General features: G+C 35.0%; 19 protein-coding genes and 1 pseudogene across 44 annotated transcripts; 9 read left to right on the forward strand and 11 right to left on the reverse strand.

The window, feature by feature from the left end:
* Positions 1–2,560: 2,560 nt before the first annotated feature.
* Positions 2,561–8,980, forward strand: LOC122307354 (chaperone protein ClpB3, chloroplastic-like). The gene is made up of 10 exons (XM_043120202.1): positions 2,561–3,042; positions 3,496–3,714; positions 3,924–4,161; positions 4,729–4,924; positions 5,076–5,130; positions 5,293–5,443; positions 5,745–6,053; positions 6,549–6,814; positions 6,957–7,883; positions 8,410–8,980. Exons 1-10 carry the CDS (start codon positions 2,803–2,805, stop codon positions 8,734–8,736), a joined length of 2,928 nt encoding a protein of 975 aa, XP_042976136.1. The 5' UTR covers positions 2,561–2,802; the 3' UTR covers positions 8,737–8,980.
* An 802-nt stretch (positions 8,981–9,782) lies between these two features.
* LOC122308053 (EID1-like F-box protein 2) lies at positions 9,783–13,752 on the reverse strand. Its single transcript, XM_043121212.1, has 4 exons — positions 13,591–13,752; positions 13,421–13,474; positions 11,698–12,473; positions 9,783–10,071 (listed from the first exon to the last, which is right to left on the reverse strand). Exon 3 carries the CDS (start codon positions 12,461–12,463, stop codon positions 11,717–11,719), a length of 747 nt encoding a protein of 248 aa, XP_042977146.1. The 5' UTR covers positions 12,464–12,473; positions 13,421–13,474; positions 13,591–13,752; the 3' UTR covers positions 9,783–10,071; positions 11,698–11,716.
* Positions 13,753–15,011: 1,259 nt separating this feature from the next.
* LOC122307377 lies at positions 15,012–19,304 on the reverse strand. Of its 3 annotated transcripts, XM_043120246.1 has the most exons (5): positions 18,932–19,304; positions 18,786–18,853; positions 17,345–17,414; positions 15,891–17,217; positions 15,012–15,794 (listed from the first exon to the last, which is right to left on the reverse strand). In XM_043120246.1, the coding sequence occupies exons 4-5, from the start codon at positions 17,181–17,183 to the stop codon at positions 15,327–15,329; spliced, it is 1,761 nt and encodes a 586-aa protein (XP_042976180.1). In that variant the 5' UTR covers positions 17,184–17,217; positions 17,345–17,414; positions 18,786–18,853; positions 18,932–19,304; the 3' UTR covers positions 15,012–15,326. The 3 variants fall into 3 exon arrangements, with proteins under 3 accessions (XP_042976180.1, XP_042976178.1, XP_042976179.1); XM_043120244.1 differs by having other exon boundaries at positions 15,012–17,217; positions 18,932–19,301; XM_043120245.1 differs by lacking the exon at positions 18,786–18,853 and having other exon boundaries at positions 15,012–17,217; positions 18,932–19,301.
* A 4,460-nt stretch (positions 19,305–23,764) lies between these two features.
* On the reverse strand, positions 23,765–26,913 carry LOC122307254. Of its 2 annotated transcripts, none has more exons than XM_043120010.1 (6): positions 26,582–26,913; positions 26,320–26,469; positions 25,178–25,427; positions 24,873–25,091; positions 24,601–24,743; positions 23,765–24,199 (listed from the first exon to the last, which is right to left on the reverse strand). In XM_043120010.1, exons 1-6 carry the CDS (start codon positions 26,861–26,863, stop codon positions 23,900–23,902), a joined length of 1,344 nt encoding a protein of 447 aa, XP_042975944.1. In that variant the 5' UTR covers positions 26,864–26,913; the 3' UTR covers positions 23,765–23,899. The 2 variants fall into 2 exon arrangements, with proteins under 2 accessions (XP_042975944.1, XP_042975943.1); XM_043120009.1 differs by having other exon boundaries at positions 25,178–25,436.
* Positions 26,914–28,920: 2,007 nt separating this feature from the next.
* LOC122307255 lies at positions 28,921–31,842 on the reverse strand. 2 transcript variants are annotated; one of them, XM_043120012.1, is made up of 3 exons: positions 31,588–31,842; positions 31,291–31,362; positions 28,921–30,326 (listed from the first exon to the last, which is right to left on the reverse strand). In XM_043120012.1, the coding sequence occupies exon 3, from the start codon at positions 30,211–30,213 to the stop codon at positions 29,407–29,409; it is 807 nt and encodes a 268-aa protein (XP_042975946.1). In that variant the 5' UTR covers positions 30,214–30,326; positions 31,291–31,362; positions 31,588–31,842; the 3' UTR covers positions 28,921–29,406. The 2 variants fall into 2 exon arrangements, with proteins under 2 accessions (XP_042975946.1, XP_042975945.1); XM_043120011.1 differs by lacking the exon at positions 31,291–31,362.
* Positions 31,843–70,211: 38,369 nt separating this feature from the next.
* Positions 70,212–74,010, forward strand: LOC122307696 (cyclic nucleotide-gated ion channel 2-like). Its single transcript, XM_043120738.1, has 8 exons — positions 70,212–70,371; positions 70,591–71,206; positions 71,350–71,565; positions 71,693–72,006; positions 72,701–72,812; positions 72,912–73,148; positions 73,218–73,304; positions 73,407–74,010. Exons 1-8 carry the CDS (start codon positions 70,334–70,336, stop codon positions 73,896–73,898), a joined length of 2,112 nt encoding a protein of 703 aa, XP_042976672.1. The 5' UTR covers positions 70,212–70,333; the 3' UTR covers positions 73,899–74,010.
* A 1,480-nt stretch (positions 74,011–75,490) lies between these two features.
* Positions 75,491–92,317, forward strand: LOC122306180 (annotated as a pseudogene).
* An 889-nt stretch (positions 92,318–93,206) lies between these two features.
* On the reverse strand, positions 93,207–99,019 carry LOC122307098. 4 transcript variants are annotated; one of them, XM_043119728.1, is made up of 5 exons: positions 98,523–99,019; positions 98,082–98,288; positions 97,312–97,547; positions 96,447–97,227; positions 93,207–95,643 (listed from the first exon to the last, which is right to left on the reverse strand). In XM_043119728.1, the coding sequence occupies exons 3-5, from the start codon at positions 97,543–97,545 to the stop codon at positions 93,509–93,511; spliced, it is 3,150 nt and encodes a 1,049-aa protein (XP_042975662.1). In that variant the 5' UTR covers positions 97,546–97,547; positions 98,082–98,288; positions 98,523–99,019; the 3' UTR covers positions 93,207–93,508. The 4 variants fall into 4 exon arrangements, with proteins under 4 accessions (XP_042975662.1, XP_042975659.1, XP_042975660.1 ...); XM_043119725.1 differs by having other exon boundaries at positions 97,312–97,557; XM_043119726.1 differs by lacking the exon at positions 98,082–98,288.
* Positions 99,020–107,112: 8,093 nt separating this feature from the next.
* On the forward strand, positions 107,113–109,776 carry LOC122307099 (F-box protein At5g07670-like). Of its 3 annotated transcripts, none has more exons than XM_043119731.1 (2): positions 107,113–108,690; positions 108,843–109,081. In XM_043119731.1, exons 1-2 carry the CDS (start codon positions 107,498–107,500, stop codon positions 109,006–109,008), a joined length of 1,359 nt encoding a protein of 452 aa, XP_042975665.1. In that variant the 5' UTR covers positions 107,113–107,497; the 3' UTR covers positions 109,009–109,081. The 3 variants fall into 3 exon arrangements, with proteins under 3 accessions (XP_042975665.1, XP_042975663.1, XP_042975664.1); XM_043119729.1 differs by lacking the exon at positions 108,843–109,081 and adding an exon at positions 109,171–109,776 and having other exon boundaries at positions 107,115–108,690; XM_043119730.1 differs by lacking the exon at positions 108,843–109,081 and adding an exon at positions 109,174–109,776 and having other exon boundaries at positions 107,117–108,690.
* A 1,512-nt stretch (positions 109,777–111,288) lies between these two features.
* Positions 111,289–120,612, forward strand: LOC122307394. 4 transcript variants are annotated; one of them, XM_043120268.1, is made up of 16 exons: positions 111,289–111,491; positions 111,775–111,858; positions 112,265–112,338; positions 112,434–112,467; positions 113,424–113,482; positions 114,525–114,639; positions 114,754–114,791; positions 115,309–115,406; positions 115,608–115,663; positions 115,858–116,143; positions 116,230–116,345; positions 116,471–116,527; positions 117,435–117,500; positions 118,864–118,938; positions 119,659–119,734; positions 120,016–120,612. In XM_043120268.1, the coding sequence occupies exons 1-15, from the start codon at positions 111,366–111,368 to the stop codon at positions 119,704–119,706; spliced, it is 1,332 nt and encodes a 443-aa protein (XP_042976202.1). In that variant the 5' UTR covers positions 111,289–111,365; the 3' UTR covers positions 119,707–119,734; positions 120,016–120,612. The 4 variants fall into 4 exon arrangements, with proteins under 4 accessions (XP_042976202.1, XP_042976203.1, XP_042976205.1 ...); XM_043120269.1 differs by having other exon boundaries at positions 120,020–120,612; XM_043120271.1 differs by having other exon boundaries at positions 120,044–120,612.
* A 113-nt stretch (positions 120,613–120,725) lies between these two features.
* On the reverse strand, positions 120,726–122,612 carry LOC122307396 (NADPH-dependent aldo-keto reductase, chloroplastic-like). The gene is made up of 5 exons (XM_043120272.1): positions 122,443–122,612; positions 122,074–122,249; positions 121,572–121,815; positions 121,153–121,332; positions 120,726–121,050 (listed from the first exon to the last, which is right to left on the reverse strand). Exons 1-5 carry the CDS (start codon positions 122,566–122,568, stop codon positions 120,823–120,825), a joined length of 954 nt encoding a protein of 317 aa, XP_042976206.1. The 5' UTR covers positions 122,569–122,612; the 3' UTR covers positions 120,726–120,822.
* Positions 122,613–124,335: 1,723 nt separating this feature from the next.
* LOC122308049 (structural maintenance of chromosomes protein 2-1-like) lies at positions 124,336–136,114 on the reverse strand. 2 transcript variants are annotated; one of them, XM_043121210.1, is made up of 20 exons: positions 135,672–136,114; positions 134,326–135,006; positions 134,005–134,148; positions 133,620–133,910; positions 133,342–133,527; positions 133,095–133,259; positions 132,947–133,006; positions 132,593–132,655; positions 131,009–131,100; positions 130,518–130,614; positions 128,840–128,956; positions 128,527–128,745; positions 127,737–127,877; positions 127,502–127,669; positions 127,242–127,426; positions 126,773–126,866; positions 126,609–126,697; positions 126,243–126,468; positions 124,980–125,054; positions 124,336–124,704 (listed from the first exon to the last, which is right to left on the reverse strand). In XM_043121210.1, exons 1-20 carry the CDS (start codon positions 135,987–135,989, stop codon positions 124,585–124,587), a joined length of 3,531 nt encoding a protein of 1,176 aa, XP_042977144.1. In that variant the 5' UTR covers positions 135,990–136,114; the 3' UTR covers positions 124,336–124,584. The 2 variants fall into 2 exon arrangements, with proteins under 2 accessions (XP_042977144.1, XP_042977142.1); XM_043121208.1 differs by having other exon boundaries at positions 126,243–126,489.
* Positions 136,115–136,870: 756 nt separating this feature from the next.
* LOC122307570 (putative nitric oxide synthase) lies at positions 136,871–143,616 on the reverse strand. 2 transcript variants are annotated; one of them, XM_043120504.1, is made up of 13 exons: positions 143,123–143,615; positions 142,484–142,669; positions 141,856–141,942; positions 141,678–141,757; positions 141,470–141,551; positions 141,001–141,021; positions 139,954–139,999; positions 139,048–139,166; positions 138,749–138,862; positions 138,560–138,667; positions 138,375–138,464; positions 137,525–137,634; positions 136,871–137,254 (listed from the first exon to the last, which is right to left on the reverse strand). In XM_043120504.1, the coding sequence occupies exons 1-13, from the start codon at positions 143,534–143,536 to the stop codon at positions 137,005–137,007; spliced, it is 1,707 nt and encodes a 568-aa protein (XP_042976438.1). In that variant the 5' UTR covers positions 143,537–143,615; the 3' UTR covers positions 136,871–137,004. The 2 variants fall into 2 exon arrangements, with proteins under 2 accessions (XP_042976438.1, XP_042976439.1); XM_043120505.1 differs by lacking the exon at positions 141,001–141,021 and having other exon boundaries at positions 143,123–143,616.
* A 1,144-nt stretch (positions 143,617–144,760) lies between these two features.
* On the reverse strand, positions 144,761–146,179 carry LOC122308274 (probable aquaporin TIP5-1). The gene is made up of 3 exons (XM_043121511.1): positions 145,977–146,179; positions 145,453–145,703; positions 144,761–145,198 (listed from the first exon to the last, which is right to left on the reverse strand). The coding sequence occupies exons 1-3, from the start codon at positions 146,104–146,106 to the stop codon at positions 144,815–144,817; spliced, it is 765 nt and encodes a 254-aa protein (XP_042977445.1). The 5' UTR covers positions 146,107–146,179; the 3' UTR covers positions 144,761–144,814.
* A 999-nt stretch (positions 146,180–147,178) lies between these two features.
* Positions 147,179–150,135, reverse strand: LOC122307718 (cell number regulator 6-like). Its single transcript, XM_043120777.1, has 5 exons — positions 149,915–150,135; positions 149,544–149,724; positions 148,562–148,676; positions 147,796–148,058; positions 147,179–147,577 (listed from the first exon to the last, which is right to left on the reverse strand). Exons 2-5 carry the CDS (start codon positions 149,649–149,651, stop codon positions 147,353–147,355), a joined length of 711 nt encoding a protein of 236 aa, XP_042976711.1. The 5' UTR covers positions 149,652–149,724; positions 149,915–150,135; the 3' UTR covers positions 147,179–147,352.
* A 1,130-nt stretch (positions 150,136–151,265) lies between these two features.
* On the reverse strand, positions 151,266–152,463 carry LOC122307719 (peroxisomal membrane protein 11B). The gene has a single exon (XM_043120778.1). It carries the CDS (start codon positions 152,262–152,264, stop codon positions 151,584–151,586), a length of 681 nt encoding a protein of 226 aa, XP_042976712.1. The 5' UTR covers positions 152,265–152,463; the 3' UTR covers positions 151,266–151,583.
* Positions 152,464–154,374: 1,911 nt separating this feature from the next.
* LOC122306937 (luc7-like protein 3) lies at positions 154,375–158,305 on the forward strand. Of its 8 annotated transcripts, none has more exons than XR_006241570.1 (9): positions 154,377–154,575; positions 154,787–154,915; positions 155,186–155,225; positions 155,463–155,538; positions 155,733–155,933; positions 156,217–156,429; positions 156,513–157,088; positions 157,834–157,901; positions 158,051–158,305. XR_006241570.1 is itself a non-coding variant. In XM_043119512.1 (8 exons), the coding sequence occupies exons 1-7, from the start codon at positions 154,533–154,535 to the stop codon at positions 156,876–156,878; spliced, it is 1,068 nt and encodes a 355-aa protein (XP_042975446.1). In that variant the 5' UTR covers positions 154,377–154,532; the 3' UTR covers positions 156,879–156,918; positions 157,025–158,305. The 8 variants fall into 8 exon arrangements, 3 of the variants coding, with proteins under 3 accessions (XP_042975447.1, XP_042975446.1, XP_042975445.1); XR_006241569.1 differs by having other exon boundaries at positions 156,513–156,918; positions 157,025–157,088; positions 157,834–158,305; XR_006241572.1 differs by lacking the exon at positions 157,834–157,901 and having other exon boundaries at positions 156,513–156,918; positions 157,025–157,088.
* Positions 158,306–163,456: 5,151 nt separating this feature from the next.
* LOC122306938 (putative glycerol-3-phosphate transporter 1) lies at positions 163,457–166,656 on the forward strand. 2 transcript variants are annotated; one of them, XM_043119514.1, is made up of 3 exons: positions 163,457–163,613; positions 164,374–165,456; positions 165,829–166,656. In XM_043119514.1, exons 2-3 carry the CDS (start codon positions 164,460–164,462, stop codon positions 166,371–166,373), a joined length of 1,542 nt encoding a protein of 513 aa, XP_042975448.1. In that variant the 5' UTR covers positions 163,457–163,613; positions 164,374–164,459; the 3' UTR covers positions 166,374–166,656. The 2 variants fall into 2 exon arrangements, with proteins under 2 accessions (XP_042975448.1, XP_042975449.1); XM_043119515.1 differs by lacking the exon at positions 163,457–163,613 and adding an exon at positions 163,655–163,829.
* A 9,078-nt stretch (positions 166,657–175,734) lies between these two features.
* On the forward strand, positions 175,735–185,541 carry LOC122306940 (E3 ubiquitin protein ligase RIN2-like). 2 transcript variants are annotated; one of them, XM_043119517.1, is made up of 14 exons: positions 175,735–175,884; positions 176,393–176,431; positions 176,517–176,832; positions 178,518–178,595; positions 181,248–181,334; positions 181,430–181,551; positions 182,481–182,577; positions 182,689–182,794; positions 183,352–183,509; positions 183,622–183,759; positions 183,835–183,902; positions 183,979–184,209; positions 184,741–185,122; positions 185,228–185,541. In XM_043119517.1, exons 3-14 carry the CDS (start codon positions 176,593–176,595, stop codon positions 185,282–185,284), a joined length of 1,764 nt encoding a protein of 587 aa, XP_042975451.1. In that variant the 5' UTR covers positions 175,735–175,884; positions 176,393–176,431; positions 176,517–176,592; the 3' UTR covers positions 185,285–185,541. The 2 variants fall into 2 exon arrangements, with proteins under 2 accessions (XP_042975451.1, XP_042975450.1); XM_043119516.1 differs by having other exon boundaries at positions 176,393–176,832.
* Positions 185,542–192,961: 7,420 nt separating this feature from the next.
* On the forward strand, positions 192,962–196,149 carry LOC122307401 (BAG family molecular chaperone regulator 7-like). Of its 3 annotated transcripts, XM_043120285.1 has the most exons (4): positions 192,970–194,001; positions 194,395–194,676; positions 195,057–195,290; positions 195,790–196,149. In XM_043120285.1, exons 1-3 carry the CDS (start codon positions 193,306–193,308, stop codon positions 195,282–195,284), a joined length of 1,206 nt encoding a protein of 401 aa, XP_042976219.1. In that variant the 5' UTR covers positions 192,970–193,305; the 3' UTR covers positions 195,285–195,290; positions 195,790–196,149. The 3 variants fall into 3 exon arrangements, with proteins under 3 accessions (XP_042976220.1, XP_042976219.1, XP_042976218.1); XM_043120286.1 differs by lacking the exons at positions 195,057–195,290; positions 195,790–196,149 and adding an exon at positions 194,787–195,056 and having other exon boundaries at positions 192,962–194,001; XM_043120284.1 differs by having other exon boundaries at positions 195,057–196,149.
* The last annotated feature ends 10,867 nt before the right edge of the window (positions 196,150–207,016 follow it).

The raw sequence follows: 207,016 nt of genomic DNA on the forward strand, positions 1-207,016 counted from the left end.
TAATATATTATTTTTATATAGTAATTATATAAGTTAATGATGTAATTTTCATCTAATTTATTATCATTGACTGTATAAAGTAATATATGCTATTAATTAATAATAAATCATAAATAATATGATCATTTGTGTCATTATATGTAAATAGTTAATACATCATACATTCATACATATTTATTATTTACACTTAATTAAAATAATTAAGTAATTTTTTTAAATAACTAAGTTGCAAGTAAGCATGAATAATATATATACAATGAAATTATTTAATATTTATTAACATTAGTTCAAGAGAGGTGTCAAGCGTAGTTTGAACGAATACTAGGGTTTGTGTCTCGCTCGAGTCTACTGTCGTACCATACTTAAGTGAACTCACGAGTTAAGTTTTGCTCAAGCGACAATCAAGCGAACTCATTATTTTTCGATTTTTCAACTCAAAACCAGTCTCCACCCCAACAATTAATAATTATGTATACTAACAAGTAAAGTCTAAGTGGATATTCGGTTTGATCTAATCTAAAAAAAATTGACCGTACTGGATAGAACCAAACCGATTTACACCCTAGACATGCCTGTGATAGCATAAGCTAAAAACAGTTTATCACACGAGTGGTGCTCTCTTGTTATTTTGTCAAAATAACAAGAATGTATATGTTATAATTTCTATTATAGACATTCATGAAATTAGCCAACGATGCTTTTATATATGTTCTGTATTTTGGATTTTTGCCTATTTTTACCATCAATAAAATTTTATTTATTGATCATAAATATTATGTTAGAAATATGCTTGATTTATAAAATATATATTAAAAAAATTTAGAAATTTCATAAATAAATTTAACGTCCGTTTATCAATTTTATTACTAAAAATACAGGCACTTCTTATCCTTAAAATTCATAATTTTAAGTGATTAAATTGATGTGTGGTCCGTGATAATTAAGAGTAGGTTTCGATGTTAAAATGAGTTGAGTTTGTTATCCAGATGACTAACACAAGAGGGAAGGTGAATTGAGTTGTATTAAAAAAATAACAATTATAAATCAAATGTACAATATAAAATATAAACAAAATACAAAATAACAATAAATATAAAGAGTAAGGGTAAGAGATAAGCAAACTCTATGTTAACGAGGTTCGGCCACACTGCCTACGTCCTCATCTCAAGCTACCCCTTGAGGATTTCCAAATTCACTATTCAACCTCCTTCAGGTGGAGATATAAACCTATTACACATTTGAACAACACTGCTACAAAGGATCCGTGTAGAACACCATCTACACTTGCAATCACCTTACACGTGGTGATTCAACTATTCCCTGTGTAGAACATTTTCTACACGCACAAGGGTTATACACACCCTTTTACTGATTCAAGAGCTGATAGTGGGTAAGTTATCAGAAAACACTCCTCAATGAGTGAAATAAGAACAATACAGCACAAACTATATCTCTCTCAAAATGAACAAGGATTAAGGCTCAATGCTTAGAGAAGAGAGAATGAAAGTTTTGAATGAATGTTGTATGCTCTAAATGTTGTAAAAGTGAAGCTCTCAAATGATCTATTTATAGGTATATGAGACTTCATATTCAAATTTAAAAATATTCATATGTCAGAGACAATATCATTCATTTTTTCAAAAAATTCAAACCTAATCTTTTACTTTTGGCATAGGACAAAAGGAGCACACTTTACTTTTCAAAAAATTCAAACCTAATCTTTTACTTTTTGCATATGACAAAAAGAACACACTTTACTTTTCAAAATTTTCAAACAAAATAATTTACCTTTTGCATAAGTCAAAAAAATATCAATTACTTTTGAAAATATTCAAATAAAACATGTATATGTGAAAAATGACAATCAATCATCTTTAATATTTTCAAAGTTCAAACCTTTAATCAAGGCATGCACATATGAAAGATGACAATCAATCATCTTTCAAAATTTTCAAATATAATTTTTAAAATATTCATGCACATGTGGAAAATGTATTTTAATGCTTTATGATAAAATATTAATTTTGAGTCTTAATCCTAATTTCAAATTTTTAAGAGATTTACAATATTACTTTATGACTTTAATGTGAACTTGTTCCCTTCTTGTTCATGTTTGTTTCTTTGATGTGCTTGATTTCATTGTGTAGACAACTTGAATTTGAGACTCATTTATTCTTTGAATTCATTTGTTATCGTCAAAATTTATGTATAGATATATAATTATATAAAATTTGAAACTTTGGGTTCAACAGAGTTGAATTGAAATGATTTATAAAAAAAATTTGAGAAAAAGTTAAAATTTAAATAAAATATTATTAGAATATTAATTTTTAATATTATTATTATTTTAAAATTTAAAAAAATTAAATTGTTGATTATATTTTATATTAAAAGTTGTAAAAATAGTAATAATTAGATAAAATAAATTGAAATGGATTGAGATGAGTAAAGAGGAGTTTAAGAGGATTTTGTTTTTGTTTTTATTTTTTATTTTTAATAAATGGGTCCCATTTATCCTTTAGCTGTCATATCTTAGTTCTCCCCACGTGTCCCAGACTTACGCTCACTGTGCACATCCCTAACAATTTCGTGAGGTTTCATGAACACTCTCCAGTGTCTCCCTCTCTGTTGATGTCTATGAAAAGCTCACACTTTTTTAACCCAAGAGAACGCTCCGTCTTAAGCCTCGGTGATATTCTCCGCCTTAACTCCCCACCTTCTCTCTTAATTCGCTTTCAACCCCCTCGCCACTGATATTTTCTATCATTCCATTCCCCAAATTCTCTCCGCCGCGCTCCGGCCATGGCCTCCGCAGCCTTCTCCGGGGTCAGCCTCGCTCTTTCGCAGTCGGTTCGGACCAAATGCTGCAATACAAATGCCCTCTTCGCTCAGCCTCCGCGGCTTTCTCCCGCGAAACCCAAATCTGTCAGGGCCTTGAAGTCGCTGCAACTGTACAGAAACGGTGCCTTTCCAAACGGGTTTCAGAGATTTTGTCGGACTTCTCGGCCGCTTGTTGTTCGCTGTGAAGCTTCAAATGGAAAGGTAGCTCTTTCTTATTTTCCTTTAACTTACAAAAAAAATTATTTTTTAAAGGTAGTAGCTCTTTCTTGTTTGTGGCAATAGCATCAAGATAATAATTGTTTTACTTTATTGATTGAGTCACTTTCTTTCCGTTGATTTATCATATTATCGGTGCGAATGAGAAAACATTAATGTTAGTTATATAATTGGATGATTTGGGTCTCATCCTTTTAATAGTTTTGTGTTTAATAAGAACTACTTTTGGCCTGCGTACTTTTGAGTTTGGAATGCATCCTTTCTAGTATTTACTATTGAGTTTGGAATGAAACTTTTGCCTATTTGGAATGTTTCTCATTTGATTGCGACGCACACCACCCCACCCGCGCGCCCAAAAATAAAAAATAAAAAAATCTCTTGTTCTTTTAAGGTATTTGTGGACGTTTTGATGAATGTTTGTCTTTAATATAATGATAGATAGCCCAACAAGATTTTACGGACATGGCATGGCAAGCAATTGTCTCATCACCAGAAGTGGCAAAAGAGAACAAGCATCAGATAGTGGAGACAGAGCATTTGATGAAGTCCTTGTTGGAGCAGAAGAATGGGCTTGCTCGCCGGATTTTCTCTAAGGCTGGAGTTGACAATACCCGCCTTCTCGAGGCCACTGATAAGTTCATCCAACGTCAACCAAAGGTAATATCTGAAATATCGTAGTTTTGCCTTCCTTAACACGCATATTGGCACTACTGTAATAGCGATTCTTGATATTTTGTCTTACATACTTTTTATTAGAAGGATTGGAGGAGTAATTGAGACTTTCTGTCACTTAATCAGTAAGTGTATTCGTCATATTTATGCTGAGAAGCAAGCAAATTGACCTCTATGCTGTCCAATTACTATAGGTTCTTGGAGAACCAGCTGGTTCAATGTTAGGACGTGATTTGGAAGCCTTGGTTCAACGAGCCAGGGAATACAAGAAAGAGTATGGGGATTCATTTGTGTCCGTGGAGCATCTGGTTCTTGGTTTTCTACAAGATCAACGATTTGGGAAGCAGTTATATAGAGATTTTCAAATAACACTGCAAACTTTGAAGTCTGCAATAGAAGCTATAAGGGGGCGCCAATCAGTTATCGACCAAGGTTATATGATTGCACTATATTCCGTCCCTTTTTTCCCTTTTTTGAAATTAACTTATTACAATCTATGTGAGCGTACACAGCCTCACATCTTTTCATGAGTTGTTGAAAGCACAGATAGATGAATAATAAAAAAAGCTTTTTTGCAAACCAAGCTTAGCTGCATCGATTCTTGTGCATGATGCAATATACCTAACGTCTATAATATCTCCAGATTCTTTCATGTTCATGTAAATATCATTATGTTAGTCCAACATTTTGGTGGTTTTTTTGTGAAAATTCAGCTACCGTTCAAGTGTTTGCTTGAAAAGAAAAAACATGTTTTCATGCATTTATGCCTGTTGTCATCTTATCTTCTGTTTCCAGGAATTTCTTTAATTTTTTCTTGGGGCAAGAATGGTCATTATTTTGTGATTTATGCCTGTAGGTATCATAGCTTTTAGGTATTGAAGCTTCAGGGTTTTTTGGCACTTTAACAGCCTTTTTATTTTGCTTGTCCGACCTAGTTAGGGATAGGAGAAAAGGTAGTATTTTGGCGCTGAAGTGAAAGAGGCATTGTATTTGTTACAGATCCAGAGGGGAAGTATGAAGCGCTGGAAAAATATGGGAAAGATTTGACAGCCATGGCAAAAGAAGGAAAGCTTGACCCAGTAATAGGAAGAGACGATGAAATACGCAGGTGCATCCAGATTCTTTCCAGGAGAACAAAGAACAATCCCGTTCTAATTGGTGAGCCTGGTGTAGGGAAAACTGCAATTTCTGAAGGGTAAGCACTTGGTCAGAGCTAGAGTTTGTCTTTATTCAGGAGTTCCTAGATGGAGTTATTTTCATCTTGTTTGAAGGCTTGCTGTTGGGCACTAATCTTGGTGCTTCCTTTCTATTTTTGCATGTTAATCTAACTGTAACTTCTTCAACAGGCTTGCTCAAAGAATTGTGCAAGGAGACGTACCTCAAGCTCTGATGAATCGTAAGGTACATGCTATATCTTGAAGTTCAGCACCAACCCCCTCCCCCTTTCTCTCTCTCCAAACAACAAAAAGGGGGGATGGTTGGCACAAATATGCCAATCTATGCATCTATGCCCGCTAGTGGTAGATTTTGGATATTGATCATACTTACCCCATATTTTTACAGCTAATATCCCTTGACATGGGTGCACTAATTGCTGGGGCAAAGTATCGGGGAGAATTTGAGGATAGGCTGAAGGCTGTGCTCAAGGAAGTTACAGACTCAGATGGCCAAATTATCCTCTTCATTGATGAGATCCATACAGTTGTTGGGGCGGGTAATATTCTTGTCAGATTTTCTTTAGTTGCCTGATTTTCAAACACCAAGAACACTAGCTAAAGTGGCTTTCACAATCGTTGTTAATGTATTTTGGTTTGTCTTTTTCTTTCTACTGGTCACCAACATATTTCACTTATGAGAATTAACACCTTAAGTTCATTTAAATAGAAGTTATTTCTACATGTATGCATTGTTCACATTGGTTTTGATGGCAGGTAGTGAAGTTCCATATGTAAAGATGAAATACCTGTAAGAATGACAATGCCAATGGTGACTCTAAGCTCTGCTTTCTTTTTCAGGTGCTACGAATGGTGCAATGGATGCAGGCAATCTTTTGAAGCCTATGCTTGGCCGGGGAGAGTTGCGGTGTATCGGTGCCACAACTTTGGATGAGTATCGCAAGTATATTGAGAAAGATCCAGCATTGGAGCGTCGTTTTCAGCAAGTTTATGTTGATCAACCTTCGGTTGAAGATACCATTTCTATACTGCGAGGACTGCGTGAAAGGTATGAGTTGCATCATGGAGTCCGCATTTCTGACAGTGCACTTGTGGCAGCTGCAATTCTTTCAGACCGTTACATCAGCGGCCGATTTTTACCTGACAAAGGTAATCTCACATCACACAGCAGATATGACCTTTGAACGGTTCTTTTTCGTAGTAAAAAATTAATATGGTCATTTTCTTGTTATGATGCATTTACCAATCAGAACACTTTATTAGTTACTGAAGACACAAATTATGCTTATATTGTTCAAGGTGCGTAAAGATGAGATTAGGTTAAAGAAGCATGCCACAATTGCCTTTAATAATAATAGAGTACGCTGTCTTATTTGAAAGATCCTGCACATGTTTTTTTTTGGGGGGGGGGGGGGGGGGGGGGAGGGAATATGCATACTCACAGGTCCAGTGAGCGAGCTGCAATGACAAGAAGAAACAGTTGTGCACGTTTTTCGGCCGTGTCAGATGATTTGAACTTCAATTCTAAACTCTTTTTGGAAGAAGCTTTTTTATTCAATTTACTTTCTTGAACTATGTGCTGGGTTGGGTTGGAAGGTTCTGAAAGAATTGTATGTTGAGAGTTAATATACTTCCAAATTGCAGCTATTGACCTAGTTGATGAAGCAGCTGCCAAACTGAAAATGGAAATCACATCAAAACCAACTGCTCTTGATGAGATCAACCGTTCAGTGTTGAAGCTGGAAATGGAGAGGCTCTCTCTTATGAATGATACTGATAAAGCTTCTAAAGATAGGCTGAACCGGCTTGAGGCTGAGTTGTCTCTCCTCAAGGAGAAACAAGCCCAGCTCACTGAACAGTGGGAGCATGAGAAGTCTGTCATGACTCGCATTCAGTCAGTCAAAGAAGAGGTATTTGTTGATGTACCTCTTCAAAAAGTCTCTGATTATATATTAGGTTCCCTATGAGAATCTGTATTGAGTTAAATGTGGAAAACAAAATATTGACAAATGAGAATTCTGGTTTTACTGATTTTTCTATTCATGTATACAGATTGACAGAGTAAATCTTGAGATCCAGCAGGCTGAACGGGAGTATGATCTTAATCGTGCTGCTGAACTGAAGTATGGCAGCCTCAATTCTTTGCAACGACAACTTGAAAGTGCAGAAAAAGAATTGGTTGAATACATAAATACAGGGAAGTCCATGCTTAGGGAGGAGGTTACAGAAAATGACATTGCTGAAATTGTTAGTAAATGGACGGGTATCCCTGTTTCCAAGCTTCAGCAATCAGACAGGGAGAAGCTCTTACATTTGGAGGAAGAGCTCCATAAACGTGTTGTGGGTCAAGATCCTGCAGTGAAAGCTGTAGCGGAGGCTATTCAGCGATCTCGAGCTGGTCTCTCAGATCCCCACCGTCCAATTGCTAGTTTTATGTTCATGGGTCCCACTGGCGTTGGGAAGACGGAACTAGCCAAGGCACTTGCCTCTTATTTATTCAACACAGAAGAAGCTCTTGTTCGAATCGATATGAGTGAATATATGGAAAAGCATGCTGTTTCCAGATTGATTGGGGCCCCACCTGGTTATGTGGGATATGAGGAAGGTGGACAGCTGACAGAGACAGTTCGCAGGAGGCCGTATGCAGTCATTTTGTTTGATGAGATAGAAAAGGCACATTCTGACGTGTTTAATGTATTCCTTCAGATTTTAGATGATGGGAGAGTAACTGATTCCCAGGGTCGCACTGTGAGTTTTACCAACGCAATCATAATTATGACATCAAATGTGGGTTCCCAGTACATACTCAACATGGACGATGACACCTTGCCAAAGGAATTAGCATATGAAACTATTAAGCAGCGGGTACTTGATGCTGCAAGATCAATCTTTCGGCCCGAGTTCATGAACAGGGTTGATGAATATATAGTATTCCAGCCTCTCGATCGGGATCAGATAAACAGAATTGTCAGGTTACAGGTAACTTCTCCACAACGATGCTTCATTGACTTGATGAATTCTTTGAAGTAGAATGTATTATTTGCGATTGAATTTTTATTTTCAGGAACTTCAATCTTGTGATCAAAGCAATAGAACTCTACCTCAGGCAACATCCTATCTTATGGGTGGTGCCATTTTGGAGGCATCATTAGGCCCAAAGGCCATCAATGGAGTATAAGAATATACCTTCTTCTCCCCGGTTGTGTGTTGACGATCTAAGGGTTGTTTGGGCCACCCTGAGATCTGACTGACCCTTATAAGATGTTGGGTTTGATAATGGCAACCCATCCAGTAGCTGACGGTTTAGGTTGAGGCTAATAAGCAGATCCATATAGTGAATGGGGGTGCACGCATGTATATGCCGTGCCTAAATTTGGTCATGCAACGTTACTTATTGGACTTGCACAACCATATATGTAGGCATGCCAAACCTAGGTGTTGATACACTTCACTGGTAATTTTGGGCAACTTTGAAATCTCACCTCATGTATGTATGCTTTCACAGTTGGAGCGAGTGCAAGTGAGGCTTGCAGACAGGAAGATAACAATCCAGGTGACTGATGCAGCTGTTCAGCTTCTTGGAAGTCTTGGGTATGACCCAAACTATGGTGCCAGGCCAGTCAAACGAGTGATTCAGCAGAATGTTGAAAATGAACTCGCAAAGGGAATCTTGAGGGGAGAGTTTAAAGATGAAGACACGGTGTCAATAGATACAGAAGTTACTGCATTTTCCAATGGCCAGCTTCCCCAACAAAAACTAGTCTTCAAGAAGCTTGAAACTGGTTCAGAAAGTCCAGATGCAGACAAAGAAGCTAGTCTTCAGGAAGCCTGAAACTTGTCCAGAAAGATTTCATCGACTCTCTTGTACTTAGTTTCACCGTACATTATGTTCTACATAAATTCCCCTGCTGTATATACTTGTTTTATTTAAGAAAATAGAAGCTTTATACGAGTTATTCGATAGGCAGTAGTACAAGAGCAACAATACACATATAGGCCGTCAAGTTTTATAACGGACTCATTATTCTCTCAAGAGTTTTGCTATATACAAAGTTGCGTATTAATTTGCATATCAATATTGATTCTTTCATATTTAAAATTTAAATTAGTATTGATTTTAATCAAATTTATTTTTTGATCAATTACAATAAATTAGTAAACATATTATTGCACAAGTGTGCTTGCAACTAGATTTTTTCTTCTCCCAAATCGGATTTCTTAAGAATATGCAGACATGCCTCTTGGTTTGTGCCAACCAAAATCATTTGCTATAATAGCAAGTTACTTGAGAATGCAATGCTGCAGTTGCTTCGAATTTGCCTTATTTCTTGTTTGTACAAGCAAAACGATACATCGATGATGTCGAAAATACAAGATGATATACCAGTGCAGTAAAAGCGGAAAAGAGATTGAGTGCGGTGGCACTCAAGTGTCATGTAGGCGTCATCAAATAACAGCCTTAGCGAGTTAGCATTCCGAGTCTCCTGTTCTTCGATGAACTTTGACTTCATTGCCACTCACACACACAAACGCACAGAGAGAGAGAGAGAGAGAGAGAGAGAGAGAGCAGTATGGGAGATGCGGTTCAGAACAAATTACGTACTGAGATGAATGGATTATCATCCATAAAGTGACAAAAGTTTGCAAAGAGTTTGCAGCAATATGCCAAGGGTTTCGGGTCTGATTTTACTTTCCACAGGAAGAACGGTAGTCTGAATCTTCATCCTGCGGAGATGACGATGACATGCCAAAGCTTCTTCTTTTTTTCATCCTTTTTAATTTTGGAGACTTGGACGATGCAGTTTAAGTGTTTTTTTTTATGTTCGATTATATGAAAAAATACTTAAAATACACGAGCGAGCAAGGGAGCGTGGAGTATTACATAAACCAATCTGCCATCCAAATACATATATGCATCATACATAAATGTACAGTGTATATGGTTCACATTAACATATTATGAAAAGATTGATTAAAAAAGAAATGGTTAGCAGCTGCTTTTTGCCTTTTGCCAGGAAATGTTCGGCCAGGGCAAGACCCCGATAAGCAGCAGACTCTCAAGATTGCATGAAATTGTGGCGGTTGATTCCCGATTCCAGCTGTTAAGTTCAATGCCAGCTTATCACATGTTTGACCTACCCAGATTTATGTCCCAATGGTTGCAAACCTGTCCAAGGACGTGCCTTGTTAGATGGATTCACACTAGGGAAGGAAGCTCATAAACTACCTTTTTTTTTTTTTTTTTGATAATTCAAATATGTTACCTCTTGATAGCATATAAATTAAGGATACGGGTAAAGTAATATTATGTCTTAAGTCTTAATCACAACTAACTGGGGTTGGCCACATTGTTCCTTTTAGGTCCTACCAATTTAAGTAAATTAAAAAGGGATTTTCCTGACAAACTTTGACATGCTGATCATTTGCTTCCAATATGAAGTTAGTTCTGCCAGAGTAACATAGACATAGATGCATTAGCCAAAATTGACAACATAGGAGGGAGGGGTGAGACATACAGAATCAATAGATTGGGCTAACTTCAGTATCATTTTGAGTATTCAAAGATGCTTTTGCCCAGCACCCACATTTCAAGTTAATGTCTTAATGAGCTTTTGTTCTTTCACATGACCTTCTTATATAGTTATGAATCTAAGATCCACACATAAGCTTATCTAAGTACCCCAAAATCCATACCACTGCCTAACCTCCACAAAGAACACCCATCCGCGGGAGATTTTACCATGCAACAGGTCCCACATAGTAGACTTTCCTCCAGTTGTTTATGAACTCATCCAATTTACCAAGCCCAATTCTATCTTCTTATCTTTTTATGTTTAAAATCTCTCTCTCTCTCTCTCTCTCTCTCTCTCTCTCTCTCTCTCTCTCTCTCTCTCTCTCTATTAATCAGTAAACCAAGAATTTTATTAATGATATAAATAGGGATAGCCCAAGTACATGGGACTAGAAATCCTATCTTCTTATTTTTTTACAAGTAAAAAATCTTTGTTGTTGTAAGCGCAAAGGTGCAACCCAAGTACACAGGTAGCATACAAGAGTTACACCTATTTACTTCGTTCTTTTTATGTTTAGGATAGGAGGCTACCCTCACCACCCTTCCCTGCACCCCGCCCCTGCATCCTGGGGGCGGGGTACCCTGCCCTTACCCCGGGGCCGATTCCCAATCTGCCCTGCCTCATGTCCACTTCAAATATGGACTACATTCCACTAAGTTTAAAAATTATTTCTAGGTACAAAAGTAATAAAAATATATATATATTTAAATCCAAATTGTAAATTTAAATTTTGCAAATATGACTATAATTTAAAAATTATATAGTTTTTAAATTTGCTAGTGCATACTTTGTGAACAAGTCTAACAAATTTTAATATATATATATTTATATATACACAATTTGTAAAATATAAATATATATTTATATTTATATATAAACATATATTTATGTTTTTGTATATATATAAATATTTATGTTTTTATGTATATAATATATATAAGCAGGGGCGGGGTGGGGTTGCCCGTCCTGCCATGCGGGGCGCAGGGCGGATGGGGGCGGGGTGTGGGGCCCCACTGCCCACCCCTAGTTTAGGATTCTTAACTTTCGTTTTGGAAAGTCTGGTACAGTTTTAAAAATGACTATATTTTGTTGTTAGAATGTTTAAACATCGATATTACAGCAGTAAAATAAGCTTAGTAATGGGGATGTGCTGATGAAAAGTATTAGCTACCCAAAGTTTTACATAACAAAAATTTGAAATATTTAGTGGAAATGAATACCTGAGCTTCATTCCAATTATCACTCCAACTCAGATGCCTCTTCTGAATCAGACAAAGGTAAAAGGGTGCAGATTCCGAGCACATGTCCATTGAGACACACATAATACTCAATGCAATCCTCATAAGCACCCAACCAGCAGCTGGCACTTGGTGGTATCATCTTAGCTTGCAGCATGCTCCATAACTTAGCCTTACAATATGGGCAAACCTCTGTTGGATGAAGCTGGGCCCCTCTTTTAATTAGCATCTTCCGCACCTTTGACATTGAGAATGACTTGAAAACTCCACGGAAGAATCCCACGTCCCCATCTTCCCCTTGGTCAAGATGTTCACAAGGGTCACACACGAACAAAACATCTGATCTGCATTGTGGCAAAAGAAAACTCTTCCCAGATGTCCTAGAGAACCGAGTCCTATGTACAAAGTGGCCTGGAATTTGGATGTTATTGAACAGGCCACCCTTTGTACATCCAGAGCAGTAGATGAGTAGCTTCCCAAGTGCTCTCCAGTTCCCATCTACATTGTGACTCCCACTTGATTGCAGATCAATCATCATCTTTGGTGCTCTAGTTCGGCAAAACTCCTTCCATAGTACTCTCTTTGCAAGGTCATCAAACCACTTGCATACACAGGATAGAGTAGCAATTAACTTAGGGTTCCAGTTCAACTGTTGAAATACTAGAAATATTACATCTTCGCTTAGATGCCCTTTTGTGCATTGACAGCTTGTTGAGTGTATGCAACGATACTGCTTTGTTATAATCATTGGCAGCCACCTAGAACAATATCATAAGTCATTGTCAAATATTGTAAGATAAGAAAATCTCTTGGTTACAGTTCACACGATGACATCTAATGACCAGGTTTTTCAACCAGTTAACTCAAGCACACTGCATATGCACAGGGAGACATAAAATTGACGTATAGAGATAGCCTGATCTACTTTTCAAGTAAAAAATAAAAGAAAGTGAAATATAGCCTCATGTCCTAGTTAACTTTTTTCCATACAGCCTCGGTTCCATTCCCTTGGAACTTCTCCAATCACCGATGAAAGAATCACCACATTAATAAATTTAGATTAAAAACAGAGTCTAAAGTCCAAAAACAAAGCTATATGAGCGCTCAAAAGGATTTTGAGCGATATACCGCAATGGCATTCACTTGACACGCTCGAAAATTACTTATTTCAATTACTGTAAGCAGTGATGCAATCCAATAAAATTTAATAATCCAACATCTCAGTCAAGAGCCCAAAGCTGGCTTCCCAGAAGATGCGAGAGAATGATACAGGAAGCTTTGCATTTTGACCTGAATTCAGTTTTAATGTGGTAAAACATAAAGCCACTCGTAAATTGATAAACAAAAACCGAACAAATTCAAGCCAACAGCACTTCTTAATTTCCAACAATCAAATCACACTTTCAGTCACGCAAAAGTAACCTCCTTTACAGCATCTTTTCTCAATGCATGTCAGTCGCTTCTAAAACTCTAGATCCACCAGCCCTCCACAACAAAATTCAAAGTATTTTTCACAAATCAGCCACAGCCTTCTGTAAAAAATTAAAATCTAAATAAAACCCACAACAGTTCTGAACCTCGCTCTACAAAACCAGCGAGGAAAATGAAGACCTTAACAAAACTCTTGCCCCCATCAAAACACAGGCAAAGGACCCGGGAGTGAATTAGATCGTAATCAACCAAAAATCAAGGACCAGATTCTCACCTCAGCTTACTAGTCCCCCAGTCCGCACATTCCAAAACCCTAGAAAACCCAACTCTGGGAAAATGAAAATCAACACAGAGTTAGGGTTTGGAAAGTGATAAAAAGCAAAAGAAAGACCAGAACAGAGGAAAAAATCGGAGAAGAATGTCTTTAGAAAAGAGATTACATACAAGGAAGAACAACCAGAAATTCCGTCTTTAGGATGGGGCAATTTCTGCAAGAAAAAATGTACAGTCGCAGAGAGGCACCGGAAGCAAACGCAAGAATGTGATGGACTGTGAGGTAAGAAAGAACCAAGAGGAATTCCTCCACCATTCCATATCGAAGAAGAAAATGTAAAATACTTCCGAAGAGTTCAAAACAACATGTCCCTTTTTCTCATAGATCAACGTCAAACAAGATTACGCCACGTTTCTACACATATCATGGACTGCCTTGGTGGCAACGTGTAGCGGGACCACGCTGTCCAGTCTGTCGTTCAGGTATTGGAGGGTCATTTTCGGAGAATACAACAAATGTCACCAAATATCGCCCATTATTTTAACTGTTGGGAGTTTCAAATTGCATTTGTCGGCGCCCGGAGAGAGATAAGAGAGAGGATGCATCATTCATGCAACTTGCAAGTGTTCAATGCACTGGAGAGAAATCTTGTTCCACGTTGGAGAGAGATTTTTGCCTATTCAAAGTAGTAGGTGGCATCTCTTGATTGGCTATATATTATCATTTCGTCCACATATTTTAATTTCTTATATTTTTCATTTTCTATTATCATATCTTTTTAATTTTCCAATTAAGTAAAAATATTAAAGAGTTGTTATTTTTTTTGTCTATAAAACGTATAATTTCCGTCACTTAAATAGTATTTTATATTATTTCTATTATTTAAATAGTAAAATTTAATTTATAATATTTAAATTTTAAAATTTATCTTTAAAATTAATCGTAAGTAATGTGTAGTGTAAAAATTTTAAAATAACAATACTCAATTCAAAATTATTAAATATTGTCTTGCCAATGAAGTAAATTAATAATATAGTTTTGGTGTTACGATACATTTACAATTTTTTACAATCCATTCTATAAATCAATTAATACAATCATTCTACTTTATTAAAAATTAATTATACTTTTACGAAAGAATCATTTATTTTATGGAGAGTTATAAAAAAAAATTAAAATTAAAAGTTAATATTTTTCAAAAATAAAAATCATACATCAAAGGCATATCGACGGCCTTGAAAAAGCATTTCTAGATTATTGACCATAAATTATGGTCTTTACCGCCTGAAACCTACTGCGTTAGAGAACTCAGTCTGATATTATTCATAAAAATGGGGATGCAAAAGAGGATATTGCCATGTTTCTGGAATTGACATCGATTTGTGTACAATTTGAACAGAGAATTGCAAGCAACTCAGGTCCATGGAAATTGACCAACCATTGACAAAAGAAGCAATCTTCTACAAGTGAAGAAGAATCTAACAAAAAACAAATACGGTTAATTCTTGATAAAGAGATAAATGAAAAAAGATGGAAGTAGACACAGCTAACATGATTCAGTTGCACAGTTCTCCACCCCACGCCAAGTGTATAAAGACAAGAGTAAGCTGGTTTTATTCACAATGTACAAATCAACCACATTAGGCAAGAAATTCAAAAAGAAAAGAAAGCAAAAACGCAGCCTGACCTTTAGAAAATGTAGGTCATGTATGTCAAAAACAGTACAACACACGGCTCAGTACAATACAAGACTCTCCATTCAACTCTACACCCAGGCCTTGTAACGTCAACAGCAGCAATCTACTATTACGCAGCTGCAGCTCCATAATCTTGTTAACCGACATTTATTTTGATTAATTCTTTTAAAACCAAGAGATTGCCGCTGAAAAAGGGTTCTCTTTTCAACTCAAGTGACAGTATTTGCAGAAGGTTTTTTCTCTTGAAGTGAGATCACAGTTTCAAAAGCACCCACCAAGGCCTTAACCTTGCTCTTCCGGGTTTCAGCAAGTTTGCTTGCTGTTTCTTCAATGACGTTATTAAACAAACCTTGGGCATCTCTCTTCCCCTGCACATCTTGATGTCTCAAAACAACTTTTTGTGGGTCAGGTTCGGTGCCGTATGTGTCACTGTCAACTTCTGGCCTCTTAAAGCTTCTCCTTCGGACAACGGCCTTGACATTTTGGTTGTCCCCTAACACTTTTCCCCGCTTGAATTTGAGCCTTCTTGGGCTGTTAGTCAAAGACTGACTATCGACCACCTTCCCTCTCCTGAACTTTAACTTCAATGCTTGGCCCTTTTTATCTTCAGAACAAACCATCCCAGCCTTTCTGGGCCTCCCATTGTATCTCTCTTCAACGGTCTCTGCTTCTTCTATGTGCTCAGTTTCACTGCTTTCTGAGGGTAACTCGTCTTCTGCTTCACTCATTGTATACTCAGATTCCTCTTCACAATCTTCTTCTGCTTCTTCTATGTGCTCAGTTTCATTGCTTTCTGAGGGTAACTCGTCTTCTGCTTCACTCATTGTATACTCAGATTCCTCTTCACAATCTTCTTCGTGGGATGAAGAAGACTGAGCATTTGGGAGGGATAAAAACTTTGGTGGCGATGATGCAGCAGGCAACAATTCAATTGCATGACTTTCATTTTGATCAGATTCCAGAGGTTTATTCTCAGTTTCCATCTTGATGACATACAGGGTTTTCTCATGAACCTCATCGTGTTGCTTAGGTTCAGCTTTTCTGATATTGTTATTTGTATAAGGAGACACAATTTTCAAGTCCCTGTGGTTTCTTTCATTTACATTTGCAACTTTGTTGACAGAAGACTTTGAAGGCAATGAGGCTGGTGGAGGAGCCAGAACCTTCTTTGCAGCTACTCTAAAGGTCCCACTCATCTTGCCAGTCTTGACATCACCGTTTCTTAGGCCACTTAGGCCACTTTTACCTCCTGTGGAATTTGGAAAAGACCTTGGCATCGCTGTCAGAGATTGTGGCTTCAAAGAAGTGGCATGCTTCATGGACAAGTTTAAATCTTTAGCCTTTGCTGAACCTTTTCTTGAAAAAACTTTCACCTTTTCACTAGATGACACTTCCTGCTTCATAGTTTTGGGGTTATGAGATATATGGGTTTTTGAAGAGGGTGAAGATTTAAACTTAACCCCTGATTTCTTTTTCCTCTCAACCAGAAGTTTACTTTCTGCTTGATTTTGACTGTCAGGTGATTGTTTTGATACTTCACGCTTAATGGTCTGAGGGGTATCACATGAATAGGATTTGGACTCATGTGAAGGTGCTTTTGAATAAGATGAAGACTTAATCTCAACCCCCGATTTCTTTTTCCTCTCAACCAGAACATCCCTTTCTGCTGGATTTTGACTCTCAAGTGATTGTTTTGACGCTTCATGCTTAATGGTCCAAGGGGTATCAGATGTATAGGATTGAGATTCATGTGAAGGCTTGAGCTTGATCACTAATGTCTCCTTTCTCCTTGGCAGAGCAACAGTCACCACTGGATTTCTGCTGTCAAATGATTTTTTTACAACTCTTTTCAGCATGGAACGCCTTTCCTTTTCTTCAAATGCATGTTTTCTTCCATACTTACAAAAATCATGGCAGGAACCAGTCGACGCCCGGAGATAATGAGGAAGAATGCTTTCTCCAGTGTTTGAAGAACTTGCTTTTCCTGTAGAATTTCTTCTCAAATTGTTGCCATTAGGCATAGTTCTTTCTGGGGTCACTGGTGAATTGACACTCCCCTCAGCCATCAGAGCAATACAGAACAAAAAACTCACAAGAGCCCTGCAAACCAACCAAAAGTGTTTGCTAAAATGACGCAAAGAAATAATCTGAGTCCATATCGCTAAACTAAATGAACTAATTTCAGAAGAAGAGAATAAATGTTGCAGTACAATAGAAATAATCGTACCAATCTCTAGTTCAAAAGTTTCAAATTACACACAACTTCAAGCTGGAAAGGTTTTCAAGAGATCTTCAACCTGAAAACAAGGTGACAAAGTGAAAAATGGCATACAGCCTTTGGGATAAAATGAAACTGAAGCCTAAAATGAATGGAAAATCTAAATGTACTTGAGATTACAAAAAACTTACTTCTCCACATGTCAGTTATTGATATGTTGAAAATCATGAAATTTGAAATTCAAAATTTGAAATTAAAAAAAAATAACAAAATGAGTCTTGTAAGTAAAAGTATAAATAAAACTGTAAGTACATGTACCATTACTCAAAATGAATTGGTCAGATAAATTAAAAGAAAAAATGTCCCAATTTTTGAGGTAGATTAGGAACCAATTGAAATAATGATAAAATTATTATGAACTTCAAAAATAGAAGGCAAAAAAGCAACGATTTTTAACACTTTTATATGTTATGGCTTAATAAAATTTCCAGAATACCAATATTACCTGATTTGTTGTATCTTGCTTCTGATTTAAAGATCATATTAGGGACCATCAATGGTAAAATGAATGTATCAAAGGGATTTTACGAGGTTCTCTCTTTTATTCAATTTTTGGAGCAAAATGAATATTCATTCACTTGTATAATGATCAAGTATTTGAATGCACTTAGAAGAAATATGAGCATGTGGAAGGTAATAATAAATAGAACAGACACACACACACAGACAGACAGACAGATAGTATTCCCTAACAACTTGAAGCAAAAATAAGAAAACCTCAACTGTCCATAAGTCCCCTATAACAGCCAAAATTGTGCAGCCATTAATAACAATACAACCCTCTCCTCACACTGATAGATTAATCGTAATTGTGCCTAGCGACACAAATAATTCCAAAAACTACATTCATTTAATGTAACAGATCATGATACTCCAAATAATCCAATCCAAATGTAAGAGAAAAGGACATCAGGAAGGATACGAAAGTAAAAACAAAGCAAAACAACTTGGTAAAATTATGTTTGGGGGAACAATACTAATGCTACAGGGTTGCGCGCAAGGAGGAAACAATCAGTGTCAGCCGGAGAAAAAGAGAAAACTCCGAAACCTCTAAATTAACAACATTTATCAATGAGAATTGTCATAAACGCACCATACAACAACCAGACAACACAAACCCATTACCAAAATTCATGAATCTTTGAACCCATTAACAGAAATCAGAAACTAAGCACAAGACACATCAGAATATCAATCATTAAAGGGGGAAAAAAAAAACCGTCTCATAGCAAGCGTCTTACAAGCAAATACTACAAAACAACCATCTTACAAGCAAAATCCAATGTCCCAAAACCCAGAGGCAAATACAGGTTATCAAGAGTCAACCATAACACCAAAGCAACAAAGCAGAAACCAGGCTTAACCAAACTTTATTGACACACAAACTCACCGCCAAAACCTGAATATTCAGCAGACGCCTGTGTAAAGAAGGAAAAGAACCAGAACCGCAAAACCAATCTGAAATTTAAGAGAGAAAATCTACTTTATAGGATGGGAGGCTCAGCAATGATCCTGAAAAAGCGTAGAGATGCATACCTCTTTACTGGGCTTCCTCAGCAAAAGTCTGGTTAACCAGAAACCGAAGATAAAGCAAAACCAAAATATATGAATGAAACGAATGCGGCGTGCTCCAGTATACGAGCTTCTCTTTTGCTTTTCTTTCTTTTTTGGGAAAAATTGTTTATACAATAAAAGAAATATAAATATCTAAAGGTGGGATTTTGCTTCAGAGATCGTGCAAGCGACTGTTTCGTTCCATTTCCTATTTGTTTTGGTTAGGTGGACTTTCCTCTGCTCTGCGTGTTTGTTGCAGAATCCAATAGGGAGAAGGAAACTGTGGAAAATATAATAGAATGCGGGGTCCCGCAGGAAACCAAAGACCGGGCGAAGAATCTAAAAACATGGCATATCTTTGTAGAGAAAATCTTCTCATACATTTTTTACGGGAAAACACTAGATACACATCTACCGAATTTTTTTTTTCTTAGTGATTAAGTAAACATTTTCAAATAAATATATAATTTTTTTAATTTTAAAGAATATCTAAATAATTTAAAAAAATGGTGAAAGGAAAAAAAAAACTAAAAAAAAAAATTTTGAAGTGATCGGTAAAAATTATTTGTAAAAATTATCTGTGGATGTAGCAAAGTCCTTTTTTACAATGTTTTATAGAATTATTTACTTCAAAATTTCTTTAAAAAATCACTTAAAATATGACGGATCATCCTATTCAATATTATTTTATGTTTTAATTTCCTCTATTCTTCTCCATTTTGTGTAAAGCAAATGATTTTTTTGCTTCCAAAACCTAGTTATCTAGAGGATGAGAAGTGGAAAGTTTTATAGACATTCCAAAACTAGCTACTCTAATGTGTGATTATATGTTATAAAAATTTTATATACAGTCATTTTTTTGTATTTCTTTACGCACTCTATTAATATAATTAGTTGCATTATTTTTTTAATATAAAATAACTATTTTAATCAATCATACCAGTAACGTGCGTAAAAAGTACATAAAAGTTATTGTATATAACAGAACTCTTGTATTACATTAAAAAAAACCATCATCTAGGAGTTGAATTACATTAAATAAATAAATAAAATCTCTATTGGTAATCTCATTCTTAGCTTAATTATGAAATGAGGAGTGGGATCAATTATTAGTACAATTGTACTTTAATCTATTGTTTTCCTTTGCATTAGATTTTATTCAATTGGGGCTCACCTCTCCTTTTACGTCTTGAATTTTTATATTAATGCAATGTTGATTGCAGAAGAAAAAGTATGCATTTCTATAATATTACATATTTTATCTTAATTTTTAAAATATTATAGCAATGATAACTTAAGATTTTGTAATACAGATGGTCCTCTTTTCAGTACTTCAAACTATTAAGCAAACGGGAAAGCAATGAGATAAAAATAAAAATAAAATAAAAACAAGTTCGTAGCATATTAAATCTAAAGCAAAAGATGTTGGATAAGGTTTCTAATTAATATTTATTTATATGTTTTCGTCTTTGGAAGCAAAAATATGTTAACTTTAAATAATAACTCATAAGTTATGACCACTATTGCAATTTGACCCTAATATTAAAAGGAAAAATTTAATTACAAGTATAACTGCATATTAATATGTGTATCGGTCTAATGTGATTAGTTAAAAAGTAAATTTTATTAAAAAATATTAATTTAAATTTTGAATATGAAGGAATTAGTATTAGTACGTAAATTAGTACGTGGTTTTATTTATATATAGTAAAATTATCAATTTTAAAATTTAAAATTTACAAAAAAAAAGTCTTATATATTATTTAAGTGAGTTTAAATAGTGTTTTACCTTGCTTGAAATGATAAAAATATATAATATTATAAATGTTGCTATTTAAGTGATTTAAATAACAGGGAAGAGTAGGATGTTTTTTGGGAGAGAATAGGTCGAGAGAGATTATTGTCCTCTCCGGCAACAGATTGTTGTCATCTCACGAGTCAGTTTTTGTGAACGAAAAATATTGAAACTTTAGATGATGCTTGATTGATACTGTGTTGAGATGAAAATTGAATAAAATATTATATTTTAATATTATTATTGTTTTAAAATTTAAAAATATTAAATTATTTATTATAATTTATATGGTAATTTGATAAAATTATAATAGTGAAATGAGATGAGACACTTTTTATAAATCGGATTTAATCTAATTGACTTGGTCAATGGAAATACTTTTGAGGCTAAGGAAAGAGAGAGAGAAAGATACCCTTCTTTCATTTATGAAATGGGGAAGAGCAAGGACTTCTGATTGAGGACAAAGTCTGTTCTAAACTAAATACTATAGCTTAACAGGTAGCCATAGAATTTATCAAAGAATTATGTGACCCACTTAATATTGACAAGCATTTTTATAGGCTAAAGATTAATGGTTAAACTAATTCAGACAATAATCTTGATAGGATTGCCCCCAAAATTTGTTATTATTTGATAATTATTATACGCGAAAGACAAAATGATCAGATCTATACGGCAATTAGTTGAGATGAGAAAAACTAAACATTCACATACACTTATAAAAAAGAAAGTAATCCATATCAGTTTGAAATCTTTTTCCTTCTTCCCCCTCTAATGCATAGGACCTCTTACTTTAGTAGCCAAGATTGTAAACTAGAAGGCAATAATAATTATTGAGATTTGATCACTAATTAGTGAGATCATCAAATCCAAACACAACATTATTTGGATTTTGATGAGTAAATTTCCTAAAATGATGACCCTTCAATTGGTTTCTTTTAAGTTATTTTTCTCTCTTAATAAAAATACATTACTTCATTTAAATTATGTCTAGTAGGTCTGGTTTGTTTTTATAAATCATTTCAATTCATCTCATTATTATAATTTTTTTAAATTTTAACTTAAAATAAAATAAATAATTCAATTTTTTTAAATTTTAAAATAAAAATAATATTAAAAAATATATTTTAATAATATTTTATTAAATTTTTAATTTTAATCTAATAACTAATAAAGCAAATGATTATTAATATATATCGGGAAACAATACCCAAACAAGCCATAGTTGACCTTCTTATCACGGGATGCATAAAGCTTCAGCTAATACAAAGTAACTTTCTGGTGCCTATTCCACTTTGAAGTGTGCAGACCGCCGAGTGGGTACAAGTCCCTCACTTTCCTGTCCTCGCTTTTTCAGTTTTTGGCATGTTTTTCACATCCCAAGAAAAAAGGGAATTGCATGATGTTTGCTTGTTCAGCATCTCACAGACTTGGAGGATGAGAGAGGACGGGGTGGGATTTCCAAGGATAAGCCGTAGCTGTGAGCTTTCTTTGCGGGCGGGGAAAGTCGTTTTCTTTAATTATCTTGAAAGATGGATTGGCGATGAAAAAGAAGGTGGTTGGGTGTCAGAATATGAAGGGCATATGCCTAAAGTTTTGACAAAGTTATAGCCAAGTGGGTAGCATGTTGAGGAGAAAAGAGAGAAAAAGACAACAGAGTAATAGGAAAACATCACCTCGGATTCTCTCGAGGCTTTAGATCTATCATGATCTTTAAATTAATTATTACATAAGAAAGGCTAGAAGCCATGTTCATACGGCAGAGAAAAAAGCCACTTTCATACAGATAAGGGCCACAAGAAACTCTAGACCTAGTTTTATAGGTTGTATTTTGGATCAAATATAATATCTTTTTTTCTTCTAAGTATTTATGTAAAGAATATATAATGTGTATGTATGCAAGTAAGCTTGCAAGTGCCTCTCATGCATTGGAAAATGAAATCAAGATGTCGATGCATTTGGTAGCATAATTTAGTTGAGGAGGATGACCCTCCAACCAAAATTAGGTTCATAATGATCAGAAGACCAATTGCTATTCATGTTAGCTTTGAGCATTAAATGCTTGGATTTATCCATATTTGATGGTCTTTTGAAGAAGTTTTAAATTTTGTCTTAGTTGAAGTTCTGTAGAGCTGAAATTCCCAATTTGAAATTTGGGGTCATTTTTTGTTTCTTATCGAAGAGTGTGTTGGAATTGGGAGTATGTTAAGGGATTAATAGCCCTCTTTTTGAAGTAAATCTCATAAGGGCCCGAGGAGGTTTAGGCCCATGGAAAGGGCTGTTCATGTTATGGTAATCTAAGCCACTTCGAAACCAAGTAGATTTGTCCGAGTAGGCAAAGTCTGTACCTAGATTTGTAGATTGTTGCTAATATCCCGTTTTATGAAAACATTTACAATAGAATAATGCTATGCTATGGCTATACCAAAATAAGGCCCTAGATGTTGTTCAAAGGGTGAAGGATGCCCAACTGCTTCTGCTTGTGTTGAATATGTAAGTGTATTATAATTAAAATACGGTACCAAGAAAAGCTGTTGAAATAATTATGTAGCCTGATTCCACTTTATGTGTTGATCATCCTATGACATTGTGGCCTAGACATCATACAAGAAACAGAGAAACATACAAAAGAAACCAAGAAGCTTCCAATGTTATATGATGAGAGTAAATTGCTTACCAGAGTTGGTTGAACTTTATTGAAACTAAACCTATAGCATTAACAGCTCAAGACCAAAGTTAAGGACATGCCAACTCTTGGTTCTTAGGTGGGTTTTACATGTAATTGTGCAGGGATTATCCAGAAGCTTTTGCATGCTTGATAAAGGCTAGGTATATCAAAACCCAGTTCCCCTACCAGAAAGACCCGGGTAGGGCTCCAGCGACTTCTCTACTCTTTACTTAATTGGTAAGTCAAAACCACGAGACACCGGAGAGGCGAGATTTGCAAACAGATTTTCCTTTTATGAGCAAAACACTCTGAAAATGCACTTCTTTGCAAGTTTATATTTTTTCTTCTGCGATTTTGTCCAAAATTAGGTATCAGAACTACCTTTCTCATTTCAAATTTGAGAAAACATAAACTTTGGTGAAATAGCATCCATTGTAACTGAAATATACAGGTATTTGTAACACTAAGACGAGCAATCTTAGGCAGATCATCGTTTCCGGCCCGAAACTGTCTTCTTCACAACTCCCACTGAGACTAAAAACTGATCAAGGGATGATAAAGTTTTCATGTCGTCTGGAGGGAAGTAACTGGCAGCCTTTCCCATAAGTGATGTGAAGAAAAGAGAGAGTGGATTGCGATTCATGAAACGGTCACCCAAGAGGTCATCAAGAAATGCGAATGCAGCCAAGAAATCTGACCTGCCTGCATTCACTGGAGCAGCAAAGTGAGCAGGAATTATCCTCTTGAATCTCCAGTCCCGTGCAATACCATCAATCCAATCCCTGACCTGAAATTTTAAAGATTCACACATGATTTTAATGCTTCTTTCTTTGTTTCAGTGAAATGTGCTTATGCTTTCAAGTCAATGTCAAAATCTTACAGTCACCACACTCAGTTTGGTTCCATTGGGGCAGCATAATGAGGTTAGATCCTGTATTAACTAGACAATTTGTTTAATCTGTGTGGGATCTTTTAATACACTCGGAAGATAAGGAGGATAGGATTCGAGGAACAAGCTTATACTGGTTAAAAATACCTTCTGTGATGTCTACACATGGGAGATCAATCTAAAAGCTTTGCAAAACCTTATTTTCAAGTAAAGATATTCTCTAGAAACTCCAATTAATATACTAACAAAGAAGAAAGTTTGTGTAGGAAAAAATGTGAAAAATGTTGTTGTTTATCTACCTTTTCAGGGACTTTGCTGAAGACCAATGTCTTCACAATGGGTGAAACAATCAGTTTTTGTGACATCTGAGCAAAGCTGGCATTAGGCTCCAACAGATTTGATGGACCGAGAAACAAGATTTGAAGAACCATTCTTTCCCAACCTGCACAAAAAATAAGTCTATGTCAATACTTTGTAATACGGACCTACAATTCAGTTTACTTGGCATTTTTCTCAATTTCACTTGCAAGAGAAAAATAATATGCTCTTTGGAGCTCAATGGAGGACTAACCCTTTTGGCGGTTCATCTTGTTGTCGACAACCGGTTCCTCTGGAACTTCCTTTCCTTTACTAAGAAGCTTAACAGCCAGACCATTTTTCGCAGATGCTAACAAGGATTGTTTGCTTATACACTCTGGTGGCTGCCTTGGTACAAAAATTACTGCATCTGTTACAAGTAATGTTCTTGAACGCTTATGATAGAATGCCACCTCAACATATGGTCCAATTCCTGAGATACTCCACAAGCAAATAAGTTAGCACTAGTCTGAACTCATGAAGACAGGGATTAGGTAGTTGATGAATAGTTTAGATTACCAACTTCTGGTGAGCTTAGAATTTTATGTTCGATCTCATCAGCCCATGGGGTTGAAAAGTTCTCATCTTTCAAGGTTTTAGCACGGAAAATTCCAAAAAACTCAAGTGGCAAATTCAAGGGCCAACTCCATTGCCTTGGGGCCACCCATAACTGAGCCCGAGGGAACTTTCTCGAAAATGGGCCAACAAATATTTTATGCTCATAAGCGAAAGTAGGCAGAACAATGTATTCCACTGGAGCTCCTAACTCCTTCAAAAGCTGGCAAGACATTAAGAGATCATAAAAAAAAAAAAAAAAAAAAAAAAAAAATGAAAATAAAAAAAAAATAAAAAAATAAAAAATAAATAAAAAATAAAAAATAAAAAATAAAAAATGTAGGTCCAAAGAAGTGATGCAAAATATTCAAAGGTCAAGGAAAACATAATTTGAACTGAAAGAAAGGAAATATACTACAATAACATACTGAGCAAAACAAAGAACTTCATATGCGGTAAACACTAAACATAAATAATTCACTTTTTCCTGACCAGTTGATGACATGATGTTTCTTTACAACCGTTTAGAACTTTAGAGTGAGTATCATAAAGGAGGCTGCTCATATGCATTCCTTTCCGATTGTTTTTCTTGATGAAAATAGTTGGCACTATTGAAGTTTTTTGTAAGTGATGCCCCTATAAGCGTTTAATATCTTGCCATGCTGTGTTAAATGCGAGAAACTGACCATATTTGGTCTCCACGTATGCTCTATTTATGAGGTATTGAAATAGACTCGAGTTCACAAAGCCTCATCTCTTAACTCTGTCGTCATTCCACAAGGTGGAGTTCTTAGGGAGCCTAACAGATTGACCTATATCCTTTAATACTGGAATGATTTGATCCTTCTTGGGCTTTGTTCAATTAAAAAGCAGTAATCAACAAAAACTCAATTCAAAATATATGAAACTGTTTGTGACCCAGAAATGCAACAATAAGCACGTATCAAGGAAAAAAAATTACACAAAAGATGTGAATCAGCAGTAGCCTTTACAGGCTATGGAAGAGATATGGGCATGCATTTTCATTTCAGATGCCACCAATACTCTCTTCAAAGTGTTCGTAATACGTATTACAGATTCAACAGAAGTGAAGAACAAGATAGAACCTGAATACACTCCTCTGTTGGAGCAATTGGGGCATGGACCCATAATCCCCCAGATTGGAGTTTAATGACTGTCATTCGAATGTTAGTTGAGACACTGCTGAAGCCTAATGCTTGCTCTTGTTCGAAAAGCCATATGCAACCCTTCACAGCCTAAAAAGGATATTAATAGAAGTGAGAAGTTTATGAAATACAGAACTTCAAACTGAACTCTACCTCACTGAACATGAAATTTAATGGTCAAGTTAAAGGTAAAGCGGCATACCTCAGTCCTGATAGTGCGCCTATTGAGAAAAGGGCCAAGAGGGAAAGGAAAGCCGGTGAAGTTGAAGTAGAACCTGCCACCACCACTGCTTGTGGTTGGCGCGGAAAGGCCTGCTGAAGCAACCACGAAATTGATGGCATCCCTTCTCTTGTTTCTGGGTTTCAATTGTAAGCAAAAACCCTGTAATGACCCACCAAGAAATTTAGGATTTGGATCTCTGAGAAAGATTGGGTTCTGGAGGACTCCGGATTTTTGGTAGCAGACGGCAATTGGTGCTACCATTTCTTGAAACTCTCTATTTTCTTTACTTCTTTTACCATAAACCGAACATAGACTTGGGTGTCTGTATATGGGAGGATCCAAGCTTGCGATTCCAGGTTATGCTCGTGACACGTGGTGGATCTATGTTGGATTGTCCGACGTGGATTTTCAAAGCATTTTAGATTTATTGTGGATGATGAAAAAAGGAAAAGAACAATGTCGAAGTAGAAATAATCCAACTTAACTATGGCCCTCGTCATTGGGCGATTATTTGTTGGTATTGGCTTTTTAATAATATGATGCGTTGTTTAAAATCAAAAAATTAAAAAATAAATATAATATGTGATATGTGAAATGATAAATAGAGATACTATTCATCCTGTATATCCCTTCCTGGGTAGGGGTGAGAATTTTTTTTCTCGCCATCGTCCATGGTGGGGGTGGGGTACTTCGTTCGCTACATGGGGTGCGGGGATGGACCTCCATCTTCCAGTCCCCTAAGTTCAGTTATTTGGACTAAAAATGATCTAAAAATACATTCAAACATGTTTTTAGATCATTTTAAACCTAGAATTTAACTACAAAATAAATATATTTAAAAACTAAAAAAAAAAAATTATAGGGATAGAAACTATTAACTATATACTAAGTTTCAACTAATATTATTAAGCATTAATTAATAATCATCACTAAGGCACTAAGCTAGTACAATGATACAATTAAGAGAACTAATAAACTATTACAATATTACAAACTCATCTAAAATTAGTACATATTACAAATTATACTATTAATTGTTGTAGCAACATTACAATTAATTGTAAATTGATAAAATTTTAATATTTCAAATTTGATAAATTTGGGGTACAAGGTGGTAGTGAGTTCATTGAATTGTGTTTGTGAGACCGTGAGAATCGAGATCATAAAACCTGCGATATTAATAAGTTAAAAATAAAAAATAAATTAGAGTTATAAAGTTATAAACATGAAATAAAAATTTAAAATGCAAAATATAAAACGTACTAACTAAGGTGAGATTGGCTCATTGGGATGAAGATGATTATAGATCATTAGGTCCTTAGGATTAGGATTCGGCATATGTATATTGAGAATATAAAAGCTAAAACACATACAAACAAAATAATTAGATACTAAAATATTATATAAAATTATAAAAGAAAAACAATTAAGGGACAAATTGTGCAAACCATGACAATGGTAGATCCAATACACACAAAGTCATACCGCAAACCATGACTTGAGTTTTTCTTTTTAATTAACATATATTATAAATATATATTATATATATGGGCAGTGGGGGCGGGACATGGGCCACCCTCATCCCGGAGGGCGGGGCAGACACCCCTAATGATGAGTAAGAAAGTCCCATCTAGCATGATATTAAATAAATAAATAAATATTATTTTTTAATATTATTATTATTTTGATATTTGAAAAAATTTGAATTGATTATTATATTTTATGTAAAAATTTAAAAAAATTATAATGATAAAATGAGATAGGATGAAACAATGTTTCGCAAAGCCTTTGGATGGAGCAGGCAAAGCAAAATATCATCCAAAGTTTTATTTTAATTTTGGTAGGCGTTACATGCACGTTTGCTTAAGTTCACGATTGGTGCCCATGTCTTAAAGAGGTCATAGCAATACAATTCTTTCACGTTTGCCACCCTAGTTGCCTGTTCTCCAAGAAACACAAACACAGAAATATCACAAAAACTTCACCTGCAATCCTTGAAATTTGATTAATGGTTTTGACAACTTTCATGACATGAAAGAAAGCAGTTTTTACAACATCCATGACATCTAAGAAAGCTTAAACACCAAACAAAACCTTCCATGACCACAAGATGGTGTTCCAAATCAACAAGTCTGCAGGACTGATTCTTTTTCTTATTATTTAGTAAATCTAAAAGCAAACATTTGAAGTTTCACAGCACATGAACAAAAGACAAATCCAACATGCAATCATCCACTCCCATAACACAAGGCCAATCACATGAGTTGCAGGTGATGCAACGAGCCCAGCAAGTGACTTAAATAATTAATTGTCAAGGCTAAAATAACTATATCATATTTCATTGATCTCAATTCTACCATCAGACAAACAACTACGATCAAATTACATAACTATCAAATAATGTTTTTCATACAAACAAGTGTCTGAGCTGTTCATAAGCCTCGAACTAATTACCTATTACAACCGTAATCTTCAGAGAAGCTTTGAATATCCACAAAGTAACCATGTCTTGGAAAATTAAGAATTTGTATTGGACTTGGAGGCAACCAAAACTTTAAAATTCCAGAAAATAATATCATGTCATCATGCCAGCCAGATTCAATAAGAGCTGAAATGATTCTGAAAATAAAGAGGCTTGGATGATCCTGAGACTAAGGGGCCTTGAATGGAAGGAACTGGACGCAGCCTTAAGAGTGTGGAAAGTCGTCGAATTATAACGTTGATGATATTTGGATAGAGAGGCGCCATTTTAGAGGAGCAAACTTCTTATCACAGCACTTGCAAACAACTGAGAGACAAGAAGTTCACGTGATAATTTCTCTCACAAGCCAATCCAGACTAGGATATGCAAAGTACAGTATAAGAAATGATGGGACAGCAAACACAACTGTAACAAGTATGTACAGAGCCAAGATGGCTGCACTGGCCGGTATTGCATATAAGACAATCAGAAGAAATATAACCACCAATGGGAATTTGGCTGTCAAATGAACAAAGAAAACCAGTGACTTCTGAAGCAAGGAGTGTAGATTCTCCATACTGAGGTAATTATTGAAACGACCATGGTCAGGGTTTGATCTAGATGGCTCAGGATGATGAGTATTTTGTACCCTCCTGAGGTTACCATAGCCAACTTGACCATTCGGTAAATTTCCATTTGTTGGACAGACTGATTGATGACCCCTAGAGAAGGAAGAATTGGACTTCACTCTATCACCATTCATGCTCTCAACCATCCAGAGAAGAAAATAGTTCTTGCGAGGAAATTTGAGATTTCCCCTGTAAATCAGACGAAAGGATAAGAGATTGCACCATGGGCAGGAGATAAAGAGTGGAAGCTGAACTGGTAGAGTGGGAAATTTCACAACAGCCCATTGCAGTCCCAGTATGCAATTTTTACAAAGGGTATGGCCGCACCATAAAACATAGGGTACATTTTCAACAATGTTAAAGGATTCCCAGCATATTGGGCACTCTAGACCTTCCTCTCTGCTAACAGTAGAAGAAGCCTCGTCATCAGAGCATTCAGAAGTGGCTTGGGTTGGGTTTAGAGGGACATTTTTTTTCGGTTCAACACTTCCAGCTGTGCAATTGGATGCAAAATTCCACATTCTAATATCAGACAGAGGATGGCCAAGAAACTACCATCACTTGCTAAGGATGTGACATAACACTTGAACAAAGGAGTCCCATTACCATGATGACTGCTGGCAGCGGTTTGCCCCTGAAAGAAAACATAGAGTAAATTCACAAGGGAAATCACCTTTATGCATTGATATCAATATGTTGTAAAACATTCATCTCGTGCTTCATTTCGTAACCTGGCTCTGATACCATAACAGGATATGGATTTTGAGGAAGATTTCCTTGCCTTTCATTTACAAATGATGAGGTATTTATACAAGAGGCAGAGAATAAAAAACAGTTAGATCACAGCAGGGACTTTGTCTACAGTTCTTTCTAGAACATTTGTATTTTCTGTACAATTATCATCTAGCTTAATACAACTGACATATGATAATTGATACCAATATACACTTGGTAACAACACATTAATTATGCTCTCATCCTGAGTGATTGGAGCAAGCAACTTATATACTCAAATAAGGGGCAGGACAATCTTCCCTCTTAAATTCTGTATATCCTCATCACATCATTCCATTATAGATAGTGCAGCTCAAGTCTCACACTTATGGCTAGGGATGAACACTGATAATATTTGTAATGACTCAAGGAAAACCCAATCCAGATCCGTGCCAATAGTCCAAAAGAACCAGTCAAGGTTACAATCGGAATCCCTTGCAATTAGTATAAAGGGCAAGAACTGAATACATGGTATCACAAAAAATTTTCAACGCATGTTAACTTATAGAACTAAGATACGGACCTAATGGTGAAGAATCGGAACTTGCGATCCATCAAAATCTTTCTGCTTTGATCAGAAAGTCTAAAGCATGAACTATAAAACAAAGTATTGCCAAGCACCAGAGATTTATGCACTAGCAAGCACGTAAATGTGCCTCACAAAGATATGCTGAAAAAAAGTGCAATGATAGACGCTAATCTATCTCAAGCAAAACTTGGTCAATCTCGAATCAAACCACTTCATCCCAGTTACACCCACAACTACGGAACAAAAATAGTTGCTTAAATCAATTCACAACCCCGAAAAGTTCAACGAAATTTACCAAATCTCAAATTTCCCACTATTAAAGCGAACTTTGAACCATTATCAGTAGCCTCATGCATTTCCGCATTTCCTAAAAAAGCCCATATGGGAACGGAAGAAAGAATCACCGAAAATCGAAGCCATAAAAATAAACCTAAAATCCAAGTTATCGAGCATAAAACGGAATTTGGCAATCGATCCGTAAAATATTAAGCATGATTAGCGATGCTCAATCATTTTTTATTAACAGCGATAGTAAATCATTTAAGAGAGCTTAAATAACGAACAATTAAGAAAAATTGAGCTACGTTCTCACCGATTGGTCGATGCGCTACTTGACATCAAACAATCAACCTGTCTCTCTCTCTCTCTCTCTCGCTCTATGCTTTGAGCTCTAAAGTCTGGGGCTGTTGAATAGAAATCGAAGCTCTGAAGAAAGAAAAAAATGCTTTAGAAGTGAGATTATGGATTATTTGGGATTCGATTTTTGGGCGTCGGATTCATTGTGTAATGAAAAGAAGAGAAGGGGAACGTCGTGGAAGCCTCGCCCCCTTCCCTACTTGTTTTCAAAGTGGCACCGTTACATTGTAGCAAGGGCTGGCAGCCGTTGCCCATATCGGCCCGTTTCCCAATTCGCCGGCCCATAGGAGTAATTGCTGAATTTTAGGGTCTGAAAATATAGTTTTTTTTTTTTTTTAATCTCCCAATTGGATTCTTCTGCTCCAGCCCATCCTTAAATTTCATTTGTGTCCATTTTCTTTAAGAAATACATACTTTTTTTTTTTAATTAAAAGTCTAATTTAAAGAAATCCACACATGTCCCTTTATTAAATAAAATGTTTTTTTTAAATAAAATATATTTTAAGGGAACACTCGCAACTTACAAATTAATTTAGAATATTACTATGAGTAATATTAAATATAGTTTTAGAATGTATAAGTCTCACGCATTTTATTTGAAAAAAATAAAATCTACTATTAAAAAAATAATTTTTTCATATAAATTTCAGACTTACTCATGTTTTTTGAATTGCATGGAACTTATATATCTTAAAATTGCAAATATAATTTCTCTACTAGTATTATATATATATTAATGAATGTGATGGATAATCGGGCTTAAAGATAAGGTATGCAGCATGCTGAAGCCCTCCATTCAGTTATAACAAAACGTATATAGGCAATCCATAATCCCCCAAATTGGTACGATAACATGGAGCATGGCTTTCAAATAGTCACAACCATCTTCTAAATGCATAATTCTCATCTGTTAGCTGAGACAAAGAGAATGCTAAAAGGGTTGAAACTTGAGACTTTATTTTGGGCAGGATTTGGTCCAATAATGATGGAGAGATTAGGCTAAACATGGATTCAGAAAGCATTTCATCTTATCTGATTTCGTCTCATTATTATAATTTTTTTAAAATTTTTACATAAAATATAATAAAAAATTCAATTTTTTCAAATCTCAAAATAATAATAATATTAAAAAATAATATTTGATTCAAATTTTATTTTTAATTTAAAATTATCTCATTTTATCTTAAAATTTAAATTAATTTTAAATTAATTACTATGATATATAGCATTACTTTTTATTTTATTTTATTTTTCGAGCGAATCACAATTATGGAAGGAAACATAATCCTTACGATCACATGCGCAACTGACAAGAGCATTCGCATTTAATATATAGGATATGTGCATGATGCAAGTATAGGTGTTGAATTTAAAACTTTCCATTAGAGGTCGAAGTGCATGTGGCTCACATTCCTCTTTCCTTGGCGCCATGGCCTAATTTTATGGTCCCTAGCTGCTTATAATGTCACCTTGGTTTTGTCATATTTAGCAGTATGTTCAATGTACTTGTCTTTTCAAGCACTCCCGACCCCACAGTTATTTCTCTGGTGCAAACAAATAGAGCCGCTCGTGAATAATTTGAGATCAATTCATATAAATTCAATTCTGACTCGTTTCATTTAATAAATGATTGAGCACTAATATTCATTCGAATATTAAACGAACAAAACTTATATAATCTCGACTCGATTTGTTTTATACTCGTGAATAATATTCGTATAAATTCGATTCAACTTATTTTGAGCCCGTCACAATATTCGTAATATTTATATATATACTCTTACACATATATTCTTACATATATTCTTTTATTGTATATATTTTATGTGTTATAAACTTATATGTATTATTTTTTATACTTCATATAAAAAATATATTTTATTACTTTATGTACAACAAAGTGATGAAAGAATAATGTTGAGTATAATAATGTATTAAGTTCACAAAAGAATCATTGAGTCAAATGTTTATAAAGAGTCAGTAACTTTAATTTGATTACTACACTTTCTTATCTAATTTCATTTTGGTTATTTGGTCATATTTAATATTACTAATAAGGGGCATATGTGCACAGTGAAAATTACAAATCTATTATAATAAATATTTACATTTTTATATGCTCTTAATAAAATATAATTATCATCTAACATTCACCTAAATAATTATTAAGTATAATAGAAAAATAATGTATAAAAAACAAATATCAATTTGATGGAAAATAAATTGACAATAGGAGAAATATATTGTTTAAAGCATCTTAGTTAAATATAGGTAAAATTTTGTCTATGAAAAAAAAAAAGCTTTTCTTTCAATATCATTTTTTTTAAGTAGAAACAATTGTATTGAATTATTTAAACCACATTACAAATGACCAATTGGAAACAATTTTATTAAGTATTTTTTAAAAATATTTATTAATTAATTTCATTTTTAAAAGACACAATAAGTCTATAAGAAATAATAAAAATACTATAATAAAAATATAGTACACTCAAAACGACATTGTTTTGGGGGCTTAGAAGTCACAGAACCCTAGTTTCATCTAATTTTCCCCTCCCCCTCCTTGCGCTGCACGACATCATCTCTCACTTCTCTTTTCTTTCATTTTTTTTTTCCTTCTTCTTGCCACCATCAGTGAGCTACTCTCATTGCCCCCATCGCCACCACCACTGTACCACACGGCGGGACCTCCTATTGCCTCTAATCACCGCTGCAACCCTCTAATCCTTACGCTGTACTCTGTCATTTTCTCATGGGTTTTGCGTGTCACCTATTGAAACTGGTCCAGCTTAGTTATGCGTTCGTTGAGCGGCAACCCCTCGTCTCGGATGGGCAAGGCAAATTTAATTTAAATTTAAATTTTTAAATTTTATTTTTTAGTAAGGTTTTATAGAGAGTTGCTTGTTGGGAGGTATAATAATTGTGGCCTGTGGGTCTTTTAACTGACCTTGTCGCTTTGTATATGCGAAAAAAACATTGGCCATAGATTTCCAATCCTCTTAATCTTTATGGGTGTTTGTAGGTGCTATTTTTATCTGCATCTTGTTTTGAGATTTTTCCCTCTTGGTTTTCAATCTCTCTATTAAAGCTCTGGCTTTTCTCTGTTATGATTAATTTTTACATTGTTTGCTCTTTTCTGTTGCTACATGCCTCTCTGATGGGGCTGAGATAGGCCTTCCCTTCGAGCAGTTTGGCCTTTGGGCAATGGTTTTCAACAAAAATAGGAAATTTAACTCCAACTCGTATAAATTCGTGTATGTATTATATTCGAATTTGAGTTCGAGTCTGATCAGTTAGGCGAGCTGAACTCGAGTAGAAGTTTTTAATTATTGTTGAGCTCGAGTCTAGTTTAGATACATGCTAAACGTGCTTGAGACCCCCTGTTCGAGTTTAACTCGGTTCAGTTCGTTTGTAGCCCTACTCAACACCCATGTGATACTTAGATATTGAAGTATTATTTTTTTAAAATAATAAAAAAATATTTACAATTATAATTATATAATTGTTATATAATCGTTTTAAAAAAATAATAAAATATAGGATTTATATAAAAAAATTAATTTTTTAATAATAAATTTTACTCTTCAAAAAATCTTATGCATTATTTACGTACTCTACAATTATGAATTACATTTATTTTTTAATTTGTAAAAGACTTTCAGCGATAGTAAATTGCTCGAAATAAATGTCTGGTTGCAAATAGTTATTTACAGCAATGTTTTCGTGGCAAAAAAACATTTGTGACCAAAAATATATTTTTTGGTGCCTCATGCATTTTTTCAGCAATTAAAAAATCGATGCAAACAGCATCTCCGAGCAGGACTCTCAACCTTATAGCTTACTTTTTTTGGCGACAAAAAACTCAGCGCCAAAAAAAGCTTCCCTGTTTTAGAACTAGTTAGCCATGATTGACACACTTTTTGCAGTGAAATTTTATACTTTTTGTGAGGACAAAAAATCGCCAGAAATTACAGTATTTCTCACATATATTTCACTCGAGGGACTAAGTATTGTGTTGCCACATATTTTCGAGAAGTCAGCTACAAATTGAAGTGGTGGGAAAAAGTTATTTCTGGTAAAATTATGGACTAATTACGGCAAGATCATTGGTGGGAAAAGGGCTTATTTGTTGTAGTGGATTTATTATCAAATTAAGTAGTTTGGACTTGAATTAATATGTACTTTGTCCTAATTTCTTATCTACATACTTTCTCATTTGTTTTCTCAAATCTTTTTATCTCATTTCATTTTATATTTATCTAATCATTACAAATTTTTTAAATTTTTATATAAAATAAAATAAACAATTTAATTTTTTTAAAATCTCAAAATAAAAATAATATTAAAAATATATTCTAATAATATTTTATTCAAATTTTATCTTTCATCTCAACTTATCAGCGAAAACAAACGTGGTTGCACACATTTTGTATGTATCAATTTCTTTGCTGTATAATATTAGACTTTTTTAAATGTGTTACTAAGTGTCACATTGTCCGATCAGAGAAATGCTAATTCGTATACAAATAAAAATTAAAAAAAAAATAAAATAAAAACAAAATTTAAAAAAATTATTTTATAAACTGATATGATTTAATGGAAAAAAATTTTACTCATTATCCTCACACATCATACTCCACACATATATATACCAATGAGTACCAACAACCCATAATGATTAGAATAAAGAAGGAATAAGAAGAAAATAAAAGAAAAGAGAATTCCTTCTGTCAATTCGCTTATTAATATTTCTTCTTGAATTTAGAATGTCTTTAAATGGCTTTTTTTTCTTCACATTTTAATAGTCATAGAAATGTTCTAAACAATTAGATATTGAAAAATGTTAAATATATATTAAGTCTCAAATAAATAACTTCCGTGCAAGTCATTTATAAAAGGAAGGTTCCATTTATAAAAAATTTTTTACATTAGAATTCACTTTTTTACAAAGAATTATATAAAATTTATCTATTTAAAATTTGTTCAAATTATTTCTCTTTTAATAAAGAGTCCCGCTACACTCGCTTGCACATGACCGCTCCATCTTACTGCTAGTGTAAAATCATCCTATCATTTTTTTAAAATTTTTATTCATTTTTTTAATCACTGTAAAATATTTTTTAAAATATAAAAAAATATCAATACACTAATAATATTAAGTAAAAAAATAATAAAAGAAATTAAAATACATGATGTGTAAAAGTAAGTGAACAAAATAACATTTCTCTTAAATAAAATAAGGAAAATTCTATGTGCAGTCATTTTTGCGGACTCCTTTGTACACTCCAGTGATATGATTGGTTGTGTATTAAAAAAAAATTAATCCAGCCAATCATATCAGTAGAGTACGCAAAAAATACACAAAAATAACTGTATATAGCATTACATAAATAAATATCAACAATATTAATGGTCTTAATTAAAGATCTCGGCTTTTGTAACCTACGTGCTGACAAATAGTAAATATTTAGTCTATTAATGTCAATAATAATTTGAAGCTACGTACCTGTCGTCAGTGCATCGGTTAAAATATAAACACTTAATTTTTAAATTATTAAATTAATTTTAACTCAAAACTTATTTATACGTAAAATCAACAATTTTTTTTAAATTAAATTTTTTTACACATGAGATTTATAATTTTTTTTAAATTTTCATAAATATATCTAATTAAACTCATCTTAACATTTAAACATATCTAAATTCATCTTAAATAAGTCTTATAAAATTTATTCTATTATTTTAATTAATTTATTATTATTTATAAACCATTTAACTCATTTTAACTCAATTTAATATTCAAGCGGACTAAATTATCAGCTATTTGACTCGGCAAAAAAAAAAAAAAAACCCACGTTTTGTGTCATTTATTTCTTCCTACTGCGTATACTACGAAATTAGGCATGCAGGGGGCCTTTGACAAGTATTAATAGAATAATATTCAGACTAACAGTAAACGGTATAATACATTGAAAATTCCCGGCCCTCGTTGTGCTCTCAAATACTTAAAGTATTTGAGTTTGAATGCTAAGCTGAGTAGTTGAGATGAGTTGAATTAAATTTTTAATAGATAATAGTAAGTTAAAAGGATGAAATGATTTTTGTGAGGCCTACTTAATATGAGTTTAGATATATTTAAATATTAAGATTTGTTTAGATTAATTTATGAAAATTTAAAAAATATTATGAATCTCGTATATAAAGAGATGTTGAGTTGAAAAAAGTTGTGAATCTTACGTGTAAAAAAGATTTGAACTGAGATGAGTTTAATTATTTAAAAATTATGTGTTTAGATATTAGACTCATATTAAAATTAGACTGATTTGAATTGATTTCAATGCACTCCAATAACTAAACGGGACCCACAAATATACTTGCTAGCTAGCTGCGTCCTGCCTCATTCAATGTCTGATCAAGATGAACCAAAAAAATTTGCAAACCCCTCAAGCTGAACTATTACCCCAAAACATTGAAAAGTCTAAAAATGTGTCATCTATTGCATGCATGCCATCACATAAATCCACACAAACGCATGTTTCCCATTCTTGGGGCAATTGTCGGGTCCGATGCTGTACGACGTTCTTTCTCTCTGAGTCATGCCGTATCAGACTTTAGTTTCATTAATAATATTGGTTTTGAAGTCGTTCAAATTAAGGATTAGCACAAGCAAAGTAAACGTGTTTCCGCGTTATACCAAATACGAAAGCCAATTTATATGTTTCTACCAAAGTTTTCTACGTTCAAAGTAAACCAAGATCAAGCCAAAGGCGTCAGATCACAAACATATATGATCTAACTGCTACGTACTACATATCTGGCCTGGCCTCGGTCAAAGTTTCACGTATATATCCTTTTCCATTCAAAATGCATGCCCAAGAAAGCAAATTAGGCTTGCAGAGCATTCTCACCTGGTTATGCATTTCTAAAATATATTGTACTTTTTGACTATTAAATATAAAATAAACTTGCAATGGATTATCTTTTCCAAAATTTGTAGCTTTTAGCTACGATATTGGTAAAGAAAAGATCAAATTTGGTCTATACTATACATATAGCAAATTTTATTTTATTATTTTTTTATAACACTCTCTCTCTTTTCTCTATCTATATCTACAAACTTCTATAAGTTTCTTTAAATTAAGTAGCAAAATGTGACAAAATAAAATAAACTAATAATTAATAATTAAAATATGATAAAATAAAATTAATTAATAATTAAAAAATTAAATATTTTTTAAATTATTAATTACTTATTACTATATAATAAATAAATAGATATCTAATGTGGATATTTGATGTGAATAGGTAAAGTTAAATTTATCTTATATTATTTTATTATTAGATAATAAAAAAATAATTATTCTAATATAGAAACTTATATAAATGGAATAGCCAAAATCTGAATTCATATTACATTCATCAAAATTGTCATTTACATATGCATAATCTATTAACAATGCTCACTATCATGAGTTTTATCATGAGTTGAATTTCTGACGCCGGACATAATAAGAATTAACATGGTGGCTAGTTAATTTATAGATAGTAAATTAGAAATTGAGATTGAGAAGAGATGCAACACAGAAGATTTTGAGATTAGGGTTTATTCATAGATGCCTAACAATGACTCTGAAACCCATAACCTATAGGATTAAATAGCTAAGGAAATCAAGAGAATTTTCAAAAATCTTGTCCAAACTAAAATAAGAATCATCACATTTTAAAAAGTGATAGCAAAATATTATCATAAAAGAGAAAAATAATTTAAATTCACGATTTTGAGGAGAAAATAACTTATCATTTTGGAGTTGAAATGGGAGCCACTAGGCATAGCATAGTGACTATGATGTGCGCATTCATGAAAATAACTAATTTTTGAACTGGATTCGTAATTGTGATTTTGATACTCGAAACGTATCAAAGTTATGGCCAAAATATTAAATACTGATGCATGTGCAATATTCACATTTTTCTTTGCCTTCTCGAGATAGTACTCCAGCGCTATCAATGTAAAATTTACCAATTCAGTAATATTGTTAAATCCGAATCCCAGACCTAAAACCTGGGAATAATCAGGAAATACCCAATTGGTGGTTGAATCAAATCAGCAAGTTCTTTGATTGGTATATATGACTTGTAAGTACTTGTACGTGGCTGCCACAGTACGTATTTCAAACGTTTAGGGCTAATTCCAAGCACGACTTTACCATTAAACTTATAAGTCTAAATGCACACGGATCATTTGAAGGTTGAAATATTTTGTTGGAGGTTTATATAAAATATCAGACACTAATTGAGATATGAAAATCATGATTCAAAATATAAAATCCTAGCTAGCTAGAAGATATATATATATATATATATAGTGAAGAAGCCCATTGCAATTTGCATGCAGCCCTCTGTGACTCTAAGTAATTAATAAAACGTTTTCACTTAATTTGCAAGGTTATTTTATATTATTTTTACACGGAAAATGCATCGCATCTTCATAATAACATTTTATTGCATAATTAATTAATTTCTGACTTTTTTCATGCTCGTGAAAGAGGATTCAAATCAAAGCCAGTTTCTTCATTTGAGACCCATTCAACGTTTTCGCGTCTTGAATTTTATCTCTTACCATAAATTAAAAGTCAAGAGTCCTAAAAGGATTCAAACATTTTTAAAAACTGGAAAAATCAATTCATGACACGAGTTCGTTCCTGCGTACTGCAAGTATAAATACCCACAAATCCTTGGCAAGTACTTCATCAAATTAGTTATAATATTTAACTATCTTGGCTTATATATAGAACAAGCTAGCTGATCATCATGAGGGTTTTAAAGATGCTTCTTGCAGTCACAACAGTGCTTTCTCTTATGAGCATGCACGCAAATCAGGCTTGCAGAATCTTTCATGGAGAAGGACAAACATTGATGCATGAAAGCCTTTTGTTAGGTTCATTGCAGAAGGGTTCAGTCCCCGATCCATCTGCTTCCAATCCACGCACCCACATCCCAAGCCCCGCTTCAACAATCAACCAGATCAGGACCTTCCTTGGTAACTTTATGGCTCCTTTGTCGTTGGGATCACTATATAAAGGTCTTCATGTGCCCAACCCGGCCTCTCAAATTCCATGCTCTGCTTCAACAATCAACCAAAGGGACTTTGCAGGTAACTCTATGGCTCATTCACGGTCGGGATCATTGCAGAAGGATCTGCTTGTTCCTCCATTTGGACCCAATCCGGACACTTACATCCCACGCTCTGCTTCAAGGATCAACCAAAGGCCGTCCCTCACAGGTCATGAGTCCATGAATCATCTGTTTTTAAATTCACTGCAGAAGGGACGTCCCGTCACTCCCTCTTCGCCAAATAGGCGTATCCCGCCATGATATCGCATGCATGCAGGCTTGTCTACAAAATGGAAATAAAGGCCATTCAACACGACCAGTAGTACTATTAAAGATGAAAAGTTCAAAACAATACTCGGGAAGAAAATCGATCCTAATATATCACCTGTAATTCAAAGCGTCAAACATGTGATTACTATAATTATTTTAGCTACTGCATGTAATAATAATAATGGCAACTAAAAACACTTTGCATGCCAGGCTACCTTCCAACTTGATGATCAGTTCGGTATTTTTTTTTTTTTATAATCTTGGTGCATGTTTGCTAATGTATTTATTTGGAAGAATAATGAAGTTGACAAGATTCTTTCCTTATCTACTTTTTGTTCTTTTAGAGCATACCTTAGTCTAGCTGCTTGTGCATCGATATCGGCCGGTCTGAAGCAAACCATAGAAAAATACAACCATACAACTTTAATTTTCCATTCTAAACAGGATTTGAAGAAAATTGGCAATAACCTAGGCACTTAGTTGTAGTATGTCATTACAAGAAAATTGATTATTTGTGACCGTTATTTTTTGTTAAAATGACTATATATATATATATATTTTTTTTTATCAAAATCATGAGTATATTGTATCTCGTTTCAAATATCTCATCATAAATACTCATTTATCTTATCAAGCGAATATAATCATTCTCTATTTTAAGAATGAAGGTTCAAAGATTTATTCCATGCGTTATGATGTTTGATGTGAAGAATCAAGGCTTAAAACCACTCTTTCTAGCTTGTTGTACACTGTCAAAGCAACAATGGTAATTAATTAATGTAGCCCTTCGTTAGCGTTTCCTTTGACTGCTAATTGGCTTATGCTTAACGTCTAAAGTTCTATTTAGTAAGGGATAAGAACGAGATTGTACGTGTTTAGAGGGAAAAGTGAAGTTTATTATAAGAGTGGTGCTACATCCACCGAAGGATGTAGCCCGAATTTCTACTGAATGCAGCATATTTTTTTAATTTATTTGATTTTTGATTTATTTATTCATTTTTTTATATTCTTAAATATATTTTTTTTAAAATTCACAACACCACTTTAAAAAATTTACTTAATCACTAAGTAAAAAAATTAAATTGAAAAAATAAAAGCATTCGGTAGATTTTTTGGCTCTCGAATTCGGGAGTTTAGCATTAATTATGTTATTATAAATATGTGCACGCATATATATACATATATATATATATATATATTTTTTTTTTTGGGCTAATTACAAAATCAGTATCTACGGATTTTTATCATTTTAGAAGAGGCTCTTGCCTGGATTTTCACATTCATATGTGTGTGTACTGTGTATATATATATAGGTTTAAAAAAATTATCTATTTTATTCCTCCTCCATCCATCTTCCATTAATATTTATGGTAGGAAAATTGCCATTTGGCCAAGAGTACTCCTCCACGTGCCAGCTAATAAAAAGCTTACAGATGGCCTCCTCAATAAGAAATAATTCAAAGAATAAATCTAAAATTAAAAAAAAAAATTGAAATCATATATTAGTTTAAAAATAATTCATACTTTCTATAAAATGGTCCATCCAAAATATAAATCATATATATTTTTCTTGTAGGGATAATTTTTTTTTCTTTTTTATTTTTTGCTCGTACTAAATGGGTAGTGTATGGATGATGAGTAGAAAAACTCAATTAATTTAAGAAGAAAAAAATTTAAAAAATTTTGATATGTGGTGCATGATAATGAATAAATGATAAGTAGCAAAACACATCCTCTTAAATAAATACTACTCAAATTTTATTTTATTTTATTTAAACTTCCATTTATGCTAGAAAAAAAAAGGCTAAATGTCCCATCAAGGATGGTCAATCCCTTAAACATATCTTATTATTAAAAAAAATTAAATCAAGTATCATTCTCTAACTTTAGGACTGTTAACCAGAATTTCAGATTAGGTTAACCTGATTTATGACCTGAACTGGTGGACCGGGTTAACCTGATGAGAAATGATTTCTGCAGTCGGCAAATCCAGTCGGCGTTCAGTCGCTTTGAAAAAAATGAATTAATATGGGACCTATATGAAAAAAAAAATTATTTTTATAACTTTTTTTCATTCATTCTGTACAACCATGAAAAAAAAATATTTTTATAATTTTTTTTATTTATTTCGTATAGCCGACTGCGTCTAGCAAAGCCCTAACCTGATTAATGACTCGGACCAATACCTGGGTGAATTCGGGTTTTACAAACCAAGAAATCCAAGTACCGGTTGTACCCAGGTTTATATATATATATTTATGAAGTTCATATTCAATTAAGGTTTAAAAGCATTTTTTTTTTTCTAAAAAAAGCCTATATTTTATGAAAGATTTTTCAAGAAAAACTAAATTTATGTAAAAATAACTAAAGCAAGAATCAAACTAATTACCTTTTTCACTAAATGCATGTAAAAGAAAAATCCATTATTCATCTTGTAAAATGCATGCAATACAATGTAATCTACTACATATTACAATATTATTTTTTATTTATACATTATATTACAAAATACAAAATTACAAAATGCATCCAAGAACACTCTTTGGAGAGTTCCCCTCTTTGTTGACCCCAACTCATATATCTTCTTGTTCAATACCAAAAGATAAGAACGAAATCCACCTGCAGTTCATTAAAAGAGAAACAGAAACAATAGTTGGGTCAGCCATTTACAGATCGAGCTTCTGGTTAAAAAGTTGAAGATTGTGTGAGTATCAAGTACTGCAAGTTATCATACGTGCATCCGGGGACTTTTCATGCAGTTATTTATGTTCATTGCCTCTTTGGAAAAAATGTTCCTCTAGCTTTTCTTTAGATGGTCAAGAGAAAGGATTTCAGGGGACAAGGGAAGAGTAAAAGATGCTGGAATGGAAGGAAATTCCATGTCAAAGTTCTATCGCCAATGAGGAATGGTCCTCAACTTTCTTAGAATCCAGAAATTTAGATAGCCATATTCAAAGTTCTAAATGGTGCTGACTTACATATCTCCTCCCAGTAACTAGTCATCTCAATGCAGATGTAACATTCCTGTGAACAAAAACCATAAAAATCAGCATGACAATAACATTGATCATGGGGTGGTTTAGGTCATGATTTTCCCATTATACTGTTTCATTAGATGCCAGCAAATAACGCAAAAATCTGCTTTCAAATTTTTGGGATAATGTTACAGAAGTTGCAAATTGGTCATATACCTTTTCCACCCACGTATCTTTGTACTCCACAATATAAGGGTTATTTAGCTTTGCAATCATATTCATCTGCAGCAGACCAAAGGTTAGAAGTTACTCGGCTTCTCCTCTATCTGTCTAGGATTTCAGTAACCCACCAAAGGAAGTCTTGGATTTTAGTATGCAACAAAAGAAGAATGTTAACATGATTAATTTTTTTTAAAATAAAACTCTGTAAATTATCAAACATGGGCATAAACAAAGACAACAATTTTCCCGATACCAGATTTTGCTTGTATAGAAATCAGTTCCATGGTATGTCAAAATATAGTTATAGCTTATCCTACCTTATCCACAAAGACAGACACAGCAAGTAAAACGAACAAAAGGCTATGCTCTACTATCTAAAGCTATACACATGCTATAGACTCGAGGGTGCATGCTCTATATACCTCTGCAAAGTAAACAAACACCCATGGATCCATGTTCTACCTTATCCACTAAAGACAGACACAACAATGCAAGTGAAAAAAACAAAGGGCTATGCACTACTATCTAAAGCTATACACATGCTACAGACACGAATGTGTATGCTTTATACACCTTTGCAAAGCAAATAAACAAACCCATGTATCCATATTTCATAAAAAAAAAATATATACTCCTCATAGATTCTATAAATCCAGATCTATCTCATAAAAATACTCATAAAAGATTCTATAAATCCAGATCTAACCCACAAAAATATTATTTAAAGATTTTTCTATTCAAACATTCTCATCAAAACTGTGATGACCCGCTTTTACGTGTATTTTCACTGAACTGTTGTTTTTATTTTAATTAATATATTGGTTTATTTATTTTAAATTAATGTATTTTAAATTGGTTTTAATTTATTTGATGTTGTGTTTAATTTATTTTAGTCGTTTTACGGTTTTTAATATCGTTTTCGGCGGATCGGTTTTTTGTCTCCGAAGTGAGGATTGGACCTCATTTCTTTTCTTTTCTCTTTTTCTTTTTCCCTTTTTCCTTTTCTTTTTCCTTCTTTTTCTTTCTTTTCTTCTTCTTTCTTCTCCTTTCTCTCCCGCGTACGCCTGTTTTTCTCCTTCCCGTCGCCGCCCCTTTGACGGCCCAGTTCTCCACCGTCCGGCCACCGTTTGGTGCACCGTCACCACCATTCTCTTCCCCTTCCACCAGAGATCATCCCCACCAATTTTCAGAGTCATCGGATCAGCCGTTAGCTTTCGAGAGCCGCCAGAAGTCGCTGCACCTGCTCTGTTTTTGCCCCTGTCGCCGGTTGCTTTCGCAGCCCAGAACCGCCGCTCGCCGGTGGCGTGGCCTACACCACCCACCCAGTTTTCTTCCCCTCTCACCGGTGAACATCCCCACCAAGTTTCACCTCCATCCGAGCCACCGTTAGCCACCACGAGCTCCTCCAAGCCATATGGTTTTTCACCGATTCCGGCACCGTCATACCACCTCCGGCTACCATCTTTTCACAACTTCTTCCCCTACCTCTTGCCGACCTAAACCACTCATTTTCGGCCTCGATCCGTTGCCAGAGCAGCTCCCACGAGCTCAACTCCGTTCAGCCCCTTTTTGGCCTTCGACCGCCATTTCCACCACCACCCACGGCCAAAACTCGTTTCCTTTAACTTCATAAATATCTCAAGACCATTCCCTATCAATTTCGTGCCTTGGTTTATCCCCGTTCAAAAATTAGTAATTTATTACCCACGGCGACAGTGTAAATTACACTGTTACGTTGCTTTTCTTCCGCCGTTTGCAACGCCGCAAGCTTTCTAAAAATACCATATAGCGCTGTAAGTATTTTCCAAACCCTATTTTCAGATTTAAATATATATTGCTCATTCAATAATTTTATCTATTGGTTGGCTGATTCCGGACTTAGTCCGAGGAGTTCGGGGGTCGGATGGATGGAGGACGGAGTTGCTTATTTTATTGATATATGTTGGTTGTTTATTTTTGCGCATCGATATTGCATTTACATGGTGCATGCACGTGTGTTTTTGTTTAATTGAGAAAAGCCTATTTATTGGCGTAAGTGGACTTACGGGTGCGTGTGTATCACGACCCCAAACCGAGATGGAGTATTATCTCGGTGGAGCTCCTCTGGTCACTCGGGAGCGGAATAAACTGAGTGATGTCCCCTGGGTCGTCGTTGGGCGACAACGGGAGCGGGGGCTAGGGGATGCTTGGCTACGAACGCGCCGGGCGCGGAACCGGGCATCGCCCTACGCACCGACTCCGTGGCCCATTTGCTGGTGAGGGCTAGAGGATGCTTGGCTATGAACACGCGGGGCGTGGAACTGGGCATCGCTCGTTAGGTGTCACATGCGTGGTGGTACTCTGCGGTGTGGCACTGGAGCCAGGGTGTGCGGATGACCCCTAGGGGAGGTCATGGCGCATACGGATAAAATGGTTTTTGGTTTGAGATGAGTAAAGGCCAAATGTGACTTTTGGCGTGTTTTTGGAACGGGTTTGTTGTTGGGCCAAATGGGATTTTTGGCGTGTGTGGAAATTGTGATTTTATGGGTTTTACGCATTGGCATTAATTCATGCATATTGTTTGAGTTCTATATGCTTTTATCTGGTGGTGTTTGGATTTTACTTACCTGCGGTACCATTTTTGGTTCCGTAGATTTTGGTGCAGGATTCGAGGAGGAGGAGGAGGCTGAGCCCGAGGATGCGGCTACCCCGGAGTTTTGATGTCGAAGTTATGCTTTATAGTTTGGTTTAAAACTATATTTGTGTTTTTGTAATATTTTAATTATGTATGTTTTAAACAACTTGTATTATATTAAGAAAATTCTGGTACTTAGTTATATGACTTTCGTTATCCACTGCGTGTTCATTCGTGCACATTTGTTACTTTTGTACACACTTGACACTCGTCGATAGGGTGGTGACCCGGGTTGTCACCATCCGGACGTCTCGATTTCCCCGTGTCCGTGCGTGGGGATTTGGGGGCGTCACAAAAACAGACTCAAATCAATAAAGTAATAAAAGGAAAAAAAAAATCTTAAAAAAACTATTTCAGATTTGAACTTGAAAATATGATAGCACAGATATTGTGACAATAAAAAGTCCTAAAATTACCACTTTTCGAAGCTTCTTAATTAGGTCATTGGCTTCCGCTTCAATCCCCTTTGAAACCTGCCACAACCAATACACATAAATTAGACCAATTTTCAACCCTAAGACAAAGGACCCATGAAAAATTCAAAACCATATCCTTAGATCCTTTACAAAATTATAAAATATACCTTCTGCATCCGAATATACAACATCCTTCAACATTCACAATTTGCATCCAAATCTAAAGATCTCCATGAGTTGTATACCAGATCTCCACGAGTAAAATGCTACATAACCCAAAAAGAAAAAACAACCCATATTTTCAAAAAAGAGAAAATCAAGCAAACGATAATATATGTTACCGAAGAGACTTACCGAAAGGTTGCCAATGAGATATCCATATAACCGATATAGGTAGTCTAGAATGTTTCCAAACCTATTGCACGCAACTATAAGAAAACTGTTTAATTGTGATAAGTTATTTTTTACGAAAATGATTTTTTCTTGTCAAAATAAATCTGTTTTCATTAAAAATAATTATTTTTATTGCAAATAATCATGCACAAATATTCAATTTTTTTTGTAATGGCACTTCTCTAAAGATCTCACGTGTTACAGAGAGAATGTATATTGGAATGGTTGTGTTACATGCCGTGTGGGTCATTTGCAGACTGGTTTCATGTGAGTTAGAGAGAGAGAAAGGACGGCAGAAACCCCAAATAGGAGAATTGCATCACACGGCATACGAGGGTGGGGGTGGTTAAAATTTAAAACTTAAGATTTATATATATATATATATCCGGGTACCCATTTTAAATTCAGAATTTATGTTTTTATATCCGAACCGTGTGGATCCAGGTTATATACTGATGGTTGTGGCCCGAATAACCAGGTTCCGACTAGGGGTAAAAAAAAAACCCAAATCAACAGTCCAATCTAGCGTGGCCAAGCCTAATCATGATATGGTAGTCATACCGGATTAAAATTTATACATATTTTTTCGTGTTTTGGAAAAGTAAAAAGGAGCTTTATCTGCTAGATCTTTCTGCTAAAAGTAGGCGCAGCAATGTCTAGCTAATTCCAAATTTCCAACTTAGATTTTGGGGATGAGTCACAAATTAAGGAATGTCCTACGTACCTCTCACACACACACACACATATATATATATATATATATATATTATATTAATTAAACAATATATACAAAGTGGGTCACTTTGAATTTGTTATTTTCTTGCAATTGGCCCCTTCACTATAATAAAAATAATTTTTTGAGACGAAATTACTTTAGGACGAATTGAAAATCGTTTCAAAAAATAAGATTTTGGAACGAAATTTGAATTTCATTCCAAAATAACGACAGAATGCCAGACCGTTCGAACGTGTTCAAACGCTATTTTAGGGATGAAATTTTTTGTCCCAAATAAGTTAACCGTTCGACCGTTAATGATTAACCATTTGAACGTTTAATTGTTACTGTTTAAACGTAATATTGACGCGATAGGCAAAATTATTTTGGAGGGAAATTGACAAACCGTTCGAACGATAAATTATAAATGTTCAAATGATGCATATTCACTTTTCAAACGTTATTTGAAGCGTTCGAACGTAGTACTATTCGAACGTATTAACTGAAAAATTAATACCCTTCCCTAATTAATCCAAATTTCATGATAATAAATGTTATTTAAATGCAATATTCGGTATTAATCATATTAAATATAATAATTAATTCAAGTATAATATATTTTAACTGTTAAATATATTAAATGCAATATATTTAATGCGCTTATATATTATTAAACACTATATATTATATTTATAATTTTTTATATATATAGTATATATTATATTATATTTAATTAAAATATATTATACTATTGAATATTATATAGTATATAGTATAAGTTATATTATATAGTATAATTAATATAATATAGACTACTATATACATGAAACTATGTTCATGTATTTATATAACATATATATTATATGTGATATTAACTAATATATATATATATATATATATATTTAATAGTATATGTATTACATGACTTGTTTAGTATATTTTTCATATTATATTGCAGTTATAGGCTAATTAGATGACACTCTCTATTCTAGCACTATAAATGACACTATATATACACAATTTTAGTTTTTGTATCATTATAATACACTCTAATTGCTAGTAGTATAGATGACACTATATATAATAGTAAATATCCTATTATTAAATAATATTATAATAATAATATAATATAATAAACACTATATATATGCATGTGATACATATAACCCTATGCTATGATACCATATATATGTTATATATAATAGGTTAATATATGTACTTGACTATAATACTAGATGTAATATGATATTTTATACTATATATGTTACTAAACTATATAATATATGTTTGATTATATATTATATAGTTATATTACTATGTCTCTAAATTATAGTATATTTACAAGTTATTATATTTAAAAGTATAGTGCAAAAAAAATACAATAAACAGCATTTTAATTTGACGTTTGAACGGTTTAAAATAACCGTTCAAATGTATAAGAAAACGTTCGAACGGCCATTTTCACGTTCGAACATTTAATTAAAGGGGAAAAATTTTTCCGCTAATCTATTTGACGTTCAAACGTTCATTAAATAACTGTTCGAACATCAATGTTCTACATTTATACGACAGAACCTCACAATCTCGCACTCATTCCAATCGACTTCCAGTCGCTCCAACGCTCATTTTCTTCCGACCAACGCCATTATTCTTTAATCCAACCCTCAAATATTACTAACTTCTATCAATCTCTTATATTTTCGGATTAAGAGGTTGTTTTTACCTTTTGGTAAAGAATATTTAAGTTTTGGGCATTGGGTGAGGGTGGATTTTCCGGTTTATCTCTCCAAATCAGGTATTCTCCTTAAATATATTCTCATTTTAGATTTTATATAGGTGTTTTCGTTTGCTATAATGAGTTCGTCATATAGTTTGCTGTCTTTTGATATAATTTGGACTGTAAATGTTGAGGTTTTCGGAGATTGAAGATGACTGCAATCTGGAATTAATCCGTTTGAACGGTATTTGTGTGCCGTTCGAACGTATGTCCTTAGATCGAACGGTGACTAGCACCGTTTGAACGTTATGTTGGTCAATGTTAAAATAATTAATACTTTAAATTCAGGAATTGAATTAAAAATTAATTATTTATAATCTACATTTAATAATACTTAAATACTTAAAAGATTAAAGTAATCAAATGAGAATGAATTAAATTACAAATCATCTAAGATTTAATAATACTTAAATATTTAATAGTTGAATTATTCAACTATAGGTTAATACAAATAGTTTTGTTTTAATAACACAAAAATACTTAATCTTTGAATTAATAAAATGAATTTTAAATAAAATACAAATAATATAGATTTAATAATACTTAAATACTTAAAAGTTAAAAGTAATCAAATGAATTTGAATTAAAATATAAATTCTGAATTATAATTAATAAAATGAATGTTAGTTACAATACAAATAGTTATAATTATTAACTAGAATGTTAATTACAATACAAATAGTTATAATTATTAACTAGAATGTTAATTAAAATACAAATAGTTATAATTAATAAAATATTTTGAAAGATATAAAACAACTATCTAATTATTTAATAATATAAATACTTAATTAACATATCTTGTATTGTTTGTTTGATACATGTTAAATACTGACATATCTTATATTGCTTGTTCATCAAAATTAGCCTTAGACCCGTTTGAAAGTTATCAATCCGCCTTAATTGAAAGATTGATAACTCTTGAATTGTCCAGAATGGACAGTTTAGAATTGTAAGATTATTCTCGCAAACTATCGATCTATATCTGTTATACGTACAACATTAAGATTTTGGCAGATTTATCTCTTGTTCTCCGAATATGCAGTTTCGGTGATGTTGTTTGGTAATGTTTAATAAACGAAATTTAATTGGCAAATGATTTTATTTTACTTTAAAGTTAGAATATTATAAATGATAATATTTTTGTCTAATTTTTTTTTTTTTTGTAAGAATGATTTCGAATTAAATTTTGGTCGGAGAGATGAGCGTAAAACTGTGGAAGAGTTTATGAGTAATGCATTCCGCAAGTATAAGGCAAGGTGTCATGAGCATTATAATAAGTTTGAGAATAGTGAAGAAGCACGCCAACATCCTTTTCAAGACGTGCAACCTTCTGATTGGGAAAAATTTTGTGACATGTTTGAGGATCCATCATATAAGGTATAATGCACTTATATTATTTTAGTCGTCCTACTTTTAATTTCGCTTTCTAATATTTTCAATTCTTATGTAGGAGCGAAGTTCTATAAGCAAAACAAATAGATCAAAATTGAAGATTACCCATCATGTAGGTTCAAGATCTTTCCACCGTCTCTCTAAGAAATTGGTATTGCTATTTTTTTATTTGTATATAGTTAACTGAATATATGAATCATAATGACTTTATATCTTAACAAATCTTTATTATAGCAAGATTCAGATGCCAATTATGATCTAACAAAATTATATGTTGCATCACATACTAATCGTAATGGAGAGTGGAATCATCCTGATGCTTGTAAAAATTATGTAAGTATTATAATTTGTTTTAAATAAATATATTTGAATATTTATGATGATATTAACTCTTTATCTTATATGTAGGATAAAATGGTTGCCCTGCGTGCTGAATCTGTATCAGATCAAAATTCCTCAAATAATGATGTTGAGATTTTTACACAAGTTCTGGGTGAACATTCAGGATATTTGAGGGGTTTGGGTTGCTGTGTAAAACCTTCTCCCTCTTCCTCTTCTTCCGGGTCTGCCTCTATAGCGCAAGAAAATGGGAATCGCAGAATTGAAGAATTGGTTGTAAAAAAAAAGAGTTAGAGGCTCAATTGAAGAAATAAGAAGATATGGAGATGCGCCTCAAACAACATGAAAAAGAACAAGCAGAGTTCAGGAGAGATATGCAACTCCAAATGTAACAGCTTATGCAACAATACAGGCCTCCAACTAACTGATGGTTTTTTACGTCTAGCTTATGACATTATCTAATTATGTATGAACAATGCTAGTATCATAATTATTTATTTCTTCGCACTTATTATAAAACTTTTGTGAGTAATTAAATAGTTCCTAATTTATGTTTTTCAAATATTATGGATGTCTATTTAGTTTTTTTATAATTATTAGTTTTAATAAAAATAATATCCATTCGAACGACCGTGTCACGTTCGAACATTAATGGGTAGGTCGTTCAAACGATAAGGTACCGTTCAAACATTAATGACCAAACCGTTCGAACGATACTAGATGCTCAAAAAAACGTTCAAACGCAGGTTATTGCCATAGCGTTCGAACATTGATCAGCACATCTCTTATATCGTTCGATCTGTTCTTTTAACGTTTGAACGTAATTCTATTGATCGTTTGAATGTATCTTGATAACCGTTCAAAAGATACATTAACGTTCGAACGGTAACTAAGAAGCACTCGAACGCCATTCTGAAACGAATTTTAACCGTGACAAAAAAGGTCATCGTTTGAACAGTATCAAACGGTCAATTTCAAAATCGTTCCAAAAGATATATTTTGGGATGAAATTGTGATTTTCGTCCCAATATATCTTCTGAGACAGTGATGTTGGGACGGCTTTGTGATGAAATTTTTTCGTCTCAAAAAATCTTTCGGAACGAAATCTATATATTTTGAGACGAAAATTTTCGTCCCAAAAAATATTTTTTGTTGTAGTGCTTGTGTTTAGCTGCTAATTAATTTTTGCCTACAACTTACTTAATTTGTTCCGAAGGGATACACATCTTTTAATATTCCTAGAAACGATGAGACCAAAATAACTGAATCAACTTCTTAATTTGGTTCCCTACCCTTCACTATTAATTGATCATATGTATAAATTAGTCTCTTGCACGCGTTACATATCCTAAATTTTACCAAATCAGAAACAAATAATTAAAATATCTACTATTAGTACTACTGCTTATATATATATATATATATCAATGTTATATATAGTCTTTATTTGAAGACTGTAATACATATATATGTAATTTTATTTAAAAAATTTTAAAAATTACTAAAATATTTTTTTTAAAATAATTTTTTTTTTTTAATAAAAAGTCTACACATGTAAATATTTTTAATTAGAGATTATAAATAGAACTTCTTTTATATATATATATATATCTATATGAATTCAACAACATGGTTAAAACTGTTTTAGGTCACGGGCCGGTTACATGACCTTAATATATAATCATTACCTACACTTTTCATGATTCTTAACCTTTTCCCGTACGACTGCTGCATGATGCATGCATGCATGTGATGATGTGGATCAGTCCGTGTAGGTTAGACTGTTTTCACTGATTAATAATCATGATATTTAGACTCGATTGAGTTAATTGATTGGAATATTTGAATTTCTATATATACGATGTGGCCGGCCACCTCAATTTGTTTGATCCGTAATCAGATGATCAGAAAATGACAAATTTTAATTAAGAGAAATGATGATCTGCTTCGTTTTGTATTTTTAAGAAGTCAACGGAAATACTTAAGAGAAATGTTTGTATCTCCTCATTATCTACTCCATGTCATAATTTTATTTTAAAATTTTTTATTTTATGATTAAGAAAATACTTTAAATGTATTTTTTAAAATTATTTAAATATTTTAAAAAAATATGAAAACAAAAACAACGTGCGGTCAAACTGAACGGCAGAGTAACACCGCTAAGTAATTAAACACCTTTTCTATTTTGGATTAGAAGAGAAAATTCAACTAAATTATTGGAACCTAGATAATTGGTGAATTAGCCAAAGTTTAGAAATTATCCCATGATCACTCTTGATCTCCATCGACCTTTGAAACTTTAGCTGGCATTAATATTTTCATTTCTGATTATATATAGTGAGCTTAATTAGCAATTCTTCTGTTAGTGAGACAAATTAATAATTTTTTTTATATACTACAGTCTCATCTTATTTTTTATTTTGAAGTAGTATTACTCATCAATTTAAAAAAAAAAAAATACCCAAAAGTGATAAAAAAAATATATTTTATTTTATATAATAAAATAAACTGATAATTTAAAAAATTATTGTCCTCACTTTGATCAATCATGGCTACAATTATGAATATATATATATATACACGTAAATCCGTAAAGATCACCACTTGCTTAATCATAACATCTGTTGCTGATTGGTGAAGGTAAGATAGTTTCATTTAATTGTTGAACTCAACTGAATAATTTTAAATTGATTAGTCTAATATCTAATTATTCACTTTTAAATTATTAAATTCATCTCAATTCAAAATTTTTTACACGTAAAATTCATAATTTTTTTCAATTTAATACATTTTTATAAATAAAATCGCAACTTTTCTCAATCTTTTATAAATAATATTAAATTCATCTTAACATCTAAACATATTTAAATTCATTTTAAATAATTTTCACATTACACACTCTACCAACTTAATTAATTATTATTTATAAAAAAAACTCAACTCAATTCAATCAACCTCAAGACCTACACGCAATCTTAATTATTGGAACTCGAGTCCAAAGAACAAGTGGTACGGCACAATATGTGTACGGCAAATGAAAAGGACCACACACTGCGCGCTTGGTACCCCACAAAAATTCCAAATGTCAGTACTATGGGGGGACCCAGCTATTGGCAGCATTCGTATTAATGCTTATCATTTGCCTTTACCTGTTTAGATTAGTTTTCTTAATCATGATCATTCACATGTACGTACAGGACTATAAATAAATAAAAAATTCCTAATTAATTTGTTCTATATATAGTTTAAATTAAAAAACCATTGAAGGAAAGATTTTCTACTTTTTGTTACACCTATATATAGTATAAAAACATGCAGTAAATTAATTACTATATAGTACTCCATAAAGCTAAAGTTAATTATTAAAAGAGAGATCTTTATAGGGTTTTTGTTTGGCTGTATATTTGGTAAAAATAAAAAGTCCTTAAAGTAGAGATTGTCTTTTTAATTATACTAGCTGATCTATTTATGGTAAAAATAATCAAGTACAGCTTAGGATTTCATCAAGTATACATGAACATGTACAACCTAGCTAACAAGTTTATGTTTTAGCTAATTATTTTCTAAGTGAAGCTACCGTGATGAAGTTTGATGTGTACAAATCATTGTTTTTTAAAAGAAGAGGAAAGTACTGATCGATGTAAAACTGCAAGTACACAGTATCGTAATTTTATAATAAAGTGATAAGAAGAGAATCGTCCTCAAAAATTAGTACCTTACTATTGTCAAATATTAAAATTATATTAATCTCAATTTTATCTAGAGAAATCACTAAGATTTTTGTAGTTGCCAATTAAATTAAGATCAACTCAAAGAGTAATACGTAAATGAAATAAAACTGACGTTCGAAGATCAAATTAATGGGAAAGAAAACTTCTAGGAAATCGATTTCACCTAATTCTTCACTATATTTTTCTCATCTAAGTAATTTAATTTAATTCTTTTTGTTCATTAGCAAATATTTAATCCATCCAACAGCCTCTTTCGATAGTCAATTGGAAATTATTTTTATTCATCAATTCACACAAGAATATGCAAATTAATAAAACAAGAAAGCAATCAGACCAATGATTTATTTACTACATAGGTTCATTCAAGTCTTTCGATCTCTATACTTACCTATACTGAAATATTCAAGATCTACCCTATGATTCCCTATTTCGATAGCAAATCACAAGATTAAATATCATCTAATCAATGGCCAGTTAATTAGAAGTAATAAACTCAGAATAAATCAGATAAACAAAGAGAGAATTGCCTTAAATTAGCATAGACAATCAAGCATAGTTCAGAAATAGGTTACATCGTTTTTCTAGAATGAATAAAATTTAGCTCATGCTAGAAATAGAATTTAATATAAACGAATTCACCATAATTGTTTTGAGAAGATTGGAAGAAAATAAACACTGAAAAATACTCCTCGCAGCCGCAACTCGTCTTCAAAAACTCAAGGAAATGATTCAATATTTTTCTCCTGTCTATGCTCGTGTATGATTCCAACGTACGTGCAATAATTGAAATTTCCTCTCCAAAACAAATGAATTGAATCATTCTAACTATCTTTTTCAGTCCCAAAAGGTGTTCTCCAGTTAAAAAGTACGGCCATAGAGTGAAAAATCTCTTCTATATGGTCTGACGGCGGAAGACCCTAGATCTGTCAAAATACGATGTTCGCTCGAGCGGGGTGTCGAGCGTTCGATTCTGCCTGACTTCGCTCGAGCGTCCTATCAAGCGCACATCGAGCGTTCAACTCTGCTTGATTTCGCTCGAGCAGCCAATGTCTCTGCTCGAGCGATCTTTGTTTTTCAGCAACCCGCTCGAGCTCCCTGTCGAGCGGCAGTCGAGCGTTTGAATTTGCCTGAATCTGTCGAGCGGCCAAAAGCCTCCGCTCGAGCAAACTTGTAAAATCTGCAATATGAAATTTTTTTGCAAGTCATCAAATACCTTAATTTTATTAATTACTCTCATCATTTATGGCAGATAATTACCTTGTACAAATTGACAAAACTTGGAGCTAGATTACATGGATAGAAAGATAAGGTCTCAAAGCCATTGCTTTCAACATGTTTGTCATAAGAAACTAAAAAGTTTTAAGAATTAATCCAACCAGAATCATCCATTTTTTACTTTCACATATATATAAATAAATAAATATATATATATATATATATGTTTGTTACTCATCTTCTTACGCGCAGTACCACATTAGAAATATACAACCATGAATGTATGCATGAGGAATACAGCACATGATGTTATGATCTGAACTCATCATATAAAAGAAAACACTTTATACGTACGAATGTAACTGATCCATGATCACAGACACCTTTCAGTAGCTAGCCGGTCTCTCTCTCTTGATTAGGACTTGTGGCTATAAGCATGCTGCATGTGAAGTTCACACTCCATGAATTAAATTCCGTTTCCAAGTTACTCATATATAGTACTACTGTTATAAACTCATTTCCACACACAAACACAGAGAGAGAGAGAGAGAGATTATGCGCGCAGATCTTACGTGAACCAGACATTGCAAATGTCAAAAACATGACTAGCAGCTAGCTACGATCCAAACACATACGCACCCAAGTTGCGTGTATAAATTATTGGTTCCTTTCTTATGATGATAATGATCACAGATTATTTGGTGGTCAACAAGAATCCAAAGTTTGGTGGCCCTAAGCTATTTGTGTTACATATACATCTATTCGATATATATGTATTTGGATGCACAGTTCGTACCTGCATCTAGCGCATGATGCAGCTAGCTATATATGCATGCATGCATGCATGTTGAATGATACATCTACAATCACCATAAGTTTTAAATGCGATGATCAAGAACATGAGCAAAAAGCGATTGTACAATTCAAGATTGAGGGCGACGTTTTTGTTAAAACTGATAAAGAAAGGATGGGTGATGAAGAAAGAAGAAGAACGACAGAAACATCATGCAATTTCGCAAAGTAACTTATAAGTCATGCAATTATTCCTATATTAATTAATACTTCCGGCCCCTCCCTTTGTCTTACTTTCTCACGCAATTTATGATCATATATCCTTCATCGTGATGTAATTATTAATGTCTAATTCTCTCTCTCTTTTTTTTTTTTTGGAGTGGAATGTCTAATTCTTTAATTTCATGCTCTTCTTATATTGATATGAAGAGCGTGCTTTCACAAGCGGGTTTGTTTTTATTGGGTTTTAATTATATATGAATTTTTTTAAAAATTGTTTGAACAAATGTTATTTTTAAGATGCTGGGATTTGTGAAAATATAATTCTTTGAATTTTTTATTTTTGTAATAACTATTTTACGATTGAGTAATGCTACATACAGTCGTAGAGTGTGTAAATGCCGCGCAATCGCTTTGAAAAAGAGTGGAGTCAATGATTAAAAAGTTAATTTTTTTTCACGTGAGTCCCGTATTAATTCACTCTTTTAAAAAAAAACCTGAACGGCACTTGCACAACTACGACTTTAAATATCATTTCTCTTTACGATTAGATGAAAATATTCTTAGATTGAAGCTGAATTTTAGAAAAAGAAAATGCAATATTTTTAATAGCCAAAGATGTAGAAGATAACACATAAAATATGCCATAATTCAGAGTATATTCCTAATTAGATAAGACTAATTAAGGATGGTAGGATTGGCAAACATGAAAGTATGATGTCAAAATTCTCAAAATTTTTATTATTTTTCATAACTTCATTATCAAACATCACTTAAATATAAAACATTTTTTAATTTGAAAATTTCAACATTTTCATCTAATCTTTAATTAATCACAAAATCAATACAATTTTTACAAATTTCACAACAAAAAAAATTAAAAATTGTATTCAAATAATTTTTTAATTTTATTTATCTACTTTTACAAACTCTAATACCATATTTATTTTAAAATATATTTAAAATGATTTTTTTTCTCCATTACTAAAATCTAATAAAATATATTTAATTAAATTATTTTATTATTATCCACAAAATTTTAAAGAATAATACTACATATAGTCGTGAAATGTATAAACGCTACGTAATTGTTTTGAAAAAGAGTGAAATTCACGATTAAAAAGTTAATTTTTTTTTTCATATATAAGTTTTGTATTAATTTATTTTTATCAAAAAAAAATTACAAGCCACTTATATAATAATAATTATAAATATCATTTTTTTAATTTTAAAATACTCTGAATATCCAATCCAATTGAAAAAATCTTAATTAATAATCTGACGAGATTTGAGGTGAATAATATTTGAGCCTTTGGAGATCCAATTATTGGGAAATTTTTCGACGCCTCTCCCAAAGTCTTTTTCTAAGCCAACGTGTATCACGCTTTGTTACAAACTGAGACAGCTTACAGAGAGAAAAAACGAAAAGCATACTGACATGACAGTCATTGTCGCCTAAGATATCCTCCGATCCTTCTTTTCCTTAGTAAATCATTAAATTAATATACCGACAGTCACTGCCAATTATTTTATAATTCGTAATAAAATAAAATAAAATAAATTATTTTTTATCAATTTTATAAATTTTCACATAAAAAAGTTAAATAATTTAATTTTTTTTTCAAATCTTAAAATAAAATTAATATTAAATAATTATATTATAATAATATTTTATTTAATTTTTTACAAAACAATTCAATTCTGCTTGGCCACTGAGAATTTTCAGATGAAAATTTTAAATTTTAAGATTAAATATTAAAATATTATTATTATTTTATAATTTGAAAAAGTTAAGAAAAAATTAAATTTTTTATTATATTTTATATGAAATTTTGAAAAAGTTGTAATAATGATATGAGAATTTTATGTTTGAGATAAGAAATTTTGATGGCCAAATAGTACTTCATCTCATATTATCTGAATTGTGTAACCAAATGAGATCTAAATTTATGAAGATAAAACTTCAAATACAAAAGAACAAGGCTAGCCACATATATGAAAATCACTGCTAAAAGTAAAAACAACAAATTTAAATATTTTTATTTTGAAGAAAAAAATTTCTGTTTAAAAATAATAGATATTAGGTTTTTTTAATGTTTATTTTAGATTCATCTAATTTGTTCAAATAGAATTCACACGCCAACTTGCATACACTATAAGTTGTATCTAGTATTATTTTTTTTTAATGAACAATATTATATACTAAACTCTTATTCTACTGTATAAGATGTGACGCATTTATCACAATTGAATAGCTCTTTATATTTCTCGTTTGTTTGCTCACCTCAGCCTTTTTTTAGCCCTTTTATTTGGTGAAATTGAAGATAATGCTTTAGCAAGTGGTGTAAATTGAACACCAAGATCAGCAAGCTGAGCTCTCAAGAGTAGACTTCGTTTGAAGCTTTGCAACTTGCTGGTAGTCAAGATGATGCCCACTAAACTGCTTTGCTTCCAACATTTCAATCTGTGCAACATTTTCCTCAAAGCTTTAGATCTGTTCGATCCGATAGGCCTCATGGCCATATCAAAAAAGAGATAGAGAAGGAACTAGCATAGAGGTATTGGATCCCTGGCAGGCTTCTTTTCTTTCCGGAGCATACTTGCTCGTAAGAATAAAAACATAAAGATTGGTGGGCAACGCCATTTCATCATAGTAGGATGAAAGTTAAATGGTACTAGATATAGTATATAAAATATTCCTTTTATAATATACTCAACCCCTACAAAAACTGTGGTCAAGTAAGCTTATAAATGTAGGATACAAATCTAAGTTAAAGTGGGGCTAAGGACCCTATATATTTAGAAATTAGATCAAGACCACTTCCGGTGGATTAGAACAGTATCTTACATACATCTAGTGAATTGATCAAAAGTAGTTCTCTCAATTGTGAGTTTATTCGATCTCAAACTTCATCATGTCTTGTTTGAACGAATGATCACATGCATGTGCAGCTCGAATGTATTTTTTTGAAAGAAGCTGCATGCCAACATCGAATCAGCTTTTAGTACATATTTAATAAATTTTTACACTTTTTTCACGTGATCCCTGCCATTACAAACTCTATAAATTAAACTAAATTTTATTATTTGATCAATACGTACATCAAATATATTATTTTTAAACTCTAAATTGATATGTATTTGGATTGAGCTGTGCTAAACTGAGCTGAGTTTTTTATGATCAATAATAGTGAGTTAAATAAGTGGAGTGAGTTATGTGAAGCTCATTTAAAATGAATTTAAATATTAAAATGAGTTTAGTATTATTTATGAAAAATTAAAAAAAGTTGTGGGTCTCACATATAAAAATGTATTGAGTTGAAAAATATTGTGGATCTCATGTATAAGGAGGTTTTGAGTTGAGATGATTTAGTAATTTGAGTGTTAGGTATTTAGATGTTAGACTCAGTTTAAAATTAGACTGAAATGAATTGATTTCAAATGAGTCTTGTAATCAAATGAGACTATTCCTACCATTACAAACTGATTTATATTCAGTTTGCAAGAGAGAGACAGATAAATAAGATACAGTATTGAGGGTTTGCTGCAAATTCCTCAAAGGAAAATGATCATACCATGCCGCATGAGTCTGTCCCTTCAATTTGACTACTCGTGTATTTTTTTAATTTAATAATTAAGAAAATAATTATTAAAAAATATATATCTAAAAGATGCTTCAAAGAAAAATAAAAACAAAAAAGAAAAAGCATTTTGCACCAGGAGGCATGCCTAGTAGTCAAAATCTAGGCGACATAGTATCACTACCATTCCTCAAAAACATTAATCATGATTTAGGTTTGAAATTAAAGATTAATATGCCATTATCAGTCATAATTGAAAGTATATAATTTTTCACTTTTGTAGGATGGGAGGGATCGATCGACTTTGCGAGGGAAAAAGGACATTTTGTACTGGTCGGAAGGAATAATTAATTTTATTTTATTTTTTTTAAATGGACCCATGGGAAGCTAAAGAATCGTGGAATAGTATTTAAAAGCACTGCTGACTTGTGATCATGATCCTGAGAAGGGGGACCCTACTTGATTTTCCTTTTGCCTTGACGTACAAATTACACACTGGAATGCTTTTGGATTATTGTAATAAATGAACCATCGTGAATTCACAGAAATATATATTTGGCTCGATCGTACGGCATCTCAAAGGTTTTAGGAACTTTCCCCTCACAAACACAAATGACTAGCTAGCGGGAAAACATTAATCGAGAACACCACGTACAATGGCTCCTGAAACTGCGCCATGGCATCATGCATGCATGCACGCGAGGGAGGGGCCTGAGGACTAGTACGTAGTACTGTCCCGTCTGGGTACCCAGTGATCGGAAGAGGTTGGCTAGGTAGCTAGCTGATTAATATTGTTATCTTTTAAGTAAATTTTATTATTTATTTTATATTTTAATTTTTTTTACGTAAAATAAATTTTTATTAATTAAATAAAAATATAGAGTATAAAGTCAATATTTAAATTAAGGACGTAATCTATTATGATATCATGTGTGTAATCACTATTTATTTCAAAAGTTTAAATCGATAAGAAGAAATATAAATTTATTATTTATTATATATTTTAGTACAATACATTTGATCAGTTTTTTAATTTTAAATTAATATTTTTCATTATTTAATTGGTTAGAGATATAATTTGAATTTAATTTAAAGATTATATTTTTCCTCGACAAAATACAACCTTTTAGATTTGGTGGGCGTTGTACGTACCATGATCTTAATTTTACTTATTTTGGTAGAGACCATATAATATGTATTAAGAGAAATAATAATTATAGTTGTCAGTGTGTAAATACCGCATAATTATTTTAAAAATAAATAAATATGGAATCTGCATGAAATAATATTAATTTTTTTAATAAGAGACTCTATTTTTTTTTTAAATAACTATATGACTCTTACATATTCTATGAGTATATATAATATTAGTCATATATTAATTATATACATCCTCACTAGGATCGATGTTCTTGCAAGGATTAATATAGATGCATACTTCAATATTAGTCTGACTAAAGTGGAGTGCGTGCTAACTAGCTAGCTGCTTCTAGAATAATCTGGAGATCAAATTCATATTAAATTCGAAATATGAATTTGATGTCATGGCCCATGTCCTTGGACCGATCTTCCTTGCATATCAACAATATATAAAATATAAAAAATAAAAAAAAAAGAAAATGTTTTAATTATAAAAAATTACATAAAAGTAAATTGATTACAAATTAACGTAATTTGAAATATATATTATGTTAAATATTATGTTAATTTACTTTTATCAAATCTTTTTATCATCGGACCACCTCTCTTAATCAAACACATGTATTGGCTCCCATGCATTCCCATGAAAGGTGGGAAAATTCAATTCAAAAGCAGAACTACTTGGTAATTGCGCGCGCAGTCTATCTAGCTAGCAGCTTTGACTGTACTGCGCGGCCTTTTCATTTTCTTGGTTCTGAGCTCATTGGATTTTCTTGCAACCACTATGACAAACGAGGATCCAAAACAAAAACAGATTGATCGACAAAACATGACTCCTTTGTAACTATAATACAATAAAATATAAATTATCTTATGAAATATAATAAAATGAGATTTTATTTAAAACGTTTAAATAAAATTCATTTCAATTTATATTCAATACAATAATTTAAAATGAACTCTCAATATAAATTATGTACCTTAATTTACTAAGATCTTAAAATAGCTATTTAAAAATAAATAGTTACTAAGATCTTAAAGTGTTATATTAAATATTAAATTTAGTATTATGGGGCTTGGTACACATTGAATAATATAAAAATTATTTAAACTTTTATTTAATGAAATAGTTTTTATTTTTTTCAAAAATAATTAAAAAAACACCCACTACAAGAAAAGCGAGTTTTTGTGATAAAAATTTAGTGACCAAAAGGACCATTTCCTACAATTTTCATAGAAAATGATCATTTTGATCATTAAATTTTAGTCACAAAAGTCTGTTTCTCTTGTAGTGGTCTCACTTATATTTTTAGCGGCCTTTGTAAATGTGGTGCGCTAGTGGCCGTAAGGAAGGGCCTAAACGGCCTTACCATTGAGCCGGCATGTCAAACCAAGAAAATTAAGCTTAATGTCTGTGAACATAAGCTTTAAAGAAATGATTAAAATGGCAGTGGCACTCGTGAGCTTTAAGAAATGAAGAGAGGTAGAATATATAGTCTTGCATACATGCATGCATCTAATTCGCACCTTGTCTGTAAACATTAGCAAATGCTTAACTTTTCACTAGCAATGATCAAATTCAGATTACTTCTGAACCCCAATTAATAGTATTAGTCTTACTGATCATGCCATGGATTGTAGCTCATCCTTACAGTAGACACACGGTGCCACATAGTACTAATTTTATTCTTTCCATTTCTAAAATGTACTGTAGGAACAATTAGTTGTTATTCTCTATTGTAGGTGCGGTTACTCTCTACTGTAAATTGTTACTTGTCTTATTCACTATAAAGGTCTATATATAGATCACTGTATTGCTCATTTACTATTAAGGGAAAGAATTATTTTTCATCAGTGTTCTCTACTCTGATATGGTATCCAAAGCCATTTGACAAACTATCCACACAGATCTATGGTCGTGTCTTCTTCTTCACCCAACCCTTCCTCTCCCTCTTTCTCTAATATTCTTTCTACCAAACTAACCACTGAAAACTATATTCTATGGAAGGTTCAAACCTCTTCCTATCTATGGGGCCAGGACTTATACTCATTTGTTGATGGCACCTCTCCCTCACCCATTAAGTTTCTCATTGAAGCTGACTCGCCGCCCAAACCCAACCCTGCCTATCTCTCATGGCAACGCACCGACCAGATGGTCCTCAACATTCTTTTTTCCTCTCTGTGTGAATCCATCCTCAGCCATGTTCTTTCCTCCACTTCAGCATATGATCTCTGGAATAAACTTGCTTCAATGTTCTCCTCTCATTCTCAAGCTAAGGAGTTTCAGGTGCATTTTTAACTCACCAACCTCTCGCGTGGAGAGCAAACAATCTCTGAATATTTTGGCAACGTGCGTTCACTTGCTGATTGCTTAGCTGCTACTGGAAGCCATTTATCTGACAAAGAACTTGTTACCTACCTGTTAAATGGGCTAGGTCCTTCATATGAGATGTTTGTAACATCTATTACTACGAGAACTGACCCTATTAACTCTCATGAATTATATCAAATGCTCCTCATTCATGAGACCCGCATATCTCACAATGCTAAAACTCTCATTTCCTCTGGAGAAATTTCTGCAAATTACAGCTCTAGTGCCCCATGTGATCAAAGGGGTCATGGACCTCCCCGTGGTAGTCGAAATGGTCGTGGCAGGGGACGCTATCACAACAATGGTTGTGGACGTGCTTCCTTCACCAACACTGCTCCATAATACCAATCACCACGTCCTACCTATCAAGTATGCAATAAGGTTGGACACATTGCTCTTCAATGCAGAAATTGGTTCAACAATGCCTTTCAATATGAAGCTCCCTCAAATTTCTCTGCCAACTACACGACAACCTTCCCAACTCAGCCTAACTCTCCTGACACCTCGTGGTACCCAAATTCAGGAGCTACTCATCACATTACAAATGACATGAGCAACTTGAACTTGTCCTCAGCGTAGTACGATGGTGATGAAACCATTCACATAGGTGATGGTAGTTGTCTTTCTATAAATGCTTACAGTGATTCATCTCTACCCACAGATTCTAGCTCATTTCTTTTTTGAAATTTACTACACGTTCCACTAATCACTAAGAATCTTGTCTCTGTCCTCAAATTTTGTGTTGATAACTGTTGCTTCTTTAAATTTCACTCTTCTCACTTCTCTATCAAGGACTCTCGGCGCCGGAAAACCCTCCTCATAGGGCCAACCCATAACGGCCTCTATGTCTTCCCATCTCTTGCATCTACTCCCTCTGTTCATATTGGTGAACGTACTTCTATTGCCCAGTGGCATCGAAGGATGGGTCATTCATCTCTAGCTCAAGTTTCTAGCATTCTGCGTGCAAGGTGTTTGCCAACTTCTCCCATCGATGCTATCTTTCAATGCACTGAGTGTCCTCTTAAAAAATCTTGTCAACTTCCCTTTAATTCCAATCGGGCCTCTTCTAGTGGGCCTCTAGATTTGGTGTACTCAGACTTATGGGTTCCTGCCCCTTATGTTTCTAGAATGGGTTTTAAATATTATATCTCATTTGTTGATCATTTTACACGATTTACTTGGATTTTTCCTCTCAAACTTAAATCTGAGACTCTTAATATCTTTTTTAATTTTTTACCTTTTGTTGAACGCATGTTTAAAACCAAGTTAATAACATTACAAACTGATGGAGGTGGTGAATTTAAACCCATCACCTCCATGTGCCAAAAACTTGGAATTGAACATCGCTTTTTTTGCCCAGACACCCACCAACAAAATGGGCTTGTCGAAAGAAAATATCGTCATATCGTGGAAACTGGACTTGCACTTTTGGCCCAAGCATTTTTACCTTTCACATTTTGGGCCGACGCTTTTGAAACCGAAGTATATCTTCTTAATCTCCTACCCTCTCCTACTCTTAACAACCAATCACCTTACTTCATGGTCCATAAAAAAAACCCTGACTATAAGTTTCTAAAGGTGTTTGGTTGTGAATGATGACCCAACTTACGTCCATACTCAAATAAACTCAACTTTCGATCAACCTCATGTTTGTTCTTAGGATATAGCAATAATCACAAAGGGTACAAGTGTCTTGATCTACAAACAAACCGACTCTACATTTCACATGATGTCCGGTTTCATGAAACATCATTCCCTCACAAACGAATATCATAGCCCATTGCCAACACTCCTGAATCCTCCCCTCAAATTTACTTACCCCTCTTTCAATCACCCATTCTAGGCCCACTTCCCATTTCCTCAAACCGTGGCCCAATTTCCTCTGCACCTATCTCACCATCTTTACTTGGCCCTGGCCTGTCTCAGCCCATCAATCCTGCTACCTTTCCCAATTCAAGAATACACTCATCTTCAACCTCCGGTATCTCCCCTCCACCTAGTTCCAATCCTCCCATTATTCCCCAGAATAATGGCCCTTCCACCACCACTCTGGCTCCTCCACGTTCTCCCATCATAACTGGCTCCTCCAACAACTCTCTGCGACCACGGATTGCCACTGATGGTACCATTCCCTATCCTTCTCGGAATTGTTTTATCACCACTGCTACTGCACCTAATGATCCTTCAAGCTACTCTACAGCCTCTATGTTCTCAGATTGGCGTGAAGCCATGGCTCAAGAGTACACTGCTCTCATGAAAAACCGTACATAGAGTCTTGTTCCCCTGTTAATATCTCTAACGTGCTTGACTGCAGGTAGGTTTACAAAACCAAAACCAACGCTGATGGTTCATTTGAGAGGAGAAAGGCACGGCTAGTGGCGAAAGGCTTTCACCAACAATCTAGGGTTGACTACAACGAGACCTTCAGTTCCGTGGTCAAGCCAACCACCGTACGCCTAATCTTGTCCATTGTTGTTATCAGAAGATGGCCCCTGCACCAATTGGACATTCACAATGCCTTTTTGCACGGTACAGTCACTGTTGAGGTTTATATGCAACAACCCCAAGGCTTCATAGACCCAGTTCATCCCAACTATGTATGCAAGCTTTATAAAGCTCTGTATGGCCTCAAACAGGCCCCAAGATCATGGTTTGCTAAACTTAGCTCTTGGCTTCTTCATTATGGTTTTACTGCATCTAAAGCTAACCCGTCGTTGTTCATATTTTCTCATGATCACACTACAATTTTTTTGTTGGTCTACGTTGATGATATAGTTATCACTGCCTCTCATATTTCAGCCATAACTAATCTTATACGTGATCTTGGAAAGGCTTTTCCAGTAAAAGACCTTGGCAACTTGTCATTCTTTCTTGGTGTTGAGGTTGTTCACAATAAGCAAGGTTTTATATTAACCCAGCGCAAGTACATTAAAAATCTTCTCAATCGGAACAACATGCTCCATGCTAAGCCCATGACATCTCCATGGCTGCTTCTCTCAAATTATCAAAGTTTGATGCTCCTGATTTTGATGATATCACCTTGTACAAAAGCTTGGTTGGTGGTTTACAGGATTTGTCTTTAACTAGACCCGACATAGCCTACTCGGTCAACAAGGTTTGCCAATTCCTTCATGCCCCAAAAGCAACTCACTGGAGTGCTGTCAAGAGAATCTTCCGATACCTTAAAGCCACTATCAATCACGGCCTTCTTTTTGCACCTCAGACCACATTCACTCTTCAAGCATACTCTGATGCCGATTGGGGAGGATGTCCAGATGATCGTAGATCAACAGGAGGTTATTGCATATATCTCGGCAAGCATCTACTCTCATGGAGCTCAAAAAAACAAAAGACCGTGGCTAGATCATCAACAGAGGCTGAGTACAAGGTTGTTGTTGCCTCAGCTGCTGAACTTATATGGATACAAACACTTATCCGAGAGCTTGGTCTGTCTCTCCCTCAATCTCCAATTCTTTGGTGTGACAATCTTGGAGCAACATACCTCACAGCTAATCCTGTCTATCACTGTAAAACCAAATACATGGACATCGATTACCATTTTGTCTGAGACCGTGTTGCTGCAAAACTGCTTTGTGTATCATTCATCAGCTCAAAGGACCAGATTGCAGATGTCCTAACTAAGCCCTTGGTTGCTGATAAATTCCTTCACTTCAAAACGACTCTCAATGTGGTTGACACCCCTTTGGATTCGAGGGGGCGTATTAGCCTTACTGATCATGCCACGGATTGTAGCTCATCCTTATAGCAGACACATGGTGCCACATAGCACTAATTTTATTCTTTCCATTTCTAGAATGTACTGTAGGAACAATTGGTTGTTATTCTCTGCTGTAGGTGCGGTTACTCTCTACTGTAAATTGTTACTTGTCTTATTCACTATAAAGGTATATATATAGATCACTGTATTGCTCATTTACTATTAAGGGAAAGAATTATTTTTCATCAGTGTTCTCTACTCTGATAAATAGTACGTGTGCAAGCGTGAGGTTTAGTATTGATCGATCTCATGACCATCACTGTCGATCTCGAGGTACCAAAATGGCAAAGCCGCAGAGTGAAAAGTTTATGTGGTGATGGCCGGCTACTATCGCATGAAGCAGAGAGTATCGTTAGCCTGAAAGACTGTTATTTTCATGTTTTTCCTTGGTTTACTGCCACAAGATTTTCCAATTAGCCGCCGCATTTCACGGGGAAACATGCAAGTACAGACATGCTATGTGTATTAGCTTGCTAGTCACGCCAGTTTCTATCTTTCTTTCTTTCTTTTCTTTTCATGCTTTCCCGTCCATTTTATTTCTGAAACCAATCATTCTTCTATAATCTAATAGATATAAAACCGTGTTTTTCATGAATGACAAAGATAATGGCGCCTCTATTCTTTTTTCTGCATGATGATTTAATTTGATCTAAAGCTTAAAATTACCTGGTTGCAGATCAGAACGTCATGTGTATATACGGTTTATGTCATCGGATCGAGAAGTGATAGATCCATCAGGACTTTTTGCATGTGTACTCTATACAATAAGAAATATCCACGGCTGTGATCATATATATGTATATACACAATTGCAGCAAAAGCTAATTTTACGAGCATGTGTACGTAAATATACATCAGTGGTGTGGCATTGCAATCATGTTAATGCAGTAATTGTCTAAGTTGTTTTGTTTTCAAGCAATGCATGTTCTTCACTGATATTATTGGGTAAATTATGATAATCTATAAAAATGGTTAGTATTAATTCTTTTCAAGCAACTTTTAACTGAGTTTGAACAGATTTTACTGTTAGAGAGAGAGAGAGAGAGAGATAGAGAGGCCGAAAGAAAGAACAAGAAGAAACAAAGTCGTGAAATCAACGTAAAATTGAGCTAATTCTTGCCATATCTCGAAGAACATAGAAACTACAAATCGCGAAATTTGATGGCCTCAGTTCCTTGGTCGGCCGGTAGTCCGGTCCGACTCTAGGCAGGTGTATTATACCTTATTGTCACTTAGCAGTAAATTGTCCGGTGTGGCATGGTAACTTGACCGGTGCTGGACCCATGCAGCCACACCGGACAAGTTTAGATCGAACCCCACCACTGCTAACAGGTTCCTTGAGCGGCTGGCACTCTTCATCCTTACGATTACGAACCCGCGTAGCCCCCCCCTTCATGTGCTACCTGACACTCTCCTCTATTATCATCCTTCCAAACAAACCCAACTCTTCTCTCTTCCTGTCGTCATCTCTCTCTCTCTCTTCCTATATAATAGACAAACATTCACAGACACACATACACCCTCCCTCTCTATCTCTAGATCTCCACCACCTCCTCTTCTCTCCCATGGTTTCAATCTTCAGACCATGCCTTTCATTCCCAAGTTCCACTTCTCCCTCTCAAGGTCACCCTCTGCTTCTCCTATTGATCATGAGTTGTTATTGTTAATTGCTCTTCTCCTCCTTTATCTTTTCATCATAAAGACTCGGAATACAATTTGTATTGATATTTGTGAATTCATGAATCGAATCGAATTATATATATTGTATAATATATTTATATATGAGGATCATTACTTTATCATATTTTCTGAAGTTCGTTCTTTTAATTAACGTGGTTGCAGAATTATGGGACTATTCATTTCCAAGGATTCCTCGAATGGCAACAGCGAGAGCGACAACAACGAGGATGACAACCCTATCTCCAACTCCGTCGAATGCTACGCCTGCACCCAAGTCGGCGCGCCGGTGTTCCACTCCACCAGCTGCGACCGCGCCCACCAGCCCGAGTGGGAGGCCTCTGCCGGCTCGTACCTAGTCCCCATCCGGAACCGTCCTCACCGTAAGAAATCGACCAAGGGACCGGGGCCTTTGAGGCGAGTGCTGGACCCGCGCACCAAGCGCGTGCAGCGGTGGAACCGGGCGTTCCTGCTTGCGCGTGGCATGTCCCTGGCGGTGGACCCGCTGTTCTTCTATGCGCTGTCTATCGGGAGAGGTGGGGCCCCATGTCTCTACATGGACGGCGGGCTGGCGGGGATGGTAACGGTGCTCCGGACGTGTGTGGACGCGGTGCATCTGTTCCACATCTGGCTCCAATTCCGGCTGGCGTACGTTTCGAGGGAGTCGCTGGTGGTCGGGTGCGGGAAGCTCGTGTGGGACGCAAGTGCGATCGCCTCCCACTACTTGCACTCCATCAAGGGCTTTTGGTTCGACGCTTTCGTTATACTCCCAGTTCCTCAGGTTAGCAATAAACCCTGGTATATATTGATCATGTTTTTCTTGAAGTACGGTGATTCTCCCCTGCTTTCTCTGTTTTTATTCTTTCTAAGATAGTTTCTCTCTTTTTTTCCCCTCTCATGATGCTCTTTTTCTGTGTCTCGCAGGCTGTTTTTTGGCTAGTAGTACCGAAATTAATAAGAGAAGAGCAGATGAAAGTCATAATGACAATACTTCTACTTATTTTCTTGTTCCAATTCCTCCCTAAGGTCTACCACAGCATTTACTTGATGAGAAGAATGCAAAAGGTCACTGGTTACATCTTTGGCACCATTTGGTGGGGTTTTGGCCTCAATCTCATTGCCTACTTCATTGCCTCTCACGTAAGCCTTCTTTAATGAAAAATGAACCAAATCTTACCATGTTTTCCGTGTGAAAAATGTGTATTAATATTACTTTTCTTTAGAGTCTAGTTTGTCGTTTTGGGTGTATAATTTATCATATTAGCAGGTTGCTGGAGGATGCTGGTATGTTCTTGCGATACAACGTGTAGCAGCATGCCTACGACAAGAGTGTGACAGAAGAAACTGCAATCTCTCCTTGTCTTGCTCAGAGGAGGTTTGTTACCAGTTTATGTTACCGACAGGCACCGTAGGAAGCCCATGTGGTGGCAACTCAACAACGATGGTCAGAAAGCCATTGTGCTTAGATGTTCAAGGCCCCTTCAATTATGGGATCTACCATTGGGCACTTCCAGTCATTTCTAGCAATTCTGTGGCTGTTAAGATCCTTTATCCCATATTTTGGGGCTTAATGACTCTCAGGTAATATTATGAAAGATTCTTCACTTTTTTATGTTTTAGTTTTTATCTTTCACAAAAGGTTTAATAATGTTGGAAGGTATGCAAATTCTGTATATTCTTTTTTTAAAAAAGTGAGATTTACGAAAAAAATAATTTTTTTATATAGATCTTATAACTTATTTACTTTTTTTTTTTAAATATTACGTTTTTGCGTACTTTACAACTGTAAATATCATTTATCTATTTTTAATACTAGTTTGAATTAAATAGTAAGAATCTTGAAGCACAGTTAAATATGGGGATGGGATGTTCAGAGTGAGTTTGGCTTACATCCTGTTAAATCCTGTTAAAAAGTGAATGGACAGTATTAAAAGATTCACAGAAAATTCACTTTATTTTTCACTTAAAGCAATCTTGTCTATTTAGTTTTTTATCCGGATGTAAGTCTAACCCGTTCTGTCTCAATTCATGCTCTGTTCGCCACTCGTCCGCTTGAGATAAGATTCTAAGAATCCCAACTCTTGGGTTTCTGTGATTAGCTATTCTTGACATGAGTTCCAGCGTGTGAATTTCCTTCTCATAGCTGTTCTCTAAAATTGTGTTTTCAAGTTCAACTTCCTATTCAATCTAAAAAGTGATAAAACTTGGGTGGAAATTTTCTGCGCAAACATACATTCACTTGATATTTTTAAAACTACTCTTACTACATTTGCAGCACCTTTGGCAATGATCTTGAGCCCACAAGCCAATGGCTAGAAGTAATTTTCAGCATATTCACTGTACTTAGCGGGCTGATGCTCTTCACTCTCTTGATAGGAAATATCCAGGTGTGTACATAATTAATATCATTTCTTGGGTATACATACAAACTTGGAGATGAATCATAGTCTAACAATGACCACCTCTGGCTTATTGCTACTGTCAAGGTATTCTTGCATTCGGTCATGGCGAAGAAGAGAAAAATGCAGCTGAGATGTCGAGACATGGAATGGTGGATGAGGCGGAGACAGTTGCCATCTCGTTTGAGACAGAGGGTTCGCCATTACGAACGCCAAAGATGGGCAACCATGGGAGGAGACGATGAGATGGATATGATCAAAGATCTTCCCCAAGGGCTTCGAAGGGACATTAAGCGCTATCTTTGCTTAGACCTCATAAAGAAGGTATTGAAACTTGTCTTTCTCTTATATCAAACATTTATCTCTTGATAAAATTCTCTTTCTGATCTTTAGGTTCCTCTCTTCCACAACTTGGATGATCTTATTCTTGACAACATCTGCGACAGGGTCAAGCCTCTGGTCTTCGCTAGAGACGAAAAGGTGCATAAAAACCATACACTTCAAATACAATTTAATCAACACCATATCACAAACTACCATAAATTTGCTTTAACAAGCTAAAAGAATATTTCCATTTAACAGATAATCAGAGAAGGTGATCCCGTGCTAAGGATAATGTTCATCGTTCGTGGACGTGTAAAACGCAGCCAAAACTTGAGCAAAGGCGTGGTTGCCACAAGTACACTCGAGCCCGGAGGCTTTCTGGGCGACGAGCTCCTCTCCTATTGCCTCCGCCGCCCATTTATAGACCGGCTTCCAGCCTCGTCTGCAACATTTATCTGCGTGGAATCTACAGAAGCATTTGGGCTTGATGCTGTGCATCTGAGATACATCACGGATCACTTTCGATACAAATTTGCCAACGAGAGACTTAAGCGAACAGCAAGATATTACTCGTCGAATTGGCGAACATGGGCTGCTGTTATTATACAGTTAGGCTGGCGCAGGTGCAGGATGAGGACAAGGGGTTCGGTGATTGCTGCTGCTGCTACTGGAAACGGAAGTAGTGAGCATAGGCTTCTGCAGTATGCTGCAATGTTCATGTCAATAAAACCACACGACCATCTAGAATAAGTTCGTGTTTGTTTTATTTATTTATTTTTTTAAAACTTTTTGGGTCTATCCAATTCATGATCAGTCAATAAAATTGCGTTGAATGTGAAAAAAAAAAGAAGTTAGAAATTCCCCTGCATGAGTCTAGGCGCTCACAATAGGCCAACAGATATGTAGCTAGACCGTTGCGTTGTAAAATTCAACTAAAATTAATTCAATTTAGTGTAATTTTAAGATAAGTTTAACATTCAAATACTCAAATTATTAAATTCATCTTAATTCAAAACCTTCTTATATATAGGACCCACAATCATTTTCAACTCAATACACATTTATACGTGAGACCCACAACCTTTTTTAATTTTTATAAATAGTACTAAATTCATCTTAACATTCTAACACATTTAAATTTATTTTAAGTTGGCACCACATAACTCACTCTACTTACTCAACGCATTACTTTCATAAAGAACTTAGTTCAGTTTAGCTTAGCTCAACATCCAAACTAATGTTTGAATGTCAAAACCATTCATCTCAAACTAATTATTAATGAGACCTATCACTTTTTTTACTTTTTATAAAAAAAATTAAACACATCTCAACCTATTTAGATTCAAATACATTTAAATGGAATCAATAAAATTATTCACTGATCAACTTAAATCATTTAAAATCATCTCAATATCCAAACGCATAAATCTTTAAGACCTTAATCCATGTTTATTTACGAGAAAATAATGTTATATCATCTGGAATTTATCACAAAGACGAAAAGGATAAAGAAAATTTACAGTATTGACCGTTATCTTTTGTGTTTGTCATACAGCCGTTTATTTTGAACAAAAAGTAGAGGAGCATTTGAGAGAGAGATATTCATGTGGTGAGAGTTCCTTTAATTCAAATAATTATTTTTAAATTAAATGGTTCGTAGATCAAATCCAAGATTAGTAAATCAAATTCTAAAATTGCAGGTGTTAGTGTCTCAGTCGGATTCTTGGCATTGGATGTTTGAAAAAAGTAGACTTTATACTGTGCGAAGTGGGTATAAACAGCTTCAAATTGTCAAGATTCAACTAGCAGGTGAGGGGTCTCGTGCCTCTTAGATTTCCTCTTTCTGGAGAGGGTTTTGGCATTTGAAAATTCCTCATAAATTGAAGGTGTTCGGTTGGAGGGCTTGTAATGAATATTTGCCTACTTTTAATAACCTGGTCAAGAAAGGTATTGATGTGGCAGATTGTTGTGTATTTTGTAAGAAGCCCAATGAAGATGTAGCCCATGCTTTATTTTTTTGTTCAGCTATCCAAAGTATTTGCTTATAATATGTGTCTGTACTGAATTCTTTACTTCCTGATATGTCCTTTTAGGATTTAGCATTGTTGGTTAAAGCACAAGGGGGAGAGGGAAGTCTTCTTACTTTTATTACTATGGCTTGGGGAGTGTGGTATAGAAGAAACCACTTTATTTATGAAAAATTTGCACCTAGTGTTAGTCATGTGATTGATAGAGCTTTGTCTATGATTTCTGATTTTAGACAAGTGTAGATTTTTGAGGGCCATAGACAATCTATGCATAAAGTCTTAAGTTGGTCATCTCCACCCCCAGGTTATATTAAGATGAATGTTGATGGCGCCAACTTTTTTAATCTTCAAAAAGCAGGTGTTGGAGTTGTGGTAAGGGACTGTCACGGGGATGTGCTTGCTGCTTATAGTAAATCTGAAAATGAGGTCTCCTCTCCAGAATTTATTGAAGCCATTGCAGTATTAAGGGGTCTACAACTCTATTCTCACTGGGATATTCAAAAGCTGATGGTGGAAACGGATTGCCTCTTTCTTGTGAACATATTAAATTCAGATGAGCTTATTTTGACAGACTTTGCTTTCATCGTTAAGGATATTAAAAGATTAATGCAGGGCTTCCAAGAGGTGAAATTTCTGCATGTTAGTAGGCAAGGGAATTCTGTGGCTCATCTTTTGGCAAGAAATGCTTGTAATTTTTCAGATTTGGTTCTATGGGCTGATTGTCCTTCTTTTGCTTCTCAAGCTATTTGGCTTGATAAACAATCTATTGTAAGGACTTGATTTTAATGGAATGTGATGTTGTTTATCAAAAAAAATTAAATACTACTCATCATCCCATACCACACATTTTACATATTTTAAAATTATTTTTCATTATTTTTATTTTTATTATTTTTATTTTATTTTATTCTTATTAAACTAATTGAGTTGTTCTACTTATCATCCATATACCACATACTTATTCTAGGAAAAATGAAAAAAAATAATAATTAAAAATGAGTTTAGTATGTGGGGTATAAAGATGATAAGTAAAATTATTATTCTACAAGCAATTTTTCACAATAAATATATTCCTAGAAATAGAAAAATTTAAAATCCAATACTTACCATTGAGGATTATTCCAAATCCCCACGGCAAAACAGGCCGTCAAAATTTCAATTACCTGGACTAGAGTCCTCGTCATCTGTTGTATGTGTGTGTGTATATATATTAAAAGAAAAAATACTTTAGTTACAAATGAATTATACAAAAGTAAATGTATATGTATACATTTATGTGTATGTTGTATGTATATATGATTTGAAGATTGATCTAGCTTATCGACCATATTTGCTCTAAATTTGGGGATAAGGAAAAGGGAAATTGAAAAATTCTATTCGTCATCCTCACACACCACACATCATATTTTTTTATATTTTTTTATTTTTCTCTTTCTAGATATGTGGTATATGGATGATGAGTAGAAAAATTTAATTAGTTTAAGAATAATAAAAAAAATTAAAAAAATATAATGTGTGGTGCATGAGGTTGGTGAGTAGCAAAACACTAAGGAAAAATGGAGCTAAAACGCCCTCCAAATTTGGCACGGAAAATCCAATCCCCCTCCACAAAAATGATGGCCACCTTCATCTCCCGCCCTTCCACACTACCCACCCCAAACCCATCGATTTCTCCATATTCTCTACCGGCACTTTCTAGGGTTTACCAAGATCATTTCCTATTTGGTGCCCTAGAATTGCTTTTGTTTTGTTTTTCTTTTTATTTTCTTATGTACTGTTTGTTTTGGGGGTTCTAGAGGTATTTCAAAGTTGGCGAATCACTAGCTTCATGTTCAACTCGAGTATTTTTTCTTTTTATTATTATCCTTGTTATATGTTTGGTTGTTGAGAAACCTAGCTCTTTTTAGGAACCAAACCTAGCATTGTTTTTAAATTTATAGTTTATTGGGGTTTATATTGTTTTTTTTTTAACAAGTTATTGGATGGAATTTCAACTTGATTGATAAGATTGTTTGTATGATCATAACAATGAAATTAATCTATGTTGGATAGCTTAGAAATTTGGCAATTTGCGCTCAAATTGCTATTAGTTTTGACTATCTAAGGCATTGCATATTTTCCACCATGATGAAATGGATGTTGAGTGGCAGTGAATGCATGGCCTTTGATGCAATACAAAATTATGTAAAAATCAATATTTATGTGAGATAAGTCATTAGAAATTCATGAAGATGTTCAGTCACAACCCTCAACACCACTCCACCCAACCCTGAACTTTTAGTTTCTTTTAGAAATAGTTTCTTTTTATTTTATAAGTAATTTTTTTTTTTTTAAGAAGAGGATGGTACTCCAATTTTATTAATAATCCTCACTTTTGGCGGAGGAAAACCGTGTTACAACCCGACACTTGGGGGTTACAAATACACAATAAGGCCAAACCCAAGCATCAAAAACTAAAATACTCAAAACAATAAATAACTAATACAGGACAGACCAAAACACTACCTGAAGAGAGTCGAGAAGAAGTACATGCAAGAAAGAGCACAAAAAAACCAAAGGATCAATCAATTAGAGCTAAATAAGACATACCTAGTAGTACTACGTAGTTCGCAGATAAGGGAGACCAAATCTATCCATACGAAGAAGGCCTTAAAGCTTGCTGGGAAAAAAATCATGAGCATCAAACCATTTCGAGTTAGGACCCTCCGCTCCCTGCTTGGCAAGAAAATCAGCCACAACATTACCTTCTCAAAAAACATGTTTTATCGTATACTTCATACAAGAAAGATAGCCCTGAAGTTCATCCCAGAAATCTTCTAAGTACCAAATATTACAGTTTCTTTTAGTGATCCAGTTGACAAGAAGTTGATAATCAAACTCAATCTCTGTGACAAAATCCTAGATGATGACAACGGCGAATCCCTTCCAACAAACTTCTCATCTCCACAAAATTATTGGAACCCTGACCCAAAAACACAGAATAAGCCCCAAGTAATTTACCATCTTCATCACGAATAACTCCTCCAGCTCCAGCTGGGCCAGGATTACCCAAACTACTTTCATCAATATTAAGCTTAACACATCCCTGTTGAGGGCGAAACCATCTCACCACATGAACCTTTTTAGGACTTGGAGTTAAAATATGAATATCCAAATGGTTTAAAATAGCCACATCCTTCTTGGAAATCCTGGAAGATTTTAAAAACAAAGTCATAATCTTGCGAAGCCAAAGTTTAATAACATACTAAATCGAATCAACTGTGTCATTCTTGGCCTGAAATCTATCTTTGCAACGCCGATCCCATAGATTCCAAGAGATAATAGAAGGAAGAATGCCAAAAATAGTTCTCAATTGGGAAGATTTACCAACACGCCAGAACCAAAAATTGATTTGCTCTTTCCAAGTTTGAAAAGCGCCCATATGCACACCTAGATTGATGGCAGCTAAACGCCAAATTTGTCTAGCAATATCACCAGAGCAAAGAACATGATTAAGATCCTCTGTATGACCCTGAGAACAACAATTACATCTAGAAGCCAAAGGTATCCCAACTCTTTTGATCTGATCATCAACACTTAAATAATTATAATGCGCCTTCCACATCATAATAGAAATCTTCTTAGGAATATTCATGTGCCAAATCCAATGAGCCCAAGGGAGAGGAGGTGCATGAACCCTGATACAGTCCCAAGCACTTTTAGTAGTAAACTTCCCAGCATCATCCTTCAACCAGATTAAGACATCATCACCCTCTTTTATAAGTAATTGATGACCAAAGCAAGGGGTTATTGTTTTTTTAATAAGTAACTAAAGCAAGGAATTATAGTATTTTCCATACATAGTGAAGCGGGAAGGGGTAAACCTCTTTTATGATCATGGCCAAAAATAAATGGTTGATAATCCTCAGCATACAAAAATAGAAATGAAAACGATTGTAAGAAGTGATTTCATCGATCTCAATTGATACTCATTGTTATGCCTCCTTGTTGTAGTGCTTCAAATACATTCAATAATTCTAGCATTTTTCGTGCCACTTGTTTTATTTTTGTTATTGAAAGAGTAATTGTTAGCTCAAAAGTATCACCTTTAATATATCACATTTTTAACATTATTGGCATTTGTGGAAGGCCAATACGTTCATAACTTATGGGTACCTTTTATTTAATTTTTTAAATAGGTTTTTACACATACGTAAGTTACCTGCTTTATCTTCCAAATGGGATTGAAACTTTCAAAGCAGGGGCCTGGGAAGATTGAAAACCTAAGTTTACATAATCATCTTATCAATTGCCTTAGCAATAGCTTTTATATACGTAACTTGGTATCTAGCAACGAAGGCGATTGCTCGTTTTTGGTTATGATTTAGACATGTCATACATCAGAGATCGTGTTCTGGAAATGTCATTCCCTGCAGAACATATGTGAACAATATATTGTAATCTTCTCTGCCAAGTTCAATTCATGCTGGACATGAGACATCAGGGACATTATAAGGTGAACATTACAACCTTAAATTTCGATATCACCTCATTCGCAATGAATATCCATTCTTTATATTTGATTCGGTGATACCCCAGTTGCTTCATTCATAGTGGTAATTTTTTATAATATACCCAACTTTTATTGACAAAATAAGAGCAACCCCCCCTTCTCCCATTCTCTTAAACAATAATTGCGTTAAACATAGTTAAAGATATTGTATCGGATCCATTAGAAATTCCACAAGAAAAGCCATCTTCTAGGTTTTCAACTATTATGAGTTGGGGGGAGGAGCAATTTCATAATATTGTAGCCAATGGTTATGCTCGATGTATTGCTGCTTGGTCATTATATGGTTGTTATTGAATAAAACATCGAAGTGGAGATAACATCAATGCCACTTAAACAATCCTTTATTGCTTTTTTGCCACATTCTGGGAATTAGTATTCCTGGTATTTGAATGATATAAACCTTTGATCTTCTCAATATTATATACATATAGGGGAAATGCATGTTGCTTGAGTTTCGAAGTACTCCTAGTTGTAATTCTTAGATCACTCTTTTTCCTACCTTCTAGTTACATATAACAGCTTTATTATGGGGTTTTTCCTCTTAAAATTGATCACTCGCCCCCCCCCCGGTCTACTTGGTTCAGGGCCCAACTAACACATGAAACACTATGCCTAGGGAATACGGTCGCAAGATCGAAACTCAAAGGAATTGATAAGGGCCTGCACAAGTGGTAGAGCATGTGGTCAAATTCAATGCAAAGGACAAAACCTTATCAACCCTTGACATATGAATAACAAGACTTGTCCTTAACGGGATGGTACTTACTTTCATACAAGTGCTGCATGGTGTGTATGTGTGTGTATATAACAACTATATTATGTTTGCACTTCTCTAATATTATTGATGTCAACACAATTACTACACATTACTACCCAGAATTTTTTACTTGTCAAGTCTTTGGCATTAACAATTTACATTACTCATCAAGTCTCATATCTCTCTCTCTTTGTGCTTGTGTGTACGCATATATAACATTTCTTCTTTAACGGTATCTTGCAGGTCTACAATCTCTATAAAGAAGAAACTTATGATCCATCACATTTTTATGGCCGTGTGGAGGCATATCCTTTTGATGACAACCATGTTCCAGCTCTCCAAATGATTAAGATTTTTTGTGAAAGTGTACATTCATGGCTAACACATGACCCAGGAAATATTTTTGTTGTACATTGCACGGTATTGGTTGCACACAGGCCATTGTAATTTTAAAGATGTTTCATTTTATCTGTAGTTTTCTGAAGGGGCTTTCATCTTTTTACTGAAAGATCAGATATATGCTTCCCATGTGTCTGTTTCCCTTGTCCGTAAACGATGGAAGTGCCTTTATACAGTTGCATGTGGAATTTTACTGATGACCACTGAACATTGTCCATTGATCTCACAACATGTGTGCAAATTGTTTTCAATAAAAAAAAAATGTGGAATATGAAATATGCCAAATTTGTATGTCATTTTAGCAACCTGAATATCGTAAGTTATAATTTTTTTTTTTTTAATTTTTTGTGTGTGGAAATATTTGAGAAGTTGGTTGCTTCATGATTCATTCAATTAGAAGTGATGCACTATTCTTCATTATTTTCAATTACATGGTTTTGCATCTAATTCAAATCTGTAAGAAGTTGACACAACGCAATAGCAAGTCAATTTCCTTTTATTTGCATATGGTTCTGGAGTAAGTTCTTAGCAAACCTTGGCTTAATTTACTCATTTCCCATCGAGAAGTAGCTTTCGACCCTTCGAATAATTACAACCCAGATCTGTTCCTATATCTATAAGACTATATATGAATGTAATGCATATGTTGATATGGACAATAAAGGAACACTAGCAAACAAGATGCCAAACCCAATCATGTTTTGGCCATGTCCAATGAAAACCGACAATTGCACCAATAAGAAAGTCATGCTCTGGTCAAAAGCCGCTGCAAGAAAGAGGGAAGACTATATAGGTTGTTGGTTGAGGCACCAGGAAAAGAAAAGGCCATGCTAACATATAAATCTTTATTCTTTTAAGAAAAAATAAAGTTGTGCCCTTAGAGATGACTAGCAAAACAAGATTTGTTACAAAGGCTATCTGATCGCAATGTGGTGATCTAGATGACAAGCATTGTTTAAAATTTATTTTAGAATTTTTGCTTTGATGGATCTTATCTCTATTCTTTTAATAAACCAGTCATAAAATTTTAGGCTAAAATGCATTGGAAAATAAATAAAAGAAAGGCAAGTGTTTTCAGGCCAAAATTCGAAGAGGATTGAGCTTGAAGTCACTAGAGGCATTCTACTTCTTAGTTCTCCAGAAAAAATGGCTATTCAGTATATATTGTTTTGGTTAACTTGGTGTTAGGCCGTGTATGTAATAACATTCTATAATGGTATGTATACTTTCTGACTTCAAGCTGATGACCAAACACATTATGTTGAACAGGTTTCAATACCAAGCCAATGTTGTTATGTGGGATACTAGGAAAGTATACTTTATTTTCCTAGGGGAATCAGAAATGGAATGACAGATGTGAAATTATTGCAACATACCAGTGCTAGTGCTACAGGTCGTTTGCTCTCCTTTAATAATGCACATAAAGAACCTGACCAAGATGACTAGAAGATTCTAGCCTTATTCTTTTATTCCTTTTCCTATTATGATTAGTTGTATATTGATTCTTTCATTTTTCTCTTTTTGCTAGAAATCATTTGTGTATTGAGAGTCTATTAAAGTCGAATGTATAGAAACTTTTCATGTAATGAGAATTGGAAAGTAGAGGAAATTCCCTTCATCCTGTTTTCTTACATGGTATCGATAGCGTAGGCTAATCCTTTGCTTTTTCTTTCTTTTCTTTTTTTCTTTCATCTTGGAAGAATAATCAACCAATACCAAGAATGACAAACCCTCTTCCCCCTTTCTTAATTATTCTGTCCCAAATAATCTCTATCACGTTGATCATGGAGATAGCACCACTGTGATTCTTGTTACCGACCTTTCCACCACTGATAATTATGCAACATGGTCACGAGTTATGCGCCGAGCTCTTAGAGCAAGGAACAAGCTTGGTTTCATCAATGGAAGCATTGTCAAAGCCACTAGCCCTGAAGATCCCTTGCTCGATGCTTGGGAAGATGCAGTGATGATTGAGCTGAAATATTGCATGTTTTAGCTATTTAAAACCAATGTATTTTAAATTCTTCATGACACTATTATTGGTTTTAAATGAAAAAAATAGTTAATAAGCATAAATACGAGTTGCGATTTTTAATTGATTAATATCATGTTTATGCTTAATTTTATAACTATGATTTAATGGGACAATATTTCCTCACATATATAGTTTATTTGTGATAATCTATTTTTCTTTTAATTTATTTTTTTTAGTGTTATTTTTATTTTCAGTTCAAATAAATCCAATTGGAACTGTTGACCATGAAGAGAAAGAAATAAGAGATGCGACTTACGGGCCAACTCTTCATCTATCTTGTTGTTCTCAATCGGTTAGGATTATTCGAATAGAGCTTAAAGTAGCAGCAGATGAAGCAGAAGCAGAAGAATCACTCGGACAGAAATAGACCAGCTCACATGCAGCAGACCACTCGGACAGCCAACAGCAGGACCCACTCACATGAAGCAAACATGCAGCACTCAACAAACAACCTTGGCTGGCTGGCAGACTTCACGGAAAGAGGCACAGAAGAAAATTATCTTTTTCGTTTGAGTGGAGATACTTTTTCGTTTTCATACTTTTCGTTCATTTGAGAGAAAGGAACCACTCATCAAGTCGAAGGGGACAGAATTATATGTTGTGCCGTGATTGAAGGAGAGTGGGTGAGCAACCGTGTAGTCAACCAATGGTGCTGGAATTTTATTACACTTAAAAGTATTAAAATGCTGGACGACAAAGTGAGGAAGGGGACAGGTGAGAAATGGAGGGCAGCCGAGTGATTGAAGGAGAGAGAAGGAGCTTTGGTTGATGCGAGATTGAAGGGGAGTGGGGTCGGTTTGGTAGAGAAAGAAAGTGCATGAATATAGTGAGTGTGGTGTGGGGTCGGTTTAGGAGAGTAGAGAAGGAACCGATTGGTTTAAATTGTAAAAGAAAAGAAAGCAGAAGGGGCTAGCTGGAGTGAGACCAGCTTGGTGAGAGAGGGAGAGGTGTTACGTGACATAGAGAAGCTGGCGGTGATAAGCTTGAGACGAAAAGTTACGTGAGAGGGGGTCTGGGTGGAAGAGAGCTGGAGTGAGACCAGCTACTCTTAAGGAGTGGTCGGTTGTCATTTTTTTAGTTTTGCTAGATTATTTTTCAAAACTTTTTTTTGGCAGCAGTTTTCATTCTGGTTTTCGTAGAGATTCTAGCAGCAGTAGGAGATTAGACTTTAAAAGTTTATTTTCTTTCTCTTTCGTTAGTTGCAGAATGGAGCAGCTTATTGTTCTTCTTCGTTTAAGACAGAAGCAGCTGAGTTAGTTTATTTATTATTTTTCGTTCAGACGCTGGGTGCATTTGATGTATCTTTCTTTTCACTTTGTTTTCGTTCCAGACCTGGTAGCAGTAAAGTGGTGTTGTTTTTTATTCATTCTTCCTTTTTCGTTTTAGACGAAGGCAGTAGCTTACTTTTGTGGAGTCCTTCGGCATTGGAGCAGTAGGAGCTTGAAGTCTTGGTTTTCTTATTTTGTTTTCTGTTTTCAAGTGGCAGCAGCAGAATTTTGTTCTTAGCTTTGGTTATGTTTTCTTTTCGTTCTTGTTAGTTTAGAGTTTAAGAGATGGCTGGAATTTATTTTCTGTTACCTTTACCTTTTCGTTTACGTTGCTTATTGTAGTTTTTATACTTGTTCCTTTATCTTTCGTCCGGTTAATATTAGTTTTCATCTCATTTGAATACGTTCTCACAGATTTTAATATGGCTTTGTTAAGATTAATTTTTGTTGTTAGAAACATCATGTGTAGCTAAATTCTAAAACTTGGGTTGTGGAATGAGACTTAATTTATTTTAGGTTCTAGATCGATGCAATATTTTATGGTTGAATGTTGATTTCACTAAGTTACTAGTTGGATTTAAATTGAAAATAGATTGAAACTCTTGCTCTTGTTTTGTTGTTGACGTAAGGCACAACAAAAGCTTGAAAATTATCAAGGCTTCTCTCGTTTGTTTGTTAATGTGTGTCCGGCTAGTAAAATAGAAAATCCCTTAGGAAAATATTGCAAAACTTGAGCTTAACCTTTTTATCTTCCGATTATCAATGCCTTGATTGGGTTGTTAATCGAGAAAATTATCTAGAATCCAAAATAAAGAAAGTCCCAAACCCAACCCAAGTGTTCGTTAATTTGTTTTCTTTTTAGACACTCCAATTTCAATTTCGATTATCTTTTTGCATTGCATTTTAATTAATTCGTTAGTCATTTACATTTCAATCCGACAATCAAACATCTAAAAATATGAATCTAGTCCATGACTAGTAACCTCTTCCATCCTTTGTACATATCATCCTATTGTATTCTCTTTGTGAAGTTTTTCACAGTTTTTCAACAAGTTTAATTTTAAGCAACTTTCCCTGTGGATTCGATCCTGTAAGATACTACAACGCCTGTATACTTGCAGGTAAAACTGCACTAGATTTTTGATTCATTAATTTGAGTCAAAGTTTAGTCGCAACAAGTGACATGATTGTATCATGGATACAAAATTCTATCAGCACTGTTGTGAAATCGAGTGTTGCTTTTGTTGATGATGCACGGGATGTTTGGAATGAGCTCAGGGACCGCTTCACCCAGAGAAATGGACCTCGTATCCTCCAATTGAAAAGGAATTTGGCTAACCTGCGACAAGAAAATGACCCAGTGAGTATTTACTATGGTAAACTCAAGATTCTATGGGATGAGCTTGCTATTTATGATCCTATACCTGCTTGTACTTGTGGGCAATTGACTGTTCTAAATGATAGATATCAAAGGGGCAATGTCATTCAATTTCTTATGGGACTAAACGATAGGTACACTAATGCTAGAGACCAGGTCATGCTTCTTGATCCCATTCTCCTTGTCAACAAAGTCTTTTCCATCATTCAACAACAAGAACAACATCACCAAATCATTTCTACTTCCCCAAACCCAAGCACTATGACCTTGTTTACCAACACTTCTTTCAAACCCAATGTAAAAAAATCTATGAGTAGGAAGAAGAATAGACCATATTGCTCTTATTGTCGTATACAAGGTCACGCTCTTGACAATTGCTTCAAAATAGGAAATGCACAACCTCCCTTTTGCACTCATTGCAATCAAACTGGTCATTTGATTGAAAAGTGTTATAAGTTACATGGCTATCCTCCGAGGCACAAATTACATAAGGGAAAGAATTCTGGACCATTTGTTAATCAAACAAGCTTATCAATTGACTCCAACCCAGAAGAAAACCTTGAGGATCGAGTGAGTTTCACTAAGGAGCAATATCAGCAACTTGAATTTGCTCCAGTACAAGGATTGTTTTATTGCTTCCCCTTTAGTGAATCATGCACAGGTTATTCATTAACCTACTTGCAGTGAACCTAAGGCTTCAAAAATATCTGGTATACTTCTTTGTTTCTCCTCTTTTAATAATAGATCTCTGCACTCTTCTGAGGTTCCTTGGATAATAGATTCGGGTGCCACAGATCACATGATCTGTAACACTTCTTTCTTTTCTTCTATCATTTCAGAAGTTTCTTACTCAGTTAAATTTCCTAATGGTATTTCCACTTTTGTCACACATTTAGGCAATGTTCAAGTCACCAAGAACATTCTACTCAAGAATGTCTTGTGTGTACCATCTTTATCTTTTAATTTAATTTCTGTCAAAAGACTTACAGAGTCACTTACTTGTTGTTTGTTTTTCTTGTCTAATTGTTGCTTCATTCAGGATCTTTCCACTTGGACCACAATTGGGATGGGTGAAGTCAAAAGTAGTCTCTATCATCTCCTGCCAGAAACAGATGCTCCAAATGCCCTTGTAGCAGTTTTATCATCTATGTCAGCCACTTTGTCACCTACCTCAGTTTCTGTCATAAAGAATAGAAATATATCTCACCTTTGGCATTGTCATATTGGTCACATTTCTAATTCCAGGCTTGTTTCAATTGATGATCCTAATGTAAAAGACACTTTCAATTCCACTAAAGTCACCCCTTGTTCTATTTGTCCAATTGCCAAGCAACACAAACTTTCTTTTCCTGCTAAACATCACAAAACTCATGCCATTTTTTATATGAGCCATTGTGATCTTTGGGGCCGTGTTCTATACCTACCTACAATGGGAGTAAATTCTTCTTAACCATTGTTGATGATTTTTCAAGAACAACTTGGGTTTATTTACTTCACACAAGTCAAAGACCAAAAAAATGCCTTGATTCCTTCTATAATATGATAGAAACTCAATTTAATACTAATGGAATTGAATTGCAAATGATAGAATTTTTTAACCAAAAGGGTATCATTCATCAAAGATCTTGTATGGAAACCTCTCAACAAAATAGAATAGTTGAGAGAAAACACCAACACATTTGAAATGGTGCTAGAACCCTATGTTTTCAATCTGGTTTACCTTTGCATTTCTAGAATGATTGTATCCTCACAGCTATTTACTTAATCAACCAAACCCCTACTCCCTTACTTGGCAATAAATCTCCTTATGAAACTTTGTTTTTTGTCAAACCCACATATACTCACCTTAGAGTTTTCGAGTGTCTTTGTTTTGCCACAACCATTATTCGTGGTCGCAAAAAATCTGATCCAAGAGGCAAACAGTGTACCTTTCTAGGTTATCCCTTTGGAGTTAAGGGATACAAACTCTTGGACCTTGAAACTCAAAGTACTTTTGTTCCTATGAATGTTATTTTTCATGAACAATATTTTCCGTTTCTTTCTCTCCATCCCACTGACTCTAAACATTGTTCTCCACCTGTTTTCACTACTCCTGTGCCTGATTTGCTTGATTATCCTCCTCCCACAACTTCTATATCTTCACATTTACCTTGTTCCACTAATTACACTCCATCACCTTCCACCACTATACATATTGAATCACCTCCTGGGCATACAATTTCTCAACTTCCTACATCCTCATTTTCTCCCATTGAGCCCACTCTCCGCAAGTCCATTAGAACTTGGACGGCTCCTCACTATCATCAGGACTTCCATTGCCAGCAAGCTATTTCGACTCCCATTTCCCAATCCAAGATTCAGGTATCTTCTCTGAAAAAGTAGTGGTTCTACCAATCACTACACCTAGAGGGGGGTGAATAGGTGTACTCCAATTTTTGTGGTCTTTTGAAAAATAGTTAAACAATCAGTTAATAAATAAATTAAATAACACAAATAATTAACACATGATCTTGATCACGAAATGGAAACTCATTTGAATAACATATTCAAAATCTAAAACCACTCCAGGTGTAAGACACCACCTCAAATCCACTATAGAAAATAAGTTTATTACAATCAATTTAGAAACACTCACAAAACTTTTTTAATAGTTAAACTTGGCTTGCATCACCACAAGTGACCCACTCGATCTCTATACGCATGTAGTGTCGGAACTCCAACCTTTCTATAGCTTCCACGAGAACCTCTCGATCTCTGCATCAATAGCAGGTCCAGACTCTTCCGGCCAACAAATATGTCCACTTCAATGGACTCATGTAAAAGTTGATTTTGATTGTGGTGTGGTGGAGGTGTGTTTATCCAAGAGAGAATCAACCAAGTGGGGGAGAGGTTGCTCTAAAAAGTTCTTGGAGACCTTTAGGGTTTTTGCTCTAATTCTCCACACCTAGAACAGAAAAAAAGTTGTTCTATTTATAGTCCAAATCAAAGGAGGCGCTTCAAAACCCTAAATTTTAAGTGATATGCAACATTGGCTCGAGCGAAGGTCAAGCAACAGATTTTGTCTGAGTTCGCTCGAGCGCCCTATTGAGCGAGGGTCGAGCGAAGACATCTGTTTTGACCAATAATGAGCACACTTCAAGCCTTTTCGCTTCAACACTTATTACAACACTATTTTACACAGGTTTTCACAAGAACATGCTAATCCACTCATTTTTCCCTCAACATTCTCTTCTTTCTACTTGGTCTTTTCCATTACAAAATTACTTGTCTAATGATAAAATTTCCCCTTATTTTCAAGTCTTTTCTTCTTCTATTTCTTCTGTTTTTGAGCCTACTTGCTACAACCAAGCAATAAAAGATTCTAAGTGGTGCATGGCTACGGATGCTAAATTGCATGCCTTAGAACAAAACAACGCTTAGATTCTCACAGATTTATCCCTTGGAAAAGAGCTTATAGATTCAAATGGTAGTGTGGAAAGGTTAAAGGCTCGTTTAGTTGCAAAGGGATACACCCAGCAAGAAGGCATCGATTACACAGAAACTTTCTTACTAGTGGCAAAAATGGTGACTTTCAGATGTCTATTATCTATTGCTGCAATTCGAGGTTGGAATTTACATCAATTTGATGTCAATAATGCCTTCCTCCATGGTGATTTAGAAGAGGAAATCTATATGAATAAACCCCATGGTTAATCCAAAGGAGGCCCTAATCAATTTTGCAAGTTATTAAAGAATCTCTATGGCTTGAAACAAGCCTCTAGGCAATGGTATGCTAAACTTACCTCATGTTTATTGGCTTTTGGTTTTTCTCAGTCCAAGGCTGATTATAGTCTTTTTGTCAAGACAACTAATGACTCTTTTACAACTCTCTTAGTCTATGTTGATGACATCCTTATGGCAAGTGACTCTCATGATTCTATAGCAGTCATCAAAGAATTTTTGAATGATCATTTCAAGATTAAGGGCCTTGGTTCCCTCCGTTACTTCCTTGGTATTGAAGTGGCTCATAGTTCTCAAGGGATTCACATTTGCCAATGCAAGTATGCTTTGGACATACTTGCTAACTCAAGAACTTTAGGTTCCAAACCTGTCAAGGTGCCGATGGACCAAAATTTCAAATTAAGCAAGGAAATTGGTTGTGTTGAAGGACCATTCCATTTATCGTCGGTTAATTGGGAGATTATTATATCTAACCATTACTCGCCCAGATATAAGTTATGTTGTGAGTCAATTCATGGCCACTCCTACCTCAATGCACTTGGGTGCTGCCTACAAAGTAAGTACATCAAGACAGCTCCAAGACAAGGCATTCTATTTTCTACAGCTTCTGTTTTGCAACTCCTTGCTTATTGTGACTTGAATTGGGCTTCTTACCCAGATACTCATCGATCGCTAGATATTGCATCCTTTTGGGCAACTCTCTTATATCTTGGAAGTCTAAAAAGCAAATAGTGGTTTCAAGCTCTTCAGCTGAAGCCGAATACAGAGCCATGGCAGCCACTTGTTCTGAGCTTATTTGGCTCAGATATCTCCTAATTGATCCTCAAATTCATCATCCTCAAGCTGCTCAACTCTTCTATGATAACCAAGCAGCTCTCCACATCACTGCAAACCCAATTTTCATGAGAGAACCAAGCACTTCGAATTATACTGTCATCTAATTCGAGACAAGATCCTAGATGGTTCTATTTCAACTTCTCATGTCTCCACACACTTGCAACTTGCAAATCTTCTCACCAAAGCCCTTCCTTCTTCTACTCTTAACTCTCATTTGCTCAAGATGGGAGTAATAAAATTTTACTCTCCATCTTGTGAGGGGTATTGCAACATACCAGTGCTAGTGCTACAGGTCATTTGCCCTCCTCTAATAATGCACGTAAAGAAGGAGCTGACCAAGATGACTAGAAGATTCTAGCCTTATTCTTTTATTCCTTTTTCTATTATGATTAGTTGTATATTGATTCTTTCATTTTTGTCTTTTAGCTAGCAATCAGTTATGTATTGAGAGTATAAAAGTCGAATGTACAGAAACTTTTCATGCAATGAGAATTCGAAAGCAGAGGAAATACCCTTCATCCTGTTTTCTTACAGAATTTGCCAGGACCATGTATCAGAGAATTGCGGCGGATCCGACTTTATGACATAATTAACATTGACCGAATCTTCTTTGTGATCTCAGAATTACAAGAGGTACTCCAGAAACTTGTAATGTTTGTAAGGAAATCTTGGTACTCCAAAAACTTCTTTGAGATTTTCATTGTTTTCATTAAGTTGAATGCGCCATTCATTTACTGCCATTCTTGGTTGATGGTTATCTCAAATGCTAATCAGTGCCCTTCAACTTTGGGAAAATGCGTTTGACATAATTCACGACCATCTTATTGATTATATTATAACTTGGTTTTATGTTTTTATCTAGTCTGTTGATGGGAGGATAGTTTTTTACCATGTCTTGAAAAATGCATGATGTTGCCATTTATTTTTCAGTTTTCTTTTTCGTTCTAATTCTCAGTTTTTCCCTAAAATAGTTCTTGATTTTGTTCCTCTAATTTTCCTACCAGTTCAAACATTTTTTAATTGAGTAAGGCTGCTCATCATCTTTTTATTATCATCATCTCATCATCTCATAATATGCAAGGAAATATTTGGAAAACTATTTGGTATGTTTCTCTTGTCTACCAATCATTTGATGCCACATTAAGGGATATTAAGAGGATGATGGTCAAAAGGATGATGAATAATATATTGTTTGTAGTTAGCTGCTTTTCTGTATCTGCACTAAAGAACTTTTTTGCCCTTGTTCACAGAAATCCAATCAGATGTACCGACCATATGTGGAAGTTTCGAGGAATTGCCGCAGACAAATTAAGAAGGGTTATGAAAGAATATGCAGTTCTGAGTACCATCTCTCTTTCACCAATGGTGATGAAGAGAATAAACCACAGTAAGAAGAATGTGTTGTAGTCCAAATGGACACAGAAAGTCCCATAATCTACCAGAAGACCTGTCTTGATCATTGTTTTGATAAACCTTTACAAGTACGTAATTCATGATTTTTGCACATAGATTTATACATTTTTGTTTATTAACAAGAAAAAATCCAAGTTGGAGATCATCTAGACTCACTTAAATCTTTTGATTGGACTGGTTACTGGAGATGTGCGCGTTATATTCTACCAAAAAATGTTTGGAGGGCGTCTGTTCTATTGTTGCTTCAATACAGCTTTTATTAGGAATGGTTTGTTACAGGTACTTCTATGGTTTTCTACTCGGGGATTAATAGTCTTTTGCTGTCTTCTATAATAGGAAGAGAATGTCAATCTAAGTTATCTAACCTTAGAACTTCTGGCAACTCCTTCGAATTATAGCATTGCGCCAATTTCACTAAATGCTCATGTGGCTTGAACCAGAACTAGTTTAGGATTTTAGGAATATTCATTATAATGAGTTTACTAGTTTTAGAAATACTCAGACAATGGAATATCTTTAAATTAATTTCTCAGATTCAGAATCGTGTGATATATATCCATTCACCAAAAATTAAGTCATTGATTTATTTGTGCTTAGTCTGGTTATCTTAGGCTTTCTGAATCATTGCAGCTCACTTTGAGGGATCTGGATAAAGTTGGGAAAAATGGAAGATCAATATGTGGCCCTGCTTTCTGCTTGGAGTTGCTATTTGGTCCTGCTAATGCAAAGCAGTCATTAAGGATTCCATCTGGAAATGATGCGGAATGTGATAACTTGTTCTGAAATATTAGCACATGTTTTGCATGAAGTGATTACATTGGATCATTTATCATTTAAACACATCTTTTTCTTGTAAGATCTTCTCACAAGATGGGCCATTTTTATAAGCCCCTCCAGTCTTACATACAACACAGTACTATATACCACTACCACCCTATTCGCCTTGCTGTCTTGCCGTCTAATTTTTCATTGGCAGGAGGCAATGGGAATAAGAGGAATGTTTTGTAAATCGGTATATGAGAGCATATTGCATGAAATGAGATTGATCTCTTTCCTGCATGAGAAGTGGATTTTTTTTGTCTTGTTATATATTATGTTTGATTTATTAGCAGTTGATTCTTTTGATGCAATTCATTAGTGTAAAGAGACTCCAATTATAATATTGATTAATCCTCTTGAGATATAAAAATCAATGGGATTTGAACATTATCATAGATTCATATCCCACCAACAGGTCAATAGTAAAAGATGCTGTTTGGGGATCAGAGGCTCCATGAAAGCAAAAATATGGAATATAGTGGTGTTGATGTTGGCCCGGGGGGCGGGGGGTGGCGGCCATGGCAGTGGCAAAAAAACAGGTGTGAGAGGACGCATGACTTGTGAGAATTTGAGTATATATGGCATCCATGGTCCCTGAAGCATGTAAACCATTTTTAAGTGTAAAAATAACATCAAAGTACATCGTCTGTGGAAAATTGAGGCATAAAAACTGGAGATGGGCTATGTTTCATAAGATAAAAGACATTACTGCTTTTCATCTTGTCTGTCATTCTCAGTCACATCAACTTATGCAATGCGTTTAAGAAGTTTCATGAAGTTTAAATAAAATCATTTTAACATGTCATTAATTGGTGTGAAGATAACAAAATCTAGATAAAAATAACATTCCTCGTGAAAAAGAAAAATCATATATAAGATCAGCTCTAAAAAACTGGGTTTGGGGAGACAACCACAATCTTTCACAATACTTTCATCTATGCTACAAAGCTCAGCTAAATCGAATTCCGTTTAGCAGTATCAGTCCATGCAAATCATTCATAAGGAATTATGCAAGTCCACTCACACTATCGAAAGTTAGAACTGAGAAGACATGTAAGATACAATATGCCCCATGGCTTAGAAAAGCGAGCAGAAAAAGCTCCTACAGTTGCCCCGCTCTATCTTCAGAAAAATCACCTGGGCTCTCTTCTCTACTTATTTTGGAGGAAGAGGAGGACTATTAACCAGACATCTCTGCCGTGGGGGACGCCTTGTCCTCTTTCCCCATCCTGCCAGGCTTCTTTCCTCAAATCCCAGCTCTGTACAACTAGGTTGCTGAACCTGGGGCAGGCATACTGAAGTTTCAGTAGGAGACGGATGTGGAACTCCTGAACGCCTCCTTCCACTTCCACTACTCTTACTGGGATTTCTATGTCCTAAACATGACTGCCAAGTGCCACCAGTTGCCTTAATTAACCCTTCGATTGTCTGAAGATCCTCGGTCATCTCATTCCTCGAAAGAGATGTAAGACTGGGAAGTATATCTCTCTGGAAGTCTTTTCGCTGCCTCCCTCTCCTTGTTTGACTTCTCCTAGGCCTTCTTGGCAATTTATTTTCATCTTTTGGGTTTTCCAAAATCTGAGGCTTATAACAGTGGTTCTCTACCTTGCTTTCTGTCAAATTTAATGTCATTAACTCGAAGTAATCCATCCCATCAGGAATAAGCTCCTCTTGAAAGGATCTGTCCTTCAACATTGAAACTTCTACAACCTCATTCTCAACATCACCCTTATATGAAGAGATTATATCTGCAAGCCAATAAAGGGAATCGGGGAGTGAAGCGTCTGACTGGGGATGAGTGGCATGTTCTTGAAGATTCTCCGCAGCGTGGCCTGGAAGATTACACATGTGAGATGACGAGATGGAAACTAAAGTGTCTGCTGCCACCACGAGCTCACGAGGCACCCTGGATTCATCATGTAATGAGTCAAAAGATTCTCTAGTTATGCTTTCTGCAGATCCTTCCACCGATGCAGCACCTTTTTCTGTCTCAATGCCAACACGTGCCTCCAAATCTATCTTAGTTGCAATTGGAGAAGAGGGTGTAGATGGAACGTCTTCATCAGTTACACAAATATTCAAGTCAATCTTATGTCTTAAAGTAGCATTCTGGTTAACCCATCCCTCTGGTACAATTTGATCTTCAACTTTACATAGCACTCCAGATCTGGGTGACATGGGATCATGAGCCAAATCAGTTGTAACTAATCCAGCTTTTACAGGGTTTCCATTATCAATGCCAGAAGCAACAGAACCATGTTGTGAAGAGGTGTTATGATAAGGAAGGTCCTTTGGTACATGAGGCTTGTCCATAATGGGAAACCCAAGAATCCTTGTATTGCTCGAGTAGTCACCTATTTCAATTTTCCCATGCTCACCATCATCAGCACGGGTTGCTGGCAAGGAGTCCTGAACAAAACTCTGAGACAGACCCTCTCTCATTTCAGTTATGTCGACAACCTGCAGAGAGTGGTTTTGCCAAGAACTCAAATTCATCTGATCAGAGCCTCCCCCTTCTCTCGAATATTTGGCATTAGAATTTGGCATTGGTCTTAGCCAAGAGCAATCTCCCTGTGAATTCTCCCTGTTCCTTGGCCAATCAACTGACACATGACTTTTTTGACAATTGAATGGATTATTTAGAGAGACTGCATCCATCTTAATTTCTTTTGCAGAGTTCACATCCACGATACAGCCCGAACCCCTATGGTATTCTTGAGGCTCATGTTGCTGAAATTGTTCAAAACTAAAATGACGGTCACTGATATCATTCAGAAAGCCAAGGTGAACTGATGGGAGGCGGCCCTGTGATTCCTTGGACTCTGACTGGGAACCAAGGTGGACATCATTTTGGTGGGATACTTCAGCTCTTGAATCTGGAATTGATCTTGAATAATTATCTTTCAGGAACTCCCCAGTTACGTTAGGACTCGACTGAAGAGAGGTATTTCCATGAGTCGATGTTAAGAATTGCCTCAAGCTACCTGGAGGTTTTGTCCCAGCTGAAATAGGAAATGACTCAGAGTTGGCCACATCAGATTTAGGAACTAGTGGCGTCCCCAGACCAAGTGGATGGGAAGCCACAACAGATGTATCATTATTTATGTCAGCAATTTCTACACCAAAAATTGTCCTCTTTATATGTTGCTGCATCTTATGCTGATCAGAAAGAAAACATGGTGCAGGGTCATGAGCTTTCAGACCTTCAACTTGTGATGATTCACAAACCTTAGGAAAATCTTCAGGTTGAAAAACTCCACAGAAAGAACTTCTGTTCCTTCTAGTTTTACCTGAAATAGGAGACATATAGACCATTAGTCCAAATTCAATAATCCTGGAACATGACGTGCCCCTTTAGTTAAGGGACAACCCATGCATCCAATTTTTTCAATCAAATTGACAATGAACATGACATACATTTTAACATAATTTCCAGTCAAAGAACATTTAGTTGTCATTAAATCAACTTGCTCAATAAGATAAACCATTAAAAGTAAAGTTCTCTTTTATATATTTAATGACTTTCCCACGGCTGGAGACTTAAAAGAGCATGAAAAATTGAACTTAACTTTTCCACATTATTACAGTTGTAAAGACGTAAGCATGCAACTTGTGAAGATTTATCTTCTAACCAGATATATTAATTTTGAAGCACCTTCCTAAACTACAAATGAATATGGGCAAAAAACCCTTTGCTCTCTCTTGGGAAAATAATTGATCATTTTTCAGCAGAGTTTTGTGTATCTCAGTTTTCTTCCTTGCCTTATTATTCACTTTCATTTGGCAAAAATAATTAAAAATTCAGAGTCCCCTTTCTTCTGTTGTTCTATCCAGTATTAGTGGTTTTTTTTTTTTTTTTTTTTTTTTTTTGTCTGTTTGCTTATTGATATGGAGAACCTGTTAGTTCCTTTTGTTATCAGTTGAAAAGAAAAAAACTGGGTATTATAAGAAGTATTCACTAATTCGAAAAATAATTAAGAAGCTTCTAAATAAGGTGAAATATACTTTAAAAGTCAAATATATGCATATATTTGTACTCGTTTAAAACAACATAGCAAATTCCAAATAACATTAGTATATAATAAGCCCTTACCAGCTTCAAAAGGATAAGATAACCAATCTTGTTGCTGAGTTTCATTCTCAAAACGCAGATTGCTAACTGCTCCATCCCTTTCATTATGCATATTTTGCGAAAACTCCTTTCCCAACAATTTGAAGCTTGAATATGCACTTGCAGATAAATTCTGCCTCTGCATCTTGTCTTTGGGGCGGTAATTATTGCCAATAATGACTGAAGCAGATGGCTCCTCCACCTGGATGGTTTCATTTGGATCCATTGGAGAAGTTTTCCTCAAATGCATAGTGGAACCCAAAGCATCAGCATTATTCCCAAGGCAAATAGATAACTTTTCATCCCTCTTAAAAGCAATCTCATTAGTCCTGCAAGGAGGATAACCATGCATGCCTGAGACTTCAGAAAATCCTTGCTGTTCCACATCTTTGTTAATGAATTCATCAGCTGGAATTTCAAGGTCAAAAAATCTTCTCTGAAGCTGGCTGGATTTTGGTTCCACAGATTCACAGTCCTTCCACCTTGCTGCACTTTGGGTATGACCACAATTGGATTGCATGGTCGTCCCTTTCACAGAATTACAATGAGTTTGAATGTTATCCAAATCTGAGGACGGTATACCATAACTAGAATCCATCAAGGATAAGGTGGGCATTTGCCACCTCTTTTTGTCATCTTCAGATGGAAAAACATTTGATGATTGCGACTTCCAAGCTGATATCAGATGTTTGTGTGGTTCAATACCTCTGATATTCTTCATCAAGTCCCTTTGTAGTTTGTAAAGACGATGGAGTTCATGGAGCTGGATGACAGAGCATCAAATTACTGAAAAAGCATCAAAGTCAAGCTTCATAGCATAAAATAAAAAGGTTTGAAAAAAGCATACCTGATTCCTGAATATGGTTTCATGCTTCAATATAGTTTGTCTCAGTAATTCCTTCTCATATTCCTCATATCCATCCATGTCTGGTCTGGTCAAGAATATATCCTGGTACCGTCCACTTCTCATTGTTTTCTGTTCCTGATGTAGAAGCCATGCCCCTTTGCCAGCATTGTTGTTCAGACCCCTCAAGGAATAATATCCTTGCAGATACATCTTAGACTGCACTTCAGTTCCCATTTCTGCAATCAACTAAATAAACGGCACTGATCAATTTACAAGCAGAAGAAAATAATTTAGTACCAATTCAACTACAAGCAATGGAACCAAATACACAGTATTCCAATAAAACTAATAAGAATGCCTTCTACAATATTGATGGGATCTGTTGAAACTAGCTTGCAGAATAATCCCTATTCTGTCCGGCGTCAAATATTGGCACCGACCCGAAGTTTGGGCACACACTTGAAACAAATTGCTGGAATTTATTCATCCAAATACAGTAACTCTTCAATTAACGTGATTGTACAACTTCAATCAAAGGTCCTATGACTGTCTCTCTCCCACAAATAGAAAAACATCAGTTATCTCAAGCTTAATATTGTTCCGAACCATCATTTAACATTTAATAAGATTGCATTGCATCTAGTGAGTAGTGAGAACAAAATACACCCGCTAAGAACCTGGTGTCCAAAAAACGAACTTAAGCAAACTAGCACCAGTAGAAAGCGCTCAGTTCATGGAGAAATCCCTAACAACAAACTGCTATTTTTTACCTTGGCTTGCCTGAGAACTTGATTCATAAAAATCCCGAAATGCTCCAATTCAAATGCTATCAGAAAACACAATGTGAATCATCCAAATCCTTCAAATCAAATTCCGTTGAAAAAGTGTAATTCCCAGTCAGAAAATAGTATAGACCCCATTAGAGTTGTCAATAACAGCAAGTCTGATTAATATGAGTAATGTGGAAAATGGATAGTCTGCAGAGGGGGAAGAAAAAGTGGATAAGCATCGATTACTCATATCAACGTCTACTGTTTAACCCCCTAAGGAAAAAAAAAATGGTAACTTAGAACCAAAGAGGGGGGAGGGGTCATCCACACAATTAAAATACAACAAATTCCAGAGTCGAGAATTTTCAAACCCAGCAGTAACAAATTATCATAATCAAATATCCAAACGTAAAAATTGAAAATAAGAACAATAACTTGTACCCATATCCACTTCTACCCCTTCTCAAAGATTGCTCATAATTCTCCAAATTCTGGACAAGCCCCACACAAAGAACCAGCTCCGTGATTCTTCACAGCCACAGTACAAAACAAAAGGTACCCGCAAAGCAGAATAACCCAGAAAGTTCATAAACGTACAAAAAAAAGGTAACTACTAAGCCAAAATACAATCTGGGTCTCTCTGTACAGATATCGAAGACATTGAAGAAGCTTAGATCATCCCCAGACAAAAGAATATACAGGAATTCAGATCTGCTGAGCCAAAATCTGATAAGGAAACAAAGAGATCCCACATCCCAGATAGGAGGTCTTCTCTACATAAAAGCCACAACGCCTCTCGGCACCTCTTCTACAACAAGAAGAAGAAAAAGAAGAATGACTTCTAAATTTGTCAACTTGCGGTCTGCCATTATTCTATGTGCTTTGCTTCACCTAATGGCTTTGGTGTAATCATTTCTTTTACATTTAAATATTACATTTATTTTTCTGGGTTTTCAGGATGTGAAAGACATGGGTATATTTTGTTTTTAGTATTATTAATTTCTTTTTTCCACATTTTCTAGATTCTCTCCACTTCCATGCTTTTTGGGCACAACATAGGTGTATTGGGAAAGTACTTCAGAAAATGTTGGCACCTGGCTTTACTGACGCAACGACCTAACAGTTTCCGAAAGGGGCTGACCTTACTTGATTGGATTACCTGAGTCAGTGTTGCAGCCACGCGCGTGTGCCCACCATAGTACCGTTGATCCGCAGCTGACGACGACACCTTTATTGCGTCAAGTTTTGCCACGAGCGATTGGCGGGGATGGCCTTCCACCTGCTTTGGACACGCGTGGTATCGGATTTTCCTTTTTTTTTTTAAAAACAAATCTCGAGTTAAAAGGCTGTCATGAATTAGATAAAGGAAAATAATTTTTACATGGAGCAGTTCTGACAATAAATTTTAAATAATTAATCATATTTATAATTGTGATATGTGTAAAAAATATTATATAATTATTTTTAAAAAAATAATATTTATTATTAAAAAATTATTTTTTATATAAATCTCTTATTTATTATATTTTTTAAATAATTATACGATATTTGTACACTCACAATTGTAACTGTAATTCCTTATTCTAAATATATAATTTTGTTTTAAACTTTTTTTAAATAAAAAAGACGAATTTTATTAAAATAAATAAATTTATTACATTTCTTAATAGTAAAATTATTATTTTATGAGAAATGATTTGTGCAGTCGGCAAATGCAATCGGCGTGCAGTCGCTTTGAAAAAAATAAATTAATATGGGACCTATATGAAAAAAAAAAAATTATTTTTATAACTTTTTTTATTCATTCTGTACAACCATGAAAAAAAAATATTTTTATAATTTTTTTTTATTTATTCCGTACAGCCGACTGCATTTGCAGACTGCGTCTAGCAAAGCCCTTATTTTACATATGAGATCTATGTAAAGAAAATTTAATTTTTTCACAATAAGCTCTATTCGTTTAAAAAAAATGACAGAAATTTATATATCTTAAAATTATATTTAATATTATTGTTTAGTTAGCATTTAATTTTAATTATGAAAATAAATAAATTATCATGTAATTGTTTTTATACTTTATCCATATTTGATGCTTTCTTGAATATTATTTAAAAACACAACTTCTTGTAAAATCTTTAAAAACTATAATTAAATGATGTAACAAAGTTCATATTAAGTAAATAAATGAAGTTTGTTTCTAATTAAGAAAAGTAGTCTACATAACACAGTAACGTACTACTGAAGCACTTTGGATGATGGTAACTCGCCTATGTGTTTGCTGATTTTCTTTTTCTTTCGTAGGGGATTACATCAAAGCTTGTCAATCTGTCACGTCCTTTTATGTGAAAATAAAAAAAAAAAATCCTTAAAATTAAAATTTAGATTAAAAATTTATAAAATCATATTAAATTATATCAATTTATAAATTTACTCTTCTCTTTATAATTAAAATATTTTTATATACAATTTACTAGGTTTATTAGAAAGAAATTGTGGGTAAATATTAATTTAAGGTAATTAAATAAAAAAATTATATTTATAAGTAAGTATATAAAACACACTCACCATTTACTTGATAGGAAAAACTTAATTTGTAAGATAAATTATTTATTTTAAAAAAAATAATATTTACAGTCGTAGTTGTGTAAACGCTGTGTAATTTATTTAAAAAAAGTGAATTAATACAGAATTCACATGAAAAAAATTAATTTTTTTAATCATAAATTTTATTCTTTTTAAAATAATTATACAGTATTTACACACTCTATAATTATATATAATAATACTTTAAATTAGATAACTCAAAGATGTAGCAAGAAAGGACACAGTTTGAGCCCTCTCTCTGTCTGTCTATCTCTCTCTCTCTCTCAAAGCTTTGTTGAATGGTTTTGAAGTGATTCAATTGTAAGGCTGAAAATGATCTTCGTATGATATTTTGCTCATATAATTATATAATTGCTAGAATAAAAAAATAAAATAAAAAATATGCGGCTAGCTTTGTCCATTTGTGTGAGAAAAAGGCATCCAACTTCGGTGTTGCCAATCTCTGTGGCCTACTCTTGCTTGTCCCCTAATACTGCCCCACTCTTCCCTTTTTGCTTCGGGTATCCCCTTAATTATTTGCATCCAATAAAGACACCACAACAAAAGCAACAACCAAGGGAACATTACATCGAGATTTTCGGATCAAAGATTCCAACTTCATCATCTAAAAACAAATAGGAGATAAAGTCTTATAATATTTATTAATTATTTAATTTTATTTAAAATATTTATGCGAGTCTGTTTTGCGTATTTATTTATCTTTCATTTAAACATTTCAAGTTCAGATAATAATTTAAATAAATATTTTTACAAAAGTCATTAATTAGAACTTAAAATTCCATCTTTGTACTTGCTATATTGTCACAAAAATAGACCATCAAAAAATAAATAAATAAGAATAATTTGTCAGCATTGCAAGAGATCATGTACGTACAATCAAAGAAAATAAAAATGTATAATATACTCAACCATCATAACGCTTTTGTCCCAAATTTAGAGGAAAAAAAAAAGGGCTTTGCTACACGCAGTCGGGAAATGCAGTCGGCGTGCAGTCGGCTGTACGGAATGAATAAAAAAAAATTATAAAAAAATTATTTTATATTCAAGGGGACCTACATGAATTATAAAAAGTTATAAAAATAATTTTTTTTTTTCATGTAAGTCCCGTATTAATTTTTTTTTAACAGCCGACTGCACGCCGACTGCATTTCTCGACTGCACAAATCATTTCTGAAAAAAAAATCATGGATATCTCTTTCATAATAATGTCCATAAGAGTGGCCCATGGGCCATGATAATCCAAGATTAAGTACGGATTTATATATAGGGAAAACTTGAAGTAATTTTAATATATTCATAAACTTACTAATAACTTGTGTGCTGACATCCTCATCCTGTCTAGGCCTCTGTTCTGGCTCTCCAGCGGATTAGGTGCTACTATAGTTACGTCTTAGTAGGAAGGCTATCTTCGATTGCTCCCTATAACCATTTTTTCTTGATAATAAAAAATAAACTTGTGCGCTATCATCAACTTATGTACTATAAACATTCATCTTAGGACTACCCAAACTAAGATATCATCCGGTTGTAATCTGGTTTGATATTTGAAAAATAGGAAAATAATATATAGGCGATCTGTTTTACAGTTTCTTATACAACCTTGTTTCAAATAAGAGATATTTTGATAAAATAACTTATAAAAATAACATCATTTTATAAAATACTCTCGTTCTAAAACATAATTGTATAAAAAGTTGTTAAAATGATTATATGTGCATCGTTATTTTTTGAAATACGGATCATGATATTTATAAATTCGGCATGTAAACACATCATATATAGTAAAATTTATTATTATTATTTAAAAAAATATTTACAGTATTAGGATGTACAAGTCTTGCATTTTTTTTTAAAGAAAATGGATAAATTTGGTGACAGATGTCACTTTTTGAAACAATTCATAAGTCTAACTCATCTCATAAAACCAGTTCATTACTTATAAATATATCTAAGACCTTATTCACAGATAATGTAAGATTTATTCTTCAACACCTTCTCTTGCGAGCAGGTCAGTATTTTTTCTAATCCTTGTCACGGGATAAGTAGTATGGGCCTCCATTTACCATTTGTACTGTAGTTGGTTCTAATACTATGAATAAATTTATGAACCTAACTCTTTTTATCAAATCGATTTAATAAAAATAATTATTCATTATTTATAAATATATTTAAAACTTTATATACAGATAATATAAAATTTATCCCTCAATTTATATATTTTTTTTCAAATGAATACGTTGAGGTTGTAGACCCTCAAATTGTAACTGGCATTATTAGCAATAAATGTAGTTTGAAAAATCCAAGAATATTTAGGAGGAGATTGACGTCAGTCGTGACTGAATGAATGATCTTCGACAAACTTTAGATTGTCTAGACAACTTTAAGAAAGGTAGAGCAGAAGTAGCATGCATGCTGAAAGGAAAACCTTATCGCACCACCTAAAAAGGGGAGAAAATTTTTGACTTTTTGATGCACAAAAAGACGTCCCAACGTCCCCCTTTTAAAAAAGACTTTCAGATCAGTTAGCCACCCGATGATTTCATAACATCCAAGTCCTCAAGGCTGAAACGAAACAGAATAAAGCATTATGGGACCTGAAGTTTACTTGCAACTAGCGCATTAATTAAACAATATAGGCGACTATTATATAAAAATAATTTTATAAATTAATGGGATTTTATATAATTTATTATATTTATTTTATAATAAAAATAATTTTACAATCTAATAAATCACATCAAGACGTATCAATTTATAAGATTACTTTTATATAATTACTTTGTAGTTAGAGTATTTCTTTTATAATTTTAAAATATGTAAATCCTACGTATTTTATTAAAAAAATAGATAAATTTATAATCAACATAAAAAAAAAAAAAAAATTATTTTATTAATAATAAACGCTACCTTTTTTATACTGCTAAAACAGTTATACAGTTGAAGGGAAGGAGCATTATGGGACCTGAAGTTTACTTGCAACTAGGCCATTAATTAAACAAGATAGAAGATTAACACGGCTATAAAGAGATTACATAAAAAAAAATCTTATAAATTTACGTGACTTTATGCAATCTGTCAAATCTAATTTATAATAAAAATAATTTTATATTCTGACAAATCACATCAAACGATATTAATTTGTAAAATTACTTTTATGTAATTACTTTGTAGTTAAAGTATTTCTCTTATAATTTTAAGATATGTAAATCTTATATATTTTATTAAAAAAATAGAAAAATTTAGAATCAAAATAAAAAAATTATTTTATTAATAGTAGATCATACTTTTTGCATAGTACCTGCTAACACAGTTATACAGTGGAAGGGAAGGAGCCTAAATCAACACCATTCTTTCTTTCTTTTTATTTTTATTTTTAAACAGTACTAAGATATTAGACTCTTGGATGAGACTAAGAGAGTGAGCGAGACTTGTAAACCTTAAAACTGTATCTAACATTACTCTTGATTAAACTATGGATGACTATAACCTATACATAATAATAACTTTTATGTTATTCCTAATAGAATTGTTTATCTAATAATAGTAAATGATCATATGATACATTTTAAGTGATTATTTTTTAACCATTACTACTTTATACAACATGGGTTTCCCATTTTGTTGCAATAATTTAACAACAAAAATTATCCATACAAATTGGAAAAACAAATTAAGGGCGCTACTACTCAATCTCATCATTTTGCCATCTTAAAGTTACCATTAGTTCAAATTGATTTCTTGTGTGTTTTTTATTTTTATTTTTTTTTAATGTTGAAGAAAAAAATATACAAAAACACTAGAGGTAACATTTTTAATCATTTTTAAAAAATCAAATACACTAGTAGTACTCATATCAGAAGAGGATTAAATGAGTTTCTAAAGACATTATTGATGTGAAAAGTTGTTCTCTTTGTATTATTTCCCTCATTTGAGATGTTTTAATCAATGGAGAGCATTTCCTCTTTAAAAAAAAGAAGTGCGATGCCCATTGGAAATTTGAAATACCAAAAAAGATGCCCCATCCTTCACTACAAATTTCAACACCAAGCTTTTTTTGTTTTGGTTTCAGATCCAAAAATTTTAGAGAGCATTGTAGTTTAGAACACTCTCAATGGTTCATTCATCCTATTTTTTAAAATATATCAATAAAATTTACTTTTTCTATTTTACATACTGACTTTCATGATAGGTTATACATCAGCTTATCTATTTTTTCTCTATATCATTTAAATATTATACTTTTTTAATATTTTTTATTTGCTTCAAATAATTTTTCTAATTATCAATAATATTTTTATATTTTTTAATATTTACAATATCTTCCCATCTACAATCTTATATCATTATCTTTTCTTTTAAATCAAATTAAAATTGACATTGATTAAAAATATAATAAAAAATAGAAAAAAATTATGTCATATTTCAAATTATTTATAAAAAAAATATATGGGCCCTTTCAAATATGAAGGTCTTAAAAAATTATGTCATTCCGTACAAAATTTAGAAAGGGGATGACAAAAGTTTATGTGTTGCACTTTAAAATAAAAAATTATAAAGGGGTTAAATAATTTAGAGAAGAGAGAAATAATTAATTAATTTTTTACATGTGTAAACATTAATCTATAAGTGTATAAGATCCATTAGATCCTTGTTTTGATCAATTTTCTCTGTATTTAAAAAAAATACTCTATTTTAAAACATCGGAGTTCTCTTAGCTAGTGAGCTGCATTTCTCTATGATCATCATTTTACAAAGGTTTCTTGGTAATAAAATTCTAGCGTAACAACACTTAAGGAATGGTGAGAGAATAATAAATAATATATTTATAATTTTGAGATTTTTTTGTGATTGGCATGAATTGTTTAGATAAATGTTTCAATTTTCTTATAATTATACTGTTTATTTTGTTTTATTAACATTGTATTATTATATAGCGTCACGTGATTTATTAAAAATAAATAAAAACGTGAATATAAATTGAAATAGGGAAGATTTCAGTATTTTTTTTTTTTAAATTTTCGCAGGTCATTTTATTTTAAATTTATGTTTTTTCACGTCACATCAATAGAGGCTATATAATTGGAGTTGCAAAAGAGCAATTCTCAATTGTTTATCATGAATTGCATCAACAAGGTACTCTCTGCCCGTAAGGGAATTTAAATTTGAATCACGAAACGGCTCTCTAACGGTCATTTTGATGGGACCCCCGTGAATATATATTTAAAGAAAATGTTGCACGCGTGCATTACTGATATAGCCCACACGACCAATATCAATGGGCGGATGGGGTTTTTTTTGGGATCATTGACGGTAATATCAATATTAAAAGAGAAATGGGAGAAAATCTCAACAAAATGAAAAATGAAACACATAGGATTAGTGCCGTTTAAACAGTAACTTTATATGAAAGTTAAAAATTAAATAAAATATTATTATTATTTTAATAATTAAAAAATTTAAATTATTTATTATATTTTTTAAAAAATTTAAAAAAATTATAATAATGAAACAAATCACTTTTATCAATTTTGCCAACCAAACGAGGCATGTCACCAACCTTTACCATTTGTGCCACTTCTTGGTGGGTCTTGAAATCGGTAACATGCGAATTTGGTGACATGCATATGATCTTTTTATGGCAAAAATTTGATAAATCAAAACTTTGTTCCCACCTAAAAGAAAAATTAAACATGGACTTTGGCCTTGTGAGGAAAGGGAGAGATAATGGAAGTATTCTTACCTAATACATAGATTTGGGTGCTAAAACATTATCTATATTTATAGATAATCAAAAACATTACCTATATTTATAGTTTTATCCACATAATTATATATGATAACATGACAGTTATTGACATAGTGAAAATTTTAAAATTTATAATTCGAATGAAAAAAATTGATAAAATTGAGTCAATATTTAATATATATAATATTGTGTGTAAAATTATATATACATATAGCATTACTTCTACTAATTAGTAATTAGCTTAAATAATCTTGTTTCACTCATATTGAATGAAACATGACAAACAAACAAAATCTTATAAAATAAAGTTTACGAAGTTGCGTAATATTTGTTAATCTTAAAAAATTATAATTTAAAATAAAAAACATAATCTAACATATTATAAAATGGAAAATATTAGTACATTGCTTAACTTTATCTTCTCATTTTTTACTGTATATGTATTTAATTTTTTTAAAATTTATTTTAAATTAAGGAAGTATTTTTTAATATATTAATATAATTTTTTATTTTTTAAAAATATTTAAATATATTTAAAAAAAATTAAGAAGAAAACTCTGCGCTAGCGGGCCCATCGATCAAAGCTCGGTTTATAAACTTTTATAAAATGTGTTGATAAATAGAGCATCTCCCTTGGTAAAATGCGTAATGCATATCCGACCTGTCTTTTGAAAACACCGTGCCGTCACTCTTGTGCGGTCGAATTCGAATAACCTCCAAAATTCAAATTCAGAGGTAATAAAAACGAAAAAACACAAAACAAAAGGGAAGGAAGTGAGAATGATTGGGAAAGAAGAAGAAGAATTCAAATCCCATAGCATTCCGTTAAACGTCTTCGCAACAGGGAGAGAAAGAGAGAACTTCGAACTGCAGAAAATCTTCGTCTGTAAAAGGAAACACGAGAGAGAGAGAGAACATAAGCAAGTCAAGCAAGAAAGAGTGTGCAAGATAATTGTTGCTGTGAGAAGGTTTTAAGAGAGAGAGAGAGAGTTGGGGGATGTAGATTTAGAAGCACAGGAGGTCCACAGAGAGACGGAGAAACAGAGTTCAAAATCTGAAAGGAACGATGCCGTTCTCGGCGGAAATACCTGAAGTCCCTAGCCCGCAAACTGTGAAGAAGAGGTTCCCAAGCTGGTCGAAACTCTGGGTCAAGAACGCCAAGAAGCCTCTCAAGCATGTGGTCTTGACCATGCAGGTCCAGTCCCTTTCTTCCCCCGCCATCAAGTCACCCAAAACCCCCAAGACCCTAGCCCCCACTTTGCCCAATTTCGATCCTACTCTCTCCCTACCCGACCCCATCCTCCTTAAAATCCTCTCCAAACTCCCTGATTCCCAGCGTAACTCCAACTCCCTCGTTTGCAAGCGCTGGCTTAACCTCCAAGGTAGACTTTTCCGCTCCGTGAAGCTCTTAGATTGGAAGTTTATCGAGTCGGGTCGGTTGGTGATTCGGTTCCCGAATCTCACTCGTGTGGATTTGGTTCCTGGGTGTTTGGTTACTCCCCAAAATTCCGCCATTTTGCTGAGCCACAGAGTTGTTTCGGTGCATATCGAATCCGGGTTTTCGAAGAAATGGAAGTTATGTGAAGACTGTCTGTTGCCTGCAAAGCTTATTGATAGGGGGCTAAAACTGTTGGCGAGTAGTTATCCCAATTTGCGCAAGCTTTCGGTGATTGGCACAAGTGAATTGGGGCTGTTGAATGTAGGTGAGGAGTGCTCGACACTCCAAGAGTTGGAGTTGCATAAGTGTAATGACGATGTGTTGCGCGGTATTGCGGCGTGCACGAATTTGCAAGTGTTGAGGTTGGTCGGGAAAGTGGATGGGTTTTATAGTTCCGTGGTTTCGGATATTGGGTTAACGATAATGGCACAAGGGTGTAAGAGGTTGGTGAAGCTCGAGCTTAATGGGTGTGAGGGGAGTTTTGATGGAATTAAGGCGATCGGGCAGTGTTGCCAAATGTTGGAGGAATTTACTATTTGTGATCATAGGATGGATGGTGGATGGTTGGCGGGGCTTTCGTACTTTGAGAATTTGAAGACTTTGAGGTTTCAATCGTGTAAAAGGATTGATCCGAGTCCGGGGCCAGACGATTACTTGGTTTGTTGCCAGGCTCTCGAACGGTTACATTTACAGAAGTGCCAGGTACGGGATAAGAAAAGCCTGCGAGCTCTTTTTATGGTGTGTGGGGCTGTCAGGGAGATGGTTTTTCAAGACTGCTGGGGCTTGGATAATGACATGTTCAGCTTGGCTAGTACTTGCAGGTAATCGTTCTTTTACTCTGGCAAATGAATTCATCGCATTTTCTACTTGTGTATGGTTGATAACTTGATATGCATGAATCAGACTGAAATTCTTAGCAATCATTTGTGTATTAATACTTAATCTTTGTATGTGGTTGATATACATGAATCAGGTTGAAATGTTGCCTAATGGGATCCATGCGTTTTACTTTTATGCATATTGCGTACCATGTCACACTAGGCAATGGTGATAGGTGGGTTAATGATACCTACTTACAGCTATGGGCTCAACTTACGGCTATAGGAATAATTATGTTTATAGTTTCATCTATCGAATAATGTTTCTTTCAATATGTTTTAGTTATGTAGAGAATGATTATGGTATAGCTGCTCGACAGCCCAAAATTTATTATGATGAATTCAAAGATACCATGTTTAAGATATGAATATCTGCATGGAAAATTTCGTTGATAGAAAGATTTATGGATCTTGCTTTTCTAGCAGGAGGGTAGAGTTGCTATCCTTAGAAGGATGCTCATTGCTAACTACCGAAGGTCTGGCCTCTGTAATTCTTTCCTGGAAGGAGCTACAAAGTCTTGGAGTTGTCTCCTGTAAGAATATAAAGGACAGTGAAGTCTCCCCTTCACTCTCAACCTTGTTTTCTGTTTTTAAAGAGTTGAAATGGAGGCCAGATACGAAGTCTCTTCTTCCATCGAGTATTGCGGGCATCGGCATGGGAAAGAAAGGTGGTAAATTTTTTAAGAGGATGTGAGACATTAAGCTGATAACAAGAACCTGCAGCTTAATCTTACACGGATGATTCAGACAAACATCGCTGACCAGAGTTGTGAAGGCTGTACTGTTCTGTTGTCCTTAATTTTAAATTTGAACTGTTAAAATATATATAGATGTTAACAAGGGAAGGTGGTAGGCATTGTACATTCTGCCTGCCCCACTTTCTCGGGCGGGTTCCCCCATCTTCAACTGCAATTTTTAATCTCCCAAGGTCAAAATATCACGTTCACGTTTTGTAATATAGTCAAACATCTATGTTATAAAAGTATTTCTGCGTGCAAGATAGTGTAAAGGATTACACTTTCTTATAAATCAAATCTTGTCATGTGAAGGCTGTCTTGCTTCTCACACCGATTTGTAAATATAGTTTTTAGATGGCTTCTAAGCATGCATGCGAGACATATAGTCTGCGACAATTATATGAACATAGCTGAGGATTGGTTCTTGGATTTTAGAGATGGAATATAGCGCGCTAATGCAACTAATGCTGCAAAGTTCAGTTGGTACATATGCAACTTACTATCGGAAAATGATTAGTGTCATGGATTATTTGCATGAATGAACAATTTGGATGGAGGCGAATACAAGTAAAACATCCTCATTCATTCCTAATTGTAGGGAGTTTTTTTTTTTTTTTTTTCCATAAAAGGGATCCAAAAGGTATCAAATTAATGGAAATGGAATAGAAAGTTTTTAAATGATCAAAATTATGTCTCATTAATTTGCCATTGTCTTTTAGAATCTAATCTTGAAATTAGTCATTGGCTTATGCAATGCCTATGAATAATTAAAGTAGAATAGCTAAGAGGTGAATAAGCCAAAAAGATAAACAATGATGAGTCAATACATATAATAATTTAAATGGTCTTTTTCTTTATTTAAAGAATAAAATAAAATGATAAAACTTATAAGAATTAGGTGTAAAAAAGTTAAGAGTCTAATAGCCTGACAACATATGATCCGATTTTTTAAATAAAAAATTTAGATTCAAAACCTCTTATAAAAAATTAAAAAAAGTGTAAGAAAGTAAAAGCAACGAGAAATCAATAACCATTATTATAAGATGAAAAGTTTTTTTCGTATATATTGAATTAGTTATTATTATAAATGAGGCATCATAATAGATTAATCTTATTTTAATCTTAATGTTAAAAAATTGGGTAAATTTATTGTGATAATAAAAACAATTTAATGAGAAGTAGAAGTGTTTGAATGGTTGGTTGATATATGTTATTATTTACTATATTATACAGATTTATTTACAATATTATGGTATTGCTAAATAAAAGCACTTAAAAAAGCCAACGCAACACTTGGAATTTTGGAAAGAACCCTCGTTGATCGACGTCTCAAAATTCTCATTATTTTTTTCTTTTGTTTTTTATTATCATCAAATAACGTGTCCTTTTATTTTCGATTTGTTGCTTTTGCAGAAAGAAAATATCTATTTATTATTTATTATTTATATAATTCTCTTATTATCGTATAATATAATATTAAATAATAAATTTATAAATAAAATATAATAAATATCATATTATAAAATAATAAAAAAATAAAGTAACATTAGATCTTAATGAATATTAAGATTATTGATTGAGTTGAAATGAAAATTTAAAATATAATTTTTTAATATAATTATTATTTTAAAAATTAAAAAATTTAAATTATTTATTATATTTTATATTAAAAATTAAAAAAATTATAATAATATAAATTGAGTTGGCTTGCACAGCCTAAAAGCAAGCTCGCGAACATCACCTCCCTTTCGTCGTCGACGTGGCAAAACCATAGTAGTTTAAAGTGCAGCGAGAGATACAGCGAGAGAGCACTTTTTATTTTTATTTTTTATAAATAAGTTCTCTGAGTTTGCGAAGAGCCAGCGAGACAGGGAGAGAGTCATGAAGAAGGACAAGGGAGTGGCAGTTTCAAGCCCTAAAAGCGGAGACGATACAGAGAAGGATTCACCCTTACCAACCATCAGATTCTCTTCACGAAATGCTTCCTCCAAATACGACTTTGTCAAGGTTTTTATTTTCCCATCTCCCTCTTTTTTTTTCTTCGTTCATTTTTGGTGCGGAAAACTATGGAATCAAAGTTGTTTTTAATTCTTTTTTATTTCATTTTGAGATTCTATGCAATTAATTGTATTCGGTGCGGTTGATTTGAGCTTTCTTGTTTCCCTATGTTTTCTCGGCAGCAGTATGAGTAGTTTCCTTAATTTGATTGAATGTTTTGTGTAATCTTGTAGTTAAAATTAAAATAGTTTTTGTTTTTCTCAAACTTTCTTGGGTCTTCTATTTGTTATAGGTAAAGGTATGGTTGGGTGACAATGCGGATCACTATTACGTTCTATCCAGATTCCTTCTCAGTAGAATGCTAACTGTCACCAAGGTATAAATTCACTTCCAAGTTCGTGTGTTAATGTTTTTGTGTTATTTTTTATATGTTGGTTAATTTTGGTTCCAGAGTTCCTGTGTTAATCATACCTATAAAAAAAAAAAAAAAAGTTCCTGTGTTAATCTCAACTTTCCGACGGTCATTATTTTTGTTTCTAATAATTTATGTGTTTACAATCTTATGAAGTTGCTAGAATTGAATATCACATCATGTTGATAGTGAACATGTTGCAGTGCCCTTACCTCGCTCACTTCACATCAACTTGATTAAGCGCATAGTTGTATTTGTTGCCTTTTCTGTTGGGATGATTATGACTGCTGTTTGCATTCTGCTTTATAAGTATAAGATACCATTGTGTCCAGAAACTTCAGGACCACTTGTTATAACTTTTTGGTCACAGATACCAAATCATGTAGCTATTAAAATTGCTCTTGAACTGAAGAAGCTGCTCATAGACAACAGCCTTCTAGATGTGTATGCCATCTTTCCTTTCTTTCTGTCTTTTCTTAAATGTTCTTTTATCCAGATTTAGTTAAAAGTTTCACTTCCATACTTGTATCACATTGCAGCTCTCAGTCAGATTTGGAAGCTAATCTGTTTAAGGTATGCCATGTGTACAACACTACAATTTAATCAAATCCTGCATTTCAGGGTTCTGTTATCCCTTGTGATATTTGCTTACCTTATTCTCTGCAATTCATTCAATGCACGTGGGAATCTGAATGAAAGTACCATTGCTTTCCTGGCAGTAAGCTCGCTTACAGGTTAAGTGTACATAGAATTAAAGGTCCTAGGGCACTTCTAAGTTGTATGTAACTTAAGGGCTGCAGATATGAGATTCAAGGTACTTGCTTGAAGGCTGACATGATTGTTTTCATATTAGTACAGAGCAGAAAGAGAGCGATTGTTTCATATAAGTTACCAAAGTTACTTCTACGTAATGGGATTCTCTGCCTTCTTAGAGTTGCTAGTGTTAGTTGCCCATTAGTTTTTTCTTACCTTAATGTGGCTTATTTAGTGTAGGATTGTCAGTTAGAATGGAAGTCCAGTGGTTCATTTTTCAAAACTAGGTGACAATTTCCTAAATGTAATATAAGGAGAAAAAACAAAGCCAGCAGTTGTACTTAGTGCTTAAACGTGCACAGTTCTTTCTTCTGCTTGTAATAGTGAATGAGGTAGCATGTGATAATGGTGTCACTAGTCCCTAAAAATCACAACTGATGGCCCAACCATGCTTACTTTGTCATATCCTTCCACTTGACCACGTTGAGCTTGAGTTAAAATGCTATGTTGTATCCGTCTCTCAATGTGTTTGAGTTGATGTTGATGTGCCTGGTAGTTTCCATTCAAGGGTTTGAGTGTTCGGGTTTTAAATTTTGTATTTTGATTGATCTCAACTAGTTGTGTAAAAACAAGGGCCTTCTCTTAGATGAGAGAGAGTTTAATTCAAATATCTATGTAAGATTGTGACGGATTTAATAACATTTGTTGAGTACTAAATTATTTTTCCTACTTACTGGGTCGCATACATGAGGATTCTAACAAGAGTAGATATGCAGCTTATGGAGCGGCGGGGTTATGGGGAAGAGTACATTAGTCGTTACAAGATGATGACCAGGTTAGTAAGCATTCTTTGAATGTAGCTCTGAATCTTTTCCAGATTACCAGCTGTCTTTTTCACTTGGTGTTCTCTTCACAATTAGCTGCTGCATAGTACTGTTTTTTTTATAAAAAAAAAATAAGAAAAAGAGTAAGATCTTGTTTGTAAGCGGAATGACACAACCCTAGCACACAGGTAGTATGCATGAAAGACTTCTAGCTTTTGTTCTGCATGGTACCGTTCATGCTTAATTCTTCTTTTCATTAAAATTGATGCGCATTCTGCTGATTCTTTTTTTGATAAATTTGTTTCATCAATTGTGTTTGTTTGTTAGATGTTTCATTGCTGTCAAGATTTCCTTTTTGGACAGTTTGGACATAATATAACTCTTTTGGAGGTGATTTAATTAAATAGCTATTTGTGACATGCACCATTGCTATATAATGAGGGGATATTGAGTTTTTCAAGTTGGCTTTTAGGGTTGAGTTGGAGATTTTATAGGCTTTGAGCTGGGCCTGTGTGGACAGCCTCTGTTTGGGAAAGTCTGCCTTTGATAACTTAATAAATAAATGATCATAGTCATGTGAACTGGTATTGCTTGTGCAGATGGATAAGGGAGGAAGGTGTTGCTCAGTTATTAGGGAAGCATGGGGTTTTTCTTTTCAAATTGATTATCTAGGGTTTTTCCACAATTAGGTTTAGGGCCAAGGCAGTGTGTGTTTTCAGAGGAAGACAATGGAAACCAGCATTAAATGCAGAACTTTATAGTTGGGGTGGTGTGTTTTGTTGGGGAGAATATCCTTTGAGGGGCCAAACATTTTTACTTGATTAAAAGCCATACTTTCTAAGTTCCCTTTTTGCTAGTTTGACAGAGTTGTCCTGTTTCTCTGTTCCCTTCTTTCTTGATCTTATAGTTTCTTTGCATCTTTTTCTTTAGATACTTGTTGTGTAAGTGAGTTGTCCCTCAGGATTTTTGTAATAAGTTAATTATTATTTACAAATTTGAGTTGCCATTAGTGCATTGTATAGTAATGTCATCTTTCTTGTTGCCTCCTTTTAGATTTCACCATCAAAGAGTACCACTGGTAATTCTTGTATGTGGAACTGCTTGTGTTGGAAAGTCTACCATTGCTACCCAACTGGCACAAAGGCTAAATTTGCCAAATGTCCTACAGGTCATACCTTCTAATCTATAGAGATATGCCAACTCTTTCTTTGTCATTCATGTAATGATTATGTTTGGGTTGTATACTAATGCCTTCTCATATTTTTGTTTTTAATTGTTATAGACCGATATGGTATATGAATTGCTGCGAACAGCGACAGAGTATGTCCTGACTTTTTTTTTCCTATTCTTTGATCTTATGGCATGAATTTAACTTTTCCGATAGTTGAGTTTTGTTGATCGGAACGATTCAGAACTCTAAACATAGAAGAAAGAGTATCAATGAGGACATTTCTCTATTTTTTCTCGACTAAGCATGATGTCTTGTATGAACCAGTAAGCTAACAAAAGAAATTATAGAATTTTTTATTGGTTATATTAATAGTTTTACTGATCTTAAAAAATATTTTTTTCTGTCCTTGAGAAGAACAGGGAGGATGCAATATTAGAATCTAGTTTAGCATGAATATGTTCTCCCTGTGACAACTATTTTTCCTCTTGTTTAGTATGATCGATCACTAAAGAAAGAGAAACTTGCTAGGTGTTTTCTCATTTATACACCCTGTGTAGTTGGCTATGCCTATTAATATTAATAAATTTTACTTATCAAGAAAGAGGAACTTTTACTTCATTTTTGATTGACCAAATCAGATTGCTTATTCTCCTTTACCTGATTTAGTGCACCATTGGCGTCTACTCCTGTATGGGCTCGAGACTTCAGCTCCTCTGAGGAGTTAATCACTGAATTTTGTAGAGAATGCAGAATTGTTCGTAAAGGTAGTAATTCAATTTTGTTTTTAAGATGCTGAGGATTTTTTTGTATAAGTGAGTTAATTGTTGTGATTTTCCTTTCATAGTTTTTGAATTTTCATTCAACAATCTGGATTATAATGATTTGTGCATTCTTATTCGTATGTGATTATATGATGGTACTGGTGAGATTATTTGTTATTGATCTGTATAGCATCTGCTTGCTAGGTTTGGCTGGTGATTTGAAGAAGGCTATGAAAGATGGGAAACCAATTATAATTGAGGTATGTTTACTGTTAGGATTATATGCATAGTAAAGCATTCAAGTAAAACATCCGTACTTTGTTTTCCATCCTCTTCTTCCTACACTCCTCCCCTTTTGTGGTGTTTTTCCATGATTAACGTTTTCATATGCTCTGAGTTTTTTATATTATGATAAACACTGAGCCAATTACATTGTTTTTAATTTTAATGGCAGGGAATTCATTTAGATCCTAGCATTTATTTGATGGATGACGAAAATAAAACACCAGCTAATTTGCTGGAAAAATCTAAAGAGGCTAGTTATGCGTCTGTGACATGTGACGATAACACTGCAACAGACTTGGGAAAAAATTATCCTGGTGCTTGCGGAAGTAACAGTGAAAATAGCAATAGTCTCTCGCATGCGAGTTTAGAAGAAGGCATATCTACTGATCTGGTGAATAAAGCTTCGGACACTCTGGAATCAATCAACTTGGCAGGAAGTGTCCCTGGGAGCAAAGGTCAACTTACACTCTGGATTCTGCTGACATGTTTAAAATTTAGTAGATTTCTTCTGAGGTTGCATAAAACTTTTATGCTCACACAGGCGAAACTGTTAGAGATCCAGAGACAGGAGGAAATACTTCTGTTAGGAAAGAGAAGTCTGGTGCTGAACCAATAATTATACCTATAATTCTGAAGATGGCTGAATTTGATCATAAGGTGTGTTGATCCTTTTATGCACTCTTATGGTTTCAATTATACAATAATGTAATTTCAGAAAGCTTTCTTCAAAACATGGAATAAGTACAAGAATGGAGGAATATAAAATAAAGCTAAATGTGCAGGCATTACTAGAGGAGTGGATCACGACCCGAATATTCAAGGATAAATGTCTAGTCCAGGTACTAATGATTTTTAAGTTTATAATTTTATCTGTTAACAATTTTTCAACACGTGGGTCATGTTATAGGTGATTTAACCGCACTGATCAAAAAAAGTTATAGGTGATTCAACAGTAAAGAGACATAATTGGCCATGCAAAGGAACAAGAAGGAAAAATAATAAGGAAAAATATAAGTCAAAGGCAATGCATTATTCATTACATGCAGTGGGTAGCTAGTTCTTCCAGTTGAAAACCATATCAAGATTTTTTTGCTAGTTTTAGAGGGACAATGCCATACAATGCACATAACATAAAGATGCATGAAATGCCATATCTGTTTACTCTAAGAAGCGGATGCCTTAATTCTGGTCTGCAATGTCTTTCAGGGACTTTGGGGTTTTCTACTGTTTATTTTATTTTATTTTATTTCATTTTTGTGATAAATTTAAGAGTAGCATTGGGCGTCATGTGTTATTTAGAATTGTTAATCGTGGAAATTAGATTAGTAAACTCCCCAAAACTGTTGCTTTGTTCACTAATATAGATGTCTTCTTGATAACAATTTTTTAATTGTTAAATATGGATGGCGACTCTCTTTTTCCCATGTTAATTCAATTATATGGGATCCATATTGTAGCAAAATTGGCTGATTATTTGCAAACTTAGTGCTGATTAAATGCATTCCAAGCATGTGTATGCAAAATGCCCTTCTGGTTTGGTCTACGGTGCTGTATGCTAATATCTGGATGTGCTCATTTCTCCTTATTTCATTTCCTTTCACTTCTATAATATTGGCTTAATTTTTTTATTAAAATAAAATTGCAGTTCAACTTCTTTGATTGATTCCATATTATATCTAATGGTATTGGTTTTTTTTTTTTTTTTTTTGTATAATCTATTTCTCTCAAACACACCACTCTTTGCAGGACAAAGATAAGCTAATGACCAACTTAAAAACTATTCAGGACTATCTTTGCTCGTTCGAGTCACAGGTATGCCCGCTCATATTCATTTCTTTTGGTTGATATGATACAAGCAGGGTTGCCATAATCTTTCATTTTAGCAATGGTTAAGAACAGACTTAGTTATATTAAGGGGCATTCAGACTAAAAGATTAGCAATTTTAGTTTGATCTGTTATCTCTTCAAAACTCTATTACTTCAAGTCTGACCATCATATTTGGTGAAACTTTCTTGTTGTGAAGATTGATGAGAGTCTCTATCATGTATTTCTTTTTAGTTCTATGCATTCTTCTTTAATGTGAGTTAAATGGGCACGTAGCAAATTTACCTGAGGTTTGTTCTTGCTCTCGGAATTCCTTGCTTACCGTTGTATGCTGGGTAGGACTTTTGATCTGGACTAGAGAAGACCAAGTAAAAGACGACTGAAATTGAAGGGGGAGGCAAGTAGGGCCACATGTATCAGGATCTGCATTTTTTTTTTAGTTTTATCTTCTTTGTTCCCTTTCTCTTTTTTCAAGTATGACTATGATTTTGTTGAGTTTGAAATTCTTCTCCGATCCCATGTAGATCATTCTATTCTCACATTACCAATTATCATCTTTGAGAATGGAGGGAAACAATCTTACAGATACCTTCAAAATTTTAGGGTGTTGACTAACTTTGGAGAGGCTCGGTAAGAAAGGTGCAGTATCTTTTGAGTCAAATTTTAGTTTTGGACTTGCATCTAGAGGAAATATTTCAAATTTCCAAATGTCTTCATCAATTTTCATTTGCATAATGTTAATAAATTTTTCAATTGTTGACCAAGGTGTGAGTTCACTTAGATATCATTATTCCAAGTTCAGGTTAAAGGGACACAGTATCATCAAGTCCAAGTTCAGGGTTCTATCAATTATAATTAATTATAATCATAATATTTCTAGTTGAATTGCAGGACCAGTCATACTAAATCACTCGGAAAAGTTTATCACAGTTCAACAGAAAAGGGACACAGCATCATTAGTTACAAGTTCGTGATGATAAAGTGTTGTCTAACGATTATAAACTCAATCATAAATTAACAAAAAAATTATAAACTCAATTATTGGCATAGAATGAACAGTCAATTGCACGAGGAGTAGGTAACTGCTTAGAGTGAAACTTGTTTTGCTTTAAATGCATATTCTTGCAAATGATTTGAGTTTAAAGGCATTGATATGATCTTCTTACTGGATTTCAAAGTGCCCTACGTTTCTATATGACTTGTTTGTAGTTATGAGTTTTACACTGTTGCGTCTTTATGAATTCCTTATGATTTTATTTTTGTACTCTAATTCCGAAAAATAAAAGTTTTACAGTGTTGCCAACGATCTTTATCATTTTCCTCTTGATTTATTTCATTTTCTTGGAATAGGGTTTGACTGTTGCAGATATAACTGCAACGACATTCCCACAAACACTGGATTGGCTGCACAGTTATCTTCTTCAGGTATATTATAAGATGCTGGCTGCTCTAAAGGGAGCAACCCTTATTTGATAGTTGCTTCAATATTAGTAAGATGCTGAGCTCTTCTTGCCATCTGACTGCTCTTAAAATATTTTTGTTAGCCCAGCTGGGTTGTCTGAAGTTAGATCTTTGGTATTGTCTACAATTTGATTCCTTGTATCTTCACCCACCTATGAAACTTAGAAATCTCAAAACTAAAAACATAGTGGGAAACAACTATAACCTAATTGTGGTTGTCAAAAATAATCCATGCACGGTTGGCATGTTAGCAAATTTGTGGGAAAAAGATATTAAAACAGTTAATTTTTTATCCTTTGAAAAATCACGTGGTGCTCATTATCTGAGTTTTCACATGTTTTGGAGTAAGAGTTTGTTTGGCCAGCTCAAGGCATATCCCATGATGATCAATGGGATGGGCCTGCCTAAACAATTGCTTTTATTTTTGGCACTTGCTTGTTGTGCTCCATGAAGAGGGAGGTGACCTATATGTTCTCTTATTGCATGTGCTGAGAGTGAAAATCTGGTTATGGGGGTTTCAATTCCTCATTTTCCATAGGACATTAGCTGTGCTGGGAGCCCAAGCACAATACTTCAGCTGTGCTTGGTGTTTCCCTTGTATGTGCATGTGAATGTGCATTTTCTATGTTTCTGGACAGAATGTTGGCCTGATTCCTTGACTTAATAATTTTTTTTGTCGTACAGTGCATTGAGCAGGGCATTTCATCTGAGTCCAATGAAGATGGAAGATAGTCAGCTGAAAATTAGAACACGTGCACAGGTATTAAATGGACTTTTACTAGTTTTAACCCTTTTTACTATTGTGTATTTTAGGCTTTTCATTTTGTAGAAATTGTTTCTTTTTTTTTGTCTGTTGGCATCTCTTGTATACTTCATTGTACTAGGTTTAGATTCTTTCTATTTTTTTACAGAATTATATTTACTTATCCATAGCGGTGAAATATTGATTACCAAAGCTAGATGTAGTTGACTATGACAGATAGTATGACGATTACTTGGTTTCATTTCTTTTGCAATTAAATTTTCCTTTTCCTTGTGTAGTTAGCCGTTGTAATGATATCTATTCAAGTGGCAGAGAACAAAATCGATGAGGCTTCTGGACGCAATTACATTTTGCAGCTGAGAGTTGGGAGGATCAAATGTAAGGAAGTGAATGGAAAAGGGAGTTTTTCAAAGGACCTTTCTTGAGCCTCTGACGCAGCTTCTTTTAACTGCAATTCCATTTCGGTGACCAATTCCCAGCCTCTTGCGAAAACCTGTACTTCCCGAAATTTGGCTACCCAATTATTGAGACTGGATCATGGCTCTAGAGAGGATGCATGCAGGTCCCCACTACTACATGGTTAGATACGTTATTGGCATCATATAACCGGTTCATCAATTTGTAGAGGGAGTGATTACAATTTAAGTCTAGTCTAATTATATGGTAAATGCATCAAAGTCATCTTTTTCTTGATTACCATCTCCTTTCCTTACGATGTAATTATTCGCGAAATGCATTCTCTGTTCACCTTTGTAGATAAATAACATTAGCACAAACCGATGTGATTGCTGTTCCTGTTTTTCTTGTTACCCCCTGCCTTAATGTGCATTGAGAAAAGACAAATGAAGAAAAAACCATTTGTGAGTTTGTCGTCATTTTTTCTATTTTATATTTTCTTCTAATTGAAATGGTAGTGTATAATTCTTCTGGACTCACCATCTTTTTGTGAAATTTATAGTGTGATTCCTGAAGGCCATGACACACTTGATCGCAGAAACAGTATACATAAAGAAATAGTGTGGGTGGATTTTTGCAGTCATACATTGCAAATGGGTGGTACCATATAGTCTATATTGTAGTTTTACTTAAATTTCACCATCCCACAGATCCTGAATCGTCCTGTATGGGCTTGTTGTTTCATTAACAAGGAACTCCCCTCTCATGATCTTCCACTCTTCCAACTTGTCAATTTCAAGGAAATCTTGATCTTCCAACTTCAGATCAAAGGACTCCATGTTGTCCTTCATCCGATGCTGATTAAAGCTCTTGACTATCACACTTGATCCTTTCGATAATCCCCATTTCAGAGCAACCTTCATAGTTTAAAGCAAACTTAAGACAATCTCGTACAAATTGACAACTCAGTTCCGATGGTAATATGCGTTGCAAATTAAATTAAGAGAGTTGTTGTCTACCTGAGCCGTGGTTGCTTTGTGTTTGAGAGCAATGGATCGAATGATTGGGTTATCTACCACAGCTGTCGATCCCCATGCATTACCGGGCCCGCCAAGTGGTGAATAGGCGCTTACGTGGATTTTGTCATCTGCACAGGTCTCTCGGAGCTTGCTTTGCCTCCACATCGGATGCATTTCCACCTGCATGGAAGAAATTTAGTGGTTTCAGCAACAAAGATAGGTTTTCAAATGGGACAAAGCTCTTTTGAGTCTTTTGGGTTCGTCGGGGCATGATTGAAGGATTGAGATTCTTTATAATTATTTACATTAAATATTGTTTGTAATTAAGAAAGATATAGACTCCATGTGATGAGTATCATGACATGAGTGAATTGTAAAAATCCCCAAATACTTTGCCTGAGTATTGATAAATGTTATACCTGATTGACGGCCGGTGGTACAGAAGCAAAATCAAGCAGCCCTTGGATCTTCTTACTGGAGAAATTGCTGACACCAATGCACCTGCACAACCCCATGTCCAGGCACTTCTCCATTCCAGCCCAGGTGGACTCCATGTCCAATTCTTCGAAGTCCTCCTCTTTCGGGATTGCATAAGAAACCCATGGCTTTAGCTTGACTGGCCAGTGAACCAGATACATGTCCACATATTCCATGCCCATCTTTCTGCATTTCAATACAAAAAAGAAAGCCAAAAATTTAAAATGGTTATAATTTGATAAATTCTTTTGAAATATAAGTCCAGATGGGTTTTTTGACTTTCTGAAGTCTATACAAAAGGTATTAGAGATTCAGAATCAATTACAAGCCTGATGAAAACTTTTGGAGTATGACTTGAACTATTTTAAATCTTTTTTTTTTTTTCTGGTTTACTTTCTGTTCTGCGAGTGTGGATGTTGAGAATGCATGTGCTTTAGTGCTTACTGTAGAGTTTTCTGGAGTGCTGAAACAGGATTATGGTGATCACTCCCCCACAGTTTAGACGTAACAAAAATATCTTCTCTCTCTACTGTCCGATCGAGAATTGCTTCTGTTAAAGCATTTCCCACCGCTGGCTCCGAACCATATATCCTTGCTGTATCAAAATGCCTGTAACCCATCTGCATTTTCAAGAGCTATATAAGATTTTTCGTTCACAGCACAGTATGCTCTGTACTGTACTCTCATCCCACGTATGTCACACTGTGTAGACGTGACAGAAGATATAACGTCATCACAATGAAATTAGAAGAGAAATGTAAATGTAATATATAACATTTTTCTTAAAAGAAAATACCAATAGAAGTTGTGTACCTTGAGGGCCATATGGATGGCTTTCTCTGTTGTCTCCCGATCGTTTTCATAGGAATAAGTGCCAAATCCCATGACAGGCATTGTAATGCCACAGTTCAAACGCACTTCATGAATATTGTTCTTCATCTCTTTCTGTCTATCCCTGCGACAGCACTGTATCTGAGTTTTAATTTTGGCCACAACAAAAATTAGCTGTGTATCGTTCCCTATATATACGCACACACATAGTAGAAGTCAAGATCATCAATGATTTATTTTCTTTAAGACCCTTCAACAACAGAAGAGTCACAACAGTAGGAATATTAATATACTTGTTTATGGAAGTCAATGAAAGATGTGGGAATTAAGGATGTTAAATTTAAATAATTGAAGTACACAAATCAAAGCATGGGATCTTCCATGTCTCTAGGGATTTTCTCAACATTTCATTATCCTAAATTAGGGTTTTTTTTTTTCTATTTATTGAAGAATTTTATTTATACATATTAAATTGTAGCAGTTTTATATAAAAGTCAACTAGATACTACCTCAAGGAAACACACACACACACACACACACACATATATATATATATATATTATATATATATCCACAAGGAAACATCTATATATATGTATACTGAAAAAGTATATATAAATATATATATTATATCAAAAAATTTATGTGCAGTCATTTTTACGTACTTTTTGTGCACTTTACTAATGTTATTTACTGCATCACTTTTTTTGATGAAATAACTTATTTGACCAATCATATCATTGGAGTGCATAAAAAGTATACAAAAGTGACTGTATATAACAGAACTCTATATATTATATATGAAAAAATCTAGTTACAAGCACAACTGAACACTAATATGTGCACCAATCTAATAGGATTAGTCAAAAAGTAGATTTTATTAAAAATAATATTAATTTAAATTTTGAATATGAATGAATCAGTATTGATATGAAGATTAGTACGCAACTTTACTTATACATAACAAACATATATATATATATAGAGTATATATTTCAAGAGCAACCTCTCTTTTGAAGCACGAATTTTAGACCTGAAGGATTAAATGTCATCAAGTTTAGATTTGTGAGCAGTGCAAAATAGTCGTTCTAAATGAAATTGTTGACACTTATCATATTATAATTTAGGGAAATGCTTAGGCCACCGCTGGCAGCTCCAGCTGGGAGCTACCTCTAGCTTTGTTTTTCTTTCTGTTTTTTGTTTTTGCTTAATGATTATATAAGTGTTTTTTTAATAATATTGTGATTTTAAAAATATATATTTATTTAAAAGTATTAAAAAAATACATGTAAAAAAAAAAATCAAATTAAAAACACATTATAACTAACGGTTGCTACCGGTAGGAGCCGGTCCAATGGTAGCCGTAGCGCTACCCTATAATTTAAGGACCTTAATAGATTAATAAAATAGTGAGTGTTTGACAGTGACATGCAAATTTGTCAATGATATTCTTTTATTATTATTATTATATTTGGTTTTTCAGTTTAGTCAATTAGTTTTTAAATGAAAATTATTTAAATGGAATTATTAATAAACATAATATAATATTGCCTCCGAGTAGTTGACTTTACTAGAGAAAGTGGAAGGGAGCATGTTCTGTTGTTCTAAACTTGCTGCTTTTGGGGATTTATACAGATATACATATACTTTCCCCTTTAATCTGCAGAAAATAACCAATAAGAAAGTGTGTTTTTATTCAGTTTTGGTCGTTGTTGATAGTTGACCCTTCAACCTTAATTTTGTCATCCCCAACTGGCAACTACACCAGCCAATGTCACATTTTAAGTGGTTTTTCATTGAATTAGTTTATATATACATATATGAAATCACTTAAAATGTATTACATCGACAAGTGTGCCTGAAATATGACAAAAATAAAAAACAAATAACAATTTCCATTTCACTCCCTTCAATATTTTCATCCACCTTTACATGGGCTTCTATCCAACTTGATGACCAGCTTAAAACGTGATGCATGGTTAGGGTCATAACATATGTTCATTGTTCTACTTTACATCATGCAGATTTCACAAGATAATACATGACTTTCTATATATATATAAATAGATAGATAATCCTCAGTAGAATTACATGGTAAGATCTCACAAACAATACAAACAGCAATCACTTGCTCTGCTTAGATGCAACAGTCCTCTGAACTGTGGAAACACCATCCACAAATTTTGTCCGGAAAAGGACATTAGCATTATTGAACATGCCTTCTTTCAGTGAGACCACAATAAACTGCAAAGACAAAAATGTTATATATTACGTGCATTTGGAGAAAATGTCACATTTTATGTGGTTATGACAGTACACGTAACACAGGCAATGCTCAAGCCATGCCGTAGCCAAAATGAATAACATTAGTTTTATTTTATTTTCATGTAAAAACTCTCATGTATTATATAAACTAGACGAGCTAACGCTTGATATTTTAATAAGTTGAAGCAGAAATGCAGAACACAAAGAAGATGACACATGAAATCATAACACAAACCACAAGCAATCCATCAAACCTGGGAGTGTGGGAAGTGAGCTTTAATCATTCGCCCTATGTTCTGAGTGTGGCTTAGATCAAGAGCTGCATCAACCTGTTAACCATCTCAACTCTCAAGAATCAAATCATTTACAGCTTGAATTGAGAAGTATATAACATTTTTTTCCATTAAATGAAGCAACAAATGGTAAAAACAAAAATCTAGATCCATAAGGAAACTCAGTATGGTAGAGTACTAGAGTCTCATGTGATTCATACATGATAGCAAAAGCCATATATATTTGCAAATCCCAAAAAAATATTTTTGACCCAAATATAAGTTTTAACTACTTTTACATAGGGGTGGGCAGCGGGGCCCCGTTACCCGCTGCCCCGCCCCGCCCCCGCATAGGGCGGGGCCCCCCGGCCCAGATGGTTTTTCCCCAGCGGAGGCAGGGGACGGGGACGGACCCCCCCCGGTCCGTTTTTCCCCCGCCCCGCCCCTCTCTCCTACCTTCACTCTGCTTCGTACTTCGATCCCCATGACTCATAAAGCACAGACAAGTGCCTGATGCTCACAAAGCACAGACAAGTGCCTGATGCTCACCGGAAACGACAAGATGAGCCAAACCACCCGAGAGTTGTACGGATATCGGTGACTGACCCTGACGCCACGGACTCGTCCAGCGATGAGGACGATGATTTCTTGGGCCGGCAACGTGTGAAGCGGTACGTCGAAATCCAACGATGATCTGCTGGAGAGGCCACGGCCAGCCGGAGGCCACTGAAGGTGGCTCCGTCGAATGGCAAGAAGTTCCGAGGAGTACGACAACGGCATGGGGAAAGTGGGCAGCCGAGATTCGAGATCCCACAACGGCTGGGTACCTACGACACCGCTGAGGAGGCTGCCATGGAACTCCTTCCAGTGAAGAACACCGGGGGGCCGGACGAATTGCCCCCCACCCCGTACCCCGTCATGCAGGACGGGGTACCCCACCCCCGCACACCGGGGGCGGGGGACGGAGGGGATTTTCCCCATCCGCCCCATGCGGGGGCAGGGGGGGGGGGGCCCTATCCCGCACCGTATGGTGCGGGTAGCACCCCTACTTTTACATATCGAATCCAAAACTTCCAGCAAATTAACTATCCAGGACTCATAATGTAGCCCCACTCAGTTCCAATTAAAGCTTTTTTTCTCAGTTTGTTAAGTGGTATTGAAGCTCAGATTAGTTGAATGACTACTCTTACTGAAAGGAAATGATGAATGCCATCCAATATGTAAAGCAATTTTAGCTTACAATACCTCATCCAATATGTAAAGCGGAGCTGGTTTAAAAAGGAGTAGTGCCAAGATAAGAGAAAGTGCAAGCAAAGATCTTTGGCCTCCACTAAGTTCTGACAGGGATTGTTTCCAAACACCTCCAAATGCTACACGAACCTCAAGACCATCAAGGAAGCTGCATCCTTCTGGAGGTTCTAGCTTTGCCGAGGTTCCCGGTAACAGGGTGGAAAAGATAGATCCGAAATCACTGAAGCAAATGAACAAACTTCTGAAAGCATGATCAAGTTTTGTGAAACAGTAGAACCATAAAAAAACATGGAGATAAAGAATTACTTTCAATGCCATTTAAACTACAAAGTAGAAGAACTAGCATAAAACACAACTCACCTGTTAACTTTAACCCAAGTAACTTTTAGCGTTTCCTTCTTTTTCTCATCTAGCTCTTCTATGACCTTCTTGATTTTCGACTTGTCATTCTAGGCAGGACAAACATAGTGTCAGTATAGAAAAATCAAGAAACAGGAAGTTTGGTCAGTTCATTGATAACCAACCTCAATGATGTTTTTCTTTGACATCAATTCATTGTACTCGTCTTCTGCTTTCTCAAACATTGCCATCACTTTCTTGTTCACCCTTTTCTCAAGGCTTCATTGAGGAAAACAATCAAATAATCACTACTTTGCTCCATAAATACATTAACTAGTCAACCATTTTTCAAGACATAAATAACAAGGGCCCAATACATTTTTCACCCCTAAATTACCAGGTATTTTACACTTTATTCCCTAAACTTTCAAAACTAACACATTTCATCCTCCACCTGCCATTTACTATCAGATAGCACCCATAACAATTAGACTTGGGCAGAAAGTCTATTTATCGGTCTAGTAGTTTGAGGGATCTCAACGTGTCAGTTTTAGTAATTTAAGATGCAAAATATAAAACACTTGGTAGTCTAAGTGTGAAACGTGTCTTTAACCCAAATAACAATGAAGAAATAGAGCTTTCTAAGTCGCACACCCTGATTGTTCTGCCTGCAGTCGCTCAAGTTCTTCCCTTGCCTTAAAAGGATCACAAGATGAAAAATCATAATCAGTTCCGCATCTTCCAAATAATTGTTTCTCAGATGTAATCCATGCATGCTTCTCTATCAGTTTGTCTACTTTTGTAGAGCAATCTTTTTGTTCCATCTCCATTCTTTTTACCTAATACAAAGAATCAAAGTGCCCTGGTTTAGTACATCAAGTAACCGGGAGCAGATGAGGAAATAAGCAAATTACCTCATTTTCCATCTTTTTCCTCTGAAGATTAATCTCACTAAGTTTATGCTGAAGTTTCTGCTGCTCCTTAAGAATACAACTAATCTGGGAGTCACATTCCTTCATTTTCAAACGGATCAAATCAAGCTCCGATTGAGCCTGTTCATGATTATTCCTTGTGGCAGCAACCTATAAAACTGGGGCATGAGACAGTAATATTTACATCACAGTATTTGTCAAAGCAAATATATGTTACCCTCAATTTATGTTCCTCTACTTCAGCAGTAAGACTATCAATTTGTTCTCTCAAACAAGCTAGTTGAGTCTCTAAGGATGCACGTTCCTCTACAACAGCTTCCATTTCCATAACAAGCCTCTCCTTCTCATTTTCATGCCCCTACTAGCCAGCAAAACCACGTCACAAGTTAGAGAGCTATTTGAAAATAAGTACCTATTTGCAATCCAAGGCAAATGGTAGTAACAGTCTGAGCAAATGAAGATAACAATAAGTTACCAAAATATATCTGAAATAACAGCGACCCGAAAATCTCTACATATATGTAGGCATTCCCAAAGGTTTTGTGTTTGAATGGCATTCAGCTCCCTGGTCCTTGAGTTTTCATCTAATCAAAACATCTTGACTTATTTGCATCTTAACAACTTCTAGTCAATTTTCAACTAGAGGAAAAAATAGTATATAAATGCCATGAAAGCATGTAACCTGAAGGAAATACTTAAAATTGATAGAAAACCTCAAGTACTAATGTTATAGATACCTCATTGAGGTTCTATCTGCCCACCGGTTTCTTTAACTTTTTAAGTGGGGCCAAAATGGGACATAAGAAAGTTTGATGGAATAAAATGGCTAGCAAAATACATTATATGAAATTAGCCAACGAAACAATAATTGACTAACAAAATCAACAAGATAGGTGCACAATGATTCATTGTCGAGGAATGACTTTAGCAAGTAAAGTGAAATACCAGGTGCTTGCCTGCAGATTATACAAAAACTTAAGATAAAGTTCAGCAGTATCAATCCCTACCTTGAGAGCTTTTGAAGATGACTGCGTTTGAGATTTTATCATCTTAATCTTTTTCTCCAAATCCTTGAGCCTGCCCTCCCGATTATTATCATGCTCTTTGATAGATTTCTCAAGCAATGAAACTGTATTAACACAGTTTTCATACAAAAGTTGCTTTTCTTTAGCCATAGATTTTGTTTCTTCAAGCTCCTGCTCAATCCTCTTGACTAATTCACTGAGCTAAATTGCACCAAGAAAGGAGAAAAAAAACTTAAAATACTAAATATAATTCATACGTTCATAGGGCACATGTGAAAGAGGAAAAGAAGCAAACCTTATGATGCTCATTTTGCTCAGCCCTGCCCTGAAACAGTTTAAGGTCATATGATTTAAGCTCTAGCTGTGCTTTGAGGTCCATGAACTTTTTCTGAAGAGGCCGGAGCTCTGCAATCTGCAATGGGAGGAAAAGAAAAATAAAGAAAACAAACAAATAAAAGCTGTCAGAAAATGTATACCACAATAAGCATCCAAAAGTGATACCAATTTCAAAGTGCAAAAAATAAGACAAGAGCCAGCTACAAATGAAGATCATGTCACTTCCATGCACATGAAATTAATACACGCATAAAAATAAAGTAAAAACTAAATGAACCCAGCATGGTCTTGTGACTCTTGTCTACCCTTCACTAATCTTCATATTGCTAGCAATGCTTAAATATTCAGCCAATGCACCAAAAAATAAGAATATTTCCAGCATCCACTGTTATTCACTCAACACAAATAATTGATCAGATTAATAGAGATAACGATGCACACATTCATGAATTTAGCTTTTAGCTTATCGGTTAAATTTTAATCATATAAATAAAAATTGATATACTTCTCAAAAATAAAATAAGAATACAGGTCACAATGAAGAAACTTAGTTTTACACTGAAAGACAGAAAGAAAACTGTTCATTAATCTTGACTGCACAATTATAGCAAAGTGATTTGATTAACGTAGAAGGCACCAAAAGCACAAGGTAAATTCTAAAAGGAAATAATTAAAGGCAGTGAGATTGCCATGAATTTCACAAAGGATATGGCTATACAGTGAAATAAATAAATAAATAATTATGTATCCAACGGTCCAACCTCAAGAAGTAGATTCGGTTGAGTCCAGGAACAAAAATAGTTCATGTAAAACTACCATAAGAAAAGGAGAAAATATTTTTCAAAATTGAAGATCACATTGAGCTACCCATCATAACACACGATCCTTTTTTTTTTTTATCGGTAACGCATCATAACACAATCTGTGGATATGAACCAGGTGTTGCACTCCAAGACTAACAGAACATGTGATCTATGAACAAGATCAAGTTGAGATAGCCATCATAACACAATCTTTTTTTTTTTTTTTTAAATCGATAACCCATCATAACACAATCTGTGGATATGAACCAAGTGTTGCACTCCAAGACGACTAACACAACATGTGATCTGTGTTGATGTACATACAAGTGCTGAATTCAGCATCCCAATAATGACATTGGACACACAATGCTGGGGAAAATGATGCCTTGAAATCCAGACACCAAAAACATAACTACTTTAAGCATGTGATTGTATTAATTAAAAATGTGTTCCATTATATCTTTATTTAAAATGTGTTCCATTATATCTTTATTTACAGCTATTTTTGTGCTGATGAACGTAGTTAGCAATGCAACAAAGGAAATAAATAACTCATTACTTTTCCATTGACACCTACATTAAACAGGGGGGGTGGACATTTCCTGCATATAGCAGGTCACAAGTTACATACATATTTATATCCATTAACCATTTCAAAGATAAATTGGGAAGAAACCCATAGTTTTCTCCAATTAGCCAGTTAATGCAAAAATAGTCATTTAATATATATCAGTAACCAGCTTGCAAATAAAGAATATTTCGTGATAAGCATAAGACACTTCTTTGCAGTTTTCCATCTATTCAGGCAAAGATGAGAGGGCATTCAAGGTCTACCTGTGTTTCAATTTCAGCCAACTTTTTCTGATGTGTAGAAAGTTCTGAATCAGCCTCTGCCAAATCATGAAGTTGCCTTAAGAAATCACCACCACCCCTATGGCAATAAACAGTTATTATAAAGTTTAGAAAGTAAGAAGATGAAGAAAACACTTGAAAACATATTCCGACACAAGCATAAAGCAACATTAGCTTTGATTGAGTTAGATGGTAAAACCAAAGGACAATATTAACTCTACATAATTGACCAAGAAGAAAAAAACCTATAAAATAAAAATAGCCAAGAAAAATAAAAATCTTATCTAAAGCATCTTCTGACACAAGCATTAAAGTAACATTAGGTTTGAGTTAGAGGGTAAAAGCAAATAACATTAACTCTAAGTAGCCGAAAAGAATAAAAATCTTATCGCACAGAGAGAGTAGGGTATTTTCAAAAAGATCTATGTCTGCCTGTGACAACCTTCAACTAAAAAAAGTAAGTACTAACTTACTTGCGACTTCCACCGGTCAAAAGACCACTTGGCTGAAATATATCCCCTTCAAGAGTGACACTTGGGGTTCGAATTTCATTATTAAATGCAACCTATAAAACATTTTACAAAAGTGCAAAGCTGTTAGAAAAAAAAAAACAAAATGTGCAGCTCTTACGAATGGATTTTGATTTATGATAAAAGGCATCATTGCAGGAGTATCCCCAAGAGCTGCATGCAAAGACCAATTATTACCTCATTTTCAACCGTAGGCTAGGGTTTACACTTTTGAAGCTGTATATAATAAATAGTTTTAAATGCGACCATCCTAAGGAAAATATCAAGGAAATCCCTATGATCTGGACACTTCTTGGCTTTGAGAAAGTGGCATGTCAATTTTTTTTTTTTTAATTAATAAGAGACTTTATTACCAAGAATAGGTATAGCCCAAGTACACAGGAAGTATACAAGAAAAAATACATACACTCAAGAAACTGAAGAAAGACAAAAACAAATCAAGTCATCTCCATTCAACACAAGAGCCTAAGCCCACAAACTCAACGTATTAAAGATAAACTCCCTAAGTTCTCCCATTAAGCGTTCTCTGTCTTCAAAACACCTCTCATTCCTCTCCAACCATAAGCACCACATCAGACACAAGGGGATCATCTTCCAAAGTGGCATGTCAAATGCTTGAGGAAAGGACAATAGTGTCCAACTGTGTCCAATACTAAGCTAGAAACAGGTGAGAGAATTTTCAAACATTATATACATCCGAGGATGTCATGCATTTTATTCAAAACTTGCACTTGGTTATTCTTTTCATGATTGTTTCACAAAATTATGGTTCGATTTTTTTCAAAAATAGTTAGATATATGCACGTGCTTGACATTAGAAAGAGATACACTTCAAATCCTAAAAGATATATATATATACTTATAAACTTAATAGGCATTATGCTACACTATGGATATAACAAGCTATCAATAGCAAAGGGTTGCATATTTTGAATGGAAAAAAAAGGTAGACATATGGCGGTATGTTATGTACTATTTTTTAGAATAATTCATTCTGCTGACATATGTTATATTCATAATCTGGAAAAAAAATATTCTCCGGGTCTCACAATAAATAATTTTTTACAAATTGCATGCATTTTACTCAAAAAAAAACAAGCTACCTAAAACTGCCTTCAGATAGGGCAAGAAAGGTGAGATCAAATATAAAATTCCGGGTTCAATTTTAAGAGTGACATGGGAAGTTAAATGATAACCACTTTCATTTTTTACAACTATGATCTATTTTGGGAAATCCAAAAAGGAAAGTACATCTTTTGTGGGAAAGGACTATTATATATATATATATATTTACAAGTAAAAGGACTATTATATATTTACTTTGACACTATTTTGAAAAAATATCTATCGAACTAAAAAAATAAAACTTAGCACGCTCAGTCAATGCATGCAAACAATTATCCAGAAACAGAGTAAAAGTAAAAGAAGTGAACTATCTCATCTCCAAAGCAATAATAACCACCATAACTGGTATCAAGCTGTTTGGACAATGAACTATATGAACACAGTAATTAAAAAGAGGCATACCTCCTTTGCAGCATCAATGGTCTTGCAAATGAAGGTTGAACCAAATACATATTCCATAGCAGTCTGCAATATACATCAACTTTTAGAAATAACATTCCAGAAGAAAGCATGGCACACCAATATGCATATTCACATTATATAAGAAGGAGAAGAAGTTGATGAGAAGGAAATGCATGCAACAAACTTCCAGCACCCAAATTCGCTTTGGTGCAGAAACAATGCATGAAGGAACTTACTATTAATTACAGAAATGTTTAACAGTGTAATACCGCAGCCATAAACATCAACATTTTAAATTGAGCAGCATACAGTTTTGAGGATTAAAACAACTAACGGGACCAACTGGAAGCATACCTTCACTTCTTCCTCATAACCAACCAAAGAAAGTGCCAGTTCTGCATTCTCCTTGCCAACCTAAAATTGAGAAGAGAAATATGTTTGCCAAAAAAGGTTGACTGACAAAAATAAGAAATTGTAGACAAATATTAATGCAGTGACTTACCAATCTAACAGCAGCATTCTGAACTCTAGGGGAAACTGTATGGGACTGTATCTTATTCAAAGGTATAATTGTCACTCTTCTTCTAAGAGCGCCATTCTGAAGAATTTGCTTTCCAGTATTTTCTGTGTCCACAACAACATTAAATAGCTTTCCACCAGCAGTAACCTGAAAATTAACAGAATTGTAAAGAGTTTAACAAAAAAAAAATTTAGCTACAAATGAACAATGAATTATCATGAATTCTAACCTCTAAGGCAGTCATTGTAGAGCTATCCTTTACTTTGATAAGTTTTGCAACAACGCCTTTTACCTTTGACCTATCAAAATTCTTCACAGGGTCACGGTAAGAGAAATCAAAATTTGCTAATTGTGCTGAAAGATTACGTATTTCATCTTTCAACTTCTGCACCCGCTCCAAGTCCGATGCACGATCCTGAAGAAATATTTTAATTTTAAGAACAAATAATCGATTTGAGAGTCATACACCATTCCACCTGTATAAATAACCACCACAACAGTACCAACCTTTTGTAAAGCTTCCATCTGTCCCTCCTTATAGGAGAGAGACTCCAATGCCTTTTTTATATTCTCCACATCCATTATTCTATCATTAAGTTCACTCTCAACCGCAACAGCTTCTTCACGCTTCGACATTAACTGATGCTTTTTCTCTTTCAACTCCTTCTCGCAATGGCTTATTTTTGTTTTCAACTGTTTTAATTCAGTTTCAGCACTCCCAACAGAAATCTTAGCATCACTTAGTTGATCCTCAAGGCATTTCTCCTCATTTCCACTGCTTTTTCCAGCTAACACACCCTGCCCCCAGTTTTTCAAAAGTCAAATTCAAAATGCAATCAACTGAAAGCAAGACTAATGTCATTCAGATATTGCAAAAAGTAAAAATATATACCTGGTAATCACTTTCATACTCATCCAAATTCTTAGAAAGTTCCTCAACTCTCTTTTTAAGATCGGCAGCTCCTTCTTCAGCCTTTCTAACAGCAGAGGCCTTCGCTTCCACAGAATGATTCAAATCTTCAATATTACTAGAAATCTGGAAACAATAATATGTTAAGGTTAATTACAACATCCACATAAGAGACCTGTAAAGAGGTGTGGGGAGATGACATGGAATGGACAGGAAACTAAATTGAATAAATATTTTCTGCAAATATGCAAAGCTTTCAAAAATACAAAAGAATAAAGTGAGTCTAAGATTAAACTCAATTACCTTTTCAGCACTTTCTTTTTCACTTCGAAGAGTGTCCTCTTTATTGTTCAGTACAGACACTTGCCTTACAAGATCTTGAGAAAATGCATCTACTTTCTCCGACAAAGATTTAACTTCTGCACCCATACTTGCTTCTTTTTCAGCAGTCAGTTTTGATATTTTAGCCTCCATCTCTTGTATTTGTTCTTGCGTCCTTCCCGTATCATCATCAACCTCAGCAATACTGGCCTTCACCTGTTCCACCTCACAGACTGCATTATCTCTTATCCTCTCTGCTTGAGCATATTCGTAAGCAATGCAAAACCTTTTGAGTCGATCCAACTCAGCATTGCCATTAGCCCATTGCATGTACTGGGTCCGTTCTTTCCTCAACTTCTCCAAAGCAGGCAGTATTTCCTGGTCAAGAAGCTTGTTAATCTCGTCAACCTTACTCTGCTTCTTCTCAAGTGTTTTCAATGCAGACTCTTTCTTTGTCTCGTACATTCTTGTCCCAGCGGCTTCTTCGAGCATAGACAGAGTCTCAGGGGGTTTCATATTTAAAACCTTGGTAATACGCCCTTGCATTATAAGGAAATGTGGATTGTTAACGTTAAGCTGCACTGAATGGAAAAGATTCTGAACCTGACTAGGCTGGGCGAGTTTTCCATTAATTAGGTACTTGTTCCTTCCACCAACCACAATCTGCAAAATATGTAAACAAATTGTCAACTATATATGATACAAAGTCCACTAACCAGAATGACAAAATCAGTTTTCCATTTGTAATTTTGTGATCAAAACCATATACCTTACTTCATCAAATAAATTTATATTAACCAAATGCTGAACCCACAATAGCACATCAACAGCATAGTTCACTGAACTCACCAATAAAGCCCTACGAGAAAAAAGCCACTACCTGATGTTGGTCCACCTAAGAAGGATCGCTCCCAATGAGTTGGAAGCGATTTAGATATGATCCTAGCTACCCGTTGACCACTCTTATGAATCAAACTTGCTCACTAGCGCTTGACAGCTTGAAGCTTCTACATTTGCACCTTCAATCCCAAGCCGCCTTGTCCACAAGTACTATTAAAAGAAGTAATTACGCTTTCATAATTCTATTTCCACCCAACACCCCCCCCCCCCCCCCCCAAAAAAAAACCCACAACCCAAAATTTAAATCTACAGTTCCATTTTCAGCAAAGCCACCTTCCTAACCAGATTGTCCCCCACGTATAAAAGAAAAAGAAAACGAAAAAGAAGAATTCCAATCAACTATAATAGGGTATGAATGGAGACTTAACAAGTCATTAGACAAGCTGTAGGCTAATTAGTTTAAACAAATTATGAAATAGGTGAGGAACCTGTCGAGTGACAGTGATTTCGGGATGGTCCTCGTATCCAAGGGGGCTACGGCTCCTGTCGGAGTTATCAAACACGACGGAGACAGTGGCCTTGGTAATCCCGGCTTGGCCTTGCTTGTACACGAGCTCCTGAAGATTCGAGGCCCTAACCTGCTGCAAATTGGTGATCCCCAGCACGAAGCAAATTGAGTCGAGAATGTTCGACTTACCCGAACCGTTCAGCCCGGTAATCGCGTTGAAGTATGGATCGAAGCCAGGGACTACGGTTCTCGTCGCGTAGGACTTAAACCCTTCTAAGCATATCTCCTTGATGTACATGGTTCCTCGGATTCTCCTTACCGTATCGAAACCCGTACGAAGTGGAATCTTCTGGAAAGATAATGTAGGGTTTTGGAGATCGAAACCCTAGAGATGGAGTTGGGGGGGGGGGGGGGGGGGGGGGGGGGGGGGGGGGGGGGGGGGGATTGTTTCGAAGTTTGAAACTGAAAATCTTCGGTGTCTCTTGCAGCGTCAGTGCTGAAGACGACCTCAAAGGCGGGAAAAATGAATTTGCGATCTTTTAACGTTTATTTATATTAAATATTTAGGCTCGTACTTGGACCCATCTCCTTTGGATTGGGCTTTTATAGACCAAACCAAGTTAATGACGAATCTGGACCGTGGGCCTCATAAGCTCACTTCTCATGATGGATCTTTATTTTCCTACAAAAATCAATTGGAGCTTATCAACTCAGAGTCTCTCACAGAGAGAGAGCAAATTATCTTTATGCCCTTCCACGAAGCTGCATCCAACATAGAACTGCTACAAACACATAAAGAGATTATATAAAATAAATTTATAAATTAATTTGATTTCATAAAATCCATTACATCTACTCTATAATAAAAATAACTTTACAATTTGAAGTGTCACGTCAAGTCACATCAATTTGTAGGTTTACTTTGACATAATTCTTTCGTAATTAAAGTATTTACCTCGTGTTAATAAGATTTGGTGAACCTTTTTTTGTCAATAAACTTCGGTTGTTTGTATTTTTGTTGTGGTTCTGCTGGATTCATGGATGCTGCAATGTTCTCTTCCTCATGAACTTTGGCGGCTTTGTATTTGAATTAGAATGAACTTAAATCATTTCTGGGTGCACATTTTTGCATAAGCGCGCCCCCCCCCCCCCACCCAAAAAAAAAAGGAAAATGCAATCTTGGTACAAGCTTTCAAGCTCACATTCTATATTGAGAAAAATAATACAATATTCTTTTACATTAAAAAAATATGAAAAATACTCATACAACGTGCAAATTCAATGCACAGACACAGATCATGGAATCACTGGCATCAAAAGTGCCATTTTGGTCTTGCTTCTTCTTCCTTCTCTGTTAACTCTGGATATTGGTACCACTCTGCGCCAGTCTTGCCCACTGGCATTGGAGGCCTAACAAAAATTTCGACTGGCTTGGGGACATGAACATTTAAATGCAGTTCTCCAGAGGTTACCTCTAAATTTGGATGAGAAATTCGCATTGATTTGCTCACCGGTTCAACCGAAATCCATCCTAGACCTGATATAGCCACATCACAAGCAGGCCTGCCAAAACACAGAATAAGGAAATGCATATCCTTTACAAAGTACTGAGAGATGAAGAAATAAGCATTGGGAGTAGAATGGAAATTAAAGACCTCTTTATTTTTTTAAAAAAATAAAAAATACAATAATAAAGAGCACATGGTGAAAGAGGTAAAACAGTATCACTAAGCGTATGCTAGCAAAAGCGTTTTTATGTAACCACCAAAAATACAATAAACGTTCAATCACATGGCTCCAGCAAAAGGAGGAACTGTGGAAAGTCAACCACACCTTTCCACTTCTTCAAATGATAGATGCAACTGGCGCTCTGTTTCCAATCCTCTCCAGTCATCAGCTCTTTCTTTTCCAGTTGGAGGCACTAACAGAACTCCAAGTTCTTTCTACAACATGGTAAAAGCTTCTTTATCCAATAAATACACAAAAAATCCAAATAAAAAGGGCAATAAAGAAGAAAACAACATAAATAAAGGAAGGTGAGAAAAAGAGGAAAAATTGTCTGTAGAAATTTCCTTCTAACTTTTCAATTCCAAAGTCACTCACAATTCTGGTTTTTTATTGCATCGGGTCCCGGAACAGCATCCCAACTAATCCCGGGGGTGCACAAGCTCTCAGCAAGGAGTTTCCCGCAAGTACACTTTAGGTAATTCAAAGGAAAAATATACCAGTCCGATGGCCCCTAGAGATTATTTGCACCCAAGGGGATTTGAAACTTAGATTTGGGAAGAGCATACCCCTAAGCCCAAAACCTTTACCACTTGAGCCAACCCCTAGGGGTTGCAAAGTCAGTCACAATTCTGGCATCATCATGTTATATATATTTACAAATTCATATAAAACAGCATAGATGAGATTTAAATTTATTACTTGTTTTTAAAATCATGCATGACTGTTTAAGCTTCTATAAGAATTGCTAATGCAGCTTTATATTTAATGACTGAAAACATACATACAATTCCTCTAACAAACAGATAACTGATACACGCATATATTGCACTGCTCCAAAATGAAGTTCACAAAATATTTTATGCAGCTGTTTTACCTAATACACGCTAAAGTAATTTGGAACGAGTGTAAGCAAAAATGACAAAATATGTCACAGGTGGAACAAGTTCTTGATTACCTGGTAAAATTCATTGGCTTTTTCAGTGGGTACCACATGAATCTGCAAAGCCTTTGGCCCGTAGAATGTCAAGCATGTTTCTGGGAGAACCTAAAATTATCAAATTTGCCAAATACACTGAGCCAATAAAAAAGCAGAACGTTCATATCAAGTCAAGGATGTAATAAACACGAAAGGATCAAAACCTTTAAGATATCAATTCTGACAAGACCTCCCCAAAATATGGAAAACCCATTTAAGCCATTGGATTTAACTTTGCTTGCTGTCCCATTGTCAGAGGCTAACTGATAATTCTGTTGTCGTACACCAAAAATTAAAATTACAGGAATAAATTATAATTGAGTAGCCCGTATGGAAATACTGAGAGAACATACAGGAAAACATTGACCCCTCAGCCGACTTTGAGGAGCAAGGGCAGGTAGATCTTCCGAACAAACAACTGCAGCTTGCCTATGGTGGAGGTGAACTCCAGGGGTGTCATATAGTTTCTGCATGAATGGACAAAAAAAATCTTTTAGCTATTATTCATAAAAAAATAAAATAAAATCCGATAATTTCACAAACTAGATCTTTGGAAATACCAAATAAAATCAAAACTGCTTGCATAAGGAAACACAACTGCTTAATTTAATTACAGCAAAAGAGCACACAGTTGACAATATAAATTGCCTACCCCTCCTCCTAGGAAAGCATTAATTTGAATTGGACCTAAGGTGGTTCCAGGAACAGCAGATTGTATTGGTTTGTATTTTTGAGCAGCTGCAGCGGCTGGATCCTTTTGTGCCATCATTTCTGGAGTCAGAATATTATAAAGGTTCAAGACAGAGGCAGAACTAATGCATTAGAAAGTATAAAACTGTCCCATAAGACTAGAGAGAAGAATGCACAACGGTTCTAAAATGATTACAACTGACGACCTAGGCCAGAACAAAACATATAAATTAAGCACGTAGGCAGCTCCATCACTACAAAGAATGGAAAACAATGAAAAATACCTTTTTGGAAGAAATGTGAATCAAATGAAGAATATAAAGGAAATATTGCAATGTAGAAAGCAACAACCTTTACAGAAATATTCATGCGTCAGCAATAAAACGTTCCCCTTCTCAACTCTAAGATTGAATCAAATTTTCAAAACCGACAAATTAGTTAATGTGTATGATGCTTGGAGAGGCAAGAGGCCCAAATCAATCACCATCATAACCTCAAGCAATGGCAACAGTTTAGATTTCAGTCAAGATTAATAAGCCAACCATGACAATTTCTCCACAAATTCCTACATATTTACTCTGATTTATCAGCTTTACAATAACACTAAATTTACCATTATAATTCTCTTAAATTTCAATTTCATTCCTTGATCAATTAGAAGAATGGCATAAGAGGGTAAGGGCAGGCCACTAAACCCAGCAGAGAGGGCTTGAGAGTTTAACAGCTTCCAATTAAGTTGAATTTTCTGCATATCCATATTAAACGTACCTTCACTGAATTTATTCCTTGTCTTTATAAGTAAAGGTAGAATAAAGGCTAAAGATCTACCAAACTAATGACAACACAGAGAAAAGGTATATTGACTTACTGAGTAAAGCATTGATGAATGCAGACTTCCCAACATTAGCTGAGCCCTGGAGGGACGGTAAATAAATCACGTAAATGCAGATCACTTGTATCAACTTATGAGATATCAACAATGGTGAAAGCACAGGGATGCCATTTGAGCTATGGTAAATCAAAAATCTGAAATTGAAATTCATTTTTATTTTCATTTTTTCCACACCTATTAATTGCACATGCAATTGAGCAAAGTTTTCCACCAAGTTGCTCATTTTTCTTCAAAAGGGGTTCCGATGGTACCATCACAACCCCTTGATGAGTATGCCCTATCCCTCGCATAGTCTTATATCTATTCGTATATATAAGTGAACCAAGTGTCCCTCCAAATAAAGTTGCACATTTTTGCCTAATGGGGTTACAATAGCATCACCACGGCCACTTCATTAGTATGTCCAGTCTTGTGGAGTCTTGTTGATTTTCGCACCTGTGAGCAAATTTCTCCACCTAGTAAAGTTGCATTTTTTTGCCAAAAGGTGTTCTGATAGTACTACAACAGCCCCTTGATGAGTATGCCCCATCCCCGGGGAGTATTCTAAACTTTTAGCACATATGAGTGAGCCAGGTAAAGTTGTACATTTTTCTCCGAAAGGTTTCCGTTAGTACCACCACTGCCCCTTGATGAGTACTCTCTACCCCCGTGAAGTCTTGTTTATTAATATCTTACAAACTTAATACTAGATAACTTGCTTACCACTAGCAATAATTCTTCACTGAAAAGTTCAGTGGCCCTAGCTTCTCAGCCTATCTTTTTGTGCTAAATTTAGAAGCATATTTGCATAAAAACTAAATAACATGACCTACATCAGATCAAAAGTGAAACAAAACCAAGAAGAGATACCAATTAGAATGTCTATTTCCTTTTCAAAAATATATAGCCTTGTGAGGCAGAAATTCAAACAAAAGGACCAACGCCATGACATTTCAGAAACCGCATCAGTAAAGTAAGAGCAACTGATTCCTCAACCCTACTCAATGCATCAATGGGGAGCTTGCAGTTCAGAAATATACTAACCAGAATGTAAACATCCCGACCCTGCACCAAAGAATCAACCCAAGAACTTAAGTTGAAATAAACAAATGGAATTAAACAGATGTCTAAAACTTACTTCATACTACAGTTAGGATGAGCAACAAATTTAAACTTGACAATATGGCATCCTTACTGATGAAAATAACATCGTAACATGAGAAAAGAATTAGCATGATAAAGACAAGACATGAGATAGCAGAACATAAATGACAAAAGGATGAAAGCTAATAAAACTCTAAGTTGGTGGTTGCCCCCCATTAATGACATGGTACAGTTTTAAAATAGGTTTATGCGATAGTGCCTTTTTTCGTATGAATAAAACTTCTTCATTGCCTATCAAAAAAGGAGCTTTCTATGACAGAACCAGATAGCATTGAAAGTTTGACTTTTGTCCGTAACATTGAGTTGAATTAGTAGACTTTGGAAGCAAATTCATGGAAGAGAGAAAAACCTTTTTCTCCCTTTGAATTTCAGATACAACTCCTACTATTCCGACCAAAGACTTCGAACTTGTCAGATGGATGCTCAGAACGCTGCAGAAGATAACAGACTTTACTAGCGTGAAACTCTTAAGCATGCTGAATGTAACAATGTAGCATACAAAACAATACAGGCATGCAAAGATTTTTTTTCCCCTTTCAAAAGAGTCCAAAACTTACTTAAGCTTCTTCTTTGTAGTGGCCTCTGCTACCCAATCACCAACACAATTAAGATCAGTCCCTTTTGGTAGGAGATCAACCTGAAAGTGAAAACTATAATTCTTATCCATACCACCTCATGGTAATAAATACCCTGCATTGGTACGGTGATATTAGACACCAGTGTGCAGATTACTACCTTAGTCACAACTAATATTATTGGATTTGCACCTGCAAGATCTCTCACACGAGCCAAAAAGCTGCCACTGAAGTCCACAATATCAACCTAGAAGGTTTAACAAGAAGAATTTGAGAAACCTGCTTATCATATGCTTAACTCCCAACATTTGTTTTCATTAAATTTTCAATAATTTTTTTTGTAACATTATTCTACCATTCGGAGTCCACTTATTTTCCCTTTCCCCAACGCTGCACAATCAGACAACCTTGAATTATGTTATTCACAGATGTGGTCACTACAATGAAATAATTTTTTTGATAAGTTACAATGAACTAATTTTCTCCACAGAAATAAAACAAATCCTTAGCTAAGAAAAAGGAAATACAAACAAATAAAACAGAAAAAGTTCTTAAAAAAAAAACAGGTTCTGCAATAGAAGATGCCGATATTAACCAATTCTTTGCAAGCCCGAGCAAACTAGTACTCCTAAATGTTCAATCAGGGGAATATAAGTTCTTACACGGATGAAAAAAAAAATTGCGAGCACAGGCCACTAATCCGAATGGCCAGAACTAGAGCAAACCTAGAGGACACCGGTAATTCATTTGCTTCATCACGGAGCAAAAATCAGATATGTGACACTCACCAATTTAATAATCAACGCTTTCTCATGCCGCAAGTGAGACAGCTTCTCCCTAAGTTGTTCAGCAGTCACAAACTGTTTTCCGCCAGAATAACCTCCGTTTCCCCAAACTGCAGTTATCATGTGCCCGTGAGACAACAGCCGGCACCGCCCACATAGAACAGTTCGAAGCTGGCGATGTTTCTTCTTCTGCACAATTATACGCATTTCGCAAGTGCTCTCTAAGCACTCTCAAAACCCCAAATATTCAAATACCAATTAACGCAAAAAGTCATATCTAACTAATCAAAGTTATTTTTGAGCTTTCCCTGAGCAAAAATCAAACAATAAAAAGAACTACCAATTTTTATTCAAATTTTGATACACCCACCATAGCAATTGCTTTTAACTTCGATTTCATACTGCCCACCTCATCACAAAAGTGCGTCCTGGGCATTCTCTTTCAAGCTCTCACATCGCTTTTAACTCTTAGAAACGCCCCAAAAATTAGAAAAGTAGATTCCTTCTTGCTAGACGAAAAGTACTAAACTTGCACAAGAGAATCAAAATGCAGCTAGCACCAATTCTATTTTTTTTTTTTTTTACAAGTTTCTTTTCTTTCTTTTTTTTCAAGTAATCTCATTTTTTTATAAGAATTCGTACCAACTCATAGGTCTCGAGAGCCACATAGCCCGGAGCATCCGATTCCGAAGTCTGCAGCGGAGCCCCACACCCGTAACAACTGGCCACCGCCGTGGAAACCTTAAAAGGTTTCTCTTTCTTCACCTTCTTCTTCGACGTCCTATTCTCTTCGATCACGAGCTTCGCGGCCTCGAGGGTTTGGTGGTGTTCAAGAAATCTCTGTCCTCGAGTCGGAGCAGCCGGACCGGTCCCCTCTGGTAAGGGAACGGAGTCCGATAACTGGGTCTCTGAGACTGAGGCCTTGTGGCGGGAATAATGATGTTCCTGTGCAGTGGCTCTGCAGAGTATGAGTGTGGGTTTCGTGCAACTTCTAGGAAGCTTAGGGGTAGAGATTGGGAGGTGGTGGGTCAGAGATAGAGAAGAGAGAGAAGCCATATGTGACGATTGTGGAAGTTCAACGGTGGAAAGGGTTCAAGCTTGTGGCTTTTGTGTGGCGGATGCAGCATGCATAGCTTTCTTTGGTGGTAAAATAGGAACGTTTTAACAGCCATGCTGTATCTCACTCGGCTTCCTGTGAGGTAATATTTTTCTAAAATTTTATACATCATATTTTTATCTGAATTTTATTTTATTATTTAAAAAATATCATATTTATCCATTATCACTATTTAATTTTTAATTTTTAATATTTTATCTAATCATTACAAATTTTTCCAATTTTAAAACAAAATACAACATTTTTTAAAATTTCAAAACAATAAATATATTAAATAATTATATTTTAATAATATTTTATTCAATTTATTCTCTCTTCTTTTTCTTTTTGATAGGTGTTATTTCTCTTTTTTCAAAACTCTATAAAGTATTTTAATTCAAATTATTTCATTATTATTTATAAATTTTCATATCATCTCACAATTCAAATGATGCATAGTCTATAACTATTTTATCACTCTATTTAAAGCTAAGGATAGTTAGATAAAAGTGAAATTAGTTTTTAATGAAGTCATAACTACATTGAATGATTTTAAATAAATTGTAAAATAATTATAAAAGAGTTATAGGTCAAATGTCCATACAAGTTAGTGTATAACATTAGCTCAACCCCCTTAAAAAAAATCCAACATAAAAAGTGTTTTCAACCATGCGTTTTACATTTTTTTTTTTAAATTAGACTCCCTAATTCAGTGCATAAAAATTAGTTTCTCATAGATTAATTAAATTTTATAATACAATATAGATATAACAACCGTTTTATAATAAGAAATGCTATAGTTATAAATAGATCTTATAAAAATAAACTCTTAAATTGATATAACTTTATGTGATATGTTAAATTTGCTTTACTACCGCATCAAATTACGTTTACTTATAAATTTACTTTTATTATATTTCTTTGTAGCTAAAATATTTAATTTTTGTAATTGCGTTTATTTTATTTCCTTTTGCAAAAGCCAAAAACAACAATAAGATTTGTAAAGAAGATGTAAAAATAACTATATATATAACAGAAGTCCATAAATTAATATAAATTCATTATGCTATTATGAGGGTTGTCCAAAATCATAATTTTATCCGTATGCACAGCACATAGATATTTCACAAATCTTCTCAACAAATCTTCTAAGTTAATCAAGAAACTGACTACAACGGCAAAGAAAAACAAAAGGAAAGAATTAATAATTCAGTAAATATGATAAAAACAAAAGAAAATCACGCAACTCCATCTGGGATTCCCCTAATAGAATCCGTCTCTTGATCAGTAGGAAACACTACATTATCATAGATAAGGCCTGCAACTGCTGCACCGATCAATGGTCCTATCCAGTAAACTGCCTGGTTCTTGAAACTGCCGGCCGTGACGGCAGATCCAAAGGAGCACGCCGGATTCATAGATCCACCAGAAAAGGGCCCTGCAACCAAGACACCGGCTCCTGCCATGAACCCTATTGCTAAAGGTCCAAGGGCTCCCTGTGCACCACGCCTGGCATCCCCAGCAGCATAAACAGTGTACGCTAAAGCAAATGTCAGGACACCTTCCAACAGCGATGCTCCAAACCCTGTCATTTCTTCTGCAATGGTGTAGGTTGGAACATGCTGCAAAACTCAAATTAGTATGGTTTCAGTAAAACTTCTCATGGCTCAAAAACATCATTTCAATGTTAGACATAAATGAGACAGCATTTTCTTCTACAAAATCATAAATCACGCGAAATGTAAGTGTTCGGTTGCTGTCTGCTGGACACATCGAGCATTCCTCATAACCAAACACTCGCAACCCGCCTTACATGTTTGAAGTAATAATTATGGTGAACTAAGCCTATTAAGAATGCAAAGGTGTTTAATTATACCATTCCAACAAGAGTCATCTTCAAGAGGAGGCTAGCCATAACGGAGGCCAGCATCTGAGAAACCCAGTAAAACAGAGCGGTCGGGACACTGATATGGCCTCCGACCGCCATTCCAAAGGTGATGGCCGGATTCACGTGCCCGCCTGAGATGTTGGCTGCGATATACACAACAGATGACAAGGCCAAGGCATTGGCGATGGCAATCGCCACCAGACTGGATGGGTCCGAAGCAGCATCGGGCATCAATTTTCCTGCCCACAGTACAACATCCAACAAAGGAAGCAAATAAAATTAACAGATACCCTACCGAAAATGAAGAACAAGAGACTTATTTTTAAAAAGTATATAAGTTTGTAACATGGTTATTATCCTCCATTCTATGCATGCGTTGATCACTATAAGCAACCAGAAAACTGTAGGCCACTGAAAATATTCATTTACAGGACGGAAACAACACCGGCCGGAAGACTCTTAACTAAGACTATATACAGGAACAATGGAACATGGACTATGAAAATGCTCACGAGATGACGTCGCAGATCCCAGAACTGAAAAAACAAAGAAGAATGTGGAGATGAATTCCGCAAGATATGATCGGAGAGCATTAGCAGTGACGGATTGTTCAAAACGAGCGGCTAACACAGTCCGAGCCATTTTTTGCCCAGCGAGCGGTGCAGTGAAAGAGGAGAAATTGGTTTCAGGGTGTGAGAAACTCGGCGAATAAAGAAGAGAAGAATGATGGAAAGTTTTGCTTATTCAATTATCCTTATATCATCAACAGAGAGCGGTTGCAACGTTTCACGAAAAGACCAGGCTTCGGATTTCAACGATTAACTGCCAAGCCACGTAGCGGGGTGCGGTTGGAGGATTTGAGTGCTGCGGTTTATACAGTTGTATTCTCGAAACGGATCAGGTTAGTTTGTGACATGATTCGTAATTAAGCATCTTTAATCCAAATGGTCCAGTTATCAGTGCCCTTGATGTTGATATTGATTCATTCCATCATGCATCCATGCAGATGGAGTGAAAATCGATCGGATATAAATGATGAGTATTTGTCTTGATAAAATATGTTTGTAACCATAGATTAACCGCTCCTAATCATTTCGAAAAAGTGAATAAAACATAAGACTCATATAGAAATAATAATTTTTTAATAATAAATTTTATTATTTTTTAAAACGATTACATGACGTTTACGTACTTTACGACTGTATGTAAAATTACTCATTTATCTTATTAATTTTAAATGCTTTTTAATCAAGAATGATTATTTAGTATTTTGTTTTTACAAAAACTGGTCCTTTTAAAATTTCTTTGCTTCTCCTTTTCCATCTCTGAAGTGTTATTATTGGCCTACGTTTATTTATTGGGTAATACTAAATATAATTATGAGTTTTGCAAACATAACACTCTTTTTGAAAAAATAAAGTTTATCATTAAAAAATTAATTTTTTTATATGAATTCCTTGTTATTAACTTTTTTCAAAATGAGTGTACAGCGCTAACGCATTTAATAACTGTAAATATCATTTTTCTTATTTGTTACTCGGTTGTTAGTCAGGAATAATTCCCTTCCCATTTTTGAAGAATAGAACCTTTTTGAGGAATAAAAAACTACCTGTGATTTGAGTTTGGCACGTTTCTAAGCCTGTGGAAGTCACGAGCAAGGGGGAACTAAGATGGCTCTAATGCATGAAGGGTGTCACCAATTCAAAGAAGCAACTGACAGGTAACATGATAGGCATTTCACAAAATTTGTCCCATGATTTAAAAAATCACTATAATATCCTTTTACATGTGACCCTAATCTTCTAAAAGCACGAGGCACTCTGCACTCATAAACAAAATCTCCATTGAGATATCATATATCCATTTAATCATACCAACATGGTGGAACCTACAGAGCCTGCATTTCCAAATTGGTGTGCTCGTTCTTCCCCGAGATTGGAGTAGAGTCCTGATTTTCTTCGGTAGGCTTCATCTCTTGGACAGGGGGAGGGTTGACGATGGTCATGGGCATTACAACATTATCAGAGAGGCGTCCTTTCATCTCCCTGTGCTCCTGACACAAGGCACACCAGTGCAAGCAGCAGTGCACCAAGCAAGGGTCACACGGCGAGTTCTGCAGCCAGCAACAACATGAGTTAGAAAATTTTAAGCCCAACATTTAAGTGCCACTCAGAAAATAGCATCTTTGAATCTCTGGCCCAGCCGATAGCATGTGTTACATGAGCAAATGATGCAGGCATCACAATTGAGGGAAAATATTCACGCAATCTAAATTTTCTACCAGAATAGATTTAAGTTAACTTGTCAGCAACAGACAACCCTTATAACTACCTTCAAATGATATTTCTTCTGCAAGGATTGCCGAACAAGACCTGTGTATATCCCACACATCCACCAGGCAAATAATAAACCCTCACAAATGAGATATGATGGGTTAATACAGCGGAAAACTGCAGTTGCAGCTGCCAGAGCAATGCCACCTTCAACACAAACGGCATGACACATGCATGGTTTTGTCCAAGGCATATCATCTTCTCTTAGGCTTTCAACATTACGCCCAAACAGAACACATGGACAGAATAGTCCAGTCCAGCCTGTCGAGGTAGGAAATAAGAGAACTTTTACATAATTGAAAGATTTAATAGTAAAATCTTCATCCCTTTATGTAATAAATAGAGTATTGGAACCATAACTTCTCAAAAGTCCCATTGCAGGAATATGTTAAAGAAATCAACTGAAGACAATGGCATGCAAATCTTTTTCGGTCAAGAAAGGCCAAGGTCACACACAACGCTAGAGATACATATCTATTAGATTAAGGCAAAATGGTGCTCTGCGGGCTTAATATTTTTGAGAAACACAAGAGACACAAGCAACCCAAAAAGAAGAAATCCAGGAAGATTTTTTTTTTTTTATCAGTCAAAAAGAAGAAATTCAGGAAGATTATCTAAGCAAAGTTGGACAGCCTCAGGCAAACTAGCTGACAGCATTATTCAGATGGTTACTTTATAAGTAACGTCATTCTTGTCACTATTTGCAATATATAGGCCTCAACAACTCCTTACTGTCTTGTGAAAATTTCATCATATCAACTTACAACTTTCTTTGTCTTCAGAACAGCCAAAAATCCCCGTCGTCCAAGGTTCATCTGCAGGAGGCTGAAAGCTTTCAGGTAGAGGTTGACCACATTCATTGCACTTGTGAACAGCCAACTGCCCAAAAAATTATAGCTGGTAAATTACATGTATATCAATCTTCTCGAGATAAAGATGGTGTTGGTGCAAGGAGTGATGCTCCCTCGATATAAATCGTAAAATCAGACTTCCAAAGTCCCAATGTATAACTAAAGACAAAGAATGGATCAATCAGACCAGAACGGGCCATAAATCACTAAAAAAACTAGCTCAATTCAACCGCTGATTTTGCCTAACTTTCTTGTTTCAAACTGTTTAAATTGCCACTCAACTGGAACTTTGCTGCAGCGTAGGATTTAAGCAAGACCCAGAGGGGAACAGAAACGAAGTTTGAGGGAATGTTATAACTTTCCTCTTGGACCTGCCTAGAAGTTTATTTTCTTATTTTCTTCGCTTCATTTCTGTGGTTAGATGAGAACTAAATGGAGTATTAGACTCGTTATTATAAGAAGTCACAAAACCAGATAAACCTAAATTGACGATACGGGTAAACAATAACAGATCAGTGAGAATGCACCGAAAATTGTCAAAGGTCCTACTAGGATGAATCCCGGTATGAGTGGCGTGTAACTACGAAAGGGGCTTTTGTGCCCTACTTATAGCAGCACTAAAATATCTAGGAATATAAATATCAGCCAATCGAGTTCACCTCCTAAAGATTCTATTCGCTTCTTCCAAAAGCATCCTAATCAAAACCATAAAACATTGCCTGGAGGGCCATAATTCAGACCAACTACTACAACATACTCCAAGCAGAAGGAAAATTCTACCAAATAAGAGAAATAGAAATTAAAAACAAATGGGTAGGGAAAAAAAAAAAGCATAATTAACGAAAGGGTTGTGTTATTGTCCTATAGAAATGGGTATTTTCAGAGGGTAAAAAACCTGGGGAATCTCGATTGGCTGATTAAGCTCTCCGGGCTTAATATCCTCCAGAGGCACCTGATCCTTGGTCAGCTTCACATACCGCGAGTGCGCTGTCCCATCCGCCATCTGATCTCAAACTCCCAACAAAAATCGGCCACAGACAGGCAAAATAAAACCCTACAGTTTGTTGCCCGAGAATCTGTAAGAAAACAAAAATAACCCATAAATCTATATCAGTTGGTTTTTTATCATTTGAATCAAATTGCATGTAAAAAAAAAAAAGGAAAGGAGACAACTCCAGAAGTATAGTACTGAATCGAAGTTCCATAAAACATTTATCTTCCTTACATTTATATTTTCGTGTCCCATTAGATTTGACAAACACTGACCTTAGAGAATCCTTTGAAACCGGACCTTGGCTTGAAGATATGATTGAAGAGAGGGGAAGAGAAATCAGAGGATCTGGCGCGAGCCTGAGAGTCAACTCACGTCCGAGTTCACGAACTTGGCTTTGACCCCTGGTTTCAGGCTTAAAGCGGTTTAAGGCTCAAGCAATGTATATATCCACGGATTTGCAGGGACTTGTGACCGGCTGCCCTCTTCCACGCCAACGCTCCAATGAATGCTCTCCACGTCAACACGTGTTAGATCTTGTTGCTTAGCTCAAGAGTACTTGCGCATGAAGAGTAAAAAGGAAAACTTGCAACCTCGCTCATTTTGTAACAAAATTCCGATCAATATTTTTATTTTTATTTAGTTAACATAGGCTTCACGAGAAGCACGACACTAACATATGTTGAGAAAAAAAAAATTAATGTATAAAAAAATATTTAAGGTTTGATATTGACTTAAGTTATGTTTAGGTAATGAGATGATCTCAGATATTGTGTGAATAATAATAAAAAGTAATTAAAAATATGTGAAAAATATTAATAAAAGAATAAATAATAAAAAATATTTTTAAAATACTTTAATATCCAAACTAGCCCCATGTACTTTTCTTTTGAGCGAGCTGCCTTTGTATAATATCGTAATAGAAAATTAATTGACATCTTAAACAATTTATTTTTCATTAAATTTGCTTAATAATCAGAGATAAATAGTTTTCTGGAATTCTCATTTCTCAATATTGAATTTGTCATAATTATTCTACGCTCTTAATTATGGGATTTAAAATAAATGAGGTTTTTCTATATTTCTTGACATTTCTAGCAATTGAGTTTTAAATATTGTTCAGAATTAATGATATTGATTCCTAATATTTTTTGGTAAATAAGATTTAATTTTATCTATATAAATTCTTTTAATGATTAGGATTATGAAATCTTTAAGTATTTATGGAGTTTTATCTGTAATTAATGATTTGCCATTTTTAAATATATATTTATATATATAAACAAGTGAATTAGTTATTTAAAACAAAAAACCAAGAAGATGAGTGTTATTTTTACATTGATCCACACTGCGCGTCAATGCCAACTGAAGAATTAAAAACAGAATTGACAAAATTATGTGGAATTTAAGGGGTACGTAATTTAAATTATCGATTTATCATGTATTATGAGCTTAATCCACATATATATTATGAACGAATCTATTCATCATTATTTATTTTCTCATCATCCTCTTATCATCTCATGATGTGACAATACTAGATAATAGATTCACAAGTAAAATATAATAAATAGTTTTTAATCATTTACTGCCACATAATAAAATGATAAGAGGATAATAAGAAAATAAATAATAAGAATCATTACTCATATCTATGCATGCATACATGATACACTGGTGCAATTTAAACCCTAAGGCTACAACATATACAAACCATGGAAAACTGAACCATCCATCCATGCATGCATCATCGATCTGTAAATACAACTTAAAAGTACACAACGACCCAAATTGACAGTGTCAGAGTTTCAGACGACACATGAACATTGAATACCATTCAATCCCACTTTAATTAGGTGCTACAGTTCAGGAAGAAGTGTTTGAAAGTCCAATGTTGGTTTGTTTTGGGGTTCATGATTTTAATACATATATTGAGCTAATTAATTATGAAGGCCAATTTCTGTACCAACCAGCCCATGCAGAGACCAAACCACTGATGCCAAGAGTAACAGCATGGTTGCAGAAAGGGTTGGGTTCGATATCCGCTACTCCAATGATTAAATCAGCAACATTTGCTGCCACTGCCATCAGCCTCATCACTCTATCTCCTCTAATCTTCTTAATCTTTTCTTTCTCGTCTTTTGATTCCTCTTTCGAAGTTAGAAGCAGCTTTTTCTCTGCCTCCATTCCCTCTCTAATCATTATGAAATCAGATATGATAAAGAAAACATACCCAAAAGACTCGCCAAATGCTGACACGAAGCTCATCTTCCTCGCCAACTTCGGGTCCAACGTTCCGATTCTTGATAACCAGAGAAAGTGGTCGAAAAAGAAGTAGACCATTTCGCCTGCATTAGCAAGAACTGCTAGGAACCGCAAAGTAGGGGTTGTGCCGGGGCTTCTTCTCAAAGCATTGAATCCGGTGAGAAACCGGCCAGTCCTAAAGGCTTTCCGGCTAAGCCCTGACGCAACCTCCCACTGCTTGGCTCTCTGGGCAATATCTGGTTGAGTGGCCTCGACGCGCCAATGGACAAGCTTGGAGACATATTGGAATGTCTTGACAAGCTTGTCGATACCATCTCTTTTTGCTAGGAAGATGACCAGCTTGTCCACTTTGTCATTCATGGCTGAATCGAAGCGAGCGAGGCTGAGGGAATTGAGTTGTTGATGAATTGCTAGCTAGCAGCTCATTGAGATTTTGTTCAGAGAGATTGCATGGGTAGAAACTATTAACAAAGCTAAAGGAGAGCCACAGAATCTGGGTTTTCTGGATAATACTGTAAGGTGTATATGCCTGTGGTTGGACCTTGTTTTGCTGCTTATGCTGGTCTATTTTCTGTGCCACTGAATTAATTAGTTTGTATTTTCAAACAATTCCAGGCTTTCTTTGTCCTGAGGTGGAAGATGTCCAATGGCCGCCACCCAATGATCACTTGCATATGCACGGGTTATCAAGAAGTAAAGTGATAAATTTATAATTAGTCTATAGTTATTTTACAAATTTATTTAAAATTAAGGGTACTTGGGTAAATTTGAAATAACTTGTTATTAAAGTGACACTATTACATTAGTTAATTTATAATTAATTATAAAATAGTTATTGAAAAGTTGTATGTGTATGTCACCCTATCAAGAGCTAACCAATCAATTTCAAGTCAACCTAAGAATTTGATGCTTTAATATTTTCTCCAATATCCTTGGTCCTACCCTTTTAATTAATTTCTCAACTTCCATTTTGTAGGTTTAATGTAATTTGTGTCTTAAATATTATATTTCTCCTTTTACAACAAAAAAATAAAAAAAATTGCATTCTTTTTTTTTCAATATTATATTCCACATCCTCTCACCCTTGTCTCTCCCTCATCGAATCGTGATTAGATCGATGTGGTGGTTGTGGATAGGTGGTGTTGGACGCACGACAGCATGGTGGTTGTGGCTGCTACGTTGGATTAGTTGGCGTCAAATTGGGTGATTGCATTGGACTGCCTTCCATTGGAGTCGGAATGGTTGTGGCTGTGGCATCAGGCTGCTGGTGTGGGAATGGTTGGGTGGCGATGTGAGACAGTAGCTGGTAGCAAAAGAGATGGGAAATATGTTAGGGTATTTAGGTGTTCTGATGTAGTCATTCTCATCGTGTTATTTTGTACAATGTTGACGTGTCAATGTCTTATTGGCTACTAATATAAAGCCTAAAATAGTCATAACCGCTTCAAAAGCGGAATTGGTATAATAAACAATTTAAGTTTTTTAAATCTCAACACGAAAATAATATTAAATAATAATATTTTATTAAATTTTCAACTTTTATTTTATCTCAATTCACTGTCTAAATCATACCTATGTTTTTCTTAAAATCCAAATAAAATATTTTAAGTTAAACAATTTCACTACTATTTAGACTTAGGACTGTAAAAAAATCGGTGAACTAATAAAACCAACCAACTTGATGTGTTCGGTTTGGTTCGAAACTGGTTCACTTTGGTTTCAATTTCGATATCTAATAATAAAAATCGGTTATAAACCAGTTTTGATATTTAGAACATTGGTAGATATATATTAATATTTCATATTATATATAAAATATTTGTTATATGATTTTTTATATTATATTATATGTTAATTGCTAATTAATATAATCTGAAATTTTAATATTATTATTCATCTATATTAATTTTATAATATAAAATTTGATATAATATAAAATTAATCTTATAAGTTTTAATATCACAATCAATTAAGATATAACATAAATTAATCTTATAATATAAAATGTGAATTTTGATATAAGAGATAAATTTTAATTTTATAACATAAAATGAGAAATATGGATCAATCAATTGCTAAAGTTTTGTTCAATTATGAATTTGTTTATTCGTAAAATTGAAAAAATAGATCTGACCAAATTTAAAAAAATTTAAAATTTCAGTTTCAAGATAGTCAATCCGATATCTATTCTTAAATGAAAAATATACATTACTTTTCACAATATTTTACATAAAAATATTTTAAAATGAGAGACATTTTTATGAACTATCTTATAAGAATAATATAATTTTACAAAAATACTCTTATTTTATAATATATAATATGAAATATTATGTATATCGTTATTATTATTAAATTTTCTAAACAGATATTGTAAAAAAAAAGGGGATCGTGTTACGCCCCTGTTCGGACTCCTCGCACATAACAAGTCACAAGTCACAAGTCACCTCCTCGTATATAAAGCACAGCACACATCCAACTTATCCGGAGTAGGCACTGTCTCGCTCACACCGATCCCGAAACACCACACAAAGGAAGAGAACCCTCGATTCTCAAGAAAGCCCTAAAGGCTAAACCCTCTTTGATTTGCAATTCCATCAATCTCGCATCAAAACACTCCCTTTGGCCATGGACGCTCAGAGAGCTCTACTAGATGAACTTATGGGTGCAAGTATTTCCATTTAACCCTAACTCCCGTTTCCTCTGGCTTTTTTGAGTATTTCTCACCATTTGCTGTTTCTTTATGCTTGTATGAAAATCTTGGGTACATTTAGGGTTTTGATTTTTGTTCCTTCAATTCTGATTTTCTGAAATATGGAAATCAAATAATGCTTTGGTTGCAATTTTTATCCCTTTTATTTTGCCTTTGGTGAATTTTTTAGCTCGTAATTTGACGGAGGAAGAGAGAAAGGGATTCAAGGAGATTAATTGGGACGATAAGGAGGTTTGTGCTTGCTATATGGTTCGATTTTGTCCGCATGATCTCTTCGTCAATACGCGGAGCGATCTAGGTGAGCTGAAATTAGTTTTTACCGGATTTCGCTAGGTTGGAGATTCTGTTTGGTCGCTGAGAAAACACGGGAAAATAAAAGATTTATTCTTTCCAGATCTCTGTCTCCCCCCAAAAAAATTAGATTATTGCCTCTAGGTTTGGTTGGTGAGAAGTTTGATTTATTTATTTTTGCTAAAATTGATCAGCAACAACGGGGAGTTGTTTTATTTTTCTCATGTTTGTTGAGTACAAGATTTGGCTGATTATTTTGTTTTGCCTTTTGGTGCAGGACCTTGCCCTAGACTACACGATCAAAAGTTGAAAGAAAGGTGATTGACTTTGGATTTAACCTCTTAATTTTTGTGTCATGTTTAGCTCACAACCAATATCAGAATTTTTTTCTTCATTATTATTTTTTGTTTTAAGGTACTAATTCGTGTTTTTTTATTTATTTATTTTGGTGGCTTTAGTTTTTAAAGTCTCACAACCAACATCAGATTTTTTTTTCTTCATTGTTATTTTTGTTTCTAGGTACTAATTGGTGTTTTTCATTTTGGTGGTTTTAGTTTTGAGAAGTCTCCAAGACATGACACATACGTGCCAAAATTTGAAGCTGAACTTGCTCAGTTTTGCGAAAAATTGGTAGGTAAAAAATTTCTTTCCATCCCCCCCCCCCCCCCCCCCCCCCCCCCCCCCCCCCCCCCCCCCCCCCCCCCCCCCCCCCCCCCCCCCCCCACCCCCCCCGGGGCCCCGGGGGGCCCTGCCCAAAAAAAAGAAAAAACAAAAAAAGCCTGTTTGTCTTCTATGTTTCTCTCATATTACTTGCTCTATTGCAGGTGATGGACTTGGATAGAAGAGTTAGGCGTGGGCGTTCTCGTCTTTCTCAAGAGGTGGAACCCACCCCAGCACCTCCACTATCAGCTGAAAAATCTGAACAGTTTTCCGTGTTGGAAGAAAAAATAAAGAACCTGCTGGAACAAGTGGAGGCCCTAGGTGAAGCTGGGAAAGTTGATGAAGCTGAAGCACTCATGAGAAAGGTAATGGCACTGTGTTTCTGTTAAGCATCAAAAGCCACATCTATTAGTCTCTTAAAGGAGTTACCAGCATTGACCAAATAGAGAGTGTCACTGCATTTCTAATCACCGCTTTTCTAATCACTGCAATGATTCCCTCCATAGTACTTTGTTATCATAGCCATTAGATGCACCAATTATAGAAGAACTTTAACTTTTGTTTGAAACATTTCCAAAGCCCAAAGCGGACCACATTTAGGTTTCTTGGTGTTTAATGTTGAACTTTTTTGTTAACTTTCTTTTACAGGTGGAGGCACTTAATGCTGAGAAGACAGCATTGGCCCAACAACCCCAGAATGATAAAGTGCTGATGCTTGCACAGGAGAAAAAGATGGCCCTATGCGAAATCTGTGGTTCTTTTCTTGTAGCAAATGATGCTGTTGAGAGGACCCAATCCCACATTACAGGGAAGCAACACATTGGCTATGGCATGGTCCGGGATTTCATCATCGAGTACAAGGTGAGTCTCCCTTTAGAAACAAGTTTATAAGAATTTTGCTATCATGTTTTGGTGGATAAAAGTAAATTTTTATTGTATTCCAGGAAGCTAAGGAGAAGGCGAGGGAAGAGGAAAGATTAGCTAGGGAGAAAGAAGCAGAAGAGAGAAGGAAGCAGAGGGAAAAGGATAATGAAAGGAGGAGAAGTGGTTCAGGGGATAGAGACAGGCATCATGATCGTGATCGAGACAGGGAACGGGAACGGGATAGATATCATGACCGAGATCAAGATCGTGAAAGGTCTAGGGATGGGAGTTCTAGAAGTAGTCGAGACGGAGGAAGAGGGATGGATTGGAGGTCCAGGAATGGTAGAGAAGGAACCAGGGATAGGTACCGTGATCGGAGTAGATCACGCTCACCTGCTAGGCATGGTCACAGAAGGTCACCTAGAAGTCCAGTTCGCCCGTATTAGTCAATTGAGTTGATGTGTGTCTGACGTTTAAAATTGCGAGGTAGATTTCATATATTTATTTTTTACCTGAAAACCTTTTTGAGCATGTGTTTGAGTCATCCGTTATCTTGTCAACGTGGGTGAAACTTTTCTTTGCTATCTCACAGCTTTATTGAGACTATACCATCTGTCTCCCTTTCATCGATATTATTAACGGAGAAAAGGGTTGAGGTAGGTATAACTTCATTGCTGTATCTCTTTTTTAATCCATTTTAGGCTTTGGTGGAATTATTTCTGTTGCAGCATCTGTCTCTGAAATTTTCTCATCTATATAATTTTTTGGAGTCATCTTGGGCTATATACTCCGATGTTAATTTAAATGGTCGGACTCAAACTATATGCCTGATTGAGACTGCAGCCGAGAGAGAGTTGGGGTTTTTCTCATTTGAGGTAACAATTAGATGTTATCTTACTTATCAAAAAAGAAGAAGAAATAGACGTATATCTATCAACACAACTCCAATATATTGATAGTTCCTTGTCGGATCACCCTCATTTATGGTTGTTTAACTGACTTAAACCAGTTCATTTACAAATTCTGCTTATACGTGTTTGACCTTGAAGAACTCTACCAATTTGGAAAATGTTGGATTATTTACTCTTGCCCATACGCTGGTCACTTACAGGCTATCCAGACAAAATATGGGTTGATGTAGTTGTTTAATCATTCTCTAAAGATCTACCAGTGAGGATCATCACCCTGCCTTCGCTACTTTACTTTATGGATTAAAATGGTAATGAGGTGCATACAGTTTGCCATGAATGGGTATTTATTGAGGAGACTAGAAGTAAGTGGGGGACAGATATCGATATTTGATATCTGTACGTGAAAAATGACTACTTGTTTAGCAGGGTTTGGGTTAGTTTTGGAGTTACCGGGTTCAGACAGGTACAGGTAATTACTTTGTTTTTGCAGAGTTATTCGTTAGAAGAAATGTTTTTTCCAAATGCATGGGAGACCACTTAAGTGGGCTGGGATACAAGGTAAATATTAAGAGGTAACCAAAAATTACAATCTGCAGAATAGTTTGTTTCTATTTAGTTTGCAGGATAAGGCAGGTAATCTGGTGAACCTTGATGGTCGAATTGCTGCTAGTAAGTCGATATTTTATGCTAAGGAATGGTTTGTGCAGGGAAATATACTTTTACTGAGTAGTTGCTGCTTTTGGGACTACATATATTTTATCCAAACAAAACTGGAGATGAGAAAACCAAAAATAGTTGCATTTGGAGTCGAGGAGCGCAGGTGCAATCCTTGTCTGCAAAAAATATAATTGTAGGTACCATGGCAAGTTATGAATTACCCGTCACTGTAAATGATTAGATTAACATTTATTGAATTAGTTTTGAATCAAAGGATATGCCATATTAAACTGTGCTTAAGGGTATCTTGGCAGATATCATGATTAAGAACATAAACAGTCCCTAGATTTTGTCTTTATTTTTTTGTTTGTCAATTTGTTCTGTAGGTGTGTAATTTTTTTCAATAAAAACCCTCCGTCATGATTCCTTTTGATTTCTAACAGAAGTTTGGGAAAAAATTTACAAAAATAAAAAAACAGAGACCCTGGTGAGTCGGGTTGCCCAAACCAAGCGATGCCCCAGTTATTCCGGTCACCCACGTTTCAAAACTTTGTATTTTCAAGATTTTTTTTTTTTTTTTAATTGGTTACAGTTATTTTCGTTAGATAAGAATTCCAAACCCACTGAGTACTTGAGAGTCACATTATTATATTTTTAAGAGAAACATATCAAAAAAGTATTTTCAGTTTCTTTTGGAGTTGGATAGACTTTTTATGTAGTAGGAGGTTGAAAAGACTATTCATCCATGTAACTAGCCATCGGCACAAATATTATCTACTGTCCTTCGTTTTTAATCGGAATTAGTTTTATTCATAAGAAAAAAATCTAGTTATAAGTATGTGTATTAATTTAATATAGTTGGTTAAAAAATAAATTTTATTAAAAATAATATTAATTTAAATTTTAAATCTAAAAAATTAATATTAAAATATAAATTAATACGCTATTTTATTCGTACGTAATAAAATTTTATTAAAAAATTCTATTAATAAAGGCTCATGCAAAGATCATTACACTTCCAGAAAAATGTACGAATCAGGCCCCAAGTAGAGTGCTTTGATGGACTGCAAAATAAAGGCTGCTTCGCTTTTATTGCATGAAGTGGCTCGAACCTCTAAAAGCCACTGCGTCTGTCTGTGTCTGCGTGTGTTAGAGAGAGAGAGAGGGGGTTGAATTTTGCCAGGCCATTTGGACAGATGCCAGGTTTGCTCAGGAATGGCAGCTTGGTGACACTGTTTTAGGGGGAGGTGCCCAGCCAGTGTACAGATTTAGGTGAGCCTGTAATTTTGGGTTGGATAAATTCCAAGTAGAGTTAGTTACTGTTTAGTTAAGTAAAGTTTTTATCTATTTTTATATAAAATATAATAAATAATTATTTTTAAATTTCAAAGTAATAATAATATTATTACCAAATAACGTTATAAAATTCTCAGCTTTCTATAACAACGCTTTGGTGCGTGACCACCGCCGGATACTGACAACCAGTAACATCCAGCAAAAGAGGTTCCCAAAATTTGAATAATTGAAGCTTGACATTTCGATTTTTTTTTTTTTTATTGGCTATTGAAAAAGTGTTGAGGCTCTTTAAATAATTTTTTTTTTATTAGGATTCAGACTGTTGTTAGAAATAGTTTTTATTAGGATTTAGAAAATGGATTGTATTGAAGATATTTTTGGGAAGAAAATAAAATAATATGAGATTGTTTGTTTTTCAGTTCTATGAATTATTTATTTATTATAACAATTGAGATAAGATATTTTAATAAATAAAAGCTCTATGTGCGGTAATTTGCATATTATTTACATATTCTATTAATGTAATTGACTGTATCACTTTTTTTAATATAAAATAATTGTTTTGGTGAATCACATAAGTAAAATTTATAAAAAGTATGAAAAAGTAACTATATATGACATAATTTTTTAATAAAAGTTATCTTGGTGTAAGGATAAATCTATTATGCCGCTTCATTGTTACCGCTCGTCAAAATAAATAATTAAGGAAGTGATTTTAAGTATATTATTTTTTTTTTAATTTTTAAAAATATTTAAATATATTAAAAAATATGAGAAAAATAATAAAATTCAAAAGTGTTCTAGTAGTAATAATGAGCGGTGCTACTCTTTGGTGTAAATATGTTCTGATTGAAAATAAGAAAATTTTTAAAAACTCATTATCTTTTTTTGATGAGAATATGCTACTGCATTCATTCATAATCGAAGTTACAACTGTGACTTATCAATACAGGAAAAACCAGACTATAAGTCAACTAACGCAACTGCTCATGAGCTCCCCCGACAACAAATTTCTTTGTGATGGACATTGTCTAAACTTCTACACCTTCTCTTCTGACAACAGTCAAAAGAGAAAGCGCTCTGTCAAACCAGAGCTAACGACCTTTCTTCCAAAGAAGAGAGGTATACTCACGCTCCATCCTCCCAAGGAGGAGGAGTACCACCCCACTCTCTCCTCCCAAGGAGGAAGAGTACAAAAACACCTACCTTCCTCCAAATGAGGAGTAGGACTAACCCCCACATTCATCCTCCAAAAGAGGAGTGGGACTCAAATCTATTCCTTTTTTATTAAAAAACTAAGCTAAACTAAAACAAACCAAACAAATATAGAAAGCAAATAAAACTGTAGCTTATGGACTGTAAAATTAAAAGGCCCAGCCTGAGACAAAAGCCCAAACTGAGTGCTTGAGGGGCCCGGCCCAAACCCATTAGGGTTTCCAAATCACCATCTGCCGCCGCCATCCGTATCCCCTCTGTCCCTCCTCTGCATCTTCCCCCGCCGAATCCCCTGCACCAGCGTACGAGAAGGCCTCATGTTGCCGTTTGCCCTCATGCCGCCGTTTGCACAGCCTTACCACCACGCTAAGCAACCGGCTTCTTACCAATGCTAGCTCCGTCACCGTCACCAACACCAGCCCAAACCCTCCAAGAACCAGCCATTCTCCGCTTCGGCTAGAAGAGACAGAGACCAGATACAAAGCCAGAGACCAACAACAACCTCCATAAACTAATACGAAAGCTAAACAGCAAACCAACAACAATATAAAAATGAAAAACGGTGCGTCACCCCCAATCCGGCCACCAACCAAGAGAAATTCCACCGTGAGTTCAACATGGACTTTTACCCCAGAAAACCTCCATCAACCCCCATGCATTCCAGCCGTTCATCCCAAAAAACACCTCTGTTTTCCATGGCTAAAACAGAGTCAATGAACCTGTCGGGAGAACACCCCAGAAACACATGCATACCAAGGCTTCTGAAACTCGAAATCCGTGGCTCTACCCACTGAAAACCCTCCCCTTCACCACCACGCCCAGCTACGTGGTTGTCCATGGTGGTCACTCTTTCAACCGAATCACATTCACGGCCAAAAAAACATCGAAACCCTCCACCTCCATCGTGTAAAAAGCCTTTTCATCCCATCCGATTGGAATAAAAATGGATGGCTTCAAAGTCCGATTGGAATAAAATAGCCCTCCCTCTTCATCGTGTAAAACCGCTTCCATCCCGTCCGATTGAAAGAAAAAAAAGGTAATCGGCTTCCGTGTCCTTGACCATGTAGAGAAAAATGCATTCCGGCCACCATGATCGCCGCCGACCCACGCTTATTAAAATCGGGAAAAGCGAAACTAGACTAAAACAAACTGGGTGGAGGGGGGGGAGCCGTAGCTCCCACCCCCCGTCTAATCCCCTTTTTTCCTTAGAGAGAAGGATGAGCTTCTCTCTCTACTCGAGAAACCAATGATTAGGTAGTTTTTTTTCAAAAACTCATTATCTTGCCATCTACAATTTCTCTTTTAAAAAAAAAAATTTCCCCAAAAACCATAGCCTAAAAAATTAATAAGTAAATTTATGAAAATATAATAAGAGGAGGACCAAAGGCCCATCGATTAATGCAATAATAATACAAAAGAAGTCAGGGGTCCTAATACTGTGAATACAACCCAAAAAAATTACAAGCACTCATAATAGAGCGTCGTAGTATGCCTTCGCATGTGGCGCAAGCGGCAAGGTGAATCGGTGATAGATCAATTGTGCAACTAACTTTGCTACGTCATTGTAAACCCGCCATGCATACGTGGCATATGTGGGCCATATATATCCAGGCGGATATACCTCACACGCTGGGATCATTCTTTATGGGATATGCGAATATACTCATTGCCAATTCGCCGCGCTTTTTTACGTCTCATAGTGAGCCGAAAGGCTAATGACGATTGGGGCCTTCATAAGTCGACGGCATTTGGTAAAATTTTGATCTATTTTTACCAAAAATGCCCTCTCTGCTTCCATTAACGTAAACTCTCTGCATGAAAGAGGTTTGTCAGCGTTGGATATGAATCAAGGATTAATTGAACTTGAGGAATTCTTTTATGACGCCCGTTAATTAATTAATGAAGTCATGCATATGTGTTTAATGGAGACTGCATCGTAGATTTTTGTTTGGAAAACGAGAAAAATTTACCTCCTAATTCTTTCTTACAAAAATATTTCTGATCTGATCGTCTCTCATTTCTTTATCTTTTTTATTTTTTACATCATGATCTGATCCGGCCTGCATCCTCCTTCTAATTTTTTCTTTTTTTATTATTTTAACTTGTATTTTCCTTTAATATTCATGCATGATTTCTCACATACATGACTTCATTTTCAAGAAATTAGCTCAACACCAATGTTTTATAACTGGTGTATCATGCAGTCTACAATGTGTTTGAAAAGTGGTCAAGACCACGTGAAAGTGACTGCATGTTCCAACTTTTATTATTTAGCAGATTGGATTAATAGAGCTCCTCAATGATTTACTTAGGGACCTATTTTTTTTATTACAACTACTTAGGTTCGTTTGGATATAGAAGTTCTTTTAATTTATTATCTTATCTAATTATTATAATTTTTTTAAATTTTTGTGTAAAAAAATAATAAATAATTCAACTTTTTTAAAATTTTAAAATAATATTAATATTAAAAAATAATATTCTAATGATATTTTATTCAACTTTTATTTTAACTCATTGTTTAAACTTTCTCTTACTTTGTTGTCCTTTCAAAACATACACACATATATTATTGAGATCAGACGCGATAAATATTTTTTAAAAGAGAAATGATAATTACAGTTTTAAGTGTATAAATGTTGTGTAATTATTTTAAAAAAAGTAAATAAATACATTATTCATATGAAAAGAAAATTTATTTTTTAACAATATATTCTATTTTTTTTCAAAGCGATTACATAATATTTACATACTTCACGACTCTACCTAATATTACTCTTCTGAAAAATATAAAAACTGATGGATTTTTGGTAGGGTGCTTTTTGTCATTTCAATGGCAAGAGAGAGGAAATTAAGCAGGTGAATGAACATGGGTAATATGGTAACTTACGAGTCATTAGTACGGCTTTAAAAGGCTCAAAAGAATCCTCACGTTGGCCAGAGTCCAGACGGCTCTTTCCTTGGAAGGAATAAAACGAGCTGTCGAGGAAGTGTTTTTTTATTTTGTTCTCATAAGTTTTAAGCAACGGTAAGCCGGAGAGAGGGAGGCAGGGAGAAAGTAAGATCGAGCCAGCGGTTCGCTGAGCTCAGTTAAGCTTCGAGGTTAGTTTTCTAAGAACCTCTAGGCTGATATTTAAATCTTTCTTGGTACTTGGGGAGGTTTCTTTCAAATTTGGCCGTTTAGCTCTCTGTTTTTTTTTTATTCGATTTTTCTATTTTTTTTTTTCCCTGGGGAGTTGGGAAATCGATTTTGTCCAGGAAAGATTGTATAGAGTAGGAATTTGATGATGGGTACTTGTTCCAACTATCATTTGACTTGTAAGTTACAATCTTCTACCCTTTCAAGAAACTTTCAGCAATTCTTAGTTTTGTTTTATGTATTTTATTTTGGGTGTGGAGGTTGTTTTGGTGAAAGAGAGGTCTTTGAAAAATCAGCTTGTTTGGTTTCAAATGAAAATTGATGAATTATACTCTGATTGTTTAAAGCCTGAAATGTACTCTGTTTTTTTGGTGTATAAGAGTTTTTTTTTTTCTAAACTTGGGTTAGAAGTTTGTCTCAGGTACAGGTTTCCTCAATCAATATACCAATTTGATGATGTTTGTTTCTGCGACTACAACTTCCAGTTTCTGTAAAGAAAGAAAAAAGTTGATTTTTTTTTTTTTTTGCCAACATCGTTTGGATCAATTGGCAACACTTGGTTTGTCAAAGTCATTATCAAAAGAAGAAAGGAAAATATAACGAAAGAACAACAATTTATTGAACGCTGGCTAATCCCCCAACTAGATGACCCTCTTGTTGGATTTGGTTAATTGCTTCATTAAATGCAATCTCATGTGTCGTTCTTTATTGTTTTATTTCCAGGTTGCGGAGTGTGGAAATTTTAAGCTGAAGGCAAACTTCTTCTTCTCCTCTATTCTTTTCCAGAGCAAGGATAGATAAATAGATACATGGGTTCATTGTCAGAACCAAACGATGAGAGCAACTATAGCAAGCCGCTTGGAATCAGGTTCTTGGAGTGTATCAAGGGAACCCCCGTTTCCTTCAAAACCCACCAAGCAATTGTTTTGATTGTAACATTTTTGGCATACGCAAGCTACCATGCCACTCGAAAAACTACAAGCATTGTTAAGAGTACCCTTGATCCTCAGTCATCAGATTTGGGATTGAAGTTCGTACCATGGAGGGCATCTTACTTGCAGGAACCGCCTAAGCTTTCCCTGGTTTCTGAGGATGGTTGGCCTCCATTTAATGGATCAGATGGGACAGCCTTGCTTGGAGAACTTGATCTCGCTTTCCTCGCAGTTTATGCTATGGGAATGTACTTCTCTGGACATTTGGGTGATAGAGTGGATTTAAGGATCTTCTTAACAGTGGGAATGCTGGGAACTGGTTTGTTTACTTCTCTTTTTGGCGTTGGTTACTGGGGAAACATACACAGTTTTTACTACTTTTTGATAGTCCAAATGCTTGCCGGTTTGTTCCAATCGACTGGATGGCCTTCGGTGGTTGCTGTGGTTGGTAACTGGTTTGGAAAGAGCAAGAGGGGGTTAATTATGGGTATATGGAATGCTCACACTTCAGTTGGGAACATTACAGGTTCCCTGGTTGCTTCTGCCCTATTGAGCAACGGATGGGGATGGTCCTTTGTTGTGCCCGGTCTCATGATTGCTTTCCTTGGTGTGGTGGTTTTTCTCATATTGCCTGTTAATCCTGAATCTGTTGGAGCTCATGGAGAAGGTGACACGTTTCATCCTCCCAAGAAACTCGATGAGGGAGCAGTACAACCTTTGTTAAACTCAGAAACAGTAGCTCGAGACAGAGCTGTGGGTTTCATAGAAGCATGGAAAATACCAGGAGTTGCTCCTTTCGCTCTTTGCCTCTTCTTTGCAAAATTGGTTGCTTATACATTTCTTTACTGGCTTCCGTTCTACATTAGCGACACAGGTACATTAGCTTCTACGCTTTTCAATTGTACTAATTTATTTAATTTTTCTGAGATTTTTTATTGTTATTATAAGATGGGTAAAACAGAAAAGATGAAAAACAAAGAAGGGCATTGTAAATTATTGGCCTAAATGATGCTTCTATGAATAAGCTCGAACGCCTGGCTCTTATAGTTCCTTCGATTTTCAGTCATGTAGTTTGAAATATGCCTGAACTTTTCACGGAAAGGTGATCGTATTTTTTGATGTTGTGGGGATCTCCCCTTTGCAGGGGTTCCTTGAAGGCATGCTTGTTCATGGATTACCAAAATTCATTATTGAATTACAAAGTAACATCTTGATCACTCCTAAGTTTATGCTTTTCATTTTGCAGCTATTGATGGCAAGTATTTATCCAGCACAACAGCTGGAAACTTGTCAACATTGTTTGATGTTGGTGGTGTGCTTGGAGGAATTCTAGCTGGCCACATTTCTGATCGTTTAGATGCCAGAGCGATAACAGCCGCAAGTTTCATGTACTGTGCTATCCCTGCTCTCTTCTTCTATCGCAGCTATGGACACATTTCCTTAACCATAAATATTGTTCTGATGTTCATCACTGGCATGTTTGTGAATGGACCTTATGCTCTCATAACAACAGCCGTTTCAGCGGACTTGGGTACCCATAATTCATTGGAAGGGAACTCCCGAGCACTGGCAACTGTGACAGCAATTATCGATGGCACGGGCTCTGTTGGGGCTGCCATTGGACCCCTGTTGACGGGCTATATTTCTTCCACGAGTTGGAGTGCAGTTTTCATAATGTTGATGGCTGCAGCTCTAATTGCAGGGCTGCTTCTAACCAGGCTAGTCATAGCCGAGGTGGCTTCAAAGATCGAGGAATCGAGGTCGCATGGAGTGCCTGCAAATGAAGTGTAACTTTTTCTAAAATGTTGCGGTGTTCATTTATGCTGCCTATGTGTGATTTCCTCTGCAAGGCGCTCATATGCTCGCTTCCTCTGTGGATTGAATGCAAATGAAGATCCCCTATTATAGTCAAAGAAAAGAGAGGATTTTTTTAACCTTTATCCATTGTTTGGTTTGCAATATAGAAGATTTTTTTCTTTTTGATTTTTTTAGGAAGATCTGTCTGTAAATTATTTGTATGTCCGTCACATTTTAGCATATATAGCATCATTCAGAAGGATGAGCAATTCAGCAACTGACCATCTATTCTCACCTGGATTGCCTTCTCTTAGGCTTTTCTCAGTAGTCTCAGCTTGGCTTCTTTATTTGGACTCCGGATTTAGTTTCAGTCAGTCTCCTTGGCAGACACATAGAAGCTATGTTTCAAAACATGGTGAACATATCTTTTTGGTCATCAAGCTGACAACAACTATGATTGATGTGCTTCCATTCAAACTAGACGAAGGTATGGAGTCCCTCTGTAATTTTTAATGAAAGTGCCATAGCAACCTTCTTAATGAAAGTAAAATGTCTTTCGAGAAAAGAGAACTTTTTTCTGGCAATCCCATGTTATAAAACAAAATCAAACAAAATCAATATCTAGAGATATTTTGACCCAGATCCGCAGATCGTATAAAAAAGGTGGAAAAGAGGAATAATTGCATTGGCTGGTGTAACGTGGACAACTGTGAACCAGCAGGAGGTGACTATGAGTCTCCATATAATTACATTGGCTCGTGTAGCACGTGCAACTATCAGCCTATTAATGGAATAATATCATCAGTTTTTCAAAGTTTTTCCTTTCAAATGGACCGCACAAAGGTTCTTTGCTTTACGCTTTGCGTATGCGTAGAAGTCATCTCTCATGGTCACCCGTGACCCACCAAACCCAACAAGCTTTGACTTTTAACCCAATCACCTAAAACCAACGTGGTTAAGGTCGTTTGGATAATGACAGTGAAGAATAAGATTTATTTGAATGTTAGTGAGATAATTTGAGTTAAGATATTTTATTAAATTTTGAGAAATGAAGAGATCAAAAGTTAAATAAAAATATTTTAAAGTTATAATATTGTTGTGTTGACCCGCTTTCGTTAAAATGGTTGTTTTTATTTTAATTAATATATTAGTTTATTTATTTTAATTTATTACGTTTTAAAATTAGTTTTTAATTTATTGATGTTGTGTTTTATTTCTTTTAGTTGTTTACGGTTTTTAATCTCGTTGCGGCGGTTTAGTGTTGTTTTTTCGAAATGAGGATTAGACCCCATCTTCTTTCCCTACACCTCTTTGCTTTTTTTTTTCATTTTCTTTTTCTTTTTTCTCTTTTTCTTCTTTTTTTTTCTTTCCTTTTCTCTTTTTTCTTCTTTTCTTTTTTTTCTTCTTCCCTTTCCCGCGTGCGTCTCGACTCTCTCTCTCTCTCTCTCTCTCTCTCTCTCTCTCTCTCTCTCTCTCTCTCTCTCTCTCTCTCTCTCTCTCTCTCTCTCTCTCTCTCTCTCTCTCTCTCTCTCTCTCTCCTTACGCCGGAGCCGCTTCTACCCTCGACCCGCCGCCGTCCGGCCGCCGTGCGGCTCACCGCCCCCACCGGTCAACTCCTCTCCCTCCGGCGCACCTCACCACCAAATCCCACCCCCATCCGGCTAGCCGTTTGGTCGGAAATCACCCTTGAAGCACCCACGGATTTTGCTCCGATTCGCCGCCGTCGCTTCACCTCCAGCCACCATTTCTTCACCACTTCATCACCGGTCTCTTGCCGTCCTAACCCACCTATTTTCGGCCTCCAACGACTACCGGAACAGCTCCCACGAGCTAGCTTTCCTTTTTGGGAAATCCGGCCTCTCTCTGGCGTTTTCGCCGCCACCCACGGCCAACCACCACTTCCAATAGCTTCACAATCATCCTTAGACCATTCCCTATCAATCACAAGCCCTGATTTGTCCCCGTTCAAAAGTGGGTATTTCACAACCCACGGCCACAGTGAATTTTCACTGTAACGTTGCTTTTTCTCCGCCGTTTGCAACGCCGAGTGTTTTCTAAAATTACCGTATAGTGCTGTAAGTATTTTCCAAACCCTATTTTTAGATTTAAATATATATTGCTCATTCAATAATTTATTGCTGCTGGTTGGTTGATTCCGGACTGAGTCCGAGGAGTTCGGGGGTCGGATGGATGGAGGATGGAGTTGCCTGTTTTATTGAATTATGTTGGTTGATTATTTTTGTGCATTGATATTGCATTTACATGGTGCATGCACGTGCGTTTTTGTTTAAGTGTGAAAAGCCTGTTTATTGGCGTAAGTGGACTTACGGGTGCGTGTGTATCACGACCCCAAGCCGGGATGAGGTATTATCCCGGTAGAACTCCTCTGGTCACTCGGAAGCGGAATAAACTGAGTGATGTCCCATGGGTCGTCGCTGGGCGACGACGTGAGCGGGGGCTAGGGGTTGCTTGGCTACGAACTCGCCGGGCGCGGAACCGTGCATCGCCCTATGCACCGACTCCGTGGCCCTTCGCTGGTGAGGGCTAGAGGATGCTTGGCTACGAACACGCGGGGCGTGGAACTGGGCATCGCTCATTAGGTGTCACATGCGTAGTGGTACTCTGCGGTGTGGCACTGGAGCAAGGGTGTGCGGATGACCCCTAGGGGAGGTCATGGTGCATACGGATAAAATGATTTTTGGTTTGAGACGGTTATCGAGGCCAAATGTGACTTTTGGCGTGGTTTTTGGAAAATATGTGTTTTTGGGCCAAATGAGATTTTTGGTGTGTGTGGAAAAATCATGTTTTATGGGATTTGTGCATCGGGCATGCTTCATGCTTTTTGTTTGAGTTCTATGTTTTTTTATCTGGTAGTGTTTGGGTTTTACTTACCTGCGGTACCATTTTTGGTTCCGTAGCTTTTGGTGCAGGTTTTGAGGATGAGGAGGAGGAGGCTGAGCTCGAGGATGCGGCTCCGCCGGGTTGCTGATGTTATGCTTTGATTTCGGTTTAAAGCTATGTTAGTATTTTGTAATATTTTATGTATGTTTTGAATAGCTTGTATTACGTTAAGAAAAATTCTGGTACTTAGTTGTATGAATTTCATTATCCGCTGCGTATTTCTTCGTGCACATATGTTGCCTTTGCACACACTTGGCACCCGTCGTTAGGGTGGTGACCCGGGTTGTCACCATCCGGACGTCTCGATTTCCCCGTGTTCGTGCGTGGGGATTTGGGGGCGTCACAATTGTTATAATATAATCTTTTAATATAATTTTTATTTTAAAATTTAAAAAAATTGAATTAATTTTTTATGTTTTCTTTGAAAATTTGAAAAAATTATTATAATTAGATAAAAATTCTGTTTTGATGAGTTATTTAACTTACAAATCAGTATTAAAGATATATGTAATAGCCCGCTAGAAATTCAATTGTGAAATTTCTATTAACTTTAGGAACCTCGTGAAAATCTCATAAGTTTTCACGAATCCATTAATCGTATAGGTTTTTGTCTAACTACATAGTTAGTGTTATTATTTACTATGGTATTAGAAGTGTGTTTTTGATTATTGGATATAGTTATAAGTGTCAAAATGTATTATGGTTTGTGCCATTAGACTTGGAGGGTTATTTAAAGTTTTATGGCGCAATAATTTTTTTTTCATATATTCGGACAAAACGTTTGTTCAAAACTGTAGATATTATTGGATAAAAAGAAATATCTTGAGGTAATTTTCGTGAATATTATTGGGTAAAAATATTTTGAGCTGATTTTTATAGATATTATTAGATAAAAATATCTTAAGTTGATTTTTTGTAGATATTATTGGATAGAATATTATGAGATAATCTTTTATAGATATTTTGGGTAGGAGAAAACTACACTCAACTCTCAACTCCAGCCTTATCATCTTTCTTATCTCGTCCATAAGTAGTTCCAGCCATCACCTACAAACTTATCTTCATTTACACGTTCCTTTAAAAGAATATCAAATACTTTCTCTCTGACAGCTTTTATGAGTTCTTTTGCACGCCCATTTCGAAGCTTTTGTAAGTGTTTTATCATAAAGTCTCCTTCATATAAGTTGTTCATTTTTTAGTCTAGTTTACATGGATATATTATTTACCCCATTTGAAGATCATTTGGTCAGTCAAATATTATATAAACTATAGAAAAGTCATTCTGGAAGATAAACTGGAGAATATGTTATAGTTTGGAGTTTTTGACCAAGCTAATGGATAGATATTGGTCCGAAATTTTTATGGAGTATTGTTAACATGTATATATGACTATTCGTTGAGGATTTTTGCATGATTAAAGGTTTTGATGAAAGATTTTATTAGATTTAAAAACTTAGAAACTGGAAGAGGAAAAACAGTTTCTGTTTTGAGAAAGTTTAACTCTTTGGTGGTCTAAACCTATTCTAATGACTTTGATAATTTTATTGGAGGATCCTAAGTATCTTATATACATATTATATTATTATTTTGAAGATATTTGATGTTAGTTTCAAAGATATGAAATTTTATGCAAAGAGATATTCAGATAAGCCAAAGTGTGGATATTCTTGGCTAAATTTATGTTTTGGTTAATTTCTAACCATGTGATCTTAAATTAGAAGCTTATATATGTTTTATGACATATTTTTAAACCATGTGATGGTTTGGTTTGAAGATCATATATTTATAAGTCATAGATCAAGAGATTTATCAAAACTAGTTGAGGAAAAAGTTTCTGTTTTTGGACTAAGTGTAAAACCAAAAACTCCAAATGTTATTTTGTGATTTTGGTGACTTTAGTTTGATGATTTAAAGCATAGTTGATGTTAGGATGATATTATGAATATGTTAGAAGTAAGTTTTGATTTTTGAAATTCTTGGAGATGTTTTGATTTAAAGTCAAAACTTGTGATTCAAGTGCTTGGATCTTTTTACAAAAAAAGTTTGGTATTGATTATTAGCTTTTTCTAAATGGATGTTTTAAGTATGGTTTTGAACTTAGGATTGGAAGATGTTTGTTGCAAAATTTTGGTTTAAGTATGAGTTTTGAAGTTGGAAGGAATTGCAACAAAAATCAAGGGAAATGACCTATGGATGTTTCGGTCATAGTGTGTTTTCCATAGTTGTGTTTTGTTTTAAATTTTTCTGAGTTGATATTTAAGTTTAGGACAAAATTTACATGAGAAATATAAATTTTGGAAACTTTTGGAGTTAGTATGCAAAATCCTTAAGTTATGGGTAAAACGGTCATTTTCCCACATGTAGAGAGTAAAATGAAAATTTTACTCTTTAAGTTAGTATTTTCCATATTTCAAATTATTAGTGATTTAGTTCTAACTTTTAGAATCACTAATTACAGTTCCTCGTGATCGCACTTGAAGTTTTATAAGAAACGCAGAGATCGAGGTAAGTTAGCTTTTAATTTACTAGCAGTCTACTGTGTATGTATGCTAAGTAAAGGAACTACAATGTATGTATGTATGTTATCATATATGTCATGCCATGCCAAGTTATCACGTAATTGTCTATTATACAGAATTTATTCTGTCATAAATTTTTATCTGTTACATAATATATTCTGTCATGTATTACTGTACATTATAAGTATGTCATGTTAAATATGTTGTCTATTATATGTTATGCCATATTACGAAATGTTTCTATCTCAAGTTGGTCATGTATTTCAAGTTATGTTCAAATCACGTTATGTTACGTCAGGGCTCCAATCCTTTAGTATTTCAGTCACGTTTCATCTTGAGTACATTCAGTTTGTGTAGAATACATGGGGCCACAACAACTGTGAAGTATGTATTTACACGTAGAATACATGAGGCCGCAACAACTGTGGAGTATGTATTTTTCATGTTAAGTCAAGTTTGCGTAGAATACATGGGGCCACAACAACTGTGGAGTATGTATTTACACGTAGAATACGTGGGGCCACAACAACTGTGGAGTATGTATTTTTCATGTTAATTCAAGTTTCAGAATAAGTTCATACTAAGTCAAGTTTCAGATCAAGTTCATGTCAAGTCAAGTTCAGTTCATGTTTCAATTTAAGTTATGTCAATTATGTTATGTTGTACGCCAAGTTATGATTTAATTACTTATGAATTTGATTATGCATTTATGCTTTTACTGTCATCCATGCATCATTAGCTTGTGTGGAAGTTTTTTTGTTAACTTGCTGAGATTTGTAATCAAATCTCATTTTGGTAGTCCCAACTACCATTCCCCCTGAATGGTAGATTTTGTTACAGGACATGAAGGAGAATCAGGAGCTGATCAACTAGACACAGTTGACTAAGCGACGGTGCGACATCAATATTAATATAGTAATTAACGTAAATTACTATTTGTACGATTTAGTTGCATCTCTAGTACTTTTTGGATCATAACCATTTTGAACTAGTGTTGTAATCTTAGTTGTTCAATGAGTTTTTATGTATGAAGTATGTTTTAAGTATTTGGGATATTTCCAATTTGGTGCATAGTATTGCTAAAGAAAAAATTTATCCGCTACGAATATTGCATATTGTTAGATGCATGTTAAGAACATTACATCTTATATGTCATGAATGGGGGCAGGTAACCTTGTGTTGCATGTCTCGACGCTTCAAATGTCCGTCCGATCCCAAACAGAATTTGAAGCCGTCACAATATATCATTAGCATAGTTTTTACGAAATGAGTTAATTTATAAGATTCAAATATTTAAAATTTGTTTACAAATAGAATAAAGTAATACCAACAACATAGAATGTGTGGTCTGTCATTGCTAGTCTAATATTATATGATCGGAACTGCTAGATGCAGTCGGTACATGTAAGCGGGATGTAAATGGTTGTACGGAATGAATAAAAAAAAGTTATAAAAATAATTTTTTTTCATGTGAATCCCATATTAATTCACTTTTTTTAAAACGACTGCACGCCACTTGCACAATCACAACTGCAAATATCATTTCTCTTATACGATATATCCTCTCTCGTGATTAAGTATGAATCATATGTTATATAATTATATATTTTAATTTTTAGTGGCATCGTTGATTTAATGGCATGATTATCATATATTGTACAATACATGAACAAAATATTGTATTGATGTTTTACCTGTTAGTTTCTAGCAAATCGAAAAAAGCAGTGGCACGTGGGAGGAGAAGTTGTCACAACTTTTGATGTGCCAAATTAGGTCATCAAGAGAGATCTTTGAAGAATCAGCCTGGATAAGGTAATGGCCTCCATGGTGTGGTTAATGTGAGAGGTAGGTCTGCCAAGAGTTTGATAGCTCGGTGGTATATAGTTCAGTTTTTCAAATAAAAAATCTTGATTTGAAACCCCTTACATCTTTTATTTTTAAAAAAATGAGATTAGTAAGTCTTTCTGATAACTTTGTGGCCATCCGACATTCTTTTGGAAGTCACCTGTCCACATGACATGATTTTATTTTCAAGGGATATAATTTTAATAATCTTTTTATAAATTGAATTATGTTATTTCAATAGTCTAGACCGTGTGTCCTTTATAAGGGCTTGTGAATAAATTTTTTATTTTTGTAACTTTTAATAATTTTTTATGTGGTGTTAATAACTTGATGCCAAGAACATGATAGTGTTTCTGCTTAATGCAAATTTCATCAATGAATTAAATTTAGAGAGCCTTTTAGAACATTACAATTCTATAAATTATTTTAAGAGTATAACTATTGGGCCATTTCAAACGTAAATGCTCATTGGCAATGAATTCTTTATCTTCATATACAAAATTACATTTTTTAAAGATGAGAAATGATAGGGATCCTATCCCGTTCATTTGTCCCATTCATTTTTTTTTTTATGTTTTAATTTTCTTAATAAATTATGTGACACATGATGGTTTTGCGTCAAAAAGATCACCTGAACGGTAAGTTTTAAATGATAAAATAACATTATTCTTATTTTAAAGTGAGAAGCGAAATTAGTATTTATTTTTTGTCTTGTTTAACGTTCACCTCTCCAGCAATATCAGAAGATATGAATGTGTGATGATTAATATTTAATAATTATTAAGAATAAAAAAAGAATTTTACGCAATCAAATTATCTGAAAATGTGTAAAATATAAATTTCCCTTGAGCTTGATCATTCTTTTTTTCTAATACAAAAAGATTGATTACTTAAAAAACGCAAAATATACATTTTCCAAAGAGAACAACTTCTCGTCGGCTAAACCAATCTCTCTCAAATAAAGGCCTCTAATAAAGAAATGCCACCTTGATACCACATCTTAACAACAATGTGGCCGCACTACATGGAGACAAAGTTTTCACTGTCCTGTTAAGTGAAACCTCTATCTATCTCTCTCTCTCTCTCTCTCTAGAAACCACGAGAAATCGGCCTCACCAAGAAAACTAAAATCTGGGATTGCGATTTTAGTCTATTCAAGTGGCTATTTGTATGTTCATTGTGATGTAGGGTTCTGATGTACGAAGAAAACCCAGTAACTTGAATGAATTAAAGAAGGTTTGAATACCTGATGAGATGACGGAGGCTTGTGTGGTTCTCTTTATAAAGGAAAAAAACTGAATGTGGGATGGATGGTGCAGGGAAGATGACAGAGTACTGGGAAAAGACTGTAATTTATACGAATCAAACTCAACTTTTTGGAATTTTTTGGGGTACGGTTTGTTAGTTCTTAATTTTTAGGCAATTGGGTGAATTGGGTTTATGATGAATTCCAGAAATGATATGAATTTTGGATTAGAGATTTTTGCTTTGCTCTGTTTTCATTGGAGTTGATTGGCGAATAATTTGGGTCATCAGTGTTAAGCTTGATAATGGATACAAAAATAGTACTATTAGTGCTACAGATCTTACAAAGGTTCAGGATTACCATGTTAATGGAAATGAGGAAAGTCAGTCCGATTCACCGTTGCTGCCTCGGCGAGGTAGGATATTGAGGAAGTCCAAGAAGACGCGGCATCATGGTTTTTGATAGTTTGAAGGAATCTCTGGGTTTGGAGGTGCGACTGTCTAAACGGGTGCACCGGTCTGGAGCTCCTGCTTTCGTATGAAGGTCGTGCGGCGTGGGTAGAGTGGATGAGCGGGTTTGTGACTTGAGAGAAAATAGACAACACGGTTTCTTTAGTTTTGATTTTACTTTCGTGTAATGCGGCTCATGTTACTTTTATGGAGATTGCTTATGTGTCAGCAGTTTATTTGTGACCATTATATGCATGAGAACGGAGCTTCCGTTCCGAAGAGTTTCTGTTTTCCAGGAAAAATTAAAATAAAAATTGAGCAAAATTTAGGAATTTATGATGCAAATTTATCAATATATATATATATATTCTGTAATATCAAAATCTATATTTATAAAGTACAATTAATATTCGAGCTTTCTTTACAAATCATTGAGATGTCGCTTTTACCTGTTCGCAAGAAGAAAAAATGTGTGAAACGCGAGTCCGTTGAAACTTGCAGAAAGGCAGACCGAAGTAACTACTGTGTCGTCTTAGATGGATCAGGTCTGTCATTTGCTTAATCTTTTGTCAAAATCTCCCTCAATTATTCCAAAATGTTTTGAAATCAAAGGATCATAGATAATGTTTCCAGTTTCATATTCGCACAGTATATCCGATAGCTAATTCTATTTTATCTCCGGTTAATTTTTCGGGGCTCACCAAAATTTATTTGTTTTCCTATTTGCGGTAGAAATTTCTAACATTTAGTTGATGTTCACGATCGATACCAGAATTTTCTAGTTCATGTATCCGTGAATTGACTTTAAATGTTTTATTGCACATTTGAATTCTTCTAGCTGCAAAAAAGTAAAGGAAAAAAGAAACAGAAATATCCGTTCTTTATGTTCTCGCTGTTTGGGTCTCGAAAAAATGAAAGTCTTACACATATTCTTAGCGACGAACTGAGCATTATCACCATATAGTCTGTTAATTATGTTTTTCTATTTGGCTGATTTGTATGATGCGTCACCTAGTTATTTTATCAATCTTTTTTTACTTTTCCTGGGCACAGGTTTTTGGACTTCATCTTGTGGGGTTTAGTGCCATTATAGTAAGTTTTGGTGGGATTTGAAGCTACCTTAAGTTGTGTGCCTCACTATTCACTTCATTTCTAATCGCGATTCTAATCCTCCAAGAGTTAGGTTGATGACGTATTGATGAAAATTTGGGAGTTGTGCTCTGGTAAAGAGGCTGAATTTATTGTCCACACTAATGGGTGTGCGCTATATAGCCATCTCAGTGTTGTCTACGGTGCTAAGCTTTGTTGGTCTGCGACTCCGGATTGAATTGTCTTTAGATGAGCTAAAATCGAATGGACTAATCAGTGAGAAGTTTATTCACTCAGAGAATGCCAGCCACGTCATTGAGCTGCTTTTGGGTTCTTATGCCACCATTGGACTGCTATCAAATTTTGTGCTCAATGTCTTTGTTTTACTTGTTCTATGTCTAAAGGTAAGGTTGCTATTTTACGGAGAGAATTTTGATTAACAAGCAATCACTTTGTGTTGATCAATGAACTATCTGGACTGTATGTTGATTTAGGCAATGTATGGTAGAGAAACATAAATATTTGCAATTATCTCTTTAGTACACAAGGATTTTAGTGGTTAGTCAGCGTTGTTGCCAAGTCCATTGTGTGAATATTACTGGTGTTGCCATAGGACTAGTTATTTCCATGAAGGACGTGATTTTTTTTTTTTTAAATGTGCATTTTACTCTGTTGATGCCATGGTGATTGAGTGATGGAAAGAATGGAAATAAACAAATTTACAATATAAATGACTGCAATAGTTAATTGGCGTGTTTCCTGTAAAACTGATCATTTGGTTATAAAGACTGCATGCCATTGGTTAAGATGGAAACCAACTTCTCTAGATTTTGAGGAAAGGTGGTTGATTTTATTTATTTTTTCAGGGAGTTTGGTGTTCAACTGCTCTGGCAGGATAATTGGGTTTTATGATTGTATTTAACCATAATTCTTTACGCTTATCCAATACTAAATGGGTTCTTTAATTTTTTTAAAAGCCTTGAGAAATGAACCCCAATAAATGTATGCCATTGGAAATTGAGATATGTTGAGCTTCATAGAAATAATTAAAAACTTGTAATGGAACTGTTTCTGTCTGGGCCTATGCATCATTGCTTGGCATTGTGGAAAACTAAGTGAGAAGGCCTGCTATTTTGAGGTTATCTCTGAATCATTGAGAGACAAAGATAGACTCATAAAAAATGAAAAAGCTATATATGGATTGAATCTTGGTCTTTTAGAATATTTGTTTGTGTAAAGCTTCAAAGTGTTACATTCTTTTTCCATGACTGTGCCCGATGGGCCCCTTATGGTAAGATAAATTTTATTTGTGGACATTGTTCTCCATTTTTCATTTCATTCATCAATTTCTTTTTTTTTTTTTTTTTGTTGGGGGGGGGGGGGGGTGATGGATTGCAGACATTCATATACACCTATCGATCATCTGCGGAAATACGTGAGGGGTTTGCAATAGTTTACTTATAGGACGGCCTAGGATTTATGGTTGGTCAATAGTGAATAAGAATGGTTATAAACTGTGGTTTAAATCAGTCACTATTAAACTGTGGTTTAAAGCAGTCACTATTAACTACTGGATTGTTGGACTGATGCAGACTTCTGAAATTTATGAATAGAGAACTTATACCAGACAATCACTAACTTTGGAACATGGTTTAGTATGGTCATACATGCAGTTCTGTCATACAAGCATCTAAGCTTTCATGTTGACATGTTAATCCCTAGCCTGGAGCTAGTTAAATGAACTCAAACAACTTGAAATCAGATTCCAACTTTGATTTCAGCTAAGAAAGTTCACACTAATCATTAAGGGGTTATCTCTTGTATGCATCATGCATACTAGGGTTTTTCCCTTCTACACTTTTAATGAACTAAACCTTACTTATATAAAAGAATAAAGAAGGAAAGTTACACCAAAGTTCGCTCATGATTTGAAATGATGATCATGAAACTGTATAGAATCCCTGGTGGAACAATGGTCTAGCCCTACCAACTAGTCATTCAGTGGTCTTACAAAGCTCCTATTTTATGATGAATGTTTCTGACTAGTAACTTTGTCTTGACAATTCTGATTTATATATTTCACATGCAGACTCTATTCTTTGTGGAGTTGTATCCTGCTGAAACTAGGAAGTTATTGGAACATCTTATCAATTATGTTATTTACAAGGTAAACTTTCATGTTGTAGAAAAAAATATATTCTGATCATGATTAATGGTGACATGCATCTATTTAAATGACACATAATCTTTTTCTTCTTTTACAAGTGTTTGGGATTCTTTCCCATTAACATTAATAGGATTATGTATAGAACTTGTTGGAAGATTTGTACCTTACTTTATTATACAAAAAATGAAGAAAAAAACATTTCAAGTTTTATTACTTTGAAATTTATATGTAATACATTGTTGCATCTGTGCATTTATTATTATTATTTAAATTTATATGTAATACATTGTTGCATCTGTGCATTTATTATTATTATTTTGGCCTCTGGTGGTGGTGCTAGCAGCCTAAATGGGTTTGGTTCTGTTGGCTATCATGGATTGTGGCTGCAGCAAATTTGGGTGTGGTTGGGCTTGAAGAGGGAGTTATGATGGTTTGGCAGCTGTTTGGTGGAGATCCATGGTGAAGACAGTGGTTGGTGGTGGATCTAGTTATGGCTGGCTATAGTGACAGCACAGAGGCCTTTGTAAATAATTAATGTGGTTGTGATATGAACCTTATCCACTTCAATTCCAAAATAAAAGAAAAAACCACTTGATTGATGCAAAAATAAAAGAAAAATGCACTCGATTGATGCAACCAATTTCAACTATACTTCATAGTTGTTGTCTTGATCACCAGCAAAAGAAAAACGCACTGGATTGATACGATCAATTTCAACTATAGCTCATAGTGAGTGTCTGCATCACCAGCAGTTAATGTCATTGCCTTTGGCCATAGCAAAAATGGAGGTTTTTGGGAGGGAAAGAAAGGAACAGAAATTATGGTGATTTGTTTGGTGGTCCATTAATTTGTGGTGCCAAAAATTTGTGTCAAGTGTCTCTTGGAGCCATTCTTTTCATATCATAGGGTTTCCACCATGGTATAGTGGATTGATCGCTAATGAATATAATTTACTTATGAGGAGAAGTATGACTTTGCATTGTGGATGGCTAAATGTTGATGGAAATTTAATACGTTTTGATCAAGGTCAAGTTTAGAAATTCTATACTGCATATATATAATTGGATTTGATCTCAATAAGGACTTTCTGTAAAATCCTTTGTATGCACTATTTAATTATATCTTTACACATCTATTTTTTGAATGAAGAGGTTAAGAATAATTTGTTCCACAATAAATGCCTTTTATATTAGTACATAATCAGTCTCTGGGTTTTCCAAAACGTATTTTCATCAAGAGTTGGTTATACCTATGACTAGGAGATTCTAAAAAGTATTTTCATTACCATTTTAAATTAAAATTTGTTTTTACTCATATCTATAAGAACTACACTATTATCTTTGCGTACAACAGCCGCAAGTCATGAGAAAAGATTGATGCAGGAAGCTTTGGGAAGGTAATCATTTTTCCTTTCTCTTTCAGAACCCAAAATTAGTGAAGTATACTTTTTTCACAACCAAACACAAAGCATCTTTCAAAATGTCCCTTCTACCAAATCGAAGTGTAGAGCTGATGTTCTAGTGCTTTTAATGTTTGGATTTTGATGATTCAACTAATTGTGTGGGCTAGCTAATGCCGAGTTGATTGTCGTGGGTGAGATTACCAGGTATAAGTACAGGATCTCCCCCTTGATTGTTCAGCTGAGGGTGCTGTCTCAAGTATCTATTCAGCTCATGGAAGGCCTCCTCACATTTCTCTATCCACTCAAATGCTTTCCTAAGTGTCGTGAAAACATGGAGATATTTATTAGTCAATCTCCAGATGAATTGGTTTAACATAGTGATCTTCCTAGTCAAACCGTGGCACCTTGGTGTTCTACAGCACCCTGCCTTTGTTGGTGATGGATTGGAGTTGGTTAGTTTGTTTGATCGGTCCCCTTGTTTGAGACCTTGGGTATTTCCATTACATTTTAATGGAGTGTTGGGCTTAGGCCTTTGGCCTAGAGCTCTTTGGTTGGCTTTGTTATGCTTGACTGGGCCTAAACCCATTCAGGCACATACCTGGTAGATTTGTTTCATGTTTGGCCTGTACACGGCGAATGCCGATCCCCTATAATCAATGAAAATTGGAAATTTTTTAAAACAATTCTCCACTTTTTGGTTTTTAAAGTTAAAAGGATTGACAAATTTAAAAATGTTATTTTTATTATTGTTATTGTTGTTATTATTTATCATCATCATCATCATCATTATGGTTGTGTTTGCCATGGAGCAACTTGGTTGTTAACTTTTGAAAATATGATGTGGTAAGAGATAGTTGGATGATGTAAGCAATGGGGTTCATAGGAAGTCTGTGGACTTAAAATGCATCTATATATTGAATCTTTGATGTTATCTTGATAGTTTTGCTATCTCTATTGTTTTGTCAATATTCATGCTAATGATCTCAAGGCCAAATGGCTCCTAAAAGGCTAAAACCCCCTAGAAGACTGGGGTGGTGGATAAATTCATGCATTCATGTCCCCTATGAGGTGCTTATGTTGATTACCAATCAAGAGAAAGAAGTCAATGTTTATGGTTGGTTAATTATGTCTGTTGTTGTAACTAGATGTTTCCTCTTGTGTACTTCCTTTGTACATGGACTATGCCTACTTTGCCATTATGAATACTTTTACTTATAAAAAAAATGTGTATGTTGATGAATATCGAGCAGGGGACATTTCTACCACTGGTTGCTCCACCAACAATATATCAAGCAGGCTTGTGGTCAATCTGGTTGATTGTACTATGTTCTCTGAAGGTACATGAGACAATATTTCATGATAGGAAATCTCATTTTAGTGTTTGATACAGGAGAATAGCATATTCTCTAACCATCTTCTGCTTATTATCCAGATGTTTCAAGCTTTGGCCAGAGATCGACTTGAACGCTTGAATGCATCCCCTTCTGCTACTCCTTGGGCATATTTTCGTGTATATTCGGTGTTATTGTTGGTCCTCTCTGTTGACTACTTTTGGTATTTTTAAATCTCTCTCTCCCCCCTTCTCTCTCTCTCTCTCTCTCTCTCTCTCTCTCTCTAATATAGGTTCAAAAAACTAATTTGCATTTATTTTCATTTCTATGGTTGTTTTCCTTTTTGTTCATTTTAATTTTTTATTTGTTTTTGGTTTTGGTTTTGTCATGTGGACTGTTTGATGGGCCTTCGGAAGGTTTGAAAACTTTGAGTTTTTGGATTGGAGTAACTAGACAAGTACTTTGGTTTTCACGTGTTCTGCCATTCACGCATTTTTTTATTTATGCTTTGTATCAAATTCTGGGGTATCAAAACTTGTAGAAGTTAAATGTGGAAAGTCGATAATATTACTGGTGGTTATCCAGGTACAGATTGAATTGCAGTTCCTTCTGGTAATGAGTTCCTCATGGCTATTTTATAAGGGTTTCTTCATGATTGCTTGCTAGGTACTCTTTCAACATTTTACAAGGCTCCAAGAAAGTGCTTGATAGGTGTTTGACCAGCAGCCTAGTTGATGCACTCTATTTTATGTAGGACCCTTCAGTGTTTAGTAATTCAAGTTTTTTCAGGAGTCTTGATTTCTGTAGTCATCCCTGTGTAGTGAGTCTTTCTCTGTTAAAGGGATATAATATGGGTTTTGATTTGGTACCATATACATTAAGTTTCATTGTAGAAGGTATCCATATGGTTTTAGGGTTTTGTTTTGGCTATGTACAGGCCTTGTTCGTGTAAAATAAGATAGAGACTATGAATTAATAGAAGTAAATACTAATTTTGAAGATCAATAAACTTTATTAATTATAAAAAAAATTAATAGAAGTAAATACTATGAATAGCCAGTGTTCTCTTTTTCTCCATGTTTCTCCTTTCCTATATTCTCCTTACATATCTATGCTGTCATTTTCTTATTTATACTTTATTTTTTGGAGCAGGATTAGGCTATGTCTAGTAATATATAGAACGCTGGGATCATCTATGTTTCTGTTGTTATTCTTTGAGCCCGTCAGTATTGCTTTTGAGACATTGCAGGTAAAACTGTTAGATCCTGTTAGATATCAGTACCTATCAAACCAAAAGATCCTGTGAGATATGAGTACTCAGGTTGACTTGATTGTTTGGTTTGGGAAATATGCTCTGCAGGCTATTTTAGTTCATGGGTTTCAGTTGCTTGATATATGGCTCCATCATTCAGCAGTGAGTAATACAAATTGCCAAAGGTTCAAACTTTTTGATACATCAGCAGCAGGTTATTTTTAAAATCTCACTTTCACTATCTTGACATGTCTCCCGAACTCATCCACCTTACATATAAGAAAAAGTAAATAAAAATTCTAGGGAAAATAATATTGAAGGAATTGATACATGCACGCTGAATCTGACATGTTTGTATTGAATCTATTGATATTCTTATTTTCTATTATATGAAGCCCATCCTACAGCTGGTATTGGCTGCTAAAAAAACTGAATTAACCATCTCAAAAGATAAAATCGTTCTCTCATTTCTTTTTATTGTTAATTGTTTGTATTTTCGTGAATCTTCTTCCTATTGTTTGTACTTTTTCATAAATCTTCTCTCTCAATGTATTTATCAAAAATTATTTTCTCTCGATGTGTACGTTTAGACTTAAGTGTAATTGTTGTGTAAAGTAGGAGCACGCACACATGTTACAGGTGATTGAAATAAAGGGTGAACAAACTACTTTGTGGAATACACTCCAAAACTAATGTGAAAGCAGTGATTTTCTTCAACTTAAGCTGATTGTAGTGGATTTAATGTTTTCTGATTAAGGAGTGTGACTGCAGGTTCATTATCAGAATGGAAAGGCATTCTTATTCGGAATTTGGGGTTTTCCCTGGACATAGCAACAATTTTAATGGCACTCAGTCATTACGTGCATATTTGGTGGCTTCATGGCATGGCATTCCATCTTTTGGATGCCATCCTTTTCCTAAATATACGTGTAAATATATATCTGATCCTACTTTCCATCGGAACATTCCAATATTCATTTAATTTGGTTATTTTAAATCCAATGATGCTCAATCTATCAGTAATTTAGAAATTTTGATCAGGCCTTGCTAAGTGCTCTTTTGAAGCGAATAAAAGGATTCATCAAATTGAGAGAAGCTTTAGGTGCTCTTCATGCTGCCCTTCCCAATGCAACAGCCGAAGAGCTACAAGCATTTGAAGATGAATGTGCCATCTGTAGGGTATGATTAGATCTTTTCTTGTTAACGTTTTAGTTATTATTCATCCATCTAAGTTAAAGAACTGGCCATTGACAGGAACCCATGGCCAAGGCTAAAAAGCTATACTGCAAGCATCTTTTTCATCTTGCATGCTTGAGATCTTGGTATGACTCGCCTATTTTTGGTTAGTATCCATCTTTTTCAAGACTGAGTCATGCTAAAGCTTACCCATTATGCCAGGTTGGATCAAGGTTCAAGTGAGACTTATTCATGTCCTACTTGTCGAAAGTCGCTTTTTGTTGGCAGACCTCCAAATGAAGCTAACCACCGTACTGGAGAAGTTCTGAGCGATGAGCAGCTTGCACATCAAATAAGTGCTGGACTTGATCAACAAAACACTTCCAGGCATACCCTACCTACTGGAGTGTTTCCAAATCAGACACAGAACCCTCTGGAAGATGGTCCTTGGAGGTTCACTTTTTTACAATGTGTCATTTTAGTTTCTTTTGCGGACCTTGAAATTAGTGGGCCATGCTACGTATTGGTAAAAAAGCATAACTGCCATTGGAATGCACTCAGATAATCTGACTTGAACCTAGGTTTGGGGTATCTGAATCTCCATCCTCCAACTCTACCATTAGTCCAGCTGGCATTTTCATCAGAGAAGTTTTTTTCGGGCTTTATTTTATGTTTATAGATAATGACATGCTGATAAAATGTTTCATGGGCCATCTACGAATTAAAGTGCAGTTTTAGAAAAAAAAAACAACAAAGAAGAGTCCACAGAAGTTCCATATTTAATAACCAATATAGCCGTTTATACACTTCCATAACTGTTTTATATTTAAGAAGTTGCAAAAAAACCTGTTCTCTTGGATGTAAGTTTGGTGACCCCTTTAAACGCCATACAACAAGCAATGCTTTATGCACAGGGGTTTATGCAGTAAGTTAAACCGCTTTTCTTGTTTCTTTTGTGGAAATCTTCCTCTTTTTGCCCCATAGGAGTACAGGACTGGATTCAAGTTGGCTGCATACGTGGCCAAGTCAGGGTGTTGAGGGAGCTGGACCCTCTACTGCTGTCAGATCAGTTGGATTAGGGAGAGTTCAGATGATGATGAGGCACCTTGCATCAGTAGGAGAAACCTATGCACAGACTGCCCTTGAAGATGGTGCATGGAGTCTTTGGCCTGCAAATCCCTCTCAGCCTACCACAACTGGTCCACCCATCCCTCCTGCTGGTGGTGGCAGATACACTGTCGGCACCAATGGTTTACATATGAGGACTGCCTCACGCCCTGCAAATGACAGTATGGCAAACATACTTGCCATGGCTGAGACTGTAAGGGAGGTTTTGCCACACATCCCTGATGACATAATTTTGCAGGTATAATTTGGATTTGGGAATATATTGCGTCTCTAACCTCACAAAAGTTGATTCCTTCTTTCAAGAATCACCTAATCTGTTTAAGATCCTATACATCATTTTCAGGACTTACTGCAAACAAGTTCTGCTGCTGTTACCGTGAATAATCTTCTCCAAATGTGAGTACACATTCTGTCTTATTTGGTTGTAACATGCTCCAAGTCTTCCAAGGAGGTTCCTGGTCTCATAGACACCCAATTCCAAAGGTTTGTTAGCGTGCACAGCTTCTTGTTGTCAAATCACCTGGCTTCTTTTTTCTTTTCTGAATTTTACATGAGCTTCCTTTCTCTGTATATAAAGGCTATCAGTTGTATTCTTGAAGAAAAATGGTGCGATTATAGTATTTTTTCTCAGATAAATAAACTTTTAGACATGACAAATTTGTGTGTAGGTCTCGCATGCCGATGCCTCTCTCCCCTATTAGTGTAAAATCCGAGAAAAAAATAGGTGATTATTGTATGAGAAATACTCGAGGAAGAAGTTATGCAGGGCAACCTGTACTTCTGAATCGAGCGGCTACCCTACATAGATTAGGCATATATGCGTTCAAGGTTGTGCTATTTGTTTACATCCATTAACTTGTAAGGTATTTAATGTGGATGATTTTGATGCTGTTCTTTCAAATCCTTGAAAAGTAAAGAAACGTTATCCAAGATCGTTAGTAGTGTGTAGTTTAGCATCCTATCACGAAGTCAATTGTTGTAGCGTTGAGGGAAAAGTAGAGAATTTTGACGATTCTTCTCTTTGTGCACCTTCTAGGGGTATTTCAAGAATATGAATGATCTATTTCACAATAAAATGAGTTTTATAATCTAATGTAGCATTTCAAGTGACAGTTAGCTTGTGTTCACTCCAATTCCAGTCGGTCCGATTAACACCAATCAAGAAAATGTAACCAATCAGCGGTGGTGGCCGGGAAAAATTCCGATGGTTAAGTTAGTTCATTGAAGATCCTCTTTATAGTCCAGTTTGAGCTCTTATACTTTCTAAAATAAAGAGTCGTCCCTTTACCTGTGTATGTACCCTAGTATTTATAGAGAGCTGAGCGATCCCATATCCTTCATTGTTGAGAAGTCAGTGATTCCTTGTCAACCGGATCACTTCTTACTTTGCTCCCGAGATATATTCTCTTGCAAATCTTGGATTAGTTCAACTAATATAATAAATTGCTCCTTTAATGGGCTGGGCTTCAATGGGCTTCTTTTCCCAGATGAGGCCCATATAACGTGTTCTTGTTATTTAGCTCAACATATTGTAAATTTATTTTGGAAAATGTTAGTTTGCTCTATGTTTTTGTTCTTTAGATTGACCTTCATACATTTTAATTTTTTTTGGAACTCTGTTTGAAAAAAAACTAACATTTTCCAAACTAAGAACTCTGTTTGAATTGTTTTGATTAACTTAACCAAAACATTAATCTGTATTCAATATTTATATAGTACATAATACAAGATAAGCACGTCTTATGGTTGCTGAGTTATCTATAGTTACAACAGTTATCAAGAATTCAAAACAATTCAAAACTTTAGATTTATACAAACAGATAAGATAGCTGTGAGAGAGTTGGTTGAGAGTAATTCAAAATGCTGCAGATTGCTGCTTATCTGTTCCAACAGATTGTGGATAATCTTTATCTTTAACAGCCCCCCGCAAATTGATGGTGGGAGAGACTATCATCAATTTGTCACGTAAGAGTTGGAAGCGAGAGGAAGATAATCCTTTGGTGAAAATGTCAGCCAGCTGGTCAGTTGTGGAAATGTAGTCCAGTTTAATATCCTTGTTTTGTACCTTCTCACGAACAAAATGGAAGTCTACTTCTATGTGCTTGGTACGAGCGTGAAACACTGGATTAGTGGCTAGTGCAAGAGCTCCAAGATTATCACAGTAAATCATTGGAATAGATGGAAGAGTAACTTGTAATTCACGTAACAACATACGAAGCCAATAGATTTCAGCTGTGACAAAGGCCAAGGCACGATACTCTGCCTCAGTACTAGATCGAGACACCACAGGTTGCTTCTTTGCAGACCAAGAAATGAGAGAATTACCAAAGTAGATAGCATAACCTGTTGTAGACTTTCTGTCATTGGGATCTCCAGCCCAATCTGAATCACAAAAGGCAGTAAGTGATGTAGAACCTGGTGTAAACCAGAGGCCATGGTCGGGTGTCCCTTTAAGATAGCGCAAGATGCGCTTTGCTGCTGTCCAATGTACTGTCGTAGGAGAGTGTAAGGCTTGACAAAGCTGGTTGACTGGATAAGCTATTTCAGGCCTAGTTAAGGTGCAATATTGGAGGGCACCAATGACTTGGCGGTAAAGAGTAGGTTCAGAGAGTGGTTCACCATCTAAGAGAGACAATTTGGAACCTGAGACACATGGGGCTGAGTATGGCTTAGCACCAACCATACCTGTTTTTATGAGCAAGTCTGTAATGTATTTTGTCTGTCGAAGATGTAGTCCAGAAACAGATCGTGAGGCCTCAATACCCAGAAAGTAGCTGAGTTCACCAAGATCCTTTAGGGGGAACTGAGCTTGGAGTTTACTAATCAGTGATGAAATTGCAGCATCATTGTTGCCAGTAACTAAGATATCATCAACATATACTAAAATATATAGAGTGATATCTTGATGCTTGAAAGTAAATAGTGAAGAGTCAACAAAGGAGCCAATGAAACCAAGATCTTGTAGTGTCTGAGAAAGACAATTGAACCAAGCCCGTGGAGCTTGTTTAAGACCATAGAGAGCCTTATTTAATTTGCATACAAAGTCAGGGTGTAGGGGATCCACAAAGCCCCTAGGTTGCTCCATATACACTGTATCATCTAGTACACCATGTAAAAATGCATTAGAAACATCTAATTGTTTAATAGGCCAGTTAAATTGGACTGCAAGAGCTAACACCATACGGATGGTGGCTGGTTTGATAACTGGACTAAAAGTCTCAGTATAATCAATTCCACTGCGTTGATCAAATCCCTTGGCAACAAGGCGGGCCTTAAATCTGTCAATTGTTCCATCAGGTTTTCGTTTAATTTTATAGACCCACTTGTTTCTGACTATATTTTGATGCAATGGTTTAGGACATAAGCTCCATGTACCGGTCTTGATAAGTGCATCAATCTCCTCTTGCATAGCCTTTTTCCACTTAGGAGAAGAGTTTGCTTGGGTAAAACAGGAGGGCTCGGTGTCAGAGAGGTGAGTATGAAGGGCTTTGTAAGGGTGTTTAGTGCAGTAAAACAGAGTGTAATTTGGGAATTGTTTGGGCTTAAGGTTTCCTGTTTTTGATCTAGTGAGCATGGGATGAGAAGAATTGAAATTGGAATGAGTTGTTTGTATAGGAGACAAAGAGTGTGATAGTTCAGGGGATAAAGTAGAGGAAATGGGTGGAACATTAGATGGAGATGAAGGATTGGAATAAGAAGAATTTTGGAGAGATGATAAATGATCAGACTGGGAGGGAGATGAAGCATCTGTACCTGGATCAGTATGGTGCGAAAAATTTGAAGGAGAGATATGCAATGTTGATGGCACTATATGTGTGGAACAGCCAACTGGAGAAGCACTTGCAGGTGTTGAGTGATTCTGGTCTATTTCTTTTGCTGGAAAGTATCCTTCATCAAATATAACATGGCGTGAAACAAACACTCGTTTGGAAGAAGGATCTAGACATCTATACCCTTTTTGATTTGAACTGTAGCCAAGAAAGATACACAGCTTGCTCCTGAAGCTAAGTTTATTGGATGAGTAAGGTCTAAGAAGAGGATAGCATGCACACCCAAAGACACGTAGGAATTGATAATTGGGGTTATGACCAAATAACTTGAAAAAAGGAGAAATATTATCAAGCACTGGAGTAGGAAGTCTATTGATCAAATATATGGCTGTTTGAAAGGCATCAACCCAGAAATTTGATTTGAGGTGTGATTGAGCAAGAAGGGACAGACCAACTTCCATAATATGTCTGTGTTTGCGTTCAGATACACCATTTTGTTCAGGTGTATGAGGGCAGGTCCATCTATGATAGATACCATTATTTTCAAGGAAAGTTTTGAACTGCCGAGACATATATTCTCCTCCTCCATCACTTTGTAACTGTTTAATTTTAGTTGAAAACAAGTTTTCAACTAGACTTTTGTATTTAATGAAGCAGGAGAATACATCAGATTTTTTATGAATGGGATATAACCATGTAAACCGAGAAAAATCATCAATAAAGATAACATAGTAACGACATCCACTTAGAGAAGGAATTGAGCAAGACCATACATCAGTGTGTATAAGTTCAAGTGGTAAAGCAGAAACATGATGAGAATCAGAAAAAGGTAACTTTTTATTCTTTCCGAATTGACAAGATGAACATACATTAGAGTTGATTAACTTCCCAGAAGTAGGCAACTTATGAGAGTTAATCAAATGGTGAACAATCTTGTTTGAAGGGTGTCCTAGTCTAGAATGCCACATATCAAATGTGGTTTTATTTCCTAAATATGCTATGACATCTTGCTTTACGCCATGCTTGTTATTTTTAGGATGCTTGCTCAGGTAGATAGGATAAAGACCAGATTCACTCTTTCCCTCCAATAGTGTTGCTCCCGTTAGATTGTCTTTCACAAGATAGGAAGAGCCAGTCAGAATAAAGTAACAATTGTTCTCAATGCAAAACCGATTAATGGAAAGTAAATTGGCTGAGATTTTGGGACAGTGTAGAATATTATTCATGGAAAAAGTATACTGACCAGATTTGAGTTGTGATGAACCAGAGTTAAGGATGTGAAGAGTAGAACCATTACCTACAGCAACAGATTCATCACCTAGGAAAGGCTGTTGAATTGTGAGGTTGGCAAGTTCAGATGTGATATGTGCATTAGCCCCACTATCTGCAAACCAAGGTTGCTCTTCTCCATGAGTGGTGTTGGACTGTGCAACCATAGCAGCCAATTGTGCAGGAGGATGACGTCCTTGATAAGCATAATCCATTCTATGGAAGCAATCCAAGGCACGATGGTTGGATTTTCCACAGATTTGGCATGGTGATCTTGGGAAATTGGTTCCTCGAGAGGGAAAGGATTGTTGCTGAGAAGAAGGGCCTGTGTGTGAAGAGGACTTGGGACTATCAGCACGTGCATTAGAGAACTTTGAATATTTCTGGTGTCCACTAGTATTCCTCTTATTGCCATATGGTTGAGAGAATCCTTGCTTAGGAGCATAGAGAGCAAAGTTTCCAGCATCTGGTGCAGTGGCCTTGTGTTGATTTTCAATGAGAATCTCATATGACAGCAACTCAGATTGAAAGTCATCAAATGAAAGAGAGGCATCCCTGGTAGCAAAAGATAAAGAAGTAACAAAAGCATTATAAGTAGGGTTTAGACCACTAACAATAAATGAGATGAGGTCTTCATCATCTATTGTTTTGCCAACAGCTGACAACTGGTCAGCCCATAACTTGGCCTAACGAAGGTACTCAGTGCAGGATAGGTTGCCTTGGCTCAGGTTCTGGAGTTGGCGTTTGAGATGAGTTACCCTTGATCGAGATTGAGAAGCAAAACGATTAGCAAGGTGCTGCCACACTTGTCGTGAGGTTTGTAAACCATAGACAGTGGATAGGACATTTTCAGCTAGAGTAGTGTTGATCCAACTCAGTAAAAACTGATCTTTCTTTTGCCATTGGGCAAAAGCAGGATTAGCACTCTCCTTCCCTTCAGAGTCAAAGATGGATGAAACAGGGCATAGTTCAGAACCATCCACAATGCCCAATAAATCATGACTTTTAAGAATGGGAACAAATTGAGATAACCAGCTCAAATAATTTGTCCCATCCAACTTGACAGAGACAAGTTGAACAATATTTGGAAAACTGAAAGAATTAGCGGAAGCCATTGCTGAGGATCGAAAACAACAGCGTCAGCCTGTTGCTCTGGTACCAAGAAAGAAACTAAGAACTCTGTTTGAATTGTTTTGATTAACTTAACCAAAACATTAATCTGTATTCAATATTTATATAGTACATAATACAAGATAAGCACGTCTTATGGTTGCTGAGTTATCTATAGTTACAACAGTTATCAAGAATTCAAAACAATTCAAAACTTTAGATTTATACAAACAGATAAGATAGCTGTGAGAGAGTTGGTTGAGAGTAATTCAAAATGCTGCAGATTGCTGCTTATCTGTTCCAACAGATTGTGGATAATCTTTATCTTTAACAAGCCCCACCATTTGCACCACATTGCACAACGACTCACTTGACTCAAGTACGATTTCATTAATGGTTGTAATCAGTCATGTCTTAGCGACGATGGGGAGGCCTCTGATGACAACGACAACTTGGGCTCGCTTGTACTTTACAAATTGACTGGAAGGTTGTCATCAAGCTTAATGGTGGAAAACAATGCACTGTGGAGTTTCGTGAAGATATGAAGCATGAAAGTGATCAATTGCAAGATGAGGGATATGAAGCATGAAAGTGATCAATTGCAAGATGAGGAAGTGTTTTGAGTGTCTGGTTGAAGAAAATGCGAAGGAGGAGATCAAGGTTGAGATGGAGTTAGAGAAGGAGGTGAAGGGAGAAGAAAGGAGAGTTGGGATGAGGAGTTTATTTGGGGCCATGGCTATTGGGGTAGTGCTTGGTATGACTTTGATGGGTTATTATGTGATGGGGAAGTTTTCTGGTTGCTTTCATTTTGTGAAACCAGGAACCTTTCTGATTCCTACTTAGAAATCATCATCTAATAATTTGTTCGAGTATGTCTAGCTAAGGCCCTTTGATTAATGACATTAGATGGGCTTTTATAAATATGTCATTGGAATATACGGTTTGTTTATAGAGATAGTAATACAGTAGCTCATACTTTAGTCGCTTTTCAATTGGTTGATGAAAGAGTTTGAGTTGAAGAAGTCCCTGATTTCATTATAAATAATTTGTTAAAAGACAAAGCTTGTAATGGGTGAAGTTTTTTAATGAAATACTGAGGTTTATTTTCAACAAAAATACAAAAAAAGAAAAAGAAAAAAAGGAAGAAGAAGAAAATTGTTTGAGTTCTTCCAAGTAATTTGGAGAGAAATAAATACACTATTTGAATTATAATTTGTTGTAGAACCTACACATGAATTCGTCACTATCTCTGAAACTTATTTGTAGAATTTGAAGCGAGAATCCTTACATATTTTTAAGTATCTCAACAAACCAAATTTTTACAAAGTGCCAAAAACAAAAGGAGCTTCAATCACGCATAAAATAATGGCTAATCATATATCTCGACTTATATATGAGCAAGAAGGACAGAGATAAAAACATGACTACTTTTGTCTGTCCCGCTCAAAGATTATTAAATAAGTTAGTGTTGCTTTGAAATTAAGTCTATGTTTTAGAGAATCTAATATTAGATACAGTATAAGGATGTATATGTCATATATATTCTTTTTGAAAAAAAGTTTAATGATTTATTATTAAAAAAATTATTATTTTTTACGTAGATTTAGATCTATCTAGTTTCTTTAAAAGATAAAGAATACGAAAAATTTACATATTATAATAAATATTATTTATTTATTTAAAAAAAATTCAACTCCCAAACCATCCTCTAACTTTTTTTTATAAATATCTTCTATCTTTATCTACCTTTGTGATTTATTTGCTATTGGGATTCTCTTCCGTCATGGATTATTTTGACGGTTTTTGTTTTTTTTCTAAAAAAGAGTTTAGAACTGAAATTGTATAATTATTAATTACTTGTCTGACTATTAAATATCTATCCGAGTGCAATCCCACAAACAAACAGATTCGCTGCGACTCATGGTTATTCTCGTCCATCCACATCTCAAAATATGCGGCGAACCTCATCCACCACGCGGCCACGCCTGGTAATTCCACCACTCCACTCTCCAAATTGCTTTAACGCTGCCCTTCCAGTTTTACCGCCACCGCCCAACGTTTTCACATTTCCTCGTTCCTTTCACTATTTCGTCGTCTTCTTCTACCATCTTTTACCTTTCCACGTCTTTATAGATAGATCATGAATCATCATCGTCATCGTCATCGCAACTACTCAAGCAAAATCAAGCTCACTATTTAAACCCTAACTCGGTTCAATTTCTCTTTAGTTCACTCTCATCGACCGAGAGTCAACCTTTTGACTCAGCAAACAATGAGCCTGCTCAGGCGATTTGAGCTCATTGAGCCCTCCTACTACCCTCCCCTCTTCCTCCGAGATACCTCCATTTTTGCCCCCAAAACCCTACCTTTCCCTTTTTTTGTAAAAGAGGATGATCTCGATCTCGATCTCCCAAACATTTACCCTGGCCATGGCCCCATAGATTTCTTCGAAACGGTCACCGATCTTGTCTCCTTCAATGAAACGCCGTCGTTTTCTTATTATGGACGACTTCAGCGATTCGACAGTCTCGGAGCCCAGTCTTCTTACTTGAAAAGCCTGTCCGACCGAGTGAGCCTGCTGGAGTCGCGTTTCGACCGGCTGCTCAGCTCGAGGTCCAAAGGTGGCGACCGGAAGTACACTTGGACGGCGGAGATCAAGAGTCCGGAGAACGACGGAGTCGATCGGAAGTACAAATGGACGACGGAGATCAAAGAAGGGAGGAAGGAGAAAGGAGGCATTGAGAAAAAGTATATGTGGACGGCTGAGATTAACGGGAGGGGAGAAGGGGGCCGTCCGATCGAGCGGACGTACACTTTCAAATCATCGAGTGGCGACACAGATGATCATAGTGGATCAAAGACGAAGGAGGTGAAGGAGAAGAAGAAAAAGAAGACGAAGCGAGAGAGTGACACGCGTTTAGTGGAGATCGAAGAGCCAGTAGATCATGGGGCTGTGGTTTTAAGACAGGTTTTACTTAAATTAAATTTAAACCTCTATTTATGCTCCATTTCATTTGAATAATCCTCTGTGATTGTGGTTATCTGGACTGAAGATGTTTGTCCGAGTACGGCGTACTGTGGACAAGGAGAATGCACTTAAAGCTTAATAAATTAGTGAATTGATTTTTATTTCTTTGTGCTTCCCAAGTGGTAAAGTTTGATTCCCCCCCCTCCCCCTTCTTTTTTTCTTTAGTTTAAGCTTGAGTTGTCACTTGTAGGGTTATGTGAATTTAGTATGCCGATTATCCTTTCACCGAAATACAGTTTTGGTTTATTGATGAATCCCAAATAGTTCGATATTGTTTTATGTGATCGATCATTTAATAAACTGAGACTTTTTGTATTCTGCCATATCTTGAAGGCCTTTGCCAAGAGAGTTGAAAGGAGCAAAGGTAAGAAGAAGGAACTATGTCCTCAAGATGCTGCATTGATGATTCAGATGAGCTTTAGAGCTTATCTGATTCGTAGATCACAGGCGCTTTGTGCCCTTAGAGATTTAGCAATTGCCAAGGCCAAGTTGAAGGAGATCAGAGCATTGTTCAATAATTTCTCCTACCGTCGTCGTGTCGCTCAAGATGCAGAAGAGCGTCAGAAGTTCTCAGAAAGAATTATTGTCCTTCTCCTTACAGTTGATGCCATTGAGGTAACTCCCATCTGATTCGCTTCTACTTACACTTTGTGAATGTGTTGGAACCTTTTAAGGATGCTCATTGAGCAATGGCCTTCGTTTTGATTATTTGAATCTGGTCTCAGAAAGATGGTGAACCTTGTTTCGGTTCAAATGTGAGAACTATGTCCTCAGTTATCCCCTGATCTACCCTGTTACACCTGGAGGTGGCTGATAATTTTGAAACCCATTTAGGTTTTAGTAATGAAAAGTTGAAAGTTTACAGTTGTTGATTCTGCCGTTTCCATGTAAGATTTCATGTTTTCTTCGCGTAAGTCTTAGTTTCAAAGAAAATCAAACAAGACAATAGTGATTATTGGTTCTCTTTATGGGGATTCAATGCTGCATTGCAACAGGGAGCTGACCTCATGGTGCGTGCTGCAAAGAGGTCAATTGTGGATGAGTTAGAAGCAATGCTCGATGTAGTGGACCCGCAGCCTCCTGGTAAATCACTATCCATGAGGAGGACTTTTGATATGCCTGATGGTGTCATTCAGAAGGAAATTGCTGCAGGTGTGGCACAGGTTGTCCAAATGCTTAATCGGGAAGGGGAGAGTGCCAACGACTTCGAAGCATCCCTGTAGGGAATGGTAATGCGACAATTCACCACTGTTTTAATTTCCTTCTGGTGTTATAAAGTGTTACCGGCCAGGAGGTTTTGACCCATTTGAGAAGATGTAGAAGACTTTAAATGGCCCTCTCTCTTGTATTGAGTTGTATACTGCTTGGACTTCTCCCACTGCTTGCAAGAGTTTTACCAGATTTAGATGACTTTAAGATGGCTGATCATAGTACTCTGATTTGTGTGCGCAATGTGTGGAACTGGCCGGTGGTGATAATTATTAATGTTCTCAACCCAGGAAAGCCTTCATCCCAACCACTTTGCATTGATCTTTTTTCAACATCTAGCTCTCTGAGGGCCGGCCATGTTCTCTGCTAAATTGGTTTTAGGCTATGTTGTGTATTCACATTTCTCACAGCCTTCAATTTGTTCAAGTCAACGGTCATTCCTATGTTTGTGTCGTTTGGGGTAACGTCCTTTTCTTTAAATTGTGCGGAATTGATGTATTATACTCATGGCATATCCAGGGAAAAAGATGTCAAATCTACTCATGGCAGAAAATGCAGTACGATGGTCAACTGGGACGATTGAGGCAGATGACACGGTGGAGAGTTTTTTTCTGGTTTCGTTGATTAGTTTCTTTGAGTAGTACCAAAGACTGCAAAAAAAAAAAAAAAAAAAAACTCAAGAACAAACAGGGCCAATCTAAATGGCTCATGAGTCTTAGCAGAACTTTGTATGGGCTTAATCATTAGCAGTCTCTGTTCAAACTTCAAAGTCACTTTTTTTTTTTTTGGTTTTTTGGGTATTAACTACTGTGTTCATCACATGTTGTAAATTGGGCTACTTCTAATAATATAAAAACATAGATGTAGTTTAATTCTAAATATGTTTGTAGCAACAGAACCTGGCTGCACTATCGTTTAGAAAAATATTCTAATCATAAAATGATTATATAAAAATAATTTTGTAAATTGATGTGATTTGTTAGATTACAAAATTATTTTTCTTGTGAAATAAATTTGATGTATTACATATAGTCGTTAATTTGTGTATTTCTTTATATATTTTCTTTATAAATGTAGTACTCATTTGTTGCTTAATTGCAAAGATTTTCCATGTTTAATTTGCGAGGAAGAATTTCTATCTTAACTTGGGAAAACATAAACTTTATGGGTTACTATAACTAAAGAGGCTCTAACACTCCAAAATTTACTGAAAAAGCTACACATGCCAAACAAATATGTTAGGGCTGGGTTTGGATATTTAGAATATATTAATATATTTGTAAATAGTAGTGAAATGATTAGAATTTAGATATTTTATTAAAATTTAGAAAATGAAAGATAAAAAGAGAAATAAAAATATTATAAAATTACTATATTTTTTAATATTATTTTTATTTTAAAATTTAAAAAAGTAGTATTTTTTTTTATGTTTTATTTAGAAAAGGCATAATAATTATATGAAAAAGTTATTCCAAATTTAATATGTTTCGATGATGTTTGAAAAAGGAATAATTGAGAATATTTAAGATATATTATGTTGCGAAACGTGCATATTTTCCCATATAATTTTGATGAAAGATCTTGGCGAGATACAGTCACATGACTCGTAATCGTCAAACTCCTAGTTGACATATTGGCAGTTCATGCTCAAGAGATAAGGTCACATGTCATCGGTTTGTGTTAAGCTTTATTATTATTATTATTATATAGTTATATAGTTATAAAGTATATAAAAACACAAAATCAATGGCTTTTTGGTTGAAAAAAATCATGCTCGTGAGATATAATTATGCGTTCTTTAATTTGATTTGCATAATTATATAGCATGCCAAACACGAGATAAGTAAACATTACATTGTTTGGCATACATGGGTTTCACAAAGGGATAAAAGATATAGAAGCTTTATAATATGCTCATGTGTGCCTAACAAGCATAGTTGATATATAGTAATTTTTTCATTGGATTTTTTTTTATTATTATAAAAGATTTTATATATGACATGAAGCATCGAATGTGGAGTCGTGATAAGAGTAACGCTCGTTTGGTTACGCAGTTCAGATAAAATTGTTAGAAAATAACTTTAATGAATAAAAAAAATCTATAGGATCTTTTACCTCAAACCATTTGTACTTGATAACTGGAAAGTTTCAAACCTATAAAAGAGAGTAGAGATTTTGTAGGGAAGAGACTTCTAGCTTTTGCCTTAGAACTTTATAGGTGGTTCTAATGGAAAACACAAGTTCCTTTATATAGGCAAGACTAGGGACCCTCATTTATTACTCCTACAACCTTTAGGCTACCCTCATTATTTCATCCATAAAAAAATAGTAAGGGTCACCACTTTATTTATGAAGGGTAATTACCTATGCTTGATAGATGAAATGTATCATATTAGATGAAGTGAACCACTTTAGGGAAGACAAAGGTTTTCTAGGAAAACCAAAGGTCTAATATTCTCTCACTGGATTCACTTAATAGGTAAAACTAAAATGGCCAACATAATACCCTTAATTCTGTCAAGGTATCCTATATACGAACCATGGTGGTATTGCTCTTTATAGTGAACATTTCCCTTCCATGTGTCACAATACATAGTATCCCTTAAAATACTTTATGAACAACTGTTAAAAGTCATTCGGGTCCAACTTAATCACCCAATGGATATGACGAATTCGTTACTTTATATGTAAAACTGAAACTGAATTCAACCTTATTCTTTGTGAAATATATAGTAACATGAGAGATTACACTTTAGTTAGTCCCATATGATCCACATGACCCTAAAACTGTTTTATCGGTAATCTTTTGATCATTGGATCAACTAACATCAAATCTGTATTGGTGTGCTCAATATACACCGCATTATATTTGATGCTCTCTCTCACACTTAAATACTTTATGTCAATATGCTTGCTTCTGCTTCCACTCTTATTGTTCTTTGAGAAGAACACTGCAGCTGTATTATCACTAAGAATCTTTATTGGTCTTTGAATGGAATCGACAATAAGACCAGAAATAAAATTCTTCAACCATATGGCTTGTGTCATTGCTTCATAGCACGCAATAAATTCTACTTCCATAGTATACGTAGCAACTATATATTGCTTTGTACTCTTCCAAGATATAACTCATTCAGTAAGAAGAAAGATATATCTAGAAGTAGACTTTCTGGTGTCTACACAATTGGCAAAATCCGAATCTGAATAGCCAACCACTTGCAAATTTTCTATATGCCTGTAGGTTAGCATGTAATTTTTGGTTCCTTGCAAATACCGCATCACCTTCTTTGCAGCTATCCAATGTTAATGTCCTGGATTACTTTGATAGTGACCCAATAATCCAACTGCTAAACATATGTCTGGACGGGTACAAACTTGAGCATATATCAAGCTACCCACTGCAGATGCATAAGGCACACTTTTCATCTGCTTTTGTTCCAATGCATTTTCATGTGATTGTCCCTTATAAAATTTATCACCTTTGATTATAGGAGCTACAGAGGTTTTATAATCTTTCATACCGAATTTCTATAAAAAAAATTTCAATGTAGGCTTTTTGAGATAGTCCTAAGACTCTTTGTTTCCTGTCTCTGTGAATCTCTATGCCAATGACATAAGAGGTTTCACCCATATCCTTCATTTCAAAGTTTTGGGAGAGAAATTATTTAGTCTCATGTAACAATTCAAAATCACTGCTTGCAAGAGGAATATCATCTACATATAGGACTAAGAATATGTATTTGTACCCACTGACTTTAAGGTATATACATTGATCAACAAAATTCTCGATAAAATCGTATGAAATAATAATCTTGTGAAATTTTAAATACCATTAACGAGAAGCTTGTTTTAGTCTATAAAGAGACTTCTTCAATTTACATATTTTATGACTGTTGTCACTGAAACCCTCAGGTTGTTTCATGTATACCACTTCATCGAGATCTCCATTAAGAAAAGTTGTTTTCATATCCATTTGATGTAACTTTAAATTAAAATGAGCTACTAAAGCTATGATTATTCTCAATGAATCATTATTAGAGACCGGAGAGAAGGTTTCATGATAATCAATGCCTTCCTTTTGAGTGAATCCTTTAGCGACAAGTCTAGCCTTATATCGTTCGACATTATCAGAAGAATCTCGTTTGGTTTTATAAACCCATTTGCAGCCAACTGTTGTCGCTCCTTCTGGTAATTCAATGAGATCCCAGACTTGGTTCTTATAAATAGATTCTAACTCATTTTTCATGGCATCCAACCAAAATGTAGATTTATCTCCACTCATAGCTTGTGAAAACGTAATTGGGTCTTCTGTAAGTCCAATATCAAAATCAGACTCAGTTAGGTATACAATGTAATCATCTAGAATAGCAGGCCTACGTATTCTTAAGGATCTTCTTAGAGTCATTACTTCATCATTTGGAGATGACTCAATTGGCTCAGACTGTAAATGCGGAATAACTTCAGATTGAACCTCATTTACGGGGACATGCTATACTTGAATTGGTGTCATTACATGATCTTGCGATCTATTTTGCCTTAAGACAACCATTCTTTCTCCAAAAGAAGTCAAAGTAGCATGTTCAGGTGTTTCCTCAAAAGTGACCTCTTGAGGATTCACACTTCCACTAGGTTCAACGTCCTCAAGAAATTTTGTATTTTTAGATTAGACAATTTGAAAGCTATTATTGAGACAATAAAATCTATATCATTTGGAGTTATTTGAATACCCAATAAAGAAATCGCTAGTTGTCATTGGATCTAACTTTTTTATGTTAGGATTATAAATCCTAACTTCAACAGGACAATCTCATATGTGTATATGATTTAAACTAAGTTTCCACCCTTTCCACAACTCGAAAGGTGTCTTAGAGACAGATTTGGATGGAACCCTATTCAATATATACACTGCAGTTTTAAGAGCTTCACTCCACAAGAAAAGTTGCATATTAGATTTACTAATCATGCTCCTTACCATATCGCTAATACGATTCCTTCTTTCTGCAATACCATTTTGTGGTGATGTGCCAGACATTGAATATTGGGTAACAATGCCTTCTTTTTTAAGGAAATTTACAAATGGACCCTTAATTTGTCCATGTTATGTGTACCTACCATAATATTCCCCTCCTCTATCAGATCTTACGATCTTGATTTTCTTTTCACTTTGATTCTCTACTTCTTTTTTATAGGCTTTGAAAACATCTAGTGCTTGAGCCTTCTCATTCAGAAGATAAAGATACATATACCTAGAATAGTCGTCAATAAATGAGATAAAATATCTCAGACCATTCAGGCAAGGGGTAGAAAATGGTCTACAGATATCTACGTGTATAATCTTGAGAACACTTGAGCTCCTTCTTGAACCTTTAGAATTATTGATGGTCTGCTTACCCTTTATGTAGTCCACATAATTCTTGAAGTCAGTAAAATCAAGATCCTGTAGGACCTCTTCTTTTACTAACTGTCTCATCCTCTCTATAGAGATGTGTCCCAATCTCTTATGTCATAGTAGAAAAGATTTTTCATTCAAAAGATTTCTCTTAATGCCAACTTAATGCAGGGAGAGATAATTCTCTTCAAAATCAGGATGAATATCTAATTTAAACAAGTTATCAACTAAAGTTCTAGAACCAACATGAATTTTATTCTTAAAAACAGTCATAATATTCTCAAAAATGAAATTGCATCATTTGATAATAAGTTTGGAAATAGAAATTAAATTTCTACAAAATTCTGGAATATAAAAAACATTATTTAAATCCAAAACATATTTTGATTTGAGAATCACTCTAAAAACTCCACTGCAACAGTTTGTGAACACCCTTTATTTTCGATGAAAATCCAAAGTTCACTTGTTATTGGTTTCCTTCTAGTGAGAAAACCCTGCAATGTATTCACAATATGAATTGAAGAACTGGAGTCAATCCACCATGAATTTTTAGGAGCATCAATGAAAAAAGATTCATGACACACAAGAGATATAGAACTACATTTCTTCTCAAGCCACTCTTTATACTTGATGCAGCTCTTCTTTACATGTCCCTTTTTCTTGCCAAAGAAGCAGGTCACCTTTTTGCCATTAGATCCATTGGATTTTGATGGCACATTATGCTTCATTTTCTTTTGAGGTCCACTTTGGCTCTTTTCGGTCTTAACTTTATCATTCACGACCATATTTGCACTTTCAGGTCGATCATGCTTCATCATTTCTTCTTCTTGCACACACATGGTCAGAAGATCCGTAACTGACCAATTTTCTTTATGTGTGTCATAAGAGATCTTGAAAGGTCCATACTCAGATGGCACTGAGTCAATAATGAAATGGACCAAGAATGGCTCAAATATCTCTATCTTTAAGCCCTTAAGTTGAGAAACAATGTCTCTCATTTCTATAATGTATGCACGCATACCCTTAGAACTGTCAAAGGCTTTAGTAGTGAATTGCTTGATAAGAGTGCTAGTTAAAGCCTTGTCAGAGCAAACAAACTGTTCCTCAATTGCCTGCATTAATTCCTTAATTGCAGCGCAATCACCAATAGAAACTTTAATGCTTTTACTCATGCAAGGCTTTATGAGCATTAGACTTAGGTGATTAGATCGCTCCCACCATTGACAATTTTCAATAACTTCCTGTGCATCCGTATCCGTGGCAGAAGGTGGTTGCTCTACACGGAGTGCATAGTCAAGGTCCATATACCTCAAGGTAAATTGAATCGAATCTTTCCAGTCAGAAAAATTAGTGCCATAAAGCATTGGAATACAAGAAACACCATCAGCTAAGGATTGTGGTACAACAGCTGCAAAACCAAGAAAATAATGCTATGAATTCAAGTAAATTTTACCCTTCCTGTGGGAAAATGTTGCATAACAGTAAAAATTTACTTATCTTTATTTATAAGACAAATTATTCTAAATATTAACAAATGAAACTATCCACACCTGTAGGTAGAAGATAAATTTTACTGTCAATATCGAAAATCATTTTCTTATATTAATTAAATCACAAAAATTAAAGATTTTCTTGTTGGGATAAATCCTTAAAACCTATGATTTTAATTACAATGAGATTCCAAAATTTTTTTATGTATTCTTTTAAATAATAAGGATGCTGTGACATTACCTTTATTATTAAAAGAAATACAACTGAACATCTCCTTAAAGGTATTAACTGTAAATTAGCCCAAAGGCCCATCAATATGAATAAAACTTGAAATTGAGCCCACGAATGTTTAAAATCATGACTCAGGTTCTCTCTCACGACATAGATTATGACAAAATTCATTGATCATGCCAAGAGAATAAAACAAGGAACAAAAATGGATTTCAAAAGCCCACTCTATGAACAAAATGAAATGCTAATAATTCAAACACAAAGTTGAAAGGCAACCGGATCTGATACCAAATGTTAGAAAATAAATTTAATGAATACAAAAATCTATAGGATCTTTTACCTCCAGCCATTTATGCTTGATAATTGAAAAGCTTCAAACCTACAAAAGAGAGCAGAGATTTTATAGGGAATGTACTTCTAGCCTTTTCCTTAGAACTTTATGGGTGGTTCTAATGGAAAACATAAGCCTTTTTATATAGGCAAGATTATGGACCCTCATTTATTACTCTTACAACCTTTAGGCTACCCTCATTATTTCATCCATAAAAAAATAGCAAGGATCACCACTTATTTATGAATGGCAATTACTTATGCTTGATAGATGAAGTGTATCATCTTAGATGAAGTGAACCACCTTAGGGAAGACAATGGTTTTCTAGGAAAACTAAAGGTCTAACAGTTTAAAAAAATTTTGTTATAATATAATTTTTAATATAAATTTTATTTTAAAATTTGAAAATGTTTAATTATTTATTATATTTTGTGTAAAAGTTTAAATTTTTTTTAATAATTATATAAAATGAAATAAGATAATATAATTTGATTTTGTGTACTCAAACCAACTAAAAATTGACTCATGTAGTTAATTAGACTAATGAACTTAGTGTAATTTGAACAATAATAAAAGAGTAATATTCTCATTCATACCGATAATATCATTCTTAATCATATTTAAAATGTGACATATTTTAAGTGGTTGTCGTTTAAGTGATTATTGTAATTATCACTTAAATATATCATATTAATATATATAATTGAGAATAATAAAATATAAGATGAAAAATAAAAATACATTCAAAGAAAAAAAATCTCAAAAACCAAATTAAAAGCGGAGGAAATGTTATGTGCAAAATGCAAACGTCAAATTCAGCTGCGCAAGAGTTAAAACCGATGGAAAAAAAAAAAAAAAAAAAAAAAAAACTAACCTATAAGGCTATAAAAGGAGCAGCAGTGTCTGACGTGGACCACTTGTAACAGCGTTGAAAATACAAAAGAATCTTCGGTTGGAGGTTTTGAAACGTGAATAATTATAGCTTACAGAACTGCTACAGGTACTCGCCGCTGGGTACCCGTTGCGGAATCGCTGACATGGCCACGTCAGCCGATATATTATTAAAAAAAAAACAGAAATCGATTACGCCGTGGGAAACCCATTTCGAATCTAGAATCGGCTGCAACCCATTTCAGGTCCTAGAATCGTTTTAACCCAGAATCGATCCTTCTGAACGTGACGGTAGAAACCCATTTCAGCTCCCAAAATCGTTTTAACTCAGAATCGATCCTTCTGAACGTGACGGTAGAAACCCATTTCAGCTCCCAGAATCGGTAGAAAATGAAGGTGACCGCACAAACCAATTCTCCTGCCCAGCAACCACACTCCTGTCGTCGTCGAATCCGAAGCCACTACATTGTGCAGGTAGTGTTTATTCTTCATCTTCTTTTGAATTTCTTCAAATCCCAGTAGTATTTCGTATAAACGCTTTTGAATGTTGGGTCTTCTATCAGATTTGTTCCTACTCCCCTCAAGATCGGCATTTCCTTTCCCGCGGCTCTACCACATGCTTCTCTAACCCAACATTCCAAATATTCAACTTTTAATTTTTTTTATAATGTTGAAAAGAATTCATCTACTGTGTATTCAGCTGCTGCGTGAAAACATTTGGTCTATTATCTTCTTATTTTAGATATGTTTTTTTTCCTGTTGGTCTTTTGGTTTATTGATGATAGTTTTCATACCAATGTATATCTTACATCTAAATGCATCTCATTTTCTTGTGAGTTTCTTGACATTGGAAATTTGTTCCGTGTATTTGTTAAAACTGACGAATAATGGATGTTTTAATTTTTTTTTTGCATGAATGGATTTCAATGCATGTACTTAAAAAGACAGAATAAGATAGGTTTAAGTATAAAAAACCAGATCATATCTTAGTAGTTGGCATCAATATCATCATGGGTTCTATTTTTGAAACCCCAGACAAATCTGGACTCTTTCAAACCACATATACTAAACATCTTTAATTATTTCACACAAAGGGGGAAAAAAAAGAATAAAAGATCATCATGGAAGACTTAATCATGCAATTACTTTAATGCAGTGACCTAAAACAAGGTTAGAATACTGGGTTTTTTTCTAGCTTTTTCCTATCAAATACCTTTATGTCCTCATCAAGCATCATCTCCCATTTTAATAACACTGAGAATCAAGCTAATAGCTGAGACACCAACTTTGTTGTAATTGATGCAAACAAGCAAGTAAAGCCTTTCTCGTTCTCATTATTAATCTATCTTTGGGTCTGAAAATATTTCTAAATGGGGAGATTGGATCATAATCCAACCTAGATACGTGGGCAGATTTAAGTTTGGAAGTAAAATGGGCAAATAAAGCCAGCTTCATGTTACCAAATTCCACTCAACCCACCATGCCTCGGTTCTGTTTATAATGACATTGCAATCCATTGCATCAAAACCTCCAAATCAAGGCAGCTGCTCCCTCTTAGCTTGTCTAAGATTAATATTACAGTACTTATAAAACCCCAAATTTCCACCATTTTAATGCGGTCTTTAATAACATTCCAAATATTTAACTTTTAATTTTTTTTTTATAATGTTGAAAAGAATTCATCTGCTGCGTGAAAACATTTGGTCTATTATCTTCTTATTTTAGATATTTTTTTTCCTGTTGGTCTTTTGGTTTATTGATGATAGTTTTCATACCAATGTATATCTTACATCAAAATGCATCTCACTTTCTTGTGAGTTTCTTGACATTGGAAATCTGTTCCGTGTATTTGTTAAAACTGACGAATAATGGATGTTTTAATTTTTTTTTTGACAGCCAAACATAGTATAAAGTTGAAATTTCTATTGTGAACAATTCGCTACTTAGGATGTAATTTATTTGAAAAAAGGGGTTGTTTAGTGCGTGGGATTAGACAAATGTAGTTAACCTCTTAGAGGTGCTTTCTTGTTATTTTTTCTGGTGTATGTTTTGGCTAATCTTGGTATTGTTGGGTTGCCCTGTTTTCCTCCATTTATCCTTCTTTATTTGTGCTTTCCCAAATCAATGATTGGCTTTGGTTCCTTTTAGGTTGATTGCTCTTATTTTTATGCTCTTCATCTATGATATTCTGCTCTTTACCTTCTTCTCGAGACTTTAGCCTTAAATCTTCTCCATTATTGCTGCTCTATGTGTTGCCCTTCAGCATGCCCTTATTCTTCTTTCTTTGTCTCCATCGAGCCTGTCGACCAGCTTGATCTTTTCTGGAGCTCAAGAAGTTTTGCTTCAAGAGACTCCTTTGTAATTTTAGATTTGGCCTTTAATGATGTTGGGGTTTTCTTTCTTGATGAGTCCGGTCCAGTATATGCAAAATTGTTATACCAGAGTGAACTTTTTTGTTTTGTTTTTAGTTTTTCTCTATACAAATTGTAGTAGGTTTTTTTTATTTTTTTTTCTTCGCATACAAATTCTAGTAGTTACTTTTATACTACAAATTATACATATTTTTTTTATTTTTTAAAAATGAATATAGTATATAAATGATGAATAAAATTTTTTTTGATGGTTTTAAAAATAATGAAATAAGAACAAGTATAATGTATAAAAATAATAAGTAATAAAATTATTTCTCTATTTCTTTCCAAGATTTACGTGGCCAACGTGACACCATTTATTTGCAAAATTTAATTACTTTTGTGGGAGTAGATCAATTAATTTGGTATTATTTGTGTGCTTTTGAGTATGACTAATTTGCCCTTCTATAGTTCAGTTGTGTTTATTTTAGAGTTTTCCTTCAAGATGTAGTACTTGTAAGACAAGTTTTATATACTTTTGTTGAATTATACAGTTCATATCTTCTCATCATGGAAAAATGGGAAGAACACTCATCTCGGCTAATATCATCTAGCCCAAATCGCCCAACCACGGTGTATTATATTTTATAAAAGTTCGTTGGACTATGTTCGCTTGATATCCATGGATTTCCACATGAATAACACATTGTAATAACATGTGCAGGGCATACCATCAACTTATCTAAGCTTCAGAAATTACATGCACATGCACGGTTTCTATGGAGAATTTCCTACGTGGTCACCAGCTCTAATGCAACAGCCAGATGGCTACCAATATCCATGCAATATTCAAGAGGTGATACAATTGTATTATTGAATTTTTGTAAATTTTTGGTTATCCCTTTAAGATTAATGTCATATGTGTTTTAAATATTTTTCTTCTTCTTCCAGCACAATGATGGTTACCCAACTCCTGCTATGACTACCGGATCTGCCGCGAGCAAAAGAGGTGATGTAGCAGAAACACCCAATTGTAGGGAAACTGAGTTCCCATCTACCTCC

This window comes from Carya illinoinensis, chromosome 4, assembly GCF_018687715.1.
Source record: "Carya illinoinensis cultivar Pawnee chromosome 4, C.illinoinensisPawnee_v1, whole genome shotgun sequence".
NCBI lineage: Eukaryota > Viridiplantae > Streptophyta > Magnoliopsida > Fagales > Juglandaceae > Carya > Carya illinoinensis.

Coding starts and splice junctions, on each gene's coding strand:
- LOC122306937 (XM_043119511.1), top strand. CDS start 154,533: ATGGACGCTCAGAGAGCTCTACTAGATGAACTTATGGGTGCAA. Junction 154,916..155,185: donor CAATACGCGGAGCGATCTAG/GTGAGCTGAAAT, acceptor CTTTTGGTGCAG/GACCTTGCCCTAGACTACAC. Junction 155,539..155,732: donor CTCAGTTTTGCGAAAAATTG/GTAGGTAAAAAA, acceptor GCTCTATTGCAG/GTGATGGACTTGGATAGAAG.
- LOC122307718 (XM_043120777.1), bottom strand. CDS start 149,651: ATGGCGGATGGGACAGCGCACTCGCGGTATGTGAAGCTGACCAAGGAT. Junction 148,059..148,561: donor TTCTGAAGACAAAGAAAGTT/GTAAGTTGATAT, acceptor CTACCTCGACAG/GCTGGACTGGACTATTCTGT. Junction 147,578..147,795: donor AGAAGAAATATCATTTGAAG/GTAGTTATAAGG, acceptor TGCTGGCTGCAG/AACTCGCCGTGTGACCCTTG.
- LOC122307570 (XM_043120504.1), bottom strand. CDS start 143,536: ATGGCTTCTCTCTCTTCTCTATCTCTGACCCACCACCTCCCAATCTCT. Junction 140,000..141,000: donor GTCGGGATGTTTACATTCTG/GTTAGTATATTT, acceptor CCGTCCCTCCAG/GGCTCAGCTAATGTTGGGAA. Junction 137,635..138,374: donor AAGCCAATGAATTTTACCAG/GTAATCAAGAAC, acceptor ACCATGTTGTAG/AAAGAACTTGGAGTTCTGTT.
- LOC122307255 (XM_043120011.1), bottom strand. CDS start 30,213: ATGTGGAATTTTGCATCCAATTGCACAGCTGGAAGTGTTGAACCGAAA.
- LOC122307354 (XM_043120202.1), top strand. CDS start 2,803: ATGGCCTCCGCAGCCTTCTCCGGGGTCAGCCTCGCTCTTTCGCAGTCG. Junction 4,162..4,728: donor CCAATCAGTTATCGACCAAG/GTTATATGATTG, acceptor TATTTGTTACAG/ATCCAGAGGGGAAGTATGAA. Junction 5,131..5,292: donor AAGCTCTGATGAATCGTAAG/GTACATGCTATA, acceptor ATATTTTTACAG/CTAATATCCCTTGACATGGG.
- LOC122308274 (XM_043121511.1), bottom strand. CDS start 146,106: ATGGCTCGGACTGTGTTAGCCGCTCGTTTTGAACAATCCGTCACTGCT. Junction 145,704..145,976: donor GGGATCTGCGACGTCATCTC/GTGAGCATTTTC, acceptor TACTGTGGGCAG/GAAAATTGATGCCCGATGCT. Junction 145,199..145,452: donor AGATGACTCTTGTTGGAATG/GTATAATTAAAC, acceptor TGAGTTTTGCAG/CATGTTCCAACCTACACCAT.
- LOC122307098 (XM_043119725.1), bottom strand. CDS start 98,108: ATGAATCAAGTTCTCAGGCAAGCCAAG. Junction 97,558..98,081: donor AAGTTCTCAGGCAAGCCAAG/GTAAAAAATAGC, acceptor CCGTTTATTTAG/TTGATTGCAGAAATGGGAAC. Junction 97,228..97,311: donor AAACCATATTCAGGAATCAG/GTATGCTTTTTT, acceptor TCTGTCATCCAG/CTCCATGAACTCCATCGTCT.
- LOC122307394 (XM_043120268.1), top strand. CDS start 111,366: ATGAAGAAGGACAAGGGAGTGGCAGTTTCAAGCCCTAAAAGCGGAGAC. Junction 111,859..112,264: donor GAATGCTAACTGTCACCAAG/GTATAAATTCAC, acceptor TTTTGGTCACAG/ATACCAAATCATGTAGCTAT. Junction 116,528..117,434: donor AGGATAAATGTCTAGTCCAG/GTACTAATGATT, acceptor CACTCTTTGCAG/GACAAAGATAAGCTAATGAC.
- LOC122307401 (XM_043120284.1), top strand. CDS start 193,306: ATGAGCCTGCTCAGGCGATTTGAGCTCATTGAGCCCTCCTACTACCCT. Junction 194,002..194,394: donor GGGCTGTGGTTTTAAGACAG/GTTTTACTTAAA, acceptor CATATCTTGAAG/GCCTTTGCCAAGAGAGTTGA. Junction 194,677..195,056: donor TTACAGTTGATGCCATTGAG/GTAACTCCCATC, acceptor GCATTGCAACAG/GGAGCTGACCTCATGGTGCG.
- LOC122306940 (XM_043119516.1), top strand. CDS start 176,593: ATGGGTGTGCGCTATATAGCCATCTCAGTGTTGTCTACGGTGCTAAGC. Junction 182,795..183,351: donor TTTTGATACATCAGCAGCAG/GTTATTTTTAAA, acceptor GTGTGACTGCAG/GTTCATTATCAGAATGGAAA. Junction 183,510..183,621: donor TCCTTTTCCTAAATATACGT/GTAAATATATAT, acceptor AATTTTGATCAG/GCCTTGCTAAGTGCTCTTTT.
- LOC122307254 (XM_043120009.1), bottom strand. CDS start 26,863: ATGGTAGCACCAATTGCCGTCTGCTACCAAAAATCCGGAGTCCTCCAG. Junction 26,470..26,581: donor GGCGCACTATCAGGACTGAG/GTATGCCGCTTT, acceptor TATCCTTTTTAG/GCTGTGAAGGGTTGCATATG. Junction 25,092..25,177: donor TCTAAGCTCACCAGAAGTTG/GTAATCTAAACT, acceptor GGAGTATCTCAG/GAATTGGACCATATGTTGAG.
- LOC122307719 (XM_043120778.1), bottom strand. CDS start 152,264: ATGAATGACAAAGTGGACAAGCTGGTCATCTTCCTAGCAAAAAGAGAT.
- LOC122307396 (XM_043120272.1), bottom strand. CDS start 122,568: ATGAAGAACAATATTCATGAAGTGCGTTTGAACTGTGGCATTACAATG. Junction 121,816..122,073: donor GCACTCCAGAAAACTCTACA/GTAAGCACTAAA, acceptor ATTGAAATGCAG/AAAGATGGGCATGGAATATG. Junction 121,051..121,152: donor ACAAAGCAACCACGGCTCAG/GTAGACAACAAC, acceptor TAAACTATGAAG/GTTGCTCTGAAATGGGGATT.
- LOC122307696 (XM_043120738.1), top strand. CDS start 70,334: ATGCCTTTCATTCCCAAGTTCCACTTCTCCCTCTCAAG. Junction 71,207..71,349: donor TTATACTCCCAGTTCCTCAG/GTTAGCAATAAA, acceptor TGTGTCTCGCAG/GCTGTTTTTTGGCTAGTAGT. Junction 71,566..71,692: donor CCTACTTCATTGCCTCTCAC/GTAAGCCTTCTT, acceptor TCATATTAGCAG/GTTGCTGGAGGATGCTGGTA.
- LOC122308053 (XM_043121212.1), bottom strand. CDS start 12,463: ATGATTATAACAAAGCAGTATCGTTGCATACACTCAACAAGCTGTCAA.
- LOC122308049 (XM_043121208.1), bottom strand. CDS start 135,989: ATGTACATCAAGGAGATATGCTTAGAAGGGTTTAAGTCCTACGCGACG. Junction 130,615..131,008: donor TTGACCGGTGGAAGTCGCAA/GTAAGTTAGTAC, acceptor TTATTGCCATAG/GGGTGGTGGTGATTTCTTAA. Junction 126,698..126,772: donor CAAAGAAAAACATCATTGAG/GTTGGTTATCAA, acceptor TGTCCTGCCTAG/AATGACAAGTCGAAAATCAA.
- LOC122306938 (XM_043119514.1), top strand. CDS start 164,460: ATGGGTTCATTGTCAGAACCAAACGATGAGAGCAACTATAGCAAGCCG. Junction 165,457..165,828: donor GTTCTACATTAGCGACACAG/GTACATTAGCTT, acceptor TTCATTTTGCAG/CTATTGATGGCAAGTATTTA.
- LOC122307099 (XM_043119729.1), top strand. CDS start 107,498: ATGCCGTTCTCGGCGGAAATACCTGAAGTCCCTAGCCCGCAAACTGTG. Junction 108,691..109,170: donor AGCTTGGCTAGTACTTGCAG/GTAATCGTTCTT, acceptor TTGCTTTTCTAG/CAGGAGGGTAGAGTTGCTAT.
- LOC122307377 (XM_043120245.1), bottom strand. CDS start 17,183: ATGGCTGAGGGGAGTGTCAATTCACCAGTGACCCCAGAAAGAACTATG.